The 288,358-nt window shown below is 46.2% G+C and overlaps 3 protein-coding genes and 2 long non-coding RNA genes across 9 annotated transcripts; 4 read left to right on the forward strand and 1 right to left on the reverse strand.

The window, feature by feature from the left end:
• The first annotated feature begins 36,762 nt into the window (after nt 1–36,762).
• LOC126541293 (uncharacterized) lies at nt 36,763–151,915 on the forward strand. 5 transcript variants are annotated; one of them, XM_072286528.1, is made up of 31 exons: nt 36,763–37,344; nt 61,417–61,497; nt 68,904–69,102; nt 74,017–74,132; nt 77,304–77,336; nt 79,991–80,201; nt 87,942–88,096; nt 88,186–88,218; nt 91,321–91,540; nt 92,242–92,336; nt 95,089–95,130; nt 95,239–95,452; nt 103,158–103,252; nt 105,303–105,506; nt 110,013–110,113; nt 112,809–113,051; nt 113,134–113,251; nt 115,164–115,344; nt 117,597–117,755; nt 125,096–125,323; nt 126,348–126,456; nt 129,953–130,069; nt 138,855–139,014; nt 139,875–139,953; nt 140,064–140,130; nt 143,774–143,859; nt 143,955–144,087; nt 149,259–149,357; nt 150,761–150,811; nt 150,919–150,968; nt 151,060–151,225. In XM_072286528.1, the coding sequence occupies exons 1-31, from the start codon at nt 37,146–37,148 to the stop codon at nt 151,136–151,138; spliced, it is 3,957 nt and encodes a 1,318-aa protein (XP_072142629.1). In that variant the 5' UTR covers nt 36,763–37,145; the 3' UTR covers nt 151,139–151,225. The 5 variants fall into 5 exon arrangements, with proteins under 5 accessions (XP_072142629.1, XP_072142627.1, XP_050043967.2 ...); XM_072286526.1 differs by having other exon boundaries at nt 150,919–151,915; XM_050188010.3 differs by lacking the exon at nt 150,761–150,811 and having other exon boundaries at nt 36,764–37,344.
• Nucleotides 151,916–152,087: 172 nt separating this feature from the next.
• LOC126541298 (lopap-like) lies at nt 152,088–160,682 on the reverse strand. Its single transcript, XM_050188021.3, has 6 exons — nt 158,936–160,682; nt 158,069–158,202; nt 157,932–157,961; nt 157,093–157,169; nt 156,571–156,678; nt 152,088–155,753 (listed from the first exon to the last, which is right to left on the reverse strand). The coding sequence occupies exons 1-6, from the start codon at nt 159,062–159,064 to the stop codon at nt 155,575–155,577; spliced, it is 657 nt and encodes a 218-aa protein (XP_050043978.1). The 5' UTR covers nt 159,065–160,682; the 3' UTR covers nt 152,088–155,574.
• A 71,859-nt stretch (nt 160,683–232,541) lies between these two features.
• LOC129387535 (uncharacterized) lies at nt 232,542–240,465 on the forward strand. Its single transcript, XR_008614698.2, has 3 exons — nt 232,542–233,242; nt 238,169–238,253; nt 240,209–240,465. It is a non-coding gene; the product is annotated as an uncharacterized lncRNA (long non-coding RNA).
• Nucleotides 240,466–245,728: 5,263 nt separating this feature from the next.
• Nucleotides 245,729–258,770, forward strand: LOC129387534 (uncharacterized). Its single transcript, XR_008614696.2, has 2 exons — nt 245,729–246,506; nt 257,700–258,770. It is a non-coding gene; the product is annotated as an uncharacterized lncRNA (long non-coding RNA).
• Nucleotides 258,771–283,486: 24,716 nt separating this feature from the next.
• On the forward strand, nt 283,487–285,607 carry LOC126541295 (membrane metallo-endopeptidase-like 1). The gene has a single exon (XM_050188017.3). It carries the CDS (start codon nt 283,487–283,489, stop codon nt 285,605–285,607), a length of 2,121 nt encoding a protein of 706 aa, XP_050043974.1.
• Nucleotides 285,608–288,358: the final 2,751 nt, after the last annotated feature.

Here is a 288,358-nt window from a genome sequence, read left to right on the forward strand (position 1 = left end):
CCCAACTCCGACTCGGCCTATTCAAATACATGTAAAATGCAAAAACGTTTCTATAAGATAACCCCTGGACCGATTTTAATGAAATTTGTTGCATTTGAAAGAAAAGGTTAAATTCTAGTTGTTGAAAGCGGTATTTAGATTTAGGGCTTGAATTTTCTTTAAAACATATTCAAATATTTGACCGTTTGAACAATATAGAAGTACGAAGTTTACAAATTCATAGCTCTGCATCAAGAACCGATATAGTGGTTCTGTAAACGACATCCATTAGATCCTTCAAAGCGGACAAATTCGATGTGTCATTTTACATTTTACGTGAATTTATTACGTTGGTTACAAGGGTTCTGCAAAAGTTGTATTTCCCTATAACCAAATTTTTTTATATTCATTTGTAACATATAAATTTTGCCAGCTTTAGATGTAATATTATATGCAATTTACAGAATTGTATTATAATTTTTGTTGTTGAGTTAGAGTTGTAAACTCAATAGTTTCGTTTCTGAAAATTTGCGATTTTTGCCCATTTTTAATAAAAATTGACGACCTAACTCAAAAATTCGAAACCAACAGTCACTAGATTTTAAGTTTTTCTTTTAAATGCAACAAACCTCGTCAAATTTGGCGTAGTGGTAGCCGAGGAAAACGAGTTCTGCTTTTACATGTATTCAGATAGGAGCACACGAGCTAAAGCTTCCTCTTAATGCGAAGCATTATTAGCAAACTTGCGGCACATTGTCCGTTCGTCCGTCCGTCCGTCCGTCCGTCCGTCCGTCCGTCCGTCCGTCCGTCTGTCTGTCTGTCTGTCTGTCTGTCTGTCTGTCTGTCCGTCCGTCCGTCCGTCCGTCCGTCCGTCCGTCCGTCCGTCCGTCCGTCCGTCCGTCCGTCCGTCCGTCTGTCCGTCCGTCCGTCCTTCCGTCTGTCTGTCTGTCTTCCTACGCCACGGGACTGGCGGTGCCTACGAACTTGATACGAGCTTTGCTATGCTGACGATCGCGTTGCGGGTTTGGTCGCGGCATCGCCGTCATTCGAGCTTTATCGTCCGACTCTCGCTTCCGATTCTCGCGTACGACCTGCGCCAAGCCAGGTGGCGCGCCTAAGAAGACGCGGGCACGTCGGCTGCGGAAAGCCAGGTGGTGCTTTCCTCCGTATGCGGACCGCGACTGAAAAGCAAGTTTCCCACACAGTGCAAGCAGACCAGCTTCTGACGTTCACAATGAAGCTGTTGGAAGACCGCAGCTCTAGAAATGCGTCAACTCGGACATTGAGTTCTTCGGAAGTTTACTTGACTAGTTCGAGGATGGCGTACTACTGGGATACTACTGGGCGAAAGGGGAAATTGTCTGAAATGATCGAGTAGCTAGACAAGCACACGTTCTTTCTGACCCTCAACGTGTCCGAGCTTCACAACGAGCGCCTGCACGAAGTCACCAAGAGAGTCAAGGAGCCGGTCGATGCGTGTGCCAACGCGAGGTAGAGGCCATATCCAGCTGCCTGTAAAATGCTTCGCTTAAGTTCGATTCCCATTTTGCGTGGGATTCGCATATTAATTAAAAGCATTTTTTTTGTTAATGACGTTCCCTCTTCTATTAAAAATGAATATTTTCTTTTATAGGCAGATATCATCCAGATTTTAAAGGAAATTCGGATTGTTGATGACTTTTGTAGCCTGCAGTTAAACCTGTTTTCTTTTTCTGTGGGGTGTAAAGAGAACGGTCTCATGCAAAATGCTCCTAAGACAAAGGCTGTAACTTTCTCACGCATGTATTTCGCTTTCTTATTCTGTGGATTCTGTTCCGTTAGGTAAGGTCTCTAAGGTAAGTAATTTCGGCGTACTCGTGCCTCTCTGCTCAAGTTAACATCGTTGCAATGCGGGGTCGGCGCTTTCTCAGCTTTGTTTGCAAGCTATCAAGTGAATACAATTCACCGACACATTTACTAAAGTTGTGCTCAACAATTTGTCCTCCGCAACTTGAATAAGGGTCGGTGGTCTGGAATGGCACCTCAAAATTCAACAGCCACAAGATAAAATGGGTCTGTAAAAAGTTGCTAACCGTATACCTATACCACAAACGCCACGCTACCATTTCGTCGGCGACGTGATCATGCCGACCTTATGTTTCTGTTCAAACTCCTTCACGATATCGTCAGCTGCCTTGAACTCCTCAGTCGTAGCGTGTTTCCAATTTCGCGTAAGATCACCAGAAAGTAGAGAACTTTTCACGTTCCCGCATGCCATAGCCAACACTCTACTGTGCATGGAACACGAAGTCTTTATAGCTCTTATTTTCTAGATGTTCGCATTTTAATTAATAGAGAGAGAGAGAGAGAGATGGCTCTTTATTAGAAAAACAGAGGAAGGAAGGAAGGAAGGAAGGAAAAAGTGGAGAAGGAAGGCAGGGAGGTTAACCAGTTTTGCCTAACCGGTTTGCTACCCTACACATGGGAGGGGGATGGGGGGGATGAAAGATGGGGAGAAGAGATAGAGGGCACATAACACGGCACACACATCGTTGGTTACAGTCTGTCACTCTTGTGTGGTACGTGACATCACTGTCACAGTCGCTTGTCCAAGCCCGTATCCTTCATAAACCGAAGTAGTCCCTTCGTCGCCTTCAGCTGCGATGTCTTCAGTCGGCGATATGTGAAAATGGTTGCAACTGACAATGGTCTACTGTCAAGGTGCGCTAGAACGGACGCCATGGACTGTCTCTGAACATTATATTCAGGACAGTCGCACAGAATGTGTTCCAGCGTCTCCTCGCAAAGACAGGCATTGCAGAGAGCGTTGTCGGCCATTCCAATGCGAAACGAGTAAGATTTCGTGAAGGCCACCCCTAGCCATAAGCGATAAAGCAGGGTGGCCTCACTTCGGCGGAGTCCGGTTGGCATACAGAGATGCATCAAGGAGGGCAGGTCGTGTTGATGATCGCTGCGGTTGGTCTGGCTGCTTGGTGTGCACCATAGAGAGAGCGTGATCTCCTGTGCAAGCACTTGAAGTCTGCTGGCTGCGTCGGAACGTGAAAGTGGTATGGCCTCTTCCTGTGTGTCTTCAAGAGCTGTCCGAGCGGCTTTATCGGCGTCTTCATTTCCGATGACGCCGCAGTGACTTGGCAGCCACTGAAACGTCACGTGATGTCCTTTCTCATGTGATGTATGAAGTAGGCATCTAATATCGAATACGAGCTGTTCAGATGGCCCGCGACGCAGAAAACAGAGAATTTTGCCGGCGCGTATATAACCGCTGGCATGCTACTCTGTATAGGGATGGGGAATGGGATTAAAAGATTCCAGAAGAGAGTGGGAGAAAAAGAGGATACAAATAAATATGAAATGTCCGAGTGGACCCGATACTAATATTTACAGGTGACATGGCAGGTAAATTTAGGCTTTTGTATATGAAGTGAGAAATTTTTAAAGCTTTCCTATTATACCCATTTCTGACAGGTATATGAATAATAAATCCAAAACCCGTCGCTGTTTCGAAGGGCCGGGCATTGGACCTAAGATGCTCGGTGATGTTAACGGTTCGTGGCAAATCATGTCCATTTGTTGCTCAAAAAATTGTCTCTCGTCGCGGTACGCGGGGCATTCTAGTAATATGTGCTCAATTGTCTCTAAGTTGCGACAGTTATCACAGTATGGGTTAGTGGTAAGCCCTATGCGGTACAGATAATTGTTCGTGTATGCCACGTTCAGTCGAAGACGATGGTACAACTTAAATCCAAGGGGTCTGAAATTGTCCCCCGACAAAAGCGTTGCCATGGCTTTCACGCGGAGATGTATGGAAAAATACCCACTAATGTTGGGTGGTCGTGCCCTAGCTTCCATACGTCAATACGCAAAGGTTTCTTGGAGTGACGATCGATAGGAACCTCACATGGTCGCCCCAAGTGAAAAATCTGAGTGAGAAGATTTCCTCGGCGTCGCACGTATTCCGATTTTTAGCCGGATCACAGTGGGGCAGCAACTTTCGATCAATGGTGCTCCTCCATAAGGCCTACGTCGACGGAACACTGGGATATTACCTCCCGATCCTGCACGACATGTCTCCCACAAGCAAGAGAAAACTTGAGGCAGCACGAAACAACTGCCTTCGCGTATGTCTTGGCCTTCCGAAGGAGTCGTCCCGCTCAGGAACTGTAGCAGAAGCTGGATTCCTGCCTCTCGAAGTGCTGTCATCGCAGGAGACAATTCGGATTCACCTCCGCAACGTCATTCATACGAAAACTCGCTTTTTAAAGGATATTTCTAGAATTAACACGTGCACTGCGATTGCTTTGTTCTGAGCTTCGGATTGCTGCGGATTGTTGTATCTTAGCAACTCTCCCACATTGTTCGAGGCACTGTCTCTTTCTCAGTGTTCTGAAGTTATCGAGCGTTTTGCTGAGTGAAAATGTTATATAATTTTCACGCTTTTTTATAATTCTCCTTTCGCATTTAAGGCGTGTTTTTTCTCGTACCATGCCCACTCGTTCTTTCTTTTTTCTCTTATCTTTTTCCTCATTTATTTTTTGCTTTATTTTTGGTATTGTATCCGTGCGCCAGCATACAGCCCATATAGTTATTCCTAGCCTCGTTAAATAAGCAATCCTCTGATTAATTATCTTTAGCTGTGGCTGAGAAGGTGTTGGCAGGTGGCGGCAGCTGATTCTCTTCTCGGTCGTGTAAACTATGCATGAGAGTGTTGCAAATGCCAGTAGATGCAAACGAAGTTCCTCGTCACTGCCGCATCTTAAGCACATCGACCTTGGACACAAAAATAGGCAATTATCCTGCTGAGTGACACACCACAAACACACCGGCTCACCATGCTGAAAAACAAATGAAGCAGGAAAAAACGCTGAAGCTATGTCATCATTAGCATATTCGCGAGAACATAGACCTCTATAACTTTGGCAGAAGGCATCCTAACTATGGAGGGAAAGTGATGGCATGGCGTTTTAATATCGCTGCTTCGAAACCGAAACAACCGGGCGGACTTGTCGTTAGAACCACTCCTCGGTGCGACGACAAACATTAATCACTGCACAACAGTTGGCTTTCTCACCTGGCACGGTCGCTTGGTGACAAGCGCGAAATGATAAACTATAGTGTGAGTGCAAAAAGCGGCATTCCAAAACTGCATGGGGTTCTGAAACCTGCGTGTACGAAAATGCGCTAATTAATGATCCGCAGGGGCCGTGTGCGGGTGCGGACATGAATTATTAAACCAGGCGTTGTAAGTGACAAAACGTCCCCATCCATATCGAAAACTGCCTTATTCAACCTAAGGGCGGGCGAGATGAACGCTTGAAGCAGCAGCACGAGTCATTACACTGCGGCCATTATATCATGTCATCTATCTACGCTGCTGCAGAAGTGTGCGCACCGTTACGGATTCCCAAGCATGAAGGAATTATCAATTCATTTCACTGCCTAGCTTTATGCCCCCCCCCCCCCCCCCCCCCAAGAAAAGCGATAAAGAAAGAAAAAAAGTAGCTCGCAGTCTACTGTTCCGATTTCCCACCGAAGGCTGAATGTCTCGGTTTAGTAGAATTCATTGTAGATAAACAAGCCTATGGCTCCCGCCGAAGTATGAACTTCTAACCGTAGGTTTCGGAATAATAAACGCGTCAACAGGCGTGATGCATTTTCGACTGCGCAGCAGCTTGCAGTAATTAGAAATCGTGTTAGAAATTGCATCAAATTACTGGCATGTGGCTCGTCGTGCATGCAGCTTGGTAAATGGTTACCCAACGCCACCTTAATTTGCCCACAATTCATTGCGTCATGCGGAGCTTGCAGGAACCGTTGCCTCCCGCCTTTACTTCGTTCTCTGGTGTACTTCGACTTAGTTGCACATGGCAGCGGGTCCATTGTTACAGACATGGCGGTAACTTCAACGACTACTGGAACTTGTTGAGCGATGATTGACGAATCCTGGACGCGCTTAGAGCGAAATTCTGCGAGAAATTGGCCGGCACTTCGTTGAATTTAGCATAATGTGTGTATTGCTTGGAAAGTGCATTTCGCATCGGTCATACCTAGGAAAATTCCTCATACTTAATGAAATCACAGCGAAATATAATGGAATGCATGGTGTCGAACATGCATTGTCTGTTTTTTTTTTATGGAAGTTCTTATGATAAAAAAATTTGCCGACCGACAGCTAGGCGCACGGGGTGGTGATATATGGCTTGATATGGAGAGCTTGAAAGTTGATATGGCTTGTACGGGGGGGGAGGTTGCTTCAATTTCTCAGTTGCGATGAGCCCGCTGAAACTAATAGTTTAAAAAGTAAGTATTGAATTTGTGTTAATTAATGGCTAATTACTACGTATCACCCGTCACTCCACAGTCGCCACCACTGAGTATATGTCTCTGAAGGACCCTTGTTTTTTTATTTTTTCAAGGCAGATATCTTTCAAAATTACCTAAGTTCTTCGTAGAAACACCTGGCATAAAGGCTGTATAACAGAAGGTCCCACCAGATTTGTCACACGCTTTCAGAGAGTGCGGTCCATTCTCTACAAAAAGTGGGCTTGGTTTGGGAGGGTAGAAAACATGCACTAAGTTGAATTTGGGAGTAAGCGAACAACTCGTGCTCTCTATTGGGGCAGCCCTGGCAGTGACAGTAGCAGGCTTATTAGAAAACGTTCGTTGCCGCTTTTTAAGAACGTACCGGCGCCCTATTGTGCGGCGGCCGGCATCGTTTGAAAGTCATCGGAGCTGTGTAGTAACGCAGGACTTCCACTGGCGGGCGCTAGCAGTGCGGTCAGCCTTGAAGGAATTGCTCAAGATTTCTTTCCCCCATTCCGAGGCGCACGGACACGTCGAGTTACCGACAGCATTCTATTATTCCTTTCATATATTTGCTTCACGCTTTTTCATCAGGCACGTGCGACTCTTCTCTCGGGCACATGCCCCCTGCTGAGTGCGGCACTCAGCCCTAATGGTTCTACCTGAGAACATTCCGCCGCAAGCGACGCTCGTTTCCATAACAATGGGTGGCTTGGAGCTCACCTAAGGTGGCGCGCATACGCAACATATCCGCTACGCGCAACCCTAGAACAATGGAAGTGAGGTAAGAAGACTCTACTGTCGCGGAACGTTTTCCGCAAAAATCCGAGCTGGCATTCGGAACCGATTATTTTAGTCACATTAGCATGCTCGTCTCGCGCGGCTAGGCGTCGGCTGAAGAGTATCTGTTATGCGAGATAATATATTCATCGTACTATGGCAACATTGAAACAGCGTGACACTGTGCAAGGAAGTAAGCGAAGTAAGCTTCGAAAATCAGACGTGCGCGGTCATCGCGGTATTTTGACAGATAGGTCTCATCTTTAGACGACGGCTTGCAGCCGCATTCATTGCAATGCAGTGATAACTGTCTATCTCTGTAGCTCGTTTTTGAACTTTGTTTGAGTGTTCGCGCATGCAGTCATTGATGCACCACCTCGTTTGACCGATATAAAAACGCTTGCATGCAAGAGGAGTATTACAAACCACACAGTCACAACAGTCAGCAACAAACCACTGTCTGCGCTGCTTTTTACAACTTTTCTTGTTGTTCTCAGTCACCCGATTGACTTGATGGCACAGGCTACCCAACTTATTTCTGGCAGTGAACAGCAACCTAACGCCTGCCCTGCTGACAATCTCTTTGAGATTATGCGCAACCTGGTGCACATATGACATAGCCGCGCCCATTTGCCGTGAGTGATTCTCAGAGAGTAGCTGCCGAATGCTTTCTCTTTAGGCTTGTTGCGAGGCGTTTTTATATTGGTGAAACAGGGCGGTGCATCAATGACCGCATGCGCGAACACTCAAAGTTCAAAAGCGAGCTATAGAGATATTCAGTTATCACTGCTTTGCAATGAATGCGGCTGCAAGCCGTCTTTTAAAGATGTGACCTATCTGTCAAAATACCGCGATGACCGCGCACGTCAGATTTCCGAAGCTTTCCACATTCCTATTAGCGGCGAAGCATGTGTAAGCGTTCCCTCTATTTCTCCTTTTCCGAAGGAGATTGCCTTCCTATCACATTAATTGCAATTTTCGCCCCTGCGCATGCTGAATTCTGTTGATTCTGTGCTTTGAGATAGCGGCGGAGTATATATATGCTGACTGCAAGAATAAAGACACTTGGTTGTTAGTCAGCGCTGTTGTCTGTGTCCCTCTCCTTGTCCTGTTGCTCAGCGCTGTTTACTGCTCGTAATTACGGAGTCCCCAACTACGGTTTTGCCTCATAATCATATCATGGTTTATTTTGGCACGTGAAACTGCTGAAGTTAATTTAAATTCTAATGCGGCAGCTTCAAGGAGCGCTTACCCGCCGTTGTTGCTCAGTGGCTATGGTGTTGGGCTGCTGAGCACGAGGTCGCGGGATGGAATCCCGGCCACGGCGGCCGCATTTCGATGGGGGCGAAATGCGAAAACACCCGTGTGCTTAGATTTAGGTGCACGTTAAAGAACCCCAGGTGGTCAAAATTCATTCACTTCATTAAAGAATGCTTTACAGACACTGCATTCAATCGGCATGCGCTTGGGCTCGCACACATATTTCTCAAATATTACTCCCATGCTCATTACATTTAGCCTTAGTGGCTTTTGTAGTTATGCCAGCGCAGCGAGCTAAATTTTGCAGCGCTTGTAAAAGCAGTCATAAGGTTCCAAAGTACTTGCATTCTTAATTTATTGTAAAAGCCACAGCTAACCTACACCGCTTGAATTTTCTTGCGCATTACCTACAATGTGCCCTTTGCTTTCACCAAATATAAACAGGGTGCTTTGTTGTTTAGACCCCCGAGGACAGTGGAGAAACCAAGTACGAACCTCGTAGGACGAATGAAATTATGCAACAAGAAATGGTACGGTAATTACTTGCAACACTCCCAGTTAAGCCAGGACTGTGAAAGTTTTTTTCACTCATTACACATAATATGTCACTTTGGTATAAAAATTTATATTACAGTGTGCTAGTTCCTCTGTCGGCCCCCTTCTTGATTTTATACATAATATTCCACTTATATTCATGGAACTTTAAGTTGCGTCTCGTCAGTTATCTTATGAATGTGAAACATTTCGGATGCCGGGCGCATGGCACCTTGAACGTATGAATGAGTTACTTTCAGTAAAGGCTATATTTAACCCACACGGCCTAAACGAATATCGTTCGTGTGACAATACGTTTAGTTCTTCAAATAAATGTAAACAACGAACCTCGCCTAGTTGACCGACAAGACTGGGAAAAGGTAACTGCATGAATCATGCATAAACCATAAAAATGGATGGATATGAGTGTTCAGTAATTATTTATAGAGCACCTAATTTACGCACACACTGCAAGCTTTCGATAAAAATCATAAATATAATGGTTCTTATTTTCTGTAAGTATGAATTTTCTCTGGCTTTTGGCCTTCCCAGATGAGCGCGGGAACTCCGGTAACCGTTTCAAACAAAGTCACTAAACGGGCTGAAAAAGATAACGTTTAGCAAGTTTTACTTAACGCTTAGCCAACGCGTCACACTTCAAAATTCGCCTGCATATTTTCCCTAGCATTGTCTACGCTTTCCCAGGCTTGCTGGAATAATTCTGTCCGAGGCCGTTATTATGATGCATCGGGATTGTAATTCTCCCTCGTAAGCTCCTGTTTCACGTCGGCGAGATCAAGGCCACTGGTATAACTTCGTACATATGGGAAAAATATGTTAGTTGCACTTTGTAAGAACGTCCCGGCTAACAGTATTCTGCTGGAGCTATACTGCTCAATTTTATTTCCCTAAATTGTGTCTAAAGCAGAATACTACAAATAAATGCGTTGCCACATTAAAAAGAGAGAGAATAAACGTTTAATGATCTGAATCAGTGAGAAAGAGTGCTTCTTTCTTCACCAAAGATGACACATTAAAAAATATGTTGCAGTTTTATCCAATGCGCGATGCAACAGGAAATTATTTGGCGCATTACGACTTGCGCTGTTTAGCCCAGTTCCAGCCACAAAAAGCATTGCCCCTCTCTTCAAAATGTGTTTAGACTGTCTAGAGAAAGTCTATATACTTTTTTATCGACGGCCTTGCCTTTCTGTGAATTTGGTCTTTTGTTGATACAAAGTCTATAGACTGTCTATAGACGAAAGTTGATAAGGTTTCTATTTTTGTCCACTCACATTCTATAGACGGTCTATAGAAAAAAGTCGATAAGGTGTTTGTTTCTCTTTTGTCTGCTTCCCCACTATAGACCACCAATAGACGAAAGTGGATACAGTCTCTATTTATGTTTCTCTATTATTTGTCTATAATAGACTGTCTATAGACGAAAGTCAATAAGGTTTCTATTTCTTTTTGTTTACTCACATTCTATAGATGGTCTATAAAAAAGTCGTTAGGATGTTTGTTTCTATTTGTCTATGTCCCCTTATAGACTGCTTATAGACGAAAGTCAATACAGCCTCTATTCACTTTTGTCCAGTATTTGTCTATAGACTATTTCTTTCTGCCTACTCATATTCTATATATGGTCTAGAGAAAAAAGTCGATATGATGCTTGTTCCTTTTTGTCTGCTTCCGCCCTATAGATTACCTGTAGACAAAATTCGATACATCTCCATTTATCCTTATTGACTGTTTGTCTATAAAGTGTCTATAGGAGATAGTCGATAAGGTGTACATTTTTTGTCTATGCCTAGTCTACGTAACTCGTCACACACACACACACACACACACACACACACACACACACACACACACACACACACACACACACACACGCACACGCACACGCACACGCACACGCACACACACACACACACACACACACACACACACGCACACACACATATATATATACGTATATATATATATATATATACATATATATATATATATACATATATATATGTATATATATATATATATATATATATATATATATATATATATATATATATGACACCACATATATATATGTGGTGTGTGCGTTGTGTGTCATCCGATTCGCTGATACTTTTCACATCGTCCTCATATCTTGTCTGGACCACTTACACCGGTTAGTTTTTCGTTAACTGATATCCTGCACCATAAACTCATCAAAGTTTCTCATTCACTTAAAATATGTGCCAAATCCTCTGAGCCCACCCAGTATTTCGCAGGTGGTATGTCTGCGCGGCCACGCATGTGAGTACGTTATTGCTGTGTTGATTGCTTTGACCTATCATCGGAACAGGAAATTTGCACTAATATATGTGCGGGTATCACATTTGGCGTACGCTGGAAGATATGCTAGAAATGCACTGTATTATTCATCGTCGCTGGCAATAAAATCCGTTGCAGCGCCTGACAGGCCCTGCAACGGCTTTTACAAACAGCGCATTCATTCAAGTGTGCGTTCCAGTTCCATATGATAGCCCACAGCGTTTGTAATACAACGTGAATGCGCATTTCCTTCATCCATGAAAAAAAAAAAAGAAAAATGGAAAAGGAGAGCAACCCGTTCCGCGCGCGCTCAGAGAGAGAGGAAGAGACATGAAAATGAAAAAAAGAGAAAAAGCGCTCGGACTTCTAGGAGCGCGCACACCCTCGGTAGAGTGCACTAGAGTTCTAGTACACTGTACCCTCGGCACCCTGAGCTCCTGCGCATGCGAAATAGCAGCAAGAGCGGTTCGCCGTCTGTCCGCGTGAATTTGAATTCTCAACGAGTGCGCCAGGCATGTAAACGCTTGTAGCGGTGTGCGCTGTCTGCCTGAACCTTGGTGTCTGCGTTTGCGTGTCCTCTTTGTGGCATCACACGTCAACTACACTGAACGGTAAGTTTTAGCAAAGATGTTTCCCGTCAGTAGCTCATGATCAGGTGAGCGCGGGTGACTCGGGCGTAGTGTCGGTTTGTCGTTTACATGATTTGACACCGCGCTTTTGTGCTCGCTTCTACTATACGGAATGTTTTACGGCAAGCGATCGCTCACGCTTGTTGAGTTTAGCGTAATAGTTGATGTGCGTAAAAAAAAATACACCATATGTTTCCTTGATACTGAGCTTCCACTAAGCGGATTGCGTGTGTTGATCAGCTAGTGTGCTAGGTCTAGTTTCGTGGCGCTCGATCCTGCCGCCATGAATGCTGCGCCGCATGTGGAGTGAAATTCTCGTAACACGCTTTGCGTATATATCTCGAAATTGTGTTAGCATGAAGAATTTTCAGAGACGTATATATGAATCACTGCTTGCGTAATCGTATGAAAGGCCGGGTTTGCGGGGCATGCATCAGTAGTGTGTGCGCTGCCGTTTTCCTATAAAGGGTAAAAGTAGCCGCATTTTTAAAGTTCCTGCCAACCAATCAAAATAATTTTGCGAAGTTACCGCAAGCAAAACACGAGACTTGAAGAAGTACCCAGATTCACCCTATCTAAATATATGCAACCGCAAAAGCTCTTGGAGCATGGAACCTGCGATAAGTTCAGTCACTCGCATCTTCGCAACTTAGCCGCAAAACATTAGAGAACAATAAATTAGTCGCTCGGGCAAGCATATTTACACGTTTCAAAGTGAAGGCATTGCGTTTGACGATAGTTGGAATATTTTTTTTGTCTATTTCATAAACATTTTAGCACCAGAAGTTATTTTTCGGGCTATTTTAAAAGGGTTAAGCTCCTTTCGATGCTTCGGCATTATGCAGTCTACGCGCTCTTAATCACTAGGCAGCTGCTGGCGGAGATTCGCGTTTTGCCAATCGTGCATGGTATGAAGCCTTGCCGTTCGTAAAAGTGCTCAGGTTTTCATTACTGTTGCATTTGGTACCGTCGTCTTGGACAGACTGTATACATGCGCTGTACACACAAAAAAAAACGAGCAAGTTGATCCATTTGGTGGTCTTTTCTTAGTAGATAACGCACAGATTATTCAAATAATTTAGTGGACATTGCACTTGTTCTACCCTTATCAACACACCTAAGAGATCGTAACATGTTTTAGCTGATAGCTTTATCATGATAACCTCATCAATACCCCCCTATTCATGTGATAGCATTCATTCGATCTGTAGTTTCAGTTTTATTTCCCAGGAGGTGCATATCTGTCGTGCCATGGCACAGAAAGTGCTCGCGTGGTATTTCGGGGGCTCATGTGGTACACCTAACCTGCTACCGCGTTAGCATCTCCAAGAGGCCTCATTATCTGTAAGAAACTAAGTGACCATATCTATACAATCAATCGTTCGGCCTTCTGTTGAAGTTATGGCTAATGACCCATTCATTTAAGAGTATGAGAAACACACTTAAATGTGTATTAAGGAAAATAAATTACAATCTTTGGTATGATACTGTGAATACTCCAGTCACTCTTCTGAGCATATCCCTCTGCGCGGGCATATTTAATTACCAACCAAAAAAATGTACACACAGTCCAACTCGGTAACGTTGTTTTAGCAATTGATATAGAGAATATTTGGGATAATTACAATAATGTGTCATACATGAACTTGTCTTAAAAGCAACATACTGTTGCTGTAGTACCAGCAGCAGTTGGGACTGTTGAATTGTTCATTATGCCATAAAATGAAACATGACATAATAGTACTGATTTGTGTTCACAAGAAGCCATTACTTATACTTAAGCCGCATTGAGTATTGACTTAACTGGTTTAAGTAAATATATTAAGCTTCGTAATGAACATACAAAGAATACACAATTGTTATTTTTGACTCACATTGTTGCATCTACTTATTTGCAGTATATACTTGCAACATCTTTGGAACATATGACAGGAAGGTCAAGGCCGGCCTGGCGGCCTTGCTTGCCAAGTGGAAGTAGTCGGTAAATCTGTAAATAGTCTCTTTAGATCATAGCGTAAGACCTTCATTTTAAGAATATTAATATATCGCGCAATAAAAAGAGGTAATTCAATGTCGGTGCACTTGTTTTCTTTTTTGCATTGCACGATTCAGCACTAGTGGAATTGCTTAATTTTTTTTTTTCTGTTTATGCAACATATGAGAGTGCAGCTGGTTCAGGAGTATTATTAAGCTATCGACATTAATGCATAAGTACAGATGAGAAGCAACACGTGAGTATACATAATATACATTCAAAAACATTTTGCAGCCATATGTAAAGAAAAATGTAAACTAACTTGTGGACAGCAGATAGCTAACATAATATTTCTTGTAATATTTCTTGAATGTGCTCGTGCACAAATGCTCATGCATTCTTGTATAAAGACTCATGGCTACATGCATTTGAGATTTCTCGACTGCTTCCATCCGCATACATGATTTTCTATGTACAGTTCCCTGGGTATGTTCCCATATGCTTGCCGGATGCAGTGTATATATATAGACATTTCCAATAGACTGCTTATTAACTACACCAGCAGCGAGCGTTTATATATAATCAAAACATAGTTGGGAAAATGAGTTTATATAGCTAGTATAGGCGTGTCGATCTCGGCTATATTAGACAATCTGGGCAATGAAAATAAAAGATTTAGAAAGAACACGGTGTAAGATATTCTATCGTAAAAAGACCTACAGGCCAGATCTCTGACGGCTGAACCCTAAGTCTTAAATTCGGATCTTACTGCACCACCTTTTTTTACATTATTCTTCGTTGAACAGCTTCACGGAATTTATGTTGGCTCGGACACCCTGTATCGACAATTATCGGCAAATAGTGTGTCTATGTATTAGCTATAGACTTATCTGCAGGAATTATGTACAGACAGTCTATGGACTTATGACCTTACACTTTTTGTAGACTATTCTAACAAATGTGGGAGTCTACAGACACTCTATAAACTGTCTAAAGATTAATGAAAATTCATGTTTGTAGACAAATGTCTGCAGAATGTCTATAGAAAGAAGTGTATAGTAATCTACAGTTCTACTTTTTTAGGCTGAAGTCTATAGACTGCCCATAGACAAATGTCTATAGATAGTCTATAGAGATTTGTTTATCGACATTGTATAGATTTCCGTCTACAACCACGAACCCGGTGGGAACGACGACAAAGTGCCTTCTTCTTAGAACGCTTCTATCTGTGTTCTCTGTTTTCCGACGAATTCTTCGGAATTTCCTGGTGCCTCAGCTCCCGGTTTTGTGGCCATGGACGCGGAGCCTTCCAGAGGCCCTCCTGGCCAGAGGTCATCAAGGCCGTCCCTCACGAGGAAGAGAGGAAGCGTGCTCAGTGACACCGAGGACACTGAGCTATACTCAATGTCGGATGAAGACTCATCGGATGATAGCTTCATCACTGTGCGCAGAAAGAGGGCCAAAAGGAGGACTGTCAACGCGAACCCATCAACGCAAGCGAGCACGGCGACTCTGAAGTCAAGGCCTGAACGCTGGCCTCACGCCATCGTGTTCGTACCCGAAGAGCCCTCAAACAACCTCCGACTGCTAAACAGGCAAGAACTATCTGTTTTCTTGGAAGGGGTCGTGCCGAATGAAATTAAGGACATTCGTATAAATGCACGCAAAAATGTCCTCGCAATTGATGTTACCAACGGGAGTGCGCTCGAAAAACTGAAGCAAATCTCGGTGCTAGGGCGCATCAAAGTGCGTTCATATATCCCGATGGATGACGCATCCACAGCAGGTGTCATTTATGACATCGATGTCGCCATTCCCAACGCGGACTTGCCTATCCTCGTCAAACCAGCAAGTGAGGGTGTTGTCATCACGCGTGTGAGCCGCCTTGGAACATCGCGCTGCGTCAAACTGATCTTCAAAGGACATTGCTTACCAACACACGTCAAAGTCGGTCACTTCCGACACCCTGTTCGGCACTTCGTACAAAAGCCTCTTCAATGCCATCAGTGCTTTAGGCTGGGACATGTCAAGGGTGTCTGCCCAAACTCGATACTGTGTCCCCGTTGTGCTGAACCTCACGCGGAGGAGACGTGCCGGGCTACTGTCCTAAAGTGCGGCAACTGTAATGGTTCCCATGCTGCCTCGTCTAGGGACTACCCTCGATCAAGGAAGAGGTCGCTGTTCTCAAGCAAATGGTTCGGGATAATTTGACACACAGGGAGGCTGCTGCAACGATCCGGCGTCGGCGTTGGCGTCACCGAACCTCCTCAAAAAAGGCAGAACCGCGAAAGGAGAGGGCCGCTTCAATTGTAGCACCCACGTTCTCCAATCAGGCCAAGAAGGGGCTGAACAGCACAAGGGAGTCGCCTGAAATGAATTTGTCTCAAGAAGAATGGCCTGCGCTTCCGAGCCAGCAATCTCCCACAGAACTACAGATTGTCAAGCTCGCTCGGGAGCCTACTCCTGCCGCTGATGCCACGCCCAAAGCAGATCGTCAAGTCCTTTCAATGCTGCGTCCCCTCATAGATGCCATTCGAGTGATTCTGTCGAACCTTGGAACTACGTCTGCTCAAAATGCACTGAAAGTACTGGACGCCTTAAGCCCAGTCCTTGAGTCCCTCGAATAGAGACATGGCCAGCCATCGCCCATCGTTTCGAGAGGAAGTCAAGGCAGCGTCAATCATACAGTGGAACGCAAGAGGACTAAAATCACGCCTTTCGAACTTTCGTCAGTATATATATACTAATTTGTTCCCAGTCATTGTCATATGTGAGCCTAATGTATCAAAACCAGTCAGATTATCGGGATACGAAGCTGTTATATCCGCAACAACTAATGCATGCAGCAAAGTCATCGTTTTTATTCGTCGAGAACTGACCTATGTTAGCCAGCCGATCCCGCCTCATGATAAAAATCAATACGTTTGCCTAACAATTAAAAAGGGCAAACTCATGTTTACACTTGTAGGCGTTTATAGATCGCCTTCAAGCATTTTTGATCACAAACGATTAACGAACATCTTATCTGTGTGCCCTGCCCCATATGTCATCATCGGAGATCTTAATGCGCACCATATAGCATGGGGAAGCGCAAGAACAAATGCAAGAGGGCAAAGACTTGCAAACTTCGCCTGTAACCACGGCCTTTCACTCCTGAATGACGGCAGCCCAACGTTTATACGAGGCGTGAATTATGGCAGCTGTCTTGACCTAGCTTTCGTCTCCAGCACTTTCACAAGATTTGTTAAATGGTTTTCGGATATCGAGACACACGGGAGTGATCATATTCCCACATACCTTGTCATCAGAGGAATGTCCAGTCCCACCCCACGGAACACCATTCGATTAATTGATTGGACCACTTTTACTTCCACCATGGAGGATGCTTGTCGAGAGGGCTTGTCCTCTGGATTAGAGGAAGCAATCAAGTCTGCAATGCTACACGCCGCGCGCACGGTCACGGTTTCGTCGAAGCGCACGGAATTGGATATAGAGTTGGAGCGACTTCGTGCACTCCATCGTCGTGCGGAGCGGCGTTACCGGCGTACAAAATCCATCGAAGACCTTAGGACAGCCAGACGACTACAAAAGAAAATTCAACGTCGCATGGATAGACTGGCATCTCGACGTTGGACAAGATTTTGCCAGTCACTAAACCCCCGAAAGCCACTTTCCCACATCTGGGGAACCATACGTGGTCTACGTTCCCTCCCTGAACAACGCTTCCCATTCAAAGCGCTGGCGCTCTTCCAGGGGCGGCTAGAGGCCGATGTTGCAGAGGACTTTTGTGCAAGGGTCGCTGGCCAAGCAACCGGTCCAGGCTTTCCAGCCCCCAGTCGCATCCCTGTTTCACGTGACGGCCGCATGGATCTTCCTTTCATAATGGAGGAACTTGAAGCGGCTCTTGCTCTATGCAGGCGTTCTTCATCCGCGGGACCAGATGGAATATCCTACCGCGCCTTGAACAACCTGAGTGATAGCGCACGGAGAGAACTGTTACATCTCTACAACTTATCTTGGCAGGATGGCATGGTTCCCGAAGAATGGAAGATAAGCCGCTTTGTCCCTCTCCTGAAGCAAGGCAAGTCCCCACTTGAACCCACCTCATACCGCCCAATAGCGCTGGCCAGCTGTGTGGGAAAGATAATGGAAAAGATGATCCTTGCCCGCTTGGAGTGGTACCTGGAGCACTACAACATGTTACCGAATTGCATGGCTGGTTTTCGACGAGATCGCTCTTCAGTAGACAGTGTTGTTGATCTCGCTACGTACGTCCAGCTTCAAAAGTCACGCAAAATACTATCTGCAGCTTTGTTCTTGGATGTCAAGGGGGCATACGATAACGTATCTCACGAGGCTATCCTCAATGCTCTTGAGATGGTTGGCCTAGGTGGTCGAGTTTTCCAATGGATCTCTCATTACCTTTTTATGAGATCGTTCTTTGTCTGTACCGGTGATGGCAAAACCGCACTACACTACACGTACCGAGGTGTTCCTCAAGGCGGTGTACTAAGCCGTATACCCTATCCAACCTCACACTCATTGGTCTCGTTGATCATATGCCAGCAGCGATGAAGATATCAATGTACGCCGACGACATATGTATATGGACCTCAGGTGTGACACGTCCTCAGATACGTGCAAGACTTCAAAAAGCTGCTACTCTAACAGCTATATACCTCCGCAACCAAGGTCTTGAAATCTCGTCAGACAAATGTGCACTGCTGGCGTTCACTCGCAAACCAATGACACCCTACGTCATATCAATAAATGGCCAGATAATTTCTTATGAGAAGACTCACAAATTTCTTGGCATAATCATTGATAGAGATCTGTCATGGAGCCCGCACGTGACCTACTTGAAAAAGCGTCTGACAGCAATCTCCCAACTTTTCAAGTTTCTGGGAGGAAAGACTTGGGGAATGTCAGTGCATGCAATGTTGGAATTGTACAGGGCTCTTTTTCTGGGCTTCTTGAGATACAGTTTGCCCTTACTGACCAACACCTGCCAGGCAAATCTTCGTGCTCTACAGGCTATTCAAGCTCGGGCTCTCAGGGTTTGTCTTGGTTTGCCAAAATGCACATCGACAGCAGCGACTATTGCGATTGCTCGGGACCAACCTATACAAACACACATTGCGGTAGAGGTGTTGAGAGTGCACATTAGGCACGTTGCCCGTGCCTGTTCCCACCATCTGGCAACACTACCGTCAGAAAGGCCGCAGGCAGCATTTTGTACTACGATTTCGAAGTATTATACGTGCCTCCCATCAGGCTTCACCCCGCAACTAAGCCATCGATTCCTCCATGGTGTTTGGCTCGACCCGCAGTACACCTCACCGTACCAGGAATCAGGAAAAAATCTGAGCTGTCATCACCTGCTCTTAAACAACTAACTCTGCTCATTTTGCACGAGAGGTACGCCGAACACGTACATATTTATACTGATGGATCGGCAACTCTCCAGTGTACCTCTGGAGCCGTGGTCTTCCCAGCGAAAGCCACCACCATCAGTTTCAAGACATGTCACCCAACGACACCGATAGCTGCGGAGCTTACAGCCCTTCGCGCTGCACTTCGTCTCGTCAGCCAAGAACAACCTCGAAGATGGTCAATATTCAGTGACTCGAAGGCTGCACTGCAATCTCTGCTATCGGCCCTGCGGCGCGGACCACACGAACAACTGGTATTTGAGATTAGAGAACTCATTCATACCTTAACTGAGAAAGGACACCACGTGACATTTCAGTGGCTTCCAATTCACTGCGGAGTCATAGGGAACGAACACGCTGATAACGCTGCTCGGTCGGCTCTTCAAGGGGACGAAGAGGAGCCGATACCGTTATCAAGGACAGATGCCGCTCGAAAACTTCGAATGATCAGCCGTGACATCACGTTCTCCTTGTGGAACGCTGGAAGTTTTCACGACTACCGACTCCACAATCTTGACTCCTCTCTACGCCTTTGTATTCCACCTGGACTCTGCCGTCGCGAAGCTACCCTGCTTGGTCGACTATGGCTAGGGGTGGCTTTCACCAAGTCTTTCGCTTACCGAATTGGATGGGCCGACGACGCCTCGTGTGAGGGCTGTGGTGACGAGGAGACTTTTCAACACCTTCTTTGTGACTGTCCTCGATATAATTTACAGAGACAATCACTCGCAACCGCGATAGCGCGCTTTGACCAAAGACCTCTCACAGAGGAACTTATTTTGAAATACCGCCATCATAAGCCTTCGCAGCAGAGGGCGACGAGTGCACTGTTGCGGTTTTTGAGGGCGACAGAATTGGACAGGCGGCTGTAGCCTGAACAGGTGTTGACAGTGCTTCAAGTGTCACTGTGCTGTGCGAAGACAGTATTCGGTGACAGTGACCGATTGTGATTGTGTGTCTATGCTCCTTCCTTTCCTTATCTCTACTTTGTTACCACTTTACCTCCCCCTCCCCTCTCTCCCCAGCGTAGGGTAGCCAACCGGATCTTTTTCTCTGGTTAACCTCCCTGCCTTTCCCCTTTCCTCTCTCTCTCTCTCTCTCCGTCTACAAAAGTAGAACTGCTGTATAAAGCTTTATTTTTGTAGACTGAAGTCTATAAGATGTCTAAGCAAATGTCTTTAGACTATTTATAGACATTTGTCTATAGACGTTCCATAGACTTCAGTCTACAAAAGTAGATCTGTATAACCCTATACACTTTTGTCTATAGACATTCTGCAGACATTTATCTACAAACGTGAATTTTCATTAGTCTATAGACAGTCTATAGAGTGTCTGTAGACTCAAACTAATTATTGACAAGACTATAAAAAGTGTATGGCCATAAGTCTGCAGACTAGTCTAAAGAAATGTCTATACACAGTCTATAGAGTTCATAGACCGATATCTATAGACTGTCTATAGACTTTCTATAAAAAAATTTAAGGGCTGCGCAGTTTAACTTTAGTGTGCCTTTGGGAAGTGGCATGGCAACTATTTCTCTAGAAAGGGGGGGGGGGGGCAGCCTACACCAATTGTTTGCCTTTCTCTTTTAGTATATCTATTATATTGCTACGGCACAATATGCGCGATCACGAAAGGCCAGCAGTGTGAAGACGACGACGACGATTAGAAGCTAGCGCGGGCTGTTGCCTCTTCGCCAAGCGCAGCGTATTTTCCTTGTAAATATATTTGTACATAGCTTTTCGTCTGCGTCTTCCTACGTAACATATCTGGTGGAGGTGGACGTTCCCTGTACCTCGTCACGGAGCTTCGCAGTGGACGGTACGTCGAGCCTTCCTTCATGGCTCCCGGCGACGACAACCCGACTCCGCCGGCTCCGACACCTGCTGCCACTTCGACGACCTACATCACTCTCCCCGCTCCCCGTGATCCTGGCGTATTCTCGGGCCATGATGGGGAAGACGTCGATGACTGGATCAGCCTGTATGAACACGTCAGCCGCAATAACCGGTGGGACCCTACTATTATGCTCGCCAACGTAGTCTTTTATCTCGGTGGCACACCTCGAGTTTGGTATCGCACGCACGAAGATGAGCTCACCAGTTGGGATTCACTTAAGACACAGCTTCGAGACTTGTTCGGCAACCCCTACGGTCAACAACTTGCCGCGCAGAAGGCGCTTTCCGGCCGTGTGCAGACGTCAACAGAGCCCTATGTCACGTACATTCAGGACGTCTTGGCTCTGTGCCGCAAAGTTGACACCCACATGACTGAGTCAGACAAGGTTTCCCACATCCTCAAAGGCATTGCCGATGACGCCTTCAACTTGCTCGTTTGCAACAACGTAGCCACGGTGGATGCTGTTATAAGAGAGTGCCGCCGCCTGGAACTCGCCAAAAGCCGACGTATTGACCAGCAGTTTGCCCGTCTGCCCAACACCCCAGCGACATCTTCCTGTGCCGACGCTCCTCGTCCCAACAACACTGCCGATGTTACCAGGATCGTCCGGCGTGAGATCGAGGCCGCCTATCCGGCTGCCTTCGACTCCAGTCCCACCAACACATCTGCAGTCACGGTCTCACTGATCCAGGCAGTTGTCCGCCAGGAGTTTGAAAACATGGGTCTTCACACCATCTGCTCGGCCCATCGCCCTAATACCCGCCCGGCTTCTTCGATTTCGCCCCGTCCCGCATCTTCTTACCCACCACGTTTCCGCAACCCATCTGAATGGCGCACTGCTGACGACAAGCCTATTTGTTTCCACTGCCATCGAATCGGGCACATTTCTCGGCACTGTCGTAGTCGCTGGAGTTCCCCGAGCCGGCCTACTTATACTGCCTACTCTCGCCCCTCAGGTGGCCCTTCTCGTCCCTATGCCGCACGCTCCGATAATGCCGCCACTGATTCTCCTGCAACGAACCGCCCCTATTCTCGTTCGCCTTCGCCCCAACGACGACAATCTCGCTCTCCCCAGCCCCGTCGCTCCTATTCGCCGACTCCCTTCGGACGCCGCTCCCAGCCGGAAAACTAGACGATGCAGCGCCTCGAGGTGACGCTGCATTGCTCCCTACGCCGCCAAATCCTCTACTGACTTTGCCCACTCATCTGAACCTTCTTGACGTGCAAGTCGACGGTGTTTCTGTGTCTGCTCTCATAGACACTGGGGCGCATTTGTCCGTAATGAGCGCTGACCTTCGTAACCGGCTCAAGAAAATTATCACGCCCGCCACGACGCCTGTTGTCCGTGTCGCCGATGGCGGAACAGCCCCCGTAATTGGTATGTGTACCGCCCGCGTCTCCTTCGCCGATCGCTCAACAATCGTGCTATTCACAGTCATCGCCCACTGTCCCCACGACATCATCCTCGGCTTAGACTTCCTTTCCGCACATTCTGCTCTCATCGATTGTTCCGCCAGTACTCTCCGCCTTGACCTGCCTGTTCTGGATCCTGCTGAACCACACCCCAGTCGCCTCAGTTCCGCCGACTTCGTTCGCTTGCCACCTTCGGCACTGACCTACGTTGACCTAGTGTCATCCCCACCAGTCCCCGACGGTCACTACATCGCGGCTCCTATGCAAGACGTCCTCCTTACACATGGGATCACAGTACCCCATACAGTTTTATCTATTACGGCGAATTGCGTCTGCCTGCCAGTGGTCAACTTTGGCTTGACGACACAAGTGCTGCCACGTGGGATGTCTTTGGCCCAGCTTTGTTCATTCGAGGATCACTCAGTAGCATCCATTGCAGTAGACGACACTTCATCCGATACTCCTCTACCATCGCAGTCGGCAAATTGTACCATCGCTGACTTACGGAAAATGATTGCCCCCGACTTGCCCTCCGAGCACGCTCGTGAACTCTACCGCGTTCTGTTTTCCTACCACGATATTTTTGACTTTAACGATCGTCCTTTAGCCCAAACTACAGCTGTCAAACATCGCATTAATACCGGCGATGCCCCTCCTATTCATCGCCGCCCGTATCGAGTGTCCCCAGCTGAGCGTCAAGTTATTCACGCAGAAGTTCGCAAAATGCTTGCCAAGAACATTATTGAACCATCATATAGTCCATGGGCGTCACCTGTAGTACTGGTCAAAAAGAAGGATGGCTCATGGCGCTTTTGCGTGGATTATCGGCACCTTAACAGGGTTACCAAAAAGGACGTGTATCCCCTACCTCGGATTGATGACGCCCTTGACTGCCTCCACGGTGCTCGCTATTTCTCTTCTATTGACCTTCGCTCCGGCTACTGGCAGATTGCCGTGGACGATCTCGACCGCGAGAAGACTGCTTTTGTCACACCCGACGGTCTTTATCAATTCAAAGTGATGCCGTTCGGTCTATGTAACGCCCCTGCCACTTTTGAACGCATGATGGACTCCCTTCTTCACGGTTTCAAATGGTCCACGTGCCTGTGCTACTTGGACGACGTTATCGTATTCTCCCCAACGTTCGCTACGCACCTCGAGCGCCTCTCAGCAGTCCTGGACGTTTTTCGGCGAGCCGGTCTGCAACTCAACGCATCGAAGTGCCAATTCGGCCGTCGCCAGATTACCGTCCTTGGACATCTCGTTGACGCGAACGGAGTGCAACCGGACCCAGGCAAGATCCATGCTGTTACGCACTTCCCTGTTCCGAAGTGTGTCAAGGATGTGCGCAGCTTCATCGGCCTTTGTTCGTACTTCCGCCGTTTCGTGAGAAATTTCGCCGCCATAGCACGACCACTAACCGACCTTTTGAAAAAAGACGCTCCTTTCCAGTGGGGCGATAACGAGGCCTCTGCATTCTCTCATCTAATCGACATTCTCACAACGCCTCCCGTTTTGGCCCATTTCGATCCTTCTGCGCCTACCGAAGTCCGTACTGATGCCAGCGGTCACGGAATTGGAGCAGTACTGGCACAACGCCAGCGTGGCCACGACCGTGTTATCGCTTACGCCAGTAGGCTCCTCTCACCCGCGGAGCGCAACTATTCCATCACTGAGCGTGAGTGTCTGGCCCTAGTTTGGGCGGTTGCGAAATTCCGCCCATACTTATATGGCCGATCCTTTTCCGTTGTCACAGACCATCACGCGCTTTGCTGGTTATGCTCACTGAAAGATCCTACAGGAAGACTTGGTCGCTGGGCCTTACGCCTCCAAGAATATTCGTATACTGTCACCTATAAATCTGGCCGACTACACAAGGACGCTGACTGCCTGTCTCGCTACCCGGTCGACGAGCCTGACGACGCCGACAGTAGTAGCGCCAACGGCATTTTCTCTGTCTCTGCCTTCGGTAACATCGCCGATGAGCAGTACCGAGACCTATCGCTGCGAGCACTTATCGAGCGTCTGCGCTCTACACCTACCGACGCATCCGTTCGCCGATATGTCCTCCAGGGTGGCATTCTGTATCGAAGGAACTTCCTCCCTGACGGCTCTGACCTTCTTCTTGTCGTGCCAAAACAGCTACGACAGACTGTGCTCTTTGAGATGCATGACGCACCCACTTCAGGACATCTTGGGGTAACCCGCACGTACGACCGCGTCCGCCGCCGCTTCTATTGGCCTGGTCTCGCTCGCTCCGTTCGACGCTATGTTGCTGCCTGTGATCCCTGCCAGCGTCGGAAGACACCTCAGGTGCTACCTGCCGGTCATCTCCAGCCGATCACCGTCCCTGTGGAACCGTTCTTTCGTGTTGGATTAGACCTGCTCGGTCCCTTTCCCACGTCATCTTCTGGGAACAAATGGGTAGCCGTCGCGACTGATTACGCCACCCGATACGCTATCACTCGGGCTCTCCCTACCAGCTGCGCCACTGACGTCGCGGACTTTCTCTTGCGTGACATTATCTTGCTTCATGGCGCCCCGCGACAGCTGCTTACTGACCGTGGTCGAAACTTCCTCTCGAAAGTTATCGCTGACATTGTGCGTTCCTGCTCCATTCAACACAAACTGACTACTTCATACCATCCTCAAACCAATGGCCTGACAGAGCGGTTAAACCGTACTCTTACCGATATGCTGGCCAAGTACGTTTCCAAGGACCACCACGACTGGGACATTGCCCTTCCTTACGTAACATTTGCGTACAATTCTTCCCGGCACGACACCGCCGGATTTTCTCCCTTTTATCTACTGTACGGTCGCGAACCTACCTTGCCCCTAGACACGGCACTTCCTCCTGCTGCGGTCTCAACAAGCGAGTATGCGCGCGACGCCATCGCCCTCGCTGACCATGCACGCCAGCTTGCCCGTGCTCGACTGACGGCCTCACAGACCACTCAGCAGTGTCAGTACAACGCCCGCCATCGTGACGTACAGTTTTCACCTGGTGCGCTCGTGCTCCTGTGGTCGCCCTCTCGTCACGTCGGACTTTCAGAGAAGCTCCTTTCGCGATACACAGGGCCCTACCGCGTGCTGCGCCAGGTGACGCCTGTGACTTACGAAATTGCTCCTGTGGCCTCAACCTCGTCCTCTCCTGTGGCATCTAGTGATGTCGTACACGTCAGTAGGCTCAAGGCCTACTACACTGCTTCCGAGTCCGATCTTTAGTCGCTCCGGGACGGCGCTTTTGCAGCCGGGGGTAGTGCTACGGCACAATATGCGCGATCACGAAAGGCCAGCAGTGTGAAGACGACGACGACGATTAGAAGCTAGCGCGGGCTGTTGCCTCTTGGCCAAGCGCAGCGTATTTTCCTTGTAAATATATTTGTACATAGCTTTTCGTCTGCGTCTTCCTACGTAACAATATATTCCGATTTCATAACACTGCTAACAGAGCATATTATACGCGAAGAAGTCCTATACAAATAGCGCATATATATATATATATATATATATATATATATATAGCGTGAACGCTTGCTCGCACATCGAACTCTTGCCAGCTTAACACGCGCACGCAAATGTTAAGGCGACGTTTCAGGGGTCGCATAACTCATTCCCTAAATTTCGTTTCTGTGCCATTCCTTCCTCGCACAAGTATGGGACTATAGTCGGCGGCACAAGTATACGGCTATAGTCGGAGGGATGGGATATATCCCATCCCTCCGTTGAAATCTGAAATGCGTCTATATCCGAGGCCGCAAACCTGTTCCATACGCCGGCAAATGTCTAAAGCCGAGACCACACGTACGCTTGCAGACGCGCGCAAGCTCGCGTCCGCGCGCGTAGCGCCTGCCGCGCCTCGCGAGGAATGGCGGTTTGCGCGCTCACTGGACTCACTCACAGACCCCTTGGCAGACCCCGCTTCGTACTTTGTTATCGACAGTGTTTCAAAATGCTTAGATGTCTATAAACGTAATTCTTATATATTTATAGCTGTTAGATCAGCGCAAAAAGGGAAGAAGAAGGACTTTCTTGCATGATATAAATCTGCTTCACTGAGATTTTAATGTTCCGCGCCGTAGCTGCGTAGCCAGGCGCGCCGACGCGAGGAAGCCCAAGCGCGCGATAACAGGGAGGAGCCGTTTCCCGAGATCACGCCGCGTTTCGACGCTTACGAGCGCTGCCGCACCGTCTGCGCATGCGTGGGCGCGTGGACGCGAGCTTGCGTGCGTCCACAAGCGTACGTGTGGTCTGTGCTTATAACGCGCAAAAGAAGAAGAAACGAGACGCGTCTGTATGTTTTTCCCGATTACGCCTAAGCAAACAACAATACAGGGATTGTGTGTTGATCCTTCTGACAGGTAATTTGCACCGCAATAACGAAAGTGTGCCTAGCTGCGGCCTCGCTTCACAGTGCGTGGGATCAACGCCTATCGGCGCCGAGAAGTCCAAGGACGAGATGCGAGCGTTTTTTGGCTTCGCCGCAAGGGAGGAATAAGAGCCGGAAAAGAAAGAAAGGAAGAAAAAAAAGCAACAACGAAGCGGTTCTCGAGTATATATCGCCGAGAGCAGCCGTTGGGTTAGGAGGCCATAAAGCTAGCGGTGGCGGAGTGCGTGCGATAGCTGGGGAGCCATTGAGGTTGGATTTGCGAAATCGCCGAGTGGTTGATAACTGCACCCTGTTTCACCGCAGCTCGGCAAAATGGGGAATATACGAGTGGCGAAAGCCAATCAGATCGCGGCGGCCAGTCATGCGAGGGCTCTCAACGAGGCGGAAGAGCCGGAACCGGTGTCTGTGGCCACTCTACGATGTTTAATAAATGCTCGAGTTGGATACAGTTTACTTGGTGCACATCGTCACGCTGTAGCCATAATCAACACGTCACAATATTAGTTCTTCAAAGAAATGCAAGGCACGTAGTAGAGAACAGAATAGGCGGATTGGCGTCTGTGAACTTCAGTGTGTCTTGTATTTTCTTATTCAGATAATACGTGTAACGATGTGCCGCATTTTCATTAAAAATGCGGCTCAAGCAGTGCCGCATTCGTTTTTTTGTTTGTTTGCTTTTCGTTAAAGCCTCACCCCCTCCCCTTTCAAACCAGCCGGATGTTCATAACTTTCAAAGCCTCTGGTGGTGACGTGTGCAAATGCCTAACACCCCGGACACATGGGCTAAATCAAGTCCTTTGCAGGAAACTATTTTCATTAACGCTGAAGAATATCCCTTATCAAAAGGAACCTCGCCGCTGACAAACGGTACGACATAGTCTCCTTTCTATCTTCAACGGCGGCGCGCCGAAGCCCATGGCGCCGCTTGTTTAAACTGAAACTGACAAAACAATTTAAAAAATGTGTATCGCTTTAAATTAGGGCGCTGCTCAAATAAAATTGTTTTAACAAGCAAATTATTAATAAGGCACCATCGCGTTTCTTCAGTTTTGTTGTTGGGGGAAAAGCTGCGCACAGGGTTACGTCATGTGCCCTTTAGGCACATGAAACAATTCGACTATCTCTACTTCCGCGACGAACGTTCAGCAAAACAAAACAAGCTGCAGCGACGTTTGACTTCGTGAACGCGGGTTACGCGCAAGCGTGTTGGTGCTATTTCCTTTTCGCGCGTTGCGCGTAGAATGTTTCAAAGATGCTGTGATTGTGTGTAAGTGTGGCGGTTCTTTCAAATCTTACTTTTTTTACTTGAATGTTTTATGTCCTTTTTTTCGGTTATGATAGAGTGTAAAGTTACGTTAGGAAAGATGCCAAGGCAGCGTAAGGAAACGCAACGTCTTTCTTATTTCAAGCATTTTGGTAATGCACCATTCGTAACATCAATTTTTCCCTTCTTCTCCTCCTCCGTCCTCGCCCGAAGTCTCCTGGGCACGCCAAGCCCGCCCCGCGCCTTTTGCCGGACTCGTTCGGCTCGTGCCCGGCGCTTGGCCACGACTTCGGAGTCGGTCGACTCGCGCTCGGCCTGTCGCCGCTTGCGTCGCTGCTCCGTTCTTCTCCGCTCGGCCTATCGATCACATGACGAATCCGGTACGTCCATAGTGCACGCAGAACCCATACGTCAATGCTAAGAAAAGCAAGATCATGTGCTTTCGAAGTCCATCGAAAGCTCAAAAAATAATCTTGCGAATATTTTTACATGATGAACATTGTATTTCATGGAAATGTGCTGCTATAGATTATTATTATTATTATTATTATTATTATTATTATTATTATTATTATTATTGTTATTATTATTATTTACTTGGTACATATCGTCACGCTGTTGTCATAATCAACACGTGACATAATCAACACGTGAATTGTTAAAATACTGTTCCTTGCTCTTTATTTTTCATTTCTTGTTGATGTTACTTTTCATAACTTTTTGCACCTTAGTCACTATTGATTTCATGTTTGTATTGTGTTGATATATTGCGTTTATATTATGTTCAAATTTTATGTTTTACTGCACGTCCGTCTGCCGACTCTGCCGGGCCAAGTCTCTCAAGCCACTAGAGGCTTTGACAGGCCCGTTTCATTGCCCTGTATACGTTATGTGCAATAAAAGATTTATTATTATTATTATTATTATTATTATTATTATTGTTATTATTATTATTATTATTATTATTACTTTTATTATTATTATTATTATTATTATTATTATTATTATTATTATTATTATTATTATTATTATATAGTACTTATTGTTGGTCGAGCTGGTTCATACTGCGAGGAAATAAATGTACTGCGCGAAATTCAACCCAAGGACGTGCAGAAGCAGAAGCAGAAGTGCTGTATACTCTGTAAAGCGGGCAGTGGTTTGTTTATTTCTTTTTCGGGAATAACAAGGACAAACTACTTTGTTTACCAAACTATGATGAGAGAAGGGCAGGGATGACCATAATGATGTATTTCGGCATCCCCTTTAAAAGAGGGCGAAGACAAATAGTTACTTAGCCTGCTTGATTTATTCAGGCTTTCCTACATTTGGCGATATCTAACATTTTGCCGATCTTATCAGGATCTTAACTTTCGTATTTCAAACCTCTACCACTATATTGTAGCATAATCTACGTTTGGAATGGCTTCGATTCCATCAATATCTTCTCTGCGTGTTTTTCCGCCAATACACTAATTGTGTCTCTAATCGCAGGAACCACGGTAATGATCACGTGCCCAAAGGGAAAACAATATAATGTAATAATAATCAAAGAAAAAATATCGTACATATAGAAGGGTTTGACTCATGGGATTTATGCAAGCACAAGACTTTTTGGCTGTGGTCTAATTTGCGGAAGAAGCACTCCAAACACACTGAAAGCTTTATTATTCAAGAACTGTAGCGCCCAAAAGACACATGACACAAATTCAGGAAATGCTTCTTTATACGGAATATTCGCACTGTTGCTACGTGTGCATCGGCAATCCAAACAAAACGCTCGAGTTTCTTGCCTTTGCCAATTCTTATATTTATTTTTGTGAAGCCAAATACCTAAATATAGTTAACAAATACTTAATGCCTTAAACAATTAGCAGGCGCCGTCAACCAGTGGCCATTAGCTAAAGTGTATAAGATCCCTGGCCCCTCTCCATTCCGAAAGCCGCAGGATTCTCCCTAGTTTTCAAGAGGACAATTTTGAGCAGTTTGGCTCCGCCCCCCCCTCTCCCCCATCGCTGTTACCATCACAATTCAGTTATTCAAGCAACTGCCACATCTTGATCACGCGCCAGTAGGTAACCTTCCAATGCCTGCAAGTGTCAGCCACGAGTACGAAGAGGTATTTTGTATGGGAGGGCGGCGAAAAATCGATATCACTCGAGCTGGATGCTGGAGGTGTTTTTGTCCTTCTTTGCAAGTTGTGCCTAGGTAGCCGCCAGCTTGCGTCTTTTCTCTCGCTGGCGCCTTGTTGTAGCTTACTTCGTCAAGACACGTTCAAATGTGGCGCCACTCCACAGCTTTAGTTCGGTGCTGTAATCATTGTAGTCGGGCGGACACACTCACGCTAGTCAGAATAACTACAATATATATAACTCAAGAGACTGGAAGCGCCACGCTTCCTCCCGCTGAAATTTCTTAATAGAAGAAAAATCGCAACCTAACCGAACCATTTTAACCCAAGTAAACATTACTTAACACGATTCACTATTAACCCAAATTTTGGCAGGGAAATTTTCCTGCGCTTTCCTCCGCAAAATTAGCGACTAGACATTCAGGTTTACGCGCTTTAGCCTTAAGTTGTTCCGATCAGTATTCTGCATCTTTGGAAATTCTGAGATCGGTCCTGATAGTGCAATGAATGCTGTTGTGTGTGCGAGCGCACCACTTATTATCCTTTTTCCTTCTTAATTTCATTTTCTTTTTATGCGTACACTAAAAAACAAAGAACTACAAAGTGACACCGGCAGTTACCGGCACAGTTTTCTCGTTTGTTGTTGTTTGTGTCGATCACAAATTATTGCAAAAGGCATAGCGTCCTTATTGGATTCGCTCTTTCTCCCCTGCACTTCATGACCGAAGGCGAACCGTTTTGATAACAGTAATAAAACCGCAATCTACCTCGGGCAAATATTCTTCTTTTTAAATGCTGCCTTAGACTGAGGCAGTAAATTGATTTCATGGCTCCGAGGCAACGCCAGTACAGCACCTCCAGAGAAGCAGCTGCTTGCTTCGAATACGAAAGCACTTCTAAGTGGCTTTTGGCCGCCTGACACTTTGCGCCAAGGGCACTAGTTTTCTGGGAATAGGAATGTACGTTCGCCGAAAATCAGTGCGACGTGGAAGAGGAGTATGAGTGGCAATCGATACGATATCCTTCTATTTTTGCAGCCGTTCACTCTGTGTCGACCTGATTACTTATCAGTCGGTGACTATTGTTGCGAATCTTTGTTTCCGGCAGGTATGCTGATAGGGAAGGACGCATTGAACGGCGTAAGTACGCAAAATACATTACTGCTGCTTTCTAACTGCAACTGCTCATCGGAAGCAAAGATTAGGGTCACTATAGCGACAGTTAATATAGGGTGAGCGGCAAGATTACCGAAAGCAGCCTTGCACCACTATTTTTGGTCGAGCAGCCTTGCGATGTATTGTGTAACCTCAACCCCAACTCCCAACATATATCTCAGAATGTACAATACTTTTTTTGTATATATAATACATATACACTATACACGGAAACCAGGATAAAAGCAGAAAAGCTCGACTGGCCCGGATTTCCTACAGTGCGACCATCGGCGACAGGTAGCAGTGGAAAGATGGTATAGGATGCAAATGCCCAATGTTAAGTGACCTGCCGTGGTTAATTTTCTTCCGCAAAGCTTGACCGTTTGACTGGGGTGGTGTTGACGAGGGGCCGTGTTGGGCACTGTGATATTGTCGTGGTGCTCCGGGTCACGCGCCCGTGGCACATGGGAGGGCCTGCCAGAGGAAATGCGCAGGCAGCAGTAGCAGTTAGCGCTTGGACGTGCCGCAGTAAATGGGATGTTTTCTGTTTGTCTGCCTGGAGTGGGAACGTCGTCTGGCCGGCTGGCTCAGCAGAACCACGGCCCTGAAACCACGCCCTCTTACTGTAAACAATCAATAATGTGGGAACGATTTTTCAATTTCTTTGTTTTACAGCGAGGGCAGTCGAGAGCTCGAAACTGGGTTTGCTGTGTGCCATCCTTATACGTTTGGCCGTCATTGTAATGGCGCCGTCGTCGTAAGTATGTCCGTCTAACCAGACCACTCCTGCTCACCTTCAGCTTCACCACCCTTGCATGGCGTGCAAAAACAAGACTATAGCTATGTGACAATTTGCAGTTTGGAGCCTGGCGCGTTCACCATTGAGCTATCGCCGAAATATTGCGCTGCCGAAATACTGTGCTGTCACGATGACTCTGAGATTGGTGGCGTCTGCGCAAATGTTCGGTTAGACAAACCATTGTTGGACTAAGACGACCCTTTGTGCAAGATAAAGGAGAAGTTGCGCTTGATTATTTTACATGTATTTTATTTTGAAAGACCTGGTTCTTGGCCAATCTCCCAGAGCGGGTATGAGCCGCCAACTCAAAAGGCGCTAAATATACGCATCTACTTAAGGCGGTGGTGACCATTCTGAGGGGCACCTGCTCACTCAGCTCACTCAGCTCAGCTGCTCACTGGTATCAGATTCAGATGACTTGTGTAAATCTGCATAGATTTCGTGTGTCATGACGTTTTTGTTTGGAATAAGTACAGTATAGAACGCGAACAATTTTGATTATGTGCGAAATTAAAGGATCCCACCGACTGGAATACGTCTTCTGCTCGAAGCATTTTTATCTATGCTTTAAAAAATAGAGCGGTCACTTCCGCAAATCAACTGCAGAAGAGCACATAACATGGCAACAGCACGTGCAAGTTTTACATTTTTTATCGTACTGAATACAGAACTTTCTAATTTGGTGCACTGACGCTGGTGGTTGCGTGTATTGCTTTTCTTCAGCACATAATCGGCGAGGACCCGTCGACACATGATGCTGAAATTGGGCATAGGGTCGCACCTTCTCGGCCGATGGTCGGCAGGGCAAGGTGGGAAGAATTGTTCTTAGTCCTCTGCAGCACGGCCCGGCAGTGGCATTCGTGTGCTATAACCATTGAGCAGCGAAGTTAAAGGAGAAACAATAACAACTAAGCCTTGTGACACCCGCACTATTACTTGCCCAATCCGGCACGACGCTGCCCCTATCTCTGACACTGAAATAGTGCTAGAAGCTTCTATAGAGGATGCCTTGCTCTTTGCGTTTAAGAAACAGGCTTAACTCCTCATTGAGACAAGAAAGTAAGCGGTCGCACTTTAGCAAGATGGATAGAAAATAAGGAACGTTGGGCCGTTCGTGCAATAACCGAATCAAGGCCACTGATGAATTGAGCCCTTTTTGAAAGCTGCGCACCCAAAAATGTACGGGGCTGCTTGAGCGGGCATCGAGTGCGTCTTTTTTATTCCTCGGTTGGTATTGCCTCCTGGGCTATAAACAGCGGTGAATGAAAGAGGTGGAGAGTTGTCTGAGAGGTGTTACAAGCATTATGCAGTAGAGGATGACAATTTCTCTCGACTATCAGGTGTTATACAAAACTAAGGCACTAGCAGTGTATTGTTAGTTGAGCAAACAGGAAAAGAAAGTAGTTCAGTATATTAAACACTTATAAATGTAAACGTAGTACACACGCCTCTTTCTAGAAGGAGAAAAAGACATGATTCGTCAATGACGACGAGAGCAAGAAGAAGAAAGCAAGCTGTAAATTGGAGCACATGAAGACAGCAGCAGCAGGAGGAGGAGGAGGAGGAGGAGTACCGCTTCCTGCTGGAAGACCTAGCCTTGCAAAAGCTACCGGCAATCGCTCCGCCCAAGCTCTGCTTATCAAATGTGGCACAATCTCAACACGTCATGTGCATACAAGGAGCGCCAGCGACGGCGGCGACGGATTTCAACGGCGAGCACAGCATGCTGCGTGCATTAATATCACCTCGCCCCACTAGCCCGAATACACAGCTAATTATTCACACTCCACCTCTGTATCGCGTAGGAATTCGAGAAGGAATCAGAACACCTCCCTGGAAAGTACGCAGTGTCCTCGCAGGAGCAAAGTGTCATGCTTTTCAGCGGGGCCATTCCACGTTTCACTATATGTCTATCAACACTGCATACAGTCTGTATAGAATTCACGACACTATGGGCAAATAATGGTCAGGCATGAAGACAAACTTGATCCGATGGCTAGGAGCCGATGGATAGAGACGACTCATCCACGCGTTGAACTTGATCGACATGGCGATGAAATGCGTCGCGATACTCAGTGAAGGCGATAGTGTCAGAGCGGTCATTTCACAATGATACAGCGCAGGGTAACATAGTCTAACTGAAAGCATAAGCGTTCCTGAATATGCGCTTCAGAGTGGAGTAAGTGCGGAACCGGCTTTAACGAGAGCTTAGCTGTTTCCGGCAGGAGCGGGGACGACGTACCTACTAGCTTAGATATATTTCTGTGCGTGATAGCGTGAGCTTACTCAGGAAGAAATCCACATAGGTCTGTTCGACTTTTCCGCTTTATTTTGCTACTTGCAAGCACAATCGAGCTTGCTGCAGCAAATACACCAAATGTTAGGAGGCTTTGAATGTATGCAAGCGTAGCATACAGAAAGGGACAATACTGAACCGTCAAGGGATTTTTAATGCGCGTGTCCACACAGTTTGTGCAGAAATATGTGAAAAAGTACATATTTAAAAAATAGGCGATCTTGCAACATTATTTCACTTTTCATGAAGAGTAAGAAGAAAAGCAACAACAGTGCAATCATGCAGGTAACACGAAATCACCGGATGCCATGCCCGGCACCCATACCCGGTTAAGGTGTTCTTGGTATGGTGGTTACAAATACTCGTATTTCAGTGTTTGAGAGCAAATGATCCACTCTATCTTTATTTGATTTGGTCATGCTTGAGAAGAACATTTGGTAAGGTGATGACTTCGCTGAAATAAACTCAAGATGTGAACGAACATAAGCGCGTTATTCTGCGGATGTAAATGCGCATTGTCGGAGGTCGAGTGCATGTATCCAAAATAATTTCGATGCCTCGGTGTATATGTGTATCGGTATTTTGAACTGATCATGATTAATAAATATTCTCTATATTTAAAAGTATGGTGTTTCAGCCTAAATAGTCAAATAACCTTGATAAGGTGACTGTGAGCTGGATACCAAGGTAAGTATAGCTCGTGGTCCTGCTGACTTGTGTGTTGTTAATGTAACAAGAAAGAACGTTATCAAGTAAGTGATAATATCATTTCATATTTCGATAAGTTCATAGTGGTCTTGCAGAAATTGCAACAATTTTGGAATTTTTGTCATTTTGTAAGGCTATAGGTCCTCAGTATACCCATTACGTCACAGCAAACGACGCAATAAAAAAGAAAAAGGAACTCATGGAATCAAATATTAGTTGGCAGGTGGTTTACACGGATGAAAAGGACTAAAGGACTTAAGGTCACTGCTCTGAAGCACGCCAGCTGCGACGTCATAATGGAGTAAGAAAAAGCTGTTCACGAGGGTGAACTGTGTGCAAAATGATAAAAAGTTGCGGATGTACGATAACTTGTATTACAGAATCTATTTTAAGGGCAGAGGTAGCGACACGGCTCAATGATCCTAAAGAGTCCAGTAAGATTCAGTCAGTTTGCGGATCGTTGTTCTTATAAGCGTGGTGGTTCCGTTGAGAATTTCACCAGCTGTTTGTCACCGGGAAACCTTTCTTTTTTTTTTTTTTGAAACTGTGCTCAGTAAGAAAAAAAAAAACTACTGGGTTCAAGAGGTCTGTAGGAGGAGGAGGACGAGGAAATAAAGAGGAAAGGCAGGGATGTCAACCAGAAATGCGTCTGGTTGGCTACCTTACTCTAGGGGAGGGGAAAAAGGGAAGAGAAATAGAAGATAAACAGAGGGAGGGGAGGGGAAGGAAAGCCGCGGGGAGCTCGCGCACGCACGCGGAGGGCTTGAGCGAGTCAAAGGCGTTCACATAGGCCAGTCGCCCTCAAGAAACACAAAAGTGTCTTCATAGCTTTGTGGGCCGACGGCCCAGAGGTCTGTAGATATGGGGATAGATAACGCGCTGCATCAGTTTGCATCAGATTAAGGAGGCGAGCCAAATTTTCCGTGAGCGTTCCGGAGGAAGGAACCCTCTCCGTCTAACTCTTCTCGCTTTTCTTTCTTTTTTTCCCCTACCTAACACCTGACAGGCAAAGCTCAAATCAAATGCTTTTGACAATAATAATTCCTCAATATTAAATTACACTGATACACCTCGGTTCAATGTGGCCCTTCCGTGATAACGTATCCGTATGCTAGAGGGCCTCTATAACATCAAGGCTCCAGCGGGTAATCTAGCAAGCATAATAAAATTTTTGGTAAAACAAGAAGTACATGGTTTCTGGAGGGGGGGGGGGGGGGGGGGGAATTCGGAAGCTTCGTTTAAACACACGACCATGCTGCCGTCCGTACTGATCGCGAACCAAGCCGTTCAACGAAAGAGGGAACACGCGAGGTTTCGCTCGCACGTAACTGCAAGCGCCGATAACTTATCTAGGCACCTGAGCGTGAGCCAACAGCACAAGAGCGCGATGTGCTCAAGGTGGGAGAGTCGCCGCGACACCGAGGGTCGCGGAGAGGGCGAGGGCGTGTGGCAACGGTTGCCCTCGCGCGCGCTCGCGCACACCTATAGCGTTCTCTCGTCTGCTTGCTCTCGAGAAAGGAAGAACCCCCGCCGGCGACCGTAGAATGCTCACTCGCTCGCGCTCGCGCTTCTCAGTCGTCGTCACCGCTCCGCCGGGCACACCGGTTCGCCCATGTGCCATGCCGTAAGACGCCTGCCAGCGAGAACTGCCGAACACAGCCTGGTCGTCGTCGCGACGCGGCTGTGGCCGATGACGTGACCGCGGATCGCGAAGAGAGAGTCGAGTGGGAAGTGAGAACCATCGTTTCTCACCTGAAGAGGAACAAGCCGTGGGCCACCCACAGGACGAAAGCGCGCGCGAGAGAGCTAGGACTTCGTTTTTATTTTGTGAACGGTGATTCGTGTGGGTGGCGAAATCGACGTTCGACCGCAAGGACGACATGTGTGCGCGAGGTGCGTCCGGCGGCTCCGTTCGACAGCTTTCGTTGTGCCTGCCTGTGCGAATCGGACGCCGTGGTTCGGTGCTCGCCTTGGCTGTCACGCTGTGCGCGGTAGTGTTGCTGTGCGCGTTCGAGCCGGCGGCGGCTAGTGCAGTGCCCAGGACACACGTTCGGAGGCAAGCTTCCGACGAAAGAGAAGGTAGGTAGTTGCTGAGCATCCTGTATGCTGCGGTTATCTCTGACGCTCACTCATGTCTCACTGCCACGCGCCGCTGTGTAAGCCTTGGGCGGTTTACCACCACCGTCCGTAAAAATTCTAGTATCGTTAGCTCCTGCATGACACTCGGCTAGCTGCAGCCTAAGCCAGAAGGTTGACGTTTAGAGAGGTGGCCACCACTCGCTTGAAAACAGCTGACGCCATGCTTCGTGGTCTCTGTTGGCTTCGAAAGCATTGAGTCAGCTGCCGGGCACCTCATTACTGTCGTATGTAAGCTGAAATCAGTTGTTTGCTTTGATAACCGCAGGTCCTCAAGTCGTAGTTTGAGGCAAGGGATGAACAACATTAGGGCGTGGACCGCCTAGTTATCTAGTTATCTGCTTGTGCAAGCACATTGTAAAACCGGTTCACAGCTAGCCTTAGCGGCATGGCAGCTCCTATAAATGCACAAGCGCGAGAAGGAGTAAGATGACAGAGTGCCGTACTGCATTCCTGCACACTTTCGAGCAATCGTCTAGAGCTGCTGCTCCTTTAGTGCACCTAAATATAACTTCAGGGTTGCGCATTAATGTAGACTCGACATCCCGTTAGTCACGGGCAGGCTGGATATTAAAACGGGGAGCAAGTTGTCATCTCTCGCATTGAATTCCTGGAACGGAATTACACCAATACTACGAAGTAAAAGAAACTAATAGTTTGTATAGCAGTAGCCGCGGATCGAAGTTGCAAACATTGTTGATGAACAGTAATCGTCCTATTTGAGCGGTAGAACATGTTTCTAGAACGCTTGACATGACTCTCTAGTGCGGACTTTTTTTCATCACGTGAAGATTTCACCGCTTGAAGATTTTGTCATACTGTCCTACTTGCAATATTTCTTGCTTTGCAATGTCCAATTCAAACAGCGTGCAAGCATTTGTTGACTATTGTGAATAAACTTCGTAGCTTTCGCTCGACTTGGTGTTGCGTACATCCAGTGGTTTTCTGAAGCACTCGGACAAGGCGCGTGTGAGGAGAGTTTTAAAGCCGCGAAGCCTATTCTCTAATTTAGACACGTACGTAGGGTGCCTGTCTTTTTCTGCTAGCGCGTCCATTGCAGCCTAATGCAATTTATTGAGTCACACGCCGCCCGGGAACGCTGAATGTTGCTATCGCGAATGGACCGCGTGGATAGTGCCACCACCGAGCCTTGAACTTGGTGAAGCTGCAGTTCGTTACCCGCTTAATTGACCGTCTCGCACTCAGTGACGGCCGCATGCCTTTTGCCGGGTTCTGGCGCGTCTCGAGTCGGGAAAGCGTCCGAATATATTATTACATCCTTGTACAGCGAGGAATGTGCTATTCCTTACAACTGGTTGCCTAAATTCATTGTATTGCACAGCGAATCTACTTAACCTTGTGAGTTGATGTAAAATTACCATGCATTGGATGAACGTTAGCCGCAGTTTGGCAAGAAACGTACCGCGGGTACGTTTCTTGCCAAGCAGTAAGTACTAGTAAGTAGTAAGTAAGCAGTAGTAAGTAGCAGTAAGGAATCACGTCGAAGTTTCCAGCGCTAGTTTAGGCTGTACACTTCTTCGGGGGCCCATATTTGCAGAAGATAAGCTAATCCTTGTGGGAACACCACTAGAAAGTTGCTGGAACAAGTTGAATGAAGAGCAGAAGAGCTTCGTATTTCCTTGTAGTGTACACGGAATGCGAGAGGCTTTTGCAGCTTTCAGTTTTACAGCCTTCCTCAATGCTGACTTTGTGTGCGAAATAACTTCCTTGTATTGCATGTGTTAGCCTGTTCACGTGTAGTCGCATAGCAGGCGCTGCTACGTCTACATTGCATCGGCAAGATGGCGTCACACCTACAATTCGTACATGGCCTCCTCTACATATGAAGGGCACTGCGTTAATTAGTACTCGGCGCCTACATCGCTGTGCAGATGTTAGGCACAGGTCTGTTATAACCCACAAATTTATGAGACTATGTCAATCATTATTATAATTCATTTGCTACTCCTTTTCAGTTTCATTCATAAAGTGTTTATAAAAGGAGTTTCAGCTATTGATGATTTTTCTTACCAGTGAGAAATACGCTGCCATGAGCGAGACATGTGGCAAGAAAAGACGATGCACTTCTATGTTACCATCGCTCGCTGCGCTGCAGGCATCGAAAGTAGTCGTAATGTCTAGTTTGGTTTGTTTTGGCTTTTGTTCTTGACGTGAACATATCAAAAGTAGTCAGCCTGTAGCGGTGAGCAGTCTATAGTAATATATATTACGAAAGATTGATATACAGTGAAGCGACCTTTTGCCTGAGAACAGGCGACTAGCAATTTCTTTTCTCGGTAGTTGCGTGTAATTGAAGCCTGAGTGCCATCGGTTGTTTTGCCGTGAGAACCAATAGGGTGTACCACTGGCAGCATACTCCCATCTTCTTGTGCTTTTTTAGTATATCAGGGAATTTAGCATTATTATTATTGTTATTATTCTCTCTTTTTTGCGCAATCACTTTATAACACACGCACGGTATGGCCATTAAATAGTCGGCTCTTACAACTGCTCACTGTGATGCACCGTTTTGTTGGTGAGAACGCTCAAATGCTGGGTTCACATTATTTCAGGCTACGCTAGAATAGCCGTAACCAGATCCGAGACCCCACGCAGTATTTCGGCAGGACTTATAGACTTATCGACAAAACCTTAACGAAAAATCCCATAGTCACAGCGTACGTGACCGCTCACTGACTCCGATGAACGTAGATGGGGTCCTCGCAGCAGAAAAGCTATAGTCAACCCATTTGTGACATTTACAGCGCTTGTAGAAAAAGAAAACACTTCATTAACGAAAAAAAAAAGAACAAGGAGGCAGGAAGGGCGCATTTAACTTTAACTATATAGTACAGCAGTCGCTTTAAATAAACACGCAGTGCGCTTTAAAGCTTTCAGCGTACACATTGAAAATTGAAACGAAGCACTGGACAAGGGAATATGCAGTGAATGTTCCACAGCCCATCCTGTGGGCTAATGACTAGGTGATGCGTCAAATCAGCGACACCATAATTATTTCTGCCAGAAGTACTAGTCCCTCAATGTAGCCGGACGAAACTTCATCGGCTTGCGCTTGAATTCTTCTGAAGTCAATTACTGCCGAATTATGGTGAATCGTGATGTTAACACCAAAATAAATAAGAACTATTACACATAAAGGCTAAAAAATGGGCCCGCTTGGAATGGCGAACTTAATTATAGCATTGATGGCTCCTGCCGAAGTTTTATAGCAATACAGCGATTTTCTTTCTATGCTCAAATCGTGCTTCGTGCTCGTGTTTATAGCGCAGGTCATGTCGATGTCAGCAACAAAGTAAGAAACGATTATGTCTAAAACCTGACAGCAGTGATGTATTTCCGGCTCCGTTATCACTTCTGGCGCATGCAGGTCGCAAAGGCATAGTTTCGAGATCGCTTTTCGTTATTCAGAGGCAACCGTAGCTGGAGCGTGGATTTCGACAGCGCTTTTAACATTGTTCAGCTACTCGAGCACATTGATGACTCGATTTCTGATCAAGGCGCACCCTATGCCCACTTTAAAGGAGCAGCTTTGCTTGTTTGAAGAGCACGGATTTGCAAAGATTCGGGAGAAGGAAGATTATCCTTTGGGTGGCGACAAAGCTGTCGTCCCAGGGCAACCTCGAGCAGTTTATGCGACATGGACTGCTTCTGTGTCCGACAAACACTCCTGCACGGAAACTCCGCCGGCAACTCGTCGGCTGGCAGAGGTCGTCAACAAACCCCAAGTTCGGTTTTCAGCTGTCTCTTCTAGTACACGTATAGCGTAGTGTGCACCACGTGGTATCCGGGGTTTTATATGTAATTATCACAGTAACCAGCCGTGGTAACTCATGGCTATGGCGGTTTCCAGCTGAGCACACGGCCGCAAGTTGGATTACCGGCAGTGCTGGCCTCGTTCGGAAGCGGGATGCAGAAACGCTCGTTTACTTGGGGCTTAGGCTTAGAAGCACGTTAAAAAAAACCTAGGACGTTAAAATTAATCCGTAGCCCTCCGTTACGGCGTCTCTCATGCCCCAGTCTTGCTTCGGAACGTTAACTGCCATGAACCAAAGCATCATTTTTTATTGAGTGTCGGAAGTGTAAAGTGTTCGTGTTTGTTCCGGATTACCATCCGGGGCGCATCGTACCTCGGAAAGGCAGGATATTATGCCTAGTGAGCGGCTCAACAACACTTCGCAATATGGTGAGCATGGTTTAATTCATAGATCCGGGACTTCAAAGGAAGGAAGGAAGGCAAAAGTGGAGAAGGAAGGCAGGGAGGTTAACCAGTTTAGCCTAACCGGTTTGCTACCCTACACATGGGAGCGGGATGGGGGGGATGAAAGATGGGGAGAAGAGATAGAGGGCACATAACACGGAACACACATCGTTGGTTACAGTCTGTCACTCTTGTGCGGTACGTGACATGACTTCGAAGAGGTGCGACGTAATGCTAACCTACTTCTCTCCCATTTTCTGCTAAATCGCCATTGGCTTCACTTTAAATCGGTCAATTAAAAATTGGCTTTATTTAAACAATTCAGGAAATGATCGCGAAAAAATTCAATGGGGATTTAGCGGTAAATGCGAGAGATGGTGCGATACCATTGCGCTGCACTTCTTTGAGCTCACGAATTCATGATTTAAACCGCGTTCACCACATTGCGAAGTGTTGTTCAGGAGTTCATTCGACACACGTTCTCCCTCTCTCTCTCTTTCTTTATCTCTCTCTGTGTGTGTGTGTGTGTGTGTGTGTGTGTGTGTGTGTGTGTGTGTGTGTGTGTGTGTGTGTGTGTGTGTGTGTGCGTGTGTACGTGTGTGTGTGTGTGCGTGAAGCACAACCTCGCGGTTATCATTGGTTTATTTGCCCAACAGTTTCGGTCATGGACCGACCTTTTTCAAGGTCGGTTCCGCTTCGAACACATCGCGCACATGCACTTTTTTTCCACTTCACTATTCCTAATGCTAATGCATTAATACTTACACCAATCGCCTATGTGGCTATTGGACAAGGTACTATAGTACCTTGTCCAATACAGAAAATATCTATAGGTCATGCACGCACATATTTGCTCAATGAGTATCAGAACATTGCTTACACGAACAAGTATTAATTTACTAAGGAAGAGCTATGACTGATCACCGAATAACTACGAGTATGCTTACTATCGAAGAAATATCGTTAAATTCGATCAACGACTAATGAGTGCTCGCGTTGTAACTTTCTGTGGTGTCGGCTCACTTGTAGGTCTCGCGCTGTAGTTGTTAAACGGCCTTTACCGCTTGAAAGCACTCAGCGGCCCTCTAGCGCAACGCATACGCTTGACCTCGCGTTCGGCGCTTGCTATGTCGCTCTTGTCCAGCGTACTTTGAAGCCTCGCGCCGCTACTCGGGTCTTCGCGTTGTGCTGCGCCTTCAGTCACTCCCGGGAACCGGCCTTATCAGCCTTGCGTTGACATGTCGCGCTATTAAGCCTGAGTTGAGCCCGTGCGATGAATTTCGTCGTCTGAGACTCGTATCAAGCACTTGTGTTCGCCTTCTTCGAATCGCCTGACAGCACAGCCACGGTCGCGACACTGACGGGGACCCCGAAACTTGTCACCACTTCTTGCTGTCGGCCGCAGCGCTTAATCTGCTTCTCAGGCGCACTTATAGTGCACCTGTCGTCTTCGATGTTCTGGGCAGGTGAATGCGCTCGCTCCTGTAGCTCAGAAATAATGATTTAAGTGCTCAAGATTGACCCTTTAGCACTCTGTGCACTTTATCGCGCACTAGTGTGGCCGGCGTGCGCACCTGAAACAGAGAGAGAGAGACTACATATGAACCGAGTCTTCCAGCCACTGCGGCCCCAAAGAGTTTGTGAACCAATCTAAATAAAAAAAATAAAAGCTATGTAACCATTACAAAATGTCATGACTGCTTTCCACAGCATATCCGTGCATCAGTCGATCAAGTGTAAGCGGAACTAGGCCCGTGTCCTCATACGGGTGACTCAATGATTTGGCCCCTCATGAACGCTTCCGCAAGGTATCATAAATGTAAGTTTTATTTGTAACAACATGTAATTGCATGAAAAAGAGTACAATTGCTTGCACTTGCCATAAATGAAGTTATTGTCACAGAAGAGTATGTCTGAGACAGATAATTTTTAGAGAAAAGCCAGGGAGGTCGGTTTACGCTAGTACACTCTGCCCTGCCATTCTGCACAGGAGACAAAAGGAACGGACTTAAAAGAATAATGACAAAAGATGATGATGATAACAAGTGTGACTGAATTTCACAATCACTATCCTTTCAAGAGAGTATATAACAGGGTGCAACTGTAATATCACGAGCTAATCGGCAATCAGTCGTGAGTCGTGGGTTACTGTTGCAAGAAACGGCTGTGTTGCATTAAAATTAGATTGTCTAGTTCAACGTCCCAAGCCAACTCACGGACCATGCGAGACGCAATAGTTGTGACTGTCAAGTCATTTTGATCGTCTGGAGTATTCAAGGTGCACCTAAAGCCGAATACGCGAGCTCTTTACCGCAGAAGCAGTGGTTTGTGACTTAGTGTTCCACAGACTTTCGGTTATTGGTACGCAACGGAAACAGCGTCATGGTCCTGAATGATCTGGAATGTCCCAGCCTACCCACTTATGGCTAGGCCCATGCTGTGCCTGCCGCGTTTTTTATCTTGACTTGTTTTCCATCTTGAAGTAAATAATGTATAGGTTTGCGCTTCAACTTATCTTGGTAGCAATGTTCTGACGTTGTTTCACCGGTCTCCAAGAGGCTTGGCTTGCTCTCGATCTCGAGGGATGGAGGCTTAGCCACTAACGCAGACCCGTCGCTTGGTTCGCCACGCCAGCGGCTTGGATTGAAGTGGCCTCAAGGGCCATATACCAGCATACGCTCTCCTCACTCACGACAGGTCGCACCTTGAAACGACTGAAACCGTGGAGGAAGTAAAACAACTAAGAGGAAGTATAACGCCACGCTGCTGGCCTGAGCAAGCCCATTCCCCGTAAAGCCGTTCCCTTCGCCTTTTCTCTCCCCTTTGTTTCCAAATGTTGGCCCATCACATGGCATCTAAGTGTCGGCTGCACTCGGCACAGTACGTTTGGTTCCTGGTAAAGGTTTTGATCGATGCGCACGTGTTCGGTTGCTCTGCGAACCGCTCCGTGCGCCCTTCTCCCAATATGCTTGCGCAACCTCGCTCGTTTCTTGCAACGTCCGCAGTTATCTTTGTTGCAAAGTGCGATATGGCTGCGGCTCCCTGCCGCCTGTTCAAAGAGTGCACGCAATATGCCGGGCGCGGTGCGAGACACAAGCACCCACCGTGACAATGGGATGTGCTGGACGAACGTTGGCGGGCTACAGTTTTATCACGTGACGTTGCGTCCTGGTTTGTCTGGTGCTGGGCCTGTTGGTACATAGCTTGACAAACAAACGACGAAACCCAGCCTTCGAAGACGCGTACACAACAAGAGAGAAAAAGACAACCACGCATGCTAGGACTAGCAAGAGAGTTTAAGGAAACATTTGGGTCGAAAAGACAAGAAAATAAACACGCGCATGCGCCATCAAAGCCTGATTTTCATGTTTTTTAATGACTGCCTTGGTTTTGTATGGCGCATGCGTCAGTTGATTTTCTTGCTATGTAGATCCTAAGGAACCGGGAAGAGCGAAGAAGAGAGAGCCTTCGTCGAAAGAGGTCCGAAGAAACTGGGAGTAGCGAAGAAGAGCGAGCCTTCGACCCAGGGAGTCCGGAGGAATCGGGAAAAGCGGACAGATGAACCGGTTGGCACGGTGCTGCAACCGTAAGTGAGCGCGTGGTTTTTTTCCTTTTGATTCGCCAGGCTCAAATGTTGTGTGTTCATTTTGATAGTTCTGGGAATCGGGAATTTGATGCATTGTGTATTTGCACAAATTAATTAAGGAAAACAGTTCTAACCACCAGACGGGGCAGCTGCCATGGATCTTAGAAGGTTGACGAGGTTAGACTTGTTGTTGGTGTGCGACGACTTGGGAGTTGAGGCGGACGAACGGATGAAAACGCCAGCTATCATAAAAGCGATTCAAGATAGTGGCAATGATGACAAAAGCATTGAGCTTGCTTGGGAGGTGATACAAGAACCACGGGAGCGTGAGCGTCGTGAACGTAAGAGTGAGCGTAAGCGTCAAGAACGCGAGAATGAACGGAAGCGTGAGCTTCAAGAACTTACTCTTAAGTGTGAGCGTCACGAACGTGAGAATGAACGCGAACGTGAGTATCAGGAACGTAAGCGTGAGCGTGAGCAAAAGTATGAGAGAGAGAAGGCAGCACTGATCAAAGAGATACAGTATTGTGATCAGTTAATGGCACAGAGGCAGCGGCTGTCTGAAAATTCTGTAGGCAGTACGGAACACAAGAATGAGAAAGTGTCTAGCAGATTTTCACCAAGAGCCGACGAGAAAAGTAGTGCCTGTGAGGTTGGCTGCAGATTCATAAGTGAAGGGAAAAGGCTAGCTGCTAACGATGCCTTAGTGGCAACAGAGGCCGTTAAAGGCCGCAAGGAGAGCGACGAGGTGCTGTGCCAACATATGACTGTAGAGACAGCTAGGCCAGCTGCGAACAAATTGGCACAGTTACCGCGCGTGTGCGTCGCTTGTAATGTTAGCGAGGTTGCTAGCGAAGAAAAGGGTACTGCTGACCCGACAGACGCGAGCACCCATGTCGAGTCAGATCTGCGTGCAGAAGTGAAGTGCGAACTGGACGATGCAGTTGAGAATAGTTCTCGGGGTGGCGAGCTCCGTAGCTCACGAGAGAACAACTGCATTGTTCAGGGATCGGTGCGGCTCTCCGCCAGTCTAGGTAGCCTAGAGATGGATGATTTAATTAGGAATAATTCGGACTGTGCGCGTGAGACAGCGCTCGAGACCGACGGGCTGTGTGTCGATGCACAGCGTGAGCTGGGCAATGCAGTAGAGGGCAGTTCGCAAGAGTGCGAGTTGCATAACTCGAGTAAAGCCTGCTGCATTGTGCCAGAGTCGGTTGAGCTGTCCGCCAGTCGAGGCAGAGAGAGTGTTGATTTAAATGTAAATCACTCAGACTGTGCGGGTAAGAGACCGATCCGGGCCGACGAAATGTGTACCGGCCAGCACGAGGCACGAGAAGGTGACATGAAAGCGAGTGCAAAGAGAAAGCGCCGTGAAAAGAAGCGCGGTAAAGACCGAAAGATGGTAACTTATGTAGCGCCGCCAAAGATGGCGAGAAACCCAAAAGGACAGGGCGCGAGGAAAAAGGTGCGGTCGTCACGGACGATGTTGACGCATCCAAAACGTTCGAGCCACCGGTCAAAGGGTGACCGCGAAGCATGTTCTGCACGGACGCGGACAAAGGGCACGGGGCAGTTAAACTCCTCGTCGTTCCGTAGTTCTTTTCAAAGCTCAGCGTGCAGTTCGAAGAAGCGCAAGGTGGCAGGACGAGACCAGGTGGGGAGTAGCGACGCGGTCAATCGAGTTTGTGAGGAAAGCGGGGCGCCAGGACGCAAATTGGCAGGAGACCGTAACGTCTTGGGGGAGATGATAGTGAGTCAGCCCTTTTGTTGTTCCTCGGCAGCCAGAGTAGCTTTCAAACCGCGACCACCTCGGGTACGGCTCAAAGTATGAGTCAGATATAAGCGCTTGGAAAGCGAGGCCAAGAGCGCTTCCGTAGAAATGAAGTGTTTTGTTTTTTATTTTGAGCATCGGAAAGTTTTCGCGAATTGAGACTAGGATTTCTTTCAATATGTAAGGTTTGAGCTTTGTTTGTGTTTTCGTTAGAGAAGCTGGAGATCTGAAAGATGAGGTTTATGTAAATATGTAGTCTCGCGAGTGTTAGTTAATGAGTAAATAGGCTTTCTTTTTTTTGTGTGTGTGAGTAACCTGAGGGTCAAGGTTACCTGAGAGAGGCCTATGGTAACGCGCGTGTGTTTTAGTTAACCTTCTTTTTTTTATAAGCGTTTTTTTTATTTTCTAAGCTTAACCGCGTAGGTTTTCAGTGAGTGCATGATTTGCACCGAGAAGCGTTCTTAGTTCCATTAGCGCGTGTCCGGTGTGGACGGAAGGAAGCAGATTTATGACTGGGTTGCTCGTGTGTTGAGGGCAGCCGTATTCTGACTTCTCTGAAAAGTATGCGTGGAACGAGTTATTAGAAGACGCATTATTTTAGGTTCTGCGGAGTGTGTAAGTCCCGCAAGTTTAATTGTTCGTTTAAGTCACGTGTCCTGTAGGACTTTCAGGGAAGAAACGTGAGTAAGCGTAAATGAAAAGTTTGCCTACAACGCAAGTACGCGTTCTGTTTAGTGACCACAAGGCTAGTGCGCTTGTGATTACGTACTTGTGAAGTTGACCAGATTGTTCAGTGGCACCAATACGTGCGATAAGTACGCCACTGCGATAGATTGGAAACATGCTGTTCGTGTAGTTAGGCCACTTAAGTTATGTTCGGCTGTTTTCATTTGTTGTTCGCAACGTCAACGACCCTTTGTTTTGCAACAACAATAGTACTCTGGTCTTGTCGGCATTCGAGGAGAAATGGATAGCTGTTTGGAAGGGTGGTTGGAACTGCTTTGTCAAAATTGAGGAAATAAAAGATCAGGGTTGATTTTGACTCAGTAATAGCCTGGCGAGTCAGGGGTGAAGAGCCTGCGCTTACGCGTGGTGCAGCGCTGTGTTGTTTTGTTTGTTTGACGTATGTTCTCCAGGGCCCATGATCCCGAAGTTCGTCAATCGAGGCTCGACACCAATACCCTGCAGGTTCTTTCAGCGTTCCTCATGACCAGCGAATTGAGTTCACCGGCCATTCAGAACAGCCAGGGCGAGGACGAGCTGTTAGATATGGGGCCGTTTCCTGAGGCTACTTCGAGTTCCCCAGACCACATCGAATCGCACCGCAGCTAATTGAGAAGCGCAGAGGCGCGCACGGGCAAACAAGTTGAGGGCCCCCACTTCGTACGCCGCCGGTTGGGCTATTCAATGCTTGACTCTTCCAGAAAGCGAGGGGATAGCGCGGCACTGCTGGAAGTAAAGTGGGTCCCGAACCAAGACGGCTGTAATGCACCGTGACAACAAGACGGCTGTAATGCACCGTGACAACAAGACGGCTGTGATGTACCGGGAAGGCCTGGCAGCGCCTCACCGGCCGCCTTTGAAGAGAGCATTGCACCACAGCAAGGCAAGACCGCGGGGAGCCGACGGGTGTGACACCATCGCACGGGTGCCTACCATTGGCCGAAGGTGGCGTCATCTGGGCGGGCTCTCCCATTGGCCGAACATGACGCGCCTTCCGGAGACCGATGGGCTTAAAAGACGCAGACCGAGAGATTCCAGAGCATTCCCTGATTCACCTCTCTCGAACTTCTTGCCGCGGGCCGTAGCGTCCGAGTTGCTGCCGGCCTGTAATGACTGTACGACTGTTCATTGACGTCTCACTGTAAATTAATGTAAAATAAATCCTCCCAAGTTTTTCATCCCCAAGTCCGTCCTCCTCAACCCCTACAGCACTAGCCTGGCGTTTTTTGGCCATACTTGGCCCTTGCGCCAGAAAACACCACATATCATCAGCATCATCAACTTTCATGCGTCAATATTACTGCCGATATGACCAGGTTGTCTCGTCCTATAGACGAGCTTCATCTTTGTAAATAAGTAATCTATGGTGTCGCTAGCAAGCAAGCGCATGGGCCGAATAAAAAAAGCACACATTTATTGCGATTTCTCGTCAAACCACTTGAATTCGTCGCCGCAGTATTCTGTCGCATAGGTTTTTTTTTTTTTCAGCATGACGATAAAGGCTCAGTACGAACAGAATCAAAAGACTCGTGGTATAAGCAAAGGTAAGCAGCTATCTTTATGACGTAATGGCCTGGTCTATGCTGGCGATTGGTTGGAAAGAGCCACTAACTGCCGAGCACGTTACACGACTAGCCGAACCAGTGGTGTATGATATTTGCCTCTTCAATCGGGGGAGTAATTTCATTTCGTCTATTTTCTCCTTAAAGGCCCGTTACATAAAGGGGGGCTCAGTTCCATGTGAAAGTAATAAATGCGAAAATACGGTAAACAGCTGTAATAAACATAGCAAAAAGACAATATGACGCGCTTAGTATCGTAAATAGCGAATACAGAAGATTCCATGAAATTGCAAATAGGAAGCACAATAGTTATGAAAGCAAAAGTGATCCAGTAAATACATCGTATTTTACTGATCCCTTCCTAATGAAATAAATCTAAATAAAAGTTATAGGAGCCCAAACCAGCATAAGTCTGGCAGGCTAAAAACGATTAAGAATACAAGCAGAATTGTTGGAAATCCAAATGAAAATGTTCACTTACAACTTACAAGCCTATCTTTTTGCTTAGGTAAAACATGTTGAGAGTTGGTTAGGGAAAAATAGAAAAAGAAAATGTTGCGCCCGGATTTTTTTAATTAAGCTACCGATTGCCCGACAAAGATTCCTTTTGATTCCACCAAGATCTTTCTAACTATCCAGTTTGAAATTTCGGGGTGCAATATTGTGTTTTCCAGGCAGAAGTTACCGGAAGCGTTTACAAAGAGCAACCAGTTTCGGCGCTCCGAAGGCGCTGGAGGTCATTACTAGCGCTAGAAATACGGCAGAAAAGGGCAGCGCAGAACACGAAAATTGCATTGATCACCAACACAGTGCGCGCGCATCCAATACAACAGAAACAAAATTGAATTGCGAGGGAACATCGTTGTGGTTTCCATCACAATTGCGTTAAATTGCCCTACCACACCAATTAAAACGCAATGGCCATATAACTTTAATTTGCAAACGTGATTAGAAAACAAACTTAACGCGTAAGCTATGCAATACCTTGGTACAAGCTTAACGTAAGATCGTCTTTATAGGTATCGACCGGAGGAAGTGAATGTTTTGCTAACCTTCCGGTTTTACAAAACTCTACTCAAGACACCTTGATTCTTCGATTAGTATCACTGAATGCGATTTCGACAAAGGCTTAGAGACAGAGGAGTGCATCGAGGCAGCAGTGCGTGTGGCTTGCTGCTGAACAAGTTCGCACAAGGTCTATAGCTACTAGATTTTGTTCTCTTTCCCGTGTTATCTTTCCGTCGTGCATTGGGTATATTAAAGAACGCGATGTGCGTCTCGCGACGATTTCCCTTGCAGTGGTGCTCTGGCATCTGCACCGTTGCGCTGCTGTTCTCGAAGTCGGTGCTTCAATTCCCAGCCGTGGCTGCTGCATTGCGATGAGCACGGCTTGCAAAAAAAAAAAAAAAAAAAAAATCAATCCCGAAAGTGTTGTTAAGCAAAGCTTTCTTTAACCTTCGTGCACATGGTAGTTCAATGGTTACGCAAACTTAAAGTTACGGGAACGTTTGTACAAAAGCACACGCGATTTGAATGTGATTATATACGCGCTTCTCTTCAGCCGACTATACCTCAATTTTCTGTTGCCGACTTCACTTTTCTGCTCATCGCTCCTTACTCAATGCACGGGCTGGACGCACATTGCTCACTTTATTTTTTTTTCTTTACTGCCCAATAAGCTTCTTCTGTTACGGACTACTCAACTTCTTGCCTTATGTGTTTGTCCATACGGGCACATCGCACCTGCGGTGACGCCATGCCCATTTAGGGGTAGTGCCCAAGATTGGACGCACACTGAGTGACACGTACCAACTAAAAAGTGCCCTAAGTTTTGTTTACTCGGTAAGACAGCATCCGCAAGCAGGGGGAAGAGGAAATGAAAGCTTCGCATAAAAGCGCTCGTGAAAGAAAAAACGCTCGCGTGGCGCGTTTTGCGTTCGCCCCGCCATGCGATTGATTGCCATAGTCACGCGGACCTCCTACTACGCCCCATGAAGTGCGTCACAGAGGTTCGCGAGATAGCTACAAATGTGGTGCCTCACCGAAAAGCACCCGTTTTTATATTTTTGCTGTTAAGTAATTCACAAAAGCGACTATTCTGCCCATCGCACGTGTATTTGGAGATTCGCTGTGCGATACGGGCTACTTTTCGTTAGAGTTCTACTTTATTTGGCCTAGAGAGGCTCTGCGACATCCGGCAACGTTTGGCACAAGTCGCACGTGGTCTGCATTAGTGCAGATGTTGACGCGCAGGCCCACCATGCATACCCGAGTGATTATGCACATCCGTATTCGTGCCACCCGATCGTTCAGGAAGGCTATCGCTAACAATCGCTTGCTAGACAGAGTAGGAAAGGTAATTGCTTGTGGCAGTTGGTGATCGTTCAGCTTTATTTTATAACATACCCCGTTGTTCAATGTTGGGGCATTAAATTCCACAACGGAACTTTATTTGTTTTGTTTATAAACTCTTGCAACACAACTAAAATCACAGTGTGTGCGTTACGTGGAATAAAGTGAAGTCTTGTGTTACTAGCCAGCTTAGCTTGTTTCAGCCTGAGACTGAAAGGATGTTTTACATTCCGTTCAATGCCATGGCCGTGAGATGCGCGGGCACTCCCAGGGTTAGCGCTAGCGCACAAATATACAAGAAAGTGGACGGGCAGATAGCATTCACCGCATGTCAATTAGTAGAGCATCGCACGCGTAATGCAGAAGACGTGGGTTCGGCTCCCACTGGCGGCAAATTGTCTTTTCCTCCACTTGCATTCCCATTTTCCTTATTTTTCTATATTTTAATTAAAAGAAGAGTTAATTTTTCCTTTATGTTTTTCTAGCTTTCATTGTCTGTAGGCTTCGTATGGTGGCAAAGTAAAAAAAAAAAATATGGAGCCATTCGGTTCTATTTATTATTCTTTCTCATGTGCACAGCCTATTCATGCAGGCTCGTAGATGCGTGCGAGCGTTTTTGCCTCACCCATCCCTAATTCCTAAACTGCGTAATACCGTCGTGTACAACTTGCCAAAGCTTAAATCCGGGTGATATTACTTTGGTACATAGCGGCAGGGACGCTGAAGCGACGAAAGCTGATAGTCATGAAGCATGGAAATATATATGCGTTTTGCTATAAACGTATGCCACACGACATGGTTTGTGATCATGATGTCGGCAAATGCCTCTATATATCTGTCTTAAACGTCGCAAATACATCTACAGTGGTCGGCCAGACACTCAAATACTGATGCTCATGAGCAGTGGCGTAGCTAGGTCGTCTGGCACCCGGGGCCCATAGGTCTTCTGTCACCCCCCCCCCCCCCGGGTGTAGCCGGCGGAAAGAGGGGTGTCTTCAGACGTATATGACAGCCCCCCCCCCCCCCCTCCACTGGCCCCTTGCACCCGGGGCCCACGGCCCCCCGGCCCCCCCTGTTGCTATGCTACTGCTCATGAGTAATATACATATACGCTGCTGTCACCTGTGTATGTCAATTGTTTGCGTCTGAAATACTACAGACACTTTCAAAATTATTTCACATCAGACGTACAGTCGCGGACAGAATATTATGGACCATGAAATCTAAGAAAAAGCTGAATATCTCCGCAACCTCACAACGCAATCTGGCATTTGCATTTTGGACCTCGACTAGAATATGCTAACAACGTTGTCATGGGCAGTTTTACTGGTTACTGCTACAGGCTGCTCGGGAATTGAACGTTTTCGGAGATCCCGTGGTCCATTTTATTCTGTCCGCGACTGTACAAATATAGCTAAGCTATAGCATACCAATGCCCTTAGTACACGTGATGTTATCGCTCTCTCAGGTACAGTAGGCTGTTTTCTGCGGGTATAAGAGTAAGCTAAAATTCTTTAGAGCCACGCTTGATATAATTGAATATTTTGTTAGCTTATGAAAATTTTTCCGACCAAATAAAGCTGCTATCATCGTGGATCATATGGTGTTCTGCTATTGAGAACAAGGTCGTATGGTTCGAATGCCGGCCGCGGCAGCCGCATTTCGGTGCGGATAATATGAAAAACGCCCGTGTACTCAGACTTGAGTACATGTTAAAGAACTCCACCGTGTAGGCATCAATCCGTAGCTCTCCTCGCCCTTTACGATGACGACGATAGCAACAAGTTTCTATAATGGCACTTGGGTTGCTTTGCGACGTTAAGGTAAACCTCCTAATTTTATTTAGCTTTTTTCATCATTATGGAGCAAAGGTGCGCTTCTTTGCGTAGACTGCTGTGCTTTTCTAAGGAGGACCTTAACAACACAAAGAAAATTATTTTATTCGAGACCACGCATCTTACACACCAATCGTACGGAGCTTAAAAGGATACGGTCATTTCTCTTTTATAATACGCAAGTTTCCGCGTGGCGTATTTACGGTTATGGATTTTGCAACAAGTCACGTTTCCAATCATTTGCTGGCTACCACAAGGTCACCATGTAGACTACTGTCTCGTTCGTCAAAGAGAGCCATTCTAAACTCTGCGGTGGCTGCGTCGGATGATAACAAAAAGCCCTGGTACGACACACAGAAAGTAAGCACGATAAGTATGCCACGCACGCGTACAATCCACTTAGTACACAGGTGAGCGTGAACGGGCGCTACAGTGAGCAGCGCGTAAACTTATAATTCATTTCTTCGTGTTATGTTCAGCGTAATGTTTTAGCCTTGAAATGTCTGTAGATGTTATCAACCTGCGTAAACTTGCTCTTTAACAATGTTTTGTAGAACGCGATTTCAATTGAGTTTGCAATTTATTTTATGCAAATGCGATTCTGTGTCCTTTACTACGTTGTCACGAAAGTTATTTCGCCACTCCCTGCAACCACTCTCTTTCCAGCGTGCGTGGAAATTTGATAAAACTAAACACCTTTGTGTGATTGCGCCAAATCGGTCATGTAATTTGTGTCCGGGGTCGATTGGGCGATCGTGCGCCGGCATCACTGCCCCTAAATGCACCACGTGACGGAAGAAACAGTGTACCAAGCTAACGACAAAAATATACGAACGAAGTGCTCGTCAAAAACATCGACTGACTTCCTCTACGTAGTCTGCTATGTCAGAAAGGCTTGGCCAAGAGTACAGCAGTGCACGTTATCCTACGAAAGTGCCCGCATCAACACTGTGGTGAAATGATACACCTAAAATTTATCAGCATTGGGCAAAGTACAGAAACCTTAGGCTAGAGGCAACGCTTCTACAAAGGGGCTAGCCTTTGCCGCGCCTACGGTGCCCTCAAACAGACGCTCTGCAAAGCTAAATTCACTTGCACCTTTCCTACCACTGTCACCTCCACCGCCTCTTTCATCAGGACGAACACCGTTCAACAAGCCGGACTCATTGTCTTCTTTGCCTCTGCAGCCAATCTCTCCTTGCCTTCTTTTCTTCTTCCGTCTGGTGATGTCGTAATGCGGCCCATTGCGCTTCAGTTCCTTCTGCAGGCCACTAACAGCCTGCAAAGTGACATTGAAAGTGGGGATTCTTGAGCTAGGTAACGGCCTGAATACTTTCCCGCCTCGCGTGCCTTCCTACGACCTCTGACACACTTTCCTCAAGGCGATGACGTAAGCGCTGGCCGCTGCGCGAAGCGCGCATGCTCTCTTTCCCTCGCGGTGACTAACGCCGCGCGGTTGGCAAAGACCCTCGCTAAGCATAGTATTTACGGCCCACTTCAGGCTAATGTAGACAAAGACTCCTACGTGCCGCATCCATAGCAGGAACTGACATCCTCGTCGCTAGACGGGATATAGGAAAGATTAAACGAGTTTCTATACGCAGCTTCGCGCGATGAGACATGCATTCTTAATTGATGGCTTGCGAGCCGGAGGTTTGGATTGACTGTCTTTTGTTCGTTTCTGTGTCGCTTTCGCGCAAGATCCAAGCGCTGAATGACTAAGAGCGTTTCCGTCCAGGTATCCGCCACTGTCGTTGGAATCCAAAAGGATTTGCGACGGCACAATGCCGCAGTATTTGATATTAGTCGCCGGCAGAAAATTCAGACAGTCCTTCGCGATTCGTTGACGCTCGACAACATAAAAAGACATCCGGTGCGTCAATGAGGCGTTTTCTTGTATGATTTATTGCGTTGCTAAAGATGGCCCGAGTTTTTGTCGTCTCTCTTTTCAATTGAACTAGTTTCAACACATTGCACCCTATGTTTCTATTCTTCGCTCAAGAGCTGAGGGGGGGGGGGGGGGTCTGTTTATTTGTCGACTTCTCCTGAATCTGAATGACCACTCATCTTACTGCTGCTGAAATAGTGTAGCGTTGCCAGAAGTGCTTGGCGTGAGTCCAAGACGAAGGCACATGGAAGAAATAACTAACAAAATAACCATATCAAGAACTTGGCTGGTCACCATGTCCCCTATCATGAAACGAAGCCAACATATTGCGCATTTCTGCATCCGTCTTTGTCGAAGTTATTCGTGCTCCCAAGAAGCGTAAGCCGCTCATATGCGGTTGCCAACTCCAAAGCATCCTCGTAACGAAGGAAGAACAGAAAAGATCGCGGCTATCTGATCAAAGTCCGAAGTGAACGCATTGGACGTGCCTGATTTCGGTTTAAACGCAAAAATAGATTGTTTAAGAATACATGTAAAACTTATGCTGATATCTCAGCATCGCTTCACTTCCCGTATTCGACGTAGGCACAGTTTCTCAAGTGGGCCTTGTCATTCTTCTCATCTGCGTATGCCTCACTTATACCGAGTTAACCGAATGGGAGTATGTGACTTGGATATTCATGAGTTCACAACTGCTCTCATCTTTGAGTTTCTCTGAAAAAAGTGCCCCTACAGCAGAAGGGTGACCTGCCACACAAGTAATTCTGCCCTCTTTCAAAGCGTCACACTTCGTATTGTGACCCGGATAGGTCACATGGCTCTTCCGCTAAGATCTGCAAATAAGTCCAAGATCTACAAGTAAGCCTACAGCAGCGACAATACTTTCGTCAAGATGAGTACCAATAAAGTACAAAATAAGTGTGCCGATTAAGGAATGGATTTTACTATATTTATAGCATTTGGAGGCGTTCTTGACTGAGCTAACCATTGAGGCACGTAATGAATTAGACATATCAACGGCTACTTAACCTAAACGCCACCCATGCAAGCCCGCAGTCAACACTGCGCCGCGAGTATAGTAGTGTGAGGCTCTGTTAATGCTTGTAAACGTCTATGTTTTCTTTTTTTTTATTTTCACTCGAGGTTCCTTGCTCGAAGTTTTCGCTTTTCCTTGCCAACACGTTGCTCTCTGTGTATGCGCCACCTTCGCCCACATTACGAGCCGGATAAGGATTCGTTGGAATGACATCAATCGGTGCTGGAAAGTGAAGAAAACTATCACCATGTAGTTTAAGGATGCCGCATCTTCGTATTTTAGTAGGGTTTGCGCATATGCGGTGTCATCGTTGCCCACTACATTGGCTGCGTAGCCCACAAAAATAGGCGGTGTGCTTCGACGTTTCGTTGCCTAGAGCAGACGCGATGCTAATCTTTAAGACTGTTGCTTGGGACACCGCATTCTAACAACGGGATTCCATTCATATTACGTACCACTATTTACACTCAGTCGTCCCAGCCACGCAGCTGCGACGATTACCGTGATTCGAGGCAACCTTATCGTGCAGCTGTGCGGCATTGCATCGCCTTTTCCGTCGCCTATGCCTTTGCCATCGGAATGGTGGACAGCGCTTGTCGCAATGGTCTTGCGGCTGCGAGGAAACCGTAAAGCTCCGTTTATGTGACTGTCCTTCCTTTAACGATTGAGGTCTTGCCCTTCGCGAAGCCCATCGCTGCTGACACGAAAAGTCGCTGCGGAGAGGAAAAGTCGTTGCCGGGGAGCAGCATTTCGGGACCATGGCCCCGTACTTCAACATAGTCACGAAAGCACTGCCTCTCATACTGACACGCATGTCAACTGGCTTTAGTGATTCCTTCGTCTGGCGGGGATGAGCACTCATGTTTGTGCATGCCCGCATGTATCGCCACCCGTTGTTGGTATTGCTCGTTTTATATGCCTCACTTCCCTCTATTCCCCATTTATGGTGTAATGGGCAAGGCGAAGTCCTCGTAAGGTAGGAATCGGTAGTAAGCCGACGTATTAAGGCCTTGTTGGGAATGGAGCTATGCACATGGTCACCGTACATTGATAAAATACGTTCAGAAAAACTCAAATGAGTCGTACGTCACTCGCAGGGAGTCACTGCAAAACATGGCAATCGAGGGAACGGCTCGCACCGAGTGTGCCCACTTGGTGCGCGGTGTCAACGTCGCCAGAGCCGACACGCCTAAAAAAATGTCAACAATAACATCTTTACTTGACCCTGCTGCAGCCCAGATAGGGCTATTGCAGTAGAGAGAGAGAGGGGGGAGGGAAACTGGGATGGAAAATTTAGGGATGTTAACCGGTTAGCCTCTGGTTTGCTACCCTGCATTGAGGGAAGGTAAGAAGCGAAAGAAAAACTGAAAGTATAGCGTAGCAATAAACCAAATACGGAAAAAATAGAGGGGGTGAAGCACGCCTGCGATTATGAAAGTCTCGCTAATAGGCAACTTGGACGCAAAAACTTCGACAGCGTTTGACCCATTTCTGTTGTGACGACCGTAGGCTGGCAACCATGTCTGCTCCGGAGGCAGCCGGACATCGAGAGGAGCCCATGAAGTCGCGAGCGACCGCATGCGTGTGCTGTTGCGAGGACAACGGCAATGAATATATTCCATAGCTTTCTCGCTTCTGTTGTCGACACAAGCAGCACTGCCGTCAAGTGGAAACCAAAGGACTTTGTAAAAGCTGTGCCAAGCCACAGCTAGCAAAACACTGTTGATTTTGTTCAGTATAGCTCAGATGTAGCACGAAGTCAAAAAGCAGGTGATGCAGACTTGTGCGCTGAAGCTTGGTGGGCTCCATAAGGACTGTATGGCACCACTCGCGAGCAAGCGAAGTTCTGCTGCTGCATCTGTTTTTGACAGCAAGGTGTGTTCATGCACGCCCTTTTCATGAGCAGATCGAGCAGCTTCATCGGCATGCCCCTTGCCCGTTACGCCACAGTTGCTTGGCAGCCACTGAAACGTGACGTCATGTCTTTGGTCGACACGTTGAGCTATTGCAGCACTGGGTAAAGAGGTAAAGCTTATTGAATTACGTTTTAAAAAGCTGTGGCCATGGGGGTCCAAGCAACAATGCAATAAATTATACATTGCTAGAGTAAGAGGATAGAAGCTGCATTGAAATCAAGTGCAGTTAAAGATGTATTTAATGGAAGGGAACGAACATAGGCGAAGAAGATATGTGGATGAGATAGGTTTAGCTAACAGGTAGAATCGGTCAAACGAAACGCGATCCCTGAAACGTGCCGTAATTCGTACAGCATGCATTACTAAGCAACCCTGCAATGAGATTAGATCACGTAAGCAGTTGAGCTGCTCACTTTTATGACAGAAGCGGGGCATGGCCTGGACAACTACAATGACTACGTGGCCACCACGATTAAAATGAGGCTGGCCGAACCTATATGTTGTCAAAGCTTGACTAAAATATTCACGCAGAATCTCCCCTGGGAGTTGTCTAAGTAAGCGTAAGCACTGTGCCACTTGCTCATCTCCACGCAGCCCGTTGTCATTATCAATGTTATGAAACCTGACCAGACCAGTATAAGCGACAGTACTGCGGCGAAGCAAACTGCTGCAGACGACGGCACAAGGTGAATTGATGACGCAAGCAAACTTCTGCAGGCGGCGGCGTCTGGTGCACTGATGACATTCGTATCATTATAAGCCGTTGTCGCTCTTTAGCGCTTTATCCATCCACATCGAACCATTATGAACTGTGATAAACCATACTCCGGCGGTGGCTGCGTACGGAGCAGACGCGCGGGCCCTCTCTTGAAGGCAATCTGCGATGGGGACAGCGTGCGCCGAGTGCTGATAGCTTTGTGTGGGCTGTGTTCTTGCCGCTTAGTTCTCGTTGAAGCTTGAGGCAGCACGAAGGTCAATTCGCTCGCTGCTGCGGGCCCTATCTCGAAAGCGATCGTTTTACGTGACCGACGGACGGACGTACGGATGGACGAATTCGTTTCCTCGTTGGGTAGGCATAGAAATGCTTACGCATTTAATATTCGACACTATGTACAGATTGGTCTCCTTGTCGTGTCTTTTAAATCCTTACAATAATGGCTTGACTACAATCATTGGCGTATCATGCATCGTTTGTTGCACATAAACATTGACGCTAAAGTACCGTAATATCCTTATTCGTTGCTTATCCACGAGATACCAGTGACCCCATTTCTGGGAAAATCTCAGTTTGAATATATACATCTAAAGATCATGCAAACCTGAAAAGGAATAAAAAGGAACACTGTCTCAAGGCTCTTCCGTGCTCTGTAAGAGAACTTGCGCGGACTGAAGTGGGCCTTTATTTTTGCTGGCCCATGTTTCCCGCGATTGAAGAGAGAAAGAAAACATCTTTAATGAGCCTAAACATGGCTTAATTTGCAGGAGTGGTTCCCTATTCGCTGAAATACATGCGCTGTCTTGGCTGCGACCGCCTTCTCAACCAACATGGTGTGGTCCGAGAAGCGGGAGCTAGACAGCAGCGTCTCCGACTGCTCTTGGGGGGTGGGTAGAGAGTAGAGGAAGCAAGACTGGAATTTGGTTGCAATCTATAACAATGTGCCGGAGTGTTCTCAGCTCTTCGCAGTATTTACACTGCTCGTCATAATGAGTAGGGAACATAAAATGGAGCCTCCTTGGGTGCGGGAACGTCTTGGTTTGCAACAATCTGAATGTTGTCTCTTGCGTCTTCGTGAGCTGTGGATGCAGTGGTGGGAGTGTTCTGCGGTTGAATCTGTAGTGTTGAGTGATTTATTAGTATGTTGTCAGTCTAGGGAGCTCTTCTGTGTCCTCCAAGGCCTGGTCGATAAGTTCTCGGGCCAGGCCTTGGAGTAGGCGAGTTCCTTGCCCTCCAGGGAGGCGTGAGCCAGTGACATGTAAACACAGGCTTATAGCAAACATTTTACGAAGCATATGTCGGTTGCTGCTCACTTTCGGTAAATGTTCACCTTTAAATTTTTTTTCACTTTATATAAATGATTTGCCTTCTTCCCACCCACTCTACTTCATAACGGCAAATTCCGGTGGCTAGGAAGGCTGGCGACGACTCACTACGTCACAGTAATATTGCTCGCTCGTGTCGGGGAAAAAAAATATGCTGTTGCACAACATAAGGTGTCGTCACTGTACCTTGTTTCCGTGCATGAAGCAGCCAGTAGGAAGTCCACTTCGTCCCAAACACGATTGCTATAAACTATTGCAGCCTGCCATTGCAAATTCCTTCTCCGATATCGACGCAGCGGAAGCTAGAGAACCGCTTTGTTACGCGTCGCCATTCAGGCCTCTTTTAAGCACACTTCGCCTAGTGTGCCCCGGCAACAAATCGCGCTGCATTTAGAAGCCACGGCAGCGACGCAAGTGTGCACTGTTGAGGACGAGTTGGCTGACGCAAGGATAGAGTACGCCGCCTATTGCAGTTTGCAAGCACCATATTTCAGACAGTGTGTGGCCACATCCTTTCCTGTATAGTGCGCAAGTTACGGGGTGCAGACCTGGAAACCTCACACCGCTGTTGATCAAAGCGAGCGCGCGGAGAACACTACACCGCTGCTCGTGCTTGTTGTAAGCTTCCACTCGGAAGTGCGTCAGCCAGGGCAGGGCCCACCGCAGGGCCGTCACGGCGCGCCCTTCGGACCAAAGTTTACGCGACGAGCCGCGTGCTGAAGCGGAGGCTGCGTAGCGGTGCCAGTGTGTGCATTTTTCGCATGACGTGCGCAAAAGCGCCAGAGAGACAGCAGGGCTGCTGGATTCGCCGGTGCTGACGCGCTGAGTGAACAGAGTCGTGCGGCACAGTGTTTCCCGCACCGCGACGTGTGATTCAGTGCTCGAGCGCCCTCGAACTTTTTTTTTTGCCTTGCATTGGGTTCTGACGCGCGTCGCGTTCAAAAGGCTTCGAGGCGACCACTGGCAGCTGTTTGTGATCGCTTGGCTCTGTGAAACAGAAACACGCTCGCGAGTCGTCACGTATTTGCTTTCTCGGCAAACGGTGCCTCTGAGATGTTACTCCTGATCTTTGTGCTACTTCTTCCAGTGTTCCTGCTTACCACCAACTCGCCACACGTTCCGATTGGTTCAAGCCTCTCGAATCCCCAGCCAAAAAGGGTCAGATGCTGTGAGTATTACACTTCCTGGCTCTATTTTTCCCTCGTGTGGCGTTTTATGAAAAAGCTGTGTGCTCTCTCTCCACTTACGTAATGATTTGAAGACGAAAACTGTCGTTTGAGCGTTTGCAGTGGAATGCTAACCTGTGCGCGAGATAAGCAATGTGTTTCAATAGTTTATTTAATGTAATTTGTTAAGCCCTCGTGTAAATGCTCTGTTCCAAAGACGTGAGCCAATAGACTTCTGTCCTAAGCTCTCGTTTTGTGGTTTCTTTGTCAATAAACACGAACAAGGGTGACATCTCCATGATGCTATCTCACATTCCTTTAATTATTAGAGATGTTCACCCAGAGTATGCGCCCTGTGTAATGCCGTAATCACTTAAATGTCATCTCTTATAAATGAGTGGTATCTTTGATGATGACACGTGAGAAAAGTGGTGCAGACAAGTCAAAGGATCGAGTGTGTGTGCCGGCTGAGTTTCCGAGGGATAAGCTTGACTTCTGTAGCCCACTCTTTACTATGTACAAGCCACGTCATCATTAGGACCCGCCATGGTTGCTCAGTGGCTATGGTGTTAGGCTGCTGAGCACGAGGTCGCGGGATCAAATCCCGGCCACGGCGGCCACATTTCGATGGGGGCGAAATGCGAAAACACCCGTGCACTTAGATTTAGGTGCACGTTAAAGAACCCCAAGTGGTCAAAATTTCCTGAGTCCTCCACTACGGCGTGCCTCAAAATCAGAAAGTGGTTTTGGCACGTAAAAACCGATAATTTAATTTTCATTATTAGGACAAAAAGTTGAAGTAAAGGACTATAAAAGGTGTGTGTTGAAGTTCAGCTTGTATTGGAACATCATGCTTAAGCTTTTGGCAGTGCCACCCATCGCGGTAGTTCAGTGGTTCTGGCGTAGCGCTCCTATGTTCGAGGGCGGGGGATTTGATCAAAGCCACGGCAGCCGCATTTCGATGATGCCGAAATGCAAAAACGTCCATGTACCATGCATTGGGTGCACTTGAAAAAACCCCAGGTGGCCCAAATTAATATGAAATCGCCCACTACGGCGTGTCCCGTAATTATAACCTGGTTTCGGCACGTAAAACCCCAGAATTCAACTAATCTATAATTAATGGTGCTGCCATACGACACCGCTTAGAAATGTCTTCAAGTTCTGCTCTTCGTTACTGTGAAATTTTTTGTATAAATAAGATTCATTCATAAGAAGTGTCAGTGATCATTACTTATGTTTGTTCATATATCCCGTTTATTGTGTGGGTGTATTTATCTTGAATTCTGTTCTCGAACATTGAAGATAACCAGATTACGATGTCACACGAGCATCAGGAAAAAAATGGGGAGAAGGGCTTTGCATGTACATTTTTGTTACTTGTGTTGTACATTAGCTCGATGGAAGGATGCATACTTTCGCTGTAGAAAAAATTACTAAGCACAATGTGCGTTCATATCGTGAGGAGCAGGCACTTCTTCGCAGACAAAAAAATTGCAGAGAACTTAATTATCCATAAAAAATCATAGTTTTGCCGTAAGGGCGAAGCAATAAGTGCGACAGCAACATGTTACAATATTACACGAAGTCTAAAACTCGTAGCCGTATGGCAGTATGAATTGAAGTAAACGTAAGCTGACTAAGTAAGAACGGCCTGTTATGTGCCAGTAGCCCTCTGTTTGAATCCGGCCATCGGACAATTTTTCTATGTTTGTTAATTCAGTTCAACACCTTTCTTAGCGACTTTACTAGCACTTTTCCGCATCTGGTACGTTTCAAACCTCTTTCCTGAGCCGATCCCGGAGGTATAGTACAATGCCGCGCCCATAAAATTACATCATTTCCAGGTTTGAGCTCTGGGGCGCTATAATGTAAAATTATTCCAAACCTTTCTATTCCAATTCTGCAATCAGCCCTCCACGATTGGTCAAAACATTTTCCACCCATCTCCCCTGTGCCTATCTGTCACACGACGTCACGAAAACCGTATAAACGCCCCATCTGATATGCGATGTGCACACTGATTATGCGTACATACTGTTAGAGTTGTAGGACGATCCCAGCACTGACATCCAGTTGTAAGGATTTGGGGGGGGGGGGGGCTCAATCTCATCGCTCGTAATTAATTGTCAAGATTGGAGTCGGGCATGAATTAGAAGGTAGCTGGCCCTTGCCGTCGTCCAACTTATCCACGCTGAGGACGTTGTTGAAGGGAAGGACTGCTTCTCATCGAGAACGAGGAATATGGGTTTATTTACAGTATCTACATCAGGACGTTGCAGTTCATCAGTCTAGTATGACTGCGAGAGAAAAGTACTGAGCAGCCGCACAACAGTGGTTTATAAACACTCGGTCCTCCCTCGATCCCAAGGTGAGGGAAACGTTTGAACAGTCATCGTAAACGAGTCGCCTCTCTGCGGGCTGGACACACACACTCACACACACTCACACACACACTTCTTTGCGCGAGGTTCACGGTCCCCAACCGAGGCCAGACGAGCTTCGTAAAACTCGGGGCTTACATCAGGAGAGGTGCCTTTTATTCCCCGAGCTGACCCCCGCAGCGCGGCCGGGTGCCCATTGTCTTGCGTCTTGAACGGTGCGTGGGAGGGGGCTTCGAACTACGTTCCCTCGGGGACTCCCTCTTTCACAACAGACCAGGTTGCCGGTGGCGGCTACAGGCACAAAGCCTGCTTAGTCGCACTCATCTTGGCTCCGGCGACGGAGAGTCGAGGACGCGCGTATTGTTCTCCACACACAGTCGACTTAGTGACGCCGTGGCTAGAGGTTTGCGGTGGCGTTCCAGGAAAAGTTGACGCCCGCTGTCGCAACTGGCTGCCAAAACATGCACGTCAGCGGGCCGTTCTTAACAATACTTAGACCGGACGAAATAACAAAAATTCCTGATTCGACGCCTTTTTCGCCATTAGCGATAAAGGCGTCATTTGAACGATTCCTATTGGTCAACCGTTTTCGGGCTGCGCCCACTTCGCTAGTCTGTATGTCACGCGACGTCACAAAACCGCGAAAACTCACCCCGTCAAAGTGACGTGTACGCATTAAAGGCCTACTAATATGCCGAACAAAACTGAAATATTTTCTGACTAAACGGAGACTGCCCCACACCCAAAGGAATAGAAGATGGCTGTCCGCCGATCGCTGTGGCACTATCTACTCGGAGCTGCCGGGGAGCATGAATTTATTGGCGCACAACACAAAATTTTGAGTGGCAATATAACGTAATCGAGCCCTTTCGTCACGTATACTACATCACTCTGTCAACTCTTTGCTGAGAATCAGTTTTAGCGGCATTTTTCAACTGCCGTTGCACGCCGCCGCGATTTTCCACCAGCCAGAGCAAGTTACATAAGCGGAAGCGGACAAATCGCAGACGCCGGCACCGCCCTCCTTATCTACTTTTACTGTGCTGGCTCGACCCCATCGAAACTCTCTCCACTTGAGCGTGCTCCTCGCCTCTTCTCAGCCAGTTAGATAAGCAAAATCGCTCAATGTAGGCAATGCCACGCTTTGAAAGCAAAAGCAAGTGACATTCTACAAACGAGAAGTGCATTTGATTGGGCTTTTCAAATAACGCTTCGCGTTACAGCCCGTTGCTTGCGTCGGTGGTTACGTAAATTTAACGTTGAGAGATTAGAATCAAAACAGATTGAAATAGCTTTACGTTATAGGCTGCTATTGCTTCGCACTTTTAATATTTAAATCTGAGAAGATTTAAGAAAGAAGGCATGCGCTGTCGGTGTTTTGTTTAATAACATTTGTTTGTGGGCTGCCATTCTCAAAATTCTGAGGAATAATTTTGTCAAGAATGTAAGACATGGTATGCGCAACTTTAATGATAGAATGGTGTGGCAATATAACTCGCATATACTGCATGTCATATAGCGTAGCATGACAGGACATATAGCATACATAGAACGAAATATTCATATATTAGCGCTGTCCATTAAAGCTGTAGACTTCTTAAAGTTCCTGTTAGCTTTATTTTGTTACGTTCCAGCTTGTTACATAATTTTGAAACAGATTTGTTTTATGTGAAAAGGAGTATCCAGCACCTCCTGAAGGCGCCAACATCTCCTCAATAACATGTAGCAAGAAAATGAAGAAAAAAAAGTGTCACATGATTAGCGCTGTTGTCAGCTCCTTCACCTCTTCTCCGGGTTTTCCTGCAAACATGTGACTTGAAGGAGTGCCCTTCGGAGCTATTGATTTTTGCGCTTTTAATAAAGTATTTCAGTTGCGTGTAGTGCTGCTGTCTGTCCTCTTCCTATTATAGTTTGCTTGGCACTTCATACTCCATGATTATTATAAATTATTCGTACGCAATGAGAACGTGAATAGGAAAGTTATCGTTTCGCAACTAGAATACCGGTTTTCAGCTCAATCTGGCTGCGTACCGCCGCGCTTATTTGCATGAGTGCTCTACCTATAGGAGTTGAAGCGCGTATGCGGTGCCAGAAAATAAAGTGGATGCTATAAGAAAATGTGACAGCGCCGATTGTACATTCACACGAACAAGGATTGGGGCAAGTTTCTTGTTAGAGGGAACTCAAAACGATTTTGATGATATTGTACAGACGTACTGAGTCGTAGTGGCAGGTCATTCTAATACTTACGTGACACATTTAAGTGCTCCGTGTAAAGCGTGAAAAACACGGGGAATGCGGGAGATGGAAAGTCAAGACGATGAGCAAAACGAGAACAAGGTGAAAGCAGAAGCTAACGTTTTGACAAGTGGACTTGTCTTCTTCAAGGCGCGTGATTATTGTAATTATACGCCTTATAATTACATGCTGGCTACAAAGCGTGTAATTTGTTATAAAGTTTTAAACATGTGCATCACTACTGATCGCAGCTGTGCCGCTCCCGTAAGATTTCAGCCGCCCCACCGCAATTGACGCGTTTGGCCCAACTGACGGTCGATTGGGTGAGCTATCCGACTAGCTACCTAGGTCACGTCATCGATAACTTTTCCAGCTTTATGGTGAACAAATGTTTTTCGTAATAGTTGGAATGTTAGTTAATTTGTTTCTATAAAAAATGTAACAGAACGAGAATACACAACGACAAATTCGCCACTGCACTCAAACACTTCCGACACACAGGAAGTGTCACCTGTTTGTATGAAACGCGCTCTGTGTTGACGCGAGCTGCGTGGTCACTGTTGGTCTCGAACTTTCTTTTCGCGAACATCATGGTTACCTTTGTTGCGTTGTAGGCTTGCAACGTAGCGATCAACTATGTGTCAAGCTGCGGCATCGTGGCCCTCTGCAAGGCAACAGATGAGCAGAGTGGCTGCAGCGCATCGAACTGTCGGTATCCGATCGGTGCCAGGCTCTACGTGTTTGCGGCCATCACTTCACACCAGATGATTACTACTCCAATAGAGCGTTTAAACCTGTCCGGTATTCGGATAAACGCAAGCGCAAGCGGACTGGGTGTTTTACCGGATAAGCGGAGGCGCAGACGTGAAGGGTCTGTACGGTGTCTCAACCATACAACAGACGCTATTCTATTTTGCTGCTGGTGTAAATTTTCGGCACGAGCGCAGTCGCGAATACGTTGTCTTTTAAATGTTTAAAATGTTTTACACTCGGTTACAGCAATAGTAGCTAGCTATGTGTTTGACTGGTTAAGCTCTGCACCACCAGGTGGCTACACCGTGCAGGCCGCTCAGGCCGCTCACGTTTACGCTAAAGCCCCTTCATCACAGCAGTAATAATATGGAGGGTATTTATGCCCCCTCCAAAACGTCCAGCTCGCCTAGGGTTACCGGAATACCACGCATGATCGGCGCTGCGACAAAAGGCTCGAAACGCATGCTGCTTGGATAGCTGTCACGGGGGATCGACGGCCAGACGCCTAGAGGAGAGGTTGGAGAGGCTTCGCGCTGGCTCCGTGGACAACCGGTAGTAGACTACACGACGTGACGTCATGACGCAGAACCAGTGAAGGCGAAGCTTAGCCCCGGTCACTCGGCGAACGCGTTGAGGAGGAAAAGCATGGATAGGGAGGAGGGTAACTTGTAATCGTCCACAAATTTCTTAACTTGGGATGCTTCATTTAAATTGTGGCGCTAATGCTTTATTGTAGCTGTACCCTACGCGTTCAACCGTTCCAGGATCCCTTTGTTCAAACCATTTCAGGGACTCTTTAAAGAAATTCGCTTGCGAACACGAACTGTTCTCGACCAAAGCGTTCCGCAAGGCTCACAGACTAAACACGGTTGTTCATAAGATTCAGTGGCTTATTGCTCTAAAGTCATCGGCTACTTTATAGAACACGTAACGTCATCACCTCGCTGCAATTTTCAGCAATGTCTCAATGAGCAATACCTATGAGCGGTGGTTCGGGCCAATCCTCCCACTTTTCAGTTGTTTATGCCATTTTATTTATTTATTTATTTATTTATTTATTTATTTATTTATTTATTTATTTACACATACTGCAGCCCCTGCTGGGGCTATAGCAGGAGTGGCTAATACAATACAAGAAATAAATACAATAGGCAACAAAGAAAGTTTAGGCGCAGTGTTGAGGGAGTACAGAGAAGAATTCATTTAATGGGAGAGAACGGTTGGTTTATTTCATTGTTCTTTTACAATATTACGCAACAGCTTTTCCTTTTTCATTCTTGCCTGACCGGCCTCGCTGGCAGCGGCATATCCACTTCAAGAACAACGAGTAGGCTTGAAGTTCTGATATAGTTGGCATTTAAGTGGTAAATGTCGGAATATCAAGGTTTAGTAAAATTTTGCACAGTTCACTGTTGAGAGTATCTTCAGACCAAGTGAAAGCTTCATCAGTTTCTTTGAACGAGCCATGGGTCACATCATGGAAGAGTGAAGTCTATCACGAACTATAAAGTAAGGTGTGTATGGTAATTCATTCGCCCCAAGGAAATGTACATGCTACTAATGAACATCAGCGGTTGCAGTCGTCAGTATCACATCTCAGTCCAGGATATACGTGGTGCGCTACATTCAGTCATTGCTTTTTCTTGTCGTGTGCTTCTTCAGAATGCGGGTGGGGGTTAGGAAGTTGCCGCACAATAAAGTGACGCTCATTTGTTGCCCAGAAATGTACCATACTGAAAGAGTATTATTGCAGCGGTACACGCCTAGTGTCGCCAATTTAGTGCGCAACAATATTTTGTCAGTGCGTTTAGGTTGGCCGGCTCATTCTGACTTGACTAAAACCTCGCTTTTCGCAGCACATGCGTAGGTGCCTAACGTCATCTCCACCAGTGGGGAATGCCCTCCTCAGTGGTATTCGTGGGGTGTGCACTTTCAGGCCAACAGACAGGCACAACGTTCCGCACCCATTCAAAAAACAAAACAGACATGCGTGTCGCCAGAATCATTGCTGTTCGTGGGCCGCATTTGCGCAGATTACTTCAAGACGCGGCCGGTGCGTACCTACTGCCACGTCCTGGGCCTGACGGGCGTCGTCACGGCGCAAGCGGCCCAGAACGAATGCCGGGCCATATCCATGGACATCATCAGCATGAATACCACGCCCATGCACCGGCTCTGCACTCTGATGAAGCTCTTCGGTCTCGAGGAGCACAAGCTCTGGCTAGCCGACGTGTAAGTATAATGCGAAGCCCCGTAGTGTGAGTGAGAAAATGCGCAGCACGCAATGGAACTTTTGCAGCGTGCAGATTTTCATTTCTTTTTTTCAGGCCGGGAGAAGCTCGCGGCAGAGATCACCAGTTAAGGCACCTTGCCAAACCGCACATTCTACATTAAATAAACCTAACTTTTCCGCAGAATACGTCATCACAGCCTAGACACCTTTTCTTTATTATTATTATTATTATTATTATTATTATTATTATTATTATTATTATTATTATTATTATTATTATTATTATTATTATTATTATTATTATTATTATTACATGGACTTGCAATGTTTTTCTAAGTCCTAAGTTCTAAGTGCTAATAGCGTGACGGGGTGAAATTTCCGGTTTCTTAGGGCAACGTACATTTGTGCTATAAGAATGTAGCAGTTCCGTGAGCCCACGTTCCGAGACATATCGTACCTCAATTATCCTAAATAAGTACGAAATGGCCTCTATTTCTTACGGAGACGCTTCCTTGCGATGTTTATACTGTGGTTAGTGAAACAAAGGCATTGTGTAATGTCTTTTGTTAGGAGAGTGATAGTAATATTGTGTGGCCTGCACTTTCGTCCCTACTTTATTCAAGGCTGGTCTTGTTGCTGCGTCAGTTTTTTCCTTCCTCATTATTTCTCTAAGACTGTTCTGGAAAGCTGCGAGGCGCCAGTACGATGAAGTATACCTTTAAACATTCATGAAATCGGGCAGAATTATTTATGTTTGCAAGTGAATTATTCTATACGCATATACAATTTCTTAGCAGCGTTTGTGACCAGCACGTAACCCACAACAGTCAGTCGTTCGTTTAACAAGGAGGAACGCACTGTCTAGTGCAGGGAAGTAAATGTAATACTTGCGCACAATTCTTCTTCTTGCGTCACAGCTGGACACTTCGCTACTGACGCTGCTCTCAGAGCCCGGAATCGCAATTCGTATAACGGGGATTGTGACTTTGCAATCACAGAAGCATAAGCTTCGCGGCTATTCTGATTCCGCACAGCACAGCAGTTATTCATACGTATTGTCCCTGGCGAAACGGGCAGAAAGACTGCCACAAGTTAATAAAATGGGATTTTGACAAGAAATTACTTTTGATATTTCTTTGACGTTCATGCTGCAGCGTATTTGTGAGTGTCACGCAGCCACGCATCTGCTTTGTTTTTCGGAGCATCGTGTAGAATAGACACGCATGCCCTCCGCTGCGTATGTCAGACGCCCCAGTCGCACTGATCAGCAGGTCCGAATATTAGTAGCAGGAGACCGAGAAATGCTAACCTTGACGGGGGCATTGCCTGTAAACGAAAGCGTCTTTGTGCGGCTCCTTGCGGTTGCTGCCACGCTTCTGAGAGTGCGGCAAATAAACAAAACTAGACTAGAACTTTGCACCGCTAACTGTCTAAGTATGCGATGACATACCTTGCGTGTAATGATTGTGACCTCTCAACAGCAGCGTGCGCGTGCGACATGCGCTGCCATGCACACTCTCACTTACTAAAGTGACGTTTATATATATATGGTATGACTTACAAACCTTGATTTGGCGCACGCTGTGACACGCTTGCGTACGCTCAACACATCTCGAGTTTTCTGGTGCATACCTCCAAAGTCGGATAGGCGGATTTCACCTCTGTTTTCTAGCACAGCAGCGTCATGTTCTGATCATCGGGCCAGGATCGCGTGCACGCTTTTCTCGTGCCAAAGTCACTCTTTGAAACGTGTGGCCAGTGCGTTTATCGCCCCCTGCCCTCGTTACAGCTAGCGCGTTGAGACGCTGTGTTAGACTGCATCGCTTTCGGGGATGGGTCCATATTTTTGATGGGAAAGCGTCGAGCGGCCCATTGAGTTAAAAAGTCGGCGGCCTCTGCGGCAGCAGCGAAACGACATCTAGAGTGCCACTGGCGGCCGAGCCGATGGCACGAGCGGGCCTCGACAGAGCAGAGTGGGCGAAAGGGGAGGCCTGCTTCTGCAGTAGCGCGCCAGGTGTTGCTTGAGGGGAGAGGGCATCGCCGCGACGCGTCGCCCGCTGGGCATCGCCGCGTCGGTGGCATGCGGCGTTGGCACCGTAGGCTGCTGCTGCTTGCTGGCTCGGGCAGTACGTACCGCTATGGTGCATTACACGCAGCGCAAAACTCGGACCCCACAGGTGGGTATGTGCCACAACCACTCTAGAGAACAACTCGAATGACTGCTCGGCGGTATTCAATTGGACATTAATGCTTTCGCCTTCACAACTCATAGGAAGTACTTAGATGTCCTCGGTGTATCTTTTTTTTTTGTGTGTGTGAGAAGGACAGCTACACAGTGGGTAATCTCCACCTATATTGCTATCACATTAAAACAATGAATGAAGCTGTGGACGAGAAGACGACTATTCGTACTCCTTCGTACAAACGACGAGTAGTTGTGCTTCGAATCTGTATGGAAAGATTCACTGAATGAGATAGGCGACACTATGTGGCGAAAGAAATTCCAAAAAATTTGAATAGTGAGTGTCATATGTTGAGCAAATGGTTTGAGATTGTGTGAACCTAATATCATGCTATGGACAGCCTAACTGTATTGCGCCGAGGCGGATGCCTGAAATATTTAGCGACAGGGAAAGCATGGGACTCCACTTTAATGTAGCCTTAGTCGTTTGCCATTTTCACTCCGCTCTTCCAATATTTCTTTTCTGTCGTTAAGTCTTCTGAATATCCATAATGTGTCACTGTGAACTACGAACAGTTCTATTCGAAACATTACACTGCCCTCCCTCGTTTTATTGTCACATGTATGTCTTATTGTCTGTCTGCGTGCTTCCTCCCCTCCTAGTGTTGGGCTCCTTCGAGAATTAGCCAGCTTTAAATATGGCATAAGCAAAATTGGGTGATGCTGTTGGTCACACGTACAATAAGGCACCAGACGACTTTATTTGCTAGCCCTGAAGTTATTGCATCTTCTATTGGTGAAAAACAAATGTTATGCCAACAGTGACGCGGTATTCAACATGGTCATGTCGTCACAATCGCTTCAGTTAACAATTTTTTTATTGCTGCGAAATACAAAACAATGTTGCGATCTTAACAACGGAGGGCAACTCTGTCAATGGTAAAGTAGCAAAGCCGGTGTCGCCTCATTTAAAGCAAGTAACATAATAAGCTCCCTTTCTATTATATAGTTGTTCAGTGGCTATGACGTTTCACTACTCAGCTCGAGATGTAAGCGGTTGAAAACAAACATTGCAAATTTCGGGAAAAAATGATTTTTTTTCGTTTTCTTCAACGAGGATAAAATTGAAAAAAAAAAATAGAGTTTCCCGCAGAATTATTTTGTTGCGATGTGGCTCCTATCAACGTATCTATAAGTTTAGTCGAAAGAAGGAGTTTTGGTGTCTGCGAAGCACCTGGATCCATCAAAGTGGGGGCAGGGTCTTTGTTTCAACTAACCCTTGAGCCCTCTCGCCTGTCGCGAAATGTAGAGATTTCCCCTTCTTCTGTGGCATATGAAAAGAATTGCTACTAATTTGAAAATGTGCACGACAAGCTACGCAAAAAGCTCCCAGGAGATCGAGTTCAAAAACTTTTTAAAAAGACTTGCCGTGGTTGCTCAGTGGCTATGGTGTTGGGCTGCTGAGAACGAGGTCGCAGTATCGAATCCCGGCCCCGGCGGCCGCATTTCGATGGAGGCGGAATGCGAAAACACTGGTGTACTTAGATTTAGGTACACGTTAAAGAACCCCAGGTGGTCGAATTTTCCGAAGTCCTGTACTACTGTTTACCTCATAATCAGAATGTGGTTTTGGCACGCTAAACCCCATAATCTAATTTTCAAAAGCTTGTGTACGTGCACTCGAACCTTATGTCCGGAAGGCTTCGTCCATTGCACAGCGAAGCGTTGACGGGTCAAGCGGAAAGGAATCGTACCCACATTGATACAAATGTCGGTCTTGACGCTTTGATGTGAAATCCATACCTTGACGTGAAATCGTGCTTAGATTTCGAACTCGGAAACTCTGCGGGGCCTTTTGTGGTGCAATATTGTAACAATTATATTCTTTTCCGTGTTAGAGAAATAAATGTGTCGGGTTTTTCGTAGCTTTGTGCGCAAAAGTCTTTTTTCAATTTTTCGTATTTTTATGAAAAAAAATGTAAAAAGGAGTTCTCTTGACGGCCCTCAAAATTTCACGAAATTTTACGTCTCTATACTGAGCACAGGGTCGCGTGTTCAAACCCGGAAATTGCCCTTTCGGCTATAGGTCGAACTTCAACACAGAGCATCAGCGTAACTCAGTGCGCAGCATCTTCAGGAAAGGAAATTTTCGGAGGCCACCGAATTTCAATCTTCAGTTGGCGACATTAAGGTGGTGCTACCGTTTATTAACGTGCGTACTTACGGCACTTAGTCGTAACTTCTTTGCTGCGTTAAAACAGTGTTTTGGTCAGGATTCAAACAATGCTATAACGCAGCGGGAAGGTAAGAATACGTGCCCTAAATACGCATGCTATTAGAAGGGCGTATCCTCTCGAAGTTCACAACTGAAAGTTGTTAAATTTCTGGCTGCCTATTGAAATAAACTTTTTTTTTAATGCTGCCTATAAAACTAGGCTGGCGCATTGAGGTGAGGTTAAGGTGCCACAAGGGGCAATGTTCAAGATTCTTGGGAGTGGTTAACAGAATGCAACAACGCTCGTTTTCTTGGTTTTGATGCACGGCAGACAAAGTGGTCAAAATTAACCGACTACGGCGTGCCTCATAATCATATCCTGGTAATACTCGTAAAATCCCAGATTTTGTAACTATCACATAATTTCACGCCTGTTTTCGTCCCTTTTTGATGTTGCTACGCATATGCAGCGTATGGTGGTGCATTTTTTGTACTTTTTTGTGCCTTACTTTGCAGATTGAACCAGTCTGGACCTCTAACATGGGACGAGTGCAACATTGAAGTGCTAGCCGCAAATGTAACAAAGGCGCCTTCGAATTGCACCATCTGCAACATAGCAGTCGTTTGTGATGGTAAGTCCTACTTGATCTATAAAGCAAAGGCACTTGAACCGATTAAAAAGCTGTTGAGAAAATGAGTGCGAAAATTTGTCTTTGTATTTTGAGCACGTTGAACGAGTGCTGACGCCTAAATTTAAGCAATGATGGCTTTGCATACCTGTCGTACGCATGCGCAAATGCGTACACTCACAAAAGTATATTTTACCAATTTGACCTACCGGATAATAATGTAATGCTATAAAAGAACTTAGCGTGAGTTCTTTGTAATGAAAGCTTTGCTGCTCAAGAAAAATTAATCCCTGTATGTTAGTCGCTTTATCAGCAAAACCTACCCAGTAGTCTAGCGTTTCTTATTGCAAGTACGTAGTAACTGTCAATTGTGAACACTGAGTCGACTGGCCAAATGCGTCATAAGTAAATCGCCGGCTAGACAGAAACTTTTCATCTGTTTCTACCCTGTGGATTTCTTTAGGAATAATTTTATCTAGACACTTTTGCGCACACACACGCACGTATGCACACACGTGGTGGCTGGGATAATATGATCCCGGCCATTCATATACAGGGTGTTTCAGCGAACCCTTTGAAAACAAGAATTTTTAATATCCTGTGGCAGGTAGCACAATTCTAGTCCATGACCTAGTCTACTCGAAGAGGCGGACATTACTTGCACATAAAATTGAATCACATAATCGACAAATTCACAAATATTAACTATTTAAATATTTAACCAAAAAACTCATGGCACATATTACAATTTACACATTTTAGTGAGTGAGACTGCAAAGCATATCCACATGAAAAGGATTGTGTGGATGAAACCATTTACGAGATATGCGCTGTTAAAATTGCGGTAAAATTCACTGTCCTTCCACTTATTTTCTTAACAAAACGTCGTTTTATGCATTGAAGCACAAAACTAACCACAACGCCAATGCATTTCTCCGCAAAGTTCGGGAATTAATATATCAAAACTGGTGTCACCCTGAGAATTCGTTCCAAAAGGATCCGCCTTGCGAACTCCCCGGCTAGAATTTGTGAATTGCAATATGTGCCATAATGTAATTAGATAAAAACTTAATTACTTAAATTGTTTTAATTAGCCGATTTGCATTTGAATTTTTTCTGCAAGTGATGTCCGCCTCTTCGAGTAGACCAGCTCATGGAATAGAATTGCGTTATCTGCCACAGCAAATCTCAAAAAAACATTGAAAGTGTTCGCTGAAACACCCGGTCTGTACAACCGTGTACATATATTTACTGCTAAGTCATGAACTATTCAACTCAAATGCGTACGCTTCAGTCGCATTTAGATGGGGGCGAAATGCATAAACGCCAGTGTACCGTGCATTTGGTGCATGATAAAGAACCCCAGGTGGTCAAACTTTATCTGGAGTCCTCCACTACGGCATACCTCATAATCACATCATGGTATTGGCATTTAACACCACAGAATTTAATTTTTACATACATACATACATACATACATACATACATACATACATACATACATACATACACACATACACACATACATACATACATACACACATACACACATACATACATACATACATACATACATACATACATACATACATACATACATACATACATACATACATACGCAGGTCGTCAGGATTTCTAAGGAATCATGCCAAAAGGAACACCGCTAACCATGTTGGATCGAGCAAATATACCAGAAGCGATAAAACTAAAGCGCTCGATGTTGTGAGAACTCAAAAAATATTCGTGTCTAGCGAGATTCGCTACACGTTCAAGAACCCCAAGAGAGAGCGCGAGGAATTGAGAGAGGGAGGCGTCATAAGGGAGTCGCAGGAGGGTTAACCAAGCTGAGCTCTGTAGGCTACCCGAAGTGTATAAAATAATTGCGGAGGTCCTTACTAATTTGTATTATATTGTGGAACGCTCGACTTTCACGCATCGCCTGATATTGTTTTCCCCGCATGGCTCGCGTCTCCTGTAATGCAGCTTCGCCGCGTTGCCTTACTCTGGCGTGATCGGTGTAGTTGCAGAATAGTACGAGAGATGGCGTGAGTGTTACGCTCACGCTTTAGCTCACGCCATCTGGATTGGTGGAAGAAAAGTAGGGAAACCACAAGAAACGGAGACGTACAAAAACAAAGTTCGCAATAGGGGGTCAGAAAATTTGATTATGGTAATTCATCATGGGCTTTTTTTTTTCTTTTTCTTTTTTTAACCTAGGTAGGACATTAGGCAATATAATAGCAAGAACTTGGTGGCGCAAACCACCGCCTCGTTCCAAAGGGGACGCTGATAACATCTATCCATCCATTCAACACGACACAACGGCGGGTTCCTCGGCGCAAATGGGATGAACCCGTTCCTCTTTGGCTTGGGATCGGCTAGCTGCCTGGACCTATCACGCACTCGCCGGCCGGTCACGGGACCGTCCTGCGAAAGGCGTAGGAGCAGGACACCGGAATGGACGAACACGGTCGTTCGCGTGACCGTACACTCAAACGAGTAGGTGTTGGCGCCCAGCGTAGAAACTAACGCGCATGCGCTCGCTATCCGGTTGCGGTGTGTGTGTGGGGGGGGGGGGGGGGGGGGAGGTGCGCGTGCGCTCTAACTCCCCTCTCAAAACTGCACAATGGATTACGATGGACGCCGTAGTACAAAGTTCTGGACTAATTTTCAGCACCTGGTGTCCTTTAACGTGCATCCAATGCATGGTACAGAAGCCTCTCCACTTCTACATCTCCCATTGCCCCTATATTTTCGAAACGTTAAACCATATATAATCAAGCAAACAAGCAATCAATGAAAGGTTGTGTTTCCATGCAACCATCTACAAACATGGACAATGAATAAGAAACGATGCCTGTACTTGTGAAATATTGGTCATAATAGAACTAAGCACGTTGACTATTACTACTTCGCAGTGAATCGTACGGAAACCTTCCCGGAGCCATGCATAATGTTGAAACAGGATATTTTATCATTTGCACAAGCGCGTAGAGCTGGTAATTGTAGTTTACTTTTTAAGCGAAAATCCATCCTGCAACTGCGTACCAAACCGAAAACAAGATGCTTTGTTGTTCAGCATACTGACTTTTATTAGTTTTCTGTCACATTGCTTGAACCATGTACAATCATATCCGTACTGAGAGACCAAACTACTTTACGCTTCTATTACAGCTGGGTTCTACCATGCGAGTGGATCGAATTGCGGTGAGTCGATGCAAATGTGTAACAGATGGCCTTAAAAGGAAGCTTTAGCTCGGGCCGAACTCCGACGCGGCCTATTCAAATACATGTAAAAGGCAAAAACGTTTTTCTGAGATAACCCCTGGACTGATTTTAATGAAATTTGATGCATTTGAGAAAAAAAGTTAAGTTCTAATGACTGTTGAAAGCGGAATTTCGATTTAGGGCCTGAATTTTCTTATTTTTCGAAAATTTGGAAGCTTGAAACAATAGAAGCACGAAGTTTACAAATTAATAGCTCTGCATCAAGAACCGATATCGCGGTTCTGTAAACGGCATCTATTAGATCATTCAAAGCGGACAAATTCTGTATGTCAATTTATAACATACATGAATTCGTTACGTTGTGTACAAGGGGTCTGCAAAAGCTTTATTTTTACATTGCTAAATTATTTTAGATTTATCTATGACATATCAATTTTGACCGCTTTAGATCTACTATCAGATGCAGTTCACAGAATTGTGATATTTTTCATTGCTGGGTTACAGAGATCTAACTTCATAGCTTTGTTTTCTGAAAACTTGCAATATTTGCCAATTTTTAATAAAACATTGACGACCTAAATTAAGAATTCGAAACCAACAGTCTCTAGATTTTAATCTTTTCTTTTAAATGCAACAAACTTTGTCAAATTTGGCGTAGTCGTTGCCGAGAAAAACGAATTCTCCTTTTGCATGTACTTGGATAGGAGCACCCGAGCTAAAGCTTCCTCTTAAGGCAAATACGGTATATGTATTTTTTTAACCCAGGGAAAAAAATTTGGTAGTTTCTCTTGGAAGAGCGAAGCATTGACAACCATAGGTATTTCTGCTTGAACTCATCGTAGGGTCCGCGCAACGCCGAACGTAGGACAACTCCGGCTGGGTAGGCGGAACAATGCCCTGGCAGGTACCAGGCGTCTCACAATGGTGGCTTAAAAATGAACGTCGCCAGTCGTGTTGCAGACGTCGCTGCTAGATGGTGCACGAGATAAGACCAAGGAGGTTGAACCGACGGGAAACTGTCGGTGTTAGTCAGCGCCGAGTGAAATGTTAGAGAACGTTAGCTTGACGTTTACGGCTCAGACCAGTGCATACACGCAGCAGCCAAACAGGAACGCTAGTGTGTTCATAGTGTGAGAATTATTGAATTAATTATTTTTTCTTAAGAAAAGGGAGGACCAGAGGTTGCTAGTGGGGGAGGAGGGGGTAGTGTCATGTCAGGGGTAGTGCTGCGTTGGCAAGTACTTTATTTGTGAATATTTCCTGGGATAGGCTGAGGGCGAGGTCTTTAAACATGTGTGGAGGAGTGAGATGTTTGAGTGTCTCCCTGTTAGCCTACTTTAGGAAGCGTCTGCATCCTACGTACATGACATCTTGTGAGAGTACACAACGCTCATGCCAGCGGTGGGAGAACGTTGCCCTGCTCCGCCACCGAGGCGAGTCGTAGCGTTGACGGTGCGTCGGCTTCACTTCATGGTTTATGCAGCCAAAGGTACTCCGCGTCTCTGGAGAGCCTCCAGCTCATGCGCGCATGCGCCGTCGATTGGGAAGGCACAACAACGCCAACGCCAACTAGGACAGCGCGAACACACCTCGCGTGTCCCCATAATTGCCCTATCGCAATAAAACTAAACTAGCACTATTATTTAAAGGTTACTTCCTATCTGTCTATTTAGCTCGCTGGTGGCGCGGAAGGGGTATAAAGCATGTGTACCAGCTAACGTTAGCATAGCTGTTTAACGAAAAAGATGTAGACAACGTGGTGTAAGGTACAGTAATACCTATATGATAAGACAGCATTTTAAGTCCTTGCGGTGTCCTGTTGTAAGACCTCTTACAACCAAACACAGGAGGTCTTAAAATCATTTTGCACCATGCTTTCTTTAAATCCTTTTTCTTTTCTTCTTTCAACAGCTTCGATAACGTTAGCAGGGACACTTTATATGTTAAGATGCCAGCGTCTTTGTTGAATTGTGGCCAAGAACACGGAGGCGTTATGTTTTATTCTGCGCGGCCACGTATGTGTAGCACTTTCTTCGAATTGAACTATCGACCTCTTAACACGCACTGCACTGTGTCTCACATTTCTTTCTGCATTGTATTTTTTGAGCCATATGTCGGGAAAACTTGGGTAATTAACCAGTCTACGTCGCCGCCCTTTGCTTCATCGTCATGGTTCCGTTTATACCCGACCTAAATTTGAGAATAGTTCTTCGTGCACAAAACCTGCACTCTTCTTTCGTCAGCTGTGTCGTAATACCACAGGTAGTAGCAATTTTTATCAGTCGTATTTGCATTGCTTTTTCGTTCATCCACTCTTTCCTAGTTTATTAAGTGTGTCCAGATGTTGTCTGGCTATCTTTTTTACGCCTACTTCGCGTCATGTTGTTACAGTAGTGAATATCTCCAGCAATAACTCGCAGTTTGTTTTATATTATAGCCTACATTTGTACTAAAATGCTGTGTTCGAGCTCGATATAGCGGTGTCGCTCATAAAGTGCTGCATTCCTTGAATTGTTGCGCGCTAAGAGCAAAACAATACAGTACAATATTCTGTGTAGAACTGTCTTTCTACAGTGGTCAACGTGCACATGGTATTACAAGGGGACTTCCTTTCCTTACCTTTTCATCTGCAGTCGTCGTAGAACACGACAGTGATGACGTGGAATATTGCTATTACGACGAGAAGGCAACCGCTTTGGAGAGTCGTGACCACTGCCTGTCGCAGTCATCGCAGTCGTTGCTTATGAATGTGCGGCTGCTGAACGAGACACAGCTGGACTACTTAAGGCGTGTGGTGCGCACCGATTTGGAGTTCTGGGTTGACCTGAAAGAGGAAGACGTGAGGTACGTGCTCCCACGCGTAACTGCGCATGTGTCATTTCGCGCTTTCTTTCCTATTGGGCAGTTACGGATGCGCTTCAATAAGTTGTTTACCTCGTGCGGTTCAGAGACTTTGCCAAAAGCTTTCAACACGCTCGGCGAATTTCGAGATGCGTCTCCGATGCCCTTTTGCAGGGCTACTGCAGCACGCCCAAAGCTCCGAAAAAAAAATAAAGGCACTGACCACTATGTCTCAATTAGAGAGCCTTTGAAACATTTATACAAGTGCGAAGATGGGCCTGGCCAAGCAAACCATGGCTTCGAAAGTTCCGCGAGAATATTGCTCTCAAATTGGTGTATTCCCCCTCGCAAAACAACACAACGCCTGATAAAGTAGACAATGATAAAGAGCATTTAGTTGGCGCGCATTTCTGTTTGTTCTTTAACACAAAAACTGTTTTATGCTGGGGGGGGGGGGGGGGATCAACTTCCGGTTCGGATGCGAGCGCACGTCTTTTCCTGGCGCTCCGTTTCTTTTCGACAGTTACGCGCGCTGTTCGCGTCTCACCATCTTCTGTCGCACATCCTCTTCATCGGTGTCGCTTCGGCCACACGTCGAGACAAGCCTCGGAAAGGTGCGTTGCTTTCTGGCCGTTTTACGGCCGCTTTTACGCGCCAGCGGGCGGCCTTGCTAAGCCTAATGCATGGCCATGACTGCGTTGATGACCGAGCCCGGGTCATCGAAGCTACCTCCATCTGACGACCATGAACAACGCCAGGGACAATCAGCTTTGATGACGCCTGCCCAAGACTCGGGCCAGGAAGCGGCTACGCCACGTCCCGAAGGCGTTCCGGAAGCGTCTACCACAGAACGCTCTGCTGGGATGCATGAAGAACGCTGTGGGCATGCTACCGCTGACCAACAACATAGACGCGAACGCCAAAGACGAAAGAACAATAAGGAACCGAACGAACGCAGCCGCAGCCGCCACCGTCGTGATAGAGACCGCTCTGCAAGTCTGTCAACGACGGCCAGTGCGGTATCGAAACGAACGCGGCACGACTCTTTCACGTCATCGACCTACGAAGACGCGTCCGCCCCTTCCAGTGACGAAGACGACATGCAAACACAAGCACCACCGACATCCTCAAGCCTACAGTCTGATGTGACAATGCCACGTCAAGCAGAGACTGCATTGCACGCGTCTCAAGAACTGTTTTCTTACGCAAACTCAACTGAGAAGCTAGAGACAATTCGAGACGCCGGAGCCCTCTCCCAGGACGCGTTTGAAGATTACGGTGATGAAGGAGTGTGGAAAGTGCAACGCCGTAAGCACAACCAAACGCGGCCCGAGAAGGAAACACCGCCAGAATCTTTTGTGCTAGTCGTGAAACCACGGGTAAACGTAGCGCTCACGACTGTACCAGGCAAGGACCTCCACCGCAACTTCGTGATGGCCACACCCGCTGCCGTCAACACCAAGCCTTTGACGTACACGTTGCAACCAGCATCTAACACCATACGATTGCTCGTTCACGACAAGAGGCAAGCAGACGGGCTTCTCAAACTTTCACACCTAGACGTGAACCACGGACAGATACCAGTACAAGTGTATCAGGCACCCGGACGAGACATGTGTCGAGGTGTTATATACAACGTTAACTGCAATGAAGCAAAGGCTGAACTCCGGGCAGCCTTGGCCTGTGAGCACCGACGTATCCTTGACGCGCGCCCAATGGGAAAGCGTGGGGCATGTCTACTGACTTTTGAAGGACGCCACCCCCGTAACAGAGTCGTGTATTACGGCCGCATCACCCGAGTTTCAATTTACGAACCTAAAAGCATCGTGTGTAATCGTTGTCATCGCTTTGGTCACAAGAAGGATGTCTGCCCGCACGAAGCGGTATGTCCTACATGCGGCAAGACACACGAAGGTAGTACTACTGGCAATGAATGCAAACAGACGACGCCCAGGTGCCGCAACTGTGAAGAAGAAGGTCACACGGCGACTGACCCGAAGTGTCCAGCTAAACTGAAGTCCGACGCAAAAATTGCTAAGAAACTCCGCTCAAGGCCCCGCTCTCGTCGTAGAAGGCACGGCGCACACCGATCGAGAAGCCGCACTAGAACTGTCCAGTGCCATGACGTCAAATTGACGCAGCAGCTACTTGAAAGTGAAAACATCTCAACGCAGCCACATACCATAAAGGAAGCAGTGAACGAGATTGTTTCAAAGAACTGCGCACTACCAACAACGGGAGGAAACGGCTGCAACCTCAACTACGCAGCAGCGCTCAAGCGAACTCAACCAAGTGGAGACAAACCGGCGAACTCTTTACCTTATACCACACCTATGCTGCCTTCACCATCGCAGCTGGTTGATACATCGAAAGACAGTGTAGAAGCTGAGATTGCGGAACTCGCACGACAGAACGTCGAACTGCGGCGGAAACTAGAAGAGAACGAAAAAAGGCATGCAGCACTGCTCGAACGTGTTCGTGCCAAGCGACAGCAGCAGCCATGCAATCCGCAGGAGCTCACTAAAATGCAAGAAACAACCTCTACTACCACACAGCAGACAGACCTGGCTCTGCTGGTACAACAACTTTTGCACCCTCTCCTCCAAGCGCAGGAGAAGCACTTCCAACGACAATATGGCTTGCTCCAACAGCTCTTCGCCTCGCGTCAATAGCCACCCGGCTTCGCGTACAGCCCTCGACAGTCCCACTCCACACGTTTTACAGTGGAACTGCCGAGGGCTCGGCACTTGTGCGACAGAACTGAACCTCTTGTTTGACTGTGTCGGACGCCCCCTTGCGCTTTTACTTCAAGAAACTAATGGCACAGATCGGACACTACGACAGTTCAATGGTTATTACCAACCGTCAATAGAGCATAGAAACAGGAAACGACACCGAAACCCGCAGCACAATGGTATCGCCAGTGCAGCCGAAGAATTTGTAATACGGGGACAAGCGGCTGTCTTTATCCGCACAGACATTCCGCAAACGCGGATTGACACTTCTCAGTACTCGACTGCCGTGCAGGAGGTGGTGGCTGTCCGTTGCAAGATTGCAAAGCGAAATGCAGTGCTGGTATCGGTATACATGCGCCCTGAAGTTAGCTCCCGTACACGCGGTTTATTCACGTGGATTCACGCTTTGCGGAGACGTTACCCAAACGACGACTTCCTGATAGGCGGCGATTTCAACGCCAAGCATCCGCAGTGGGGCTATGACTATCACACGCCCCGCGGAATGGCGCTCGCAGATGCCACGGAGTCAGCTGACTTAGTGCTCGCAAATGACACCGACTACCCCACCCGCGCGCCCTGCACAGTGGACAACGTAACACGACCCCAGACCTGACGTTATCCACACCAGCCTACGTGAAAGACTGGCGATGCGATCCGGACGCCTGGGGCAGCGACCACTATCCACTGTGGATTACTTTGAACGTGGGACGAAAGCGTGCGGCTGGGCGTACTGTGCGCACGATCAGATGGGATGCCTACAGAAGAGCATTTGCGGAGCAACCCAAGACTTCATCCGTACGGGAGCGGGCGTCACGCGCCCTGCGCAAGGCCACTACTGAGACTGAGGTGAGAGCTGATGCTCCGGCGCCGGACATACATATGCTAAACCTTTGGGATGCGCGCAAGCGAGCACAGTTGACGTACGAAGCCAATGGCCGACGACATCGCGACCGTGTGCGACTTCGACGTCGCACTGCCATCGCTAGAAGATACGCCAAGCGCCTGTATCGGGAACGTTGGAGCCAGCACTGCTCATCATTCAACGAAAGAACTGGCCTCCACAAGGTGTGGCACACGTTCAAGGCTATGACAGGTCAGCGTAAAACACGCAGTGCTATTTCAAATGTCTTGCTCAAAACTAGCCAGTCAGTCAGCCAACTCCAAGATGATGCCGCGAACACGTTTTTTCCCCAACGGGCGACGCCCCCGAACGTCGACATTTACCGGAAAACGCCGCCAGTGACCGATGAGGGCATCCAGGCCCCATTCTCACTCTTCGAGCTCGAACAGGCACTTTCTTCCATCAACGCGCGCAGCGCGCCAGGCTATGACGGCGTGACGTGGGCGGCTCTGAGGAATCTGGAAGAATACGCAAAAAAGCAACTTCTCGAGGAGATTAACGAAGTGTGGATCAACGGTGAAATCCCAGCAGGATGGAAGCATTCGATAGTCACACCCATACCGAAACCAAACAAACAGCCAGATGTACTGTCGAACATGCGCCCTGTATCTCTCACACTTACTACGTGTAAGCTGGCGGAGCGAATGGCCTTGACACGCATATCTCACTTTCTAGAAACAGAGGGTCGCTTTCATCCAGCCCAGACAGGGTTTAGACCAAACCTTGGCACTCATGACAGCCTCCTACTTGTGAGGGAAGGTGTACTGCGTCGAAAGACAGTCGGTCGCGCAAAGCGACACCCGAGCGTCCTGGTGGCGGTGGACCTCCGTAAAGCTTTTGACACTATGACGCATGAGGCAATCATCGAGGCAGCTGAGAGGCACGGAATCACGGGCCGCCCCCTCAACTTTGTGCGTTCCTTCCTTCAAGATCGCACTTTTTCCATACGGATCGACGGAGACGTCGGGAAGGTTTACCCAAACATAGTGGGAGTCCCACAAGGCTCCATACTATCACCCCTCCTATTTAATTTGACTATGATAGGCCTGGCTGAGCGACTGGAGGCTATTTCCGAACTGGGCTTCACAATTTACGCAGATGACATCACGTTATGGACTGCATCACGACCAATTGATGAGCAGCAGGAGACCCTGCAAGCGGCACTTGACGTTATTGACGACTACCTGCCACAAACTGGCATGCGGCCATCTCCAGAGAAGACAACCTATCTGGTGATCCCAGGTTCAACGCAGGACGAAGCAGCCCTCACGCTCACTCTCGCAGGCAAAACGCTGCAGCGAGCAGAAAAATCAGTGCGCGTTCTCGGGATACCTATTGACCGCACAGGCACAGCGGATGCGTGGCTCGCAGACCTTCGTCGGACATGGCACAACACTCTGCACCTCATAAAACGAATCTGTTTCCGCATGGGCGGTGCTGGTACCGACGTATGCCGAAAGCTTGTTAGTGCTTTGCTGACATCCCGAGCGATATACGGAGCGCGCTGTTATGACCTGCTTGCTCGGCACTGGACACAGCTAGAGGTACTCCACAGATCAGCTCTCCGTGTTATGACAGGGCTCCCGACACACACACGTGTCGAGGAGCTACATCGCTATGCGAAGTTGCCTACCCTCCGTGCAACCATCGAAGCATCGAAGGCAGGACACGAGGAACGCCTGAAGCACACCAGACAAGGCAGGACTCTACTGGCCTACATGGGAAAGGATATATCAACTTTGCCACAACTGCCATCCGACATCTCACCGTGGGATGACATTGCTGTCGTCGACACTACACCAACGCCCCGAAACATGGGTGCCCAACATGCGCACCGCCGGGCAGCATTCGCTGCGCGTCATGTGCAGACATTGGCAGACGCACCGCCAAGCCATGAACAAGTGTACACTGACGCAGCTTTCGACCCACGCACCAACGAGGGAGCAGTCGCCTACGACGTAGTGGGTTCTTGTGAGACACATTCTACCTTTACAACTGCTGATGCTGACGACTCAACGGAACTTGAACTCCGCGCAATAGTCTGGGCATTAGATAGAGTTTCAAGCACCACGCAAGCAAAACACATCGATATATACACCGACTCTCAGTATGCGCTGCATGCCTGCAAGTCGCGCCACACATCATCATCGGAAGTACTCCTCGTCAAGCAGGCCTTCAGGCGTGCGGAAGCCTACGGGGTCACTGCAACACTTCATTGGACCCCGGGTCACCAGGGCATCGAGGGAAATGAGAGAGCCCACGAGGCGGCGCGCGCCCTTCTTTCCAACCGCGTCGTCTCCCGGGATCCTTCAGAAGCCCTCACAACCAGCACAAGCAACACGACAAATGGAGCCCCGTATGACCCAGACAGAGCTCTGAGAGCAGCAGCCAACCGACGCAAGAGGGAACTCCGTGCGAGTGTGCCCTCAGACCCAGACCCGCTTCCAGCGGGTCTGCTGCATAGGCTCCGTTCCGGCTTCGTCCTCACACCGGATGTGCTGGAACGGTGGCGACAGTACCGGCCACGCCGGGAAAGACGCCCTCCATCTCCGTCTCCCAACTCCCTTCCATCGCAGGAACCCGGCCATCCCACAGCCTCCGCGGACCAAGAAGCGCTCCAGACGCCACACAGGTGCCCTGACTGCGACATGGCCACGCGGCCATCCGCAGCCCATCTGTTTTGGGAGTGCCAGCGACACGCTCAACAGCGGGACCACCACCTGAGGGCGGTGCGAGTGTCGTCCTACGAGGAGTGGATTAGACCGGCAACTGGCTCGATGGATTCTGACAGGGCCATTCTGGACTCGCTCTTGGCTTTCGCCAAGGACGCGCAGCTTCTAGGACGGCTCTGAATACGCCTCCCCCCTCCTCTTCCTATTCCCCATTATAGGCCTTCGCGCCATCCTTTAATAAATACATTTTGTCATCATCATCATGCTGGGGGGCCACTTCCTGTAACGGATGTGACGTCGGCGCGAACGCGTAAAATATGCTCTCTTGACAGGGATTGCGCCGCCATCTTGAAGCGGTGAATCAAGAGAGAGAGAAAAGGATTCATAGAAAGGCAGGGAGGTTAACCAGAGGCAGTTCCGGTTGGCACCCCTGTGAAGGGGTGCCAACCGGGACTGCCTCTGGGATAAAAGAGGATAAAAGGGGGATAAAAAGGGAAAGAAAGTGGAAGGGGGAGATAAAGAAAAAGAGAGACGAGCGCGAGCAAAGCGCATACACTAGTATAGTGTATCATGACATTAATGAGCGCCGACAGTGAGCGCTTCGGTAGTCTCAGCGCAGCGGAGGCTCCAGCGCGGTGTAGCCTGGTGTAGGAGGTGCAGGCGTTCTGCTGAGGTGACGACGCAGTTTGCGCACGTGATTTGTCTTTCGCGTCGATTTAGCCTGTGACGCCGCGTCACCTACGGAGTGCAGCTTCATCATTGTTTACACGCCGTCTACTGCTTAGCTTGCGATGGAGAGAGAAAGAGAGAAAGGCAAAGTAAAGACAGGGAGGTCAACCAGACATTATCTCCGGTTGGCTACCTTGTACTGGGAGAGGGGCAAATGAATGCGATAAGTGAGAGAAAAAAGGAAAGAAAAGAAATCCCAACATACACACACACACACGTACACACGATACTCACGAACTGTTTATGTGTATGGGCACTGTCACGCAGTCCGCGATACGTTCCTAGTGTTACGCAGTGTCACCGCCGAATCCTACGTCACACAGTGTACAATCACAATTTGTCAGAAAGTCCCGTGTCCTTTAGGTACCGCTGCAGCACCTTCATAGCAGATCGTGCTGATGTTCGCCAACTAAGAAAACTGCTGCGCTAAGCGACGCATAAACGCAGTGACGTCAACGGGTGAATCTCGCTTTGGTCGTGCGAGACACGCCAGCAGGAAACAGCACGCATTCGCGGCGCACGCTGTGAACTATGCCATTCCTGAAGCTGTGCGTGTCGCAAGCTTCTGTGAAGGCACGTTTCACTTTCGTATTCTGTAGATTTCTATTAAAGAGGGATCAATCATATTTTCTTTCATTTTTAATACCATAATTCGATGTCTGTAGTAATGACAACTATTTACCCACGATTTTCTTCCCTACTGCAGAGAGTTGAGCGGCGTGGTTTCTTTCAACGCTGACAGCATCGACTGGGGCTCGTCATGCTTCACGGTGTGGTTTGGCCGTGACGTACCGTGGTTCTTCAAGCGAAACTGTGACGAGTTATACCCAGTGGTATGTGAAGACAGCACCAAAACTTGGAGTAAGCCCTTCACAGCAATAGAGCAGATCTAAATATCGATAATACATGTTGAATAACTTTATACTATGCCATCCGTACGTCTATTTCAGGTCTCAGAGAACATGGCTTGGCTAATGATTGTAGTAAGTACAACCTTTCTTTTTGTCCTTTTTACAACTTACAACCCCATGCCGGTATGCCTCAGAGGTTACCGCCTGCACACACAGCACCACACAGTCATAGTCGTAGGCACCGGCTAGTCGTCCTCAAAAATGCACGCAATAGTACCTTCGCTGTCTCATGGGCTGACGAGAGGTGAGGTCGGTGTTCAAGCAGCAGTAACTGCATTTCTGTCAAAACAGAGTAAAAAAAGTAAGCATGACACATTCGGCGTACTTAGACAACGAAAAGGGAAGGGGGTAAGAGGGGGGAGGAGGGGGGAGGAGGGGAATGCGGCTCTCTACTTGTATATCACATCTTAGCACACCTCCGACATTCCGACAAACCTCTTTTGCGTATTTGGTTCTGATCGTGTTTTCATGGCGTGGCGCCAATACTTGTTCCATTAAATCTAAGTGCTTGTATTACATCGCCATGAAATATTCGAATTACATTTCTCTCTTTCTTTTTGCCACTTGTTTATTTTTATTTGTACAAGTACCTGCAGCACCACAAGGGCATTATTGCAGGGGGGGGGGGGCAATTGGAGGAAAATGAACATGTGACAAGAACTTAAAACTGCTAAGCACAGGTGGCAAAAGTAGCAAAATACGTAACATCGATGAGTCTTCTCGACGCAAAACGGTCTTCAGTGAACTGAGGTGCAAAAGTGCAACACAGAAATGGAAAGGGTACACTATCGCATGAAGCGCAATGCCAGCCAAATGATATAAAGTAAACAAGATGATATTATACTACGGCGGACTGCGTGACAATAAAGACACAAACTCCGAACACGTTTTACATTCACCGATGATCTTGGGAAGCCCATTCCAGTGTGCGGAAGCATGCGAAAGAAATGAATTACGGTAGACATCAGTACGACAGCGCATTTCAAGAACTTTCAGCTCGTGATCACATCGTTTGGAGATGAAGTGGGGAGGGAGAATGTACAAGTTCTTATTTATTCCTGTGAGATCAGTGTAAATTCTCAAAAAAAATTCTAATTTTGGACTTAATCGGCGGCGTGCTAGTGTTTTCCAACCAAGGTCCTCTTTAACTAATGTAATACTGCTACGGAAGTTATAATTACCAGAAACAAATCTTGCAGCGCGGTTTTGGACGCGTTCAAGCTTTTCTAACTATCAACACAATCAGCTAGTGAACATATATTTCTGAGGAGTACTAGAGATGTACTAATACCTTAATGGTGGACATTAAAAAGAATACAGGACATTTGTATGAAAGAAGCAGCAGTGGCAAGCGGGCTTCAAATAAGCGCCAGATTCCAGTTACTCTTTGATTATCATAGCTCACTTACTGCGAACAACAGTAATAAGCTTCCGATTCCCGAGTACGAGATCGGGGAAACCCGCATGATCCTGAAAAGAACTCCTCTGCAGGCCTGTAAAGTTGAGTGAATTGCAGTGCCACCGACAAAAATCATGGAAACCCCTGCACGAGCACTGAGAGGTTTACCCTCAATTGAAAAAGCTTTCAACAGACGCATGCGGTCCGCGCCACCCTACACTAGCGGGCAGATCGTGTGAGACGCGCGTTTTAGCAAGCTTTTCGTTATGTTGCCTTAGCTAGGTTCATCTTTACTTCTGGCGCACTTTAAAGCGGAGCTGTCTTTGCCTACCGACCCGAGTTAGGGCATATGTTTTACAGAGTACGCCCCGCCAATCCTGGACACCGCGTAATCAAAACTAGTGACTTGGTGGGTCCATGCTGACATCAGTGCACTATATGTGTCCTCCCAAAGGCTTTAATGTGGTTTGTAGCACGGGTCAATCCTGCTGGCATTGCAATCAAGGGCGTGGGCTGGCCGATCTTGATAATGCTGTCGCATTACAGTCGAAGCCTTATATGAGTATTAGCAGTCGGCTTTTTTCTTCTCTCTCTCTCTCTCTCTTGTATCCCAATCGTGCCGTGCTTGACTCAAAGCATACGCGATCGAACAGTTAACGAGCATGATTGGTTCATTTCCCAACTCATAACTGCCATTCGCAGTGAAACAGCAATATAACAGTCTAAAAGCAATTTGGATTATATTTAAGTGAGTTCGAGAGAACATCGCATGCCATACGATGACCAAAGTTGTATTAGTAACGTAGCAGCATCGGCGGCGAGGAAGATGAGAACGGCAGCTGGCTGGGGACAGGCCATTGCTTGGAAGCGAAGCGGGTGTGTGGCTCAGATCACGGGTGGCCCGCGCGAGGGCCATGAGATTCATCCGCCGAGGAATGACCGTGAGCTAGGGCATTCTGCTCAGCAGAAATATGCTCCTGTTTATTGTAGCTCATCGTCATCACTGATTTTTCACGCCGCAGTATGCTCTGTAAGGCATCATTGCAGGGTCTTTTGCGCCGCCTGAGTATGCTGCACTAGTTAAATGTTTCTAAGCAGGCCTTGAGCAACACTAAATACCGGCTTACATATCCCTCTTAAGGTTGCAGTTGTTCTGGGAAGGAAACATTAGTGAAATGGGAAAATGACTCATCTGTATGTACACCCAAGCACGCACGCACGCACGCACGCACGCACGCACGCACGCACGCACGCACGCACGCACACACACACACACACACACACACACACACACACACACACACACACACACACACACACACACACACACACACACACACACACACACACACACACACACACACACACACACGCGCGCGCACACACACACACACACACACACACACACACACACACGCGCGCGCGCGCGCGCACACACACACGCACACGAGCACAAACGCGCGCACATACACAAACACCTAACATGCCGTACGCGTTGCACTGTTTATCATAAAGCTTTTCGAGGGATATATATATTGTTCTATAGCATGATAGAGAAATTCTGAAAATGCGTTTAGCCTTTACACCTGGCAGAAAACTAACACCATGTAGAATGCTCACGTAAAAAGTGTTAGCCGTGTACTCCTTGCTGCTCGTTTCAAAGCAACGCAGTTCACGGCGATTAGCGGTCAACTTTCACGCGTCTTCTGACATCGAGCTACGCATCAAAAGCGTTGTAAGTTCTTCTGGATTTGTGTTTTTCTTTTCATTTATAGTCTACCACAGGTCAGGGTCCTGGATGTTTGACTACTGTGTTCCGGAAGGCCGTACCTTTAACATGGCCGCTGGCTCCCGGTTCTGCAGTAACCACTCCATGTCTTTGTTGAAAGGAAGAACGCTCCACGAACTCTTCTTTGTCTACACACGCATTGACAACCAGCCTAGGGATGCGCTTGAAAAGTTCCTCATATGGGAAGCAGGCAGCACGCTCAGCAGGCAAGCAGTTTTTTTTCCCTTACGCCAAAGTATACATCTTTACATTGATTGATCATGTGTGATCGCCAGAATTCGTGAGCATTTGAAGTCGTATGATGCCGCGCACCATGTGGCATAGCTGCTTCCACCGAAGCAAGGTCCGGTGTTACGGAACTCGAACTCGTAATTGTTTTTCAGAATTCAAGTGCAGAATAATTCAGGAGTAAGACTTTTTGAATGTACGGACTTCGGGAGACCAGAAGTACTGACGGGCCGTAATACGCACCACTAAAAAACAAAAAAAAAACGAGTCTTTATTGGCAATAATGTTTACTGTAAGTACGATCGTACTCAAGGCATCTTGATATCCTTTTACTTGGCGAAATGTAATTGCATTGCTTGCTACCAACAGTGAGTAAAAACAAATGAACGTCAAGCCCAGAATTAAGCGAGTCATTCCCATGCGCTAGAGACTCCACTGCAAAAAAGTGGGGCTAACTATGTGTCTGCTGTATAATTTCGTAACTTCGGGGTTACAAGAGCTAGTCTTTAGAAAAGATCGATATGGCTATTCATGCCACCTGTGAAGACGAAGAGATCAGCTTTTATCCGAGCGGCAAAACTATGGTGCTCGTTTTTTAGTATCAGTGACTTTTAACACGTTGTCTTTCACGTTAAATAGTTCTCCTTTGCTCAAAGTACAGGTTTTTCTTCTTTTTTAGGAAACACGAGATGAAGACATGCCCCGCTGTCAACTTTTTAGCATCTCCGCTTGCAACGCTTCCACGAAACTGCTCTGAAAAATTGGGATATATCTGTAAGTTGATGCAAGAGTTTATAAAATTCCTCGGGCTGTATTGTCAACCGTATTGCCCACATTCTGCCATTTATCGCATAGTATTGTTCCGTATTTTAACACCAAAAAGCCCCAACGTTGCCTTTCTGTCAATGAAAGCGGCGCTAATTTGTCTATACGTGGCGTTCTCACTAACAATAAGGGAACTTTTGGCACCCTAAGATGGAGGCGATGGATGGTAGACAGTAAATATTTGCACTGATTCGTTTAGCTGTTTTAACAGTACTCAGCAAACAGAACTGAGTACGTGCTGTAAAAGAAGGGGAAGTTTGAGTTTGTTTAAACACAGGATATTGCATGTTCTCGTAGCTCGGGAAAACGGTCGAATAAATGACGAATAAAAATCGGGCAGCACAATCAAAGTCTCTAGTTGTAATGCCCGATGCTACGCCTGATGGGTTGCGCACACCGTAATAGTCGCGCTCACACATTTCTCAATACACCCTTTTCTCTTTAGGTACAGAAGCCTTGAAGAGTGTTGGTTTTGTCCCCTAAAATAGCCGAATAAATTTATAGGCCAATAAACTGGTGGCCTGCATATACTAAGAAGGGCTCACCTGGTATCACCGTTCCTTTGCAGTAAATCAGACTTTCACGCGCGTTCCTAAGACATGAACGCACCAAGAGCATAATCAGCACGTTTCGGTTCACTTAAAGCTATACAAAATAGTCTTCTTTTTTCGAAAACATCTTTATTATAACCTGCGGGCCTATGCGAACACATAATTGCCAAGGTTCGTACTTGGAGAAGCTGCCCACGTGCAGATAAAAGCACCACCTGTGCATTCAGGTGTGCACATAAACACTCACTTGTGAGCTACCCGCTTCATTCAATGACGTGCCCCAGCAGAGCACCTGTAAACTTGCTCGAGATCGGGAATTAGCCACAAACTTGGGCAGGTGGAGTTTATTGTAAATAGGCATGCTTAATAGGTCTTCAAACGTGCGCGTATACAGAACTCAGTGGGACACTCATTTCTTTTGTTTCACATAAACTGCAAGCAACCCCTCCGTGTTTTCATGATGGAATTATCTGCAGCCTCTCGGTTCTTTCGTTTGAGAAGATGTAGAAACACCGCAAGTATTTGAAAATAAATATTTTGTTGTTGTGGTTGTTGCTTTTACCATTTTAGTGTAATATATTCCTGCAGATGCCAATTCACGTGAGCGCGTCTTTTGTGTGTGTGTCAACATCGTTATCTTCCCTCTCACTCAGCACAGAGAAACCAACACCCTGCAATGCCAACTGTGAAGCTAGCAGGTTCAGTTAGCAGTTCGCACTCTAATTCAACTGTCAGTGAACATTAAATAGCTCGTGCGCTGTTACATTGGGCCTTCTCGACGCTTGCAGTATACAGCATCTGGCCTAGCCATACATGATCACTGCCCCTACATGACGCGATTCTAACAGCACCGATGACTACCATTTGCATCTGCCTTACAGGTACCACGACAACATGGTTTTGATAGTATGAACGCTTTCTCATTGAAGAGCCAGGAAATGTCTTTTGCTGCTGAGGTGCGTTGAAAAACGCACGCGCCTCCGCTACTTTAGAGCTTAGGATAGGGTTCACACAGCGTTCACAATTTCTCAGCAAATATTACAGCGACGTGCATGAAAAATATTGTTGGTCTTGATCAAATTTGCAACAAGCAAGTGGCTTTATACAGCAGTCGTCAGGTCCTTGCACGCTCCTTTTTTCTGCTTATATTTTGTGCGACCATAGGGCAAGCTAGATTTCAGATAAGTCCAGTGAAACTATCTAGGAATTAAAAGTATCTTAGATATATCATTTCTGAGCGCTCCAAGAGCCCTGCAGAGGTCAAAAAAGGTCGCAAGAGAGCTTTATTACTCGCCCAATTTAGCTCCAAAATTTATAAAGACGACATGTTGTGACATTCATGGCCTGCCGATGTCTGAAAGACAGGTTGAATTCTGTCGTTGATGATTTTGAGCACTTTCAAAGCAGAAGTGATTTTATGAAAAGCCTTCTGGACCGATTTCAATGATAGTTCTTGTGTTTGAAAGAGAAAGTTAAATTGCAGTTGCTCTAGGAAGCAGAATTTTCAATTAAGGCATGAAACTTTTTATAAAATTTGCCAGAAATCGGTATGCATCACAAGAATTGGAGTGGGAAGCTTACAAAACGCCAACTCTGTACCAAAAACAGATATCAAGCGCACGAAGCTTATATATGAATTTACAGCTTACGTGACGTTGTAAAATTGCTTAAGGGGAGTTTGCAAAAGTCTTATTCAGGAATTAGTGGTATATTTAGGAGCATTGCATATTAAAATGATTTTGCCTTTTTTAGATCTATTAGGTGCAGTTTACAGAAGAGTTGCTTCTTATTTCTAATTACAGAGTTACAATCTTGATGCTGGTGCTTTCGTCACTTCTTTAATTTATGAAAGTTTTTTAAAAACAACTGACAACCTGAATTAATAATCTGCTTCTAACAGTCCCTCCATTATTTTTTCCCCTTCATATGCGAGAAACCTCATCAAGCTTGGCACCAGGGGTTCCATGTATTTAGATAAAGACAGCTCAGCTCAAGCTTTCTTTAAGGTGTGCATGTTAAAGGCCGAGAAGTTGTGCAGGCTGCATTGAAAAATGCGAACAATGACAAAACAAGACCATAGCTTTTTATAATATCAGAATTGTTTGCGATGCAAGCCTGAAGCTACATTTAGCGGCATTTCCCGGTTACAGGTAGGCGGCCGAAGCAGCCGGAGACTCATCGCTTCAACTGCGGCAAGTACTCCAGCTAAATTTTCGAATGACTGTGTATTACCTGCAAAAATTTGTGGCATCGATGGTAAGCATAATATTTTTCACATTTACTTACTCGCGTGACAACAGAAAATGTGAGCAGGACTCAAACGACCCGGCCTCCAACGTGCGAAAATCATTCTAAATTGCCCTACGAAGAAAGCGTCAAGGCGTGCAACGCAGTCGGTATGAACCTGCTGCCAGAGGGTTTGGACATAAACACTTACGAAAACCTACTGATGGCCTACGGAAATAGCAGGCGCCACTCTGAGGCAGCTGTGTACTGGCTTAGTTCTGTGAAAAGGTAAGCACAACATTTCTTTTTTTTTTTACGAAGCTGTTTGTGCCAAGTGCTGAAACATTATAGGCACGTTGTGCTGAAGCTTTCCACAAGGACAGTGGCGTTAGAACGCAACACCTAGAGATCGAGCCGTAGATGAAAAACGGGAGGGGCTCGATGTACATTTCTCATGCTACCTCTGATTCACAATTACCATGAGGCAAGAGTTTCGGACATCTCGAAATATCTCAGTGTGCATTCCCCGCACGTGAGGAAATGCTTGCGATTTATGTCAGAAGAGCGGGCTCTCCCGAACATGAACTCAGCAAAGCTCGGTTTACCTAATGCTCAGAGGAGGAACGAAGCATGGGTTGGTGTAGTTTGTAATGCCGTAGTTTCATTTTCATTGTATCCCAAGCGGCCGATACTGCTGATACTTTGGGGAGGGGGGAGGGTGTAAATGAAAGCATCGTAGCGCCTCCTGGTCAGTGCAGGGTGCTTATAGGCGTATCTTCACAAAGTCGTGGACCAACTGCTTAATTGATGGATTTTATTTTAAGTGAGAATTCGGACTATGATAGGGATGGTGTGCAGGAAAATTTTCTAATGTGTGAGTTATTTAGGCGGTAAACAACAACTGCTTGACCTTAGTTTCTTGCCTGATGTCACTAAGAAAAAAAGTAGTACCTAGTACTCCTTTCGAAGTGTCTCCACTCGTCACATATAAGACGCAATTTGAGGGAGACACGCGAACGCCCTTTTGGCAAAGTATCCTGGGATTATCCGGGCTATATAAAAGGTGTTTGCATAACTCCTTACACAACAGTCACGCAGGCTCTGTTGTAGTAGTTTCCTGGACTCTCTTAAGAAGGCCGCATGGATACTCGATTGAAGTGCCACATGACCACTGCTGAGGAAGTCATGTAATTATTTTAGCTGAGTCAAATGACTCTAGCAGAAAGTGTCAAGCTATCTTTAGTGCGGGTTGCATGATTCTTGCAAAAAGAGTAAAGTAGCTAAGCTATGTGATTCTTGCTGGAAGTGTCAAGTCACTTTTCAAAATGAGTCAAATGACCATTGCAGAAAATGTCAAGTGAATTCCCAAAATAATCAAGACAACTATTGTGAGCAATATATAGGCAAGGCACGTCAGGGACAAAAAGTGAATATGCCGTCACTCATTGTTGTTGTCTTCTGGAATGCCAAATGTATTAGGCATCAGAATATTGCCATGAACACCGGACCAATTAAGTGGAATCAATGGTCAACCAAGCCAGACATTCTAAAGAAGTATTCAGTATGCACTATGTGACTACATATGCATGGCACCATGATGCCACCCTCAACTATAATGCCATCCTTAAATAATATGTCACCTATGCAAAAAACGCAGTTCAGAAAACACAGTTGTCTTCTACAATTGGTTGACAGATTATTACGCTAAACATATTTTACACTTTTCTCTGAACTTTTCTTTTTGGAACCTAACATTTACCCTTCTAAATAAATAAGGTGCTCATTAATTATGATATAGGGCTTGATTTATGCAGAAAGAAGGCATGGATAATAAGGCGCGTTAAGAACATGATTCTTATTTAGATTACATAATCTGTGCATTACGAAACGCCTCCTGACGGCAACTAGTTGGTATTCGATAATCCAATTGCACATTAAAATTTGCTGCCTTGGGTCATGGTATTCTTGTAGGCACTTCCCCCACGCAACTCATGCTTGTTTCTGAACTTGAGCTGAGTATTGATCTCAAAAACATCAAAACATTTATGAAGTTGCGCATCCATTTTATTCCTTCATACAATAGACCATAAAAGTGAAGAACTGATAATATCTCGAAAATTACAGCAATATGTAGGTGATATTTCACTCCACATTGACATATTTGAAAACTATGTATACTAGATCACACTTTTCATAGAGACTGCAGGGAGCCCTGCAACAAAGTTTGCAATAAAGCAAGAACTCTGGTCTATATAATTAAAACATCACACGTGGCTGCATTTTGTTAAGAAAATGATCGCGCATTAGTGATGAGCACAAGGAAGGAAGCAGGATGGGTACTATCTCGACTGTGCCCAGCTGCACTCACGCAGCTGTAATACAATACAATTCGCATAGTGCATGATGAGCTGAAACTTAAGGCACAAAAGGAAAACGACGGTTGGACAAAAAAAAAAATCAGGACACTGAAGTTGTCTAATTATACATGAGCATACCCCCAAATTGCAATTGGCCCACTCGCAAATTTCGTTTGGCGCACCTCCATAATTCAAGTTAGTCCAACTCCAAATTTCAAGTTGGGCCACCCCTATACCATAGGCTCCCCCATGCATTTTCTATGGAGCTCTATGTATCCCTATGGGTATGCATAAATGCGATCGTATGGGTATTCTCTCTGATAAATTTTTTCGTTTCAATCACTTATATAAAGCCATCAATCATCTACATTTGCACTGTAGCAATGGCTAAATGTCTTAACGTTGCAAATTACGCGTTTTTGTGCAGATACTTTTCGTCTGATGGACAGATTTTTCTGGGGTACTCACCAAAGTGTGCTCATACATTAAAAGAAAGCTTGTGAGGAAGGCTTCATCTACTCGTCACAAGTCACCGTGTAAGATCATATTATGCGCGAGCCGTAATCTATCCTGAATAATTACATAAATAAGTTAGGTCAGGTGGCATATTTGTTTGTCGCAAGGAAAACATTCTCATAATTTACCTTGTGCCTGTTTTTTTTTTGTTTTTTTTCTGAGCAGCGGTTAAGAAATGCCAGCTACCCAAAGTTTGCATTAATGAGCACCTGCGGAAAGGTAGCACAGTGTGCAAAGCAAAAGCTGGACGAGAGGATAAAGAAACAGAACGGAAATATAAATTCACCATGATCCCGCCTATCCACAGGTTTTATAGCAATTTGGAAAAAAAAAAACAGTGACATTCCCGCTGCCATATGGGAGGTGTGTTTTCAGCACCAAATAAACTGGGTAGCGTCTCATCCAGAATACACAACAAAGCAGAAAGGTAGGATAGAAGCTGCAGCGTAAGGTTACGCACAAAACCTGTTGTATTTCATGCGCCACCAAAGTGGCTTTTCAGTTGTTCTGTCGTGTGGGAACGCATAAATTTGGAAGATGGGCCATTGCGCCAATCATAGGTGAAGAGAACACCACAGAATGATATAAATAAAAAACAGGGGCTTCTCGCTTTTCATTTGTAAGGTCTGTTTGTCATTGGCTGATTGCCTTCGCGAATAATATATCCTACATCACTATTGGCTGGCACGAGCGCTTTTAGCGTAAGAACGTTTTCTCAATAGGGGCCCAGATATTGATAGTTGGTTGCACACTACATTGGGTGGATGTGTTTCAATATACGACAGAACTACCTGATAGATAAACTTGATTTCAAAGTTAAAAGAATTAAACTCGAAGCTTAGGATATTAAGATGCGGGGACAATTATGTATCGGTCAACTTCCCCTGGCTCTCAATGATATAGAAACTGAGTTGTTTCTCAATAACACACCGAGGCAAGTAAATCACTCATGCCTATAAAGGAAAAAGAAATAAAAACAGGCAAAATCGCGAGAATATGATACGTGCAACATACAAGTCTGGCATCTCGCGCAACTTATTTATGTACTTATTGAGTATGAATTGCAACCGATGCACAATATGCCTTTACAAGATGACATGTAAGAGAAGCCTTGGACGACTGATCCTTTTTGTTTGTGGCTTTCAGCTTTTCATGAGCACATGCACATTGTGGGTTACAGCTGCGTGAAGTTGTGAGTTAGCATCAATCCTGTTTCCTCGTCTTTGTTTCGCGCAATCCTCTTTGTAATTTAAGGTTACCAAATAGCCGGATTGTAAGGTCTGTTAGCTGTATTTGAGACATACATACTGCCAGATTTAACTGTAAATTACTAATGTAAGGGGCTGAGCACATAGTTTTGGATTTCAAGAGATAGAGCCAATTAGGCAGAACAAATGCTGAAGACAAAACAATCCACGAATGTCTGTTATCTTTGTTAATTAATGCAATGTACTAGCTCACTCTGCAACACATATCTCCATTACCAAAAAAGTGGACTGACAAAAGGATAGTTGGACAATATTCACAGCAGTGAGAATGTTAGAGTCTGAGTGATAACTGTCGATGTGCTCTTAAACAAGAATACTCTAATTGAAGTTTGAATAATATCAGCAGACATGTTCACATTGTGTTATTGAAACTAGCAGGTGCTGAATGTATGGTTAGTTCGTAGGAGTCCCCAGACTGGCAGGCTTGAAATATTTGACCGCTAACTTGGGGGACCATGCATTGCTGTTTCACGTATCACTTTGCCACAAGGCATTCTGTAAGCGCTGTGGAGCGATTCTCTGTTGAACAGAAACCTATTTCATTACTGATTTTGTGGATGCGTATCTCAAAACTGGTGCTAGTGTAAGAATTCTTACAAAGCACAAATTCTTGAATACTGTACTGTAAGCCACTGCTACAAATTTCACTTAGAAAGAATTGTCGCGTTTTCTCGAAGCAGTTATGTTCAACAATTAGAGGCAGTCACCACTGAAACACTCATTACACAAGACTAAAAGACTAATGATATGGTGGTAAGACGTACACGTCGATAGAGTGATAATCAATTCTGAATTTCCAGAGAACTTTTTTTTCATATTGGCGGAGTGATACCAATGTCACATTCCCAAAGTATTGTACTTTTTTACACTGTCGTCAGAGAATCAAACACCATATGATTTGTATACTTGTGTAGAAAAGGGACCATGTTATATTTGAAATCTACAAAAAGTTCGAGCCGTGCAGGCAATTACAAGATTTCTAAAAAAATTACTGATGCAAATGTTCCACGGCTTTGAAAGCGTATTTTACAAACCTCTCTAGATGTTTACCCAATGTAAAGAAAGAACTGAATGCACCAAGAAGTGCATATTTTGAAGAAATAAGCCCTATATTACACGTAATTCGTGAGCAAAGCTTCAAATGAATCAGCTATTCATAACTTTCGTCGAAAATTCTTTAGGCAAATGTTTCAAAGTGTTACATGGCTATTATCAGCTTTGTTTTCTTGACTCCCGCTATCGAACACTAGGAAAGACATAATAGCGAGTTTGCATTTGATGAAAATGGAGTGCAGGTTAACTGTAATGCGTGGCGAAACTCTTAAATTTTGTTTTGAGCCTATTTTCCTGCTTTCGGGACTATGCGCGTAGAAGGTTTTCCGATAAACTCGGAGAACTAAGTAAGTCAATTTCTTTGTGTTTAGTGAAGATAAATGGAAGGTTATGCGTCATGTGTTGGCAAATTTAGAAGTATGTGGGTCAGTAGCTGCCTTTGCACTGACTTATCTATGTAAATGTTCCGGAGTGTGCTTAAGGAGCTCCGAACAATTTAGCCTGCCGTCTTTGGAGAAATATAAATTTCACTCAGATCAAATTCGGAAAAAGATGGGGATACACTATGGCTAATGGACATGTGAAGTTAGGTGCGCGGGTGGTCAAGTACGGTGTATTCTAAAAGTTCAAAAAACAGGTGCCAAAACCGTTACATGCAGGCAATGTTGCAAACAGGTGAGTCAAGGGGGCAACGTATTACAGTGTGTGGTTTAATTGCAGGCACCCGGAATGTTTAATGCAACTTCACGAAAGAAACAGCTTCACTGGAAGTTGTGCTCGGATTCTGCAACGTCGCACAAGTCTGCTGTCTCTTTAATCCTATCCAATGATGTGTCGCTAAGACAGCGAAGAACAACATAGAACCTTGAAATGTTATCTGCATTAGGCACAAGGGGTACCCTTCGTAATGAGCCTGTACAGCGCGAGAGACGAAAGGGGACGAAAACGAGATGAGAGAAGCACTCAATTCCAGCTGACGATTTATTGGTGTGCATGCAGTATGTATCCATGGCTTAGAAGACATTCGACGAACAATTTTATATGAAAATTAAGACAACTAAAAACCTCTTATCAATCACTGTCGCCCGCTGCACATGCTTCCTTCTTCCAACAATCTTATTTCCTTAACAGGTAGAGCTACCGAAAGCTTACTGACACGTGCGCCGGGGCGTCCATCCATTCGTCCTGCTTCGAAACTGACGCGCGTTAGCTCTTCCCTAAACTTGCAGCTCATTTCGGTCTGCTCGAAATGCATGGTGCTTTGCGCAAGTTGTTTCAGTTGGCGCGTAGAACCTGCCTTGTAAGGGGAATACAGGAGTCAACGCAACGTAAATGATAGAACGTGGTTCATGGACTGTGTACAAAATACCATATACATGATTGCCATGTCTTGCGGCTCGTGTTATGTAGAGCAGATGGGCAGACGCCTTAATGAGCGCCTGCGCAAGCACGCAAATAATGTGCGCAACGGAACGGAAGGCTTTCTCGTTTTGCATTCCAGCACGTGGGGCTGTACCCCGCACTTCAAGTGGACCGAAGTGGGTGGCACGTTTAGAGCGGAGAAAACGCGTGTGATTTGCGAAGAAGCACAAATGACTAGAGACCACTGCGCACGTCTTCGGAAGCCATCGGTAGCGGTATTCAATAAAGAAATAAGATTCTTGGAAGAAACAAGCACGCGCAGCGGACAACAGTGATCGATCAGGGGTTTTTAAGTTGTATTTTCGTGTAAACGTTTTCGCCTAATCTTTGATACGCCTGTATCAATACTGCGCACCTACCAATACATCGTCGTTTGGAAGTGAGCGCTTGTCCCGGTATCATTTTCATCCCCGTGTTGCCTCTTTAGCTGTACAGACTCATTATGGATTACCAGTTAGCACATTCAGCCACCGTGCTAGGGTCGTTTCCGTCGGACGTGATGCCTTGTAAGAGGTGAAACTTCTTTAGTGACTCTTGCTTCGTAATAGGAAGATAACAAAACATGAGTCAATGTCGATTCACGTAATGGATTTTTGAGACGCATGTACATCGGCGACTGAGTGATATATTCGCAATAAATGCTAGAGATGACAAGAAACAAATAACCTGAAATCAAAGGAAAGTGCTTGATGTATCCAGCCCACTTGCCAAGGAATCGGCGTAATTAAAAAAGGACGCTTTCACAAAACTTACCGCATTTTGCATCGGTATGTGTATGTAAAAAAGTGCCAATTTCTACTAAGTATTCTTTGTGACTATTGATGACAGCATGTTTCCTCTCTTTCGTAGCTTGGCTCTCGACATAGCGCCAAAGTGGAGGGAAAGCAGCCTCAATAGGCAGTACCACGTCAGCACACCACTAAAGTTAAATGGGAACAGTTAACTTCAGATTGATTGATTGATTGATTGATTGATTGATTGATTGATTGATTGATTGATTGATTGATTGATTGATTGATTGATTGATTGAGTGAGTGAGTGAGTGAGTGAGTGAGTGAGTGAGTGAGTGAGTGAGTGAGTGAGTGAGTGAGTGAGTGAGTAAGTGAGTGAGTGAGTGAGTGAGTGAGTGAGTGAGTGAGTGAGTGAGTGAGCTGGGTATCAATTAGAGAGATGGGAAGGCCGTGCCTCCAGCTACTTCATTTCACTTATACAGGGCTGAAGCGCTACGAGTTATTTATTGATTATTTCTGTTTTCACTGTTTTAAAGAGATTCTTTCTTATGATATCTGGTGTTTCAGAGTATTTTTATACCGGCGAAACATATTTCCTTCACCACCGCTGCCATGCATTTTTCATGCCTTCTCATTTTTTCCTCAGTGACAGCAACCACTGCATGGCACTCGTTCACAACTATACCACCTTTATAGTCGATGGAATAAACTGTTCCACGAAGCTACGTTCACTCTGTGTCTGTGAGTATCTCTCGTGGCTTTGAGAGAATAACGCAATTTTGCCCCAAATATCGCATATATACTGTGTTTAAACATAAAGAGACTGTGAAGATATTTTTCGTTTATTTTTACAGAGCTATTACTGTACAACTGGCGGCAATTGCTTTAATAGTTTCTATATTTGCAAAGTAACGTGCTCTGAAAAACGCACTTGATTCATGTCCCACTTGAACCTACCACGCGAAGAAGGGTAGTGGTAATGCCAACAGCAGCACCTAGAGATATTGTAGCTTCCTAATCACCCCCGTGCTTCAAAGAGTGCTGAACGTCGCATGGCTGTGGAGCAGTAGCGTAACCAGGGGCCACTGCCCCCTCCCCCTCTCCCCTCCCCGAAATCTCTTTGTCAGTATGCGGCCTACCCAGCCACTCCCCTTGCTCCCCGACACCAAACAAGGGGGAGGGGGGGTGCGCCATTAGGGCCCCCTCCCCCCAAAAAGAAACTGCTGGCTATGTCATTGCCGTCAAGACGCTCAATTTGAATGAGGATTATGCATTGCCACTTATAATGTTCGATTGAATTTCCAACACTTTTTGTTTTGCTGAATCGATATCAGATAAAAACCAGTCCCAAAGGCCTGCACAAGCCGTTATCTGTCTTCCCTTTCTAGGTCACTGAGTCCAGTATCTCGTATAAAAAAATAAAGAAAATTATCCTGCCGGAACAAAGTGCAAAGGCACCACAAGATATGTCGTGAAGTATGAGCCAGTTAAATATACAGGGTTGTAACGATAACGATTATCTATCAAGACGGACGCAGATGAGGATTTTAATCATATTTTATATGCGTGCAAGTAAAGTCACCTCACTAATGTACTTTACGCACTTAATTAGTACTAGTTAAGGAGCGGAAACGTAAAGTGGTGGAAGGGAAGGGTAAATCAAAGTATTAAAATCTTGTTAGGGTTGTGCCTTCATCATAATAAAATACTGAAGCGACGGTGATAAGTCAGTAGCGCATGCGTTATGCGCATATTTCCCTTCCGTTTTTTTTGTTTTATTTTCTCATAGATGTTCAGCGAGAACTTGAAAAATCTGCAGCTCCTTTCTGTACACGCACAAAAATAAAACAATTCTCACGACACTCAGGAATTTCAGTCATCGAGCAGGCTAGCAACCTGCGCACTATCTCATGACTATTCATTGGCTGCTTCACCATCGCTGTAGCCTGCATTTCACTAAATAATGGTGAATATTTATTTTTGTATATATAAGTGAAACGTGCGTGAACGCGTAGTCTATTAAAATAATACATACCAAGGTTTTTTTTTTTTTACATCTTTCCTACCTGCCACGGTGGCGTGGTGGTCTTGGCGTTGAGCGCCTAAGCCAGAGGGCGCGTAATCAAATCCCGGCCGCGCTGGCCGCATTTCGATAGGCGCTAAATCCAAAAGCGCTCGTGCAATGTGCATTCGGCACACCATAAATAGTCCCAGCAGGGCAAAATTAATGCGGAGTCTCCCACTACAACGTGCCTCATAATCCAATCGAGTTTTTGACACGTTAAACCCCAGAACATAATTTAATTCAATTAACATAGTCCCTGTTATCTTATGTCAAATTTCCTAATAGGCAGCACTATTATAAATGATAATTCAACAACCTTTCACTTAGAGACATCGAGCGTGCGCTCCTTTTTAATAACATTTATACATACGGTACTTGTTCGTAACTTTCCTGCTGCGTCACATCAGTGTTTTAATCCTGACCAAAATTTTGCTAGAACTAAGCAAAGACGTTACGACTGTGTGCCGTGATTGCACACGTTAATAAATGTGCGTACTTTCTCGTTGTTGCTAACTAAAGGCTCTTGAAGTTCGGGCGGCCTACTGAAATATCTTTTTTTTAACTGCTGCCCATTGAGTTACACTGATGAATTACGGTGAGGTTGGACAGATAGTTGGAGGAGGCGACGTCCAACATTCCTTGGCTTGACAAAGCCGCGGTAATCGTTTTTTTTTTATTCTTGTAGAGTAAGCTTTGTGTAACAAATAATAACTCATTGTCTTCCAGTTGCCAACATTATAACACTCCCGCCGATTGTCGAAACTACGTCTATTGCCGAAGCTGTTGTCACTGCTCCTGCCACTACCAAACCTATTAGTAGCGGTTCTCCTGTTCCTGGACCCAGAACTAACTGTCCATCAATAGATGATTGGCCATCCACCGAGAGGGGATCAACAGCCCGTAAGCCTTGCTGCGCAGACTGCTTAAGAGGTGACGTGTGAACAGTACATTTTACGCTGCGCAACTACACATCTGCAAAATGCATGTCTTAAGAGGCTACCTCCACGCTTCCATTTCCCGTTTAGTGCTAAAGCGCAATACCGAAAGTAACAAACGGCTTACAGCTCGGCCGATCTATTTATTCGCATATTGAGCATTTACAACTATAATTTTTTCATTCCGAACACTGAACAGTATATTTCCACCTGTAACGCAGTGGTATGCAGAAACACGGGCGCAGGGATAGCTAACATTGTTCCGCATCTGTTATTGATCACTCGTATCACTCGAACAAGGTCAGCCTCGAGGCTGAGCTTGTTCTATCAACTTAATGCGCTTTCCATTTTGCGAAGTGGCCGCCTTTCAGAATTTTTCATACTGTATCAGGTGGCATTGCACCTGATGCAGTATGAAATTATGGGCGACTATATAAAGCTACAAGGAAGAAAATCATCTCAAATATATATTAAAGAGCGTACTCGTCTCTGTACTCTCGTTACTGAAATAACATGTCTTGAATGAGTTCAGAACAGTTCATTGGTCTCCATTTGAATGCAAACCGCGTCTTCGCATAAATGTTCTCAAATTCTAATTTTCGTCGAAAAAGCACGCTCACGTCATTCCAGTTGCGGCATCGTCTTCCAGTTGAACGGAATGCTTAGAATAAGACAGCTCTTGGATGTGCAAGGCATTCGCTAAGCTAATTTAAGATATAATATCCAGCGTGCAGTTTGCTTGTGCTTGCATAATAAAGTTTTTCCGTGCATCCCAATAAGATCAGCGGGACACTTGATCTCGTTGGCACAGAGGATAAACTCTCTTTAGATAGTATATTCAATTATGGATTGCATTGATGTCATAAATCATGTATTGAGAAGTTTCTATATTTTATTTACATATCACTAAAAGGCGTTCAATTCCATAGCGACACCAGGGGTAATTAAGGCAAGGCGTAGTCAGGACGAAACCAACGTAAATGTGAATATCTTAGCAAATATATTGTACAGCTACCACAATTTTTGACAAGAAATTCGGAAAGATTATATCGACCAAGAAAGTGTCAGGAAAGGTGAGAAAATTTCAATAAAACTTGGTGCTGGGCTAGTTGGTGATGCATTCTTTAAAATTGAAGGTAGCACTAAAAGGGACTGGTTTATTTTTTGAAAAGGGTTCAATATTTAAGAGAATCACAACACAAGCGCACAACGGAACTGCGCCCGCCTTCTTTATCGCAATATCGCAAACAGTTACGGGAAGTGAAAAAAGATAGACCACCTAAGCAGCAAGAAGTGAGCACATGACCAATAGAAGAAAAGCCATATGTTACGATTTTTCAAATCTTTCCAGAAGTGTGCGCTCAGCCGAGTAAAAATTTATTGAAGCATTGCTGATACACAAAGCCGCCTTTTTTGTATGAGGAAAGCTTCCAGCAAAACTCTAGCTTTAGCGCCTGCACTTCTGCCCAGAACCTTTGCTTTTTTGAACCGCGGCACGCACTCGCAAACCATCACATGTGAAACTAAATTCGCAAGTTTCTCTTGTTTTGTTAAGTTTTGAGAGTGTTCCCTTAAACGGTCTGCCCGATATAGCACTTTCCGCACGACAGGGGAATAAAGTAAACCGCTCCTAGGGCACACCTGACGAAGGCATCTTCATGCTGCTTTTTGCAACCGCGCTGACCTTCACCACAGATGCGGGGGCACAGCTTCGCAACTTGTTTGGCGCAGAAAAAACAAGCGGCACATTGTGCCTGCTGGCCACTTTTTGAGGTTGTGTGAAACCTTATGAATGTAAGGCATCACCTCAGGTTTGGTCTCCACGCGTTCAGGTGCAGCCTTCATTCGTCGGGGACCAAATTTCTTAAGGAGAGTTTCAGCGACTGCCACAAGGACCGAGCAAGGGAAGCCTGCGGCCAAAAGCCTGCGAACCTGATTGTCAAAGCTAAAAAGCATTTCGTGCGGGCACGACTTTTGAAGCGCCGATTCCATGCAGAGCGATGCAATTGCTCTTTTCACGGTCTTCGAATGAGATGATTCATAGGGCGAAAGCTCTTTCTTTGCACGTGGGAAATACACCCAACAGGTGTGTCCCTTAGTTATCCTCAGTCTGAGGTCTAAAAAACGTATCTCGCCATTTTGCGGCAGTTCATGGGTAAAAGCCAGGCCTTTACCATGGTCGTTAAAAGTACTTAAGGCCTGTCGTACAGAATTTTCAAAAGAAATGTCATAACGAGCTTTTAAAAAACCAAAAAATCGTCGACATATCTAAACACCTTTAAAACCGGGCCTCCAATAACCAGCATTTCTTCGTCGTTGTGTCGTCTTTTCACCGTGTGTTCGTCCTTTTTAGTGCTACCTCCAGTTTTAAAGAGTGAGAAAATTTCCCCAATGCTACTAACTTCATGCTTGGAAAGTATTTACCCTTTTGAACTGGGAAGGACCAGATGCGCGGATCAACGACAACATCTTAGCCACCTGCGATTTGTAGCGTGACATTGTTCTGATCAGGAAAGCTGGATGTGACTTAGGCCTAATCACACAGCCGTCATTCGTCCCGTCACTGCCACGGCAGCTGCGTCTGTCAAGAGAGAGCGCTTCCTCGCTAGTTTTCCCTCAAGCACGGAAAACCGCGAAGACGTTGACCGGTGCTCAAAAAGTAACCTGCTACCCGTTTTTTAGGCCAAACTAGCCTGGAAACACTCTCAGCTGACGGGCGCTGGGGGTGTGACGGTGACGGGATTTAGCGGCTGACGGCTGTGTATCAGGCCTGAGGGTTGATTTCAGAATTTGTATGCGGAAGACTATAAGCTAAGGCTCAATAGCTTGGCAGGAGAACGAGAATTCTTGGTTCGCAGTCAGTCTCGGGAAGGTGTGCACGAGTAAGTTTATTTGGACCCGTTAATCACAGCGGACCCGGATCATGAGAAGAAAATCTGAAGAAAAATAAAAATGAATTGGAGCGCATACGGCAGACATTACCAAGTCGTGAGCGGGAGCTTACCGCTGTCTTTCAAAAGTGAAGTTTAGACTCTTTGGGTTCTCCAAGTATTAACATATGGGGCAGAAACTTGGGAGATGAACAGTGAAGCCTGAGAAGAAGCTAAGGACCGCGCAACGAAGTGGTGGAATGAAAAATGGTAGGCGCCACGCTAAGGTGGCAGGAAAACAGCCGTGTAGATTGGAGAATAAACGTGGGTAGTCGATATTCTAGTTAATATTAAGCGGAAGAAATGAAGTGTAATTGGTCATGTAACGAGTAGCAGAGGTAGTCGATGTTCTATATAGTAACAGAATGGGTTACAAGGAAAAGTAAACGCAGTCGATGGCGCAGAGGCCTAGGTGGTATAATGAGATTAGGAAATTTACAGGCACAGAATTGTGGTCACCTGATGCAAAGAAGGCGTGATTAAAGATCCCTGGAAGAGGCATCCATCCTGTAGTAGACACAAAAATGTGCTAAAAACGATCATTAACACAACCGAAATTGACAATTTCTTCAGTGTCGCTTTGTGTCATAACAGTCAGCACCCCGGATTACAAGGTATGTCAGGAAGTCGCTGTTGTTATTTACAGCGCATATTGTATTCGGTTAAGGTCCTCTGTAAGTTTGAGCTGTGAGCCCTTAGACCTTAATTCTCAGTTTTCTTTCTTCTCTCTCTCTCTCTCTCTCTCTCTTTGGTACAGAAAACTGGAAATGGGAATAATAATGAGAGTGTAAGTCGTGAATAGTGAAAATACTCATTTAAAAAGAAGCCCGCTGGCTTTCAAGGGCCATGAAAAGAGCGCTGGTATGGCAGCTAGGTGAATTAGAGCGTCGCTTTGAGCATGTCCGTCATGGAAACGCTTCTAGCAGAAGGCGAACAAACTTACCCGAAAACCAGTCTCCTAGTCCTCGCATGTGCCTTACTCTATGGCCCTGCAAACGATCCAAATTTTGGAGCGTGCAAAATATTAGAGAATGTTGCTGAATCAAATTCACAATTTGTGCATTCATCCACTACGGCCGATTTACTTATGCGCCAATGTACTTAAACCATTCAAGGACGATCCACATAAACGTGTTAATCAACTGCAGAGCGATGTAAATATCTGCCATTAATACTCGTTTTAGTTTCTGCTCATATAGTGGAAGCTTTAGTGTACCAAAGTTATCTGCGTACAAAATGTTTGTTGTATTAAAAACGATTCGATAACCTCTATACGAATAAATACTGTTTGATCATCGCAACCGCTAGCTTTACTTCGCGAGAGGAGGTTAAAACTAAAGTAAAAAATTTGGGGGGATGTAATTCGATAAAATACTCTGTCTCAGTTCACTAATACTCGGTTTACTAAAAATACTCTGTTCACGAAGTACTCGGCTCACTAAACCACTCAACTCAAATAGAAAAGTTTAGTTTTATTTCGTTTCATGCACTTTCCTATTGCTCAATGCGTGTGCTTCTCGGTAGTAGCTTGGTCTCGCGGGATAGTAACTAAATTTTTATTACCTTTTCAGATATCACGAGAAAGTGTGAAGAAAATGGCCAATGGTCGGCGTACATAAACAAAACTAGCTGCTTGTCAAAGGAAGTTGAAGGAGCAGCCAAGAAACTCAATGTATGTGAGCGATTTTCAGCCGTTCGGGACACCCTACATTTTTATGCCCAAAAAATCAGCCGCTGTTTCGCAACGTTAGAGGCGAGAAATTCTTACACGTGCCATGTTACATGTGTAATGTTACATTTTGATGCTCAAAGTAACAAAGAGTACGTGAGATGTCTTACATGCCACCGGCGGAAATTCTATGAGGTTTGTGAGTGGGGATTGTTGCTGTATCATCATGAAGGCCGCCAGGGTAGCGCAACTAGTACACAAATGCATTGGGAAGAACAAGACCAACCCACACTGCTGCGCGTATGTGTTGTTCTTCTTTTTATTGTTGCAAAATAAAAGTGAGAGATTTAGTCACACGCGGTGTTGACGGCCACTCCTTATTAAGGGATAGCGATAACCATAAGACAAAATTTGTACGATAGGAAGTATCATCAAATATCCTGGCAATTTAGAGCGGAGTTAGATAACACAGTAAATAAAGTTCACATATAGTCCTAGGCAATGGAAAGTGACACAGAGGCGATGACAGGTTGCATGATGCACTATGCGGAGTCCCGGTGCACGCGCGCATACGTTCATAATTGCACAACCTTGAACACAATGTTCCAGTATTGGGTTTCATACTAAATGTGTGTGTTTCAGCGCTTCCTAAGAGACGTCTATAGGTAGCTGAAAGCCGACGCTCCAGTTCTGGCGTCACGTACAGTCGACCACAAAAGTTTACGGACCACGGGATTTCAGAAAACGTTCAATTTTCCAGCAGCCTGTTACAGAAGTCAGTAAAACTGAGCACCATAATGTTGTTCACATATACTTGTAGAGGCTGTAAGTGCGAATAATAATAATAATAGGCTGCATTATGAGGGTGCGCAGACATTCAGCTTTTTCTGAGATCTCGTGTTCCGCGAAATTCTGTGGTTGACCACGCGTGTAGGCGCAGAGTTTTATACTAAGGGGGGGGGCGGGGGGATCTGGCGCTATAGAGGCTGTGTGAGCAGCTAGCTTCATCTATTATAGCAGGCGGAGCGATAGGTATAACGGGCATTTATCTATAACCTCGCCCTTTTGGCTTCGCGCAACGTTCCGGTTTCTTTATGTAACTTGATCTGTTATTGCAAATTTCTTTTATGGCAATTGTTACCCTCATTTAGCCTATCCTTAACGTCGTATTTGACAGAATATTTAAGATAAAAGGAGTTGTCTGGAAATATTTCAAAAGGTCATCACGCATAGTGCGTGTCACTGCCCTAAATTTTGCAACACGCATACTCGGAAGTGTAGTAGTGCCGAGACTTCGGCACTGAAAATTATCGGACGAAATGAATTTGTTGAAACCGCAAAACGCTTAGCGGCTAAAAGGACGAAGCGTTGTGCTGTTGTAGCACAGAACATACCTGAACCCCCCCCCCCCCCCTCGCCCCGCAAACAAAGAAAGGTAGGATTGTGCTTTCTGAACGACGCCATGCTAAGTCGTTGAAAGAATAAAAGAGGTACACATAATTTCCGCGATGGTTAAACAGCTGCGGCGCCAGAGTTCTCTCTAAGGATGCATGTAGCTCCAGGCATGTGCGTAAACTGATGATAACAAGGCAAACATAGCATAACGGGGCTCTGTTTGCATTGCTGTTCATCCTACGTGTATGACGTCACAACTAAACAGATTGCGTATGGCTCGTGCTGTTTGCGCTTTGTATGAGTGGGTTTCTTAAGCGATCGCAGAGTGAGCAGGCGTGGCGAGGCTAGGCTGGCTGCGTTTCGTCACGCTGGGCAATTGTGCAAACAGCCAAGCAGTTACTCCGCAGCTTTGTAGCCACAACATGCGAGGTGAGAAAAGCATCCATTCTGCAAAACTGGCTTTGGTTCGCTGGTCGACGTAATCAGTGTTTTAATTGGTTTGGGCTTGCCATTTTCTCATGATATACAACAGTGGGATAACATCGAAAAAGTCATTGTTTTATTCTGCACAGCGGTAGAATTAACCAGAAAACTGAATCAGCACTTGAGATACTTTGTGCTATGCCTGTTAATGGCTCGCATGTTAATAACTGCACATGATGCTCGTTATCACAGAAATTTTGGACAACTACCAAGGGGATACCATCAGGGAAAACGGCCACCCAGAATTGGGGGTGTTCAATCATTTGCAGGGCGTTAAGCACGCCAATGCCGCAGTGTTCAATGTGGGCACCGTAGAACCTTTATTTATTGCGTTTGCTTTGGCACGCTTTCTGGCCACGCGGAATGAAAAGGCATGATGCAAAAAACTTTATTCGGTGTTTTCTACACTGATGTAGAACTTGATCATGTCAACACATTCGGATAAAAACGGATACTCAAGAATATGATGCCGGTTAAATTATTTGATTATAACTGTCCAATAAATTAATTAGACGTAACAGTAATATTATGAGTTGCGCAAAGTGACTGAAGATAAACTGTGCTGTTCATATTTCTCGTTGATGATATGAATATTTTTAAGACATGGTTGGTGTTCCCTGGCAAATCTTGTACATAAAAACTAAGATAGGTAAAGGTTCTGAGTGTGCGGGAATATATGGATAATGTTTGTTCATAATTTTCAGATCCAGACACGGTCATTTCTAGAAACACACATCTCACCATATTATGTTGTACATGCAATCAAGGAGTATGATAAACATTATTTTCTTTTTTTTTGTTTTTTTACTTCTTTACGCAGAACAGCGCGAACATCACTGAAGTGACCCAGATTTTTCAGGAGCTAAACGGAAAGGTCAGAAATCCTGGAGACATCAAAGCCATATCTTCCTATTTTGAAACAGTTCTACAAAGTTTCGACAGTTACCTGGCGAACTTAAGCGAGAGTGAACGGGTCAGTGAGACACAGCAGCTGGCCACAACTGTTGTTGATCTTGCCAGTCATGCCATGCAAAACAAACATGTTTGGAGCAACATATCGAAGGTAAGCTTTCTGCACGTGCTGTTTCTGTCGTATATCACGGGGCTCCTATCAACAAAAGTATGATGGAACCTTTGCACTTCAGGAGGAGCGGCTCGACACTGCGGCCAGCCTTATCAACAGAGTTGAAGATATTGTCATCAAGATGATCGGATTCCATGCTCCACTCTTAACTGAAACAACGCTCGGAAGCGGAAATATCAGTAAGTTCTTAGTAATTTGTAGATCTGTAAAGGAAGACGTCAGAGCACTTTTAATTTACTGTTTCTTTTCTTATTTCTAGTGGTAGTAAGTTAAGGTAAATGGCAAATGTTAAGGCTAATTAATAATAACAGTAAAATCCAACAATAGACAATATCACGAAAGGAAATATGTTCACGAAGCAGGCGTTAATGAGGCAACGTGTGGCATTTCAATAGGTCCACCTCAGAGTTCACTCGAGGTGGTAGCTTTGATATCCAAGTGAAAATAGCTGCCTCGTCAGATGCTTGAAAAAGGTTGCCATTACGATCGCTGGTATCGTAGCTTAGACTAAATGAACGAAATTGAGGTGCAAGGCGAGCAAGAAAAGGTTTAACGGTAACAAGAGAATTTTCGGCCTGCTACAGGCCTAGACTGCAGGCGTAGCACACTACGACTGCAGATTTCAGAGAAGAAATAACACACGCACAGGCACATAATAAATGTTCGCACAAAATGTGCTATAATGCGAGCTTCAGTATAGTTCATGGAGATTGATTAAGATCCCTACCCCACAGGAGGGCTGCGGAATAGTTAGCAAGGGTAAACTTATCTTACACGTCGTGTCTTTCGTAATAAAAAGATGTAGCGACGTTTCCGCATCAAAGGAGAAACACAGTTTATATTTATTAACTGTCACAAAACTGGAAGTTGGGCGACTAATGAGCTCGTTATCCGAAGGAGGAAGACGAAAACAAAACAGAAAAGTGAGTTCTTGTAAGTCAAACGTTAGTTTCATTCAGGAAATATTAGAATAACGACAATAGTTAAAGAACCTGGTGCTGTGGTGCAGGACGGATTCTAAAAGGTTTGTAAATGCCACCTGGTCAGAGTCCTAAATTGAGCAGGTGACCTCAACTTCGTATCTCACCAAGGTTTCGCAAAGTTGAAGCTTCACGGCAGTGATGACGCTTTAGAATTTGTGCTACGAGCACTTTGCATGCTCAGTACACGGTGTAAAAGATGTGAGCACTGAATCGAGCATTCACCCTGAGGCCACTATCCGCAGAATGAAGACGGGCAAAAAAACAAGCCTCAAGAAAGCCAACATTAAAAGAATTCTCGGCAGCATACTTGTTCAACCTGACAAAAAGTAGACGGGGCTGGCTTTGCAAGATCACGATGAATGGGAGCCTATATTTGGCGTCGAATGCGGGTTGACGGGGGATGCGGCGGGTTGGGTGTACAGTCATTTTTAATCTAATGTATCGATTTTAACGTAGCAATCAAATATATAATTTTTGTGGGGAAGATTACCTTGCGAAATTCTCTCCGTGTCGAAATAGTTACGTACGGCACAACACATTTTAGGGACTTTTGAGGAGGGTACATTTTCAGTGCACAAGAGCCAGATAGCCTCTGGGGAAAAGCTTTTGTGCGTTCTGAAGTGAGTAAAGACAAACAAAAACCAATTCAAGATATTGAGGGCAATAATTTTCAATGTTTTCGCTACCACAGATATTGAAGATACTTGTAAGAATTGTTATCCTGACTGTACGGGATTTAGACTAAGACAAGCTGCTTCGTGACGGCCCGTATAGAGCAGAAAACAGAGCGGCGTATATATTTATGCTGAATAGGCTTTTGTGCTATTATTTATTGCTTACAAAATATTGTCCCGTATACAAAATCACCTAGCACCTTTAACGCTTCGAGAAGGCTAGAAAGGCACCTCATTTTCGCGAAGGCTGCATGAGACTAATATATTAAAGGAATTATCTAGAGTGGCTTACCTCTTAAAGTGTCTTTTTACTGACAGCTATTGGGTTTGTGGAATCTTGAAAGTGGTAAAGAGGGATCTGCTTTACGGTCTATGGCTTAAACTTCTTTGCTGGTCTTACTTGCACTGTACTTTTTCTTTCATTTCTATGCCAGCTATCAAGGTAAAGGCGGTGACCGACCACGTCTTGGAAGCCGGCACCAATCTTAGCGCCCCCACTGGCGCGACTGTACAGTTGTTTCCTGGCTTCTTGACAACCGGAACAAAAAATGCTAACATCATATTTTCTGAAAACACTCTCGTGAAAAATATGTTTGGCAGCACATCGGCAAAAGGGTAAGTACTCAACTTACCAATGAATCGACTTGCCCAACACTATTCTCCATCTTGCTTAATTTTGCCATGCGTTCCTTGTCGCACAACCTGTGTTTCGACGACTAAAACCGCAACGTCACCGCGTGTGGCTCGGTGGTTTCCTTACATTGAACGAAAACAAGGCCAAAAAATAATTCAGGCGCAATAATATACGTGTTATCGTTGGATTGCTCAATAAGACTTATCACTGGGTAAGTCTATTCATGCATGAAGAACGCCTACTAGTGCAAACTAGGAGACGCATAAAAAAAGGAAAAGTCACCAGGACGGGTACTAAACTCTAAACACATTGAACCTGAAGTGCACACGTGAGATAATATATGTTAGGGATCATTGGAGCCACATTTCTTCTACAGGTGGGCCTTTATGAAAGAACTAGAGACATACTTGGACGCGTTTAGCATCTTTAAGCCATTCACGTCATCTAATGCATCTTTAAGCCAAAGTGGACCCGTTCTGGTGTACAACCACCAATGAACATTGGCTTTGTTCGATGAGAGGAACCTGGCTCGTCTTCAGACGTCCTTATCAAGTTACACGGAGGTGTCAAATGCCTGTTTACATGCTACTCAAGGCATAACATGGCATGGTTAAGAAGAGCTGCTTACATTCAAGGCTGCGCGTCCATATGAGCTCCTTAGTGGTCTGAGCCACCGTACTTCCCTGGGCCTTGAATTAGGTCATTAAAAAATAATACTGCTTATATGATAAATATTCCTTCGACATTGAAACCTACCAAAATTTATGTTCAGTACTTATATTCTATTAATGTCAAATCTTATTTCAGTATATGTGTTAGCTTATTCCTCAGAGCGATTTAAAGGGTACATTATAAGGGTTACACTGCATTATCAAACTCGATTATTTACGGCATTATTCATTCCCACGGTAAAATTCTTGCATGGCTTTTCAAGTTAACTCTGCCCGCCGTGGTTGCTTAGTGGCTATGGTGTTGGGCCGCTAAGCACGAGGTCGCGGGATCAAATCCCGGCCACGGTGGCCGCATTTAGATGGAGGCTCAATGCGAAAACACCCATGTACTTAGATTTAGGTGCACGTTAAAGATCCCCAGGTAGTCTAAATTTCCGGAGTCCCCCACTACGGCGTGTCTCATAATCAGAAAGTTGCTTTGGCACGTAAAACCCCATAATTTTTTAATTAACTCTGGTTTGTGCCTAATCCCGTCCTTTCAGTCGTTGTCTTGGGCCACGCTTGTGCTACTCCGATTTCTTCGCAATTTTTCATTCTTTACGACAGTGCATTTAACATCTTAAAAGCATTTTTATAGGTTCGTCAGTAGCAGGTAAAAACATCTGCATGTTTGGCACACTACCTTACCCACAAGGAAGGAACATGCGATAATGCTTCTATAACAACTTGCTCTGACACCTAAATAAACGTATTTACCCCATCCCACAATGCAAATAAACGAACAGTCAGTGCTTTGAACACGCGAAATGATAAATTATGGAGAAAATTTTCACGTTTCTAACGAAACTTGCCAGGAAACGCCGAGCCGTCGATGCTTTTTTCATCTTTTACTTAAACCTGGGTTTTGAGAACCTAGTTGTAGCATTTTTCGACCCTCTGTCATTTGCGCAATACACTGGTTCCTGCAAACTTGAATCCGTGTGTTGTATGCAATACCTCATTCAGCAAACGACTCGACAGAGCATGCCTATATTGCCATTGATTGCTCATGAGTATTCTTGACTATTTGCACAAGCATTTCGAGTCAGTAAATGATACGTGGAGTGCTTGTAGATATAGGTTAAGTGTTCTGCTATATAGCCGGCTAGCATGCGAGCACCGGAAAGCGCAAACAAGTGATTATAGGAAGTTCATATTCTTCAACAGAGTAGCTAGGTCGTAAACCAATTGTAGACATAGCGACTGTAAGTAGAGAAAGAATTACGTTCCGCCATTGTAAGCTATTGTATAAAACGTATATGTTGCCAGTGAAACTTATTGCAGACGTTCACAACATTGATGTTGCCTCGCACACCCGAATGTCAAATTTTTGTCGAGACTGGTTCTCGATTCCGTGTCTTGATGACATCCGACTTCTGTGAAGTTGAACGTTCAGCGCCATTATTGCTGATTTAATTGACCCATACTGATGGAAAGTTGTGTACCTTTCGTGCCCTCTGAGATGCTCTGCAGCGCTCTGTCTTCTCCGACTGCAACAATCGTAATACACATTCTCTATGCAGGTCAGCCGACTCTCCAATCCTGGCAACGTCTTTCGTCACTGCTTCTGTGGTGATGGACGGCAAGCGGACTTCGCATATAAACGGCAAAGTGATGCTTTCCTTCACGCTCGAAAGTATTGGAAATGACCTGACTCCAAAATGCTCATTTATTGAATCTGAGTGAGTATTGTTGTTCTTGAACATGTGTGGCAGCTCATGGAATAGTTCATATTTATCATTTCTTCGCTCCGTCCTTCTCTCGTTCACTCGCGCACAAATTCGCTCATTCACAGACTTTTTTGTTGAGCGACCTTTTTACACGCAGTACGTGCAATCATAAAGCAAACTGAGGCTTTACGTGGAACTTATTTTGTGCAGTTTATGTGTTTGTAGCCTCATGATTCAATGCGAAAGAAATAAAAAAAAATGCACCTACGTACCCGAGAGCAGGCTAGTTGCATTTGTGACTGCTTACTACAGCCCTAATATTTTCAACTATATGATTGCCGCGGCGTCCCCTACAGGGACATGCTGAACCCTATGTTGTTCTGTCCAATGCTAATTGGTCTCTTTGATCGCTTTCCAAGCACGCCTAAGTTATCAATTTACGCTAATGGCATCTCTGTTTGGGACTCCGGAGTAGCACGCCTGTAGTATCTGGCAAGGCTACGGAAAGCCGCCGTTCAAAAGATACTTTGCCTCCGTAATCAAATGCTCAAAATTACATTTGAGAAATGCTACTTGGGGCGGTTACGCATTCAACACGCATTTCCGTGACATATAAATATAAAGGTTTGTTTATTTGTTTGTTTGTTTGTTTATTTATCTATTTGTTTGTTTGTTTGTTCGTTTGTTTGTTTGTTTGTTTGTTTGTTTGTTTGTTTGTTTGTTTGTTTGTTTGTTTGTTTGTTTGTTTGTTTGTTCAAAGTGAAGTTTGCTTTAAGGAATAGCTTGACCAAAAATTTTTTTTTATGTGAGACCTCTCATGAGAAACCTCCCATGATGGGACGAGGTCAACATGTATATATGATGCCTTCAAGTTTTTTGTCTGAAAGAACTGAGGCACTATGCCGCAGTAATGCAGAGCATTCTTTCTCGAATTTCTGCGGCACAACTATCCATCACAGAACAACGCAAGGCATGCTTAAGTACAATACAAAGTATTTAGGCTGAGGCACTCTAGATTTGCCTAAGCATTCCTCGAAATGCGTTAATGGCGACGACCATTTCAATTGCTGGAGGACAGCTCATCAAAACCGACATTAGAGATGAAGGAACCTTTCTCCAACTCCTTGCGGCCCTCTAGCCTCTCTACATGAAGACAGGCCACGTGCCTCGTTCTGCTGAACGCTATTCGCGCACCGTCGCCCGCCGCGCACCAATGCCAGCCGCATTTATAGCTGAGCGGGATACGGGCCAGTGGGCCCAGCGAGCGAGCGGAGACGGCAGTGGAGCGCCGCACGAAGGGAAGGGTTTTAACTCAGCATTCCCTCTCTCGGTCGAGTAGAGTAGAGTTACTGTATATACCTTTGGTAGCATACACAGTAACTCTAGAGTAGAGCGCTTTGCTGCGCCACCTGTCGAACAAGGTTGGAGTTACTGTGAAAAGATCTGGACGCTCGTTTCAGGTTCTCGATCGTTTGGCAAATCGTCGCCAAATGGCCTCGTTCCTGAAACCTCTCGCACTTAGTGGCGTAGCTAGGTCGTCTGGCACCCCTCGCCCCCCTCCCGCCCACGGATGTAGTCAGGAAGGCGAGGACAACGAAAATTTCCGGGGAGGGCGAGCGGAGTGATGTTTTAGCACCAGCACAACCATTTTCGATACCGCGCATGTCCCCCTCCCCTCTTCGCTTTTGTTGCCAGAGATCGCGAATGCAGCAGCTATACACGCTGTTGTATTTTCTGCACCAAATAACACAAGCTGCTGCACTGATAACTTGTGATAAGCACATCTGCACATCTGCTGTCACACTTGGCAGCCAATACAGATACGGCATCAGGGAAAATATGGATCTTAATAACAAAAATATTTTAATAAAGCTTTAATTTGCGATTTTAGAGGCAATATTGCATTTGAACAATTGAAGCCCGAAATTCATATGTTACCCAACAACAACTTCACAAAAATCGTCATAAGTACTACGGCGGGCAGTATTTTGGCTGTGGGCAGCCCTGAATCCAAACGAAAATTAAATAGCGCGTCAATGACGCTGATCTCCCCACCCTATTAGAAAACGCCATCTGCTTCCCTGCTGCGCAGGCGCCAATGCGATGACAATTACAAGTTCTCTTCATTCTGCTCCATAAAGCTGAAGAACCGCCACAAGGTAGGGAACGGTATAGAGCACGCTTCGCGTCGGTTCCTGGCGTCACCATGCAAATAAAGAGAAAGCCGCGATGAAGCCCGAGCCAGCGAAAGCTTGCGCTACTGTTGGTCTGTGCTCGCAATGGAGAGGATAGAGAGATCGACGTCACTGGTGCACAATTGCATATTTCTTTCGATACTGCCTTACTGGGTCACCCGCAGTGCCAAAGTACTGCAGGCTATAGCACCCAAGACGATTTTGGTTAGAGAAGCTTTTGTTGAGTTAACAATATCACTTTGGGTCTTCAATTCCTCATTTGTCATGTTGCTAATTCCTGAATTGCAATAATTGCTAATTAACCAGTTATTTAAGATATCTTCATTAATCGTCTGCCATATATTCTGCATGCTACCGGGTTCCTAATGGTCACAAGGACACATAACCTGATAGAATATGGGGAAATATCCTTACAAAATTCACCTTCTTTATGAAATTCCGTGCAGCTGAAACTAGACACTATTTGAGACATGGTCACACGACAACAACAAAATGATAAAGAGACGGTTAGATAGCACTTTAAGACAGTGTTTTGGTCAACACCGCTGAACTGATACAAAGAATTGGAGGACGCTTAAGCTTGGCCTTGAAGAGGGGAACGTGATAGCATTCAAAGATCCCGGACTGCTTCTTACACTTCCCGGCAACTGCAGCGTATGTAACCGTAATGTTCACTGGGAAATGCTCGCAGCAAACGCTATGCACGAAGGCGGGCTTACTGGTAGAAACGCGGCCTCTTATGTGGGCCGCGATGCGGCGGACGCGTGCGCCATCTTGAAATCTTTCAGGAAAACGAGTGTGCCGCTCCGTGGCCTCCGAGATATTCGCGCGCCGACGCACGCAATGGACGCCGTTGCCGCTCTATGTATGGTAGAAACGCTGGTAAAGTGGTTTGTTTGAATTTCCGCGTAACAGAGTTATGTTTTCTCGTATATTCAAATAGCGATCCGACGCTATCTTGTCTGTAGGTAGTGTGTAAATCGTACTTTACAATTTTTCTACATATTTTAGCTTGAGAAATTCAATAGTTCAGTGACTTTCTTGCACCACATGGAGGGCCTGGGTATGGGTGGTTCGAAAATCTTTTTGCGTCCGACGCCGGATTTTCTGCGACACGGGGACCTTAACGCGGTCGCGTTAAAACTAATACGCTCATGATCATGACGGCGGGTTTCCCCGCGCCTTCTCGGAGCGAGCGGGAGAGGGGAAGTATTAAGCCGAACATCTCTCTTGCGGCGCCCGCGACTACAGCCTGTCCAATCGTTATACGCCGCCAAACACTTCGGCTTCGCTGAGTTCGAAGACGATTCGTAGAATCCCGTTCCCGTTGGACGGCGGCCGTACTTGTGAACTTCGCACCGTCGCTCTCGAGGCCCGCTTGGCAAGTAAACGCGAGCGCCGGGCGCGCTCGTTCAGCGCCCACAGGGGGGATCTTCTCTTGTTGCTGTGTTTGTTCGCCTTCGCAATGCGGGCTGAACGGTAGAGAGACCCAGGAGCCACATCGCCAGACTGTACATTTAGCGAAGCCCTCTCCGAGCATGAGCGCACAGCACGATCGCACCGCACGAGCGCACCGCACATGAAGAGTAGTTTAGTGACCACTTATCGAATTAACGTTTTTAGCCCGCACATTCACGCAATTATTATGTAGGATGTTGATGAAGCTGCAGCCGACAATTCTGTGGCACTACACGTCTGGTACATTGGGTACATGAGCAGGGGCTGCTGGTTACCGGAGAATTCTTTACCATTTACGCTAATTCAAAACGCCGGAAAAAGGGGGTCTTCAGACATAAATGACATCCCCCCCCCCCCTCTAACTGGCACCTGGCTACCGGGGCATCCGGCCCCCGGCCGACGACCGCAGAAAATTAGGTGGGGGGGGGGGTAATGAAATTAGGAAATTTGCAGGCGCAACTTGGAATCAGCCAGTGCATGACAGTGATAATTCGAGATCACGGAGTGAGGCCTTCGTCGTATACAGTGGACATAAATATGGCCGATTATGCCACATGGCCATAATGATTCTTTCAGCGCTTCGTCTTAACTCATCCTTCTTCGTTTGCCGTTTGCCCTGTTCTATTTCGTGTGAATTACCAACATGCCCATCCATATATTTTGGCAGGTAACATTATTTTCGCTACAAGGGGCGTCATTTTATGTTAACACCATCAGCCAACGCTTCCTCTTGTCCCGTCCGTTCTCGTCGCCGCCTGTTTTTTTTTTTCTTGCCTATTCACGCTGTTCTAATCAGCAGGGGGAAAAAAGCTTACAAGAAATGAGCCTAATGGCGGGCTTGAAATGCTCTTGCTTAGCTGTTGTACTTGTGCCTGAGATATCAGTTAAAGCTAGCAGCATATAGGATCCAAGTCAAACGTTCACTGAAATTCTCAAATTGTTATTACACATTTGCGCACAGCCATTTGCAATGTTTTTCGTATCTGTAAAGGTATTTGCACCCACAACCAGACTTGTTACAGTGTCCTGTGGCAGATTTTATTGCGATGCATTCTTTCCAACTCTCAGTCACTTTGCCCATTGGTCTGCCTCATCTCGTCTGGAGCTTCTTCAATGCGCCATGTAGTGGGATTCGAACCAGGCATCCCCAACACATTAGCCAGATGATCTACCCATTTATCCACAGACGAATTTTTATTTTTTAAACAATAGACACATGCATAGTACAAGTTGGCCATAACCTTACGGATGTAAGGTTATGGCCAGTGTCCTACCCTCGTGGTAGCTGACGATTTCTGATGGCTGCAGCTTCCGCCACGTCACCTCACAAGAATTTGCTTACGAAAGCGAGACCGCGCAAATTTCCCGCTTCCTTCTCTGTTGCTGTTAGAGATTCGATGCACTGTGTGACATAGCACCGCCTTCAGGATAAGCCCACGTTGTAACAGACTAGGTGGTAATGTGTCGTAGTTAGAGGATAATAAATCATTCAGCATGCCATCATCGTCGCCACTTTCGTCGCGCAATCGTCGTAGACATCATCATGCCGTTTGTGATGAAGCCTTTTTAATGGAATAATCACTGCTCTGGCCGAACATCAGTACATGAAAAGCAATGTCTTTCATTACAAAAAGTAAAACCTTGAATTGAAGAACGTAGACCACATTGAGAACAAACAAACTCTACACATGTATACAACTCACAAGACAAAGCCGGCACTCAAAGTGGTGGCGAGGCGTGACAGGGTTGAATAATAATCGGGGTGGCTCCCAGGCAACACCAGGAATTCAAGGATCCAGGAGCAGGTCCAGCTATGCCATCGGGAACAACCACGCATAGCGTTCTTTCGATAAAGGTCTCGAATCAAGGACATGAATTCCCATGGCTTCACTCCTGCTCCCGCTGTGCTGGCTCCATTTCCATGACGTGACTCGACGCCTTCTTTTCTGCCACCAGAAGAACGTGGTGTCTGCAGCTCCGGAAGGTCACCCTGGCCCAGTAGGAGTCACGAAGCTTCACTCCTGTACCCGAGACACTAGCGAACTCGTTCCGTCCGACTCAATTTATCTTTTATTGCGACAGCGATTATATGGACACTCCAGGCGTATTTCCGCCGTCGTCGTCGGGGCCGTAATGTTGCCTATAAAGTCCAAGGCGATGATATCGTCACGGAGCGCCGTGTGTTGTGTGTGCGCGTGAAAGCGTGCGACGGTGAGCCGACGATGTTGGCGCAATCTCGCGCGTGCAAGGGAGGAAAGCGGGCAAGTAGCGCGCCGTCTTCCGCCGCGCGCAAGGCACCGGGGGAGAGGTGGAGAAACATACGCACAGAGAGAGCGCTGTCTCAGAGTGTCTGTTTCTTTCTACGTCCTCGTTCAGTCACGCTTACACATTCTATCATTGTTAATTTAGTTAGCAAATGTTTATAAGTTTATACGGCCGATAAAACTACCATCATTACTTCGTATAGCTATCTACTGATCTGCTATCGCCATCGGTGATTCGCCTTTATGGTAAAACTGCAACTTTTTTCGTCTTCCTTTCAAAAACCTATGCTTTCTCGTCGGAAAATTTTCTTAGAGTACTCGTGCAAGCGCACGTCATCGTCGTCGTCTTCGCATGCTTAACAGACTTCGCTTACAGCACTCGCGCACTTTACAAAGTACACCATCGTCTTCGCTGTCATTACACTGTCATCGCCATTGTCGTCAAGTCATCCTCATCACCGTCGCGTTACTGTTGTCACCATACATGTCCTTGCGCAGAACACATAATTTCCCGCCTTACACGGACATGTTGAGCCATGTGGTAACATTTTGCATAACAGTAAACGAGGGCAGGCATTTTAAAAGAGATGAATGTTGCGCTAGTTCATATTTTGACATGAGAATCATCTTGAAATATGGACACGTGTACTTGTGTATCTTTATCGGGTGACCACGTTTCACCACCTAACAAATGTTATCGCAGAGCGCAGGACGCGCCTGCATGTATCGGAAGTTTCTCTAATGTCATCGATGGTTCTCTCCGCTGTCGGTTGTCACCGAGTCTTGTGTAATTTGATTTCATGTATGCGTGATGCGAATGGTGTAGAACTTTCTGGAAGACACACGGGCACCAGCGATTGCTCTGGAACCTTCGATGACTGGTGCATAAAAGCCGACGCGCTTTGCCCGCTGATTAGATTTTCGACGATCGCCGACTGTGCTCACCGCTGTCGCCGTTCTTTGATTGCAGCCTGCTTTTGAGGGCACAAGTTTGCCCAATAAGACGTTAGTTTCGTCATTCTCAGTTTTGCTGCTTTCTTCACCGTCACTACTACGTGACAATACAGCGGAACGGGATGGCACAACAGAAAGGAAGACGAACATGCGCCTGTGTTCGTTTTCCTTTCTGTTGTACCGTCCCGTTGCGCTATATTTCAAGAGGGTAGGCATCTCAACACCTGCAAAACGCGTCGCCTAAAGTTTTCCCACATTGCGTGGGGTCTGCATAATTTTGATCGGACTGTTCTTATTTTTCTGTTGCCTTCCTAGCACCGCGATTAGGTGATCAGAATAAAATTTTCTTCGCTCATAGCGCTTGAAGGCTGGTGACTCAATAACGGTCACACGCATGTCCTTGAGTGGCGTAAAACTATCGTGGCGTAACGGATAATTTTCTCTAGCAATGTACTTATAGTTTCTTCTGACTTTCTTGCAGTGCTAACGGCAGGAGCAAATGGAGCACAGGTGGTTGCGAAGTGGCAGCCATCACAAATGAGAAAATTGTATGCTCATGCAATCATCTGACTGTATTCGCCGTTCTCATGAATCCTGCAGACAACTTCAGCTGCACCGACATCGACGCACTAAAATGGATCACAAAGATTGGATGTGGCATCTCTATTGTTTGCCTCGTTACCTGCATTGTTATATTCACCGTGTACAGGTGAGGCATGCCGTTTTATTTGGTACATCGCTTTGCTCTACAGTAGTTTTAACAGCAAGTCAGGGTTCATGTTCGTAGATGTTGGATGGTAATTGTGGCCTGGAAATGTCCACTAAGGTATGCTTTTAAAGCGCAGCTATTTTAGGATCTTCCCGCATTATGGAGATAATCTAACCACTATCGACTACGCAGGTGCATAGTGTCGTCAATGTTCCCGCTCCCAGAAGTCGCGAAAATTGTTTCATAAAATATCGATACAAGATAATCTTGTATGAGCTTATAAAGTGTTTAATTGGGACCACACCTCCCGCACCTTTTCTGCAACCATAGGTTTCATGAATATCTAATTAGCCCCGGTCGATTGTGGCATTCAGTTTGAGATTGTTCCATTAACAGACGCGGCTTCTCGATAATGCTTCGACATCATTAAGTTGCTAAATCACGTTCCATATCCTAATTGGGCTTCTCCTCACCGTAACGCAGAACCAAATGCTAACTCTCTGCTCGGGAATTTTGTCGATCGCATCACCAGTGTAACGGCAAATTAAATGCGCCAACAAGCCAATCAGTGGGTTGCTAAACACAGCTCTGTCGCCTTGCGAGTTTACTAGGAAGCCACTGTAAGGCTATGTCTACACTGATCATATACAAAGGGACTCTATAAACCTATTTCTTCAGTTTAATTGTCATACAATAAAGATAAACAATTAAGTACTGGGACCTTGGTGAGAAAGGTTTAAAAAATATAGATTAGTGCAATGAAGAAGCCATCAGCCAACGCCTGTTCTGATGCCATTTGCTTCGCACACCTTCATTCATTTCTTGCAGCTTAGAAGTATTGCAAGACGTTATGGTGTTTTTCGTTACCACATGTAACATTCAATCTAATCATGAGCATTGCACGGGCTTGATGACAGCTGTCTTAGTTTGTCGTTTGTCGTTTGAAAATACGCTGTGCATTATTACATAAGTAAGATATGGTTCTCACTGATGCATTGAAGGAAGTTTTATTTTTCTGTTTCAGGCAACTAAAGGGTATCAGGAATACCATCCATCGAAACTTATGCTTATCGCTTTTGTTCGCTGAAATCCTTCTCTTGGCTGGAATGGAGCGACGCATGGAGAAACAACCTGTAAGTTTTCACATTTTTGTGGCTCTTTGCCTGCGACTAGATTGCGAAAATTTCTGTGTCACTATTTAAAAAAAGACTACGATTTCTTAGTATTACCCAAGGCCTGAACCAGCGCATGTCTCGTTACTGCATGCTTTGTTTGCTTGAGCGCAACTAAAGCTTTATAAACATAACTGCGGCACGAAGTGATCCTCCTCGATATCTGTAATGCCGGCGCTCCGACTTTGGCAAGTGTCGCTTTACTCTATTGGAAGTGTTACAGTAATTACTAGACCTCGAATTGCTATAGGATAATGCACATGGTTTTGCGGGGCATAAAATATTTCATGGAGACACAGAGTTTCACGGCCATCGTAAATAGACAGTATATCATCTACGCGAGCCTGTGAGATACAAGGAGCAATGAAACATGATAATGTGTAAGGATCCGGTGCCTACTATAAGTTGGTCGAAAAGAAGTTTGTGTCCGGATATTTTTAGCAAGGCGCACTCTGGCTTTATTATGTACAGACCACTGCCAAACAATATTCATTGTGTGACTATAACAGCATGAACAATTATAGCAATCATCTCCGAGACCAGTTTTCGAAATAGTTATGCATGGTGTGTATTCGAAGTGGTTTGTACCGATTTTTCTACTAAACACTGCAAATAAGCACGAACGGGCAATAAGTGCTTGCTTTTGGGTCGACAACACTCCAAAGAGCTTAAGTTCAAACTGCATATTTATAATCCTAAGTAGAAGTTGGAAACTGAAGTTTTATTCGGAGTTTTCTCTCAAATAAATGCTAGTCTGTATTGCATATTGGGCCTACTCGTGCATACAAGTGCCTTCGGGTACATTGCATTTTGAGCACAGTGTAGTTCAAATTTTCGGAGCATGAGAGTTCACTTTCTGGTTTTCAACCACTCATTTAGTTTTCGGAGACGTGCCAAAAAAGTTTTGGATTGCCGTGTAAAATTTAGACGCCTACATTATTATGTTAATTAGGTTCCCTGTTTAGTGGATCACTCCGCAACATTAGGTATGAACAAAGTATTCTTGAGGTTCTAGGCCAACCTTTTTTTCGTGGCTAACTAGTTTCATACCCTTGTAGCGTGGAGATAATACTGTGCTGACAATATAGAGATGTAGATTAGGGGACGGAAGCTGCCTGCGTAGGCGAGAAGTAGGGGCCACGGTACTGCGCATGCGCAGATCCCAACGACTGGGGCTGCGAATGCTCAATACCATGGCCCCTAGTTCTTGCGTACGCAAGCAGCTTGCGTCCCCTACTCTAAAACTCTCTAACGTCATTTTGAAGTCGTGGCAGAATGAGAAATGCTGAAGCCGATGTAACAATTCGTTGTGTTGCCTAAATTTAACGCTTCTTTCTTTTTGTGTGCAACATGGTGAGCACATTAAACAGGTTCTGGTGCTCGCGTCACCACACTTTCTCAGCTCATGCCGCATTTATTTGTCTAAAGTGAAGCTTATTGATGGGTCTAATACTTGTTTCGACTTGAAGTAAGCCCGTCTGTACATAACGGTTGAATAATTGTGCATGCAGGATTTCAATAATCCAGTTATCTATTAAGAATGCAAGTATGTAACTCGAGTGTATATCTGAACCTGATTTTTCGAAGCACCTTCTCATGTGGATTATCCGCGAAAGTGTACTTAAATTGCTCCCTACTATGGGTAAAATTTTTGGGCGATTACTTAGTCGGCAGCAGCTGCAGTCACCATTCAAACAAATAACAAATACCGAATTCTTATTTTCGGAACATGTAGGTAATCTTCTCGAAATACTGAATATTTTACATCACAAATAACGATGCGGGCGAGTTGGTTAAGCTTCGTGAAGAGCGTGTAAAACAATATGATCAAATAAGGTCAAAGGGATAAACAATGACGGCACAGTGCTCTACACTCATTTTCTTAGCAAAATCTGTTGAGAGTCAGCGCTGTGTCGTTTTCTGCTTTTGAGCTTGCTTGTGCGCGCTTTCTCCCTTTGCGTGCCCACGCAGCCTGCCACACGCATGAAACAGAGCTATCAAACCCAACAAAACGTGGCAGCACTTCTGTGAAGCTATTATCATTACCACTATCTTTCAAATAAAAAGGCGATAATTAGCATGAAGTGATCTGTTATGCTTTCAGTTGCATTTCTCAATGCTAATCCCCGAACAAGGTAGCTGTAGTTTTAAAAACTAATCGGTTAACATTTTTGTATCGCGGAATGAATAAGACGCTGCTTGTTTATTGCCAACATTCAAACACAGGATACTGCACATCTTTTTATTAGGGCTGGTACATGGTTTCGAAAAACTACGAAGTGTTTCTACATCAGAAGGTCACTCATTCTGTCAAGGATTCGTTATTAATCTGTACGAAGAGAAAATAGGAAAATGACGAGACAAACAGATTAGCGAGGTTCGTTCCCGAGAAGCTCTGAGCTATGAGGCACAAGGAAAAAAAAAAGACGTGAGAAACTATCCTGCGACGGAAACTGTAAATTAAGGACGAATTGTCTTGACTCATATTACGCTTATTCGATATCGAGGTACACGTGGGAACTGGGGAGTCCATATTCATAGCTCTCTTCTAACGTACGCACCTAACTGTCGCCCTTCAATTGGCGTTGCTCGACTTTCCGTGGCTCAGCTTCAGATTTCTACGCCTTCAAGGCTTTGGTCCTTAGTGCTTTGGCCGCTCCTCTTGCAAGGGCATTCGCCAGTGCATTTGCTTTTGCAGCTTACTTGCTTTTTGGCACTGGACCTACTGCTGTGTTTCAGTGGCTGTGCCGTTGTGCTGCTGAGCATGAGGCCACGGGCTTCATTCTTGGCTGCAGCATTCCTACCCCCCCCCCCCCCCCCCCCACAGCTGTCATTCCATTCCTTATGGGCGTGTAAAGGACAATTGTTCTTGTACCGAGCTTCGAGTGAACGTTAAAGAACCCAGGTCGCCAAGGTTATTCTGTAATCCCCGTTATGGCATTTCACATAGCCTGATCGTGGCTTTGGGATGTAGAACATAACTTTTTTTTCACCTTCCATTCCTGCTCTTATATATTCCCGTATGACACGAGCATGCGCATCGCCATCCTTGATTGCTTCTTCGGCTCACTACATGGCTTGCTTTTTTCAGTGCGAACTGGCGCGTTTTTTCCACGACTTCTGTTTCTGGAAATGTGATCTGCATGCTGGCAAGCAGCAGAATGTACGAGAATATATACTATGGCTAATGAGTCCGCAGCGTTGACGATAAATCATCCACCTAAAAACCAAGGGACTGTTGGTTCAATTCCTAACTGGACTGGTGGCGTAGTTTCATTCCATTCACTTCCCCATGTCTTAACGTGTCGCTTTGTGATCGGTGATGTTCGGGGCTTGCGACAATTTTACGGTGCACAACAAACAATGTACCGAACCGAACCTCAAAGAGCGATTAAACTGCAACTTCGAACTCACTGATAATTGCGATGTCTTTTTTTTTGGTGGTGAACATTAACAGGCGCACAATGGAACTGAGTTCCATTCCAATGAATATAGGTCGGAATCTATGATGAGCGACTTGTCGGCTTTGTCGGCTTCAGGAAAGGTCCAAATGAACAATGACAGCCAAAACTCGGTGAGTCTTTCTACAGGCGACCACTTGACTACGGAATAAAGCGGCTTAGAAGGTCATAGGCTAGAGTTTAAATACATTTGATCCCGATTTTTCTGTCGAGACACCCAGGCTATTTGGGGAGCTTCAGCTGAGTATGACACTTTCCGCGATTTTGTCTGTCTCTGAAGCCTTCTAACGCTTGATGACCGGATGCCAACGTTAAGTGTAATGGGATCCGTCCTTGGTAGTCAATGAAAATGTCCGATATGTAGCAGAATACAACGAGCAAGGCTGGAAATACTTCATTGAGATACTGCATGGCAGGTGCCATATTCGAACTGTAGGTCCTTTGGCGAGAACAAACGAAAACCTTTTGGAGAGATATCACCAAGCCGAACGAGAGAAAACGCGTTGAAAGCAGCAGCTGGCGCAATATCAAGTGCAGTAAAAGTCGCAGTGTTTCACGTATTATCAGTTGTGGCTGTTGGAAATGGTAGTAAATATGTGTGTGTAGCTCTCCGTTTAATTTCACGTTTCGTGTGCGGCTCTCATGTGCTCTACACCTGTGGCCAGGTCTGGGAGCGTACCCAGACTAAGATGGGAGGTGATTGGATAAAACCGGTCCAGTCTCCGGCAGTGCCGCGACACGAGCTCGATTGCTTCGCGCACGCTTCTTATTTTATTGTTGCGAAATACTTCCCGAGACACTCTGTGAGTGCACTGCTTCAGGAGCGCATCCTAGTGCTTCCTATTTATTTAGCCAGAAGCGCTTCAGATTCTTCCATAGGAAAGAGAATTGTTTTTCGGATCTCGAATGACAGTAGCGTCATGTAGGGCCCGGTCGTTCTGAACAAAACTATTTCGCTGCATGTCTTCCGCCGTGTGTTCTTGAAGCTTGCTACCGTCACACTTGTGTTTCGTTTGCGTGCGTTTAATACCGGGAGGTCCAGAATCAAGTTCTCTTTCACATGTGTAGTTTTTGCGAGCTGGGAATGGTTGTCCCAATACTTCGAAATTTGCCATATGACTCCTAGCAGACTGGTGGTACCTTAAAAAGGCGTTTATAAGGTTGCATCAAATCCTCGATGGCGTCTCCGAAGAGCGAGAATGACTATCGCTGTACATGAATAGTCGATATAATCGTCAGCCTTGGCAAAGCCACTGGAGTAGAAAACGCGTTTAGACCTGCTCGAACAGGTCCAGGTATGGTCGCCCTTGTAGATTTAGATATCGTCAAACAAATATACATTGAGACACAAAACCATTGAAACCAAATTGACATGCATATATAACTGCAGTGCATGAAACCGCGTAGCAGCACTGCTATACCATTGATTCTCGAGCTTTGTACCTGTGTAGCTAAGGCAACAGCCTTTGTTATCAATACTGGTGTTTTTCCATGCTGCTGATGAGAGTTGAACTCATCGATGATGGTTCAAAAACCGCTGCCATAATTACGTCGTTCTGCCTGTCTCGGTCAAATTCATTTGAGGAGCAAACACATGTTGCAATGAGGATAACTGACGTCCTCCCAACACGAAGGTAAACGTAATGCTTTTGATTACAAGATTATACAGCCGGATGAATATAAGTGAGGATTTTTGAGGAAATATAAGATGCGTTTGGGCCGCGTTCTCTGTGTAATGGCAAAAAAAAGATTCATATGCATACAGCCAATGTTCGATAAGGACGTCCATACATACATATTGACCCAACTATATTTGGCAGAACCATAATTCAGCGGGTATGCGCCAGTGGGGACGACGCTGAAGTAGCGCGGGTTTTTAGGTGAAGCGGGGAAAGCGAAGACGTTGTTGTTGTTCCCTTGGACGACTGATAAAGTGCGTTTCTTGGCGGTGCTGCTACGCATACTCGTCGATCCCACGTCGTTACACTGGTGGAGGTGCTGGGTATTCTTCATGCTTGGCACCCCTTCGCGGAGCCGACGATCGAGCCCGGAATCACCATCGCGCATCGAAACACCGGTCCACCGGTTCAGTCGTCGCCTGCTAGGCTTAGCGCCCGAGTCCAGTCCCCTGCAAGAAACTTCGAGAAATCGTTGGCCTCCTACAAATAACATGGCCACCGCAGCTCCATCGCAAGTAACACTACAGAATCCTATGGTCCCGGAGAGCTTTCATGGTGATGCCTTTGAAGACGTCCAAGATTGGCTAGACCAGTTCGAGCGCGTCGCCCAGTATAACCATAAGACCAGCTCGGCGGACAAACTCTCGAGTGTCTATTTCTATTTGAAGGACAACGCTCGTACGTGGTACGTAAACCGGGAGAGGAGCTTTGCCACGTAGGACGACTTCCGCGCACAGCTGCTGGATACCTTTTCAAGCATCGACAGGAGGGAAAACGCGCAGCGTCTCCTTGAAATCCGCGTTCAAAAGCCCAATGAGAGTGTTACTATGTTCTCGGAAGACATGGCCCGTCTTTTCCGTAGCGCAGACCCAGACATGCCAGAGGAAAGAAAGCTGCGATATCTCTTGCGAGGAGTGAAGGAGCAACTGTTTGCCGGCCTTGTGAGAAATCCACCGACAACAGTGGCACAGTTCACAAAAGAGGCTACAGCCATTGAACGGGCCCTGCATCAACGATACCGCCAGCATGACATGAGCGACTCGGCGGCGAACACTTCCGTACTGGCTGCGAGTAACGACATGTCTCTGCGTGAAGTTGTCCGAGAAGTGGTGCGAGAAGAGCTTCGGCAGCTCGGCTTTGTGGTTGCGCCTACGGAACCGACGCCAGCGTTATCTTTTGTTGCTGATGTAGTCCGGGAGGAAGTCCGGCAAGCTTTTTCAGCGCCAGACTGTGGCAACGTTTCGCGGCGCCTCACTTATGCGGAGGCTGTTCGCCGTCCACTCAACGCAACTTCAACGCCGTTGACACCCATAACTACAACACCACCTACGCCACAAATAGAGCCGACATCGTCACCCTCGTCGACTCTACCGACCCCGCCGATCATGCCAGCACAAACAACGCCGTATTTTCGACATGCGCACGCCACTCCTTGGCTCCATAGAGAGTTACCGCCGAGCTATCAGCGTCGGAAAACCAATTTGTGGCGCACCGTCGACCAGTGTGCTATCATTGTGGTGAAGCTGGACACGTCTATAGAGTTTGCCGCAAATGGAACAACTATCGCGCCGCTCAACACCCAAGCTTTCCTGCCAACTATGCTTATTCTCCGTACGACGGTCGACGCGCTTACAATGACGCTCCTGTGAACAGTCAGCCACAAAATACGACGACGCCCCGACCACGTTCTCCTTCTCCATCTCCGACGCGCTACAATTCGCCGACTCGTCGCAGTTTTGCCGACGTCACTAGGGGCAGATCGCCTAGCCCTCGACGGGGAAACTAGCCGCAGCAACCTCCGGGGGTGAGGTTGCCAATACTCTAACTGCTCCACATCCCCCGTTATCGACGAACGACGACGTGAAGACTACATTGACGAAAAAGACGCCCAGCACAACGACGAATACGACGGATAGAAGTACGAAAGCCGTAACTGACATCGTCAGCGCCGAGCTCATCGTTTGCATTGACGGCCACGAAATAGCCGCTCTGGTTGACACTGGCTCCCATTTTTCAATCCTTAGCTTACAGGTCGCTGACAAACAGAGGAAGGTGAAGACACCATGGCATGGGCCCAACATAAGAACCGCCGGAGGTCAGTTGATGACACCTGTCGGGAAATGCACGGCCTGACTCTTAATCGCCGGTTCCACCTTCGTCGTCACCCTCGTCATCCTTACTGAGTGTTGTAAAGAACTTATATTGGGCATGGATTTCCTACGGGAGTACGGCGCCGTGATTAACATCCCTGACAGAAGCGTCACATTTGCCACGAGTTCGGATAATGTCACCCATGAGAAGCCACAACAACCTCGCTTACGTATTGCCGCGGACGACGTCATACTTTTGCCGCGGAGTTGCTCTCTCGTACAGGTGCGCTGTGACAGCCTGCAAAGTGGGACTGGAGTAGCTGAACACATCAGTGCGCTAGCACTGAATTGCGGTGTGTCCATTGCCAGAGCACTTATCAATGTAATCGACGGAAGCGCCGAACTCTTGCTGACAAATTTTAGTAAGGAGCGCCGACACATCGTTAGAGGCACTGCTGTCGCCTATTTCGACGAAGTGACAGAAATACAAGACTGCCACTTAGCGCAGGAGTCGGCCTCTACAATCCACACAGCTGCACCTATTGTAGACGTTATTCCGACATTAACGGCCGTTGAGTGGAACCGTCTTCTTGAGCTCATCAATCAGTACCAGGGCTGTTTCTCCTCTGCGTCAAGAGTTGGTCAAACGCCACTTATCAAACACCGCATCATTACTGATGTCGACGCCAGACCCATCCGACAAAACCCTTGTCGTGTGGCCCCAAAGGAACGCGAAGCAATACAAAAACAAGTGAAGACGATGCTGGAAGATGGCGTTATTCGACCATCTAATAGTCCGTAGGCATCACCTGTAGTTTTAGTGAAGAAGGACGGTAGCCTGCGCTTCTGCGTCGACTATCGGAAGCTCAATCAGGTCACAAAGAAGGACGTTTATCCACTGCCACGTATTGATGATTCCTTGGATAGGTTGCGAAACTCGTGCTACTTTTCCTCAATGGACTTGAAAAGCGGTTATTGGCACATCGAAGTGGATGAGAGAGACCGTGAGAAAACAGCCTTTGTGACGCCTGACGGACTTTATGAATTTCAGGTACTTCCTTTCGGTTTGTGTTCGGCGCCAGCAACATTTCAGCGTCTAATGGACACTGTACTCTCCGGACTCAAATGGCAAACATGCCTGGTGTACTTGGAATTCGTGATTGTCTTTTCCGCAACGTTCGACGAACACTTACGAAAGCTGAAAACTGTTTTTGAAGCGATACGCTCTGCTGGTCTCACTTTGAAGCCTGAGAAGTGCCATTTTGGTTTTCATGAGCTCCAGTTCCTCGGTCACGTCGTGAGTAGCCAAGGAGTCCGACCTGATCCGGATAAAATTGCCGCCGTCGCTAATTTCCCGATTCCATCAGACAAAAAAGCCATGCGACGTTTTCTGGGACTCTGTGCATATTACCGGCGATTTATTGCGAATTTCTCGCGTATCGCATGGCCGTTAACACAGCTCACCCGAGAAGATATGCCTTTGACTTGGAGCGAAGACCAGCAGCGGGCATTCCACGAGCTCCGGCAACGCATGCAATTGCCTCCCGTATTAGCACACTTCGATGAGGAAGCCCCGACGATATTGCATACAGACGCTAGTAATGTCGGTCTAGGGGCGGTGCTAGTACAATGGCAGGGCGACAGCGAAAAAGTGATTGCTTACGCCAGTAGGACACTATCCCGAGCCGAAGCTAACTACTCCACTACTGAAAAAGAATGCCTCGCAATGGTATGGGCAGTTCTGAAATTTCGTCCGTATTTGTATGGTCGGTCTTTCACCGTCGTTAGTGATCAGTATTCCCTCTGCTGGCTCATTAATTTGAAAGATCCTTCCGGCCGGCTCGCACGCTGGAGTCTTCGACTCCAAGAGTTCGACTTTGTTGTTACATACAAGTCGGGAAAACGGCACGCAGACGCCGACTGCCTTTCTCGGTCTCCTGTTGAGCCGGCAGCACAAGACGATGACGACACGGTTTTTCTGGGACTCGTGGATATTGCCGATCTTTCACGCCAGCAACGGGATGACATTGAATTGCTGCCACTTATTGATTACCTCGAAGGATGAACCAACAGCGTGCCGAGGCTCTTTGCAAGAGGGGTGGCATCATATTGCTAGCGTCGCAACGTCCTCTACAAGAAGAACTTCTCGCCTAGCGGCAGCAACTCCTTACTTGTTGTTCCATCACCGCTTCGACGTGAAATCTTACACGTCTGCCACAACGAGCCGACTGCTGGGCACTTGGGCTACACTCGCACATTGGCACGGATTCGGCAGAATTACTACTGGCCGAGACTTACTGCGGTCGTTAAACGTTACGTTCAGACATGTCTGGATTGCCAACGTCGTAAACCGCCATCCGTCAAACCAGCCGGCTTACTGCACACTGTTGACGTACCGGCCACACCATTTGCACAATTAGGCATGGACTTTCTGGGCCCCTTCCCAACCTCTACTACTGGTAATAGGTGGATTATCGTTGCCACGGATTATCTCACTAGATATGCCGAGACAAGTGCCCTGCAACGGGCAACAGCAGATGGAGCGGCACGATTTTTTCTGGAATCCATCGTTTTAAGGCATGGCGCTCCCGCAGTAGTCGTCACGGACAGAGGTACTGCGTTCATGGCCCAGTTTTTAGATATCGTTCTACGTCTAAGTGGTACCGCCCACCGGAAGACAACAGCGTATCGCCCTCAAACGAACGGACTGACAGAACGACTCAATAGGACATTGGCTGATATGATAAGCATGTACGTAGATGTAGAGCATAGGAACTGGGACGAGGTTTTACCTTATGTCACCTTCGCGTACAATACGGCTCGTCAAGAGACCACTCGCAAGACGCCCTTCAGTCTCGTATACGGCCGTGAGGTTACAACAACATTAGACGCAATGCTCCCTCATGAATTTGACGACAAAAACGGCGAAAAGACGGCGATAGCGAAGAGATTGCGAGGAGAAAAGCGGTGGAGGAGGTTGCAGCAGAGCCATGAGGCGGAAAATGGAGGAGGAGGGTATGCCGAAAGCGTGACAAGAAAAGCTTAGTGCCGCGCAAGACGGGCTTTGCGGTGACGATGGCTATACGAGAGGGCGCCATAGTAGCTCACGCCATCTCTGTGGAAACAAGACGCTGCATGAACGGAGGTGTGTCAGCGGCTGCTGCTGCGAATTGCGCCCACGCGTCATCCACTTGCCGCCTCCTGCGAACTCCCTATTAGCGAGACAGTCGCGCCCCATTTCGTTCTGTTTGCAACGTGCCGCACGAGACGGATTGTCGGTGCCAGCCAATATACCATGAAATGAAAACATATATACAGCTGCGCTCAAACTTCGCATTAGGGAGTATTAAGTATCGTAATCATCGGTGAACTTTATTTCTTGAAGTACTTCTACGAATCGGTCGTCGTCATCGAACCGCAGCGATGGCTTTCTTGTGATGGTCATTCCTTGTAATGGCTACGTCATTTCACTCGTTATCCACTGACGGACAGTCCTTCGCTCAATCACCGTGAGACTTTTCAGATTTCGAGAAGTCTGCAGTGTGTTTTGTTGCGCAGCACACACAGGCTCTAGATTGTCTGCAAATGTCATTCATGTGGACCAGCTGCAGCCTTTCTGCCAGGCTGCATAAGCCTTATAAGGTCGTGCGCTGAGACGAAAGTGTCCACGTTAGCACGCGAGGACGCGCACTCACCCTTAAAGGCAGCCTCGAATCGACGAGACCTACTAAGACCGCAAGCACTTCCAATTTTGTCACTGCTGTCGGTAGAGATTACCAGAATCTGCAGCGAATGCAGTCCGAGGCCAGCACGTTAATTCTTGAGTGTGTGTTTTTTTTTTTTCACTCACTGTCGTTCTGCACAAAAGCCTCAGATAGTACGCAGATGCCTTCCTTGTAAGTGAGCTTGTTTGATGTAACCATGGAAACGGGAATTTGGGGGTTCGTATCTGAGTCCTTGCAATTAACGAATTTAGACGGAGAAGTTCTCGATAGCCTTCCTGTCTGCTTTCTACCTCATAAAAACGCCTCAATGCAGAGAGTGCATGTCGCAGTTTCGCCCGGAAGGCGAAGCATCGATCGCAATATCAAACTATTAGGCTGCTGTACTAAGTAAGGATAGTAGTCTTATCGTCCGTATAAACTTCTGAACAGTCGCTTAATAACTAAAAAACAAGCGTACGTTGTCACGTGCGCACAGACAAACATGAAGACATCTGACTTGAAGACCGTCGACACTCGCTATCGAAACGTTGGCGTGAGGAATAGTGGCAGCAGCATCGAGGGAATTGCCCTCGTGCTGCTAGACTCGGCCCTCGGCGCGCCTATAAACTCAATGCCCGCCGCAAATCGCTTTCAAGATGGGACCCGCGCTACCGTCCTCAGCCGCACCATGCACCGCCAACGCCGGAGTAGAACGCCCCACCCTTCTGCCTTGCGCGCGAGAGAAGACAACCCGCTCTCTGCTCGCCTTCCTGCATTGCGTACGAGAGATCGAGTCACCATCCTTGGCTCGTCGGGCACGCTTTCATTCGTACCCACAGCACATGCTGCGCGAGGCGTGATGTTATCGCACTCGGACTTTATACGGAACATCACGGCAATGGCGACGCCGACGGGGCAAATTTGCTTCGAGAGTCCATATAATTGTTACCGCAATAAAACTCCAAATGAACTGAAATGCTGCGACGTACATAGTTGTGCAAGTTTGCGTGCTTCGCGCGGAGTTTCAATGGTGCATGTAACTCGGGTGTCCTCAGTCAACACAATACCAGATATTATCCTTGCCTAAGGTTTACTTCTAGGCAAGTTACTGTTATAAGACACTCAGTCTCTGTAACACGTATACATCGCCACAGGCGCCATCAGCTCTAAGTGTAGCGTGAACAGGAAATAGCTAATCAGGACACCTGTTATGCGTAATTTACAATCTGCTGCAACGGCCACTCAATGCGCTATCGGTTTGTAAGAATTCTACAATTCCAGAGGTGCGTTTTGGAGCCGGAATCGAGTCGATCTATTAAACTAAGGCAAACATTACATGCTACAACGCGTGCGAGTTGCTTTCAATTACTTCGTTTTCACGTGGATTTATGCTGATATTAGATTGACAGGCGTATTTTTCGCCAGCCGGATGTATCCTGCGCCATCGTGGCCTTCTTCCTTCACTTCCTCTTCTTGTCGGTCTTCGGGTGGATGGCATTGGAAGGCTGCCACATCATCGTGCTCCTCTGGAAAGTGTTCAACCAGAAGCGCACGTACTACGAGAGGTACTACTTCGCCGGATACGGTGAGCGCACATGGAAGGGTTGGCGTACTCTCTGTGTAGAAGCGGTTCAGTAGCTGCAATCAGGTGCTGCCATGTCACTGTAGCGTCTTTGAAGGGACCATTTGAATATGAATTGTATGCATGTGATTGCTGTTGCTTGGCGGCCCGATGAACTTCTCAATTGATGGATTAACGCGAGATTCATTATTGTGCGATGTTTCTGACGTGCAAGAGGTGAAACATGTGAGTTTTGTTTATTGAAATGAAAGGAAAAGAAACAGATGTGGTCGCCCTATAATGATGACGGCTACTCCTTTTCGCAAAGTACTTAATAATAATAATAATAATAATAATAATAATAATAATAATAATAATAATAATAAGTGGTAAGATAAGAAAAATCAACGTCACAAGCTCAAAAAATTTAAAGCATACAGTCCCATGCGCACAAGAACATAAAGAAATGAAAGGTTAGGACAAGTCGCACTCCACTGACCTAAATAAGCTAAGCGGCATGCCTTTTTAACAATACAACGTGCACGTGTCGCATTCTCCGTGTTAAAGTGGCGTACGTATGAATATCAACCGCATTATAGTCCTCATCTGCTACCAGCAGAGTTGGAGACGATAGCAAAAATCGAATGATTTCTGCAGAAATCAGCAAAGTCGACCGAGTATTCACGAAAGTGAGAAATTCTCGTGAACCCTAAGCAGCACAACGCTACCTTTATGATTAACATTTCATAAAGACGATGATGAGCCGAAATAGATATAGTACTCGTTTTGTTTAGCCGAAGCAGCGTTTCATTGCTTTGTTGTAGTTTATTGCGTAACGATGTGAGATATGTACCTCAACTCTTTTTTTTTTTTTTCAATTACAGGAATTCCTCTTTTGATCGCAGGCATCACTCTTGGTTGTCGATACGAGCTGTACGTTTACAGAAAACCAAGTGATCAGTTGTAAGTCTTTCAAGTGATTGCAATTGGCGCTAATAAGACAGGCATTCGCGATTGCTTATCGCATTTTTCATAATCCCGCGTATACGCTACCCTCGTTTTTACCTTTGCAGCTGCTGGCTTCCTGAAGAAAAAGGCGTACGGTACAGTTTTATCGGCCCCGTTGCAGCAGTTGTACTTGTAAGTATACTTGAGCTGCACAGAGTGTTCTAAAACAGGTTACAGGATACACACATGTGGCAACGTTCTAAGTGGACATGATTGTGTGAACCACAGACAACGGCGCTATCAATGGAAAGCTAGCACTGTTCGTGTTTATATCTGCGGCAACTTTTTCTACTGAAATAAAGGGTATCGCGCGACCTTGCTTACCTTCGCGACTGGGCTATACATATTATCGCAAATTCGGAAAGCAGCATAGAGCGAGAAATGAAGTAGCCTTACTAAAATGACTAGCCGCTGTACGTTTCTTCATGGCGACGTGTCTCCGACTGTGGGAGTAATGTACTAGCCAGCGTGAAGATTGGCTTACACCGAACCGAACCGCTTCAAAGCTGCGCTGTCTCCTTTTGCTAGGTATCCTGGGAACTTGTTTTCAACACAAGTATTTAACAGTTTGGTTGCTGTCAGTCAACTTCTTCGCTGAATAAGTTCCGCGCGATTCTTCGGAGATCGGGAATGAAGTGTATGGGTTAGTGCATGTGCGCGTTTCGAGAGAGAGAGAGAGAGAGAGAGAGAGAGAGAGTGAATAAACATTTTTATTGGGTGAATGCAGCTTTGGAGAGGCGTCCTCATTCCAGAATGAACAACCGGAATAGTTTTCGGCTACGCGCGTTCTCGCACCAGCGCGTTAATAAAACGAAGAAAAGAGAACAACTCCAATAAGATTTCTGAATTCCTGGGACAATTAAAGAACGCTATTTATATATGCATATACAAGAAGCGGCTTAGTTCTTTTCCACCGCTGCATACGCTAGGTAGGTTTTGGTGTTGGTAGCTTTTAGTCTGGCGCCTTCAGTGGAACTGCACGCTTTGCAGAATAGTAGACGCCTAGAGCGGTTGCCTACACCACAGCGTTGTGAGGAAACTAAATTTAACTAGTTTCAGCGAAATTTCAAAATTTCAGTAATGGGAGAAGTTTCATTAATAATGTATTGACTAATTCCTTCACAACACACGTCGAAATTTACAATCTTACTGTCCTTAGTCCCGATAAGCACATTTTAGTATCGATGTACTTCTTTCGTCGAGACTACACACGAAAAATATTGCGCTACCCATACAAAACAGACATTTTGGCAATTCTCTCTTTTGAAAACATTATTCTAACGGAACCGACTACCACAAGATGCTGTTACCGTAAGTTGTGGTAATATTTTCTTATTTTCCCTATAATAGTGTAGAAACTGGTAAAATTCCTTTTTTCGCTGTTTATTTATTGTGTCGTGTGTGATTCTTGCGTAATCCTTGTTTATATTTTTTATATTTACTAGCATTTTTTTATTTTTATTTTTTGCTGTTTGTGGTGTGTTATTTGCTATGCCATGTATTCCCCACCCCGTCTCACTACGCAATGCATTGTGGCGAACTAAAGCAATTTATAAATCGTAGCCACTGAGTTCGCAAGGCGCATCCAGTTGGAACCAATTCTCAGAATGACCAAGTTTCAAGATATTCATAACTGATGTGTGCGATGAACTACATTGGCGTTCCAGTAATTTTGCACTTCAATGCGAGTTTGGGAGTAAGTCCCCAGAATTTGTGGCTTAATACCGTCAGCTATTTGTACCGTAAATACGGGTGAGCACTACAATATTAGCAGCCGCGTGGTTATGTGAACATGCTGAACTGCATATGACGTGTAAAAGCATCGTTCCGCTTTCGAGAACTTGGCTTGGCTAAAAAACCCTCTTGACTGGGCAATGTCCGAAGCAGTTGGACTGGAAACCACGAAAACACGCAGGTATTAGTGTGGAAATTAACACTTCGGAAAACAGGAATCGCAGGAACATCGGCTTGATAAACAAAATAATACTTTCTTGCAGCTATGGCTGCACTTGTCGTCTGCCTTACACAAATACCGGCGTATAATCGCTATCACGCTCACCTATCACTGTTTTCAGCATGCTTCTAGTGAACGACTACATCATCATTGCAGTTCAAAAAATGCTGGTAAAGAATGTTCCATGGCGTTTTCCGCGTTACCACTTCATGATTACACAATCTGACGGGTAAGTTTTCCATTGGGTTAGCATTGCATTGGGTAAGCTTTCCAATGGGTGCCATTAAAATTGGTTGGCAGTCCCTTTAAAGGGCCCCTCACCAGGCCCCATAGCAAATTTCGGTTATACGCTGGAAGTTGTTACGTGTCCCCTAGGGAGCGTTCTTCTGCAATTTTTTTTTCAAATCGGCTCATTAATAGCCGAGATAGAAATATTTCAGTGCCGTGAATCCATGATTTCAGAAGGTGAGCTCCACTGCCAAGCAAGACACTTTCGACTTGCTCCGTCTAGCCTCCGCAAACGAAGTTCCTTCCCTGCGTTCTCCCTTACTGGACCTCGGGGATCGCGTGATGCATACGTCACTGGCCCCGCCATCACTTTTTTTTTTCACCTCGCGTTTTTTTGCGCCGCAGCGCACTTCCGCTGACGGCGTTGCGCGCGAGCTGTTGTGATTCTCTTTTCCCGCAGCGCACAATTTTGCGCGCTGTGCACGAGGACACCTAACTAGCGGTATAAGTCAGTGCTACACAAATACTGAGAAAGACACAAGCGGATCAGAAAGCGTGATCCCGCGCTGGAACACGGTAGAAAATGACATAGTTTCGTTGTCTGTGCGTGTGACTGCATCACGTGGTAACGATCAGACGAAATGAAAGTACATCTCTCTTGCTGGGTAGCGAAGTAACGCAAAAACATGCAGACATTCGGTTTTCGTGTTTTGTTAGTTTTCTAAGCTTTAATTCTTCTATTCGAACAACCTATTACAGAAATAATAGATGTTGCTTTGAATAATTGTCGAAGTCACGTGTCACCACGAGTGACGTCACAACACAAACACGTGTACATAAGTGCGCTAGCACGTGTACGTCATCCTGCGGCTTGGAGCGTGACGGCCGCGAGGAGAAGGAAAAACGGCGTTCGGTTTGAAATTTCAGACCTTTCCGCGGTGCGTATAGATGTAATACTTTGCAGACACGATCGTTACCGCGGATTGTGTGCACGGCGCTTGTCAGCTCAATATGGCCAGACCTGGTGAGGGTCACATTAACGGACTCGATCCCCGTAGGAAATTTCGTATGTCGTGTGGCATCCTACGTGTACCCATGAAAGCCTCCTGAATAGCCTCAGCCAAGTTGTTGCCTTTACGAGACGATACATACAACGTGTCCAGCACATGGACTTGCCAGACTGTGATTTGTACAAAGTGCCTGAGGCGGTGGAACGCGTTCTTGTTGCGTTTTCCCAATATGACCGTGAATGGTAGGCACTGACCTCTTCATTAGCACCAACAGCAATGGCATAGTGAAATGGCCTGTTGCCGATTGGCAACAGGCAGTCCACTGAAAAAGTGCTACTTGGCCTTTACCCGACCGTATCAACAAAGCGAACCATCGAGGCTCTATTTGAAACTCAAGGCTGTAAATGGGTCCCTTCAACACAAACCTGCTTTTAGTCGCATCCTATGCTGCCTATCATCATCATCGTTCCTCATGCCTCTCTGTTTCTGTTCTTCCCTCTGAGCAGAGTAGTAGGCTAGGGGAGTGTCACCCCAGGCCAACTGCTCTACTTTTCATAAAATAAGTTATCCTTTTCTCGCGCAGCTCAATTTGGGCGCACTTGTACTGGTGCTTTGGAAAATGTCTCACGTGCGCTGCGTAGTGGAGAAGACGACGGCAGAAAAAGTTCAGTGAGTGTGACTCCTTTGTTGTTGTTATTTTTTTTTCGCACACGCAGGGCATTTTTATGCAGAGAACTTTCATTTCCTTTGTCCCCTTTATTTAGGAACTGGGTGAGAGGAACCTTCATCCTGCTGCCCATACTGGGCATGACCTGGCTCTTCGGCTTCCTCATGCTTGGGGATAATAAACTCCATACGGTTGGAGCATATTTATTCACAATCTTCAATTCCCTTCAGGTGAATATCCTTAATGTTCTTAACTACTTTTGTTGTTTTCGTCGTTCATAGTTTTCTCTCTTCTGGGCATGTAGCTAAAAAACACGTTTTTTTATCCATGTTTCGCTCTATTTACCTCGTTTTCCTCACTCATGCATGTTATCGTTTTTTCGCTGTAGGTCCCTATAGTGGAGCGTTCAGAATTCTCCTACATACGTATCAGCTTACAGGGTAATATTTCACCCTTTGCCTTTCTTTGAATTGATAAGCCTTTTTTTTTTTCAACACGATTAAGTTCAGGTTGATTGGGGGGCAATAGAACCTACTTGTCACGAGCCAATATTCAAGCAGAAAATAGAGTCCTTACTCTGTCGCTTTCTCGTGTGGTGAAATACCCCCACAGATATTGAAAATACATAAATAATAACCACAATTTTTTATACGTTGTCAGCTACGTCTGCAGCACTATGACCGTGCAAGTACATGCACGAACACTGTTCGTCATAACAAAGAATTTACAAAAATTAAGAAATATTTGATAAGTATTTTACAGTGGTATAACATGCATTAGATAGAAAAACGAGGTACATGGGGCAATATAAATATTTGAAGAAACAAGCCGAAGGAATCCCTGAAATCTGCTGTCTTCTTTTGTCTTTTTCTTACACCGTGGCTGATGTGACGCAATAGATCATCGGTATGCTTCCTTGTGTCTTCCGCATTGTTAAGGTTTCTGCATTGTTAGTTAATATCTCTGTAAAACTGAATGTGCTAAATGAAGTTGTGTGATATTATTTACACCGAAAGACTACTCAGGACAATTCATTATTTATTAGAACTTGTACAGTCTACTTCAATGTAGAAAAATGACATGTGCAGTTATTATCACTCTACAGGCAAGGATAATTTGTAAAGTTGTCTTGGTATACGGGCCGTCGATGGGATTAGAAAAGAACAAACACAGAATATGCTACCTGAAACAGCGTAAGCAGAAAGTGGCGCCTTTTTTGGTTTTCTTCGTGTGTGCGCTTCGCATGTGTGACTTAAAAATGAGCTCTCCGTGTGGTATTTTAAAAACAACCTTGCTTTTTGCAAACCTCGGCGGGTTTTCGTAACCCTGGGTGCTGCGGCGCGACCGTTCTCTAGCCGACTAGGCCAACCAATCACAGCGAAGAACGCACGCGCCTGACATCACCGCCACTGTGTTCCTTGCACCACCACCAGATGGCGCTCGCTTCCGCGCATCCGCGGCATTAAATGACGTCCGAAAAATAACAGCCGACTCATTTCAAGGCAATAATGGCGAGGTGGTTTATGAGGGAAAAAAATAGTAGGCGACCCTAATTTTTGACTTAGGTATCTCTTATTGGCACTCGTACCTTGGCATTGGTGTTCTTTAGGTTAACTTTAGGCGAACGCAACGCACGAACCGAACTCGGAGGCGACTGTTTCCCATTAATTAGCTGGTTCAGTATCATGCTACCTTCTTGTGTGTAACGTCATTAATGACGTCATTACTTCCGCTATCCACATTCGGATTTCCCGTAATTTTGCAAAGTAGCGCTGACGTGTCGGGTCCCTAAAGTCTACGATTCTGTGTTTGGGTGAGCGGTAATCAGTTATTTCTAATTAATTCTAATTATTCCAGACACTTCCGTAACTGAACTTGTAACTAAACTTATGCTCTGATATCATATCTATAATGAGACTCATGAGTCTTGTACTGTACTATGTTTTTTTTTTCTGTTTTGTTGTGTGCTTACTTTTTTCTTATTTATTTTGAATGACCTCCCCGGTCGCCTCAGCATGTAAACCGGAAGTGCTGCACAAGAAACAAGAGTGTCACTCGATGCCCGTGCTACTAAAGCAGCCTGAACGCTAGCCAGATGGAAAAGGAGCTGGCGATGATAAATTTCCACTGGAAGAAAGCTGAAGAGAAAATTCCTAAATGCTAAGCCACAGGATTAGACGGTGTTCCCATTAGGCTGAATAATGAACTAGGACTAAAAAGTAAGGAAGCTCTGTCGAAAGCAGCACAAAAAAGCTTACGAGCTAAGCGAATACTAGTCAGCTGGCGACAAAGTAGAATGAACATAATTTATAAAGGCAAGGGGAAAAGAAAGAATTCACTGATGTAGACCATTGACCATTACGTCGGTAATATAGAGGCTCGCAATGCAGGCGATTAAATTAAAACTGCAAGCATGGGCAGAACATAATGCCATATTGGGAGAACTTCAGAATGGCATCAGAATCGGTAGATGTCTGGATTCTAGCATGTTTGTTCTTACTCAGTGTATTGAAATATCCGAAGAAAGGAGACCGTTGCATATGGCTGTTTCAGCCGTTACCGGAGCGTATGACAACATAGACCTCAGCATGTTGTGGGATTTTCTGGAAGGGAAAGGCTTAGGCAACGACTTATGCAAGTTTTAAGGGAGATTTACCTAGAAAATGCCATTTGCGTTGAATGGGAAGCAATGAGGAGAAATTAAAAAGTTGATATCACCAAGGGACCCATAGAGGGGTACCCTTTATCCCCACTGCTGTTTATGATGTACATGACAAGGATGGAAAGGACGCTAGAATGAATCAATATCGGGATTAATCTCTCATACAAACAAGCGGGCACAATAGCAGAGCAGCAACTTCGAGGTTTGTTTTATGCGGACGACATTGTGTTGCTTGCTAACAAGAAAAGTTTTATGTAACGTCTGGCCGATATGTAATGTATAACATATGTATATTATATGTAATGTCTGTGGACAGGAGCGTGAGGAATTAAGATTAAAATTTAGCGTTATAAGTCTAGTTTTATGGTATTCAATGAAAACAGTGAACAGGAAGTGTCAATACAGGGCCAAGAAATAACTCGGGTAAAATAATACAAATACCTTGGTATATTGATAAACGAAGGCAATAGAAATATGGAAGGACAGGAAGAAACAATAATAGCAAAGGGGAAGAGAAATGCGGTCACATTGAAACGCGTAGTGCTATGTTGATACAATAGGTACAATGGTTCTAGGAGTTACATTTAGAAGTGTGTTTGTTTGCTTCAAGTCAGGGTAGTAATCCGGACTCGATGGGAACCAAAAGTCAGTGGGACGTCTGGCATGGTGCGCGCACGGGAAATCTACAAATGAAGCTGTGCAGGATGATATGGGCTGGACAAGCTTTGAATTGAGGGAAGCTCAGAGTAAAATTGATTTTGAAGAACGGCTGAGGAATACGAAAGAAATTAAATGGGTTGTGAGAGCGTTCAGGTATTTCTACAGGAATAACATTGACTCACAGTGGAGGAAAAGAACTAGGAAGCTTACCAGAAAGTATGCGGCGGGTATGGTAAGCAACATGGTAACAAAGAACGTCAAATGCTAAGTCAGAGAGGCTGAGACAATCTTATGGGTGGCGGCGATGGAGAAGAAACCTGCTACGAATAACTACCTAAGAGTTAAATCGAAATCGGGAAAGGAACAATTTATGAAAACTCAAAGGGAAGCTCGTTACCTTTCGAAGCGAGATCAGAATGCTTTAGAACGCGTAGTTATGAAGCGAGGTACACCAAGGAAGAAGCATGGGCTTTCTGCAGTGAAGTTATGGAAACGATGGAGCATGTTTTGTTAGAATGTGAAGATATCCACCCAGCTGTCGGTTTAGACTTATGTGGCCTCCTTGAAGCCATTGGATTCAGGGATAGTAGGGGGAAAGTAAACATGTCCGCAATAGAGATTAGTAAGATGTGATTGGAAGTATGGCGGCAGAAAATTAGGGTGAGCACGAACAACAGAGGCGTGCAAAAACAAAATTTCTGGTAGTGGTTCAGAAAGTTGAATGCTGGGAATTCTTTCTGTGTGTGCGTGTGTGTGTGTGTGTTTAAAGATAGGTAGGACATTAGGCAAAATAAGAACAAGAGCTTTGTGGCGAAAACCACCACCATGTTTCAAAAGGCACGCTCAGGGAGAGAGAGAGATAAACGGGATGGGAAAGTCAGGGAAGTTAACCGGACGAGATTCTGGTTTGCTACCCTGCACTGAGAGAAGGGTAAAGGGAAACGAAGGATGAAAAGAAACAGCGGAGAGAAAAGCTAACTAACGGGCAAAAAAATTCATGCTCATAGCGCCCATCTATCCAACCATCCGCGTCGGTGGCGGCCGTGTGGGGAAAGAAAGAAATGAACCAGAAAGAAAAATGGGCTTCAATTTACGATGTGAAAGTGGTTGGCCAGCGAAGCTGTGGTATCACCTGATCCAGTAACTTAATGTGACGTAGCCTTCAAATTAGTCCAGCCTAGCCTCAGGACGACGCCGTTGTGCATATTGACGTTGCTGTTCAAGTCTCCGCTCATCATGTTCACGCTGCTCTTCGGCAGTCCTAACTATGCCTGGCCTTTCCATGGCGCTGTCAGAACGCAAATGAAATCAGTGGCTAGGCGGGATCTTCTTTTAGATCTTGAAGTGTAGTTACGCCACTTCCTGCTTCGTATGCTACATTTGCCGCTTCCCCGTAACTTCATCTTATGCAGACGTAATCTTTACCGAGAAACGCTTGCGGCGAATGATTTGCGCGAAGGCAAGCTTTCTGGGGTTTTTTTCTTTATTTCAAGGGCCGGCGCTGCCGCTGCCGCGGAGGAGCGCAGGTGAGCGCCATCTGGAGGTGCTGCAAAGAACCCAGTGGCGCACGCGACACGCGCCTCCCGCTGTGATTGGTTGAGTTTTCTGGGGCTGAGATGAACAAATCCTGGGATCCCGGTCATATGCAGCTGCGCTGTAAAACGCCAGGACCCCCCGCGGTCGGCATGACGCGCGCGTCTCGCGTTTGACGGCCTGCTCAATGGACTGTCTGCCTGCGCCGTCTGCTTTATCGGTGGGGGTGCTGATTGCCAAGAGATGTGAACGTGCTTTCCGCTCTAAACAATGAGAGCGCACAAACTCGTGTTTCAGTTGTTTAAGCACTTTCACAAAGCTTCGCTGTATGTAGATTTCAACTCGTCGGATTGGCTCTCTTTTTTTTAATTCTGACTTTTAGTTTCTTCTTGCTGGCACTTTTTCCATGGGGGAGTGAACTAAAGTAGTAGCGAAATTTTCTTTCGGTAATATAACATTTAATCACCATGTGTGCTTGTTACATACTGAGAATTGCCTTCTAACAACCTGCGCGACGAATTACACATGAAAACAATTCATTTACAGGGACTGGGAATATTTATTTGCCACGTCTTCATGAGTAAGAAAACAAGAGAAGCTATATTCAGGAGCCTTATTTCCACGGGAAGCCTGGTGAAAGGATCGGTAAGCACTATCATATAGCATATTCAACTACACAAACACTCTCTGTGCTTTCAGTTAACGACTGCTGTTACGATGAACATATTGAAACTGATTATGAAAAACGCACTGATTGTTAAATAATTTTTTATTCATGCTCTACATTATACTGGTAGTTGAGCCGTAAAATGTCTTCAAATTATAATGTAACGTTAAGCTCTGGTCAAACTGCCCCATTAGAAGGTCCAGGGTATCAAAGTACTTGAATAAGTACCCATTCGCTTCTTCCAGCGCACACAATATCACCTTACAAGCATATTATTTGCCTCAGCTTGCGTTGTTTTGTGTGTTGGAAATAGCGAATGAGCCGTAAAATCAATTTATTGAGTCTCCATTTCAGGACTTGCGCAGGAAAGGATAAGGGCATTAACACTAAAACACCTGTAAAGTATTGATCACCCCCACTTTTCTGAGCTGTCAGCTAGTTTCGTTAAATATGCATGCTTGTTACAAGCATTGCTATGGACTCCATAGCCGTGTTATAAGATTACAAAAGAAGGGAATGAAGAGCGATTCCCTCGGTACGCGAGACTGTGATCATAATGAGGCAACACAGACCTTTGCCCCGTACACAGTCTTTGAAATGAAGATTGAGATGCGTTCATGAAATTGATTTTTATAACTTTAAGTGAGCGTTCATTGTTCTGTGTCTAACCACGTCAAACGGGCAAACTCAGACTGTTATATGGTAAAACCCGTCATCAATAGCAGGTAACCAATGCTCTCACTTCCGTTTGCATTTAATCTATAAAGAAGCGAGGCTATGTGCAGCCTGTGCAATAAGAAACTTTGTTTGGTGGCAGTCTGCCTATATGGCATAGCTTGCTGTTCCTACCTTGATACGTGATTCTTTTCGTTCGTGCGGCGAAAACGCACCAGTGCTGCTGACTTCAGATCTGAAAGTTGGAGATCCATAGCCTCAAAGGCGCTGTAAGTAAAAATGCTTTCAAAAACAGGCGGCAGCTTATCATTGATCTAACGAACTAGTGGCGTACGGGCCGCCCTGTAACTATCAGCTGCTACATGTGAAAAGCTTTCTTTTTTTTTTTTCATTTAGGCTAGAGCTGTTGCCTGATTCATGCCATTAGGTACCCGCAGACTTCATTAGTTTCTGTGAAAAAGTCACTGAGTTCTAATACACTTCCCTTTTAAAGCTAAGCTTTGTCTGTCTCACCCCCGCCGTGACCGTAAAGCACGGCTGCTGCTGGGTTGGTCTGTATTTCGCAGGATATATTTGTAGATATCTTGCTGTGGCCTGAGTCACTCTTAACTGTCCGTAATTTGGGGACATTTATCATCGAAACCATCGAGATCCAGTATTTTATGGGTACTCGCCAGTGATGTGTATATATTCGTTATGCACTCAGAAAGCGCACAATTCTTCCACGCATGCAGCGGACAACGGCCTACACAAACACGTAAGACGAAGCTTCGATTTCTGGGTACGGTGGACGGCGCATGCGATTATTGGTGGCTCGCGTTCGTAGAGTTCTAACTGCGTGGTGGCTTTCGTGTCATTCTGCAGATGTCGTCGCGGCCATCAGGTTCAGGATCCTCGTCTACCAAGACCACTTGGTACCCAATCTCCTTATCATCGAACTCTACTTCCCACTCCTCGTCCTCCTCTAAGGACATCCCAACAAACGATGCCGAACAACCCTCGCAGTCGTTCAACACTGAAGCTACGTCGTGGACGCCCCTCCAGTGGTTGCCCGGAACCCGCTTCAGGTACAACCTGCGGCTGAATGAGCCTGGCGCCAGGCCGCTGCGAAGCAGAGTCCGCTTCGACGGAGGGGACCAATGCGGCCAGCCTACCCTCGCCAAGTTCCAATTGGCCAGAAGCATCGTTGTGTGACGGACACCGCGCGAAACCCGCATGCACCTGGGGCACCTGTTCCTGCGGCGTTGACTGGCATAGCGGCTGCAACCTTTATGTGACACATTTTGCTTACATACGGAATTTCACAGAAAGCTTGCGCGAATCTTGCATCACAGCGTTTCCGAATGCAGTGTTCACTGCAAATCTTCGGCATGAACATCACGGGGTTCATCATGAACGTTAATTCTTTCACCCTAAGCACGTACGCTAAGTTGTCACGTAATTCAAAAGTATGTCAGCGTGTTGATTATGCAACCAATATGCGGCTAGCTCTATAGCGCTGTAACGCAACAATATATTGCACTGCTCTGTCTACTCGCTGGCTTGTCGTGGACTAAAGCTGCAGTTTACTTGTTGTAAGAAGTGCAAAGGTAGTGTATGTGCACGGCATGCCCTTGACGAATCAAGCTATCAACAAGTTTAAGAACGAGTCCTAAATGGGTATGAATATTTGGCCGAAAAGAAGATCTGGTCGGACGCCGTTGAGAGCAGTCTTCTCACGGCCTTCCGCACGCAGGCAGACGTGCGAAAAGCTGCACGTCCGCCCGTTTTGGTTTGCACAGTGTGGACGGAAGGCCATGCGGATGGAACGTAAGTCGGCCCTAACAAACAGCTTTGCAGAATTCCAGAAGAGGGTTGTAGCACCGAAAAAGACAACACATAGCAAGCGAGACGGGACAGGCGCAACTTCCAACTATTTATTCACCGCGTATGCGAATGAATATAAGGAGAAATCAAGATGGGTAGCAAGAACCACGCATGCGATGGGTTCTTGCTACCCATCTTGATTTGTCCTTATATTCATTCGCATACGCGGTGATAAACAGTTGGAAGTTACGCCTGTCCCGTCTCGCTTGCTATGTGTTGTCTTTTTCGGTGCTACAACCATCTTCTGGAAACATGCATCAACTAGCCCCCCAACAAGTATTACTTAGCTTTGCAGAAAGGATAGCTACGATGACTGCAAAGATGTCAGGGCACTAAGCAGCCATTGATCATGCCATTCGGTGCCAAATATTTTCCGCTTAATCCAACAGATAAACTCGTCGAAAGGAATATTGTTCGAGCTATCTCAAAGCATGGTGTTTGGTTGCTAATATCCCTATTTGTGTAAAAGGATAAAGTCTTTATGAACTTGAAAATCCCGAATTCAAACATTTTAATTTTTGGGCCCAGATGAACACATAACTGAGTTCACGCGTGATGCAAGACTCGCGCATATCAGAGCTCACATTTCCTGGCAACATTTTCTTGGTACTTTATAACATTATGTGACCCGACGAGTACTCAGCCAACATCATGCACATAAAGTAGGGCATTGCTTTTTGCTAATAATTTCTGTCATTGACTGTGTATTTGGAAGGAGCAATTATTCACATCTTGAAGTGCATATAAACCAGCTATCTCTCAACGTGAGCACGGGAAAAGAAGTGCATCCAAAAATTATTGTTCCGTAAAGCCTTATTTTGCAGACCTTTAGCTAGCCGTTCGATTCACTTGCATCATTTACTACAGTTAGGTTACCGTTACACTATTCAGTGCTTCTCTAGGAGGCAGAACATTAAGTCAAGAATTGCGGCTGTAAACTCCGGTTTGTTACATACACCTTATGTTTCTAATTTGACTCTCTCTTTATTATATTGCTGCACCCGTTGTATAAACAGCCTGTCACACATTACAAACAGGAAACCAACAGAGTCAGTACAACGATGCTCACTGTGTTATATATCGGCACAAATGACCACAAGAAACACTTTGGTGTTTCATTTGTCTATTTGTTTTTACACGTGATGATACCATCCTAACTACAAGGTTGAACATCAACATTTTGTGCAAAATTTTGAGCAATGTGCAATCTTCGTATGAGCGCAACGTTCTGGTCATCATAATAGCTTTCGGACTTGGCATATCTTAGGAGCCCTACATGCTTTCTGTACATATAGGAAATAACAAGCAGCCCTATGTATGATGAATCGTTCACGCACAAATCTTTGAATGTTCATGTAACTGACCTGAAACATGTTTTTGTGAATCAAAGGGTGAATCTGTATAGCGAACAGTAAGTGCCATAGTCAGCGGAAAATTCAGTGCTTGGGCAACTAAGAAATCTTGAATACCTTAATTTTCAAAAGGACAGTGGCGCATAGAGACGCTAAAGGTTACAATAACAAATTTGTTCACAATAACCGAAACGAAGTTTTATATGCTATCATCACATGGCTAGTTGATTTGGTCGTAGCGGCATATTAATTTTTACTGCACTGCCGGGTCAGCCTTGCTGAATTTCACTTAAATTTCCTCCCGGTACATTCTACAATAAAATGTCTGACTGAAAACTTCCTGAGTGCTCGCGTTTTAGGATTTTAAAAAATTTTTGAACGGGCAAAATGAGCCTAAATACTACAAAACATATTTGAAACACACTCAGAGGCGCGTGCACTGCGCCATTGCTGTGTTACAATGCAGAAACTTCCTTTCGTCAAATCGAGCAAAAGAACCCGTCCTACTCCGATGTGTGTGATGTTGGCTCAGAGTCTGCAGTACGTTTTCTTTTGAGGGATGGTGAGCAACCCCAAAAATGCCTACTTTGCGTGACAAAGCAAACTGGTAATGTGGCCAGCGTGTGCAAGAACAGTAACCTCGATGCATATTCAGGGGCTTGGGACCAGGTAGCTTAAGCAAGCGTTACTCTTCACTACGTTCCTAAAATATAATTAGTCGATACCGGCTTATATCAAATGAAATCAAGTTGTTTTATTTATTTCGATCATGGTTTTGCAGTCAGCGTGCTCTGGACTACAAATTTCGCGTGAGTATTGTCTTTCTCAGATCTTTGCTGACACAACGCTGGTGCATGTTCTGACAAGGTTCTTTTTAATTCACTGCCAGCATACTAGGAAAGACGATTCCAAAGAAACTGACCAGTGTACCGAGGTCCAACAAGAATTCTTCCTTTCCTCACTTTCCGTCATAATTATATACCGATCAATAACAATAAAAAGAAGAAAAAACTCATTCTTTTTTTTTTCTGGCAATGAGAACCAGCACCGGCGAACAGAGACCATTAAAGGGCGTGCGGGCGGGTTAAGGATGGGGGGCGACTGATCATTTCTGTGCCAGAAACGCACAAATGTCCTCCGTACGTGAAGAGCACTATGTAATAGGTCAAGCGGCAGGAACACCTGGTAAGCTAAGGCAGCTTGATTTCCCCCTATGCCGATAGCTATTGGCAAAGAGGAAATCAAAGCAAAGATGTTTTCTCTACCTCTTTCCTGTGGTATTCTTCAGGACCAAATTCAGCGGGTTCCAGATAAGCTTCACACTGAATTCTAGCCCCTCATAACGCATAGGCTGCTGTTTACAGGCGAACTTCTGCCACACATTTTTTTTTCATCCAAGGCTTCATCATAAACTGACATTTTCTTAAGTTCTAGCCTACCTTCTGTCGTTGGCCTACCTACGTGAGCATTCTACGCACGAAAGTGCGATGAAATGTTTTAGAGGATCTATTTGTTTTCCTTTTGTCACTTTTGTCAGGCATAAGCATGGCTTAGTTATTAAACAAGAAAGTAAATTTGAAATGAATTTGAATAAACACGCCACAACTCAAACCCAGAGTTCCTCGAAGCCATTCTACGAGCGCGCTCGATTTCCGTTCCCCTCCGAGGCAGCACTAGTCAGGGCTCAGTCCTTACTTTAATTAAATCATGTGTTCTTCGCTTATTTTCTTCGTCATCAGTGAGCATGGCCACTTTGTTGAAATGTAAATAGTTACATAACATGACTCCACTTCTCTGACTGATGTGTAGCAAATCAGCAACGTTAAATATGACGGAACCTTACCGTGAGGTTTGTCTCTGTAGGTATGGTGTGCTAGTCAATTTCTGCTTTCATTGTTTGCCCTTGCACTTCCGTGTGTTTTCCGGGCGCAGCCATCAACTCTGATGTATTTGTGATGTGTAGCTCCTAAGTTCTCATCTGTTCATTAAGCTCATATTGAAAAATAAAGTTCATCCGTTTTGTGTCACTTGTATGTACGATGTGTTGAGCGCGTACGTCATACGTTTTGCGCTTTCGTATGTGGCGTGTCTGTGCATGCACTGTTTTGTGTTCTTTGTGGTCATCCGGTTTTGTGCTCATACGCTAAATATGTCTATCAAATGTGCCCTTAGCGCAGGACGCTTTACGTTGCTTCAAAGTCCCCTGTTCGTTAAGTGTTCTTCATAACTGTTTTATGCACACGTTTGAGGAAGTGCATGAGCTTGAATAATATCCACCTGTAACTTTTATAAAAACCGTGTTTTATTCTCCACTTGAGCCTTTTGCAGCAGCATCTTTTTGTACAGGATGGCCCTTGCATGTCTTTTGTTCTGTCGGCATGAGAAAGTACGTACTGTAGGTCTGCTTCTTCAAGTGGTCCATGATCAAGTTTTGCATCGTTGTATTTAACGTCGGTGCCCTTGAGAGAACCCAAATATTTTCTGAAAGGGAAGAATCCAAACATCAAGATATGCGACTGAAGTGAAACACCGTTTGTGTCAGGTTTCTCAGATTAGACATTGCATCCCTTTTGCTCAATGCTCTATCAATGCTGCTCCATCGTGGCCAGGATGAATATTTACATGAATCAAAATCAGAAGCGATTGGCAATTAGCGATCGCTTGCATACCAAGGCAGACGCTGCTGCGTTCGTTCGTTCATGTAGTTAAGCAATAATCCACACAGCATCATAACACCATACTACTTCACTTTAGTGAGATCATTTCTGTCAGAAACGTACGTTATGAGGTACTAGCAACTTTCAAGGACAGTGCTAAATATTGTTACAATGTCATGCGCTATAGCACAGTTTACTTTCAGAAGTCACTGAACGGTGGCCAGCCAACATGAAGTGAAGCTTCTTTCACTGATCAGGTACAAGCTCACTAGATTAATAATAGCAACAGCAAGCCACTTCAGCGCCATAAGAACATCGTCATCGGATCAGTTTTATCATCTTTAGGGTGACAAACACTGTAAACCCTAAATAGTCAAGATAGCGCCTAATTGTACATGCTATCATGTCTATATAATTGACCATTTCTTACTGAAGGCTTTTATGTGACTTATATATCACATTAGCAGCGATTATATCTTCAAAAGTCAAAATGAGACATGCTAACCGCGTGATGTGACAGCCACGACTGTAACGTTTGGTGTGATGTAACGTGATGTAGTGTCAGAGGTCATTTAAGATTCTGATTTTTCATGGAATTTTTTCATGGGAGTTCGTAAAAAGCATGGGCATGGTATGGGTACCTCTGCGAACAATGCCGCTGATGATGTTGTTCTCGCATGCCCACAGTACGGCGTAACTGTCGTAGTCTGTGTCCAAGACTATCATGGGAGAAGCATACTGGAAGGAGGCTGCGTGAGAAATCAGAAGTGATTATTTTACTTCGCTTCCTCTTGAATCACGAACACATCTTTCATACCAGCCATCACTTTGTGCTGCTGTAGCCGTATAGAATATTTATGACAACAAATCATAGCATAAGATGAAAACCTCAAACTGGCACTTTAATAAGTAGCAGTCAATGTTTTTTTTTAATCAGATAACTTCCGGCAGGGAGGGGGGGGGGGGGCGCTGGCGCATATTCACAACTGTGCACTAACATTCTGTAAAAAGATCCACAGCAGGTTCAAAACATTGTTTGATTACCCTGTTAGACTTAGGTTTCCAATTTAATCCTGCCGATACACGTCCCCGTGTGTATGCACAAGAGGCCAAATGCATTTGGTCACATTTTCGCGAAAGCTCTCCTTTCCTGGTATGCTCACCTCCTTTCAGCCTTATTCCGTACGGACTGTTGGCGTCTCTCGTAAGTATTTCTCCATCAATGGACAGGCTGTCCCCTCTATGCACACGAAAAGAGGATAAAGAGTCAGTTCGATTGAGCGATATGTTGAGGCGCTGAGCTTTGGGCGCAATACGTCGTGCAAAAAGTTTACATCACTGGGGAAATTTCGTCGTGACAACCATTATAGACACCGAACCGCTTCGAATATAAAGAGACGCTTGGAGTCATGCGCATGCACACTGTTCCCGCTTGCTTGCCAGGCAACTCCCAACATGCATATACCATTTCGTTTTGTTATGTCTATTGAGTGTTTTCAGGCAGATTATGAAAATACCACGAATGTTCCTCTTAAAAGTTGGTCAAGCATAACTTCTCGCTATTTCGGGAAATCTTTCATTAGCACCGATGCTATCCGTTACAAGCTAGTATTACTGGTAAGTTGTATTGCATAAAATCGCACAAGTCTCAATTGAAAAGAAGAGGTGAAATTTTATGCGTGATATTGAAGAGAAAGAGAAATCAGCACAAGAGAAAAGGAAAAAGTTAATTTAAATCATCAATATATTATTTATTTATTTATTTATTTATTCATTCATTCATTCATTCATTCATTCGTTCATTCACTTATTGCTTGCCACCCCTACCGCTTCTCTTTGTGTTCTTTCATTCTGTTTTAGCAGAATTTGACGTGGAAGTAGATTTTTAAAACGACATTAATACATTGTAAAATATTTTCTTGTGACATTTTTCGATAGTACTATAGGTATATATATAGATCCACTGAAAGCATGCTGAAGAACATTCTTTGTCTTTTCTTACCTGTCACCGCTGGTAAACACTGCGGCAACACTGTAACAAAACAAAAAACACGGGCCACATGTATCAGACTCTCCCCTCGGCTAAATCACTTTCTCTGCTCTGGCAAATAAAGGACATAAGAAATTTGAATAACTCACGGTGTCCTCTCGCCGAGCACTTTGAGACCCACGCTGTTTTCTTCGCCTTTGTCCAAGCAATGAAATCTCACACATTTAACCATGTATTCGATGATGAACGGCGTCCTGAGAACTTCGAACCATGTGCCCATAAACTGCAGCAACGTAACCCTCCGTTTAATAACCAGCGGGTAAAGGCACATATGTATGTTGAACTCATTTGAAATGAAGTGCTATCGAACACTGAGACACTCAAAAAATAACACGACTCAATTAAGTTATGCTATAGGCTGTTAAAACTGACCCACTCACTATGAAATGCACGATGGTCTCGCGGTTACTGCCCAAGAGTCAACTATATTATGCGCCATATCTGCAACAACCGGAATATCCAACGTAATATTGTGAATCATTTGCGACATTTATTCTTGCCTAAAATACTGAACTTGCAAATAGTCATTGTGCTTACCTTGGGATATGTGAACGAGATGCTCGAAGTGGCAGTGCCAAAGAAATTTTGTTTATCTTAAGTGATTTATAGATTCTGTCTCACAATTTCCATCATATTGATTTATCTACGATGAGGTTAGCCATGCCGTATTTATTAAGTACTGTACGTTGAAGCAAGCCAACTCATTTTCTCGAATGCTAATCGAAATAAACGATCCAAATTTTATTGCGAATGCGTGGCAGTTGCGAATTGATTTCCTTTGTCAACTGTCTTAACTTATTTACGTTGTCGAACAGAATGATCTGTCCTTCGTTGGCTTAAAACGCACACAGCATCGCCAATTAAAACTGCTCTGCCGATATGTAAGTTCATCCAAGACCTCGGAACAATATCGACTGAATTCGCCATGCAGAGTAAAAGTGCAATCCGTTCCCTACCCTGTGAAGGTCAAACTCGTCCTTCTCCTTTAGCGTCGGGCAAAGTCCCGGCATGACCATGGCACGGACAGCCGTCGCTTCCAGGAGCACCGCCAGCCAGAACACGGCTCCGCCACGAGGTCGCGCCATTGAGAAACAGCGTGCACGCTCTCGGTATGGGGACACTCGACGATTCTGGATGCCGGCGCAGCCGCGTGTGTGGTTCACCGAGGCAGATGCAAGAACCGCGTAACGCAAGGCCAGGTCTGTAGGGCTCAACCGTCGCGGATCAACTCTTGCATCCGTGCTAGGCGCGCTGGTCGCAGCGCTCCGCTGGAGGCGGTTATCGGGCGCGTCCCGATGCTCCCGGGCTCGTGCATTGTGCACGCGCTTCGTCCCGGTGCGCAGGCAACAGTCCGTGCGCCTCCATTTTTCATGAGATCACGTAGAGGACGACGGCACCTCGCGAGGCGCCGGGCCTTCCCCGGGAATGACGCGTTTCACCTCTCCACCAACGCTATCGGGCACGCCGCGTCACCGGAGAGGAACGTGTCCACCGAATGAGCTTCAATTTCGGTAAGCCATTCTCGGCCGCAGGGACCGCCTGCCTTTGGTTTCCAGCCCACCTCCAAATATACCGCAAGAACAGGCGGCGATGCGTGATAAGAAACGCTTTCAGAGCCGCAGGAATCTGGAGTCACCGTATGTGTAGGGGCACTTAATACGAGGCAGCCGGCGGTGGTAAATTTCCAGGATCGTTTTCGTCAAAGGAAAGGAGGTGCGTCGGCCGGGTTGCTTACCTGACCGAATCTTTTTTTTTTTTTTCGGGTCTCGCTGCCAATCTGCCTGTTTGCTTTTCTGCGGTAAGTTATTTCTCATCTCTTACGGACCTTCAGTGTTCATCGCTTCTGTCTGAGCTCTGCTTATTCTCGTTCTGACGGCGAGCCCTTGCAGGCCCGCTCTCATTCATGAAAAAGTTGTTAGCAAAGAGAGAGAGAGAAATAAGCAGTGAGCGAATTCACAAAGCTTTCCGTTCGTAAGTGCGCTTTATCATTGGCCAGACGCGTTCGCTAATAGTAATCCAGCATCCGAATTAAGCGAAAGTTTCTGTGACGAACAATTTTAAAGAGCTTATTGCAAATCGGGCCCAGACTTGTGACACAGACTCTCATGTCGGGCCTGGTCGTCAGGTGAGTGATAACAACTTCCCATAAGTACAACTGTTACCATATTTCAGGAAATGTTTAATGACATATTCATTTTGATTTGTTTACTGCCCGGGTTAACGCGTTAAATTCGTGCCACAAAGGTGAACATAACGCGAGGTGTATTCTATCCGAAAACTTTGAAAAAGGAAAGAAATCGCCCTATATTCGCGCAAATGCAGTGTATGGCTAATCCTCCACTTCTTCCGGTACGTTGTGCATTTTAAAACAGAAAATCATTTTTTTTTTCTCGTAAGGTTGCAAACGAGCGTCTTAACGTACATCAACAGGTGTACCAGGCACTCCCTTTCTTGTATCCGCAGCGACACTGCGATAATAATTTGTCATTAAAGGGTTCAAAACGCCTGCCTATACTGGATGTTGTTTATCGAAGAAAATTTTCCTTGCGCTTTTTAGCGGATTTACAAGAATGTTGAGCAGCATTTATAGCATTGTAAATGGTACTTGAACAACATCGTTGAAGAAACAAGGCAACACCAGCAGCGACTAAGCAGCACGATATGAAAGTACGGACGTCACGACGTTTCGGTAACGTTTCATCATGACATTCATCATGACTTCATGAATTTCTGACGTCGGCCAAAAAAAATGTTCACATGGCTCAGTGACTGTTTCGCCGTGTCCATTTCGATAACAAATATACGCTGAGTATCATTGCACAAAGTGCACATGATAGCCGTTCGAGTGTGTTTCTCGAGTTTTCAATACGACACCCAGAGCCGTACGCTACATTTCCTCGCTACATTTAAATGCGTTAGTATTTAACTGCCTACCCAACGAGGAAACCTGTCCATCCGTCACGTAAGACAATCGCTGCCAGGATAGCCCCCGCAGCAGCCAGCGAATAGACCTTCGTGCTGCCTCTCGCTTCAACGCGAACTAAGCGGCGAGAACACAGTGCACAAGACGCTATCAGCCCTCGGCGAACTCTGTCCCCATCGCAAATCGCATTCAAGATAGCGCCTGCGCGGCCGCGCTATACGGAACCGCCACCGGAGTACGGTTGATAATGATTCGCATCGAGGGGAGGCAGCGTCATCATTTGCAACCCACAACATAACAAAGGCGAACCATGGTGCTGGCGAAAAGAAAGATCGAGACCAACACTTACCGCGGAGCTCTCGTTAACACGGAACACGTTGTAACCCAACCAGACGACACTCGCTGTGTGCCGGAAGTCTTGTGTGTAGTGATAATCGTCCTTGTGGATTCTGTTTCTGTTACTTTCTTTTTATAGAAACAAATTAACTAACATTTTAACTATTACAAACAACATGTGTTCGCCTTAAGGTTGGCAAAAATTATTCGCGGCGCGCCTTATGTAGCCACTCGGATAGCTCGCCCTATTGGCGTCATATGCACTCTAAAAAAAGTTTACGCCTATTAGGGTGCATATCTGCCTCACAACGATAATCGTCATCTGCCTTGCTTGTGTTTCCTTTCTTGAAAACGCCGCGGCAGTTACTTTCCTGTCGGTAATGTCATGCTGATAACGTGCATGCCGTTCGCAGCGTTAAAGAAAAGAAATGCGGACAAGACAGATGACGTTTATTGCTGTGTGGCAAGATACGACTCAAAGGGTGTAAACTTTTCTTAAAGTGTGGTCACCTCGTCAAAGCCGGCTGAAAACTCAGCCGCGTGGCGGGCTGCGATCGGTAGCGATGTACATTTTTAAAGCCTTATAAGAAATTACACACTTTACACGAGCACATAAGTGCGTCATATAATGATGAGAAGGACTTACCGGGATTACTCAGTAAGTTTACAAAATCGTGAAAATTGTTTCAGGACCCCTTTAAATGCGTAAGCGTTTCTGTGCCTACCCAACGAGTAATTTGTCCGTTACGTAAGACAATGAATGGCTCATACCCTCTTACGCAATGGCTCATGCACCCGTAAGCAAGAAAAAAAATATTGACACGTAAGTGTGCTTCTTTATCCTTCTGCAGGGACCGCGGTTCACCGGCTAACAAATGTTAAACGTTGTAACTTATAACTACGTGCGCTCGTTCCTCAGCGACCGCACGGCCACAATCGGATTAGGCTCCACGAGGTCCGACACGTTCAACTGTCCCGACAGAGGTACCCCTCAGGGAGCTATACTCACTCCACTGCTATTTAATGTAGGGATGAGAAAGCTAGCCCTGGAGCTAGATAAACACCCGAATCTCGGCTGTGCGATATATGCCGATGACCTCACATTCTGGGCTCACCAAGGGTCCTACGGGGACAAGCAAGAAACTCTTCAAAAGGCCATAGACGCAGTCGTGGAATACGCCAGGAAGGCGGACATGGCATGCGCACCCGAAAAAACGGAATTCATTCGGGTGCGTGCGAAACACGCAAGCAAGAAGGACTGGGTGCCACTCACTCTGACTGTCCACGGGGCGCCAATTCGTGAAGTGGAGACAATCAGAATATTGGGGATGTGGATACAGCAGAACGCTGGAACATCCCACACCCTTCAAAAACTAAAGGCGGTCACAGGAAACGTGGCCAGAATGATACGGAGAGTGGCAAGAAGCAGAGACTGCCTAACTGAGGGAGATACCATCAGCCTGGTTCACGCATTCGTAATTAGCCGAATCACATACGCCCTTCAGTATCAGGCCTTGCCAAACCAAAAAAATATACAGGCAAACACAATAATAAGAAAAGCCTTCAAAGCCGCCCTTGGTCTTCCCGAATGCGCTAGCACAGAGAGACTCGAGGGACTGGGCCTGCACAATACTTTTGACGAGTACGCAGTCGCGACGTTATACGCTCGGAAAGAACGACTTTGTTCTTCAGCTCAGGGCAGGGAAGTATTGGCGAGGTTAGGCTTTCCCCTGAGACCCCAGTATTGCGGAGAGGAAACGGCACAGATAGACCCCAACGTTCGATCGCACATCGCGGTGGCCCCAATTCCCAAAAACACGCACCCCAAGTACCATCCCGGACGACGCAGAGCAAGGGTAAAGACTCTTCACAAACGTTTTGGCATGGGACCGGAGGTGTATTATACGGATGCCAGTCGAGCCAGCTCAAACACTTTCTCCATAGTCTCTACATGCAACAACAACATAACAACGGCATCCTTCAATACCGCCTCGGCATGCGTGGCAGAGGCTGCAGCCATCGCCTTGGCCATTCAGGACGCCGAGCGCCAAACCAATGCGGCTGTCATATTATCCAACTCGCAAGCGGCTTGCCGCCTGTTTCTACATGGAACGGCACCCAAATCAATCATGAAAATTTTAGGCACTCAACTAGAGGGGCACCACACTATCGTATGGTGTCCTGAACACGAGCGACTGGAAGGAAACGCGAGGGCAGATCGTATTGCTCGAGGATTAAACGTCCGAGCAACGGCATGGCCTAGCGACGCTCTTCCACCGAATTCTCGTGACATCCTCTTACAGCAAAGGCAGGAGCGGAGCCGTTTTGGACATCCTCATTCCGATTTAACCAGTCAACAGAGAGGGACTGGCGTCGCATTCAGACGAATACATACCCCAACCTGCACCACCTACTCAGAATACACCCCACGAGGTTCACTGACGAGTGCCCGTGGTGCACAGACACACCCACACTAAAACACATCACATGGGAGTGCCCCAGGAGGCCTCCGCACATAGACAGCCCCATATTACACCAACATCCACTAATGAGGAATAGGCAGTGGGAGGCATGGGTTGTGGATGAGAGTCGGGAGAGCCAGTTGGCTCTTCTGGACCAAGCCCAGCGAGCCGCTCGTGCCAGTGGGGCCCTGGAATAGGGGCTCCAACCATCGTGCCTTATTTTATTTATATTGAATAAAGTTTTTCTCTCTCTCTCTCCAAATGCATCAAAACGAAAGTGGCTTTACCTATAGCCCCTCATACACGTTTTGAAAAGCGGCGGCGGCGCGTGGATGGAGAGGTTTTATCTTTAGCCGTCGGACGCCTCGATATCAAGCTCGGCTCTTATTGAGGCACCCTATTTTGGATGGATGGATGGATGGATGGATGGATGGATGGATGGATGGATGGATGGATGGATGGATGGATGGACGGATGGACGGACGGACGGACGGACGGACGGACGGACGGACGGACGGACGGACGGACGGATGTGGGATGCGCCACCAAGCTCTTGCTATTATACTGCCTAATATCCTACCTAGGTTAAAGATAACTAGAAAAAAAACCCCACGATGAATGCCCATAACCAAATTTTCTGACACCCTATCGTGAACTTTCTTTTTATACGTCTCCTTTTTTGTCGTTTCCCTACTTTTCTTCCACCAATCTTCCAATCGCCTCTTGCTAATCTTTATTGCGGACGTGTTTACATTACCCGGCTCTGGCCGAACCCAAGGGCTTCAAGGAGGTCAGTGGTGCCGAAATAGACCGCTGGGCAGATATCTTCAACTTCTATAAAACATGCTCAATCGTTTCCCTAGCTTTACCGAAGCAAGCACATGCTTCTTCTTCCTTCTTATATATATATATCTCGCTTTATAGATGTGTGTTCTAAGGCATCCTGATCTCGCTTCGAAAAGTAATCCTTTTGAGTTATCATAAATAGCTTTTTTTTTTCCTGATTTCGTTTTTTCCTTTTAAGGCAGGTTTCTCAAGGCAGGTTTCTTTTCCACTGCCGCCACCCATAAGATTATTTCAGCCTCTCTGACTTTCCGCTTGACGTTCTTTGTTGCTGTGTTGCTCACCCAACAGGCCGCATACTTGCTGGCAAGTTTCCTAGTTCTTTTCCTCCGCTGTGAATCAATGTTTTTCCTTTACAAATACATCAACACTCTCCCAGCTCATTTACTTACTTCCATATTCCTCAGTCGTTATTCATAATCAATTTTGCTGTGAGCCGCCCTCACTTCAAAACTTGCCCAGCCCATATAACCTTGCACAACTTCATTTGTAGTCTTCTCGTGAGTGCCCAATGCGAGGCGTCCCACTGACCTTTGGTTGCCATCGAGTCCTGATTGTACCCCTGATATCAAGGAAACAACCGCATTTCCAAAAGTAAGTCCTGGAACGAACCATTACACATTTCCACATACCCCGGAGCACCTCGTACCTATTGTATCCCAATTGCGCTCTGTGCTTCATTATGGCTACGCTTCTCTTCCCCTTTACTGTTATTGTTACTGTTAAGATTCGGCTGTTACTTTTTTGGATGTAATTTAATGCCGCTTTCCATCTTCGTCTAGGATATGTTGTTGTATTGTTGTTGACTTTCTGCCTAATAATTTTATGTGGTTCCAAAATACTCTAGGTGCGTCATTCTTTTTTTCACATATTTCTGACAACCAACGTTCACTTTCACCTTTTATCTTCGCTTGCACCAGTATTTGAACCATAGATTCTTCTTTTTCCCGGTATATTTCCCATTTACTGGCTACATCATCCTGCGGCAAATACGCTTTTCTTGCCTGTCTGTGCTCTCGGGATGTTTTCCGTCGTTCGGCGATCGCTTCTCGTATTTCCCTGTTCCACCAGCTTTTCGGTTTCTTTCTTTCTTTTCCAACGAACATGTTGTTTCTCTTTCCGTATTCCTGTCGTTATTACATTTAGAAGCTCAATATATTCCCACTCTTTACTTGGCCATTTTCCAAGCTCTTCCTCGACTCTTGTGACTGTATTTGTTATTTGTTCAGCATTCAAATTGAGCGTTTCAAATTTACCTCCAAGAATGCTTGCCATCTGCCGGCGCACGAAGTAAGTATACCATCAGATCCGACCCTGGTTCGATGCTTCCAAAGCACGACCCTCGAGATCTCCGCGCAGACCGCTCGTTTGGTCAACACGGCTGCCGTGGCGTGAAAATGCGTTCTTCCGCAAGGATCGCCACCGCAGTTGGCGCGATGTGCATTCCAGCACAATGTCCCTAGAATAAGCGCCCTATAAAGAGCCCCAGCGCACCTTTCTCAACATCAAAGCAATCGGCCGCAAAAGGTTGATATTGCAGCATGAGCCTCCGAGATGCAAAATTATTTAATATCTTGAAGAGTATTCGATAGATGGCGCTAGGTGCGCAAAGAGTAAGTGTGCTCGTGCTACATTGTTCTCGTGATTTGGGTCTACGAAGCGGTACCCACAAGGCTTTCTTTTATGTACTAACGATTAGAATCTAGAATGACAACAAGGAGGCGTTACATAGCAGCTACAAACCGTAGGAGAGTGCTTGAAGGGATCGAATTTCTCGATCTCGATCGGCGCATTTGCGTAAATTGCGGAAGAAAGGCAATCACGGCTAAAAAATTTGCTCCCGATCGGGCTTAATCTCGATTTAAAATGCAGCTGTCTGACACACGTATTATGCAATTTCTTAATGTCTTGCTCTTAAACATAAGAATACATTCTGAGCTGCATTAATCGTCTCTTTCATAAACTAAAAACCTCATCCAGCTCATGAGCACTTGCTATGAGATATTGCGTGCAGTCTTGAAGAAGAATTCAAGAGAAATTGTGATGTGTTTATATTTCAGAGTTCTTTTGTGCAACCGTTGTTTCTTATATTACTTTTCAAGAATTGTATGGCAACTATGACGTCGAAAGGGAGAAAAAGAACAACGCATTGCGTAACGCTCAAATTGTGTATTTGGTGAAATTCGGTGAAAGTTCAACCACTTCAACCTTGCAAAACCATTTCTTTAGTGATTTGGTGTCACTCCGTATCTGAAGCTAACTTGCGGGAAATAACTGAGGACCTGTGTGAATTTTGGTTTCTGGAAATTTTGAAGCAGAGCATTTACTCTGGTCAAGTAATCGCCCGTACGGATGACTTTGGCATTTAGAACCAAACTTGCAAAAAAATATAATAATAACGTTTGATTGGAATGTTCAATCCCAGTTAAGCAAAATGCGCGAATGACTGAAAGTATGAGGAGGGGGGAAAGAATGGTAGGGAGCTGAACCTTACGCGCGTCCAGTTTGCTACCCTATACAGGAGGAAGGGGTGGAGGCAGGCCCACTGGCAGGTCCCGGACACTAGGGCCAGTTTCGTGTGCCCGCCAGTGGTGGTGCCGCAGTCGTAAATTGCACTTCACGCTGACAGCCAGGAGTGCTGCTTTCGTAAAAATTTCAGGCTGCTGCCTATGCCCAGTAAACCAACTGCAATAAACCTAATGCGAAATGAAAAGAACCAATAATTAGCTCTTTATAACTTTGCGAATATGGAGCTCCACAAAGCGGCGATCGCGAGTAGAAATAAGCCTAGTCCATAGAAGAGCCAGTTCTGGCTGTGTTCTCGCCATGTACGGCTTCATGCCCCCTTTTTCATCGTCGTTTGAAGCAGGAGTGTGACAGGCGTCATTTATTCGTGCTTTCATTGCTTTGCGAGAACGCACGCGAAACACACTTTGCGGCAGCGCTGCAACGGCGACTGAATACTGCGAACAATCCAGAGGTAACATAAGACGTTGGATCGTTCGAAGCTTCAGCTTCAATTCGTGCAGGCTGCATGCAGTATGCCATTTCTATTCCCTAAGTATATATCTACGCCGCTACTGCATTTAAAATAAATTGTGCTGAGCTCTAACAAGCAATTTTGATACACCAAGTTTTATGAGAACGTTTATTTAATGATCGAAGTTATGTCTGTTTTTATTGTGTAAGAAAAAAAGAAAAGTCTTCACAATAAGGCGATGTCAACGCAATTAAATGATCGCACAGCAACACATCGATCGACATGCACAATGCATTGATGTCAGGTATAACACCTTGCTCGGTGATTGATATATTGCCGTCCAGTAATTCATGTGTGGCTGCTGCCATGCATGGTCGTTGTATTTCCGGCGCTTGTTTCATGTCATTAACGACATGCGAGATAAGGTCGACATTTCATAGAGTCATATGTGGTCCGAATGTTACACGGAACAAAACAACATTTATTCCTGGGTTTTGCACATTCGTTGTCTTTTGAATAAATGTACAAATGAACGCTGATATCGAATGACAGCATAAGGACACATTGTTCCTATAATTACACAAAGCAGGTTAACAAAAACACACAACTTGTGTGACCTTTCTGGCGTTGTATATTCATTGTCTTATTTTGTGAATAAATGTATAAATAAACGCTGATATCGAATGACAGCATAACGGCACATTGTTCCATGTATTAGACAAAGCACATTAATGAAAAAGCCACAGGCCTGCGCGGCACATGTGCACGCAGCACCGTCACAGCGTAAACTGGAGGAGAGTCTCCATCAGAGACCGTTGTAAACTTATTGAACACGGTAACTGCAAGTAGCAAGTACATTGAAAGTCGTGTTTTCGTTTGCACATATATACATTTACTGAAGCACACTCAGGTGTGCTTTATGGTCAGAAAGGTATGTCGAGAAGGACATGCAGCGGGTCAATAATGGCACTTTGATGTTTGTAAATACAAATTTCATGCAAGAACCGGTGCTTGAAGAGCTGCATTGTGTATTTGACACGAATTCCACGCCGAGGTCTTCTTGCACACAGTGTACGGAGGAGACGTTGTAGAGATCCTTCGTGTTTACGTCCAAATCACCCGTACAAATTAGGGGCACATCGTGTTGCGGAACGAAGGTATTTGCCAAGAAGTCCGCAGTCTTCTCATGTTGAGCACCTGGCGACACACACACTGAGGCAGTCAAAATACCCTCGGAGTTACGCACTGCGTACACGTTGGCAGAGTCTACGTCCGGTGCTCCTACGGGTTTGAATGGCACGCACTCATTTCCTCGTTCGTATATGGCCACACCCGAGGCCCGGTGCGCAGTTCTATTTGCTGACACGACAATCTGTAGCCGGTGATGTCATGGGGGCGACCCAAGGTCTCGGAGAAACAAGTTAGGGACACTCGCATTAATTAAGATGTAGCCGTGCATGACGTCAAGCCTGTGCGCAGGCAGAGAACGTACGTTGAGAGAGCAGATGGAAAATTGGTGGGGCTGATCGAGCAGTGTAAAGCAACGTTGCATGATTGTGTAGAGGCGATGTTGTTTCAATCTATGGAATTCGTCATGCAGTGCTCGATCTGGGTTTTCGGCGGCGTGGTAAAACGTGAAGTCGTATTCAGCGTTCGTGATGTAAAGGCCATCAAGTGAAGTGGATCGACTCAGTGCCACGTACACAAGTTTCTGGGGGTAACGCTTGTTGTATTCGTAAACAACGCTAGTATATATGTGCCACCCTGAGACTTATGAATCGTTATTGCGCTTGCCTGCACCAGGGGAAACTGTGTGCGGCGACCTGTGATGTTGAAGTTGAAGTTTATTCAAAATAGGAAAAGTACACAGGAAATATTGTACAGGACGTCTGAATCCCTAGCTCAAGGCTAGTTGGGATCCATGCTAGTTATTATTCAGTCATAACGGCAATACGAGAAAGTATAAATAAATCATATATACATAAATATTCATTTCTAAACACAAGGCAGGGTACGTGTAATAGCCACGAGAAACCTACAGAAATGAATTTGTATGTAGTAACTATACACTGCAAGTAAAAAAGAAAACAGAAATGTACACCAGCGAGATGAAAACCCTATTAAGATAATAGTAGTGAGTAATAATTGGATTTCACTCATATTGAAAAAAAAATTTTTGCTTGTTTTACTTCCGATGGTAAGCTGTTCCATAGGAGTGCTTCAGTGCTGTTTAACCTGCTCTTTCCATATACATTATGAATTTTTGGCCAGAGAAAATTTCCCTTAAGTGCGCTGCGTGTATTGCTGCTGGAATGTCAAACATTTGATAAACTCAAAGGGCATTTAGTGGTTATGCTACTATGAGTATGCAATGTAGTTTTAAAATTCAGTAAGAAATTAAAAGGCAGTATATTTAAACTTTGAAACAGCGGCATTCATTCAGCATTGTAATCCGAAAAGGTCATAAATCGCAAGGCCCTTTTCTGAAGTACAATAGTTTCTACATATGAAACGTACGTACCCCCAACATGCAAAACAGTAGGATAGATGGCTATGGAATATGCTCAAGTTAATTGCTCTCAGAGTGGCGGTGTCGAAGTAATAACGGCATTTGTACAGCATAAAACAAGACTTGCTCAACTTTTTGCACAGCAATGCAATGTGAGGCTTCCAATGAAGATGCTCATTTAGTGTGACACCCAAGTATTGAACTCATCCGCTCAAGTATATTATGGTTTAGAGAAAGCGAATGACATTCTCTTAGAGGGGCTTTCCATGAAGAAGTAAAGAGAATATATTTAGTTTTCTTGGAACTCAGAGTTAGCTTACTTGACGCGAACCACTGGTTAACACTTCGAAGTTCATTATTAGCCACTTGAAATGTTTTGTCCAAGGAGTCTAGCGCACAAAGTAAAACAGTGTCGTCTGCATACATCACAGCAGAGAAGTTTTCTAAGGCATCAGGAAGACCGTTTAAAGGAGGAGGAGGAGGAGGAGGAGGAGGAGGAGGAGGAGGAGGAGATTTTAACAGGAGAAAGGAGGAGAGGTCGGCCTGGAGAGCGTGTCTCTAGCCTGCTACTCCTCACTAGGGAAAAGGGAAGTGGGAAATACAGGGAAAGGTAGGTGGCGGATGATTAAGTTATGGTACAATGAGATACCATATACACGTTGTCCAATATGCGGGTGCGCACTGAAGACGCATACACGTAAGAGTAATCTTGTCCATACAAAAAGTAATCTTGTCCGAAAAAGTTATTGCGCAAACACATTTCGCACTGACTGCACGTCTCACAGCTTCTAGAGGCGATCGTCTAAACCAGCCTCACTTAAAAAGTTCAAAAGTGATTTTATAGCACGTTGGGCACAGTCAACACTCCTCCACGCGCCTAAAAGCTTTTCTTCTGAAAAGGGGCGGGGGTCCAAGCAGTCAACAGTAGATTTGAGTGTTCTTCGTTCGGCCGCATATTGAGGGCACACGCAAAGTACGTGAGCTATTGTCTCGAGACTGTAACAGACGCTACATTCAGGGTCCCGTGCTTGTCCAATCTTGTGAAGATATCGATGGGTGTATGCCACACCCAGCCGTAATCGATGAAGGGTGTTTCCTGGCTTCTCCGCAACCGAAGTGGAAGCCGGAATTGTAATGCAGCGTCAAGTCTATGGAGGCGCTTTTGTCGATGTTCGGGGTTGTCCCAATGTCGCGCCGTAGAAGTTTTAATGGAGGTGTGGAGCAAGGCGTTAATGCAATACCGGGAAAAATGAACTTTTATAATGGTTCCGTCAGTGTGCGCCTTTTTTGCTTCCACGTCTGCCTGTTCATTTCCAGCTATTCCGCAATGGCCAGGAATCCACTGCAGCACGAAGGTATGCCTGGAATGAGACGCCTCAGCAAGCAGAGACATGATATCATAAACCAAAGGACTTCATGCGGTTCTGTCATTCATATAATTGCTGATGAGTTGCAGTGCTGGTTTTTAGTCACAGAACACTGTCCACTTCTCGAGACTCTGTTGCAGTATGCAGCGAACTGCTTCTCGAACTTCGGTCAACCCAGCTGCTGTAGACGACGTCCTGTGTCCTGTGTGTGCGATCCCCATTCCTGGTACCGTGTAGGCCGCCGCGGAAGAGGTCTGTGTCACAGAACCATCTGTAAAAAGATGTTCGTAATATCCATACATGTAAGCAATGTATGATAGCGCGAAATGCTTGAGGCCAGCAAGCGGCATTTTCGACTTCTTCGTTATTCCAGGGATTGAGAGTCTCACCGTTGGCTTTGGCATCGTCCAGAGTGGAACTTCGGGTATGTCATATGGTTCGAAGTCCGACGGCAATAAGCCTTGCTGTGACAACACGGCTTCTGAGTAGGCGGACACAGGCCGTACGGTTGTGACGTTCGTGAGTGGATGATTCCTGCGTCTAGTCAGTAGCCTTAGATGCACTCGCAATGGCTCACGTTGCAGATAAACTCGAGCTGGGCAAGCACGTGCCTCTGCAATCGTGCCCCAAGTAGACGCACATCGTGGTAGCCCTAGGCAAATTGTCAGTGCGCGAGCCTGAGCACTTTCAAGTGTGCGTACAGCAGTTGTATACTAACCCGAGAAAGTACAGGCACACTGTAGCGGAAGTAGCCAACAAAAAGTGCCTGGTAGAGCTGCAGAAGCGATGATTTGGATGGCCCGCATGATTTTCCAGACATATGTCGAATGATCTGAGTAAAGCTGTCAGCTTTTTTCTTAATCCAGAGAGGTGCTTTGACCAAGATAAGGCACGGTCGAGGATGACTCCGAGAAACTTGTAGTGGGTTACTGAAGGTATAATCTTCCCATCAATCATAACGGGGTAGCAGGCGATTGACTTCCGTGTAAATGTCATGGTTACACTTTTTTCCGGCGAGAGCTGCAGTCCGCGACTGTTTAGGTATGTCGACGTTTTTGACACCGCGCGCTGCAGCTTCGTTTGCACGTGCAAGTGCGTTAAGCTCGTGGTCCATATACAGATGTCGTCTGCGTACACAGTGACCGAGGCTGTGCCTGAGTGTTCTTTGACCAGTCCAATGAGAACGATATTAAATAAGGTTGGGCTCAATACACCTCCTTGAGGCACTCCACGATTGACGGGGTGGTTCTTTGTTTCACCGTCTGGAGTTGTCATGAATATCGTTCTCTCTTGAAGATAGCTGGCTATCCACTAATACATACGTCCCCCGACGCCATATTCTTCTAGGGCATTTAAAATTCCATAATGTAGAACGTTGTCAAAAGCACCCTTGATATCTAGAAAGACAGCAGCCGTTAATTGACGGCGTCGTTTCTGATGTTCAACAGTTGTTACTGGGTCAATGACGCTGTCGATTGACGACCTACCCTTTCGGAAACCTGTCATTGCGCCTGGATATATATTATGCTTCTCCAAAAACCACTCCAGGCGCGTCAAAACCATGCGTTCCATGGTTTTACCTATGCAACTGGCAAGCGCCACAGGTCTGTAGGAAAGCATAGCATGGGGTGTCTTGCCTGGTTTCAATAATGCCACGATTTTGCTTGTCTTCCAGTGTGCAGGCACGGTTCCCGAGGACGAAGAGAGATTGTATAAAGCCAGAAGCTCTTCAGTCGCTCGAGGACCTAGATGGCGCAAGGTAGAATAGGTAATGCCATCAGGAGCAGGCGTTTACAAAAGAACCGTTTACAAATAAAGAAAGAAATATTGGCCCCAGTATACTGAGCCTTGTTGGACCCCTGCATCAAAGTCAGAAACGCCAAATTTGGTATCTGCAATAGCAACTAGTTGCTTTCTGTTATTGAGGTCGCTGCGGAAAAATTGAAGAGTTAGAACTGGAAAACCATAGCATTGTAACTTATTTAGCTGTATGTCATGATCTACAATGCCGAACGCTTTTCGCACATCTATAATTATGCCTAGGACAATTTTGTTGTTGTTCAAGTGAGAATTTATGTAGTCAGACAAAGCTAATACTGCTGTTTGTCGATCTTTTAGCTCGAAAACCATGCTGGCAATAAGACGAAATGAATTCACGTTCAAGAAATGAAGTGATTCGTTGGGCGATAAGTTTTTCAAGGACGGTGTTTAAGCAACTTAAGACAGATATAGGACGGTATTTTTCTAACAAATTATGGTCCCCATTTTTGTAAAGTGGAATAACTTTGGCAATATTTAACAAGTCTGTATAGGTAGCAGTGTAGAAAGAGAGATTGAATATTTTTTTCTAATGGCTTGCACAGTATATCAATAGAATGCTTTAAGGCCACTGTGGATATTCCATCGTGACCAGTAGAATGTTTGAATGGCATGCCGTTAACTACCAACACTATCTCCTCCGCTGTAATGTCCATAAAACCAAATGAGTTTGCCGTCCTTTCCGGGTACTTAACAGACGAAAGAAGGGGTACATTATTACGTATTGCTTGACCAATCATATAGAACTACGAGTTAAACGACGATACTAAGGATTCCATAGATATTCCTAAGGTTTTCAAATCTGGCATTGTATATTCTTTAACCGATGGCTTAATTACCGAGTTGATAATGTGCCATGTAGCCTTTGAATTACCAGAATTACGGACTATTAAATTTGTGTAATACTCTTTTTTACGAATACGTATAGCGCTAGTTACTATATTTCGAGCCATGCAAAATTTCTGTTCATAATATTTGTTACCCCTATGTGACTTTACTTTAGTGTTTTTAGTGTGCCAAAAGTCTCTATCATTTATTAATTTTAGCCGTCATTTCGTCATCCACGGACAGATAAGAGTGCAATAATATCTTTTTTCTAAGGTGCTTGACTATTGCGCTAATGCATCAAACAAGGCCATTGCTGAAACTGTCAAATTGCTCATTTGCATTTTTCTGCGTATCTATAGTTAAAAAGCAAAGACACTCACGTAATACTGGATAATTACCGTATTTTCGCGATTCTAAGCACCCCCCCCCCCCCCCGCCTCTATTTTCGCGAAAAAATTTGGAAAAAAGTTTGCATGCGAATCTAAGCACCCCCCTATTTGTTAGGAAGCGCGCGTAGCCAAGGCCGCCAAGCGCGATTGCTCACTCTGTTATCGAGCTGGAGCCGTCGGAGTCCCGAGGTGGCACAGCGTCCGCGGCGCGAGTACACCGTACAGCCGGACTGTACGGATGTATGGCGAAAGCTACAGAAAGAGTCCCCATCAACAATCGCCAAGTGGATTTCGGACGCTTGGAAGCGGGTCCAAGTGGACGTTGTGGTCAAATCGTTTAAGAACTGCTCGATCACAAACCACTTCGACAGAACGGAAGACGACCTGCTGTGGGATACCGAGAGCAGCGGTTCAAGCGGTGCGACGAACTCGAGTGGCAATGATAGTGACTGAGCATCCGACAGAAGCGGTGGGTTCACTGTCTGCACCGATTTTTCTTTTGAATGTTTGCAAAATAAAATGTTATTTCTCGCACCTGTCTCGTCGTGATGGTCGCAGCGAAAAGAGGGAGGGGGGGGGGGTCATTCTAGATTTTTTGAATCTAAGCACCCCCCTCACTTTGGGCATCGCGATCGTGAAAAAAGGGGGTGCTTAGAATCGAGTAAACACGGTAACTCGATGAGAATATGAGAATGGCCCTGAGAATGCGTGGATCGATGAAAAAAGATAGCGGTAGCAGAATGATCCGTTACAGCCGAATCATAAACATTACACCAGCTTGAATTGGCGTTAAAGCTGCACAATATAAGATCGATCAGTGTGGATCTCAATGAAGTTATATGTGTTGAGGTTTTAATGATGTTATGGAATCCATATGATCTAACAAGATTAAAATGATCACTGTCATGTTCCTTTACAGCATCAATATTAAAGTCTCCACATATTATTATTCGTTTATTTAAATTGGTTTCATTGAATTCCAACCCACGAGGTTTTCCTCGTGCGAAAAAGGGTGCAGAACTTAAAAGCTTTGATGCTTGATCGTAGAGAAAGAAGAAGAGAGGGGTGGGGAAGGCAGGGAAGTTAACTAGAGGCGAGTTTCCGGTTTCTTACCATGCACTGGGGTGGGGAATATGGGGGTTGGAAAGAGAAGAAAGAAAGGGAGAAAAAGAGGAAAGGAAAAGAAAGAATGTCGGAAACAGGTAACAGAAAAGGCGTTCCATTGACATACGTTCACACAGGCCGGTCGATCTCAAGAAGCGCAGTAGCGCTTGCACGGCCTTCTGATGCGGTATTAAGTCGCCTCGATGTTGCAAAATTCTTTCTTTGGACAGAGGCTGGTCGTCCAACTGGTTCAGCACGACGAAAAGGGATTGTCTCTGCGCACTGTACTGCGGGCACTGGCAAAGCACGCGACGAGTAGTTTCCGCGTCTCCGCAATCGGCACATGCTGCGGTGTTGGCCATCCATGCATGCGGAACGCGTAGGCATTAGTGAACACGACGCTCAACCACAGCCTACACAAAAGGATCACGTCTTTTCGGGGTAGTCTCGGTGGAAGTCGAAGAATTAACGTTGGATTCGGGGTGTATACACGGGCGTGCATAAAATGCGGTTCATTCTACTCTGATGTAGTGCATTGGCGTGCAAGCACGCGGAGCATCCTCGCAGCATCTTTCCTAGACAGCGGGATCGATAGGCTGACGTCTTCTGCATGAGCTGAACGTGCAGATTTATTGGCAAGTGCATTGCCGATGACACCACAGTGACTTGGTAGCCACGGAAAATTATTTGATGTCCTTTATTAGTCAAGTGGTGTATGGCTTCTGTGATTTCAAATACCAACTGTTTCATACGGACTACGCCGTAAGGCTGACAATAAACGCTAGTGCCGTCTTCGAGTCGCAGAAAATCAACCCATTCTGTGTCGGTTCGTCATTGATAAAGTCTATGCAGTCCGACTCGAAGCGCTGTGAGTTCTGCGGCCGCCTACGTTGTCCAGCGGGACGTTTTTAACCTGATAGTGGTGTCTTTTGCTGAAATGACAACAGCTGCGCTAGAGCTGTTCGGGAGGACGGAACCGTCGGTGTATATGTGGGTGTAATTCCGGTACTTCTCATATAATAGGAGTAAGGTAAGCTGTTTAAGAGCCGGCGATGACATATGTGCTTTCTTCCCAGACGCCAGGTATTGTGAGTTTGATCTTTGACTGAATGAGGCACCATGAAGGATTTGGACGTCACGCGGCAGGTGCAAAGCAAGTAGATGCAGCCTCACGCGTCAATGGTGGCAACTATTGCAATCGCCAGAAACCACCTCATCAAGACCCACATCGCCGTTGAACCACAGAGAGTGCACGTAAGGCACCGTGCACGGACTGCTTGCCACCATCTAGCCTCTCTCTACCTGTGGTGAGACCACATGCCTCGTTCTGCCGAACGGTATCCGTACTTGATCGTAATTTCTACCACGGTGTGCGGGATCTTAGCAAGTAGCATTTAAAACACGTCGTTGTCAATGTCCTCCATAAAATTCTTAATTTCCTCAGACCATACACTGTAGGTCGCACCTGAGGCCGCAAAGGTTTATTTCTTATTTCTTTTTATCAGATAAGCGATAATTAAAACCGTTACTCAGAGCAACGCGGTATTTCCAAAAATTTTTTATTGCTGCATGGCTCCGTCAGTCGCATACTATGGACATCATTCTCCCCTAACACGCCAATGCATTCGAGTATGCAACAGCTATAGCTTGGGCTGCCGTTAGGCATGCCGTGAGACATGCCGTGGCGTCTTAACATCAACCGCCCAGGAGTGCCTAAACACCCTTGTTGGCAAGACTTATTATTGCACGCACACTTTCTTTCCCGGCACACAGTAGGCGCGCAATAGGTAGATTGGTACGTGCCTCTTTCCGAAACTATTTCACAGGAATAACTGGCCTCACCGCATCGCCGAGCGCACATCACCTTTGAACTATACGTCGTCGAGCCCGTCATGACAACTTCAGAACAGGTCTAGCATATGCGACCCGCTTGTCGGTGCGAACTCTCAGTGATACAGAGTGTATACCGATTTTATTTTTTTCGTTGGTTGGAGTAATTGTAGTGAAGACGGTAAGCAAAAGAACAGTCTGGTGGGCGAGTTGGCACCACATAACTTGAGGCTAAGCGCAAGAGAGCACGTAGGACATCGGAAGGGGACGACAACTTCGTCCCCTTCGGTTATCCTACACGTGCTCTCTTGCGCTTAATCTCAACTTATACGGTTAGCAACCGAGCGGAGACAAAGAAGTTGCAAGCATTTCCAGCGCTTAAAGGGAAACAGGAAAACCGAGAGAAGAAACGACAACAGCACAAGGAGGACGCTGGTCTTGAAAGGAAATGTGTAAATTCCAACTAGCCCAGCTCTCTGACAAAGACGTTGGCTATAATAACAGAAGGAAAAGAGGGATTAAGGTCGGAATAAGACGGCGTCCGCCTAACGATTGTTAGAGTATTGGTGTGAACATTACAAAGACGACAAACGGCGACCAACCATCATCACCTACTGGCAATGCACTGCGATGACTGGACGGTCCACTACTGTTCTTGCAGATAGTACTGGAGAACCAGTCCCAATCAGTCTTCGGTCCACAAGATAGCGAAGGCACTTTTGTGCCTACTGACGGGACCCCTGTCTTCGACTTCGTATTGCACCTGAACTATCCCGACCCGAGGCAACAGTATACATTGCCGACTGTAGCTTGGCGTCGCTTTCACAAAATCATTTGCTATCCGCATCAAAAGGGAATACAATGCTGCGGACCACTTCTACAGCGAGATAACTATATTTGCCATTGTCCCCGATACAGCGCACAGAGGCAGCCACTGGCGACCGCGCTGGCCCATCTTGACGAACGGCCGCTTTCGGAGCAGACATTACTGGAACGCCGGCCTATGCAGTCGTGGTGACACCACAAGTTGGTCAAGACACTCTTGAAGTTTTTGCGTTCGAGTGGCCTATTAGAGATACTACAGCTCCCACGGACGTTCCTCACCTCATCTATATAATTTTCTCGTGCCTTTGCTTTACCTCACCGCTACTCGTACCGTCTTTAATTTCCTCTTACCCAATTATCCCAGTGCGGGACAGAAAACCAGTACCATAATAAGCTAAATGTTTTATTTTATTTTAACGAATGCACGCGAAGAACATTTACAAAAGAATGCGAATACACTGGTCACGCTTGTTAACATCACTCGAAATAGAAGTACTCCTAAAAGTGCGAATTTACAAACCGATGAAGACAATAAGCTTTCTATATTTATCTCGTTCCGACAAATCTACAACGCCGACAATACTGTTCCTCCAGGGTGAGGGCTAAAAGTTTGCCGCATGTGCTAATCACTATTCTGTTTTAGATGTCGTGTACAAAGTTTTAATGCTTTGAAAAGATTGACGCTATAAACAGGGCCTCAGTTCACCTCATTTGAAGCCCACAACGGCAAAAAGAGAAAAAAAGAAAATATCACCGTGGTGGGTCCCCCTTGACTTTCTTCAGTCGTAACAAATGCAGTGTGTCATTTGCAAGGTCATTTATCCTTGCTCGCATCCAAGCCTGCAGGGCCTTGATCGCCGAAGAAAAGCAACACGTCAGAGCCTCTCACCCTTGCATTCTTTCTTTGTGTGTGTGTGTGTTTGCGTGCCTGTGTGCCTTGAGGCTTCAAGGTAAATATTACACGTAAATAAAAAGAAATAAAAGTAAGCGAAAGGGGATAGAGGGAGCGGAAGTTTGGCGGGTACGTACTCATTCGAGATCGATCGATCAATCACCAAGACCGCAGAGCGAAACAGGGGCCTCCACTGCAGAGGAACACACGCGAATGTCGTTCCTAAGGTCTGGCTCGATAAATTAAAGTCCAATTAGCAGTCTCGTTTCCCTCGCTCGACTAAGTAACTGGTCACGAACCGTGCCCTAGAGTTCCGGGCAGCAGCGGTATCACCAATTTCGCTTTTTCTCTGTTCATTTCACTGCACAGCGCCGCACATTGCATGCTTGCGCGCGTGTCCGTTGGTTGAGTCTCTGCTTAAATTGAGCGACGGAATGAGAGGGGGGGTGAGAGGGGGGAGAGGGGAGGAGGGAGAGGGCCATGGAGGGGAACGGGTAGTGTAGCCTTGCCTTGGCGAACGTTCAGCTGCAGTAACAACTGCCTGCGAAAATACGACTGTCTCTGCTCCTACCGTGTCCCAGTACTTCCAGGCAGTGCTAGAAATGCTGAAAACTAGAAATGGCGCGCAAGTGGTGAATCCACTAGAACAGTAAGTAATGTATACGGTTAACTACAACACCTCGTCGAGCCACCTGTATGAAAAGTACCCTTTATTTGTGTTTGTCATCCCGCGATGTCATTTAAGGTGCCCTTTTATTGCCGGTTGCAGCACGCGTATCTGAGACAGCCGAGAAGCTATGCCACTACTAACTGACACACACGTCGACAGTGTTTTCCTTCGAACGTTTCCAACTCTTAGTTGGTCAACATTGTCGGTTAGCTGACATTTAACGGCATTTATTCCTCCCTTATTCTTCCAGCGGCCTCAGAGAGAGAGAGAGAGAGAGAGAGAGAGAGGAATACAGGAAGGCAGGGATGTTAACCAGTCAGTAGTCTGGTTGGCGATCCTGCGCTGGGGGATGGAAGAAGGGGAAGAGAGAGAAGGAAGAGAGAAGGTGTAGATACGTGTACAGACAGTACTTGAGTTAAAGCCGCTCAAGCAAACCAGCGGCCTCAGGAGCACGAATGAGCGATACGCACGCTACGTCTCTAACAAACGGTATGCGTCTCGCGTCTCTTTTCTGGCCTTTCAGCAACAACTCACCCCCTTGCGATTTGCATGTCGTCGTAGCGACTGCTCGTACAAGCCCTGGCGCTAGCTTCACGAATGTTACACTGTTAACATGCGCAAACTAATGAGCGAAAGACGGCTATAGAACACGCAAGGAGCGCGCGGTGCTTCTGCCTGCTAATTAGACTGGCGCCGTCACTGGCCCTGACATCCGTGCACACAACTATAACACAGCGAAGGAGAGTGCGGCCAATGCAGCAGCCTGCCCGAAGTGCAACACGTGCCTTCCGCGGACACGTCGTGCAAGCTCTCATGCTGTGCGGCTCACGTGACCGTGCGCGCGTTGCCCATTTTCTTTCGGCGATCGAGGCACGCTTCGCGTGCATCATACATGCACGCTGCCCTTCTTCGATTCCGTGTCTCCGGGGTCAAAGGTGCGGATTTGCTTCACAGCGTGGCTTCTTTTTTTTTTTTTTTTTTGACGAGCCCAGGGTTAATGTCTGTCCGCACGATTTTTTTCCCCTGCCGTTGAGCGTTTCTGTCTCTCCCTCGCGTTGCACTCTCGCTCCATGGAGCCGTGAGCTGCCGCCAAGACACGATGCGCGCTGGGCGAACATGCTAAACACTTAAAATGAACCGGCTTTCTTTACCTTTTATGAGTGCGCAATTTATGTGCGTAGATGGGAGCCGTGTCCTCTGGGCCACGTTTGGGAGTGGATCCTGGATTATACGGCTGGTTTTGCGTGCGCGGTGGTATCGTCCCCTTAAAGGGATTACCTGGCCATCCACGTACCACGCGTACGCGGCACCTCTTGAAGCGCATTTAGTTTTTTTGTGCTTTCCAATATTCATTTACGCCGTGTGTCGTTCGCTGTTGTAGCGGACGCCGGTATAGAATGTGTGCGTGCTCTACTACTACCATATATGTGCTGTTGTAATCGTACCGCTGGCACGAGTTATTGGGGTCTCGGTGCTGACGCCCGTTATTGCCAATGGGTCGCAAGCCCCAAGGGTAGCGTTGGCCTGGCGGCCTGGGGCACTGGAAGCATCCGAAGGTCCCGGCAAAGCAAGAGAAGACTGGTAACAGAACAACTTGTTTATTCTAACATAGCAAAAGAGCGGCCGGTCAGGTCGACCGAAGTGGAGAGACGGGAGAGCACGTAACTCAACAGTACAAATCGGAGCCTCTCTCCTGGCGTCCGGGGGCAGCTGCTCTTATACTCCCGGCGTCGCGGTCCAAAAGGGAAGGAGGGAAGGTCACGGGATGAAGGTCACGGGACGGCGCAGCAGGAGCCCACGACGGCGCGAACTGTCGGGCCGAGTAACCTGCTGAACCGAGTGTAGTGACGCATCGCCAACCCTCACCCACACGACGGCGCGAACAGTTGAGCCGAGAGACCTCCAGGCTCCTCATTCGGGGAACTCCGCTCCCCGGCTGCCGCGCTTTGACAAGCGAGGGCACACACACACACACGCACACACGAAGACACGTGGCACTGAAACACGCCTGGGCACGCTTGGCGGGTAGGCGTTGCGGCGGCGTCGGACGGGCCAAAATGTCCGCCGCTTTGAACAAAGCCCCGGCGTCCGTTGCATCCGCGCCGGCATTACCGCGCGTTGTAGGCGAAACGTAACAGACCGCCCCGCCGGGGGAAGGAGATCCCGATGGTCAGGGGACTGCATCCGCTGTCCGGAGGGATGTCGCTCGATGATGCTCATAACCGAAGTTGGGCGTCCTTGGGCGTTTCTTGAGCGCAGCGCACAGAGAAGGCCTCGTTCTCACGTTCAGGTGCACACAGGACACTGCAAAGTGACTTCGGGAGAGTTGACATTTTTGTTCTCGTTTCCGGCAAGCGTTAGAACCACGCCAAAAGTCAACCGCTCAGTCAGCAAGCACGGCACAACCCTCACTAAGCCCTGCCAGGCTCTTTCCCCTTTTATACTGCTGCCTAGTTCCTTACAGTAGTTTAGCAGCACTCAGAACGCGTCCACAAATCGGAAAAATTGCACTAAAAAGCACATCATCACTTTGAAACACTACACAAAAGCAATAAGTTAAAAAAAATCCTGCCTCAGGAAGAAAAACATCAGTAACAAGCAATTTTGAGGCTGATTCCCACGTTAGGGGCTTCGACTTAAGCCATCGGCGTTACCGTTGAGACTCCCCTTTTTGTAACGCACCTCAAAGGAATATTGTTGCAAAGCGAGGCTCCAGCGCAGGAGGCGGCCATTTTTGGGAGAGATGGTCTGCAGCCATTGGAGAGGGCAGTGATCCGTTTCAATGATAAACCTCGAGCCAGCTAGGTAACATGACAATTTCTGAACGGCCCACACGATACACGCACACTCTTTCTCGGTGGCGCTATACGCCTGCTCACGACTCGTCAGCTTACGACTAGCATACAGGACGGGGTGTTCTACTTCTCCATTTTCCCGTTGGCACAGTACAACGCCCATGCCTCGCTCACTAGCATCACACTGAACAACGAACCCTTTTGTGTAGTCGGGCGATCGTAGCACAGGCTGGCTTGTTAGGGCGCTCTTTAGGGCGCTAAAAGCTCTTTCCTTTGCCTCATCCCAGACGACTGTTTGCGGCTCTGTCTTTCTTAGAGCATCCGTCAAGGGAGCCGCGATATCAGAGTACCTGGGGATGTACCTCTGATAGTAGCCGGCGACACCTAAGAACGACCGAATATCGGTCTTCGTGCGCGGTCGCGGGAATTCTCGCACAGCGGCCACCTTTATTTCAGAGGGGCGGCGACGACCCCGACCAATCACGTGTCCGAGGTAGACAACCTCGGCCTGTGCTAACTGGCACTTGGGAGCCTTGACTGTCAAGCCCGCATCGCGCAGGCGGGTTAGCACTGCCCGCAAGTGCGCCATATGTTCCGGCCAGGATGCGGAGAATATCGCTACGTCGTCTAGATACGGTAAAGCGAATTCTTGCTGTCCCCGCAACACTTTATCCATGAGGCTTGAAAAGCAGTATGGCGCGTTCTTCAAACCAAAACTCAAAACTTTAGGGCGGAATGTCCCCATTGGTGAAATGAACGCCGCATACCTACTAGCCTCTTCTGTAAGTGGAACCTGCCAATAACCCCTGACAAGATCTAGGGTGGAAATAAACTGAGCGCTACTCACTCTCTCAAGGCGCTCCTCGATGTGAGGGATCGGATAAATTTGATCCTTAGTGATGGAATTAAGCCTGCGGTAGTCGACGCAAGGACGAGGTTCCTTGCCCGGTACCTCAACTAAAATCAAAGGGGAGGTATAATCACTCTCACCCGCTTCAATAACACCGAGCTGTAGCATTTTCTTTACCTCAGCCTCCATAATATCGCTCTGGCGGGGTGACACCCGGTACGCCTTGGATCGTACTGGCTCTGGGGAGGTAAGTTCTATGTCATGAGTAAGGACAGAAGTCCTACCAGGCCTCTCAGAGAACAGACCTTGAAACTCTTGTAAGAGCTGGTGTAGTTCGGTTTTCTGCTCAGGCGACAGCGATGCTTTACTTATTAAGTCACTAATGACTTGATCGGTGTCTTTCCTGTTCGTCACTGAGCCTAGTCCCGGAAGCTCGACCGGAAGCTCTTCGGGCACGTTTACCATCATGCACACCACTGCTTCCCGTTGCTTATAGGGTTTGAGCAGATTACAGTGGTAAACTTGCTGTGCTTTCCGCTTTCCTGGCAGACTCACCACGTAGTTAACGTCCGACAGTTTTTGAACAATCCGTGCTGGGCCCTCCCACTGCACGTCGAGTTTGTTCTTTAGCGATGTGCGCAATATCATGACCTCATCGCCCACCTCAAAACGACGGGCCCTGGCTGTCCGATCATAATAAACCTTGGCCCTCTGCTGGGCCTCTGCCATTGCTTCACCTGACAACTCCTGTGCCCTTCTTAAGCGTTCGAGGAGCTTAAGCACGTACTCTACCACGACTGGGTCGTCGCCCCTGCCTTCCCATGATTCTCGAAGCATGCGAAGCGGAGATCGCAGCGAGCGACCGTACACCAGCTCAGCTGGCGAGAACCCCGTAGCCGCAAGCGGCGCGGTTCTTAAAGCAAACATCACTCCAGGCAGACACAGCTCCCAGTCAGTTTGATGTTCAAAACACAATGCTCTCAACACGCGCTTCATGACGGAGTGGAGCTTCTCAACGGAATTCGACTGGGGGTGGTGCACTGAGCTGTGTAACAGCCTTACCCCGCACCTTTCGAGAAAGGCTGTCGTCAAAGCGCTAGTAAACACTGTACCCTGATCTGACTGGATTTCTGCAGGAAAACCAACTCGCGCAAATATGGACAGTAGTGCATTGACTATCTCAACTGAGCTGAGTTCTTTAAGCGGCACTGCTTCAGGGAACTTTGTCGCTGGGCAGATCACAGTCAATATGTGTCGGTACCCCGTGGCTGTTACCGGCAGAGGTCCCACTGTATCAATAACGAGCCGTCTAAAAGGCTCCGTAATGATAGGCACCAACTTCAACGGCGCCCTCGATTTGTCCCCTGGCTTGCCCACCCGCTGACAGGTGTCGCATGTCTTCACAAAGTGGTCTGCGTCCCGAAAACACCCTGGCCAATAGTACTCCTGCAAGAGACGGTCCTTAGTTTTCTTAACTCCTAGGTGTCCGGACCACGAACCCCCATGCGACAAGCGCAACAGATCCTGACGATAGCATTGAGGCACGATCAGCTGATCGAACTCCACTCCTCTGCGGTCTAGATACTTCCGGTACAGGACCCCACCTCTTTCCACAAAGCGAGCATTTTTCTTGGCGATACCTTCCTTGATAATGCAGCGTATGTTTTCTAGGCTGCCATCCTTCTTTTGCTCGGCTATCAAAGCCGAGCGGCTGACTTTTAGCAACCTGTTAAGTCCGTCTGACGTAGGCGCGATGAGCAAATCTGGAGACAGCTCTTCTAACTTTCCCGTGTCGGGAATTTCCTCTCCAGTATCTGCTGCCTTTAACGCTACAGGCTCAATTTTATTCTGTTCGGGCGTGCTCTGAATACCAGCTTGCTGCGCCTCTGACCCTTTTTCATCGTTCAACAACGTCGGCCCCGCAACTACCGCCTTTGCAGCGAGCTCCCGAACCTTCGATCTGGTTAAGGCCTGAACGCTAGCCTCACCAAACAAAAGCCCCTTCTCGCGCAGGAGGTGATCGGACCTGTTCGAAAATAGGTACGGGTACTGGGGGGGCAGCATAGATGACACTGCGGCCTCCGTCTCAAGTGCTCCGAAAGGTCCTTCAATAAGCACTTTTGCTACCGGCAGACACACGCTATGAGCTTCCACTGCTTGCTTGATCCATGCGCACTCGCCCGTGAACATATCGGGTTCTACGTAAGAGGGGTGAACTACATTCATCGTAGCTGCGGAATCGCGAAGCACTCGGCACTCTTTCCCGTTCACGAGGAGGTCTCGCATGTAAGGCTCGAGAAGCTTCATGTTCTCGTCAGTGCTGCCTAATGAAAAAAACACGACTTTTGGTTTTGTTTCTGGGCACTGCGCCGAAAAGTGACCCGGCTTCTGGCACGTATAACACAGGCGCGCTTGCCTCGCCTCGAACCGCTTTCTGCGTTCGGCTTCGGCTGCCGCCGTCTCCTTACGTTCGGTCGGACACTGCGCCGAAAAGTGACCCGGCTTCTGGCACGTATAACAAACGCGCGCTTGCCTCATCTCGAACCGCTTTCTGCGTTCGGCTTCGGTTGCCGCCGTCTCCGTACGTTCGGTCGGACTGCTTTCACTCGCATCCGCACTACGTGTATCCCCCTTTGCTCTCAAGGGCGTGAACTTTGGCCTCTCAAACTTGGAGCCAAATTCACCCTTTTGACCGTCCTTAGCTCCACGAGCCCGACGCGTCACAAACTCCTCGGCTAACTCAGCGGCTCTAGCCACCGTACTAACGTCTGGCCTATCCAAGACCCAGTACCGCACGTTCTCAGGTAACCGACTATAAAACTGTTCTAGCCCGAAACACTGCAGAACTTTCTCATGGTCACCAAACGCTTTCTCTTCTTTGAGCCACTCCTGCATGTTTGACATAAGCCTGTACGCAAACTCTGTATATGACTCACTTTTGCCTTTCTCATTTTCCCGAAACTTCCGACGGAACGCCTCCGCTGACAGCCGGTACTTTTTTAGCAGACTCGATTTCACTTTGTCGAAATCCTCTGCCTCCTCTCTCTCCAAGCGAGCGACTACGTCGGCCGCCTCGCCGGGTAGCAAAGTGAGCAAGCGCTGTGGCCACGTTTCCCGAGAGAACCCCTGCTTCTCGCACGTTCGCTCAAAGTTAACCAGGAACAAACCAATGTCCTCTCCAAGCTTAAACGGCCGCATCAGGTCAGTCATTTTGAACAATACTCGTTCTCCTGCACCGTGTGCCTGACTTCCATTACGAGCGCGTTCCATCTCTAACTCGAGACGCTTCATTTCCAAAGCGTGTTGACGGTCGCGCTCTTCTTTTTCTTTCTCTTTTTGTTCTTTTAGTTCGCGCTCCTGTTTCTCTTTTTGCTCTTTAAGTTCACGCTCCCTCTCCTCAATGGTCTCAAGGCATTCCGACAGCTCGTCATCCTCAGCTTCTAACTCAAGAATAGCCCTTAGCAGTTCTGGTTTTCTGAGTTTGTCTGAGACATCCAGACCCAACTCTCTTGCAAGCTCCAGCAATTTCGGTTTGCGCAACGACTTCAAATCCATGGCTGCTCTGAATGCTGCTTTCTCTACTGCCTACTATTGTCTTGCCGCAAACTAACCCGGCAGCAACGACAACCACAATTACCAGCTCTGTTTCTAACACTAACAAAAGCCTGGCAAAACTCAGAAGAAGAAAGTCCCGCACTCACCAAACCTTGCAGCCAAGACTTCAGCGCAGTCGTTCCGCTGCAGGCAACCAGTCATCACACAGGGCTCGTTGCACTGCTCCCGGATGGTCGTTGTGCTGCTCAGCATACAGTCAACCGCATCTCTTCGCTGCTGGCCTCCGTTGTCGCGATCCCACCGCTGCCACCAGATGTTGTAATCGTACCGCTGGCACGAGTTATTGGGGTCTCGGTGCTGACGCCCGTTATTGCCAATGGGTCGCAAGCCCCAAGGGTAGCGTTGGCCTGGCGGCCTGGGGCACTGGAAGCATCCGAAGGTCCCGGCAAAGCAAGAGAAGACTGGTAACAGAACAACTTGTTTATTCTAACATAGCAAAAGAGCGGCCGGTCAGGTCGACCGAAGTGGAGAGACGGGAGAGCACGTAACTCAACAGTACAAATCGGAGCCTCTCTCCTGGCGTCCGGGGGCAGCTGCTCTTATACTCCCGGCGTCGCGGTCCAAAAGGGAAGGAGGGAAGGTCACGGGATGAAGGTCACGGGACGGCGCAGCAGGAGCCCACGACGGCGCGAACTGTCGGGCCGAGAGACCTGCTGAACCGAGTGTAGTGACGCATCGCCAACCCTCACCCACACGACGGCGCGAACAGTTGAGCCGAGAGACCTCCAGGCTCCTCATTCGGGGAACTCCGCTCCCCGGCTGCCGCGCTTTGACAAGCGAGGGCACACACACACACACGCACACACGAAGACACGTGGCACTGAAACACGCCTGGGCACGCTTGGCGGGTAGGCGTTGCGGCGGCGTCGGACGGGCCAAAATGTCCGCCGCTTTGAACAAAGCCCCGGCGTCCGTTGCATCCGCGCCGGCATTACCGCGCGTTGTAGGCGAAACGTAACAGTGCGTATTAGTGGGCCAAAGTCCTGCTATAGAGAGGTAACCAATGAAATTGACCACGAGATGTATAGAATGTAATCTACTAATGATAACAATGGCGTCACTAGCCTGTTTGCAATAGTTCGGGCTCACCGCTCCATATTGAAGGAAGGCAAAACTGAGGCAAGATGCGCATGTAAGCACGTTCTATCGCACGTTCAGTCAGATGTATATACATTTGCGATGTGCGCTTGCGAAAGATATAACGAAAGTACAGAGTTTAACAGACAGCGCATAAAGTTACTGCGCTAAAGCTTGCAGTGTTGGTGGTTGAAACTTTACAAGATTAGACCAAGTTATATATGCAGGAAGTCACGATGATATTGTCGCAACGTCAAAACAGGGGTTGCAGAGCAGGAGGCACAGCAGGTCGCCGTTTTAATTAAGACGCTGGTGTGAACTCAGTGTCATTCTCAGTCTGAACGAGTGGCACAAGACATCAACGAAATCATGTAAGATTCCCTCGAGTATATTCGGCAAACGATGTCATCAGCATTTCTGAACAATCTGCAACAATAAAATAAATTGTAGAGGGCCCCTGAAATGAAAGCTCCAAATGGCACTCGATATGGCAATACCCCGTCCAATGCCGAGGGCACAACGACAGCATGACTAGTGCTAAAGCGCCAAAAAATAAGGACTCCTCGTTTTGCTCAAAAGGCTCATTGCAGTAGCAGCTACAACAAATTATTAGACTATTACTCAAAGTAATGCCCTTATTTTTATGGGCAGTATGAATAGCTTAAAACATTCACGTCCTAACTAAAGACGTCTCGTGCCACTGGTCCCAAGAATATGCGAATGGAGTTCACTTGATGACAGCGAGTGCACTCGCGGTCGCAAAGCCGACGAGTTGAGGAGCGCTAGCAGCGGGGAACGCGCGTGCTTGTCCCACAGCGAACGTTCGGTGCCGCCTCTCCTTTCACGAGCTCTGCTGTGCCGTGCCTCCAAAATCCGGCAGATCTCGTGACCCCCTCCCCCCCCCCCCCCAAAAAAAGAAAAAGAATGGGGGGGGGGGGGCGCCGTGCTGCACGCACGTTAAGGCAGCGCGCATCAAGTCAATGCCTCCTTGATAGCACAAGGCCGGTGCATTCCTATCCGTGACGTCACGCTACCTTGCCCGACTGCCATAGAACCTAATGGGGACGCTCCCGAGTAAGCCGCGGTGATTTTGACGTCACCGATTTCGTCACGCCACGCTTGGCAATAAAAATTTCGGTCCAAGTAGCATGATGTCATAAAACTGTATGTACAGACCTGTTATCTAGGAAGTGCTGATCAAGCACCATTGGTCTTCTTTCGCCATCGTATGCTCGCCCTGGCAGTCACAGCATATCATATGACCTGCAACACTCGGCCACGCAGACGGCGAGCTGGCCGTCGCGCCGGGGACAACATTTGATTGATATCAACATTTCAGGAGTAACGCGACAACGGACGGGCTTCGAGTGTCCTTGTCATTGCTATCGCCATAAAATGGCGACGACGGCACGACGGCTCACGCGTCGCGAGGAGGACTCGACGTCGACTCCTCTAGGTCAGCTCGAACAATCTTATTTTCCGGATACTATTCTTCGATAGTTATTTTGCCTTTCATTATGGCATGATGCAACTAGTTGTAATCATGTCATGGAAGTGTCATGCGGACAAGCGCACTGATCCCTGTGACGCACGCTACAAAATCCGTAAGAGTTACCCTCATAGTAGCTTTCTCTGCAAATAGAATTCTCGTTGCTGTTGATGACGCTGTCGGTTACTTCTTCTGATTGCGATAAGCGCCTTATTGCCTTTCTGTATACAATACCGACGCAGCGTCAGTGGCATCGTAAGTGTTTGACCTAGCTATCATTTTCACAAAACATCTGAAAGAACAGTTGCTTCGAAGCGCAGGAGAAAAGCCGCTCTTCGAGCGTTGCTATGACAGAGAAATTGAAGGGAAGTGACGAAAGGATGTTATCTCCAGTTTCATTCGAAAGCATCCACGTGACAAGCGTTCAAGATACGCTTCGACGCACGAATGAAGCCTAATGATGCTGTTTTCGAAAAATGCTATCTCTTAAGTGATATTGATCGTCGTTCATTCTTTATTTTTCTCGCTGTAAGTAGATGCATCTTCCGCTCTGTTTAGTTCCTGCAGTGTCGGTCCATTTAAGCCTAAGCTGTTCTGATGGAATGCGGAATAAAAAAGAAAGCACGACGCATTTTATATACTAACTTTTCAAAAGTAAACTGCACACAGCTATATGGTTGAACTGCTAAAGGCCGTATTCATGAGGGGTATATACACTACGATTTCTCGGCTAATGATTACCAAAAACAATGCTACGCCCACTGCGCCCACTGAAGGCAACGCGAGTGAATGCAATTCGACTTTACGATTAAGCGCTTCTAGTTAATGTTGACGCAGTGCGTATACCAGGAAGTCATTAGCCACACGAATCCACTTTACCAAGAAGTCGCAGCTCGCAATCGTTGCCGCACGCACGTAAGTGCTGCCATGCAACTATTTATAAATATATATATATATTCACTAGTACGTGCATGGTGTGCGTTCACACCCCTTGGCTTCCGGGTGAAATCTGTGGGCCTTGTACAACGCTTTCGAAGCTGTCACGCATGCCTTCGCAATACGCCGAACCCCTTGCGACGGCCGGAAGACGGAACGAATGCGTTCGCCAGTCTTTATCTCGGGGAAATAAGCCACGGCAACGAATAACAGCTGTTAATGCCTGAACGGCGCTCACAAAGGCCGTATGACAAGCCGATTGACACGAGACCGTAATTGCTCTTGCCTCCCCGTTCCTTCTCTCCACTACTCGCGTTCTCCGACTTCCTGCCCTCTCCACTTTTTGTTCGAAGAGAGCAAGCAGGTCATACAAGCACGGTGAGAATTGTTCTTTTGCTGTGCCCCTCTCTCTCTCTCTCTCTGTCTTGTTTTCGCTCTTTCGATTGCAAGACTTCAGTGATGTTGCTCGTACGCCATGCGTCTTTGATTTCTCAGAATCATTATGAGAATCTTGTTCCGCTCATTTGCCGCTGCTACAAATGCGACTATCTCGATCCCAGGTGTTCCCAGGTGCCACATGATTGCACCACGCCTTGTGAAAATAAACACGGTGGCATGCATCTCCCCATCCCACACATTCACAGAAAAAAAAAGTAAGAAAAGTGAATAAAGTGCAACATACTGTAGTAACGTTGTAAGTTCGTGAGCTTTTTTTTTTAATCAAGACTATTTTCCATACTTCTATAAAGACGGAGTGTTAGCAAGTATAATGTTAAAAGAAATCGCAGTTTCAGTATTGATTGCAGATCTGTGCACTTTTTTCTCGTCCTCACTGCGCGTAACAGAATAATGCCTATGTTTAAACTTTTTTTTACAGTGTAAGCTGTTACGGGCTCAATCCAATAGCCTTTTCGGTTGGCGATGTCCGCCGCTGCCGCCGCCGCTGATGTCCATCGCAGCTATCGCCAGGAATGAGAAAAAAATACCCAGTTCCCGCCGGGATCGTCGGCTACTCTACCACGGCGCCACGCCAGCACTTGCTAGCTGCTGCAGAAACATGGCCTATACAGGCGTCCTAGCGTGCTAGTAGCCACGCGATCTGAGATTCGCGCAGCGCAGCGTCGATACCTACACACTTTGCATTGCAGTTGCATTCTATTCCACCAGGTGTCCCGAGATGTAGCAGTTGTATCGTATCGTGACACATGTCGAGGGATGTGACATTTACGCCCGCGTAATCTCGAAACCTCGGTTTACTCTTTGGTACACGTTATGGCGCCTCCTCACCATGTGCGAACTTCCAGTTGCCGTCTTCAAGCAAGTTACGACGGGCTCCTATGGTGTCGCTCCTGCAGCTTACGCTGTGTCGCGCAGGCCTGTGGCTTTTTGAGGTGTCACTTAGTTGCATTTTTATACTAACTCGTTAGGTTTCTTCACTATGAGTGGCACTGATCCTGAATAGTTTCTTGGTCATGGTTGTTATAGTGCTAATATTAAATAATGGGGTTTCTGCGTGCCAAAACCACGATATCATTATGAGTCACGCCGTAGTGAGAGACATGGGAATAATCTGACCACCTGGGGTTCCTTATTGAGCACCCAATGCACGGTACACGGGCGTTTTCGCATTTCACCCCATCGATATGCGGCCGCCGCGGCCGGCATTCAATCCCGCGCCCTCGGACTCAGAAGCGCAACGCTAAATTTGCCACCCTGGCGGGTTGGTTGTCATTGTAAACTGAACGCCACGCAACGTGAAAAGGGTTTGTCTTAGCCAGTGTACAATCTGAGACCGGCATTTTACAGTAGATTAAGATGTTCACTCCATAGTGGAAGGGAAAGTTGAGTTGAGGCAACACCAACAACAACAGCAGCAGGAGTCATGTCCTACTTTTGGCTAATGCCCCATAGTATACGTGTGAACCCCCCCTCTCCCCCATTCAATAAAGGAAAACCTAACCAAACCAATCACCCAGGCACATGACTGGGCTGCTACTTTAGACGGCAGATACGGGAATATATATATGGAATAATGAAAAAAAATTTCTCCAATCCACGTTGTGAAGGTGGTTGGACAGCGAAGCTGTAAACGACAACTAGAACGATTACCCATTACGACGCAGGTTGAAATTATGCACGCGGTGACATTCACATGCACTTTATCTAATTAATAGCGTAAGATGTTTCGACGGCCTGCGACTTAGCTTACGCCGCTACTTCGTGCACCTACAAAGAGTGGACCAGACAGAGGAGAAATTCGCCGCGCCTCGTATGCACACTGCTCTTCAGGAGTCCTCACAATATGTGGCCTTCCCATAGCACTGTCACAACACAAATCACTTGCTAGCAGGGTTCTTCTTTTACGTACAAAAGTGTAGTTACTTCACTCCCTGTTTCGTATGCTACAGTCAAGCCATGTCAAGCTATATACTGTCGCCGCGGCAGCTAGCGCAACAGTAATCTTTTCCGGGAAGCGCATGTGGGGAGCTCTACGTTCTTCGCATTGCATGTAGGCGCAGGAGTGTTTTATCATCATTTATGTGGTTCGGATGCTTGTTTTTAGCTTGTTCTTTGTTGAGACGGATGCTGTTCTCTATGTTATGTGCGTGATTCCAAAGAATGTATGCACTGTTCCTTTCACTTTGCTGAGTGCTTGTAGCCTCTGCCTTACGGGAGTATGAACCATTGCATTTGGGGGCAGGGAGCCACTGATGATGATGGTTTTCTATCGACGTTACGCCACGAAGAAATCCCGGGACCCTAGCCATAGACAGCTTTGCTGTACTACACGGAAACGAATTAGGCCAGGTGAGCAAACGCCTGAGTGTGACACAAAGCTGGTTGCTGTAGGGATCGATCCTGCATGCAAACACGGTTTTGCTTGCGTGCAGGTTGCTGAAGCTTATAAGTTACTGAAGCTAGTTCCCTTCATGAAAGAGTGCAGTCCTCGTGTGAAGTATTGACAACTTCCTTTAAAGAAAGAGTTCTAATCCCCGCTAAATAAAAAGAAGTAGAAGAAAGAAAGACAGATGATGCGTCGAGCACGAAATAAGCGTAATAAGTAATATGATGGGACAATTTTAGCCAAATGTTAGCCAAACGCAACAAAACGTCGAAAGCCTCTTCAGTGAAGCTACGGATGAAGAGGACAGCAGATACCTGTCGGGACAAACGCATACTGCTGGGTTCCGTGAAGATATATATAAGGACGGTTGCGTTGACGCATGCGCTAAAAACGCGGCAGCTGCCGGAAGGAGTTGATGGAACCACCTTGCAAGCTTGCTTGTGCGGTGACTTGGGCGAGTTGGCGATGTACGACATTCCGCACAGCGCACCCAAAGACGAGACACAAAGAGCTGCGCATGCACACAATGCTCTGTATATATGCTGTCTATAGCCATCCATTGTTCTGGGTTTTTTAGAACATTGATGGTCCGTCCAGTTTTCCGCTTTCTAGCTGAATTCGCGGTTTATAGACACAGCCCCCGGATGGGAAGTGAAATGCCGGCCACTTCTTGACGTCGTACCTATTCTGAGTGAAAATAAAGTTATGTCTCGTGGCGTTCGTTACTTCCTCTGCGTTAGCAAAGTTAGGTCGATGTATGTAGCAGCAAATTCCTTGCCAGTACATCCGTCCAATTTTTGAGAAGGTATATGTCGACAAAAACCTCAATACTATGTCGGCTGGCAACGTTTGTTGGAGAAGATAGCAGGTATAGGAAGAAAGTTAGCACGCCATCCCTCTGCAAATGTTGTTCGGAGTATATAAGGCTGAAGCCTTGCATAGCACTGTGAGTTGGCTCCTGTATTTCTTTCTCTTTTTTCTCTTTTAAAGCCAGGTACGGTCCGAAAGCCTGCACCTAGCTGTGGTCGAAAGCCACAAGCATTTCCCGTGGCCCGAGCTTAAGATAGGATGGAACAAAGTAGGATCGTGTCGGGAGGCGTGACTTCAAACTGACACCGACGTCAGACGGTGCTATGGATACTGTTCGCCTGATGCTGGGGACGTGTAATGCAACTGAAATCGACCGTAATATGACACGCCTTAGTTCACAAAAATGCTACTTTTGGTATGGCTTTCACTCTTTCGTGTTTTATAAGGAACTGAGGTGTTCTGAAGGGTAGCTATAATAAAGATGTCCCGGAGAATTTGCGCCATTTGTTGTCTGGTAGTCTTCGGTGGGAAAAATATCAAATGGGCCAACTAGAACGAAACGAAAGTTACAAGCGAAAGCAGCCACGACAAAAGAGATGCACGATAATTCCGTGTCTCCACGGGCACGTTGTCCAGGAATCAGACAGGCACTTGGGACGCCAGCATGGCTGCCCTCTTCTCTACGCACGCGCATACTGCGCTGCGACGGCACAGTTTCACGTTCTACGAACCGAGAAGAGGCCTTTTTGAGCCGGCCATTGAACTCGCGGGATCAATCAAAGCAGCAGCTCTAGTCGGGACGGCGGCTCCACGATGCGCGCCGGAGCACTTCTACCCAGCGGCCGGCGTAACAGGCATAATTAAAAGAAGCCCGGTGGTCGTCGCGGGCAGTTGTTCTTGCCGAAGTTAGTTGCGTGCAGCATCATTGAAAGCTGTGGCTGGCGCAGCCATGTCCAGAGAAGGCGCTTCGACTACGTATCAAAGCCCTGCCAAGCCTTGCCAGAATGTCCCAGTCTAGAATTAGGCGTCGCGCATTCCGTCCTATTAAGAGAAGTGGTTGTCAGAGACTGATTTAGTTGCGTAGACGGCATTAGGGCACGAATCACTTGTCTGTATATGTGTTAGATTGGTTGGCTAGGTTTAACGCCCCAAGAATACTCCCGGGCAATTACGCAGACGCCGTAGTAGGTTGGGCTGCGCAGTAATTCTGACCACCTGGTGTTCTCGAATGTGTACCTCCTTCTCGGCACACTGGCGTTATTGCATGCCGTGCCCGTCGGAATGCGACTACCGTGAGTTGGTGATTTAGCAGGCGACATCGGGCTCAGCAACACAATGACATAGGCGCAGGCGCACCAGAACTCTTGTCTACATAGCTCTGTCGAGTAACATAATATGCAGTATTTCAAATACAGCGTCTGCCCTGGTAAAGCCGCAGGTAGATCGCTTACAAGTTGAACTAAAATGTCAGATATGCGACCATTAGAGCTACAGAATCGGTGCCAAAAGAATGGAAGCGCAGTCGAGGACGGCAGAAAATTAGGTGGGTGATGAAATCAGGAAATTTGCAGGCGCAAGTTGGAATCAGCTAGCGCAAGACAGAGGTAATTGGAGATTACTGTGAGAGGCCTTCGTCCTGCAGCACACATAAAGGTAGGATGATGATGATTACGCAAATAGTGTAAGCACACATCTCCTGATTAGGTGTACTAGATACTCATCGCAAATGTTTCTAATGAGACAGGAAAAACCTGGAAAGCCCTCCCATATTTCCCACTTGTAAGCGGACGACTAGAAGAAAGCAATAAAATATGTCGAGTGCAAGCTCTCATATTATCAACCACCTGAGATTCTCATACCACGAATGTAAGTACAAAAAATTCGGAACCATACCAGCGACAAAGACCTCCTACGAAGTCCTGCAAGTTGCCTTGATTTCAGCTGTAAGTGTGCATTTGTTTGACTGTGTATCTTTCTGAGCAGAATTTGGTCTCCCCCCCCCTCTCTCTCTATCTCAAAGTGCGTGGCCTCCTGTTTCTGTTCTTTCTTTTCTTGAGTTTTTTATCTAACTTTAACATTTCACTTGACAATGTTGCAGCGATACGCCAATACTGCGGCTGGGTGACCGATCTATCCAGTTATTAGACACCGTAGCTCTCTCTCTCTCTCTCTCTCGTGCCCGGAAGCTACAGTACAACGTTGCTGCGGTTGCCTCTCATTCTTCGCTTGGGAAGTTATTGCAGGTGGCTGCAGTTATTACAGGTGAATCTGGCGGGTTGCTATATGTGGAAAAGTTGTTATTCAAAGCGAAATCTTCAGTGACACAATTGTAGTCGTATGTTTTGACGTTTTCCTCCGCAGGCCGATCGTAAAGTGTCCGTTTGAGACCTTTAACTATGCCAGAGAGACAGAACAGCTTGGTATGCGTTGAGGTTGCGAGAAATCACGTGCTGCGCGGAAATACAACGCGGCCTGCCTCGACACAGAAACCACGAAGCCGCACTGCATGCGAGGGACGAAGGGAGAGACGAGCCCCCCAGCACGCTCTCTTCTATACTACAACCACCGGGGCAGCTTTCCAGTTCACGTAGGGACCCCCCGGTGACACATCGGCGACCGGCCTGTCGTCCTGCGGACGCAAACAACTTGTAGACAGCGCCGGGTCGCCGGGTCGCGTCAAATTAAGTGGACAAGGGGGCATGCGCGTGGGGGATGCCCCCGCTGCGTCCTGCTCTCTTTGCACCCGATCGTCGCTCACAACTTTGTTCGGTGCACGCGCGCACCGGTTTGCACGCGCGAGTGATGCGCAGTAATGTTATTGCTAACCTGAGACTTTGCGTTGATTTAACCTTAAAAGCACATTGCGCACGTAGTGGAGGTTGAACATGTTATGATGTTAGATTAGGAGGTGCTATATAGTTTACAGAAGACCGGAACACCAGAGGCGTCGACGGCAGATGGTGACGATCGCAAATGCAAATGGCACTCCCCTGTGAATCGATATGGCAACAGATAGACACCTACCTTGTGCGAGATACTTACATATCGTAAATACCTATCGTGATGGGAAATGAGCTCTGAGAAAGCCCGCGAGGTCGAGGAAAGTACATGAAAGGAAAAATTGGCATCCACCCGAATTGTGTCCCGGAGCAGGACGAACTTTTCTTCAACTGCGAAGCTCTCTTTCTGAGAAAACTGCATGGGTTTCCTTTGCGATCTCGCGCGACAATGTGGATGCCAATTTTTCCCTTTCATATCTATCGTAATATTCGTGACATTCGTGACATATCGCGAAATTTCACTTACTTAAATTCTACCTAATATCGCGACGTTTATTCTACCTAGCTCAATGTACGTATTTGCTAACGAGGCGAAGCAAGAGGTAATACTAACTATAAGTGCCGGCGTACGCTTAGAGCAATTCGAAGTACACACGCGGTACATTTCGCACACTTAGGGCCGTTTATTAAACACGGAGGCACGTCAGTAGCGCAGCAGCGCTCAAATGAAGTGAAACCAATAACGTCGCTCGAATTGCAAGCTATTGAAAGGGGCGCCCGTGATATATCTCTCTACCGCGAGGAACAGCGCGCATTCGCAGGCGCGGGAGCCTGCCCGCGTTTTTCCGCGAACAAGACGCGGCCAATACAGGTGCTCGCCATCTAACACAATCTGAAAAAGGATGCGCTCGCTCTCTGCATGGCTTGCGTGCGGCGACGTGAATCGGACGAGCGCTGCACATGTGCCGTATTTTTCGGACTATAGGATGCGGACTACGCCGTGGTGTCTCAGCATTTCCATGTTATTCTGCTGCCCAGCACGAGGTGGCGGGTTGAAACTGTGGGGCTTAAAGTACCGAAACTGCGCGTTTGGTTACGAGGGAGGCTGTAGCGGAAGGTCGCGGATTAATTTGTGGCACCTTGTGTTCCTTGACGTGCACACAAACCATGGTACACGAGCGTTTTTGCATTTCACTCCCACCGGAATGTGGCCGGGACCGCACCCCCGACCTCGTGCTCAGCAGCACAACGACACATATCCATTCCGCTATATACCCTAGCGGGTAACGTCATCGGTTGGATTCCCGACCAATACGGCCGCATTCCGATGCAGGGGAAATGCAAAAAAGAAAAAAATTCAGGCGGCAACTCATCTGGGAATTGTCTGAGTATGCCCGAGCATTGTGCCACTCGCTCATTTCCACGCAGCCCGGTGTCATCGTCAACGTTACGAAACTAACCATCCGACCAGTGTAAACGACAGCGCTGCGGCGACACGAACTGCTGCGGACGGCGACACGAGGTCAATTGATGACGCGAGAAAACAACTGCACATGGCGGCGCAAGCTGTGCCGGTGACGTTCCGATCATTATAAGCCATTATAGCTCTTTAGCGCCTTATCCATCCGCCTAGAACCATGATCAGCCGTGATGAACCGTACTCCGGCAGCAGCGTATGGCGCAGCCGCGCGGGTCTGTGCTCTCGCCGCTTAGTTCGCGTTGAAGGGAGACGCGCTGGCCCTATCTTGTAAGCGATCTGCGATGGGGACACAGTGCGCCGAGTGCTGATAACTTCGTGTGCGCCGTCTTCTCGTCGCTTAGTTCGCATTGAAGTGAGAGACGGCGTGAAGGTGAATTCGCTCGCTTCTGCGGGCCTTAGCTTGAAAGCGATTGCCTTACGTGATGGACGGAAAGGTTTCTTCGTGGGGTAGGCATAGAAATGCTTACGCATTTGGCCCATGGCCCGACACTGCAACTTCAATGCGTGCAACTAAAGCGTTGTTGAAGTTTATGCAGGACGCCAAGCTCGACCAGCGGCTCTAGCAAGGCAACTGTCTCATATACATAAGCACTCACCACTTCTCTTATCATCATCACCCATCCCAGTATTTCCACTCCCCTTCCCTCTTCCCCAGTGCAGGGTAGCAGACTAGCGCGCACTAGCTCAGGCCGACCTCTGTCCTTCCAGTCAATAAATTCTATTCTTAGTTATTCTTAAGCATTTTAAAAAAATCTGCCAGGGACGTTCTAACGACTCATCCCAACCTTAATGCGATATGCACTGAAGCAATGCAGCCACACGGCGGCGCTACTAGACAGCGCAGCATACCCGTAGGAAGCCCGAAGGAGGAGCCCGGCTGCATACGCGCCTCATGCATGGCGCGTTTCGGCGTTGGCAGTACAACATGTCAAAAAATTGTTGCTATGCTAATCGCTTTGTCGTCGGCGTTAATCGTGAGATGGATTCTGTTGGAATTTCCCGAATCTGTACATGCTCAAAAGTTGAAGTTTCACATGATGTGAAATGTCGATGGCTGCTTGCAATAATATATGATCTACTTTTGGAAGTTATATAGGGATGCCTGAAAACGTAAAAAAAAATAAAGAAGGCTACAGGCTTGAATGCGCGCGCAACCTTTCGCCGAATTTTCGCCGATCGAGCCAGATCGGCATCCAATTTATCGACGACTGATTCCACCCTGCTGCGAAGGACACAAATCTTATGCTGGCGCTTTGCGGCCAACGAACAGTGCCCAGCGATTGAAACGCGATATAGGTGCGCGTGGCTGCCGGCAGCCACGTCACTCATCAAACCAATCCAAACAATCGTCAAAACGATTGCATCGCCCGCGTCTCCAGTGGTGGGCCCTGCGCCCAATATACCGAGTTTTGGATTCGTGGTTCCGCACATTCCATCCCAGCTACAACTATGGGAAGACCACGAGTAGTGCGTACTCCTGAGGAAGAAGCTGTCTACCGCAAAAGCGAAAATGACGTGAAAGAAGGGTGAAACAAAAGATTTACAATATAGACTGCTTGCGAAGTTTGACTTGCATAGTGTAACACTCTGTGTAGCTAACACAGCTTCGCTGTTCGACCATGTTCACAGACTGGAAGGGGCGGTGATCTCTTTTCATTCTTTATTTTAAACCACAATTTGCCCATACGGCGTACAATCCGGAACATATGGCACACCGGAGAGAGAGAGAGGGAGGTTCTCGGTGCTGCGACGAATTGACGTCCCGACCACAGCGCTTACACACCATGCACCCAGCACGAAAAAGATGCATGTTCAGAGACGAGGAAAAAAAAGAACTAATGAGTGCGAGATTCAGGCTGACACTCCAAAGCACATCGACAAACGCGTGACGCTTCTTTTTTATCCGGGAATAAATTGTGGATAATGGCGTGCGACACCTCCGAAGGAAAGTTTCAATCACGACTGACGCTATGGATGCGTGTAAATTAAGGCTTGAAGAAGAACAACAATAACAAGAAAAAAAAGAAGGAAGAGTGAAAGAAAAGCCCGAGTGAATGGCATAGAACGGGAGTGTTCATGTCATTTGTACAATGAAGCGCACGTATCTCGAACGCGCCATTACAATTACACGAAAGGTGTGCCGTATACAGAAGAGAGGGGCACGGACGATGAAGACATTCTCGCGCGACACGCGCTCCGTTAGTATACACGCCGAAGTTGGAGTGCAAGTAGATGCGCTAACTGGCATGCATATGTGGAGAGAACTGAGGTGGAGGGGGTGCAGGCGATTTCGGGACGCGGAGCGTGTTTTCCCGAGAAGATGCGTTCTCTGCGTGACAAGCGTAGCAGACAATTGACGCGAGCGTATTTCTGGCATGCATGCACATTATCGCCGCTGGAGAATTACCCCGGTTTGAGCCGGTTACCGTTCTCACCGCACATGCTTTATACTCAACGGAAGAATGCATGCTCCTGGGCCATTCAATGGGCGCCCATATATCAGTTTGCGCGGCCTACGAGGTACACGAACGTTGTGAAGTGACGCTTGTTTGCTTGTTCCGTTAAAGTAAGGACGTCTTTTTCTTTCTTATTTTTTTTTTCGGGGGGGGGGGGGGGGTAAAGAATAGATATTGGCAGATGTCGAGGCTGCGGTGTGCGTAACCGATTCTTGTTCTAAATAGTCGTTGGGGTATATATATCAGCATCAAACTATGTTTTCAGTTTGATACTTGCCTTGTTTTATCGCAGAGTCAGGGCGAAATTTTCAGCTGTTTCTTGTTTGTTGAAGTCGATGGGAGAGATGTGCGGAAGAAATGAAAATAACGTCGGCAGGCAGTCTACTTGCAATGCCAGTCTTCCATAATATCGCGTGTTGGAGCGAAAAAAATATGCGACGCTACAGCCTACAGTGTCGTTTTCATAAGTCCGCATGGAGGAAAGAAACAAAATAAGAGAGGCAAGACGTCAGATTCTTGAAGCCAGAAGTGCAGTCGTGTTGGTGTGCCCTCTCCCCCCGCACTTCCAATCAGATCGCCTGATCAGATAGGTGCGAGCTTTGAATTTGCATTGCTACGAGCCACCGGAAGTGTGTGCTGCTGACGCGCGTCAGAGCAAAGCCTACGAAACTTCTGTAACAGTTTTAGTGAAGCAGACGCGCTCCTGTGCTTTTCTGTGGCACGTTGAAGAACACGACGAAGACCCACGTCGTGATTACTTGAGAGTGGCTGTTGCTGACTGACACTCGCACTCACAGAACCAAAACACAGCTTTCAAGCTTACACACAGTGCTACAAAATCAGCTTGTCTCGCGAACATAATGTGCTGCTAGAAAGACATGGGCCGGAACAAACTTATCTCGCTTTTCAGAGGCCTAGAGTGGTAGCGAGAGCTTCAGGAGCGCGGCTGCTATGGCAACGTTGACGTTTTGGGTACCACTCCGAGTGCTCCTTTGCGAAAAACAGCACATGACTTCCGCCACACTTTCTTCAACACGTCCGTGCTGGCCGGGGGCTCTGCTGCGTTTTCCTTCCTCCATGTAAGTATGCGATTTTATAGGAATTAGGCAACGAAGCATATAATCTTGACATGCGCGGCAATCGATAGCAACGCTTTCAAAACACAAAGGGCCTAACTATATCTGTTTGGTAGCTTGTGGGGCTCGTGTAAGTTACAACACGACAGATTCTGGGATTCGCTGTTGCAGCGCGACAAATTCAAAGACAAGAAAGCAATACACGGCCACGCAGGCACAAGGAACGACCGAAAATTTCAATTAGCGCTTGTGGTGTGTCTCTGGCTCGCAGCCGCCCACCGCGGCAGCTATGGTGAGTGTACGGCGTTGCGTTGCTAAGGTCATTTCGATGCTGTCGAGGTGCAAGGACGCTCGTGAGTACTTATGTTTAGGCGCGTGTTAAGCAACCCTAGGTAGTAGAAATTCAAACGGAGCCCCCCACTACGGCGTGCCTCGTGATCAGATGTTGGTTTTGGCACGTCATACACCAGAATTTTCTTTCTCTTATAGGCGAAAATAGTCGTCCCTGCCTTCGCTCTTTCTTTCCTCCTCTTTGTTCGTATGACTGCGCGAAATATATTTTGGCATGAACATTAGCCTGCGTCCCGTGCGCCCTCTTTCAGCGTAACGACACAGAAACTGTAATTTACCTTCCGTATGTTTAGCTATAGCCGCTTTTGAATTGCTGAAAGCGCGCCCCTAAAAAAAAAAAAAAAAACGAAAGTTTTCCGCGCAGTGATCGAGCAATCATGAACTGCGCCTGATACAGGACGGCATATCGTGTAATGGCCACCTGAAATTAAACGTACAGATAAACCGGCCATATTATGGCTTATGAAAACAAAATATCCGATGGTAGGAATTGAATAGTTGAGGGAGAAACGTCGATCGGTTGAGTATGTAAAAGCTCTACCAAAAAAGGAAAAAAAAATCATATTTTCCACAAAATAAGCAACAAATTTACATCGACCTGATATACAGTCAGTCTCATTGCCTGCATTTTGAAAGAAAAGAAAACCTCCAGCAAGCGGTCAGTATAGTCGCACTGTTACGTGGTGTCAACGAATGCTCAGAATTTATCACGCAACCCGCCGTGGTTGCTCAGTGGCTATGGTATTAGGCTGCTGAGCACAAGGTCGTGGGATCGAATGCCGGCCACGGCAGCCGCATTTCGATGGGGGCGAAATGCGAAAACACCCGTGTACTTAGATTTAGGTGCACGTTAAAAAACTCCAGGTGGTCGACATTTCCGGAGTCCTCCACTACGGCGTGCCTCATAATCAGAAAGTGGTTTTGGCACGTAAAACCCCATAAAAAAATTATCACGCAGGGGGAGGTTTCGGGGGCATTTCGGCCGCAAGAGAATTTGCCCGCGTATATAGGCACAATGCCGTCGAGAAGCGGATTTTCAGGCAAAATACTTTGAGAGGTTTGTTTGTTTTGACGCACAATACTCGTCTATTGCCTGAAGCGGGAAGGCCAAGGTACAATTATAAAGCGCCATAGAGTATGCTTAACGCTTGTAATCAGATAACAAGAGGGAAAGAAAAAAAAACACAGGCTGAGGACGAAGTGAAACTAACGCACATAAAAAGACGACACTCTGCGCTACTGAGTGATTAAATCCCTCTCTTCGTCGTGATACTCGTGCAGGAAGGCACTGATAGGGTGCCGACATGCAAAGCCAGCGCTTGCATGTAAAGTGTGAAGAGCAAGGCGCAATCACAAGAACACAAGAGAAAGAACACAAACGACAGGACCGGCGCCTGTGTTCTTCTTCTGTCCTGATCTTTGCGCCCTGCTCTTCACATATTCAAGCATGAGCCAACTAGCCCAAGCAAGAGTTTTACTTGGTGCATGTATAAGCTTCCTAAGCACCAAGGTCGACCAGCGGCCTCTGTGGTGGAAACTCGAACCACATAGCTGACCAGACTTTCATTTATACGCTGCGGCAGAGTGTAGTTGGTTATGGACACAGCGCTCGGTTGCCTTGCGAAAGAAGCGCCGGTATACAAATACAATAAATAAAGTGATCAGATCAGGATTGCGTGTGTACGTCGCCCAAGGGCGCAATCACGAACTTGGGGTAAGTGAAGGAGAAAGCGTCATGCTCGGTACACAAAGGGCGGTCTTCCTCCGTACGCGGCCTATTCGCGCTTGTCGGCACGCCGAACCTCGATTTATCCCTGTTGTACGCGCGATAAAAAGAGAAGACGGCGTTTGATGGGGATTGAATCGCGCGATTCGGGCGGATCTGATCCCATCAATCCGAGGGCTGACCCACGTTGCTTTCGCGATTCCCACTGTGGAACACGGTTAAAAAAAAAAAGAAAAAGAAAGAAAGCCACCGCGCTACGTACCCATAGACACGGCCAGGAACAAGGGCTCGTATTTCTTCGGAGTCCATGCCCTCGCCCTCGAGTGGTGACCACGCGATATACGCTGACTCGTGGCAAGAGGGCGGGCGCGCAACGTGTGTTTCCTTCGTGGCATCAATGGAGGCGGCTGCTATAGCCTAAATTATGAGTAGCATTACGACGACGAACCTAACACAATCTCTGATCTTGGTCAAAGGGAAGGTCGCATTATCGTGAAAACGAAGCGACGCCTTTTGAAGAAAGCGTTGATTAAATTTTAGCGGTCTCTCCTATGCGCCGCGGTCTTCGTGCGGCTGCACTTAGCGAAAAGTGCTTCGCTCCGGACTCACCGGAGGTCTTGCTAAGATGCGCCATGACGAAGTATTCAACGAACCTAACAGGGCGGGCGCGGCGAATAAGTAAAAGGAAACATGCGCAAGAAAGAAAACAATAAAAGAAGGAAATAAGCACAAGTGAAATGAACGCAACGAATATAAAGTCGCAGTAGGCAGATGGCGAGCTTCGTAAGAAAGAACAGATGCGTATGAAGCTACTAGGCCTAAGTGATAGATGAGATGCGACATGCACGTGTAAAGTAGAACTGTGAAGAAAAGAAATAAAAGGAATGGAAACTAAGAGGATGGCACTAAGATGTCTTTGTTGTGCCGTTTTATGGGGCAGGATTCGCAAAGTTGTTCTTTCGTGAGTGTTCTTCGCCATTAACCAGACAGCTTCGCTGTGTGATCAGCTGGAAATTTTTCTTGCGAACAGTTCTAGCGTAAGCGGTTTTTGTGAATACGGGACGTGATGTAGTGTCGAAACTATAGCGGTGTTTACCGCACTCAACTTGTTAAAAGGATGGGGGCCAAGTACGGGTGCAACGCGGTCTTTTCTGCAAACAAGCTTGGCAAGCTATGTAAGGTTGTGGACAAGAAGCGAGAAGGTGAAGGGCAAACCATGCATGGGTTCACGCTCAAGCATCGCGAAATATTGGTCGAGTGCGGCACAGGCGTTGTATATCACGGTACGTTATCCTGCAGGGAGTGTTATGTCGGACAAACTGGCGTTCTCTGAATAACAGATCAATGAACCACAGAGCTTCTTTGAGGGCACAGCCGTGTTCGAACGTATCTTTACTTTTTAAGTAAATAAATAAATAAATGCGGCTGGTCACCAATTTTTTTATAATTATTATATGTTAAGAGACGTTGTCGCCTTGAATTGGCGCCGGCTACTCCTGTTCACATAGGTATAAAAAAAAGAATAGATCATAATAAAAAATAATGAAATCATAATTGCTAACCAATGTTTTCTGAAACCAGGGTACTTTCGAGATACAAAGACAAGGTGGCACGAGAAATCGAAGAGGCATTTTTTTTTTATGAGTAAATCGGGTAAAACATGCGTCGCGAAGCCATCCGTTACCCAGCATGCAGCAGAGTTGGTTAATTACTTGGAAGCGCACCATTGAGTAACGTTTGGACTTAAATGTTTCTTTCCAGCATTTTAGTTCTTGGGACCACGGATTTTTCAGGGCTTCTATATCTGTCCGTTTTTCAGTAAAATCCTCGGTTGATATTCTGCACTGTGTCTGTGTTTCCTTTCCTTTCGTCTGTTTTTTCTCTTTTTTTCCGCGCTGCCCACGTCAAGATGCGTTGCCAGCTCACTAAGCCACCCTTCTGAAACTTCGTTCCGCTGCGTGCAAATTTCCTGCTCTTGCGAAAATACCGCGCTTGTGCCTTTTTAGGTTACAGCAGAGTGTACGACTCACGAGATCGTGTTGAGCCGCTTATTGTTATACGAAACTTGAACGGGTGTAAGAGCGCTCACAAGCGTTGCTTTCGGCATATATCTGACGCGCATCGGTTGCTTCTGCGCATAGCACGCAAAGCGAGCCTTTCGAAACTGGCTCACAAAGAACTGTGCTAAGGCAGCAGCACAAAGCAACGTGGCAGACAGCCTCTTCAGACCCAAAAAAGAAGAAATAAGAAGAAGAATCTGTGCCGCGTTTGTCCTTCTGTGGTCGGTCAAGCGGCAAAACTCGATCGGAATTCCCTAAGCCCCCATCCCTATACCACCCCTCCCTGCGAGACGCTCTTGTCAGTCGGCCCTCTTAAATGGGGCTCTTCGTGGGGGTCCCTATCCATAATGCGGCTTGGCACCTTCAATGATGGTCGCGAGCCATTTTGATTGAATTTCATTAGCGGCGCTCGCTGCCGCTCGCCTCGCCTCGAAGCCATTCGAAGGGAAGCATTAAACGAAGACGACTGGCGCCGTCATTTCACTTGACGGATCACTTCGGCGCGGATCATCTTTGCTCCGCGTAAAGTCTGTTTCGGGGCGCAGGTGCACTTGCGCGCGTGGCTGCACAAAAGGCCGGCCGTGCGAGCCTTTGTCCGACTGATCCCCCTTTGTCGCTCGACGCGTGCGTACGCCCGCGAATTCGGAAGGCCTTTTTGTCACGCGAGAAAAAAGAGGAGCAAACAAAAGCAAGCGCGGCGCGTAGAGATTGTGGCGTCTGAAAGAAGACTGTCAGGTTTCGCTTGAGTTGTCGCCTCGCATTTACGCCGGCATAATAAACGAAACAAAATTGATTTCGAGTTCTTGACTGCGCGCTTACGGAGTTGTTGTGTCGTCTGCGCAACTAGCAGTGACTGCGTACATAGAACGTGGGCAAGGAATACAAAGAAGAAACTTCGACAATGTGTTAGCCCAGTGGCAAAATTTGTAGTGATGTCGCGGAGCTGAGTGCAGTCGCAGCGTAGGATTGACAAGGCTGCCTCGACGTGATCGCCTCTATCCAGTTATCGTTAGCTACTTGTCGCTAGCTTTCTGCCGCTTAACGACGCCAAGGTTATTAGAGTGCGATAGCAGTAGTCTACCGCAGTGAAGTGTCGTCTGCGCTTCGAAATGCGTGTGAAAAGCAATCCTCGTGAAAATCTTGATTGGAGACGTGAGCTTCTTCATTGTTCTGTTATATGAATCGGCAGCGTTTTGGGGGAAAGCGGGTTTTTGGGAGAAGTAACGTAAAACAGATGTCTATGAAAGTCTGACGGGGGCACTGATTTTAGAAAATTAATGGGGTCTAGCGGAAACGCAACGCGCAATATTTACATATGAGGTGGCCATTAGTTAAAAGGTAGTGTTCATTTTTTATTATTATAGTAATAATAAACGGTTAATCCCTCTTATATATACATGAAAGCCACCAGACTCTTGTCCGATTCCCTTAAATAGTAAGTGCCATTAGCTTTGATGTCATCACCATCTTTATTAGAATTTAGTCGGCGCCTCTTTCCGTTCATCACACAGATCAGCAGAATTGCCTCAATTGCTACGTGTATGGGCAAGGCGAAGCAACATCTCGGAGCAAACAAATGCGCGGAGTCATCCGATGACGTCCCATCCAAGTAGTGGCCTCGTCTCTTTGAAGGGGTAGGGAGGATGAATCGGCTTGGATCAAGCACGACAAAGCTAAGCCACGTCAATGAGTACGTTAGCGGATATGCATTCCCGTGGTGTATAAATTAAATAGTTGACACAATTAATGTATGCCAAAGCATTAAAATAGCAGAAATCTTCTATGTCACCAGAACGATTTCTCTCGCCTCTTCATGTACTGCCGAGTCAAGAAAGGGCAATCCATCAGGGACTACTACTATGAGAAGCGGTGAATCGGAAGCCTGACCAGCCTGAAGGAGCCCCACATTATATCTGAGCTTAATCACTGTGTTTCGCCTCCGCTCCAGTTCTTCCTCTCTGCTTTGTCCTTCGCCAGTACTTCCAAATGCTTGCCCGCAGCACAAAGCGCCATCACTGGAACGGGTGAGAAGAATTTCATCCACCACTCACGCACGCGCAGAGATGTCTTCCGACCGGACGTTTCTGACCAGAAGAAACGCGTTTGACAAGTTTCCACTGTGCTGCAACGAGTAATGGTATACCACTTCTTGCATGTGTGCTTTCCAACAATTTTGAAAACTAAGAGAGGCACCTGAAGATTAAGTGACACAGACCCACGCATTTCCGTATTGGAGGTTAATTACAGCTCTTAATAGAGGACAAACTATAACCTGCATCAGTGATGAGGTCTGGAAAAGCGCCAAACTTCGATTATTCAAGGTTTCGTGGAACTTGGTTCGTCAATTCACGCCAGCTGCAACAACTTTGTGTAGCATACTTCTACAGATTCAGATGGCCAAGATTAACAATTAAGTAGATGTACATGTTCACTTAGGCATGAAAACTCAGTTACTCCTTCACCTGAATAACTTACCACAAATAAGTATTTTTCTTGAATTGAATTCCAAAATTCCTTTTTAAGAGAGGAGGATCATTGTTCTGCAACAAAGCTCATTGGACGAACAGCGCTCGTGCGGAGTTAGGGCTATCGGCACTGATAATTTGTTGCTACATCGACAAGCTACACTTAGTGCAACCTCATTTTTTCAGATCATAAGAGACATTGGTAGCACAGCCAGCGAGAATAACCTCATTACACCCCATCACCAGTAATGTTCCAGTCCATCGGGTGCCGTATACAGGTGTTTGCAAGCTGACAAGAATGAAAACGACAGGCAGGTCAATAAATACCCTTCTTGAGAAGTCCCTGAAATCGTTCGGACAAATTTTGTACGTGCGTAAGGTAATTATACAGTAAAGCATTCGCACCACAATTTACGTGAGAGAGAGAGAGAAGTGGTTCTTGTAGGGAAAGGAGGAAAGGCTAGCACTATCTTCTGCAACCCATGCGGGAGCACGGCTCAGCGCCAGCAGGGTGAGGGAGATGGGAGCAAAGGAGAGAGTACGTAGCACCGTGTATTCTTTCTTCTTCTCTCTTTTTTTTTTTTTTTGGCCGTGTCCCACAGCGGGAATTGCGAGAGCAACGTGGGTCAGCCCTCGGATTGATGGGATCAGATCCGCCCGAATCGCGCGATTCAATCGCCATAAAATGCCGCTGATATGAAAAATGTAAAGGCCATGAAATGAACAAATTGAGGACAAATGTGTGAATGAAACTTTGTCATTCAAGAACCTTGTTCACATTCTTGTACATATGCAACGGCCAGTGAAAAATCTCAATGATGCTGTCATTTGTTCGAATGTATTACGCAGAAGCAGCTGTCACCGGTCGTGTATCGTAATTGCACCGAAATTGTAGTCGCAACAGAGAGCCATATAAAAAGCAGGAGTTCTGCAAAATATACAAGGGCGAGTCAAATGGAAATGAGGCAATGGTAATACATGACAAATGGGGTACTTTATTTAAAAGTAGTCTCCATGAGCATTTAGACATTTGTCCAATTGACTAACGAGTCGCGTGACTTCTGTCTCATAGAGCTCCTTGGGTTGCTGCGTCAAAAAGCCTGCAACTGACTCTTTCACGTCCAACACGAATCCGGTTCCCTTGAGTTGTTTCTTCAGTTGCCCCAAAATGTGGAAGTCGCAAGGCGACAGGTCTGAGCTGTATGGCGGATGTTTCAGCGTTTCCCACTTGAACTTTGCCAGTTTTATATCATTCACATCATCAACGCGGGGACGAGCGCTGTCATGGAACAAGAAGACCCTATTCGTCAATTTTCCAAGTCGTTTGTCCTTGATTGCGACTCGCAGCCGATCCGGCGTTTCGCAATATCGGAAATCATTGATAGTCTCTCAAGATCTAGCAAATCCTATTAGTAATGGCCCCTGACGATCGAAAAAAGAAAACTCAACAACACCTTTCCGGCGGAAATGACGGCCTTTGCTTTCTTTGGGGGTGGTGAATTCGAATGTTTCCGCTGTAAGCTTTGCCGTCGTGTTTAAGGGTCGTAGTAGTGGCACCATGGTTCGTCCCCTATGACATTTGCAGACAAGGAGTCGTCACCCTCATGATACCGGATCAGATGAGTCAAGGCAGCGCCGAACTTCTCCGTCTTCTGGCGATGGTTCAAAATCTTGGGCATCCATTGCGGACCCAAAAGCCGATAACCGAGATGTTCATGAATTATGGCGTGAACCGAACCGTGACAGATGTCCACATGCTCTGCCACTTCATCGATGCTTATCCTATCAACCTTTGCAATTTTGTTGGGGGTGACTGCACGATGGGTTTGGCCCGGTCTTGGATCGTCTTTGCAACTTTCACGTCCTTCATTGAACCGTTTGGTCCAACGCTTCACACTGGCCAATGAAATGCAATGTTCAGTGTACATGGCAGCCATACGGCGACTAATTTCTTTTTGGGAAACATTTTCAGCTGTCAAAAACCTCATGGCACCACGCTGCTCAACCTCTGGAGCATCCATTACGTCACGCAACCATATTCAACCTAGTGTAAGAGCATTTAACCTCACACCTGCGTGTCACTTTTGCAAATAAAAGCTGCCTGTGCATGTGCTACGCGCATGTCTCTCAGATAATAAACCGAACCATTATTGCGCGGGGGGGGGGTGAGGGGGGTAGGCTCACTTTCATTTGACTCGCTCTCGTACATTTGAAATGCAAAGATACAATGGAACATACAAATGCATACAGCTTGATAAAGCGCAGGAAAGTGTCACTAGAAACCAAGTTCACTGCACGTATACACAAAACCTGGCAACAAGATATTCAAGTATACGTATAAGTCTCAAATAAATCGACCTATCTAAGAAAAATTCCGTGTATATAATGCGTCAAACAAGGCAAATAAAAATGATGCGCAATCACACATTCACAGAATCCTAGATCCCGCCCCCATTCCATCCACTCCCCCCGATGTATCGCACGTGACGGAAGGCGCCGCGCTTCCTCCCTGCTTTTCTCCCTTGTGCACGCAAGACTGAGCCACCATCGTCGGCTCAACCATTCCACCCCCCGCCCCCCGTCCCCACGCTTTCACTCACACATGCATCATGCGGCGCGCGGTCACAATGTTACCGCCCTTGGACTTTATACGAAACATGAGGGCGACAGCGACGGCAGGAATGCGCCGTGAGTGTCCATATAGTTGCTATCGCAATAATATAATAAGAGTATCCGGCAAGTGAAGCGTCCCGTGGCTCATTACTTTCTGCAAAAAGAAGAAGTAACAAAATCAAACTTTCACCATGCCACAATTTACTGCGCCGCAACAATGTCCTTTTTTTTTTTCCTTTTGTGAATCGGGGCACTCAAATGAAAAAGGCGCAAGGGAAGGTATGTTGGTCACGATCGAATGCCTACTTTGGGCACCTAATGTGGCTACCGAAGGAATATCGAAGAAAACGTGAGACTCTTGTTCCACCGAGAAGCATACGCATACTGCTCGGTACCTTACACCGGCGAGACAAGAGTTTCCGGAGAGGTTGCGCTCAAGCAAACGCGGTGCAATCCGTCGAGTCCCCACAGTGATGGCGGCGAGCGACCATTGTTTATTTTTCTCGTCTGCTAGCCAGAAAGCGTCCAAAACTCTTCAAGTGAAAGTCCACTCGGCCAGGGCGAACCGAACGCGCACCGAAGTGCGCTGCGCGATGGTCGGGGCAACACGAGAAAAACGCATGCGCTCTGGCTGACTCTGGCAGTCCGCAGGTAGGGTAGCGAGAGCAAAAAAAATTGAAGAGGCTCAATGTTTCCTCGCGAATAAAAGTCAAAGTAGAAAAAATAAATAAGAACGTAGTTACCTTGACTAGCGTTAGTGTCTTGACATGGATGCTTTGGGTTAGGTGAAAAAAATGATACTTTATGTGACATGACGGCGCGAATGAACCACCACAACGCTTCGTCTCATCGGACCTCGCTGCGTGCTTTGTCAACTTGTTTGATAGTGTGGTGATTAGGCTTGTCTCGTTGTATGTTCCGATGTAAGACTTTAGAAAACTCAATGGACCTTTGGCGTCAAATGTTTATAACAACATTAAACCCACAAAGTTCCGCAATTGAATATCTAAAGCACAACTTTGGAAATGTCAATGCACATCTTGCATGAAAAATTTATGTGAACTTTGCACCCATAAAGCTTCGGAATTTACATCCATGCACTCCGTAGATACCGCGGCCTCCGCCAGATGCCGCGGCGAGCCCGTTCGCCATCAAAACGCCCTTGAAGCTTGGTGCTCGGATGGGGCTCCTGGCGGTATGTGACTCCCGGTGCATGGGCGTCGCCGCAAAATGCAGCCCGAGTTCGCAATGTTCGCGGTGAAATGTCTTTTCGAGCGTGAAAAGGACATTCTAGAAAAAATCCAGAATGACTTCGGCGCCGGAGGTTGCTTTGGTCGGCCGTGCATAAACAGCACGAAAGCATTTCGGGGGGGGGGGGGGGTGAAGCCCCATAACTACCCCCCCCGGCTGCGCCCCTGGAGGTGGCCCAGCAGAAGCGAAGTAGTGGCGGATCAGGAAACTCGAGGTGGTGGGATGGCCGTTAGGCTTCGTAGAAATTTCCTATAGTCTCGCCGAGAGCCCCGACGAGTCGAGGTACTCGACGACACTTAGGAAGGCTGGTAGCTGATTACGACAGGGGAAGAGGATACCTTCCTGTCGTGAACATGTGAGCCCCAGGCGGTGGAACTCCTGCAGAAGTCGGCCGCGGTGCTGCAGGTGAGCAGGGCAGGTCAGCAGGAGGTGCTCCAGAGTCTCTGGTTCACCGCAGGAGGCACAGGCTGGCGAGGGAGGCTGTGCTGTGGAAGAGGCCGGGGAGGCCACCCCAGGGATACCCGTTTGTCCGGGTGGCAGGCGATGATGTGCCGGCGCAGCCTGTGTCTCGAGAAATCTGCGGCCGTTACAGCAGGGCTGAGGGGGACGCTTGAGTGGTGGGCACTCTTTGCAAGAGTGTCCGCCTCTTCATTGTCCGGGATCCCCACATGTGCCGGTAGCCAATGCAGGGATAGTGAGCATCCTGCGTCCTGAAGGGCCGTCAGTCTTGAAGAGAGCAGCGCAATCCCAAGGCTAGTCCTGTCAGGGCTCTGCAGGCAGAGCAGCGCCGCCTTGGAGTCGCAGAAGATGGCTGCCGGGGTCGCTGGTAGCTCCTCTGCCAGTAGGTCCACAGCAAGGCGGCGTCCTGTTAGCTCTGCTGCGGTAGAGCTTGTATGTCCCGGGAGACGGCACAGTTTGCTCTTTTGTAGGGCCGGTGCAACGCAGGCTGCTGTGGATGAGCCCGTCTCCGGTATCACGGATCCATCGACGAAGATGTGAAGGTGGTCCTCAAGTCTCTCTTGGAGGAGAGAGGCTGCCGTCTGCTGTAGGGCACATGTTGGGGAATGGTACTTCGAGACACCTGGCAGCTCCGTCGAGATAGGGATTGGTGGTCGATGTGGTGGGCGAGGCTGTACAGCGTTTGCAGGCGTGTCCCCTATGACCTCCTTATAGAGGCCACACAGCCGTCCCATGTGTGATGCTGGCCGGGAGCGTAGACGTGAAGGTTCTCATTATAAGAGAGCTACATGCGATTACAAGTTACCCTCCTCCTTAGCCATGATATTTCTCCTCGACTCATTCGCCGAGCAATCGGGGCTAGGCTCCACATTCCCTGGCTCTGCGTCATGATGTGACTTCTTGTCGACTACTTCCGGTGTCGTGGAGCCAGCGAACGAACCCTCTCCGACATCTCCGCTAACCACCTAGCCATCGATTCCCAGTGAGAGCTATCCGAGCAGCGTACGTTGCGAGCGTTTTGTTTCGATTCCATTTTCAATCGTCGTTCGCGTAATGAACCCAGAGCTGGAGAAGTGGTTGTGCCGGTTGAGCGAAGAGATGGCTTTTGATGCATATTGCGATATGCTTTTTCGCAATCCTGAGCTCCACGTTCACGACAGAAGCAGCGATTCGGCACCGCCAGACTTGCCGGATTCCCCTGGCGACGACAACGATCACCGGTAAGCGTAAATACAGAAAATGACCTCTGTTCGACACGCGGTATTCTGGAAGTAACTCTACGGCGTGAAAGGACGGCTGCAAACACGTAGATGCTGGCGCCGATCGGATACCGCGACCGCCTGATGCGCTGCAGCCACTCCGCTCGCCTGTTGCCTTGCGGATGGACGCGACTTGGCAGCTTTACATGTCGCCAATCGCTAAATTTGCAGCCTACAATACAACACGAGTGATTCATGGTCCCCGTGAAAAGAAACTTCGAGGCCAACACTGACCGCGCAGCTCGAGTCAACACCGAAGCCGGTTGTAACTCCAACCAGAGGGCGTTCGCTGTGTGCCGGAAATGCTCTAATGTACAGTCATAAATTGTCGTTGTGCATTCACACTATTATGAAGAACATTTCTTCACCGTAAAGTTGTAAAAGTTGCCGGTGACGCAACGTGGGTATCCAGTCGGACAGCTCGCCCGACTCACGTGACACGTTACGCGCGCCCGCTTCGTAGATGGCGACTGCGTGGCTGGAAACTCTGGAAACTCAGGTGAGCGGCGCCGCCGCGATCGGTAGTGATGCACATATTTAAATCCTTATAATAAATTGCACGCTTTACGTGGAGCGCTTTCATGTGCAACTTAATCATCAGAAGGACCTCCCCTAACAAATCAGTACGTTTGTACAATATCGTCAAGATCGTTTCAGCGTCCCTTTAAGAAGCACTTAAAGTAGAGCTAGTCGCGGCATGGATTTCTTGCGCCTAGGCAGCGCGGGAACACGTGGACGAAGAAAAGAGGGCAAGACAAGTCGCTGTCGAGAAAAGAAAACACCCCGCGTGCGTGTTTCCTTGCACGGTTTAGCCACAATGTCTTTTTTAATCAAAGTGGCGCAAGACCCTCTTCGTCACCCCACATTGTACTTGTAATTCTAGCTGAAAATAAATAGGAATGCCGCATCTGGGCCTATCGACTGAATACTGCGAGTTAAAAGCAATAACAGCGCCGGCTATTGAGCCAGTATCACTATCGATGGCGTATTGGACACTGCAGTCCTAAGTTATCCTTGAGCGTACACGTTACATAAGGTATTTGAACGCGTAGATGCATCCTGATATCTTTCATGCGGCAGCTGTTTGCGCTCATGCAAACAGCAAAGGGCAGAGTTATATTTAAGAAAGTTGATAGGAACGATAGGTCAAATTATCGTCCTATATTGGTTCTACCCGTCTTTCGAAAGGTCTGGAGAAAATAATTCTAAAGCGCCTATCTTCACTTACTGACCGTCATAACCTTTTACGTTCACCCCAGTATGGGTTTCCAAGGAACAAGACGACAGAGCTGTCACTTCTGACTCAAAAAGAATTTATTCTGTAGAATTTTGATCACAAAATTATGGTGCTTGGACTTTTTGTGGACTTTTCAAAATCTATTTATCTTATAAATCACATAATTCTCATTAACATACTTTAACATTATGGCATTAAGGGGATAGCACAAGAATTAATCACATCCTATTCACAACATTGATCTCATTATGGCATTAAGGGGATAGCACAAGAATTAATCACATCCTATTCACAACATTGATCTCAGTTTGTTGTAATTGAAGGTCAAAATTCTTCAGTAAGATCAGTAAAAACAAGTGTACCGCTGGGTAGTATTCTGGGTCCGTTTCTGTTTACCCTGTATGTAAATGAAATAGCATACTATTTCATTTACATACAGGGTAAACATAAACGCATAGATCCGCATAGATTATATAGTGGGCAGTTTCATCAAGGTGTATACACCTTGATTGAAATTGCCCACTATATAATCTATGCGGCTGACACCAGTTTATTTTTTTTTCAAACAATTCATACAAAATTTAGCTAGTGAAGCCAATACTGCGTTGTCTAAAATGAATACATGGGCTCAAAGTAGTTGTAATTATGGGGTTTTACGTGCCAAACCACTTTCTGATTATGAGGCACGCCGTAGTGGAGGACTCCGGACATTTCGACCACCTGGGGATCTTTAACGTGCATCTTAGTTGTTTAGCACTTGACCATCACAAAACAAAAGCCGTCCTATTTCACCCCCGCCACAGACAATCCCAAATGCCGCACATTGTGTTAAATAGCACCAATATCGAAATAGTAAAGAACTTTAAATCACTAGGTATATACTTTTCAGAAGATGTGTAATGTGATGAACACGTGAAGTATATGGTTAACAAGTTATCAAGGACTACTGGCATCATTCGCCGCCACTGTTATTTCCCTACCTCAGTCAATTTACTTTTATATAATTCTTTATTTTATTCTAACACTAAATTATGCCTTTTAAGTATGGCCCACAACAACGCCTGCATACATAATCAAACTGTTAATATTGCAGAAAAAGGTCTTACGTCTGGTCTGTAACGTCCCGTATCGTTCCCATACTGCAGACCTATTAAAAAAACACAGTACCGTTCCTATTACATCATTGTACAACTATAAACTGGGCCACCTTTATCTACTAGGAATATTAAAAAATAATGATGCATTAACTAACCTTGCCCGATTGCAGAAAAACACCACCACCTATAACGTACGTTATTGGGAACCCTGGTACGTCACCAAATGCTGAACAAACTACGGGAAACAAATGGTAAAATATTCATTGCCGACGGTTCTAAATCGTATTTTTATGGAAACATATAATGGCATATTCACGATTTCTTCAATTCGATTGCGTGCCATGTTTGTATAATAATGTAATCATTTTCTTCTTTTTTTCCCTCCTGCCCTGTCTTTTTTTTTGCTTGCCTTTTGATCGAGGATGAGCCAACGTCTGTATAAATGTGTGTCGTCATCGCCGCACGCCGCTGTGTGGCTCTGTATGCTGGGAGGTCAGGACCCCTCAAGCCGTTTTCAAAGCTTCCCGCCTGTTCTCCTCGCAACATTTCTTTGTTGCGGAATAAATTTCAATTCAATTCAATTCAATTTCTATAACAACGAGGGGACAGTGAATCATTGCACATGAATCTTGTAAGACGCACCACGTACATCCAAAGAGGCATAGTTTGTTTGCTGTCTTGTTTACGCTTTTGTTTTATATACCTTATGCTTGTGTGTCCGTAATGTGCATGTGTGTATTTATGGCGAAATGATTACTTTCGCTTTCTCAACTGTGTGTTGGGATAGCCGGCTCTAACGTAGGCTACCTTCGCATCTGTGTGCAGTTATTCAACAGTCACAAAAATGAAATCTGTCAAAACAAATCACGGTATTTTACATATAGTTATCTAAATCAACGACATGGTGGTGTATTCAGAGAAGCTTGCACAAGTACAATACTTGAAGTGCACCGGCTTAAGAGACCGTTTATAGTGTCCCTCCCACACGCGCTCAGTGCTTACTCTCTCCCTTTCTTCCTCTTTCTATTCCCCTTTCCCCCACCCCCAGTGTAGGCTAGCAAACCGGGTGCTCTTCTGGTTGACCTCCCTGCATTTCCTGTCCTTGCTTTCTCTCTCTCTCAGAGAAGCTTGATGGCCGCGTGAAACACCTTAAAGCGTTGCTTAAGACCTTGTAATAAGAAACCCGAAGCCCTATGAATGCCTTCTCTTTTTTTTTATGATCTGTACAATAATTGGGGCACAGCCTTTTTGTAGGCATATGATATCGAAACATAGGAACGATGTCATTATTCAGTTCCTTATAGGCTTCAGCGAGAAAAGGACAACGCGTCTTGGGTACCGTCGACCACACATACATCAATTATGTAAAATCAACTTTTCCTTACAGAGGTACCACGAGAAGGTGAAAAAAAAGAATGGGCTGTCGAGTGGTAAGGATGCGTTCTGGGGTCTGAAATGTCACCTTACCGAACAATCGATCCCGGACATGTTCAGTTCTTATAAGCTGCGTACGCTGTAATATGATGCTTCTAGTAAGGGGACTGGTGCTGTTTTGAAACAATAAGATGAAGTCAAACAATATCATATTACATAATAACATTCAAAACTTTCGAAATTAATTACTTTGTTTTAGGCACCAAAACCACGATATGATTATGAGGCATGACGTGTTGGGGGACTAAGCATTCATTTTGACCACCTGGGGTTCTTTAACGTTGTTGGATCTCTTTGGACGAAGGTTCATCCCTAGCGCTGCCACCAGTTGTTGTATCTGGACGACAATCCCAATTGCTGTCCCCCAGATTTTTGGACCTTGCCGTTGGGTGCGGGAGTTGGCCGAGGTTGAGGAGGACTTTGTGATGAAAACTGGAGGTTTATTTACATTATTTACAGTGAGAGTACAAAGAAATAAACAGTCATAAAGTCATTACGGGCCGGCAGCAACTCGGACGCTGCGGCGCGTGGCAAGAAGCTCGAAAGAGATGAATGAAGGAATGCTCCCCTGCTGCTCCCGGTCTCTGGCTTTTAACCCCTTCGGTGTCTCGAAGTCCCTTCACGTTCGGCCAATCGGCGAGCCCGCTCAGGTGTCGTCATTTTTGGCCAATGGTAGGCGCCCGTGCGAGTGTACATCACATTCGGCTCAGAGGGTCACTCCTTGGGCTCCAATTGTCCGGGGGATTATTTGTCTGCGGTATTGCCTTCCCGGTCTGCAATTGCCGTCACAAAGGCGGACGGGGGGGATTGCTGCCAGGGCTTCACGCTGCATTGCAGCCGTCTTGCCTCGCGGCTTGCAAGCGCTCAGAGGGGCCAGGCGGTTTGTTCTCTAGCGACCTTTCAGAGCCGCAAAGCAGCTTTGCTCGGGACCTACGTTACCTGGAACCGTGCAGGCTCCCGCTACACTTTCGGGAAAAGTCAAGTAGTGAATAGCTTCACATGTGGCGCACGAGGTGAGGGACGCCAACTTGTTTCGACGTGCTGCACCTCGGGAACGTGGTAGATGTGCTTCTGCGTTCCTTGCTTAGGTGTGGCGCGATTCGATGTGGTCTGGTGAACTCGAAGGAGGCTCAGAAAAAGGTCCCGTATCTAGCAATGTGCACCAAATGCACGGTACACGGGTGTTTTCGCATGTCACACACCCCGTCTAAATGCAGCCGCCGTCGCCGGGATTCGATCCCGTGCCATCGGGCTTAGCAGCGCAACGCCTCAGCCACTAGGCCACCATGGCGGGCCTAAATAAATCTTTGAAAGTATCAGCAAGCGCCACACATTGTCATGGCAACGGAAGCGGAACATTCCTTTAACCACAGGCATCACGTATTCCGTTATCTTAGGAGCAGACAAGTGGTCAATAAGTTTTCGTTTAATGTACCTCAAGGGATCAAGGCTGACAGAATCAAGACCTTTGCTATGCAATGAGCAAGAAATAAAGAATGAAATCTGGGGAACAAAGAGTTTGGATCACTTAATAACAACCATATGAAGCCAATAGACCACGAAGACAAGTAGCGCATAAATAAATTACAGGTCTTTAAGTCCAGAATTTAAAAAAAGATGTATAAGCCATTCATTCCACTCTAACGGCGAAACTCTTAGAAAGCTCGTTACCATGGTCACTAACGCCATTAGGCTGATCAGGAGAATCACGAACAAGTATCAGGGAATGCAGGAGGCTAGCATTGTTAGGCTCATTCACTCTTTTTCTATAAGCCCCATCACTTACGTAACTGCGTACCTTAACTGCTAGAAGGAAGAAAAGGACAAAATCAATGCACTCATAACGAAAGCTTTTAAGCAGGCCAAAGGCTTGCCCGAATGCACCAGTACTGATAGATTAATGCAGCCGAGCATACATAACACCTTAGAAGAATTGATTGATGCTCAGTTTGAAAGACTAGCTGGCACCCGGACTGGCAGAAGTATACTAAATAAATTACGAATAAATTACCATAACCAGCAAGGACCCAAGGTTGCGTTGGCCAGAGAGATTAGGAGCAGGATTAAAATTCCAAATTTAGCCAAAAATATGCACCCGGAATTCAACCAGGGCAGGAGAACGAGCAGAGCTAAAGCTCTACTCAAATACTATAGCAAAGACGAGGAAGCGCTATTCGTGGATGCCGCGAAGTATTCAAATCACCAAGCGTTTACAGCAGTAGCAATTAATACAAAGCAAGAACGCGTACTCATGTGCTCAATCAAAACCAGGGTATCTGAGATTGAGGAGGAGGTTGCCATCGTTCTGGCTATTGCTTCTCCCAAATATAAATACATTATTAGCGACTCTCAATTGGCTATACGAAATTACGCCAGAGGACGGATATCAGTTGATGCTGCAAGAATTCTAAACAGTAAAGCCAAACATATCATCTGAGGAATTTCACGGCGAGGAAATGATCTCGTTCCCAGCCCATACAGAGTGCGAATGCACCGCCACACCCAACTTTAATGAGTCTGCCCATCGTGTTGCGCGAGGACTCGTTAACGGCGCCCGATTAGAGGGAAAGGGAGGGCGGGGGGAGGGGGGGGGGGGCTGTGACCGAGGAGGAGATGGGACGGAAGGATAGGGATAGACTGTTCTCATTCAGTGACATTACCCAATTCTACAGAAAGTCGAGGTGTACATATGTACCTCCTAGACGAAAATTGGACAGGTCTCGGGCGGTTGATTGGAGGCACCTTCAAACCAGAACTTACACGAAACCGGTACATCTTAACCGCATGTTTCTGGAATTTTGCCCTGATGCAAACTGTAAGTTATATAATGACAGAAGAGCCACCCTAGAGGATATACTCTGGGATTGTGAAATAGTTCAGAGGAGAATTGCAGTTCCTCTGGGTGAACTAGAGGCACGCTGACTAGCTCAGAACTACCGAGAGACTGCTGCTATCTCCGGCATGGGCTATAACCAGGCCACCGATTCGCAGGATATTTAATAAAGTCGTAACACACACACAGATTCCACTCTGTGAAGGTGTACGACCGGCGAAGCTGTTTAGCGCACGACACAGAGGAGACACCGAATTTTGAACAAAGGTACAAAAATATTTATTGTCCTGATCTGCGGTCATCGTGACGATATATACTGTACGCACACACATTCGCGTATCACCTCTGTTAGTAAATGTGTCCGTCACTTAAGGCAATGAATGGCTCATACCCCCGTAAACGCGGCCTCCCCATTACGACAACGGTCGTTACCGAAGCATAGCCTGTTGCAGATGTTGCAGGTAGAGCCGAAATGAAGAACAAGGAAGTCTCTTTGGAACGTCGCGTTCGCACCCTTGAACTCATCCATGTTGACCCCTTGAATGTGAAGGTGTTTCGCGCCCTTCACTGACTCACGGTATGCTTGGTCGGTTCTCGCTAGCCGCTTACGTGCCGTCTCGTGGGCACGCTCGTCGGCCGCCGCATTAGCGTCCGCACGCCGTTGACGATCACACTGGCGTCGGTGCTCCCTCCGTCGCTGTTCATGCGCGCGCTCTTCCGCAGTCCCGACGAAACGCGGACTACCCGTTGCACCGGCGGAACGATACTGAGATCAATTACGTCGTTCCTGTACAGAGCCATGACGTCCGCCGCACTCGAAAGAGCCACTCGTGATGATGATAGTTTTTGCACAACGGGGCCAGCTGTGGAAGAAGGCTACGACGAACGCGCGAGCAGTGGCACGAGCGCGTTCACGTGGTTGCGCTGAAGGGAGCCAACGAAGAAGACGACGATGCTCGAGCCATTGCTGATGATGATAATTTCTGCTCGCAAACGCCACGTAACCCCGGGTTTGAACCATATACAGCTTCGCTGTAAAAACTGCCTAGGCGAGTGAATAGATGGTTCAGGTTGAAACTTTGCACATACTGTAGTCGGGAGAACTCTAATTCTGGGTCCTCGTTCACAAAACTTATTCTTGTGTTATCCGTAATCGGCCATCATTTGCTGCCATCGTCTAGTTCTGACGTCGACAGCTGTCATGAGCGGCCGGAGCCCGAGCGCCGGCCACTAGAGAAGTTCGCTTACGTATGATGACGTTTGTGAATACGGGGCATCGTCACTTGCAACATCTTCGCGTCAGGTGCACCGAATTATGAAGTCAACCTGGCGCAACGTGTCACCGCTATAGCTGATCGGGCTCTCTGCAGCAAGAGGTCGGTAAATATAGCACTTCTTTCCCTTGGTTAATATAAAGTATAAATAATCACACGATTGGCGTCTTCCCGCCGACGCTCTTGCAGTCGCAGAATGTAGTCTCATAAAAAAAAAATGCCGCTGAATTGCAGTATGCACTCCCATATGTCACCGCTAAGCTACTGGAAAGAAGGAAAGTGTGGCGTTCCCTAAAATTGGGCACCGCTTCTGGTCTCCCTATATAGCACCATCTGATCCGTTCTTCAGGACTGAGCGATCACATGCCAACAATAGCGTTGGTTTTCGTTTGATTCCTTTGTTCGCACTCACCGTCGCATCGAGTGATACTGGCGACAGTACGATTGGAGCAGCGCTAGAGTTCAGTGGCGTACACGTGCGAAGAGCCCTCTCTGAAGTGACGTTTTCGACGTGCCCTTCAAACGCTTCTTTGTCACCTTACAACAATGCAGACAGCGTACCTTCACATAAATTGAAGCGAGATTATCGTGTTTCGCTGTGCTGCTGGAAAGATGCTCTGAGAAATTAACTAGAGTGTTGCTTTTGCGATACCCTTCCCAATTTTCCATCTACGTCTTCAGATTTCCGTCCATTACATTACATTTTTTTCTCTATGCATAACATTGTCGTCGATATTGGTTTCCGGGGGGGGGAGGGGGGGGCTAGAAATGTTGCGATAGCTATGTTAATTCGCTTTTCATCGATCTACCCAGTCGCGAACCGTCACCTCGCATAAAGAAGACAGTAAGAAAGGCAATTGGTTTGTTGGAGACAGTGAATAATGACTCGGTCGTCTAATCGAGTTCGGCCCCTTCCATTGTCTCCGTCTTTGTCTTCCAGCTATAGCTGCGCAAATTTTCCTTTCCCCAGTATATAATGGGGCCAGAGAATGACCGGCAATGCAACTCCTGCGGAATTTAATTTCCCCGGTGCGGAGACGCATTCCCAAAGCAAAAAAACGTCTCCGTCGTTCATCATCGGTTGCCAGCGAGAGAAAGCGATACCATTCCTCGCATCGGGGCAACAAGAGGAAACCACCTGCGGTCGTGCGCGTTCTACTGGAGGCATGCCAAACCGAATGAGGCCCTCCTGCGCCCTTTCGCTATATGTGCTTCATAGTGCGTGGACGGCCTCTCACAGGCGCATTGCCCAATGCGGTGAAAATGCTCCGCTCGCTCGGCTTGATTAATTGGCGCGTCCTTGTCCGTCATTTGAGCCGCTTTTGTTGTCCGCGGGAGCGCGTACAGGCCCCACGCTGCGCCGACCCAAGCCTTGGAGATTAAATCTACAGCCTCATCCGGGCGTGTTCTTAAGGGAGACGGGATGTCTTGATGCGGACCCTTGTGGGGGTACCTTGGTTTCAAGCCTCCTGAATGTGAACGCGGAAGCAGGTGAAAAAGGATGCCGAACTGATCAGAATGTCTGAGTTAATATTCTTGCAGGGTAAATTTTCTCTTTGTTTATTTTTCTTCTCTCTCTCTCTCTCTCTCTCTCTCTTTGAAGCGGTCGTATACACACTCAAATTAATAACAATGCTTAAATATTTTTTTTTCTTTTGTGTGATTGAAGCCAATATCGTATTACTAATAGCCGGGGTTTGGCTCGTTTTACTATAAGCCCATGAGGGGGGGCATATAGTGACTGCGGCTGCATACAAACTGATTAGAAAATAGCTCCTATGAAAAAAAAAACGTTATGTTTAAAAGAAAGGCAGGCAAGTAAATAAATGACGAGATTGTCTTGTTTTTCTGAACGTAGAGTTTTGAGTCAAGTGCAGAACAATGCAACAGCGTTTCTCGCGGCTTATACCCGGATAAGGCATTCTTTTTGCGATTTCGTATTTATAGTCTCCATTAAGGGCCTGGCATAATTTCACAATTTCCATTACTTGGGCGTCATGTACAATACGGGATCGTTGAAGTCATCGCGTTGAAGTTTCCTCTAACAGGGGAGTGACATGAGAAATGAATTTCTTCGTGTCAAGGCGCACGCATGCATGCCACGCACATACACAAAAACAAGCACACACGCAAGCACCTACACTGTAAACGGAAATGAGCCGAAAAAGGCATTTTAAGGGATGTGACCTCCCTTGAGACTACGTGCCTGAAAACCGTGCTCCCTTAGAGTGGTGTAGAAATGCTCAGCGTCCTCCATTTCTCTCCCTCGCAAAATGCGGATGAAAGAAGGAGACAGAACCTCAATTCTACATCCTTTTTAAGAGGGAGTTTAGAAGATACAGGCCTCCCTTTAGCGTAAACGGAGTTCTGTTTCTTATTTTATGCGTTATTTTCTTTTCTTTTACACATCTGTGAGAAGGAAACGAGAAAGGAGAGATATATTGTCCAAGTGGTTCTTCTTCTTTTTTTTTTCTTTCTGCAAATTTATACATTTCCGGAGTGCAAGCCAACTTATTTAGGGCGATATAATAGACGCTTTGTTCGTCTCGTCGACCACAATGTCCTGTCGCGCTGCCAGAACCCCCGGTCGGCATCTGACGAGCTGTCTTCGGAAGCGAGACCATGCAAAACTTCGACGGCTTAGGCCGCAGAATGTCCTCGCTTCTGTTCGTCTTCCCATCAACTAAAAGTGAAACTGAAGGCAAAGCTCGCAAAGCGCCACTGTCGTCGGCGCCGGTGACGGCACCTGTTTTGCTCATCGTAGTTCTGCGTGTGTGTCTATATGCGTGCTTACGAGGTAATTTTGGCGGCCGTCGGAGAGTGTTTCGTGTAGTGTGGAACCTCACAAGAAAGCTACCTGCCCCACTGCGCAGCACGGCGGTGATCGGCCACCGCGTAGTCATCGCTTTGACGTGATCTGTGTACTACAATACACTTTCGTGGTTCGCGCGGCCGTGCTCGGGTATTCCCTCCTGCGCCACGATATGACAGCGGCTAGTGAAACCTCACCCACAGTCCTCACAAAATCGGACCGCGTACGGTGTCGACTGCTTTTGGAAACGGCGCGTTTCGGATTACCGCTTGCCCAGTCGCCTCATGTTTGACGCGGCCTTTTCAAGCTGCCGTGGTGAGTACGGCGCGGAAGCATTGCGCTATGCGCATAATGCTCACACCTTTTATGTCGCGGTGTTGAGACTTACCGGTCCTCTCAATAAAACTCAAGAAGACAGTGCCGCACAAAAAAGAGACGTTTCAACTTTTTTCTTTCTCTTTTTCAATTTAATTGTTGTGTTTTACGTGTCAGAACCATGATCTGTTCCTGTGACCTCGTGCTTAATACTAAGCACAACTCCAAGGACGCTTATAACAACCACGGCGGGTCAAAGAGTATTGGAGTTTCGTCATCAGGTGTGTTTGATAACCACTTCGCCTTAAGTGTCGATATAGGTTGTGACAGCCCACTTGAAAAACACAACAGGAAATTTTAGTCTGTCGTTCTGTTGTCCGTAGTGTGACGTCCTGTAGTTCTTGATCAATATTCAATTAAAAATTGACAGAGACCTCTTTAAGGCTATGTAAATTTGTTTGTAGAAAAAAGAAAAAAAAAATAAAGGAAAAAAAAATCTCTCTGCAGGGGATTCGAACTCCGGACTGAGGCATCCCGAGCCCAGCATCTTACCACTACGCCACGACGAATATGCGCCTTGGTGCATATTTCAGCTATACAAACACTTTGCGTTTATGTTTATATTTGCATTTTAAGAGTCAACAGGCGCTTTCATTCCACCGCGTCAACTGCCGCATCTCTAAAAAAGTAAAAGTGTTCTTACCATCGACAGGTACATTGTGTAGTGCTAGAACATCGATTTTGCTGTAGGATATCCATATTAAATAAGAAATACAGAAATAGACAACGGTGACCGGGGACACTGTTAGGTTGTTACTGCTAATTTCGACAGTTGTCTCTCGCTCTGCACTTTTGAGCGCGCATATAATTCTGTGTTCAATGCAAGATAGCTACATAAACATTCGTGGATGATTGTTCATTCTGACAGCATACTGGCATCTCTCGGCAGCGCTGTACCAGAATAATGAGACCCGAGCGAGACAGCTTTTCACGCAACTTTGTGGAACAACCCAAAACTTCTTTTTCGCTTTGTAAAAGCTTATGCAATATTTCTGGGAAGTTAACTGTGTCAGTGTAACGGCACATGTAAGTCCACAGGCCTGTGTGCCACATCTTACCAAATAACACAAAACGGATACGCAGCCATTCCCGCAGATGATATGATTTTCATCAGCGGCCGATTTTGAGGAGGCCGGTAGCTAGGCATTTATGGTGCTTCGTCGTCACGGCACAATTATAACAATTGGCCACTTCGACTTTAATACCGGTGTCTGTGCTATCAGCATTGCCGGCTTCAGAGAAGCACGATTGAATACCGCGCAAGAGAAAAGTACAGGGTACACCACCGATGCGAAATTGACATACAATTTTAAAGCGTCGCGACTGAAAGCGCTTCTGTCGCGGCGTCAGAAATTATGTCGCTGCGACAGAAAGTGGCACATTTCTAACGCCACGACCGAAAATGTGTAGTCCCGACAGAGAGTTCCTGTTGCGACGTCAGAATCGCTGTTGCGATAGAAAGTTGCTGTTGCGACTTCAGAACTCTTGGTCTTCACGACAGGATGATTCTGTTGGGACATCAGAATTTCTGTCATAATGTCAGAAATGTCTGTCGCAACTACAGAAACATCAGGAACTTCTGTCGTACAACAGAAATTTTCGTAGTTGCGACAGGAACTCCTGTTGTCTTTTTCAACTGGGAGCGATTTGCGTCACAGCAACATTATTTTTAAGGCGGCAAATTACTGTTATGCAGCATGAACAATGCGAACAGCCAGCCTGTTTCTGTGTTAAATGGAGGCACGCAGTGTGTGCACACAATTACGTTCATTTTGTCAGTTTTGTGAAATAAGCTTCAAACTGCATGCATTTTCACTGGGAAATCTGTACCAGCACTTCCTTGTATCAAGTTGTCTATGCACAAAGGTTTGTGCATTAGAAATCACAGTTTCAGGCAGTTACAGCCTACAATTTCTTTTTTTTTTTTTTGTATACAGACACTAACTGTGTTTTCATAGTCATGTATTGCACGTTTGACCAGTGCTGAAAAGGACAAATGGAATAAATTTAAATAGGCCTGCGAATTTGTTTGCTTGGTCAGGCTTTGATGTATTTTAGTAACGTGTTCATGTGCAGATGTCGTGTGAATGCATACTTGGACTTTAGTTACGTTTCACTGCATCAAAAGAAACCACCCAGCCAATCTCAATTTCCTTCCTTGTTTCTTGCCCTTGGTGTCCACATACCTGAATGTATTCCGAGTTTTTGTACCAAGACAACAGCAGGGCATCACACATGCTAGAAACATTAAGACAAAGAACAAGGAATGTGGCACAAATGATCCACAGAGTCACAAAACAAAAAAGAGGCTTCAAAGAAGCGGAGGCAGTCAGACTTGTGCGAGCATTAATTATTAGCAGGGTGACCTATAGCCTCCCCTTTCAAAAACTAAATAAGGCTGAAATGTCTAAAGTGAGCTCCATCATCAGGGCAGCTAGGGCTCCCAAAAACACATGTGCCAAAAAGCTGGAGGCTCTTGGTATTCACAACACATATGAAGAGCATGACACGGCATGTGGTCATGCCTCAGAGAGAACATCTGAATTCTACAAAACAAGGAAAGGCTCTGTTACAAAAGGCAGGATATCCCCTGATAGCGCAGTATGGCTGAGAAAAAACAGTTTTGCTACCCAGACAAACAAGAGAGGAAATTCTAGTTTCACGAATCCCAAAGAATATGAGCACGGAACACCACCAAAGCAGAAGAAAAGCGCAATCAAAGGCTTTACAAAAGAAATGTGAAAGAAATCCAGACGTATACTACACAGATGCATGTAGAGTGGCAACAGACAAATTCAAAATAGTGGCCTTCAATTGGTCCACAGGGATAACAACTTCCATTCGGAACCCTTTAACCTGCACCGTGGAGGCAGCAGCCATAGCGCTGGCCTTTCGAGATGCAGAAGCAAAAGAAACAATCTGCATTGGCCATGATGGACTCTAAGGCAGCATGCTGTTCGTGCATGACGGGTACCGTCCCATACAAAATTCACAGAATTGCACCAGGTGGTAATTTGGTGCCCGGCGCACTCTGGACTCGAGGAAAATGAGAGGGTGGACCGAACTGCTCGAGCAATAAGCATCCGAGCACTAGTCAGTCCTTTCAAGGAACTCCCATTGACCCACACGACACTTCGAAAACCAGGAAAAGGAGAGACAAAAATACAGCCGCCCGCACTCCAACCTTATGAAAGAACAGGCCAGGGATTCGCGCTGTGTACAGACTAACACATATTTACACCTACAAATACTCACTAAGGTACACCCTGCATTCTATGAAAGTATGTGTTCTTGGTGCGAGGAGCTGCCAACTCTTGCCCACGTAACATGAACGTATAAACTACAGCCTCCAAATTCCAATTCGCCCCTTATGGCGTAAGTGCCAAGTAACAGGCACTGGGATGTTTGGCTTGCTAGTGAAGATGTAGAGAGCCAGAGAGCTCTTCTCGATCAAGCCCAGCAAACCACAGAGATCAGTGGAGCCCTGGACTGAGGGACGCACCGACCGCCCAAACCACTAAGAGAAATAAACTTTATACTACTATTACTTGCCCTTAGTGCTATCAGCCATCAAGTTTACCTACAACTACAAATGAGCCACATGTCACTTGATTCACTCAGATTCCATTTCACTCTTTGTAGGAGGGCATGCATGACTGATTGCGTATGTGCAGCATTTTGTTGCCACAGAGGGGTATGTAATATGGAAACCAACATAAACATTAGTACACTCTGTAGTAACTTGTTCTGAATTGAACTTTTAAAAATAAAGAGCAATTTCAATAAATGACAACATGTGTTTTTTTTTTTTTAACTGGGTGAGAAGTGTGCTACCGTCTGGGATTTTTTTTATTCCACGTGGTAGAGGTGTGTGGCTGTCACTGTACTGCTTTCAAGCTTCTGCATCAAGTGTGCTTGTGGCACTTGGGACTAATTCTCAAAGCAAATATGCTTCAGGTAATTGTGAATTCTCGTCAAACATGACATGCATATTGCTGTATTTGTCTTGGAAAATTTATTCAGAAAAGCAGCTTTTATAGCTTCAGTAAATTATTCATTGTGGCCAATTCAGGTGACCCTTTCCGAGATTGACCATTAATTTTACAGCAGTGGCTTTCTATCATTCAAGTATTCAGTGTGTATACTGCTTCTTTTCAGATATGTTAACATCATACAAGTCTGCATTCCTAAGAACATAAACAGCCAGAGGCCACATTGCAAAGACAGGGATCTGAGTATCAAGAAAAGAAATCAGTAATAAAGGTAGCAAGAAGTACTCACAAGCAAATGTTTGTTGTCAGAGGGATGCAAGAATAATACAGCCCATCCAGGGGGTGCGCGAAAGCCAGATAATGGCCACAAAAAACAAAGCCTACTCATATGTCACAGCCATTTTAATCAATATTGACATTTAACTCCAGGGTATGCATATTGAAGCCTTGCTAATTATGTAAATTTACTAGCACTACCGTCCAGTACTGCTGTGCTCCTGAATGGTGGCTCACATTTGCAGGCAGCAATAGGTGCAGCGACATCCATCATTCGTGCGTCACTCATTTTGGACAATACACACCTTGCTGCAAGGAAAAGTAGCCACAATATAGCTTTCTAACAATTATTGGCAATTAGTTTGAGAAAGGCGTTTCCAACCACACCAGGCTAGACCGGCATTGCTTTGCAGCATGCTCTACACCGGGAACGTAACTCCTTGCCCCCGAACCCAACATGTCTGTTTACCTGGCATAGGACAATGTGCAGACAATGCTCACCCCCCCCCCCCCCCCCCCCCAACACATGCACCAATATATTCCTGGCTACCGGCACTGGTCCTTGTTACAAGAAATAGAAGTAGGGATCCTTGGTCTCGATGTTCGCCAATCCGGAACAAGATCAAATTGGCTAGGCAAAATAAAGAAGACACCAATGTCAACCTTCCACCTGATATGAAGGATTGCATCTAAATGTGGAGAAGATTGTACCGAAATAGCCAGTAATGCTGTTTGGTCTGTACTCCAGCCACATATTATTTATCAGGCTCAGTTTTACTGGCCCTCACTGAAGCATAGGGACCAGATTGAGATCATTATTCAGAACGTGATGAGGGAAATAGCTGCTCTCCCTCTGTTCGCTCAAGAACATGCCCAGGTGAACACCACGGCAGCATTGCTAATTCAATGTGAATGAGCATTTGAATTAAAGAGGTTGCAGGTTGCAGTCACTTCTGATTGCTTGGGTGCAAGAACAGACTTAAGGCCATGGCACGGCTGTACACTGATGTTCCTTTGGACCAATGTATTTTGTACAGACGCTGCTATTACAAGAGATGGAAGCATAGTATCAGTCAGCCTTAAGTACTTCCCTCTTTATAAAAATAAGGAATCTACAATGGATGTCTGCAACTCTACTTGAGCTTCATACCATACATGACAAGAGTCTGCAGAACGGGGCTGGTACACGGTAAAGTCACACATGACACCAATGAGGCAGCCTCATTTTTATCAAACTTCACCCAAATACAGACACACCAATTCCTTGAGTGCCATTTAGCAGCTGAAGCAAGACAGTAAAGCCACATAGCTTTGTCAGAAGATACACAAGCTTCACAACTACTCACTTTTAATGCTTGCTTACACTAGGTACAGGGACACATCTCTGGCCTTTTCAATGCCATGGCAGATAACAAAGAACACAACAACATCAAGAACATGTATCTACCCGCACCTCTTGTGCCAGGCTCACTTACCGTCTTTCTACCCTGAAAAGTTTGCTCTGATGCGACACATGCTTTTACGCTCAAGTTTGACAGCCATTGCTGCATCAATTTTGCAAGCACTGTCAAGGACGCAGTATTCTTAACTGCAAGTTATTATCAGGAAATACGTAATTTTAATAATGTGAGCACAGGCATCTTGACTCACTTATTATGAATGGAAAGAAATGTCACTGCTGCCTGAATGAAAAGAGTAATCTTCTGCAGTTGTAGAGAGTCAGTGTAGCTTCATGCAATACTGTTTCACAGCAAGTTTGTACAAAGTATCATTACAGGCAGGGAATTATAGGCCTAATTGTGCTTTTCACTTGCTCTGAATGTGACCTTAAACAAAGTATTGTGTGTAAAAAGGGCAAATGTTCTTTGATATGAAGCATCTATCAGGGAGTAGCATTTTGCCTTTTGAGACTTTTTAGCATCCATGGGGGAGAGATTAAATTGCCAGTGTATCTCTATAAGGCATGCCTCTAAAGATGCACATGGCGTTTAGGAAGGTAAATTTTTTTGAACCAGGGAGGGACGTACGGAAATAACTTTAATGAGAAAAGGATCTGCAAGGTTTCCAGCCCAGGCTCAGGCCACCCGGGCATTATGTGCGGTGAGGCATAGCCTTTCCACTGCTGCCCGGGCCCACTGGATAGCCCATAGTTGGTCGTGTAGTTCCGAGCTAGTCAGAGCGCTTAGCTATCGCTCCTCGAGAAGGTCCTGTTCTATCTTGTCCTCTAGATATATCGATCTGATCTGTGTGCACTTCCATGAGATCTGTGCATTGTATGCGGGTTCGTGCTTGCAGAGCTTGCAGCTCGCGTCTGGGTATTGTGTTGAATTTACTCTGTCTAAATGTACTGGGTTTCGGAATATTCTGGTTTGCAACCTCCTCCAATCTGTTTCTTGAAACCTGTCGAGTTGTTTGCGGGGTTGTGGGCATGTTTCTCCTCGTTTCGTATGTCGTGGTACGTGACCAGTCTGTGCCTGTTGTCTCGTATCGCTACTTCGTTGTCGTTGCCTCCCCGCTGTCCTTCCCCTTTCCCCGGGGGTTGCGGGGTGTTGTGCCGTCACTGTCCGAGACGCGGTGGATTAGTTCTCGCGCGGCTCGGTCGGCCTTCTCATTGAGGTTGGGAGGGCCATTCATGGTTACTTCTCCCATATGTACTGGGATCCATTTGAGGTATTTGGGTCATGTCAGAGAAACACAAATGTATTGTTCCAAAATGATACAGTGTTACTCCGCTGCTAGAAAGGTGATTTAGAAGAGCTCTCTAACTCCATTGACTAAATTTTCAGAGGTGATTGCAATGGGTGATTCCCCTGTTACTCTGGTATTGCTAGTCTGGTGCTTACTGTCAGTGATATACACAGCATGCCAGTCTTGGAGCTCAACTTTCAAGAGCCAATTAAGAGGCATGTCATGGGTGATTTAATAAGCTTATTAGGCTTCTTTTTAAACAAACAATTAATTTATTCTTTATTTTTGCTGTCATTTTGATGGCCTGTCTATGCTTTTTGTTTTCAAAGGCCATATTATTTTCATAATTATGGCCTTCAATGTTTAATTGTAATATCCCTTATAATCCACAGTGATTACTCGTAAAAGAGAAATCAATATAGAACAAACAGTAGATGTGGGTAAATGTATGTGCATTGACTTGAACAGTCACCTGCAAAAGTTTAAAGTCAGGTTGCTCAATGGATTGAATAATCTCAGTTGGAAAGCAGCACTAAGTGTGTTCATATGCCCCTCACTCATCCAGTATACGTAAATGTAACCAAATGTAGTATATGTAACCAACACACTCTCAGACTTTAGCGCAATAAGTTAATATGTTGTGTTATGCTGTTGAGTTGAGACTGTGAATTGAACGATTATTAAAATGAGCAAGCTAGAGACAACTATTGCAGTGTTTATAATTTGTGGTAATTGCAGCATGATGTTGCAAAAGAACATAAATAATGCTCCTCTCAATGTTTCTATCTATGCCTTTCGTTCATCTCTTAGTCTCTCTGAAATTAAGCAGCAGAGCATGGCACAAGCACTGCTGCTTACGTTTATAATGGAGTCATCAGTGGGTTTCAGACAGAGGCAACTCCTGTCCCTTATGCACATATGTTTTGGTATTTTCAAGACTGTTCCTGTCATACCAAAGCCAAGGCTCACTGGCCCCTCATGGTATTGAAGCTTGCTCACCAATTACTCAGAGTGGATGATACATTTTCTGGATTTTGTCAGGTGCCATCTGTCTTGCCCTAATCATGGTATGAAAGGTAGGTCCTGCTGGTCCAATGCAGCTATCTTAATAAAAAAATATTATAATTTGCATGTTTCTTCTCTTGGCCACCGAAGTGCATCATCCAAACCAAACACAAACACTTTTTTTCCTAGGCGCACTCTTGAAAACAAAGGCTTGCAGCCACATGCAGAAGAAAGTACAAAACAAATTATGCAAATTAATGCTCTGCAGTGTGTAGATTATGCAATGTGTACAGTAACTAAGGCTGCACCTCTAATGCATTAACTGTATTCAAGATTATGAAAGCTTTTTGCTAATTAAGCCATGTTCTAAAATTGGATTGCATACCCTAGCTGCATATGTGACTAAAAATGTGGTAGCTCAGTTGAAAAAGCTACAAGTGGCATTCCTGTGGGGTATGTTTGTTCACTTGAAAAGCCGATTTTACTCAGTTGGTCATATGACAAGAAATTTTGTTGTTGTGTTCTTAATACTTCATTCCTACATTGCATATTACACTACACCCTAAAGGTCCACACAGCCCACATATATCATCATTAAATTAATAAAATGTGAATACCATGTGCACATTTGTAATGTTCCTCTTCAGGCGAATATGTACGGTACTGTACCTATATGCCGCCCTCATCATTCGTCTACACGCTAATAGGAAGTTCGTTTACATAGTTGTGTGCGAGAAAAATACTAAACAGCACTTCATCGGCATGTCGTCGGCGAGCATATCTCATGAGAGCCTCTCAACTGTACGTGCCAATTCGACCGAGTCATACATACATACATACGGTGCGATTCGGCAAACATGAACCTATCTCCAGGGCCAGTATGTCAATGGATTCCTTTCTCGGGGTTATCGTTATTATTGTTACCTACCGTCCATATAAACGACCTATCGGTGATAGTGTACGCGCAGCACGGCAAGGAAAGGCCCTAGCGAGTACGGCACCTCGATCCGGCCTGCCTGCTCTATCATAACATAGCATAACCGTCGGAATAAAGTGATCGCAATCGCACCTATTGTGTAACACAATAAGAAAAAAAGGCTAATGCCAACAGAGCTGTGATACGGGAAGCGATCGACGTTTCACGTACCGTCAACACGCTAACTTAATTGTTGACAAAACACGATTTTACTACTAGCGCTGGCCAGACAGAAAGCGTTGTCGGCCGCATATGCCAAACTCGGTCCAAGGATGCTCGGGGCGGCCAAGCAATTGCTGACTCGGGCCCGGGCCGGGCTTGGACCTAGGAGCGTCTGGCCGGGGAACATTCATTGGCAACAGACGGGAAGTCAGCGAGTCGTGGAAAGTTCTTGCGCGAGCGAAACGCAAGCGAAATTAAAATATGTTACAATGTCCACCGTCTACAATCGGGCAGCGCGAAGCATTGGGCCGCGCAACAGCTACGCAGTTAATCTGAACCCTCGGGCTAATCACAGGTCACATACCGAACCCCGCGTCGTAAGAATGGGCTATTTTCCCATGCCCTTCACCTGCGGGGTGCCCTCACGCAGCGAGCGTACTACCATCCAAAAGTCAATCTATTATTGCCCGGCCGGCACCGCGTACGGCGGACGTGAGGTGGCACACAACGACGGGAGCTTTGCCCAAGCCGGATTAGCAAACGTTAAGAAACTGCCGTATTGTAATAAGTCGTGGTTATCAGCGCGTCAAATGACAAGGAAGAGCTCAATCATAAACTACGCTTATCCATGCCGGCCTGGTCGCTGTGGACGCGGATATAACACTTAGCGTTACAGAAAAGTGTTCACAAACCATTAACAGCCCTGCTCGTGTATTTAATAACGTTTTCTACTCATCGTACCTTTGCGCTAGCTGTTACCAAAACTAAGATAAATCCTAACCAATTCGCCCACCTTGCTGTCTTGCTGACATAATATGACTGGTGAAAGTTATTCTAGTGCATGCACATATATCGTATTCACATGTGCATATATTGATTGTTTACTTCAGCATAAAAAAAAGAAGGATGCTCCATCTGTATAATTTCACAAAATTACATTTTCCTTCCTTTCTTTCCTTTTTTTTTACTGTTGCAGTGGGTTGAGTACAATATGTACAAATAAAATATGTCACTTTCACACTACTCCATCACTTAGGAATAGCAAATCAGCAATCAGGATGACAGATATATTTATTTTCTTATTAATTTTTTAAAATTTGTAGTCAGTATGAGACAGCTCACACTAAGCTTGCTTGGTTTTTAACAAGCTCTTGGTCAACAACGACACATACGTTTGGGACTCGGAAATAAACTGTGCAGTGCGTCTGTCTCAGCATGCTTTAAGAATGACAAGCCAAACCTTCATCTTATGCAAGTGTGGAAACTGACAGTTTATGCAACCACACACCCATAACACGTCTACAAACCTGTCATTCTTATGCACTAGAGGTTGAAGTTTGATGTCAAAATATATGTCACTTTCATCACTGATTGATTCATGCGTGACATCTCTTCTTGTACTAATCAAGACGTGGCTAAACGATACCATCTCCTATAAAATTTTTCTTTTCACATCTGCATGCAACACTTTTTGTTGTGAATGATGCAACTGCATAGAAGGTGGCATGCTCATAGCTTTAAAAAAATAAATTCTTGCAGTTCCAACTGGCATTCGTTCATTCCTAGAGCACATTTTCATTTCACTTCAGTGCTCAAGCAGAATGTTCTCATAAGTGCATACTACTGCCCTCCGGATGTAAATTGTGCATTTTCAAGCGAGTTTCAAAAACATTCTAAATGAAGTGCATATGCTATTTTGGCATTCTACTGTGATCATTTATGGCAATTTTAATTTCTCCATTATTAACTGGACAACAGAATCTGTCACAGCTGCTCACGCTCAATGGCATATTTTCCTTCATTCCTGTATATGTTACCTCAACTCATTACTCTCCCAACCTGTTCATCATGTACACTGGCCAATATTCTAGATCTCATCAGAGGTAGAAAAAAATTAACATTCAAATATGCAAAGCCATCAAAACTGCCCTGGGCCTACCATCTACGGCTTTGACTACGAGACTTCTCAAGACGGGCATACACAACACCTGGCAAGAATTAGCCGAAGCTCGTAAAGCCAGTCAGTTAGAATGACTTAAGCTCATGCCCACCGGGAGATCAGTGCTGCAACGGCTGAGCTACAGTGAAACCTTTATAGGCCACCACGGACCAAAAAGAAAGAATTCCTCCAAACATCTGCAAATCCCTGTGCATAGCACCAATTGTACCACAAGGAAAGAAGACAAGCCCAAGTGGATACCCTACGGCAAAGACACAGGCAAGGTCCGGATGCCAGATACACCGACACAGTCAAATACCCGCAAAGAAATGCTTACGCCCTGAACGTCACAGATTCTAAGGGCAGAGAGCTAGCGTCTGCCACAGTCCGTGCGCAAAACTCTGAGACTGCAAAAGAGACGGCGATCGCCCTAGCAACTACCACGTGCAGACGCAGCTGTAGTTCTTTCCGATTCTGAAGCAGCTGTCAGGAACTATGCTAAGGGTCTAGTGTCGACAGAAGCACTAAAGATATTGAAGCACGACAGCGCTTCGATCCGCTACACCTGCGTGACCTGGGTTCCTGGGCATGACGGGCTGGAGGGGAACGAATCAGCACACGCCGTGGCCCGAGGCCACACCTGCCGGGCCAACCCTTCCTACTCTCAAGATGCCGGTCTGCGTCAGCAGGGGCAGAGACCGTACCCATCACCTACTCAGCGATCCTTCAATATCACAGGCTGGAACGCAGGCTGCACCCACCACCTCACCCAAAGCTCACCGAAGAAGAAAGTACCACACTCAGAAGACTACAGAGTAACACTTACACCCACGGAATACTCATGCACAGACTATACCAAATGCTACAAGGAAATATTCATGCACAGACTATGCCCAATGCTACAAGGATACCGCTGCCCAATGTGCGGCTTACCATACACCTTGGCGCACCTGATCCTCGAGTGTCCATGGCATCTAGATACAGACGCATCGCCTTCACCGAAAGAATATAACGCCAGACAAGAAAGCGAAGACCTCATTGAAACGTGAGAGGCCAAGCTCGTCTCCGAGGGCCTGGAGCAACAATGACACCTCGTCGCCAGGGCCAAGGAGGCAGCGAAGGCCAGAGGATTCCTGGAATGAGGAGACCTCCCACCTAGAGTAGAACTGGGGCTTAACCCGGGATACTGTTTCAAAAATAAATGTTTATTCCTCCTCCTCCTCATCTCGACCAGCGATCCTCTAATCTGTTCCGGCATTACTCACCTGGACGGGCTGTCTGATCATGCAGTTATAGTAGGTCTGCTTAACTTCTCTTTAACAAAAAAGAAAACACTACTAAACACATTAGGTGCTACAATAGGGCCAACATTACTCGGCATAATCGTTAATTAGCCACCTTTGCAGACACAGTCGAGCTATTGAAGAGAACTGGTTATGTTTAGAGCCACCTTTGCAAATCTTATCAAAATGTTCGTCCTTTTTCTCAGCATTAGATGCAACAAAACATTCAATAAACGCCTGCAGCACCTCATAAATAAAATGAAGCGCTCTATAGAATGGCAAATAAAAAAAAAAGCCAAGACATGGCAAAGATACATATTATGTGACAAAGAATGCCAGATGCTACTAAAATCCACACGTCAACAGGTTTACAGCTATGATTTATTATGAATAACAGTGATTATGGCACGTAATAAACCCCTATTCACAGCCTGACATAATCCTAATTCTGGTGGTGATGTAGTTCCTGAGTTATAGTGTGTGCAGTTACTAAATGATATGTTTTGTTGAGTGTCCAAATGTGAAGACATCACTGCATGCCCTGACTTCCCCATGCAATCTGACATGTCTGAAATTGTTATTAGTGGGTCGGGCATTTTTACCTTACTAAACAGATTAAAAACTTCATCTACAACAGGTCACAGCAAATTTAATAACAAGCTGCTCAAGAATGTGTCCCAGCTAGTGTCGCAACATACCCCCTGGGTTCATTCTTAAGACTGGTGAGTGGCTAAAATCATCCCATTCTACAAATCCAGCGAGTGTTTATCACCCTTTAACTACCAATGAATATTATTAACCAGTACAATTCGCAAACTTATGGAACACATTATTAATTCACAAGTCATCGACTATTTCGAAGATCCCAGTTTAACATTCAACTACCAGCACAGGTTTTCATTTACATTACGACTTAGCATGAAACCACCACATTTACTCCATCTTTGCAGCAGCTCACCACTCTCTTGGCATCATCAAATTAAACCTAAAGCATGCTTTTGTCAACATACATAAACTTGCTTACACTACACTAATCCACACAAAGCTCGAATACGCATCGCTAATATAGCACTCTGGCAGGTAAACATTGTTGACGAGATTGCATTTGTTCAAAACTGGGCTGCTCACCTTCATATTTTCCGACTATTCATCTTACACTTCCGTGTCATCATTAAAAGCACGTACTTATTTACAAGCACTATCCCTTCGCCACAAATCAGTGCGTCTTTGCCTGCTTGACAAACTTTATAGTCGTACTTCTCTTCACAATGATTTCTTTCAGTCACCACCTGTCGTATTTTCATGCCGGGATCACCACCTCATATTTAAGCGTACACCATCTCGCACGTTACAATATGCATGCTCCTTTATACCCTGCACCATCACTGAAGGGAACTGCTTTCCCTCTGATATTGCCACAGAATCTGACATTAAAATTTTACGACGTGCTACGCACTGTTAATTAGTTGCCTCTTTTATTACATTCTTGTTTAGTTGTTTTTGTGAGTTACTAATAAATACCTGTATTAATACCGTAGTTTATGTGTGCATGCATATTTTCAACATTTTATTTTGCTGTGTGCATAACTTTTGTTTTGCAATTCTTATGATTTCTTACATTCTGTTTCTTAATACCTAAACAATGTTAGCGTACCTTTGTTCTGTACTTTGTCCTATTATTTGTTGTAACTATTTCTTTGTAATCTCATTTATGTTTGTACTCTCCCTGCCCCTGTTATGTGATGGGCGCAACTGATGCCTTTAAGGGCACCGTTGAGCGCTGCAACACTGCTACTTTGATGTAGCAGTGTTGTGAGGCATTTTGCTACCCTAGGTAAAGTCAAACTACTGCACTCCTCTCCACTCTAGCACCAAATTTAGGTGCACCATGTGAAGAATTTTAAGACACATTGTAAGGCATTATAGTAACTAATATGGGAAGAAAGTTGGTACACAGGTTTCCAGGCATCACTTCATTGTTCTTTCAAAAGTCAGTCATCCATAGTGCATTTGAAATTGGATATTTTACGGAATCCAACATTGTCCTTTGCCATTGGTGAAATGTAAATGTTAAAGTGGGGTGAGGAACGACTAGATGCGATGTGCCCATCTAGAGCTGCCAAATCTAAGTGGCCACTTGTTTTGCCTACAGCACAATATACCTCTGCTTGGTTGTGTTGCTGGTCAGAAATATACATACAAAATAACAGAAGGTGCTGCTGTGCCAATATATTCACAAAAGTCTTACATGATTATACAGGTGCCATCCATTAGCATCAAAACATGGCCTGCACAACAAGCACAGTATCTTCAGCGGAAATTGTAGTGTTATATCTTGCATACAGAAATGCAGAAAAGTGTAAACAAGGTGCACTCTGCTAAAATTTGTCTTGTGAATTCCTACTGTGCCAACTGTGCAGATTGATGGCATATAGTTTGATCTGGGAGCTAGCCCAATGCACATGTACACAAAGGAAAATGATTCACCTCTTAAATATGTGAAATGACGCCCAGGTAGGCACAGTAAATTTTCAACTTTGTATGCTTCAGTGTTATGCTAGAAGAAAACGTTTTTTTAGTGTGTTGCTGATTCACAATTATATACCAACTATGCATATAGGAGAAGAATCTGCAATCTTTTAGGCTGCGTGTTAAAATACCATGTATACAAACCCAGGGAAAACATGGGGAAGGCAGGAAATGGAAATTCAAGACGATGAGCAAACCGAGAACAAGATGAAAGCAGGAGCCAATGTTTCAACAAGTGGACTTGTCTTCTTCAAGGCGACATATGCTTTCCTCGCCACAGTTACAGATATTAAGAATCAATTTGGTTGATGCCCAGCCTGATACTCCGTGATTATACTGATAGATATGCATACAATTGTTTATCCTTTTTCTGTGGATTGCATTTCACCTACTAACAATTGAAAGATATCAGTCAACGTGAGATGCAAATAGTGTTGTACTTTGCGGAAGGTATGTATATATATATATATATATATATATATATATATATATATATATATATATATATATATATATAGCACCAGCAATTATGTTACGACCTTTGACGAGTCATGTGACGCGCTTGACACACCATGCTCGCTGCTGGGTTGTTGTGCTTTGAGTGCCACATGTTTTTCTGAGCACAGGTTTGACCGATAAAGGTTTAATGCTGTGAAGTGATGTTTCCAGTGATGTCACAACAACGCAACAATGCTCTGAAGTATATATTTATTGATTTGACAGCAAGAATTCCATAGACATTTTCTGTAGCATGAAGGAAGGAGATGCAGATATGGTAGCAGATCTGAATCATTATTATTATTATTATTATTATTATTATTATTATTATTATTATTATTATATACATAATATTACTGTATTAATCATTAATATACATCATTGTACTGTGTGGTAGTACAATATATAGTATACCACTCAACACAGTCAGTGCTCAAAGTTAGCCAGGGCTCGAGAGAGTTCGGCCTCTCTTCCATTTTCTAAGCAGGGGTTCGGCCCCGTCTTTGCAGGTCAACTGTAGCACTGCGGCACCCATTCGACAAGCACTGTTGGTGATTTTATTGCCAATAGTGCCTTGTGAGGGGAAATTCCAACTCTTCAATTTTTTGGAATAATGACTTAAATAAACAACAAATCGGTTTACTACCTCTGTCCAAGCGGCGTGATTATGAATGCCTTAAATTGTTGCATAATTCAAATAACACCCCACACTACTCATTAAAGAACAACTATCTGTCTCCTGATAATTTGAAACCTACTAGGAATAGCCACAAACTTAACCTTGCTCCATTTCAACTGCATACTAACCTGTTTAAGTATAGCTTTCCTCATACAATTGAAAAATGGAACTTACTCCCAGGTGAAACTAGGTAAATTAGAAAAATCATTGTATTTACTTGATTCATGCTGCGTTTATTATACTGATTGTATCTTTTATATTGAAGTTATCGTGTTTTTTAAGGCATTGAAGTTGATTTGTGCAGAAAAATATTTTGTTATATGCAATGTACAAACCCACTCCTGCGATAGCCCAATTGGACTACAGTATGTGAAAATAAAAATAAATAAATAAATAAGTGATTAATCAGTTGATAGGGCATGAGCAAAAACAGAGCAACAGCTATTGTCCTACTTCTGCATGCATTTCCCCAAGGCATTGCACATGACAGTCACCACCCTTAATTGCTCGACTAATTAAGATTCTTGGCACAGCTAGCATACTGTTTCATGAGTCAGTTGAGTGTGAACCTACCTGTTCGTGAATTATTGAAGGTTCACCTTGGTTTCTTAGTTTACAAATTAATTTTAATTCGTTTATTTTTGCATTACGAGTACAGTGCTATACCATGCGTGTACTTTGTACACTTTTGCAGTAAGCAGGTGTGAAACCATGAAATATATTCTTGTAGTGCCCTGAGGTTCTAGGTCCTTTCGGCTCCCCTTATTACCACCGGTACCACTATAGCCGTTACCACCAGTGGTGCGGCCGGTATGTCGATCGATACCGCCGGAATGCTTTATTGAGCGATATATGTGTGAACGTGACACGCGCGGCGTGCCCGTAAATCCGTTTCACTTGCGCGTGCCGCGTCAACAGAAACACGCCGCTTTTCTTTCTTTCTTTTTCTGGTGGAAATGGGGCACAACATCGAATAAACGAAGCTTTGCACAACACGTTTACAAACGGACAAACACGAAATAACAACCACTCTGACTCATCATTAACATGTCTAATTGACCAACGATTTGGCGGCTGTCCATTGTATTTGTTAGGTTGTTAATTATGCTGTTTCTCACTGGTCAACCAAGCGAGACTGTACTAGTAATCATGCAAGCCGTTCGTTTTCTTGCATTTCGTGACTTGCTCGTCCGGCTCCTTTTGCCGACGAGAAGCAGCCTATATTTCTCGCTTTATCCCCAGCAGCAATACTCTACAAAACGAAATATTGTCCCTCCATTTAAACCCCATTCAACCAGGTTTAATGTCTTCGACATTGAGCCACAATATGTAAGGAATATCGTTTAAAGGCCGCAGGCCAGCTGACAATGGACATAAATCGGAAAGGCCGAGGGGCCAAAGAAACTAAACTGAAACATTGTTTGCCGTGAGTATTTTCTAAACAGCATGTGCCTTATATCTTAAATAAATAAATATAAAATAATCTAGACGGACATATGTTAGAACTTTGTTTTGTTTTGTCCATATTCAAACTCTTCTAGGTGGCGCCCCAACAGCTCATCGAAATGCACGCAGCGCGAATTCGAATCCACAGCGAGATTTGAGCGCGGGAAGCTGTTATGTGCCAGTATGCTGGGGTAGGCTTGACAACTCAAAATTTTCTATTTGTACTTACGAAGCAGCAGTATTTGACAGAAAAGAATAATACTTTGATGCTCTTCTCACGCCTACAAGCGAGGGCGGCGTGATTAACAACACAGCGTAATGCGCAACGGTGAACGCCAACGAACTGCGTGCCGCCACCAACCTGGACGAAGCATTTTGGTAAGCTCGTATTTTATTTCTTGTTTGCAAAGTTTGTCGCAGGCAAACAATTTCTTTATTTCTAGAAGGATCGCATTTGACTTCGCTATCGTGAGTCTCACGCCGTGAACAACGGCTTCTGCGATATCCAGAACGTATTGATGTGCTCAGTGCGCATGCATGATGTAAGACGATAGAATAAGCAGAACTGTGTAACCTCTATATCGTACAAGGGGGAGAAGGCGCGAAGATTATATGTCAGTTGAATAAAAAGGACACATCTCGTTTGTACGCGTCCTTTTGTTTTAGTTACTGTATATTTTGGTAATGTATCGTCATATCGGTTTACCAGTCATGGCCGGACTTGGTGCTCTCGTTCTCGCGTGCAAATGTGCCAGTTGGCTGAGGTGGCACTGTGAACAGCGCCAGACAGGGCGCGATTCCCCCGGTTCTTGAGCCCCTGGCCAAAAACTTATTTCTGGTATAGGAAAAATTTTCACAGCTGTGCACTGTACCCACCGTGGTTGCTTAGGGGTTATGGTGTTGGGCTGCTAAGCACGAGGTCGTGGGATCGATTCCCGGCCACGGCGGCCGCATTTTGATGGGGGCAGAATGCAGAAACACCCGTGTACTTTGATTTAGGTGCACGTTAAAGAACCTGAGGTGGTCAAAATTATTTCGGAGTCCCCCCACTATGGCGTGCCTCATAATCAGATTGTAGTTTTGGCAAGTAAAACTCCATGATCTATTTTTTTTACCTCCGCACTATGTGTTTTGAAATGTTCTCCCTTGTTTAAGCGTGTTGGTACAAGCCTTTACCGTAGTTTTAGCTTTAAGATTTGACCATATTCTCTCGGTGCGTAATGCCTTTATATACAACAACCGCGGATAGAAGTTGCGACTGTTTGAGATCGTAGCGCCTTTCCTCTAAGTTGTAGTGATTAGATGTCATTGGAAATGTGTAAGGTTGGAAATGCTTGTTTTCATCCTTCACATTCTAGAATACAAATTTATACTAGGGTAATTAAAACTTGCAAAATGCATTGTGAAACTTCATACTAAACTTTATTTATTCAAAGAAAATAAACAATATTTTCAATGTCCCTTTATAATAGCATCATTGTGCACTGTGGAGGTGAACTGGTTCGAAGGCACAAACTGACTGAATGGATTCTTATCTTGCTTTAGCATAACTCAGTTTGAGTATGGAAGAAAAAGTACAGGTGACAGGATGAGCACTAACTTCTAACTGGTCTTATTCCACGACCCTACTGCACATTATATGCGCCGCTCATAGCACACATGAGAAAAACAACTAAAACAACAACCTTACAAGAAGCAGACGGCTGCAGTTCACTGAAAACGTGCCGACCAACTTAGAAAGTAAAGTTCCTTGCCTGATAAAGATAAGGAGGGTGTACTCACGCACACCCTAACGTATTTGGCAATGGCATTAGCCTGATCAGTAATCTCGCGCATCAGTTGAATGTTACTGCATCCTATGATGACACATTCTTTAAAAAAACTAGTTTGCATCCACAAGTCTTGCAATGCATCGCAAGGGGCCTAGTTCGTTAACTTTTATGAAGGTTGTAACTATGCTCGCCCAAGCAATCGTTGATACTGCATCAGAACGGCAAGTTGGGCCAGTTGGTTGGGATTCATACTAAGGTTTGTTACAGCGCAACCTAAGACAAGGACAACAGAAGGTACAAAACAGCGCCGTGTCGTCATTTTGTACCTTCTGTTGTCCTTGTCTTAGGTTGCGCTGTAACTAACCTTATTATGAATCATTGATACCCCTTCCCGTCTGTCTAATGTAGACGCCCTTGCACAACAAGGGAAACTTGTATACCATAGCTCAAGTGCAATTAACATGCCCGTTCATGTCTATTTTCCAACCAGTGTGTCAAAACATATATAAAATACTCGCAAATATGTAATGACCACTACGTCACTTCACATTTATTCTGCAATATTCTGCTATCTCAACTGCAGGTTGCCAAGAATGAAAAATTACCAGAGTGCACTACTCGAATGGTGTTCACTGTATCTGATGAGTGTCTTGATTTACCTAATCGATGAGATGTCAGTGAAAAGCTTTGTATGATGGTTACAAATGGCCGGTAACAGCATTTAAGACAGCCTAGGATTTGTGAAGGCACGAGAATGAAAGCCCGTGAAATAAATAAAAGGTGAAAATAAACTGTCCTTACCATGACAATGCTTCTGCGCACTATTGCATCAATCTTTACAAAAACTTTGTCAAATAGGGGCACTGGGAAAGAGCAGCTGCAGTTTTTTCTCGACATGTCAGCAGTTTTTGGCGTGCAAGTACAGTCCCTACCAAATGCGAAGTAGCGCGATCTTGGTAACAGTTCGCTTTGCGAACCTTTACAAGACTGTGCCCCAGGTTTGCACATTCATAATATATGCAGTGCACTGATGACACTGTTTCTGTCTGAGACCACTTATATTACTGTTGCGGAGCGCATTGTCACGTGAATTTCTAAAGAAAAATTCGCTTGTTTGTTTGTTTTTTTTGTCGGAAAAAAAAAGACCACACATGAACTAGGTCGTTGTAACGCTGTTATCGGTCATTTCTCGGCGTATTCCACAACCTTTGCATTGGCACCATATTCGATGAGTAAGGAAATAAACATTCATTACAAGTACATATTAATTGCTTGTTCACAATGGAAAAAAAAACTTGAGTAGCACAAACATAAACCTATCAACATAGAGTGGGTGATGTTCACGGAAAGCACTCATTAATTTTTTTCTTGGCCACAGTTAGTTGTCATATCCAGTATGTAATTTAATGGTGGTTTCCGAGAAACCTGTACAGGTCTCCTTCGTAGCTTCATGCTAAAGTAGGGTGGGTGAAAATTTTTCCTGTCATGAATTTTACTTGCCTTGCAGGCTTCCACAGAACTGATCTGCCATAATCAAATAGTGCTCTGTAAAGTAAAATAAGGAACACCTTTTCTTCCTATACCTGTATTTCACTCATTGACCTCTACCAAGCTACTCATGTAAATATGTATTTACTGCTCGAAAACGGGCAATTCATGCTCCAGTGTGTCAAATTTGCCACCTCCCAGAGCTGCTCCAAAACTTCTTTGACTGCTTCCATCCCTGTATGAGTGGCCCATATAATGTTTAATGAAATTATCACTGGCATCCCAGAAACTTCAACATTTAACATCCGCCTGCCAAAGTGTCTACATCTCAACATTTTGGTTAGAACTGATCACTTTATTTGCTGCAGGACTGAAGCTGTCTTGATATCTACAATACATTGGACACTACATGCAGGATTATGAATGGATACCTGAACACTGCTTGAAGGAGCAAGCTCTACAGCATCACTTATGCTCCTTTCCATGGGTTGGCAAGAGGAACCGTGGCACGCAACTCTACAGGCACCTGTGCTCTTCACTACCTTCGGAGGAGAGATGCATTGGTATGCTGTACATATATTTGACTGTGGGTTCCAGCTGCATCTCTTGCATTGTCATTCGATGTGCAGGTAGAGGAGTTACCTATTGGGCGCACATGTTGGTTAACGATACAAAAAGGAAGGTGCTTCTTTGAACACCGATGACCCTGTCCTCCACTTATTTATTTTAATTTTCTTGTAACCTTATTTTTGCTGATTATATAAAGGTCGCAGGCAATTAAGCCAAGAAAAGCATTGGTGTAATTAGCTGTGGTTGAAATTGAAATGTAGAAAATATTGAAAGAAAGTCATGAAAGCAGACGAAAGGACCTTGTCTGTGGTGGTGACTGAACCCACAACCTTTGCAGTACACACGCGATGCACTACCAATTGTGCTAACTTGGGTATTTATGGTATTTATGCCCTGGGAGTGTTAGCCAGCGCCATTTAGAGCCATGGTGGGCAGATGTGGAACATCTTTTTTTGCACGATGGTGTCGCGTAACACCTGAACTGAAGAGAGCAGGCATGTGGCTAATAAACCCATGCATGCTACCTAATGGCATCAAAGCTGTGAGGTTTCAAACCCTCGCATGAATGAATGAGAAGGAAAACGGGCTTCATTTTTTTAAAATCACGACCATATAAAGCCAGCAGGCAATGAAGCCAAGAAAAGCATAGGGGTAACTAGCTGTGGTTGAAACTGAAATGTTGAATTGGCTCTGCGGCCATCTATCAAATTTCACCGCAATGCATTATCATAACTCAATGGGCAGCACGTTTAAAAATTATAATTCAGAAGACTGCCAGAATTTCAACAAATGAGCAGTTAGCAAGAATGATAGTGTATGCCCTTCTAATATTCTTTGTATTTATGGCACTTATTCGTAACTTTTCCGCTGTGTTATATCAGTGTTTTAATTCGGACCAAAACTGTGCTATAATGTAGCAATGAGGTTATGGTCTAGTGGCGTAAATGTGCATGTTAATAAGAGGGCAAATCGCCTTAACGTTAACTGAGAGTTGTTTAAACTTGGGCAGCCTTCCGAAATATACTTTTTTTGAAGTTGCTGTCCATTGAGTTACACTGGTGCACCGTGTCATGCGAGCTACCGCAACGAGATGGCGCTGTGTACACGGTCATGTAAGATGCGGAACAACGCCTCTGGGAGAGCGGACCAGACCGTGTAAGCCGAGCCGGCATGTAGCCGTGCTTGTTTTGCATACACAACCTAGTAAACAGTTCCAGTTAACACTTACGTTTTGTCAATCACGTATGCTCGTCACCCGACCATGACATGGAGGCAACGGTGGGATACTCGACAACGCTGTGAGAAATGCACCACGCAAGTAGAAGTCTACATCACAGCGCACTGCGGTGAATACGAAACTTTGCTACCCATGGCTTCACCTACAGTGTCCACAGCCCAGCACGCAGCTCCACTAAACTCGTTCGTCGTCAAACTGCCGGAAAAACTTGATTTTCGGCAGCCCGAGGAGTAGAAACGGTGGCTCACGAGAAGGTAGGGCTATAGAGCTATCTCCAGACCAAAGACGACGACGAGACGCAGGTGAACACACTCATTTATGCCATGGGTCTTGAATCCAAAGACGTCCTAGCCTTGCTCAGGCTCTGTGATGCTGAGAAACTCGACTTCAACACAGTAATGCAACTGTTCATAAAAAATTTCCTGACACGGATGAACATGATATACGAGTGTGCAAAGTTCAACAGCCAGAAGCAAGACGTGCATGAGACAGCCGATATGTTCATCACCGAACTCTTCAGGCTCGCTGAAGCCTCTGAGTACAGCGCCCTGAAAGAGGAACCGATCTGTGATAGACTCGTGGTCGGTCCCACAGACATGTAGGTAAGTGAGAAGCTGCAACTTAATGCTGAGCTTACTCTGGAAGCCGCTGTCAACGCTGCTCGCAACATGGCGGCAACAATCAAACAGCAGCAAAAGGACCTACGGCCACAGCTACAATCACTTGAAGCTGTAGACACCATGCACAGCTTCTCGAAGAGCAAAGGAAAGTCAAATAATTCTCGTAAAATCCAGCGTGACCAAACTGCGCTGACATGCAAGTGGTATGGCTCAACAAGACACCTATGGTTCACCATCACACACTATGTGCACGGCGAATGGCAAAACATGCAGTGCCTGCAGTAAAAAGGAACACAGCTGCCATATGCTTTTCCGCTTCCAAAAAGCAGAGCAAAATGCACATACCAAGCTGTTTTGGAAGAGGTTTACTTGGACAATTAACTGACCAACAGGATCCTGGGCCATGAAAAATCAATGTGATGGTCAATGGCTTCAAGGTAGACACTGGTGCAGATGTGACTGCCATGCCAACAAGCCTCTACGACGAACAAGTCACGGGAAACCTGAAGCAAGCAAAAGAACAGCTGCTCGGACCCGGCAGGACCAAAAAAAGCAACGGTTAGACTGCTACCGTGTGCTGAAATGGCTGGTTGTGTCAAGAACAAATTTATGTAATAGACAAGCTGCATGACGCACTTTTTGACGTCCCCCCGCAATCAAATCCTTCAATGTCCAACCAAGTCTCCTAGAAGTAGCGGAGTCAAAAGGCAAGGTCAGCGACCCAGCCAACATTTTATGCCACTACCTCTACCTGGCTACAGACCTAGGCCTACCTTCTCAGGACCGATTACAATATATCGCTACTCCCTGATGCCAAGCGGTGTGCTATTATGTACTCGGGGCGAGTACCTCTGCCCATGTTGCCGAGTGTCCAAATGTGAGTTGGAGAGAACGGAGAGCCTGGGTGTCATCATAAAGGTCGAAGAAACCACAGAGTGGCATGCACCTATGGTAGTGGCTAAAAATAAAGGAGGCGAGCTTCAAATCAGCAGTGACTTTGGAGGGTTAAAATAGAACATTCTGTGAGAATGAGTCTTAGTGCCCACCATCAATGATTGCCTGGCCAAACTCACCGGAGCTGCCTGGTTTAGCAAACTTGATGCTATAGCCGGATATTGGTTACTGGTTACCCGAGTCCCAGAGGTACAACACTTTCCTGACGCCACTTGGCCATTTTAAGTTCCTCTGATTGTCCTTCAGAATTTCCACAGCAACTGAATTTTTCCACTGGGAAATGCTAAGACTGCTAGAAGGCCTGGACGGCCAAGCATGTCTGCAAGACGACATAATAGTGTGGCCGCACGAAGACAGAACATGATGCACGACTGCACAAAGTACTTCAGCACCTGCAAGAAGCTGGCATCACCCTAAACGCAGGAAAGTGTGTACTACACCAGCAGTAAAAAATCGGGCCCCTTGGTTAACCCCCTTCTCGTTCATTACATAACGAGGGTCTCGAATCTGGCAACATTGGTGCCTTCAGGTACTACGTGTGGGTTTATTGACCAGTTGCCTTCACCCAAAAAGATCACATACTCGTGATGCCTGCGACAGAAAGGATGCTCTAGATATCGCCAAGGTTTGTGAGTGGTGGCACTGGCTAACAATCCCAGGGTTAGTTCTAGTAGTAACATAAATACCCCAGAAAATAGATGGGAAGACGGTGCTGTGTTAGCTCGATCGGTAGAGCATCACACATGTAATGCGTAGATGTGGAATCGTTCCCCACCTGCGGGAAGTTGTTTCTTCATCCACTTTCAGTTCCGTTAATTTTCCCTGTGTTGTCCTTGGTGCCTTTGTTTGTTGGCGTCTTATGATTAATAAAAATCGGGCCCCTCGGTTAACCTGCTTTCTTCTCGTTCATTACATAACACGGGTCTCGATTCCGGCAACATTGATGCCTTCAGTTGGCATGTGGGGCTTTATTGACCAGTTGCCTTCACCCAAAAAGATCACGTACTTGTGATGCCTGCAGCAGAAAGGATGTTCCACATCCACCGCGTGTGTGCCATGTTTTCTAAGAAAGCAGGAACTATTCATATAATCTCTCTGGAAGTTCATAAAAGAGGGGGAGGGAGGAAAGATTGCAAAGAAGGGAACAGGGTCAAACAAATGGAGGTGTAGCAACCTGTGTAAACCGAAAGCAAAAAACATTCATACACATACTTGTGAGAAATAGAAAAAAAAAAGAATAATTACAGTCATTCTTTGATATTAAAAGAGCTTCTGATATCAGTTGTGAATTCATGTTTCTACTTCTGCCAAGAATATATTTCAAGTTGTGGATGACAAGTGCATGTGTTACAATGCTCACCTACATTGGTCTTACTTTGTTTTTATATTCTGCAAATGTTCTCTTGCCCTTTCATCAGTGCAGCGTCCAATTTGGCTTGTGTAGAGCTTACCAGAAGTAAGAGGTTATTTGGTAAACCATTCCAATGGCACAATTCATGAACGGTGTTGCATGCCTTTTGTTAAAAGCAGCTGTATTTTTACACTCAAGTGTGGGAAAAAAGCTTAGATGGCTTCTTCGGAACCAGCAGCACGAATGGGGCCCCATATTTGTCATTAACCTTCTTCAGTGAGTGCAACTGCTGTGCTCATGAGGCAGTGCCTCTGGCTGCTTCAAACTGCGCACTGTTACCTTTGCTGCTTTCCACTCCTGAAGTTTTCGCAGTAGGGATTCTGAGATTCCGATGATGAGAGTGAGGGAGGCCAGCTGTTATGAACATGCCAACGTAAGCACAAAATCTATTGCGCCTTGTGTTAATACACATTTTTAGAGCCTATTCAAGGCACATTGGGCAATTGTGGGCTTAACATGGATTTAGGCTGGTTCATACAGTAGCTAACCTTTCTTTGCTCTTAGTTGGTAACTTCAGGAAACATGCGTTAGGGTGAGCATCAAATGTTTTCCTAAGATATGCAGCATATTGTCAATGGGTTAATGAAGTTGAGTCTGACGAAGTCTTGTCCGGTTAGGAAGAGTCAAGGGAAAAAACAGAACTGACACCGACCAAAGTGAAAAATTATTTAAAGACACGTGGGAGCCTTGCTTACAATGCTTTCACCATGCGTGTCTCATGTGTAAAGGTTAGTCCTTTTCCGTGCCCATTAAAGACATTTCAAATGTTATCTACCGTATTCTCATGTGTCATATTAGAGTTAGGTTGTAAAAGAATCAAGATATCGATGTATGTAAAAACACTTAGAACCACGGCGTTGTCAAATATCTAGTGATGTAATGTCACAAAGCACAGGAGCATTGCGATTATCACATCTCAAAACCCCTACTGCAAAAGCTTAAATTCCAAATGCAATGAAATTTCACTTTGGCTATATTGGTAATAAATTAGTAGTAAATACTACTGTAGTCATCTTGGCAAAGCTGCGGGGCTGGTATCTAATTTTCTTTTTGATATTCTTTTAATACTGTATTAGCAGACGACACATGAACCTGGTGGTTAGTGGCTATGACGAGAGTCCACATCGCCTTCAGGTTTTTATCACTGCAGGCAGCTGCAGGTGGTCCCTTATCTCGTAGGCCACACTAAGGTGCCCTGCAATCTGAGTCATGCCTCACTGCCAGTTACTGGTAATTGTGGCATTCATTTCAGTCTCGGTATCAAGATTGCTAGAATGCTGTTTTGTATTTACACTGTTTGAATCATTTTTTTATGCAGCCCTAACTTTTGTTGTGGTTGGGCTTTAAGGGCTGTAAAACAGCAAAAGCCAGCAGTGCGCACACTTTAAAGCAGCTGAAGCAGCTGGAAGTACTGCCTCATGAGCACCAAGTGATGCACTCACTGCAGAAGGTTGCTGACAAGCATGGGCTCTGAGTTGGGCTGTTTGGTGTTGCGCTGCCAAGCCTGATGGTGGATAATCAAATTGTAGCTGTGGCAGCTGCATTTTGATAGGTGTGAAATGCAAAAATGCATGTGTGTTTTGCACTGTATGCACAGTAGAGTAACCAAGGGGGTCAAAATTATTCCAGAATCCCTCGTACTTCATGCCTCATAATTATATTGTGGTTTTGGCAAATAAAACTACAGAATTTGGTTCAATATATTAGTTGGTGCCCTTTGATGTTCCAGTTCTCTAATTTTCTTGCTTATAAAAGCTCTGTTCTTGGTATAAATGATGAATTTGTTATTACAAAAGGCTAACCTCTAATCTAACTTAACTCATTAATTTCCTTTAGTGTCCCTTTTCCATGCATTAAAAGCATGGAACACTAATACATTTGCATTAATTTTTATTTGACTCGTGCTCAACAGCTAGATGCCATAGAAGAGAACTACTACCGTGGGCTTCAAGTTGATAGGTTGCCATATAAAAGCTTGTCTTTTCTTTTAGAGATAAAAACACCTGAGCCTAGTTTTCTGTCTTTATATAGACTATTGAGATAGGCAAACACCACTTGCATGATAGATCAGTGATTAGTTATGTGTTCAGTTTTTTCCCCCACCCCAAAAAAAGGAAAGTGAACTTGTGGGATCGTTCTCCACCTGTGGCAAGTTGTTTTTTCATCCACTTTCATTTCGATTAATTTATCATTTCGTTATTTCATTTATTAAGCTCAAGTAATTTCCCCTATGTTGTCCTTGGTGTTTGTTGGCTTCTTATGATATTACTAGTAAAAATTGGGCCCTCGGTTAACCCTCTTTCTTCTCATTTATTACATAACGAGTGTCTCGAATCAGGCAACATTGATGCCTTCAGGTAGCATGTGTGGGTTTATTGACCGGTTGCCTTCACTAAAAAAAGATCACGTTCTCGTGACGCCTGCGGCAGAAAGGATGTTCCATGTCCGCCGCCAAGGTCTGTGAGTGGTAACGCTGGCTAACACTCCCAGGGTTCTACAAGGAAACATAAATACCCAAGAAAGTGGATCGGTAAACGGCGCCGCGGTGCTCAATTGGTAGAGCATCGCATGCGAAATGCGAAGGTTGTGGGATCGTTCCCCACCTGTGGCAGGTTGTTTTTTCATCCACTTTCATTTCCATTAATTTATCGTTTCATTATTTCATTTATTAAGCTCAAGTAATTTCCCCTATGTTGTCCTTGGTGTCAGTGTTTGTTGGCTTCTTATGATATGAATAATAAAAATAGGGGCCCTCGGTTAACCACCTTTCTTCCTGCAATAACATTTTTCATGGAGGATAACAAAAGCACGCTTGACTTTCTTTAAAAAAATATGCTTCATGTAGACAGTTTCTGCGTCCTTGTCTGTTTGCAACCTAAAAACATGAAAAACAGCTAGTAAAAGGCAGCAGAAAATTTTAAACGAACTGCTGATATTGCAGTAATAAAAACTCTTCACAAAGAATAGCTAATAAAAATATTTTAGAAATTTCAGTGGTTTTCTGAAAATAAAATTGGCATGGAAAAGGTTAATCTTGTATGGGGCACTAAGAACAGTAGTAAAACAAATTAGTCACCTAACGCAATCTGTGTAATGAATTGAGGATAAGTGCTCTATAAACAATTACATGTTTTCGATGAGAGATGGTGATTATTTTCCGACACATGTCGATCTTTATTTGCTAATGTGGAAAACCACAATCACTTCCCTCTCAGCTCTCTCGGGGCTCTGCAACTAACCTCATGTGCTGGAAGATAGGGAAACACCCACGGCTCATATGTTCAGCCATGGGGCTACTGTAGTTATTTGTGCAAGTTCTGGGTTCACCCACTCCCTCATTGAAACATTGATAATGATTACGATTACTAATACTCGTTTCCATCCAGGAGCCAAATCAGCTTGTAGTTGATGCTAGTCCTGTTGACAGGTCTTTATCCTTGTTTCTTCCTGCTATCATACTTCTAAGAATAAATAATCTTGCATACTATTGCTGAAAGCTGGGAGAGTTGGTTACTGGCATTAGGAAACATAGTTACTACACTATAAGATGAAACACATGAAATGCACAGGATGAGCACTACACATGAACTTGTTTTAGTACACGAGTGCGATTATATGCATGCATGAAATGCTCAAATTTGCAGCAAAATTTGACTACACGTGACATATAACATACATCACTCATTTTATTTTGCATGTACCGTACATCTTTTTCAAGTAATCAATTTTTATATTCGAGATTTCAATAGAAGGTGTGCTATTGCATTTATCGGTTTGTCTGGGAAGGCCCTTATATATCAGTGTGGAATTTTAGCCTTACATTTTTTCTGAGTATGTTGTGCTGTTGTATTTTGCCATGTATTGACATCTTTTACAATGTCCTGCAAGTGTTTCAGGCCTTGCTGACACGCTAACCTGCGCAGAATGCTCAGCCTGTCTTTGAGGCACCTTTGAGTGCCTTTAATGCCTTCAGCAGCAAGTGTTATACCCGTCACACGAGCATGCCAAAGGTCCTTTGAAGTTAAGGAGCATTGAGCTTTCAAAGACATTAGTTCAACGGATATATGTCGGTGCTACATGGTCTCCAGGTAGTCTCCGTTGAAGCTTTTAACAGAGACCGCAATGTATCCTTAGCGCTACCATCACCTTGAAAGTAATAAAAAAATATAGCCCAATGCGTCTTATAATAAATTTGTCACATTTTTTTCAGCAACATTTATTTTTCCTAATACATAGAAACATCAAAACAAAATGCACACGTAGTAAAGGCATTACTTTATCACAAACAGATGTATTTATTGTAATGATGGCCACCATGTGTACCGCTTCGTACACCGCACATTGGCGTCGATTATTCATTGTTGCCTTTGCTTCAGCTGCTTTGTTTCGTTCGTTGTGGCTAGGTAGCGGTAGGTACACGTAAACGCTGTAAAAACTAAAAAGCAAAAGTGACAAGGAAAGATGTGCAGAAAAAAGCCAAGGAGACTGGGATGCCTAGCAGCCACTAACCAAAGAACCAAATCGCACATGGCAACCGTGTTGTGTCGAGGTTGCTGCTGACAACAGGCCGTACCGGTGTTGCTGTACCGGCGCTTTCATGATGGAGATTGCGGGTGTCCCGAAAGTGTTTAGTACTTTAGTAACAGTATTCAGTACTTATAAGCTTGTTCTGAAGAGGTAAAAATTGAACTTCCATATCTTTAGATTATTTTTTCTACTGTCAGACGCCCTCTAGGCTTGGGAACGCGCACTCCTTTGACTCAAAGCCACCTTCCAGTAGGGCTCCTTTGCTGTGCCTGTGTGACAGTGCACATTCTCCCTTGAAGTAAAGAATCTTTGGTTCAAAGGACTTTGAAAGTGCCCGTGTGACTGGGGTATTATGTAGGATAGACCAGGATTTGTGGTAATGGCAGGCTGCAGGAGCATTGTGCACAGATGTAGGTGGTAACAGCATCTGGATATCTCACAAAACATTGCAAAACATGCCAAACTGTGACTGTACACATGCAGTTTGCAAATATAAGGCAGGGAAGTGCAGATTTGTATACTAGGTCTTTTCCATCCAAGAAACCAATAACTGCATTAACAAACCTTCTACAGGGGTCTTGAATAAAGAAGTTGGTTACTTGAACAATATGATGTATGACATGGGTGCATCATGAATCACATAGTTTATATGTCGTGTATTGTGAAATTTCCTGCGAATGTGTCGTTTTTATGTATGTAATCATTGTTTAGTGAGGTTGCTTGATGTCCAGCACCCATTCTTTGCATATCATGTTGGTATTTTGTTTTGTCTTAGAACTGTAATTATGTTTCATAAAACCTTACATTGCTAAAATTAGACTTTGGGGCAGTTTGGTCTTTTCATCCACATTCTTGTTTTTGTCATTTCCCTTACCATGCAAGCATTTTTCTGGAGCACTTGCAGTATTTCGTCATGCTCTTGCGTTTACAAGCCAGATGTCTGTCTGTGAACAGCTCAAACCACTTGTAGCATGCAAATCTGATGCATCCTCAATAGAACTCCATAGTGAATGTATTGCTAAAAATATTTTTCAGGGGATGAAGCACTTCTATAACTACAGAGTTTTGCAGCAATAAAGAAGCAGAATGCTTGCATCTGTGTAATCTATATATAATATTTTCTTTGTATCATCTTTTATCTGACTGTCTGTCAGCATGGTAACATTGCATATTATCTTAACATTCATGAGTTCCAAATAGCTACTATAATCTTTTTGTCCTCACATTTTCTGTAATATCCTTCACCGGAAGGACAACTAGCAGTTCACTTGATTTACCACTTACAGGCAACAAATTAATCATAATAGTAGTGTCATGCCTATTGCTTAAAAGCTCCTAAACGATTTTGCACATCTGTAAGTTCCTTGAATTCATGCAAGCAGGTGCTGCTTATATGATGGCTGAATGCTCATGTGATTGGTTTTTAGGCCAATGTGAAAGAAAAACGCCAGTACCTATGTGTTGCTTTATGATGTTGACCTGTATTTATTATTACGTTGGTGAACTGTGTGTGCACTCTGAAGATATGCACATTACTGCTGGTGTTTTGTATAATCTGTGTATAATACAACAACATATATTATCAAGAACACATTCATTTTATTAGTTTTTGTAATATGTTGTCATGATTTCCTTTCATTGTCAGTGCTGCAAGGCGTCCTAATACCTAATTAAAGAGCTTCTGCAGACATAAAGAGTTGATTCAAAATTTCAGAAGCTTTTAATCACTGCAGCTATAGGTTTTTTTAATATAAGCTTTCTTCACTACAAAATGGGGGTTCCTAAATTGGTTATTTGCGCCTATAAACCACCCGAGCTGGATGAAAATACTTTTCAGAAATTGCTCGAAGGTCTATTATACTTAAGTCAGAATAAGAAGATACTCTTTGCAGATAAAAAACATTAATGGTCTATCTCACATAATGAAACATTCTGGAAGGCCTTGTGGTCATTCGTAGAAACACTTGTTTGTAGCTTTGTCAGTGCCGTGATGTTTCAACCTTAGCCTACAAGATAACGATACTCACACCATGTGAAATTTTCGCGAAGTAGTGTGTTTGTGCATTCTGCGACTTAAAAGGAAGAGGTCTGGACACTGACCAAAATGGTTTAAAGTACTTATTTGAATTTTTGAAGTTATTTGAATTTGAAAATGTAAAAAACTATTTTAAACATTTTGGTCGGTGTCTGGACCTCTTCCTTTTAGTATGCATCATCCCGACCAGACGGGCTTTCGTCATACTCTCCACTTCATCCAGCCTGCAACTGTACAATGGGCTGTAATTTTTCCTAAAATCTGAGGTGGCCAAGATGCACTTGGAGTGGTAGCATTGAATGGCCCAGCACTGTTGAATAATTGGTGATGCTATGTTTAAATATTCATGCGGTGTCTGTTTGCAATACAATAGTACATAATCTATTTTGTTTGGTTTTCCAGAATGCTCCCTATCATGCACTGCCATCTCAACAGTACCATGGCTTTTTGTGTGGATTCCTTCCCTTTTGAAGGCCACCACTGTTTGCACAGCATCACAGCCTGCCTGCCTTGATCTTGCGGAAGAAGAAAATACAAAATGCCTATTTTTTGAAATGCATGCATGGCTTCATGCAACACCACCTGTCGTCGGGGTGTTAAGGCTTTTTGCAGAGAAAATGTAATGACGCCTTATGTGTGCCCTGGTGGCAAAGTGTTTGCCTCTTTGCCTGTGTAAAAATTTCACACTTATGGATACTGTTAAAGGTTCCTGTATCATATTTTCTTTCACATCCTAAGAAATTTTTGTTTCATTATAAAACTAAAAATTATAGTTGAATTGCTGCTTTGTGTGATATGCAATATTCAGCTGAAGGTGATCAGCAGAGGTCGAACAAGTGTTATGTCAGGTGGAGAAATTTTTTTGAGAAGTGGACTTCTTCGTTAGGGTAACAACCGTTTTCCTTGGCAGTATTTATATAGTTCACTTTTCTCCACTCCATGGATATCCAGCAAAATGAGTGAGTGCATAGAGAAGGTGAGGTAAGTTTAAATGCTCACCATGGGGGTTTAGTTGGGGTAGCAAGGTGTGTAGAAGTATGGGAGTTTGGCAGGTTGCTGGCACCAATTTCTATGAGTGATCTTGTTGTTTGTGTCTATGTCAGTTATATAATGCGAGGCGTCTTCTGACGCCAGAAATTTTGAAAAAAAAAACTCCTTATATTTGTGGAAATTCAGTATGTGCCCCTGGGGCTACTACGAGCACTTGGGGCCACTGGGTAGATGCAGCTCTCCAATGAACTTTTTTGACACAAACTTGTGTATGTACGCTGGGTGTGTGCCACTGCATATGTGCCACTCTTTAATGAACCTCTTTGATGCTGACTTAGGTCATGGGGCATCACAACACAAACCTATGTAGCGACATCTGTGTATGCAAGTAAGTGTGAGCTGGAATTGTCTGCTTGGATTTTCTTTCCCTGATGACGACTAGTCCCCTTGTTGAATTAACTTCAGCCTGAGATATCACCTGTTTGTCTACTGTTATCACATTATGCCCATTTTGCTGTGAACTTGTCATGTTCTCTAGCTGGCAAGCTTGAATTTCAGGTGCTGCACGCTAAGGAAATTGATTCAGAGTGGGTGGTACCACTTCTTTTTCTTTGCAGCTGTGTGTTACATGAGAGAATAAGTTGTACGTAGATGTCTATTAGAAATAGCATAGGTATTCAAAGGTACTTTCATTATGTTCTAGGTCATTGGTGCTGTCTGGCCTCCTTTGCATCATTTTTTGTAGCATGCTTTTTACATGCAAAAACAAATGTGGCCTGTTCTAATGCATGCAAGGACTGCCCAATAGCTCATGATGTTTTGAGCCGCTGAATTTCAGTCTTGGCTGCACTTGTGGATTTTCAACTGTACTGAAGCTCGCAATATGCTTGAATTTCCTGTCAAACTGGTTTGCTTGTTTGTATCCAATTTATTGAACTATTTCACTTTCATTATGCTAATAGTCATTGATTGTACTATCATGCTGGCACATTTGATTCTGGAACTGCAATAAATTTCCAGACATTTTATTGCTTTGTCATGGTTTTTGCACTCGTCAGACACAATCTACTAAACACACACACAAAAAGAACTCCCTTCAACCTCGTAAAATTCCCAAAAAGTGCATAATAAACTCCCAGACCTACCTCTAAAAGCCCTAATAAGGAGCTAAAATGCACTCCCAAAACATCTGTTTAAAACTCCCTTAGTAAAACAGCTCCCTAAAGCTGTAAAAATTCACTCCCAAGCATTCTCGTATATGTTCCCATAGAAAGCAAAAATCGAACTCTCAAAACTATCCATAAGTGCTCCCTTAAGCAGAGCTCCCAAAATATGGGAACGGTTGCTCCCAGGTTTACACCTAAGCACTCCTACAAGGAGGTAAAATAATTTCCCAAAGGTATCCTTCAAAACGCCTTTAAGAAGCCAAACGTTTCCGAAAATATGTACGTAAGAACTCCCATCGCTTCTCCTATAAATTTCCATAAGAAGCAAAATGAAATACCCATGTCAACTTGTAAAAGCTCCCAAAGCTCCTCATAAGAACTTCCATAGTTCTGGTGTTCAAAAGAGGAATGAAAAACTCCCAACGTTCCCCATATAGACTCCTGCAACCACTCGGGGGTTGGTGTTCAAAGGAGAATTAAAAACCTCCCATAATTCTCCATATAGACTCCTGCAACCACTCAGGGGTTGGTGTTCAAAGGAGAATTAAAAAACTCCCATAATTCCCCTTAACACCACCAAACACAAGGGTGTAAAAAAAAACTCCGTTCGAATGGAGGATATTGTCCTCCCTTAAGGGCTGAAGTTATGCAACGAGGCCAAAACTCCCTAAAAGGGTCAAACCTGTTTACAGTGTATAGGGAGGGCTGCGCTTAAAAGAATACTTGAGCATCGTATGGGCGAGGGCACACTCTGTGCCACTTCGGTCAGAAACTATGCACTGGCTTTTCTCGAGGGGCCAGTAGAGGGCTGGGTTCGTAGAAGCTGCACCAGAAGCGCTGCCTCGAATCGTAAGCTGCGACGTGATCTTGACCGAACTCATCCGGGGTCACCTATGCCCTATAAAAATGTTTACACCCCAGGGGTGTTTCCTTGTCCCAGTGTCCTTAAAAAATTTACAGAGGACGACAACGTAGCTGTAACTACACGTGCGATGACAAAAAAAAAAACGTATTTGAAAACTACGTAATCATTCTGACAGCCTCGTGCGCGCAGAAATATCCGACAAGAGAATTTGACAAGGAGAGGTATAAAACTCTCCTGTTGAATATTTCTTTGCGCAGACGGCTGTTTAAGGGTGTTAAAGAGAGTTTGAGGCTGTTTAAGGGTATTTTCTTGCCGCACATGTGCGACAAGAAAGCACCCTCAAGGGTGCAAACATATTTACAGTAGGCGGTATAAAGGAGAGGTTAATTGCGTGGTGAGTGCTTACTTGCGAACGACCTGAGAAGGGTAGCGGTTGATATTCGCAGACGTTATTTCACTTATATAAATACTGCCAGCTCTCACACACCACCTTACGAGGCACTCGCTATCACACCGATAGTAATCATATATGGGAGACCGCCGGGGAGACCGCCGAGAAGACCGCCAATGAGGACTCGTTTTCATGTTTATGGTGAAGGCTTTGCGGATGCAGGCCTCGGTCTTTTTGCATGCGCAACTTAAAGTGAGAGGCCGTAATCAAAAGCAGATTTTATAGCTCAAGATTGACCTTTCTTTCTGGCCTTTTTATTACATTTTATCTATGCCCAAACATTCAGAAACATGTTGCAAAAGAAATTATTTTTCTGTGGTCATTAGTTTGGGATTTACAGCGAGGTTTCCAACCCACACCCTCGTATTGCGTAACCGAAACCAAATTGCATTGGTTCCGAAAATAAGTACTATTTCCTTTACATGAATATTATTCAAAATACCTTTATTTTTATTTTGTGCTGTCGACGCGTAGCCACACGAACAAAAGGAGACTCTAGTGCATCTAATGGGCGCCCCAGCAGTGAACTTGATGCAATTTAGGCCTCTGTGTGTTGTTTTTGACATCTTTCACGTGGTTTGAAACGTATGCTTACGTTTTTCTCAAAACAAGATTTTGCTCCACGTTATGTTACGCAAACTTTGATAATTTGTTTCTGAACGAATATATTGAAATGAAACTTCGCACACTCAATCCTCACAGAGATGTGTGCAACGAACTAAGACAAAAGACACTGATGCAACATTTTTGAATTTCAAGATAATTTTGCAAACTAATTTGATCCGAATGGCCAATTATTCTCACTTTACTTAGTTTTTCGAACATTACTTCCTTATATTTATCACATCACATTTATCCTAATTCATTGCGTAATCTCACACTTAGCTACATAAATGCCAAAGCTTTATTCAGTTCAGGAATTCATTAGTTACTTATCGTTGCTGGCGCGACTGGCACTTTTAACACATTTTATGACCAAAATTACCTGGCAAAAAAATAAATAAACATAACCATTTAGTGCACTTTAAATAGTTGGGTAAGTTAAATACGACATGCTTATTCAGAAAAATAAGTTATTCCATTCATGGCTTCTGAATAAAACAACCTTTTTTTTTTCATGTGTGTGTGTGTGTGTGTGACCTCCAATCTTAAGGAACCGCTATGGTCATATTTGCCCCACGTTTCACGAAAGTGAAAAGCTTTGAGCAACGCCACTTACCTCTCACCACCTCTCCTCTTGCAGTGAAAACATTCATCTAAGTGCCGGAAGTATGTGCACGGCTTGGTGCGTGTGTGTGTGTGTATATATATTAGGTGACAAACCAGGATTTCGAGCCCGCGCTGTTTCTTAAAACTCGTTGCCGCTGTGATTTTCTTTACTTGGCCAGCGTGGCTCTTCGCTCATCGTGTTCGAGTAGACAGCCTTCCGGGAATAAGGTGCACCACCTGGCATGCCCCACCGTCTCGTAATTACCAGCGCTTCTAGAGGTCAGACAAGGGACATCGTGGCGCGGTCTTGGTGGGATACGTTTTAATCTAGTTAGAAGCCTGCTTGGTGGAGCGGTGGGTACGCGCGGCCTCACAAGCGGACCTATTAGGCATACGAGCACGTGAATCCGCGTATCAGTGCGCTCGAGTGGGCACTCGGGCCGCGGCGCGATGAGCCTGCACCTGAAGCGGAGCGGAAGTGCCCCTGTTTTCACGGCGCCCATTAAGACATTCCGAACGACAGCGAAAGTTGCGGGTTTTTTTAGTCCAATATCTCATGAAGGGCATACTGTCCCTTGCTAGGTGCAAAACTACACAGCCGCAATTTCGTGTAACTTCAAACACGACATAACATTCGAGCCCATCTGCATTTTCAAGGGCGGCACTGCGCAACTACACAGCGTAAAACGACATTCTCGTAAAATTAATTCCGCGGTTGTAGAAAATCTACCTGTTTTATCAGTGTCGTGCTCATGCATCTTGGTAACCTGCTCCTTATCGCGACATTGACCTTTCCGTTAATTCCATTCATCTGTCGCGATTCTTGTTCTTTTAAAGGAACGAATATGGGCAACTTGAAGTCTCGGAATTTAATTCAGAGGTTCTCCGGCTTCATGCCAAATGCCGACGCACATTTGGTGGCATAAATTGGAGCGAACCATTATACATTCTTTTCTGAGCATTAACCGTAACTTCCGGTTACTTCAAAGAACAATTCTTGCTACGAAAATGTTCCTAACCTGCTGTACTCGCATACTGTCCCCGTTTATCGATACTGCGGCGCTAAGGATCTACGTTCTGTGCCTCCCCGTTGACATTGTCCCAAGCAGAAAAAAAAAACAAGAAAGAAAAAACAGTGCACGCTAAACTGAAGTTTGTTTGCAGGACTAGCCACAGCGGCATCGCGCACATCTATCCGCAGGTCGCGCGACTTCCGGTCCAGTGGCGCTCCGTGCAACCGCGCGGCGTTCCTGGGACAGCGGCGGCCGCAACCGGCGCGCGCATAGGGGACTTGCGTTTCTCGGAGCTTTGACCGGGCCTCGTGCGGTGGAAAAGATGGATCATCGGGCCGTAATTGCCCGAGCTTCTTTTCTACCGCAGCAAGGTCGGCCGGGCCCGGCAGAGCCGACGCCCGCCTTCTCCCAGATCGCCCGGGATAGCGTCTTAATAACCTCGGCTCGACCGAAACACGACGCCGGTAATGCGGACCTTGGACAACCGCCGATTGTGAGCGCATATACGTGTTGTCTGCGCGCACCGCGAGGGCCGATCGAGGCCACCTGGTTATCCCGGCGTCGGAAAGGAAAAGGTCCGTTCGCGGCCGTGACTTCCCGCCGACGCCGCCGACGCGTGTGGGTTTGGGTGGCTGCTTTTTCTCGGAGGTCTCCTTTCTCCGGCGAGCCGCTTTCCACCGATCGACTGTCACGAGAGAAGGTACACGCGGTGCGCCCGCGGTTTCTTGATTGTTGACCTAATACATCGTGGTTTGTCTTCCTGCATAGAGTGCGTCAGCGTACCACTGCGCTAACCTCCGGGCAATTTAGCACCTCACTAATCAACCTCTTACCGTCCTCGAAAATGTGTTTTTGTGTTGGATATTTATGTCCGAGCTGGCCAGCCTGCCCCGAAGCATTGAACACTGTCACTTCGTGGAGGAAGCCAGCTGCTAGAAAGCTCGGTGATTTGTGCTGTTTGGCCATGCTTTCACCCTCGCGCAATAAAAAAGAAAAAAGGAAAAAAGAAATAAAATAAAAATAAATGAAAAATTCAAACGCAATCACTCGTTTGCGATGAATAACCTTGCAATATCGGCGCAGATGTGTTACAGGTGTGTAAATGTGATATGCATACATGTGTTCATTCGGACTGGTTGGTCTGCCATAACGGTATACCGTAGATAGCGTTCAGAGGCCAAGGACAAACATGAAAATTAAGCCGCAGTGCCATGCGCTGTCTTTATTATGTCTGTCCATGTCCTTTTAGCGCTACTTAGAATTCCAGTATATATGCTTTGACCGTCAGCAGCCGATTCTTAGAGTAATTGTCATCAGCACTCTGCCACTGTCTCAAAAACTTAGAGTCGTCTGTGGTGTTGGCGTCACTGTTGGCCCGCTCTTGCCAAATGTTTGCGAACGCTCTCTGCCGACGAATACTCCGACCGTATAGCGATAGTTGGCCCCGCGTTGGTGTCACGCTTTCCTAGCGTGACTGCGCATTTAAGTGTTTTCGTGTAACAAGGCAATAAGGGGAATGTGAAGCAAAGGACGATACAAATTTCCAAATTAACGCCAATATATGGTTACCTAATTAAGCAAGCATATTATGGAACTGTTCTTTGCTATCCTTGCCACTTATAGCATGGAAAGCACAAAGTACCTGCATGAAGCCGAACTATGAAAATATTATGAAGATTAAAGCCACAAATGTTGCTCTTTATCTCATCTCGGGGGGCCCGAGCGAGATGGAACCTCGAGCAAAGTGTGACGCTTTGCCGAAAATAGTTGTTCTCAATCTGGCCCGGAACGACACATCATCAATGTGAATTTTCGAAAAAATTCTCGTGTATGCCCCAGTGACTGAATAGTTTTTAAACATGCCGGAACATTCCAAACGATATGTTTTCAGCGAATGTCAGGGCCCTTTTCAGCCTTCTTCAACCTCGCACAAAGTGTTTTTTCTTCTCCCCCCCCCCCCCCCCCCCGGAATCTATGTTTTTAACAGTTATAAGAAGTTGTAAGAAGTTGCAGTTCATGAAGGTCAGATATAGTGCCACATGACCTTGACTAAGTACAAATGCAGTTAATCGCTTTACTCCTTGCGGATCCGAGTTCGGTGAGCTAACGAAAGATGTGACCCATGTAGAAATTTCGAAAGGCTGCCTTATCTCATTTACTCAAGAAAACGATATTATGTTATGACTGCGCTGTCATATTATAATATCGTTCTCTTGGGTAAATGAGATAGGTAGCCTTTCTAAATCTCTACATGGGCCGCTGAGTAATCTGATGATGACGAACAAATATTGAAGCACCTGCGATCTTCGTACTGTGCAATTCCAAGCGATGTATGGCGCGAAATTTCATGTTTTATTTTTAGCTCCCTTCTATTTTGCAAGAGGCAGCAAAAATTTATTTCTTCAGTATGACTGGACCGATTGTAATCACCTTTAGTTCACGTCGACAGCACACATAGGATCAATTGTATTGATTTGGTTTGGAACATTTCGCTTTTATAATTGCGGAGACAGCTGGCGCTAGCGAGAGAAGCGTCGCTTTTTCTCCGACTTCCCCTGCATAGTGCAATGGGGTACGTTGATGCCGTGCACCTTCATATAACATTGCATATCGTATGTATCAGCTAATAATTTTGTGATATGTTTGCCGTAGAGATGAAAAGGTCATTTTTATGGCATAATATTTCATCTGGCCAATACAAGAAAGTACGCAATAGTCAGTGCGATAAAGCTCTTATGGTGATATCACTTTATCACTTGCAATAATAGTCTATGTGACGTTAAATTCTTACTTCATACAAATAACTAATACCTTTCTAAACAGCTTGATGAGCTTCTGAAGTTGTGGAATGGAAGGCAATTCCTTAGGCCATGTACGTATATTGTTGCCATTTTGTGAGCAGAGTTGGGGAATAGGCCCTTCCATTCCATTCACATTCCATTCCAGAGAGTGAAAGCTCTCGTTAATTACACTCCTTCGAACTCCTCTGAATGGTGAGACTTTTGCTGGCTCTCCAGCTGTGACTCAGCTGATTAATTCCGCTCCTACAGTTCTAGTAATTAAAACCTTTCTGTATAATTGTTTACTACTTGCGCTTGCATTCCTCGTAACAAAAACATAACTTTGAATCATTAACGATATTATAAATAAATGTTACATACTACTATTCTTTCCCGTGCTTATTATTATTCACTCACATTAATAAGCGAAACGCATACGCATGCTCTGCAAGAGGATCTCTTGCTTCATATTTACTGGCATATTTTAATAGGCATATTTTTTTTCAGGCACACCTCTGTGACAACCTGTTATCGCGCCAACCGGGTACTAAGCAGTGTGCGCAAAACATGGCGCATGATCCACATGACCATGGACTGGCGCAAGATGCAGCCGTCTGCGACATTGTTTTCGCCTCCATCCTTGTGTCGTAAACAAAGCATGATCTTGCTAATTTGAATATTTCTTAGCTACTAAATGTTACTGTGTTTAAATGTAATTAAACCTTGTAACACATATTCATAAGCGTAGAATATGTAGAATACCGTTTTGTTTGTAATTACCGCGGCCGAGGCAGTCAGCTATAGGTAGAGCAACCGGCAAATACAACACCTTTGTAGTATCGTTTAAAATGAACGTCTAGTGCTCCAGGACTACGTGCCCATTGAATTCCAACTCCATTTCAGAATCTCGGGCTCTCATTCCATTCCCATTTCACCTGCCCGACTGGTGTCATCATTCCATTGCTGCGAAATGTTCTACTCTGAAGTTGCAGCAGAGTGCATTGGAATTGTTTGCCCGTATTGTGTAAATTTTTGTTTGCCTTTTATTCTTAGTTTACTCGAAACCGTGCTTCGGCTAACACCGGGAGAGGTGCTCAGCTGTACGGGATGGTCACAAATTAAAGGGTCTGACGACTGGCCAGAATGTGTTGTGAGACGTTGACGGAAGTGAAATGAATATGTTCGGTAGTGTTAGAATCCAGCGCGCTGTTCGCGATTCAAGTAGGAATTATAATACTAAATTTCTAAAGAAAGTCTCAAAAACCAGTAATTGGCGAGTCCTGGCGGGGAAATCTTGGTACTTTGGATGTAGTCTATGAGATTACTGTGCGTAAGTCGACTTTTATTAAGCACAGCATAACTGTTGCCTAACATTACAGTTGGTGTATTATTATAGACACTCGTACTTTGTTCTACGCTTCAGAAGTGAAAAGCGCACGCATTGCCACGTGTAAAAACATCATTTCGTTTTCGATCCAATTGATATTGTTTTGGGTGTTTATATGCCAAAGTAGTTGAATAGGAAGCCAGGAAAACACTTCTATTATCGCAGAAATACTTTAACACTACGGAAAACATGAATTGCAGGAACATAGACTTGATAAACAATATAATTCTTGCTCACACAACTGCTGCAGTTGTGGTCAGCCTCCCACTATAATGCTGGCGTATAAACGCTATCGCGCTCGCCCATCACCATTTTCAGCATGCTTCCAGTGAGCGACTACATCCTCACTGCAGATCGAAAAATTGGGATAAAATAATGTTCCGCGGCGTTTTTTGCGTTACCACTTAATAATTAGGCACTCTGACCGGTAAACTTTCCATTGTACTAAAAAAAAAAAAGGGGTGTCAGGAAAATTTGTTGCCAGCACCTTTAATGCAGCAGGATGGAACACTAGCTACTGATTTCGGGTAAAAATATCTCCAAGCTAATGTTATCAGAAGTCCTACTAAATAAACACGTCTTGAGCATCGACTGGATTCTGTGCACCGATTGCAATACGCACGCTGTGGATATTCAGTTAGCAAGAACTTTTTTAATTAGTGATTTTATTGGGGAATCTTGCACAAATTCTAACTTTTACAACTGCTATGGATCAGGACGTAATAGCCACTTTAGTATTCATTACACAAGACTCTCAGAATGCCACAATCAGCTCCTTCCTAAAGCCTGAATAGCGATGAGAAATTCACTAACTCATTAATTTTGCTGACAAATCGTTTTGGAAAACCTTTCACCTTAGACATACTACACAAATTTCAGTGAATTTAGGGTAAAAGAAAGAAGCAGTAATTAATAATATAACGGGTTGCTACTACCTAGATACCGCTATTCTTGGCATTTTCTTTTCCTTTCGCGTCTTTAAATTCTCACGCCGGTATTGTATCAATATTGATTTACTTGCTTTTCTATTATGCGAGGTATTCAGCTAGTGTTATCCCGGTTCCCTTCTTATACGACCACTTCATCTATGTTAGGACGTCCTCCTGGCAGTTTCACTTCGGGAGCTTCGACTGTATAATAAAGCTATAGATGCTAATTATGTACTTCGCAAATGAAAGTGCGGTGCTGTTGAGAGCTAGAGAGCAAGGATGGGAAAGGCAGGGATGTCAACCATACCAGCGTCTAGTTTGCTATACTGCACTGGGGGTAGAGAGAAGGCGGTATGGAAAAAAAGGAAAAGAAGCAGAGAGCGCACACTGCACAACTCATAACAACTTCAGAGTATCGTGCAGGTCTTCGATTTAGTGAATACGCGCTTGAAACGCGGTTATAGTGGGAAACAATAAATGTAAACAGCAATCCCTCAACTTCGTGCTAGAACGATACCGAATCGAGGTGAACCGTCGGCTCTCGACTTTGTCTCACAGTGTATATACCTGCTTAAGAATAAACGGTGCCTTTAAACTAAAATCTGCGTCGGAAACTATACACTCTCATATTGTTCTTTTCGTTTTGGTAACTAATACTTTCTTAGAGGTATATATATATATATATATATATATATATATATATATATATATATATATATATATATATATATATATATATATATATATGTATATATATATATATATCTTCTTTTTTTCTTTTTCAACTTGTTGTCTTCCTTTTCTCTGGCGACTGGGCAACTTGAAGTTCTTAACGCACGTTAGTGTAAGGCGGTTACAGCCTCGGAGGACGCTGTCCACTTCATTTTTTCCCCCTGCTTCTCTCGCGTAGGCGTTGCCGGCCCCACGCCCTCCGTTATAGCTGTGCCACACGCACGCTGCGAAAGCCCACGTGCAAACTGTACATACGCCTTGAGAAATCGAAAGAGTGCACCGTGCCTTGACTAAGCCCTGTTACGATCCTGGAACTTTCTGGAAGAAGGACAAAACAGGGACAGAACAGAGGGGCCATCCGCCGAAGTAAAAACAGGAATATACAAGGAAATTTCCGGCTTTCCTTGTTTGCCTCCCTAATTTGTAAAATTTCTAGGCCAACGGTTCGACAAACAACCGGCTCGAGCACCACGCGAAGTCTACTTGGCGGTGACTATAGCGTGTCTTAAATCAGACCTCGCGCTTAACTCGGTCAAGCGCAGGCAAGGCGGTTAATTCCGAGCGCAGAAACAGAATGGGATGCTCGCAGCCCGCTCGCAAAGCCTTCAAACAATCCGCGAGCGAAGGAGCGACCTCGCGAATACGTTCCAAGCGTGCGTAGTATACGTGCTGGTTCATGCCGCACGAAGGGGAGGAGGTGCTCGGCTTCGTAAGGGCGGAGGCCGCAGATCAGCAAAATAAACTGGAATAAAAACGACGGACGAGCTGAAACAACTCTCCGGACGAGGAGGGGAGGGGCGGTAATTGTAAAAGGTCGCCCCCCCCCCCCTTGAAGTAACGCAATTAACAAACTATACGCACGCGCGCGAGCGCCCGGGCGTCCCTGGACTGCCAAGGCAGCATCGAGCACGGTAAAGTAGAGAAATTGTGAAAGAAAACAAAAGAGAGAGACCAAGACACCGCGGACGGCGGTCTACTGCTCCTCCTCCTCGCCCGTCGACCGATGCTCAGAGTTTTCTTCTTCACTCTATTCCTTCACGGATGAACCAGAGTGCGTGTGCAAGGGTGGCATACAGGGAGGGGTGGGGGTGAGAGGCGACTTTCTCGGAGTCGCTGCCAAATTAAAACGGCCGACCGTCGTTGCGAGTCGGGACGTTAGGCCTAAGAGGTCCGCAAACGATGCTCTTAGAAAGTGGGTGGTCGTTGTCGGGGCCCATTCCATTTGCCGCGGATGCCGTCCATTTCCCCGGGCCGCGCTGCCGCGCTCCCTCTCCATTACTCAGGGGGGGCTGTCTCGGTGCCGGTGCGGCCGCCGCAGCCGGCGGACTCGTCCCACCTTAGCGGGGCCATTTATATCCCTACGGCTCGCCCGGCCACCACTCGCTCCAGCGGCGCAGGCGTGCACCCCCCGCCGCCACGGGACGTCCGCGCGCGGGCACCGCAGACGTCGTCGGCGAGGAAGGAGCGCGCACGCCGCCGCCGCCGAGTCGCTCTGCGTGGTACCGGCAGTGGACCCCCGCGGTATGCGCACGCACTCGCGTATACAGCGAGTACGTGTGCGCGTGCCAGCGTGTAGTACACTTGTGCGCCGACTGAATGGAGCGGCGCCACGTCGTTATTGCACTACTATGTATAGCAGTTGCCACCGGACGAAGAACAGCGTGAACACTGTGACATGTCATCCTCACAAAAAAAAAAAAAAAAAAAAGAGAAGTTCGCTTGTGTCTTCTATCACTCTCTATCCCCTTCATTGCGTTAGATCAGCACAGCTCCGCCGGTAGGTATGCACGTTAGCTAGCTAACATCCCTTATTTTCTTCCTCTCTTTTTTTCGACACGATAACAAATGCTCGGCGAAGTCCTGCAATCGGACGCAAAGAACGTTGTGATGCGCTGTGTACGTGACAAGTTTAAGATGGAGAAGATTGAAATGTTTTACCCAGCAACGCTTGCGGACCCTGATAAGCAACATCCGGAATCCCATCCGCGTAAGCCGAGCGGATTAACACGCACGGAGGAACCATGGAGCCGGTCAAGTCCATACACACGCACACATATAAAAGAAGACAAAAACGTATATTCCCTATAGCACGCATTCAGCGTATCGCTGAAAGTGCTCAGGAAAGCGGTCCTAAATGCTCAGAATAGTTCGCGACATTGCTTTCATATCCTAAACGTTCTCGCACGGAAGTTAGGTCAGTGCTGGAGAACCTCAACTCGAACTGAACTAACGCCTTCGCACTTTCAAGTGACTGCACTCTTAGCTCGGCGAGAGCCGGTTATGGACTCATCTCATTTGTAGTGGTGCATATTGGAAATGAACAAAAAACCGAGGTTGGGGTTTCGATTCTTGTCAACATTAAATACGTTTGTGAGCCTCAAGTTAACCTAGCTGAATAGCATTTGTTGTTACATTTCATTTCATTTCATTTATTTCTTAGGATGCCCAAGAACAGCTCTACCCGTTGGTGTTGATGCACTTGTTACACAAAGAACAGAAATCAGAAAACAAAATAGAAAACCTGAAAGAACAGCGGTACAATATGAAAAAGAAATGGATTAAGTCAAAGTTAGAAGTGAGATAAAAAGCAAATGTAAGAGCTGAAAATATCGCGATCATAACCCAAAGTATTTTGTTGGGTCCCAAAACGTGGCACAGCGTAAGAGGTGCCAGTTTATTTCAAGTAGAAAATGCTGGGATTACGCAAGTTATGGTGAGGCAAGCATAAAGTTACAGCCGGCAGTAATACCGCGTATAAGAGAATTGGTTGTGAATTAGTTTATTCAAGAACAAGCAATTACGATATTTTCTCCGCATTTCAAGGGGTATTAAACATGCACAGTACACGCTCATAGGCATAAAATACAGGGCGTCCCAGAAATCATAACCTTTCGGCGAGATTATGAAAGGAAACTGGACGTCCTCTTCTTCGAGTATGCCGCCGTTTGTTTTCCTTTATTATGTGTGTTTTTTAATTATTTTAATGCGCAGCATTCTTAGCGAACTTCAGGCGTTTTAAGTGTGTCTGTCTAGCTATAGACCCCTACACCGACGGGGATCGCGGTGCCCTGCGAATTTGATACGAACTTGCTATGCTCATGTCCGCGCTGCCGGCGTGGTCTCAGCATCGTCATCATTCGCGCTCTGTCTTCCTACCCTTGCCTCTGATTCTCGCCAACTATCTGCGCCGAGCCAGGTGGCGCGCACAAGAAGATCTGGATATGTCGGCTGCGGAACACCAGCTGGTGGTTACCTCCACACGAACAGCGATGGAAAAGCAAGTTTCTCACCACGTGCACGCACACCGGTTCCTGACGCTCACGACAAAAAGCTCTTGGAAGAGCGCAGCTTCGTCGAGCAACACGCAAACTCGGACATCGCGTTCCTCAGAGGTTCGCTTGAGCATCTCGAAGATGGCGTACTACTGGGGTGCTACTTGGCGCAGAGGAAGGGGAACGTGTTCGCAATGATCGAGCAGCTATAGGTAAGCTGCGTGTTGTCTTTTCTTTTCTTTCTATTCTGACCCTCAGCATGGCCGAACTCCACAATGAGCGCCTGCTCGAAATCATCGAGAGAGAGTCAAACAGCCGGTCGAGGAGCGTCGCCGCAGGTTCGATGCCATATAGCCAGCTATACCTGCAAAATGCTTCGCATAACTTCGATCCCCCCAGTAAGTGGGATCTGCATAATTTCTTTATTTTCTTTATTTTATTGTATGCTGAAATTTTATGCATTCTGTTAGCAACCTGAGGTTATTATTTCTCCGACGCAGAATTTTGAACCCACGAAGCACTTGGGCACCAAAGTGGTCTGCACTGCAAGTTGCTTTGCGAGTCAAGAACTTTCCACTGTAACCTCGGCCAATGCTTTGTTTTACTACAAGTTTGGTGGGCAGACACCCTGCTCCTTTCTCTAACAAGTGATTAACTGTGGTTCAAGACTAAGTCATACAAAGAGACAATTCCTGAGCGATATTATGACTACAATCTCAACTCCTCCGTTATTTTTCTTTCTTGGCACATTGTTCTTCCAGCGCTCTTTTTCTTTTTTTCGCCCTCGCATTAAGATGAGCTGTCACCAAGCAACAATACTTCTATGTTCGTCATTGACCGCACATATCTTAGCCCATTTGCGCGTAACCGTAGAGGTTAAGGTACATGTCTCTTCAGATTTGTCAGACTATTGCGGTTCCGTTGACACCACGGATTGCTTGCGAAAGCGATAGCAAAAGAAAAAAAAGAAAACGGTCACACTGCCACTCCGTTGGTGCGAGCGCACCGCGTGCGCACGACAGGGTGACTGCGCCGAAGACTCATTCAGCCGAAGGGCACGCACACCCATTGCTCAATGACCTGCCCGCTCCCGGGACATCTCTCCCTGAGCCCTGTTTCCGTCCGTTTCGGTCCTCGTACCACCGCGTTTACGAGTCAATCAGCGAAAATGATTGCAATCTCGAGTCTGAGCGTGATTAACTGCCGGTCTCCTCGGTCGCGTCGTCCGCCCCAACAGAGCGCGGTCTGCTCTACTGGCCGCGTTATAAATTTCACTCGCTTGCCGCACTGTCAACTTAAGGTGCACGAGCTGTCCGCACTGGGCATAATACTTAGTGAACTTTCTTTCATCGAGGTCTTCCAGGGATGCGTCTACGCTGTGTTCTGCGTGGTCGCGGGCTTGTTTGAACGACTGGCCGCCCCGTGCGCTTTTTTCGCATTTTTTCTTACACGTTCCGCCCCCGTATGTATAGGCCGCCTTCATCTCCTTTTCTGTGGAGATACTGCAATCCCTTTCTCCCACACAGCGTGGGCAAGCGGAATTTACCCTTGTTAATCTGCATGCGTTTCTTAATCTCTACAGTGCGTGTTGGCTGGGACGCGGTACAATTAAAGTCCGAAGTGCTGCTTGTTGCTGGGCTCGTGCGTTTCAGGTGGGAGACAGATCGCCCTGCAGCATACGAGGGCGCTCTGGTGGGGTCATCACACCCTTTTATTGCAACACATTGCATTTATTAGCCACGGAAACCAGTTACAGTATACGTGAGGTAGAAAATAATTCGCTTTCGTACCTTCGCGCGAATGCACAAAAAGAAAAAAAAAGTTTAATTATAAGCTACGCAGAGACGTCAAGTGGCCTGCTGGGCATTCTCCTATCCAGCTACTCGATGCTGGTTTGTTGGAACAGGAAAGAGAAGACGGTTAAAAATGAGTGATGATCGCGACGGAAACAAGAGGCAAAACACATAACGGCCTACACATAACCTATAGAGTCCGGACCGGTACATTTACCTTAATCAAGTACGGTTTGGATGGCTTGAGAACTAGCGTAGTAGTCACACCAAAGTCCCGATAGGGAGTTTTCTGACAACGGTTGGCGTTCGAGACGGACAAGAGCAGCGGCTAACCTCTGCTGACCTTCCATGTATTGCGGGCAATCGCATAGTGCAGTGTGTATAAATTTTTGCATATGGCGCAGCTCAGAGTACAGAGATGCAGTGCATATAAGCATGCATCGCCCGTAACCATGCCTGAACGCCACTCCAATCTTAAGCCGATGCATAAGAATGGCACTACTGCGTTAAACTTTAGATGGCAGCCTAAAAGTGGGTCCAACTACTGGCGATTTCCCGGATAGTACCAGCCCCCCCCCTTCTTTTTTTTCTTTTTGCTTTTCTTTCTTTTTTTATTTTCCAATAAAACCTGAGAGAAGGTATTTGTGGTCATTTCTTGAAAAGGGGGATCGTAACTCCCTGTCAGTCCCTGCGTGGGAGATGCCCACTGCGCGCTGACGTGCGTCCTGCAAGACCTTTATTTAAGTGTGACCAATCCAAATCGTAACACTGTGTAGCACTGACTGATTGCCCATTTGTTGTTATTTGACTCATTAGAATGAACCAAACTAGTCCTTCAGGGCATTCGTCGAGAGTCGTCTTCGTCTTAACACGCGCAAGTTCAATGATACAGCAGACCAGAGCGACCTCAGGAAGGAATTTAATTGCACTATGTATAACTCGACTAAACGCCGCCGCGCTCTACCTCAACTTCTTCAATGGGCTTCAACGACTCCAAATACAGAAGAATTTTGTTAACTTTAGAAATAGTACGACATAATGTTACTACAGTAAAAACGGACATATAGCGCTCGCTTGAGAGATCGATGCTCCCTTTATTTTTCCTGCCGTCATCGCTGTTGCATCATGCCTGCTCGTGAAAACGCAGGCTCGCTTACAGGATAGCAGAAGAGGAAGAAGAACACTCCCGGGGAGAAAAACCAGCTTCAGGAAACGCCACCCAAGTAGGTAAAAAAAGCAGCTATTTTATTGCATGCAATACGGTGGCGGTACAGCAGAGCGCAGAGCAACAAGCGTACGTCAGACCACCTGGTGCCCGAATGCCCTTTTGTGCATTCGTCCACAATCTGCAACAGCGCGGCTAACCTGTGGTTGGGTTGCGGTGCATCAACTTTCCGCTACTCGCAGCTTGGCAGTTGGTTCCCTGCACTGGCAGTCGCCAAAAGGCCCTTTGTCCTATCGCTTGCTTCGGCACTCGCGCGTGTGTCGTATTTTCAAACGCGTTATTGAGCAGATACCACGCATTGTGTTACACTGTGGCGTATCTCTATGTTTTTGTGCGCACCTATTACATTGTTCGGGCCTGGGGCACTGGAAGCATCCGAAGGTCCCGGCAAAGCATGAGAAGACTGGTAACAGAACAACTTGTTTATTCTAACATAGCAAAAGAGCGGCCGGTCAGGTCGACCGAAGTGGAGAGACGGGAGAGCACGTAACTCAACAGTACAAATCGGAGCCTCTGCTCTGGCGTCCGGGGGCAGCTGCTCTTATACCCTCGGCGTCGCGGTCCAAAAGGGAAGGAGGGAAGGTCACGGGATGAAGGTCACGGGACGGCGCAGCAGGGGCCCACGACGGCGCGAGCGGTTGAGCCGAGAGACCTCCAGGCCCCTCCTTCGGGGAACTCCGCTCCCCGGCTGCCGCGCTTTGACAAGCGAGGGCACACACACACACACGCACACACGAAGACACGTGGCACTGAAACACGCCTGGACACGCTTGGCGGGTAGGCGTCGCGGCGGCGTCGGACGGGCCAAAATGTCCGCCGCTTTGAACAAAGCCCCGGCGTCCGTTGCATCCGCGCCGGCATTACCGCGCGTTGTAGGCGAAACGTAACAGACCGCCCCGCCGGGGGAAGGAGATCCCGATGGTCAGGGGACTGCATCCGCTGTCCGGAGGGATGTCGCTCGATGATGCTCATAACCGAAGTTGGGCGTCCCTGGGCGTTTCTTGAGCGCAGCGCACAGAGAAGGCCTCGTTCTCACGTTCAGGTGCACACAGGACACTGCAAAGTGACTTCGGGAGAGGTGACATTTTTGTTCTCGTTTCCGGCAAGCGTTAGAACCACGCCTGAAAGTCAACCGCTCAGTCAGCAAGCACGGCACAACCCTCACTAAGCCCTGCCAGGCTCTTTCCCCTTTTATACTGCTGCCTAGTTCCTTACAGTAGTTTAGCAGCACTCAGAACGCGTCCACAAATCGAAAAAATTGCACTAAAAAGCTCATCATCACTTTGAAACACTACACAAAAGCAATAGGTTAAAAATCCTGCCTCAGGAAGAAAAACATCAGTAACAAGCAATTTTGAGGCTGATTCCCACGTTAGGGGCTTCGACTTAAGCCATCGGCGTTACCGTTGAGACTCCCCTTTTTGTAACGCACCTCAAAGGAATATTGTTGCAAAGCGAGGCTCCAGCGCAGGAGGCGGCCATTTTTGGGAGAGATGGTCTGCAGCCATTGGAGAGGGCAGTGATCCGTTTCAATGATAAACCTCGAGCCGGCTAGGTAACATGACAATTTCTGAACGGCCCACACGATACACGCACACTCTTTCTCGGTGGCGCTATACGCCTGCTCACGACTCGTCAGCTTACGACTAGCATACAGGACGGGGTGTTCTACTTCTCCATTTTCCCGTTGGCACAGTACAACGCCCATGCCTCGCTCACTAGCATCACACTGAACAACGAACCCTTTTGTGTAGTCGGGCGATCGTAGCACCGGCTGGCTTGTTAGGGCGCTCTTTAGGGCGCTAAAAGCCCTTTCCTTCGTCTCCTCCCAGACGACTGTTTGCGGCTCTGTCTTTCTTAGAGCATCCGTCAAGGGAGCCGCGATATCAGAGTACCTGGGGATGTACCTCTGATAGTAGCCGGCGACACCTAAGAACGACCGAATATCGGTCTTCGTGCGCGGTCGCGGGAAGTCTCGCACAGCGGCCACCTTTATTTCAGAGGGGCGGCGACGACCCCGACCAATCACGTGTCCGAGGTAGACAACCTCGGCCTGTGCTAACTGGCACTTGGGAGCCTTGACTGTCAAGCCCGCATCGCGCAGGCGGGTTAGCACTGCCCGCAAGTGGGCCATATGCTCAGGCCAGGATGCGGAGAATATCGCTACGTCGTCTAGATACGGTAAAGCGAATTCTTGCTGTCCCCGCAACACTTTATCCATGAGGCTTGAAAAGCAGTATGGCGCGTTCTTCAAACCAAAACTCAAAACTTTAGGACGGAATGTCCCCATTGGTGAAATGAACGCCGCATACCTACTAGCCTCTTCTGTAAGTGGAACCTGCCAATAACCCCTGACAAGATCTAGGGTGGAAATAAACTGAGCGCTACTCACTCTCTCAAGGCGCTCCTCGATGTTAGGGATCGGATAAATTTGATCCTTAGTGATGGAATTAAGCCTGCGGTAGTCGACGCAAGGACGAGGTTCCTTGCCCGGTACCTCAACTAAAATCAAAGGGGAGGTATAATCACTCTCACCCGCTTCAATAACACCGAGCTGTAGCATTTTCTTTACCTCAGCCTCCATAATATCGTTCTGGCGGGGTGACACCCGGTACGCTTTGGATCGTACTGGCTCTGGGGAGGTAAGTTCTATGTCATGAGTAAGGACAGAAGTCCTACCAGGCCTCTCAGAGAACAGACCTTGAAACTCTTGTAAGAGCTGGTGTAGTTCGGTTTTCTGCTCAGGCGACAGCGATGCTTTACTTATTAAGTCACTAATGACTTGATCGGTGTCTTTCCTGTTCGTCACTGAGCCTAGTCCCGGAAGCTCGACCGGAAGCTCTTCTAACTTTCCCGCATCGGGAATTTCCTCTCCAGTATCTGGTGCCTTTAACGCTACAGGCTCAATTTTATCCCGTTCGGGCGTGCTCTGAATACTAGCTTGCTGCGCCTCTGACCCTTTTTCATCGTTCAACAACGTCGGCCCCGCAACTACCGCCTTTGCAGCGAGCTCCCGAACCTTCGATCTGGTTAAGGCCTGAACGCTAGCCTCACCAAACAAAAGCCCCTTCTCGCGCAGGAGGTGATCGGACCTGTTCGAAAATAGGTACGGGTACTGGGGGGGCAGCATAGATGACACTGCGGCCTCCGTCTCAAGTGCTCCGAAAGGTCCTTCAATAAGCACTTTTGCTACCGGCAGACACACGCTATGAGCTTCCACTGCTTGCTTGATCCATGCGCACTCGCCCGTGAACATTTCGGGTTCTACGTAAGAGGGGTGAACTACATCCATCGTAGCTGCGGTATCGCGAAGCACTCGGCACTCTTTCCCGTTCACGAGGAGGTCTCGCATGTAAGGCTCGAGAAGCTTCATGTTCTCGTCAGTGCTGCATATAGACAAAAACACGACTTGTGTTTTTGTTTCTGGACACTGCGCCGAAAAGTGACCCGGCTTCTGGCACGTATAACAAACGCGCGCTTGCCTCGTCTCGAACCGCTTTCTGCGTTCGGCTTCGGTTGCCGCCGTCTCCTTACGTTCGGTCGGACTGCTTTCACTCGCATCCGCACTCTCATGGGTGTGAACTTCGGCCTCTCCAACTTGGAGCCAAATTCACCCTTTTGACCGTCCTTAGCTCCGCGAGCCCGACGCGTCACAAACTCCTCGGCTAGCTCAGCGGCTCTAGCCACCGTACTAACGTCTGGCCTATCCAAGACCCAGTACCGCACGTTCTCAGGTAACCGACTATAAAACTGTTCTAGCCCGAAACACTGCAGAACTTTCTCGTGGTCACCAAACGCTTTCTCTTCTTTGAGCCACTCCTGCATGTTTGACATAAGCCTGTACGCAAACTCTGTATATGACTCACTTTTGCCTTTCTCATTTTCCCGAAACTTCCGACGGAACGCCTCCGCTGACAGCCGGTACTTTTTTAGCAGACTCGATTTCACTTTGTCGAAATCCTCTGCCTCCTCTCTCTCCAAGCGAGCGACTACGTCGGCCGCCTCGCCGGGTAGCAAAGTGAGCAAGCGCTGTGGCCACGTTTCCCGAGAGAACCCCTGCTTCTCGCACGTTCGCTCAAAGTTAACCAGGAACAAACCAATGTCCTCTCCAAGCTTAAACGGCCGCATCAGGTCAGTCATTTTGAACAATACTCGTTCTCCTGCACCGTGTGCCTGACTTCCATTACGAGCGCGTTCCATCTCTAACTCGAGACGCTTCATTTCCAAAGCGTGTTGACGGTCGCGCTCTCTTTCTTTCTCTTGTTGCTCTCGTTCTATCTGTTCTTTACGTTCCTGCTCTTGTCTTTTTGCCGTCTCCCTCTCCTCAATGGTCTCAAGGCATTCCGACAGCTCGTCATCCTCAGCTTCTAACTCAAGAATAGCCCTTAGCAGTTCTGGTTTTCTGAGTTTGTCTGAGACATCCAGACCCAACTCTCTCGCAAGCTCCAGCAATTTCGGTTTGCGCAACGACTTCAAATCCATGGCTGCTCTGAATGCTGCTTTCTCTACTGCCTACTATTGTCTTGCCGCAAACTAACCCGGTAGCAACGACAACCACAATTACCAGCTCTGTTTCTGACACTAACAAAAGCCTGGCAAAACTCAGAAGAAGAAAGTCCCGCACTCACCAAACCTTGCAGCCAAGACTTCAGCGCAGTCGTTCCGCTGCAGGCAACCAGTCATCACACAGGGCTCGTTGCGCTGCTCCCGGATGGTCGTTGAGCTGCTCAGCATACAGTCAACCGCATCTCTTCGCTGCTGGCCTCCGTTGTCGCGATCTCACCGCTGGCAACCAGATGTTGTAATCGCACCGCTGGCCCGAGTTGTTGGGGTCTCGGTGCTGACGCCCGTTATTGCCAATGGGTCGCAAGCCCCAAGGGTAGCGTTGGCCTGGCGGCCTGGGGCACTGGAAGCATCCGAAGGTCCCGGCAAAGCATGAGAAGACTGGTAACAGAACAACTTGTTTATTCTAACATAGCAAAAGAGCGGCCGGTCAGGTCGACCGAAGTGGAGAGACGGGAGAGCACGTAACTCAACAGTACAAATCGGAGCCTCTGCTCTGGCGTCCGGGGGCAGCTGCTCTTATACCCTCGGCGTCGCGGTCCAAAAGGGAAGGAGGGAAGGTCACGGGATGAAGGTCACGGGACGGCGCAGCAGGGGCCCACGACGGCGCGAGCGGTTGAGCCGAGAGACCTCCAGGCCCCTCCTTCGGGGAACTCCGCTCCCCGGCTGCCGCGCTTTGACAAGCGAGGGCACACACACACACACGCACACACGAAGACACGTGGCACTGAAACACGCCTGGACACGCTTGGCGGGTAGGCGTCGCGGCGGCGTCGGACGGGCCAAAATGTCCGCCGCTTTGAACAAAGCCCCGGCGTCCGTTGCATCCGCGCCGGCATTACCGCGCGTTGTAGGCGAAACGTAACACCGGTTATTATCGACTTTTTCAAGTGACGCTTTCTAGGGGAACCCTCCCCGGCTTTGCTGATCGTGGTTTGCATTGCTGATGCATTCTGCTGTCTTTAGGAATAGCTGGTACACAGGACTGCACTACTCGTAGTATAAAGAGTCGGCTTATATGTAGCTCAGTCTGTGCTACACCTGCAGATGTGTCGGCTCTGTCTTTGGTGTAATTACGCAGTGAAACAACAAGCGGAACCTAAATATTTTCTGTGCAACTCCTATTTTCATTCAATCACACAATTCATTTATTAAAGCAAAGCTTTCTACGCCATTTGTCCTCTGGGTTTGGCAACTAATCTTGATCGGCTTCTTGGCGAGTAAGGTTGACCGGTCCTGTTGGTAACGCAATAGTAAACTGCAGGCTCACTCCGAAGATGGCGTGTTGAAAACGAGATTCCGGAGAGCCTGGTTATGTACAAAAATTACTAAAAGGAACTCGAGCGTTATAGTGTGTATGTAAGACCTGCATGCAGCGCGGTTCAGCCAGCGCGGAAATGACAGCCGTAAATTTGCCTGTACACGTCATCCTTTTGGCTTAAAACAGCTTTGTGACTTGTCAATGTGATCATTTACAACGTTATAGACGCCACTATTCGCACTAATTATGCGTGCGCGCAGAGTTTAGTTGCATTCTGCGCTTAAAAAAATATGTTAGCTTCGAAATGTATGCCAACAAAGGCAGATAAAGCGCTGTATACGAAGAAAGCCACAAGAATGCCTGAAGCCACAAACACGAATACGAGACAAATATATGTACTGACTATCGTTCCCGTTGTAGCTGAGTGATCGCAACGCCGCAGTTCTCTCTAGTGATCTTAAAAGGAAGCTCTATGCCGTAGACAGTACAATCCGACGTACCGCGTATAATGGGGTCGCCTCGATCCCCTGGTCACCTCGATCCCGTGGTCTCCTTGTGAGGGCTTATGCGATTCTGTCTTCCACCCGCCGTGGTTGCTCAGTGGCTATGATGTTGGGCTGCTGACCACGAGGTCGCGGGATCGAATCCCGGCCACGGCGGCCGCATTTCGATGGGGGCGAAATGCGAAAACACCCGTGTACTTAGATTTAGGTGCACGTTAAAGAACCCCGGGTGGTCAAAATTTCCGGAGTCCTCCACTACGGCGTGCCTCATAATCAGAAAGTGGTTTTGGCACGTAAAGCCCCATAATTAAAAAAAAAATTATTCTGTCTTCCCTGGCAAGTACGTAATCATTGTGGTGCGAAAAGAGCTGCAGAAGATCAAAATTTTTATAGAATTCATTTATTCTCTTCACGATATTCTCGCGTCATATACGAGTGGATGCGCGTTGTGCCTTGCACGGTAATTTTATCTACAGGTATTTTGTTTATTCAGTCGCTCGTATCAATAAAGTATCGCAAAGCAATTGAAGTCCTCAAGAAGCGCAGGCATAACGCTTGCGCAGGCGTCGTCTTATATTGTCATGTGCCCTTTCATTCCCACGTACTTGATTTCGGTTGCACAACGAAGGCTACATTACAGTGCCCGACCCTTTTAAGTAACCCAAAATCATTTACGCTCGAAAGTTAACGTTATGCTTCTTGTAGACACTCAGCGACGGCAAGGCTGTCGAGGTGTACTTAGACCCATGCTGCAGCCGTTGCTGCAGGTGGAACATAACAAGTAGAAACAAGTCGGATAGCGTAACATACAATCTTCAGCGCTCAGAGTGCTGGAGATATTGTGGTAAACTGCGACCATCACTGCAACAAACTGAGTCACACTGGTAGCATAAGCGCTCTACTTGGAAGCGAAGTAACTATGCATGACTAACTTGTTTACTGTCACCTCAATATGAAACGCGGCCACTTAGAACCGTGTTAACTAACGAACAGGTTTGTCACATAGCGCTCTGAGAAAAGCAATATTGGGCATCTTGGAAAGGTGGAAACAATTATTCGCAATTTTGGCATTGCGAAGCGTAGACTCGCCAGCCTTAGGCATCCTTCAACGCATCCCTACGCTTTTGAGCACGTGTGCATATGAATGCTCCGTAACACCAGCCTAAAGTTAGTGTATATGAATCCCTCGACGGAATCATATACAGTGAACATGCAGAGGAACTCTGCACCAGCCGGTTGTAAGGCGCCGCCTCGTCGACACCTCACTCACTCGGCTCGTTATTGTCATCTAGGTTAGCAAAGTACTATGCTGGGCCATTTAATGTATAGCTAATCTAACGTACTGCAGTGTAGAGTAATGAACACAAGGAAAAAGAAGGAGACAGAAAGAGCGCCCAACTTGGAGCTAAATTTATTTGAGGAGGCAACAACCAATATATGAGCTCAGTGAAGATGCGAAGAATCAAAATGAAAGTGCGGGACGCACACACAAGCTAAATACATGTTATGAGGTTTTACGTGCCATAACCACGATCCGGTTATGAGGCACACTATAGTGGGGGACTCCTGAATAATTTGGACCACCTGCAGTTCTTTAACGAGCATCTAAATCTAAGCACACAGGTGTTGTCGTATTTCGCCCGCATCGAAGTGCGGCCGCCGTGGCCGGGATTCGATCCTGCGATCTCGTGCTTAGTAGCCCAACACCATAGCCACCAAGAAACGATGGCGTTCACAGACAAGCTATCAAAGTACGGTATCCACAAAACGAAACTCACTCTTGTGAAGAGAAACGCAATGCAGGGGCCATCTTACTATTATTTTTAATGAATTATGCTTCTAGCAACTCACGGGCCAGAACATGCCGCGAGGAGGAGGGTGATTCATGTTCTATATATAGAGTTCCTTCGGTCGGTCATTTATTATAGCATCTGCTATCCGATCACGCTATTTTCGTGCTGAGACGTTAGCGCTACTAATATATCGGTAGCAAACACTATTAAAATAACTCTTGTGCTGCTGTTTTTTTCTGGCAGAACAGAGCGGGAACATGGCCGGCGGCGACGCCCCACCACCAGCCGTCAAGACCGAGATGCAAAGCGACAGCAGCATCGGCAGCTACCTCATAGTGGCCTTAGGCTTAGTGTTAATAGGACTCCTAATATTCCTCCTTATCTATGGAGAGCATATCCAGATGTCCATTCGCAAGTCCGAGAAGCGCAGGCGCTGCGAGGCTGCAGACTGCGAGCACGTCAAAAAGATGATGCACCTAGGACCAGTGAGCGGCGACCTGCCGTGTCGGGACTTCTACTCGTACGTGTGCAGCCCCTGGGCTTCCGCGAACATCAAGGGCGTCAACGTCTCCTGGCTGGGCAGCCAGAAGTACGTCGACGACTTGCAAGCGGACATGAAGAAGCGTGAGCCCAACAACACCTACCAGACTGTCCTCGACATGGTACTTATCACCTACCGGTCCTGCCTTCTGTCGGTAACAGGAGCTCTAGCCACCGAAATCAAGCCAGTTTTCGAAAAGTTTCACCTTGGTAACTGGCCGCAGTTCACCTTATCGGACTCCGAGTCATACGACATCTTCCGGGAGCTCATCCGTCTGGACATGAAGTGGGGAATGAAGGTTGCGTTTGTCTTCGAAAACGCCTTGTTTGGCGAAGGCACGTTGCGACGTCGACTGTCCATCCAAGCGACTCCCTTTGCATGCCCCTTTTCGCCTGACTCGAACAAGAGCCTCGAAAGTTACTATGAAGAGTATGTCAAAGAAGTATTTGCACTGTTTTCCTACTATGACGATGTCGCTGCTCAAGAACTAGCTGGTGTTCATCTCAGCATTTGTCGTGCCTCCAAAGCCATGCAAGGCGTGCAAAAGTCGCACACGCTCCAAGAAATTGCTGCCGTCACGAGAGATACGGGCTTGTCTGAAAAAGACTGGAGCGAGGCCCTGGAGCCTATGGGAGCCATAACATCCACGACGCGCTTCCACGCCAAGTTGTACTACGTTGGAGAAGCTGTTAGAAGTCTGCTAAAGGACTTGCCTCCTGAAAGTGCGATGAGATTCTTTGGCTTCTCAATACTCACACAAATGGCAGGGCATCAACAGGAGCTTCGAAAGGTTATGGACAAGTACTTCAGCTTCGACCATCCTGTAGCGCGAAGTCCGGTCCAAATTGAACCCTGCGTGTCTTTTATCTTCACCCATTTCATGAAATCTTGGAACCTGTACGTTCTCTCAGTGGCGAGCACCAACAGAGACTCCTCAAAAGACGTGCGCCAACTCGTTGACTCCATAAAGAGCTCCATGACACGTAGAATACGCAGTTCGCAATGGATGGACGAGCTGTCAAAGTCCAGAACGCTGGAAAAACTGAAAAGGACAAAAGTTGTTCCACCAGAGATTGGCTCGTATCTCAAGACTTTCAACCTTTCAGAGAGGTACGCCAATTTGGATGCACTTTCACCAACAGACTACTACGGCAACCAGCTTAAGATACGCGCCAACAACGCGCAGTACAACGTACGCGGCATCAAACGACCCTTGGGAGAGCGCAATGTTGCCTTGGCCGGCGGAGATGCCAACCCGACCACGAACATGGTTCACGTTTACGCAGGACTCCGACGCTTACCATTTTACTCCGCCGAAATCCCACTCGCGATCAAGTACGGTGGTTTAGGAAGTGCTACTGGTCGGTTGTTGGCCCTGCTATTCACAGGAAAGAGTGTAAAGAAAGACGTTCTTGGCTCGACCACCCACTGGTGGACTGGAGGCGTGTACCAAGAGTACAAAAAGAGGGCCATGTGTTTCGCCCAGCAAGCCAATCCCAACGCTCCTTTGGGGGAGGAAGCTGACTTCCTGGCCGACTACCTTGGCGCACGCGTAGCGCTGGACGCCCTACTTTACGCCATGGCTGATCGTAAGACTCGCCTCACCATAGGGGGCATCGGGCTGAGTGATCAACAGCTTTTCTTCATCACTTACTGCCACGTAATGTGCGCCAGTGTCGACTTTGAAGGAAAGCTGATGCTCCCAGAGAGTGCGCTTAAACGCTGCAATGGTGCCGTCATGAACATGCCAGAGTTTGGCAAAGCCTTCCGGTGTAACCACACTGACGTTGACAAGGACGCGATTCTCAACCCCACGCATAAATGCTCCCTCTACTGAGTTGAGTGAGCAAAGAAAATGGTTTGGCGACTGCTTCTCTTGGTAGCGAACAGTCGTCTCTAGGTTGTGGCCTGTGAGAAAGTGAAACACGATTTTTTTTTTTTTTGAGGAGGGAGGAGTGGGGTATATAATGACACCGTGTTATTTAATATGCGTCATGTACCATATTACCCGCTTTTCCCACCTCGTTAGTTCGGAAAGAAAGTAACGTGCACATCGGTGTGCTTGCGTATCTTGATCCTGACAGCCAAAGTTATCAAGTGTAGCGGCTTCTGAAACGATACTACACCAATGGTAGCAGATATCCTTATGAACAGGCATAACAGAGGTCTGCTAAGGGAGGGAAGAAGACTGGGAATGAAAGCAAGAATATTGATGTGTTGCGCCATATTGCCCCGAAACACGGGCATAGCCAGCAGCACAGAAAGATGACTCACGAGTAACGGGCGTACCACGAGCTCCTTTATTCATAAATGAATAAAGTCGTTCGCGGTAATAGCACAGTCAGTCAGTTAGTCAAGAACTTTATTGAGGTCCTGAGGAGTTTCAAGCCGTTGGAGATCCCACGCGGGGAACTCATCCGGCCGAAACCGTAGGCGACGCCCAAGTCGGGACGGGAACGTGGTGAGGCTCCGCCAATTCTTGGGCCCCCTGGACGGCCTTGAGTTGGAGGTTGAGGTCCGGGCTTTTGAGGGCTTCTCCCCATTCGGGCTCACTGGAGAGAGGGTCATTTGGTAACGCGGTACATTGCCATAGCATGTGCGAGAGTGAGCAATAAAGTTCTGGGCAGTCTGGGCAATTTGCCGCAATGTCTGAGTGACGGATACGAGTCCGTTTCTAGCATTCGAAACGCGGCCGCCTGCGCGCGTTCGAGTTTGGCGTGCCGGAGCGGGTATTTGGTTCTGCCTTTTCGATAGTGTGAGGTGATTTCTTGGTAAGTGAGTAGCGGGTCAATAAACTGTATGTCCAGCCCCTCGGAGGCCATGGGACCGTCGCGGCGGACAAGTTCTCGTGCATGGTCGTGGGCCGTTTCATTGAGGTTAGCTTTTTGCGGGTGAATGTCTTTCCCCGTCTGAGCGGGGAACCATGAAAGGCACCGTTTGCTCTCTTTTGAGCTCGATAGTAGTATACGCGCTTCTTCTTTAGATACGTTGCCGCATTCGTAGGCCCGAACTGCGGCGCGCGAGTCCGTGAAGACATGAGTAAATGTGGGGTCTGCCAAGGCGATGGCTACGGCTATTTGTTCTGCTTTAGCGCTGGTGTTCGTTTTAACCGACGCGGATGATCGTAACGTTCCGTTGCCGTCCACGACTGCTATCGCGAAAGTGGATGTGTTGCCGTACTGGGCCGCGTCCACAAATGCGGTGGCTTCACGATCCGCGTCGATGCGGTCGAGAATCGCGCAGGCGCGGGCCCAGCGCCTACCCACGTTGTGTTGTGGGTGGACGTTTCTGGGAAACGGTGAGACTTTGTAGTTGTCTCTAATTTCGCTCGGTCAAGTAATCGCGTGCTCGAGAAAGGGAGAAGAGGAGACATTGGCTTCGTTTAGGATTAGTCTACCGGCTTTGGACGAGGATGGGTGGAGTATTTGCGCCATACAGTCTGAGCCTTGATCCCTTTGTCGATGTTATGCATGCCTAGCTGATCAACCTTTGCTGTACTTGCTCTTTGTGGAATGCCCAAGACCTGTTTGATGCTCCACCTTCACTCCCCTTCCCTCTTCCCCAGTGCAGAGTAGCAGACTAGAGCGCACTAGCTCAGGTCGACCTCTCTGTCTTTCCTATCAATAAATTCTATTCTATTCTATATTGCGCATGAGTGTGTTTAGTTTCGTCTTTTCTATTTTCGTCCAGTTGTGGGTAGAGGCGACGTAATTAATGTGGCTCATAAGGAACGCGTGGTATACGCGCAGAAGGTTGTCGGTTGGCGGTTTTAGTGGTTAAGTGTTTGATCGTGTGGCCGTGGCATCCGGTGGCTTCGATTAGGAGCCCAAGAATGCGTATGTTGTTGACTCGCGGAATCTGTTGTCCGTCTCTTGTGTGTAGTGCGATCGGAAGTTCTTCTAGAGGAGTTAGGTAGCGGACTCCTTGGCAAGACTTGCGAAATAGTAAGAGTTCGATTTCTTGGAGGATAGCTTCATTCCTGTGTCTAGTAGGTGCTCTTCCGTGGCATCTAGGGCAGACTGTAATGCCTGCTCCATGTCTGCCAGGGAGCCTCCGGAGTTCCAGATGGTAAGGTCGTCTGCGCATAGAGCGCAGCTTACGTTTGGGGTGTTTCGTAGTTTGTCTGCGAGTCCCTTCATCACTATATTAAATAGTAATGGAGAGATCACTGAGCCTTGCGGTGTTCCGACGGAGCCCAGTGTGTAGGGGTCCGACTTAAGTTGTGGGACTCGCAGTCGGGCTTCTCTGTCTTTTAGGAAGGAGCGTACGTACTCCTGAAATCTCTGGCCGAGGACGAGCCCTGCCACAGACTCCAGTACGAAGCGGTGTGAGACGGTGTCGAATGCTTTCGTGAGATCGAGGCCGAGGATGCCTCAAACGTTTCTTGTTTTAACGTCGAAGATCTGTCTCTTTAGGAGTAACATGACATCTTGGGTGAATAGGTGGGGTCGAAACCCTACCATGTTGTGTGGGAGGAGTTCGTGTTCCTCAATGTAGCGTGACACTCGGTTTTGAATGACATGCTCGTCTACTTTACCCACGCATGAAGTAAGGGAGATGGGGCGTAAATTGTCGAGGTTAAGTGGTT

Source organism: Dermacentor andersoni, chromosome 2 (genome assembly GCF_023375885.2).
Source record: "Dermacentor andersoni chromosome 2, qqDerAnde1_hic_scaffold, whole genome shotgun sequence".
NCBI classification, from domain to species: domain Eukaryota; kingdom Metazoa; phylum Arthropoda; class Arachnida; order Ixodida; family Ixodidae; genus Dermacentor; species Dermacentor andersoni.

Coding starts and splice junctions, on each gene's coding strand:
- LOC126541293 (XM_072286526.1), top strand. CDS start 37,146: ATGTGTGCGCGAGGTGCGTCCGGCGGCTCCGTTCGACAGCTTTCGTTG. Junction 88,097..88,185: donor AGACAGCACCAAAACTTGGA/GTAAGCCCTTCA, acceptor CGTCTATTTCAG/GTCTCAGAGAACATGGCTTG. Junction 95,131..95,238: donor GACTCATCGCTTCAACTGCG/GCAAGTACTCCA, acceptor GCGTGACAACAG/AAAATGTGAGCAGGACTCAA.
- LOC126541298 (XM_050188021.3), bottom strand. CDS start 159,064: ATGGCGCGACCTCGTGGCGGAGCCGTGTTCTGGCTGGCGGTGCTCCTG. Junction 157,962..158,068: donor GTGCTCGGCGAGAGGACACC/GTGAGTTATTCA, acceptor GTTTTGTTACAG/TGTTGCCGCAGTGTTTACCA. Junction 156,679..157,092: donor CGGAATAAGGCTGAAAGGAG/GTGAGCATACCA, acceptor TTTCTCACGCAG/CCTCCTTCCAGTATGCTTCT.
- LOC126541295 (XM_050188017.3), top strand. CDS start 283,487: ATGGCCGGCGGCGACGCCCCACCACCAGCCGTCAAGACCGAGATGCAA.